Source organism: Oncorhynchus tshawytscha, linkage group LG22 (genome assembly GCF_018296145.1).
Source record: "Oncorhynchus tshawytscha isolate Ot180627B linkage group LG22, Otsh_v2.0, whole genome shotgun sequence".
NCBI classification, from domain to species: Eukaryota; Metazoa; Chordata; class Actinopteri; order Salmoniformes; family Salmonidae; genus Oncorhynchus; species Oncorhynchus tshawytscha.
In genome coordinates, this window is record NC_056450.1 from 10,361,002 (window position 1) to 10,628,916 (window position 267,915).

The 267,915-nt window shown below is 41.9% G+C and overlaps 14 protein-coding genes, 1 long non-coding RNA gene and 3 pseudogenes across 30 annotated transcripts; 10 read left to right on the forward strand and 8 right to left on the reverse strand.

The window, feature by feature from the left end:
• Positions 1-2,641: 2,641 nt before the first annotated feature.
• On the reverse strand, positions 2,642-9,852 carry LOC112221751 (cyclin-T1). Of its 2 annotated transcripts, none has more exons than XM_024384045.1 (9): positions 9,632-9,852; positions 8,577-8,658; positions 8,326-8,454; positions 6,254-6,314; positions 5,481-5,543; positions 5,239-5,284; positions 4,795-4,958; positions 4,619-4,689; positions 2,642-4,483 (listed from the first exon to the last, which is right to left on the reverse strand). In XM_024384045.1, exons 1-9 carry the CDS (start codon positions 9,802-9,804, stop codon positions 3,185-3,187), a joined length of 2,088 nt encoding a protein of 695 aa, XP_024239813.1. In that variant the 5' UTR covers positions 9,805-9,852; the 3' UTR covers positions 2,642-3,184. The 2 variants fall into 2 exon arrangements, with proteins under 2 accessions (XP_024239813.1, XP_024239812.1); XM_024384044.1 differs by having other exon boundaries at positions 5,239-5,293; positions 9,632-9,851.
• Positions 9,853-15,938: 6,086 nt separating this feature from the next.
• On the reverse strand, positions 15,939-21,570 carry LOC112221755 (SAP domain-containing ribonucleoprotein). Of its 2 annotated transcripts, XM_024384051.2 has the most exons (11): positions 21,478-21,570; positions 19,563-19,662; positions 19,189-19,238; positions 18,939-19,003; positions 18,764-18,815; positions 18,587-18,660; positions 18,425-18,465; positions 18,210-18,232; positions 18,026-18,097; positions 17,788-17,865; positions 15,939-16,113 (listed from the first exon to the last, which is right to left on the reverse strand). In XM_024384051.2, exons 1-11 carry the CDS (start codon positions 21,508-21,510, stop codon positions 16,066-16,068), a joined length of 636 nt encoding a protein of 211 aa, XP_024239819.1. In that variant the 5' UTR covers positions 21,511-21,570; the 3' UTR covers positions 15,939-16,065. The 2 variants fall into 2 exon arrangements, 1 of the variants encoding a protein (XP_024239819.1); XR_006079627.1 differs by lacking the exon at positions 15,939-16,113 and having other exon boundaries at positions 17,782-17,865; positions 18,206-18,232.
• LOC112221756 lies at positions 21,517-27,468 on the forward strand. Its single transcript, XR_002949054.2, has 6 exons — positions 21,517-21,997; positions 25,041-25,342; positions 25,537-25,714; positions 25,875-26,043; positions 26,228-26,369; positions 27,400-27,468. It is a non-coding gene; the product is annotated as an uncharacterized LOC112221756 (long non-coding RNA).
• A 150-nt stretch (positions 27,469-27,618) lies between these two features.
• On the forward strand, positions 27,619-44,558 carry LOC112221752 (melanocyte protein PMEL-like). 3 transcript variants are annotated; one of them, XM_024384046.2, is made up of 13 exons: positions 27,619-28,714; positions 37,766-37,867; positions 40,352-40,447; positions 40,633-40,779; positions 41,136-41,270; positions 41,425-41,586; positions 41,749-42,093; positions 42,297-42,524; positions 42,631-42,756; positions 42,867-42,975; positions 43,261-43,466; positions 43,694-43,784; positions 44,080-44,558. In XM_024384046.2, exons 2-13 carry the CDS (start codon positions 37,780-37,782, stop codon positions 44,246-44,248), a joined length of 1,902 nt encoding a protein of 633 aa, XP_024239814.1. In that variant the 5' UTR covers positions 27,619-28,714; positions 37,766-37,779; the 3' UTR covers positions 44,249-44,558. The 3 variants fall into 3 exon arrangements, with proteins under 3 accessions (XP_024239814.1, XP_024239816.1, XP_024239815.1); XM_024384048.2 differs by lacking the exon at positions 37,766-37,867 and having other exon boundaries at positions 27,620-28,714; XM_024384047.2 differs by lacking the exons at positions 27,619-28,714; positions 37,766-37,867 and adding an exon at positions 38,524-38,905.
• Positions 44,559-44,617: 59 nt separating this feature from the next.
• Positions 44,618-47,767, reverse strand: LOC112221754 (tubulin alpha chain-like). Its single transcript, XM_042303712.1, has 4 exons — positions 47,635-47,767; positions 46,041-46,263; positions 45,790-45,938; positions 44,618-45,684 (listed from the first exon to the last, which is right to left on the reverse strand). The coding sequence occupies exons 1-4, from the start codon at positions 47,635-47,637 to the stop codon at positions 44,704-44,706; spliced, it is 1,356 nt and encodes a 451-aa protein (XP_042159646.1). The 5' UTR covers positions 47,638-47,767; the 3' UTR covers positions 44,618-44,703.
• Positions 47,768-50,994: 3,227 nt separating this feature from the next.
• LOC121840500 lies at positions 50,995-53,133 on the reverse strand. Its single transcript, XM_042304364.1, has 3 exons — positions 53,029-53,133; positions 52,490-52,756; positions 50,995-52,299 (listed from the first exon to the last, which is right to left on the reverse strand). The coding sequence occupies exons 1-3, from the start codon at positions 53,131-53,133 to the stop codon at positions 51,361-51,363; spliced, it is 1,311 nt and encodes a 436-aa protein (XP_042160298.1). The 3' UTR covers positions 50,995-51,360.
• A 2,971-nt stretch (positions 53,134-56,104) lies between these two features.
• On the reverse strand, positions 56,105-56,315 carry LOC112222453 (annotated as a pseudogene).
• Positions 56,316-66,886: 10,571 nt separating this feature from the next.
• LOC112221757 lies at positions 66,887-70,813 on the forward strand (annotated as a pseudogene).
• A 623-nt stretch (positions 70,814-71,436) lies between these two features.
• LOC112221759 (tubulin alpha-1B chain) lies at positions 71,437-78,979 on the forward strand. The gene is made up of 4 exons (XM_024384054.2): positions 71,437-71,666; positions 76,812-77,034; positions 77,568-77,716; positions 77,806-78,979. The coding sequence occupies exons 1-4, from the start codon at positions 71,664-71,666 to the stop codon at positions 78,784-78,786; spliced, it is 1,356 nt and encodes a 451-aa protein (XP_024239822.2). The 5' UTR covers positions 71,437-71,663; the 3' UTR covers positions 78,787-78,979.
• Positions 78,980-79,523: 544 nt separating this feature from the next.
• Positions 79,524-82,217, forward strand: LOC112221516 (annotated as a pseudogene).
• A 1,387-nt stretch (positions 82,218-83,604) lies between these two features.
• On the reverse strand, positions 83,605-107,780 carry LOC112221758 (junctophilin-2). Of its 3 annotated transcripts, XM_024384052.2 has the most exons (6): positions 106,841-107,780; positions 102,525-103,359; positions 90,516-90,634; positions 87,190-88,091; positions 86,123-86,219; positions 83,605-85,825 (listed from the first exon to the last, which is right to left on the reverse strand). In XM_024384052.2, the coding sequence occupies exons 1-5, from the start codon at positions 107,217-107,219 to the stop codon at positions 86,139-86,141; spliced, it is 2,316 nt and encodes a 771-aa protein (XP_024239820.1). In that variant the 5' UTR covers positions 107,220-107,780; the 3' UTR covers positions 83,605-85,825; positions 86,123-86,138. The 3 variants fall into 3 exon arrangements, 2 of the variants coding, with proteins under 2 accessions (XP_024239820.1, XP_024239821.1); XM_024384053.1 differs by lacking the exons at positions 102,525-103,359; positions 106,841-107,780 and adding an exon at positions 96,957-97,037; XR_002949056.1 differs by lacking the exons at positions 86,123-86,219; positions 87,190-88,091; positions 90,516-90,634; positions 102,525-103,359; positions 106,841-107,780 and adding an exon at positions 86,004-86,116.
• A 967-nt stretch (positions 107,781-108,747) lies between these two features.
• LOC112221760 (ganglioside-induced differentiation-associated protein 1-like 1) lies at positions 108,748-128,386 on the forward strand. The gene is made up of 6 exons (XM_024384056.2): positions 108,748-109,212; positions 114,301-114,493; positions 118,530-118,703; positions 122,656-122,750; positions 123,924-124,038; positions 125,589-128,386. Exons 1-6 carry the CDS (start codon positions 109,030-109,032, stop codon positions 125,930-125,932), a joined length of 1,104 nt encoding a protein of 367 aa, XP_024239824.1. The 5' UTR covers positions 108,748-109,029; the 3' UTR covers positions 125,933-128,386.
• Positions 128,387-129,158: 772 nt separating this feature from the next.
• On the reverse strand, positions 129,159-131,744 carry LOC112221761 (acyl-coenzyme A diphosphatase FITM2). Its single transcript, XM_024384057.2, has 2 exons — positions 131,356-131,744; positions 129,159-130,728 (listed from the first exon to the last, which is right to left on the reverse strand). The coding sequence occupies exons 1-2, from the start codon at positions 131,598-131,600 to the stop codon at positions 130,164-130,166; spliced, it is 810 nt and encodes a 269-aa protein (XP_024239825.1). The 5' UTR covers positions 131,601-131,744; the 3' UTR covers positions 129,159-130,163.
• Positions 131,745-158,444: 26,700 nt separating this feature from the next.
• r3hdml (R3H domain containing-like) lies at positions 158,445-160,992 on the forward strand. The gene is made up of 5 exons (XM_024384063.2): positions 158,445-158,774; positions 159,133-159,251; positions 159,412-159,514; positions 159,739-159,854; positions 160,093-160,992. Exons 1-5 carry the CDS (start codon positions 158,448-158,450, stop codon positions 160,232-160,234), a joined length of 807 nt encoding a protein of 268 aa, XP_024239831.1. The 5' UTR covers positions 158,445-158,447; the 3' UTR covers positions 160,235-160,992.
• Positions 160,993-162,361: 1,369 nt separating this feature from the next.
• Positions 162,362-190,619, forward strand: LOC112221762 (hepatocyte nuclear factor 4-alpha). Of its 4 annotated transcripts, none has more exons than XM_024384061.2 (10): positions 162,362-162,565; positions 184,788-184,962; positions 185,207-185,331; positions 185,965-186,071; positions 186,367-186,522; positions 187,889-187,976; positions 188,152-188,304; positions 188,502-188,738; positions 188,979-189,101; positions 189,592-190,619. In XM_024384061.2, exons 1-10 carry the CDS (start codon positions 162,511-162,513, stop codon positions 189,732-189,734), a joined length of 1,362 nt encoding a protein of 453 aa, XP_024239829.1. In that variant the 5' UTR covers positions 162,362-162,510; the 3' UTR covers positions 189,735-190,619. The 4 variants fall into 4 exon arrangements, with proteins under 4 accessions (XP_024239829.1, XP_024239830.1, XP_024239826.1 ...); XM_024384062.2 differs by lacking the exon at positions 162,362-162,565 and adding an exon at positions 172,712-172,856; XM_024384058.2 differs by lacking the exon at positions 162,362-162,565 and adding an exon at positions 182,905-183,086.
• A 1,426-nt stretch (positions 190,620-192,045) lies between these two features.
• LOC112221764 (alpha-tocopherol transfer protein-like) lies at positions 192,046-197,368 on the forward strand. Of its 4 annotated transcripts, none has more exons than XM_024384068.2 (6): positions 192,046-192,160; positions 192,736-193,024; positions 193,297-193,478; positions 194,094-194,287; positions 194,469-194,579; positions 195,039-197,368. In XM_024384068.2, the coding sequence occupies exons 2-6, from the start codon at positions 192,744-192,746 to the stop codon at positions 195,321-195,323; spliced, it is 1,053 nt and encodes a 350-aa protein (XP_024239836.1). In that variant the 5' UTR covers positions 192,046-192,160; positions 192,736-192,743; the 3' UTR covers positions 195,324-197,368. The 4 variants fall into 4 exon arrangements, with proteins under 4 accessions (XP_024239836.1, XP_024239835.1, XP_024239832.1 ...); XM_024384067.2 differs by lacking the exon at positions 192,046-192,160 and adding an exon at positions 192,227-192,442; XM_024384066.2 differs by lacking the exon at positions 192,046-192,160 and adding an exon at positions 192,228-192,373.
• A 2,862-nt stretch (positions 197,369-200,230) lies between these two features.
• LOC112221765 (cAMP-dependent protein kinase inhibitor gamma) lies at positions 200,231-219,791 on the forward strand. 4 transcript variants are annotated; one of them, XM_042303715.1, is made up of 6 exons: positions 200,231-200,520; positions 207,158-207,257; positions 217,038-217,101; positions 217,783-217,885; positions 218,514-218,698; positions 219,142-219,791. In XM_042303715.1, coding segments are annotated over exons 4-6 (270 nt in total). In that variant the 5' UTR covers positions 200,231-200,520; positions 207,158-207,257; positions 217,038-217,101; positions 217,783-217,883; the 3' UTR covers positions 219,225-219,791. The 4 variants fall into 4 exon arrangements, with proteins under 4 accessions (XP_042159649.1, XP_042159648.1, XP_024239839.1 ...); XM_042303714.1 differs by lacking the exon at positions 207,158-207,257; XM_024384071.2 differs by lacking the exon at positions 217,783-217,885 and having other exon boundaries at positions 200,238-200,520.
• A 3,058-nt stretch (positions 219,792-222,849) lies between these two features.
• On the reverse strand, positions 222,850-255,213 carry LOC112221766 (adenosine deaminase). Its single transcript, XM_024384072.2, has 11 exons — positions 255,027-255,213; positions 237,648-237,709; positions 237,194-237,316; positions 232,969-233,112; positions 232,574-232,689; positions 231,440-231,564; positions 230,032-230,103; positions 225,523-225,624; positions 224,570-224,637; positions 224,261-224,390; positions 222,850-224,102 (listed from the first exon to the last, which is right to left on the reverse strand). The coding sequence occupies exons 1-11, from the start codon at positions 255,171-255,173 to the stop codon at positions 223,995-223,997; spliced, it is 1,197 nt and encodes a 398-aa protein (XP_024239840.1). The 5' UTR covers positions 255,174-255,213; the 3' UTR covers positions 222,850-223,994.
• Between the last annotated feature and the right edge of the window lie 12,702 nt (positions 255,214-267,915).

Below are 267,915 nucleotides of genomic sequence, written 5' to 3' on the forward strand. Positions count from 1 at the left end.
CATTTATTGACATGGGATTATATCAACCACATTTTAAAAAATGAACTTTGTTCACAACAAAAGAACGCATACCTTTAGTTATTTTAAACAGTATATATCCCAAAAATGTCAATTACAGACCTGAGTTGTGGTACAACTAAAACATTAAGACGTGACAATGTGTACAGACCGATACAACTTTTGAGCAGTTAATGAAGTACAAAGGAGTAGCATTTGTGATTTTGCATTTGGTTGCATGAGTGTCTTCCATCTATTTTCATAATTTCAGCTTCCTTTTGTGGTCGTTCTTGTTAAACAAGCACTCGCACAAGATATATTGCATACAGTCATCCATGTATCAGTTCAAATCCAAACATTCTTAGCTTAATTTAGTACTAAATGAGTATCTTATTATATAATATCAAACAGAATGGAAACGTCATGTTCCTAGTAATACAAGTGATAATTTCCTCTGTTTTTAACAAAAAAAAGCTATGTTTGTTAGACAATCCTGATGGGATAACGTTTCAGTGCATTTTGAAGTATATCCATGTTTCTCTTCAAATATCATCATAAAGGCTTACCTGAGTGACAAAAATCAATGGTTGGACTCAAGTACTGTAGAAACTTGGCAGACTTTGGCCATTTTATGTAGCCTTTGGAAACAGCAAAAATGTATTTCCATCATGGGTCAGTTAAAGTAATAGAAAACAGCCCCCAGAACAATGATAACTCTTTCCTTTATATACAAAAACAAACAGCAAGAACACAACATGATCAAATCAGTATGCTACAGCTGTGTTACATGATCTCCAAAAAATGAATCTGTCCATTGGCAGCTTATTGGACCAAGAGAGTTCTGATAAAATGTCAAACATGTCAGAGCTAAGTTACAGCCCACTTCATTTCCACTATCACATAATCTTAAAGATGATTCCCAACACATGATTAAATGAGAGAATACGAGTTTATGACCAGTAAACATGACAAACAGCATAACTGGACATAAAGGGGATGATTATTATTATCTTAATTGAACAAGTCCTTTACACAGAAATTCATCCCTGACAAGGATGGTTGACAGTGGTAGGAGGGATTTTTTTTGTTGTTAAATCCTCTAGTCTCTCAGTTAAGCATGTGTAATCACCACAAACAAACCAGAAAAAAACTGCTGTATTATCTAAATAATATAGACAAAAGAATATGCCCCTTACTAAAATTGCCCAAAAAGGGAATTTCAATTTAATTAAAATAAGTGAAGACTTCAGTTACTGTTAAAACAGTAAAAGTAACACTTAATTCTGTTCAAAACACTAAAAAAGACAATCAGTCCATTATCAAAATGATTGACACTGCTGTGGTTTGTATATGAATATGTAGATACACCACATGGCCAAAAGTATGTGGACACCTGCTTGTCAAACATCTCATTCCAAAATCATGGCCATTAATATGGAGTTGGTCCACTCTTTCCTGCTATGACAGCCTCCACTCTTCTGGGAAGGCTTTCCACTAGATGCTGGAACATTGCTACGGGGACTTGCTTCCATTCAACCATGAAAAACAGCCCCAGACCATTATTACTCCTCCAATCAAATTTACAGTTGCCACTATGCATTCAGGCAGGTAGCGTTCTTCTGGTATCTGCCAAACCCAGATTTGTCTGTTGGTCTGCCAGATGGTGCAGCGTGATTCATCACTCCAGAGAATGCGTTTCCACTGTTCCAGAGTCCAATGGCGGCGAGCTTTACACCACTCTAGCCGACGCTTGGCATTGCACATGGTGATCTTAGGCTTATGTGCGGCTGCTTGGCCATGGAAACCCATTTCATGAAGCTCCCAACAAACACTTGTGCTAACGTTGCTTCCAGAGGCAGTTTGAATCTCGGAGATAAGAGTTGCAACAGAGTACAGACAATTTTACCTGCTACAGCACTCGATGGTCCAGTTTTATTAGCTTGTGTGACATACCACTTCACAGCTGAGCAGTTCTTGCTCCTAGATGTTTCTACGTCACAATAAGATCACTTACAAACTGACATTTTGGAAAGGTGGCAGCCTATTACAGTGCCACGTTTAAAGTCACTGTGCTCTTCAGTACGGCCCAGTCTACTGCTTATGTTTGCATATGGAGATTGCATGGCTGTGTGCTTTTTTATTTTATACACCCGTCAGCAACAGGTACGGCTGAAAAAGCAAAATCCACTAATTTGAATGAGTGTCCACATACTTTTGGCTATGCAGTGCATGTACTGTAGTATAAACTCTGAATGTTAGTGTAAGCATTTGACTGCTAACATTTTACAACCATTTAAAACAATGACTGCAACACACAAATCTAGGAACTAAAATATAAGCCGTCTACAGGATTTTTAGCAACTTTTTTCTTAACAAAATGTACAAAATATTTGTCTACTTTTACCAATTTACATTATTCATATTAAACAATTGTTCACAAAATAATGCAGATTACAAAACAAATGTATTGACAAAACGGAGACAAAAACCTCAGTGACTACAGTATTTTGAAACAAAACAAAATGTTGAAAACGATGGCTTTGAAGACATGCATTCTGAAATAGGCCTGTGTAAGGAGCACTCAACTATCCTTCAGTTTAACACAGCAGAAAGGGGCAGTTATTTATATATATATATATATATATATTTATTTTTTTTTAACTTCCTCAAAAGCATTCAATACTAATAATAAATAGTATATTTCAAAAACATTCTGGAAAAGACTCATTGTTAACAAGACTTTAAAATGTAGTAAGTGAAGCAAACAAGTTTGTTTCCTCTAATAGGCATTCAAACATGTAACGTTTGACTTTCTTTTAAAAACAGCTATGGCTCAAATATTATGCCCGCCATTCCATAAAATTTGATTTGAGTTCATATCATGATAAAGTATTTACATTGTGAATAAATTAATTCTGTTCGTTTCAAATTTTTTGCAAGCTTTTCTTTCACACCTCCTGTTATTGCCCCACAGATGTATTGAATATGATGTGACGAGGGACACACTTCAGCACCTACATCACTGAAAAGTATGTATTGGTACATTTCTTTGCTGTCAAGTTGAAAACCACAACATGATCCATACAAACACATAAAAAGGGACAAAATTCACAGAGCAAATATCTTATGTAACATGGTTGGACGCATCTACAGGTACACTGTCAGTAATTCACCCCTTCATCAGGGATCACTTGGGTAGAGGGGGTAGCGGAGGTGGAGGTTCAGCAGGCAGAGGTGGTGGTCGAGATCCCCCCCTAGACCCGCCGCTGTATCTGTACTCCACGTACTGAGACCGGCAATCAAACATGGGAGGCTGGACAGGCTGCACCCCCTGAGCACTCAGTAAAGAGTTCAGCATTTCAAACGTGTCCTGATACTCATTCGACTGGCTGCCAACACCTGCATTGTGTCCGTTAGTGTCCGGCTTGTCCCCCTTGGAGTGAGAGTAGTTGCCCTGGTGGAGGGAGGGGAGACCCAGGGAGGGGAGGATATCAGTGGGGTGTGCCCCCAGGGAGTGTGCTCCAGAGGCAGCTAAAAGAGCAGGCAGCTGGTGAGCTGAGTTCCTGGAGGACTTAGAGACTTTGGACGAGTGGGAGCCCTGGGACTCCGTGGAATGTGTCCTCTTTCGAGACACAGAGGAAGAGGAGCTCATTCTAGACGAGTCACTGGGGGCTTTTTTGCTGCTGCTTCCTCCTACAGCACTGGCTGAGTGTTTATGTGACGAGGACGAAGAGACAGAAGCACCGCTAAAAGATGACGATGAATGATGGTGGTGGTGGTGGTGATGATGGTGGTTGGAACGTTCTCGGTGCTTTCCCTCCCTAGTCTTGCCCCCCTCCTCTCCCGAGCCTCCACTGCGTACTTTCTCAGGCACCCGAATTCTCACTTTGATGTCCTTTTCTCCTCCTGCTCCTCTGTTCCCTCCTCCACTATGCCCCCCGCCTCCCCCAGACCCCAGAGGGAGGCGCATCTTCAGGGAGCTGCGCTCGCCCCTCTCCTTTTCCAGGGGGATCTTGAGGATGATGGGCGAGGGGCTGCTGAGGTCAGAGGAGGCCGAGCTGGAATGGTGGGAGCTGGATTGCTGCTGGTCACGGTGGTGCTTCTCCTTCCTCTGCTGCTGGCCTATCAGAGCCTGGGCTGCCGTGGCGTACTCCCTCTTCACGCTGGCCTCCATGTTCTCCAGCTTCCTCTTCTGAGCAGCCAGGACGTCAGCGTGCTTGGCCCGGTACTCGCTCAGTGACACCTTGGCCGGGGCGTGCAGCTCGGCGTGGCTGGGCTGGTCGGAACCACTGCCAAGTGTCGACTTGAGCTCCAGTAGTATGGGAGCCATGGAGGAGGAAGATGAAGAGAGAGGGTTGGAGAGGCTCATCAGGCCACCCAGCGTGGTCTCAGATGACGACATGGAGACCATGCTCATCATGCCATCTGTCTGATCGCCGTCTTCTGGCACCTTGGACTTCCCTCCCTTCACTGTCTGACCTGCCGCCTGGAACAAGAAATCACAGAGTTAGGCAATGACGGACCTACATTTATTTAAATCAGGAAAGACCCTTTTGCGAGGGCGACCTGAAAGAAATGGAGCTATGAAAATATTTTAAATGTATGTTAAACTATGACTTACTTTCCAGTTGCGAATGCGTTTTAATCGGCTTGGTGTCTTCTCCAAGATCTGCAGGAACTCGTGGGTGAGCTCTATGGGACACAAAGTATTACAATGGGCGCTGCAATTCAGTTTCCTACAATACAATCTAACCAACAACTACACAAACATGCATAATGAAATTCAATCAAACTTACCATCCAGCAGCTCGAGGGTGACAGTATTGTCCACATACTCCCACCAGTGCTTGCTGTCTGTAGAGACTGGGATCTCCCAGTTGGACCACTTGCAGGCCAGGTGGATGCAAACGCAGGCCACGATGGGCGGGCTGTGTTGCAGGCAGAATGTGGTCAGGTGTAGACTACACAACAGGTTGGGTCCCAGATAAACCAGCAGAAGGAAAATCCATGGAAACGGGGAAAATACAAGAGGGGGAGGAGAAGAAACAGATTCAGTTTCAGAATATAATGAAAAGGACGACAGTGCACCTCTTAGATGAGTGGTAATTTCATTCAAATACAGGTCACAAGACCCTCTCCTGCTTTAGATCAGACAATGTTGCATTGCATTTTCATTGAATAATGTTATATCGAACTGAAATGAAAAGCGTGAAGTTGAACACAGCAGAGTGAACAGCATACCTGTTGGTAGCCATGAAGTATGACGTCTGGGCCAAATCCTTACTCGCTGGAACAACAACACGAGAAACAAGAAAATACAATTAAAACCTGCTACGTTCAAAATACTGACATTAAAAATGTGGTTAAAATATGCATAAATAATACCTTTAACTAGGCGAGAACCATTTATGTCATTTGTAAAAGCACTACTAGGGTTCAGAAACTTCACCAGTAGCCTACAAAGGGACATTGTTGATGCTTACCTCTGACTAGCTGGGTGCACTTGACAACATGAGTATGTGGGTGGTCAATGGTGATTTCAAAGGCTGTAATGAATAGGGCAGAGGGGAGACAGAAGAAAGGTTCCATGAGACAATTTCAAAAGAACTATCTATAATCCTCTTTCTATGAGAATTTGAGGCTGCTAATGCAAAATACACATTTTCATTCGAAAGGTACTGAATTTATTGGATATTTCAGTACTCCCATAGAGCATTAAAATAAATAATTGCCCCGGAAAACCAATGTACTTGTTTTATGAAACTACAGTAAATAGTGAATGAATGCACTGCTTTAGGTCTTCAGATGACAGGCCCTGTTTAAGACAAATGTGAATGAGTGAGTAGAGAATAAAACAAGTTTGGCATTTACATTTAAGCCATTCATTGACACAAAGGTCATAGGTGGCAAATGGCCATTATAGCAAGCAATCCAAATGCTAGCAATACTGTACTAAATTCACTTGCTCTCTAATGTGATTACAACAAAAACATCCTCCATCACGACAACCTGCACCAGAATTACTCAACACAAATCAATGGCTTAAAACCACAAGGAAAATGTGAAAAAGTATGTGATAAATAGTGAGCATATAGAACTAGGTGAACTAGATGATGTGTGGACGTCCAATAGAATTAACTGCTACTCAAAACTCTGCTGTGGACAAGAACAAAGATGGTTAATAGTGTCGGCAAGCAGCACATCTCTAGTTTTGGGTGAAATCAAAGACCCCATTCATTTGTCCATCCCAACTTACCCAGGGTCTGGAGTATAATGCTCTCAAGAATGACCAGGTCTTGGGCTTGTTGCAGGTAAGCCTGAGGTTGAGAGGACAGGCAGGAGACAGGCATTACTCACTAGGAGGCATTCTCTCTCACCCCTTACGTCTCACTCACCCTCTTGCTTTCCCTTTAAGCAGTCTTACCTTCAAGGAGGTACAACTAAGCTTGGGCAGTATCCAGATTGTCATACCTTCAGACCGACCTTGTGCCATACCGGGATATTCTGTAATACCCGCACTGAACACAAACCCCACTGAGCCTCTAATCTGAAGGTTACGAGGATGTTATCAAGGTAAATGCCAGCTTTTAGCCAATAAAAATATATGAAAAGCCGATAACTAAAATTGTTGCCGGCCAAAAAGACGCACGGTCCTCATAAGGGACTTCAGCGAAGTATGGGCAAATTGGAAAAGATTGTGTAGATTATTACCCTTTCCAGCATGCCCGCCAAGAGGTGATTCTTTCTCCAAAACAGAGTTCAGAGGGACTCAAGATAGCAACTTTGTGAGGACAAAGTAACGAGGCTGATGCGCATCGCAAACTGCTCCAAAGAGTTGGACAGCTTTGACTTTCCAACAGCAGCGGCTCACTTTGAGCAGGCCAAGGTCCGCCGCAAACGCATATAAATTGGAGGCAAATTGTGTTTGTCAGACCCGGTCTTAGCAGTTCTGCTGCCGCCCTAAGCAAGACCAACATATGTCGCCCGTGTCATGATTTGGAATCATGATTTGGATTGATAGACTAACGTAATGATGTGTATCATGCTCAATTGGTGCATTCCAGTTGAGTTTATTCAGTAGCACTTGGAAACTAAATATCGTTGCCAACTATTCACATCGGAGAGTTACAATGTTGCGATCACTAGGCAGCCAACAGCCTATAGTAAGAGTAGGGATGCAAAATTCCACTAACTTTCCCAAAATTCCCTGGTTTCCCCAAAATCCTGGTTGTAAATTGATGGATTTCCTGCTTATTCCCCCATAATTCCAGGAATCTTCTAACCATGATTTTTGGAAAACTTGGGGAATTTGGGTAAAGTTACAGGAATTGCAACCCAAAGTAAGAGAGAGTTGTTATCAATAAGCCACGTATGTCACACATGACACAAGTCACAACCCCACGTTCAAATGACAATAAACACAACATTTCTCAACATCATCCAATAGAACTGTAAAAAGAGTGAGATATCATTTGAGATTTGGAAACAAGTGCTTTCATAAACCCATGGCGCGGGGCTTGTGTCACAGGAGTATTGTAAAATAAGCTTGAAACAGCCTTAATGAAATTTGTGTATTTGATTGTCCAACATCAGTTTTATAATTTCTTCATTTTGTGGCCACCAAGAGGGGCCTATTTCTCCTGCTGTGGTGCTGAATCGCAGTGACTAAATTTGCAAACCAATTGCACAATTGCAGAGCATTTAGCATATGTTAGATAACATTGGGCTCTAGTCTTGTGTGTTGTAAACAAACACTGCGTGACTGGAGACTACAGGTAAGCTTCATATTGAAAAATGATGTGACAGGTGAAATGAAGAACACAATCTTCTTAATTTCCTAAAGTAATGCACAACTTGACTGCAGGTACAGTATTTACTTCAAAAGTAGCTACAAATATAAAACTTCAAATAAATAGTATTGAAAAACCATCTCGTGGCTATTTCCAAATACCCTGGTATACCGCCCAAGCCTAGGTACAACCGCCTCAAAACACCCCATGGCTGTGATAATACCAGTATTGCAATATTTTTTTCATTACAAAAATGAAAACATGAAGCAGACCCTTTAAAAACCTGCTATGTAAAATAGTGTGCTTGTCAAATAAATAAATTAGACTCCGGATGACAACATATTTGTTTCCAACATTAGGGCTGTTTTCTTAAAGAAGTGAAATCCGCTTAGTGTTTTGTTTCCTTGCCACGATACAAACAATTATATTGATACTGGTATCGTCCCGGCCCTAACAAACATACCCAAATCAGTTTGTGGAGCACCATGCAAGTGCCAGAGTGAGTTCAAAGTGGAGTGGCCAGACCATGGAGACTTACATCACTGCGGACATCTGGTGAAGGGTCCTGAGGATTGAGGCATGCATGGGTCACCTTGATAACATGCTCCAACTTGCGGGGCTGCTCCTCAACCTTTGCAGCCAGGAATAGTGTTGCTGGAGCTATGACCTAGGGGGGAAAATTTGACATTTTGATAGATGCTGTACTGATAGTGCTATTTACATGTTTCATTTCAAACTATATAAGATACATTTTGCAAAAGATGATGTCAGTGTGTGCAAAGTACTTACATTTCTGTGGAACCTGGTGAACGACTGGATCATGTAGAATCGGTGCATATACACAATGGCAGTATTAATTGTTAGCTGGGACCTGATGCATAGCTACGGGTTAAGGGTTATAGCATAACAATATGACCTGATGTCTCTGTGAGATTGAACTCACTACTTTAAGAGTTAAATGACAAATAGTATGTTTGATTGATGACACCATATTGTATGTAACAGTAGCTACCAACTTATTTTCAAAACTAGTTTTGGATGTAGCCGAGTGATCTAGTACTGCTGTAACTAACGTTACTCCAAATGTTGGCAGTGTGTGTGGTGGTACGTAGTAGGATAACGTATCTCGCTGACTAGAACTGCATTGTGGGTTAGATCGTTTGCTGTAGCTATCAAGGTAGCAAATAATGGCCACAAAGAAGCCAAACGTATCAAATAAAACGGGTAAAAAACTCTTAATCTCAAATCACATGGACATTTTATCGAACAGCATTGGACCGCTCACCAATACAATGTCTAATAGTTAGTTATGTAACGTACGCATGGGTTTTAAACTATTGTGTTGTTACCCTATAGTTAACTCATCGTTATATAGAGCAGATAAATAGATTGCTAGTTTTAACGTTACCCGCGTTGGCTCCCAAAACAGCGCAATTGTTGTCCCAATAACGTTATGCTCTTAAAGTGTTTGATACACCAAACCCCCACGTATAATAACTAAACAACTCAAACGTCCCTCTGCTCGGCTTTTGTTCTCTAACGTTAAAAGAAGCGTAGGCCTCGGCTGCAAAGGCCTACACAACGTTAGCTAGCCATGCTAATCACACGCAATGATGGCCGGGCCCTTGCTAGCGAGTCGCACGTCTGGGCCGCTAGTTTCAATTAGCTAGCAACCACTCCAGTCCATACCAAGCACATTAATAAATTGTAGTATCAACAATAACACCCAAACTATAAACACAATAGCAGATATTAGCTAGCATCTCGCCATGCCGCCAAACCGGCTTCAACCTCTTGAAGCTAGCTAACCGCTAGCAGGCGCAAATGGTCCCGACAAAAGATACACATTGAGTCGTTGTCCCATGTCCTGTAGAAGGTTCGCAGCTTGTTGTCGGTAGGACAATTCTTTGTCTGGATCAAGCCCCGAACGGCGAGACGGGCTATTCTCGATCTGTTCTCGGGTGAAGTACCATTTGTTGTTGTTTATTGCAGAAGGAGAAGGGAAGGAAGCCGCCATTACTGAGAAGGACAATATTTTTAAAATTGTGGATCACAGGAAGTGACGTCAATTATATGAATGGCAAATGTCCCCAAGGCAAATATTTTGGTTCCTCTCTGTCCAAAGCAACATTTCTAAACATCTCGAATATTGTGTAAATGCAGACCGCAGCTCAGGGCGTTTCTTGATGTGGTTGTTCCTTATCAGCAAATGTTGGTGTCATGGTGACTGTGGTATGAGACGGATGGTTTCTAACACAGATGATTTGTTTACATAGCAGGTAAAACAAAGTAAATCAAGAGAATTCGCGTGGTTGGTTAGGAGACTGAGGAAAAGAGTTAGGCTTAGCTACAATGCTACAGTTGTCAACATTTTTTGTCCCCAACGCTAAAGAAACGGCCATGGACCAATGGCGAGAATCAATAGATGAAGTTATCAATGTAGATATCAATTACACCCTTCAACATCTCAGATGGAAACCATCTGTTGTCCAGGGGTGGGGAGTGAAGGATTACACATAAATCAGTACATTGTCATCTGATAAAAGAAAACGTTAACTGTAATCAGGTTTTATTTTATGTTATTTTTTATTTAACCTTTATTTAACCAGGTAGGCAAGTTGAGAACAAGTTCTCATTTACAACTGTGACCTGGCCAAGATAAAGCAAAGCAGTTCGACACATACAACAACACAGAGTTACACATGGAATAAACAAACATATAGTCAATAATACAGTAAAAAAAAAAGTATATATACAGTGTGTGCAAATGAGGTAAGATAAGGGAGGTAAGGCAATAAAAAAGGCCATAGTGGCGAGGTAATCGCGATATAGCAATTAAACACTGGAGTGATAGATCTACAGAAGATGAATGTGCATGTTGAGAAACTGGGGTGCAAAGGAGCTAAATAAATACAGTTTGTGGATGAGGTAGTTGGATGGGCTATTTATAGATGGTCTATGTACAGGTGCAATGATCTGTGAGGTTACCAACCAAACATTGTAAACATTGTAACATTGACCCACAACATTATTGGGTTTTTAAAACAACATATAGCAATTTATGTTCAAATACTTAATACTTAGATGTTGACTTATATCAATTACAAGAAATATAGACAGCATACATGGTTAATAATTGCTATTTACCTCTGCTAGATTTCATTTATCAATAAAAACTCTATTCGTTATAATCAAGACATGGGTGGAATAAATGTTTATCTTGAACAAATATAAATGAAACAAGGTTTTCATCACTATTGATGTTTATTGCTTTGAACTGAACAAATTGGAAGTACAAATTTTACATACAGTATTTGATGGAAGAAATAAATGAGCCCCAAATTAAGGCCAGTCTACACACCACATGAGGGACAGAGTTTTACTGTGTGTGTTGCGAATGTATTTCTTGCACTTGATGCATGTGTACTGTGTACGCGTTGTGTACGCGTTGTGCGTCGATGTCCAAGATGTTAAAGAATATCACAAGTGGCCAGTGTAGGGTTCTTCTTTGGTAGATGTAGCCAGTCACCAGCTTGTCTAAATTGTCTGCCCCTCCTTTTGTGGCATTGTAATCTATTATGATTTCTGTTTTTTGATGTTCCTGGCCACAGATTCTCCCATCCCTATGCAGCATACTCATGAGTACTACATTTTTGCCTTTCTTTGGAACGTAGGACACTAGGGACGTGTCGGCCGTGAACACAAACTTAGAGGGATTGATATCTGTTGAATACATGGAACAGACCTGAGGTGGGAGCTCTGGCTTGTTTTTTCGTACCTTTCCTACCTTCATCAGCTTCCTCTTGAGGAGCTCCTGTCCCAACTTGTGTGAAGTTTAAAAAAAGTTATCACATATGATGTTGTGGCCACGGAGTCCCAGTGCCACATCCAGGACAACCCTCATCCCTTGGTTATTGTCAAGGGCTCCTCCATCTGGCTTCCACATATACACTTGCAAGTTCCATGCATATGATGAAACAGCATCACAGGCAGCCCAGATCTTGATTCCATATTTTGCGGGTTTAGACGGTATGTACTGCCTGAAGGGGCAGCGGCCCCTAAATGGCATAAGCTGCTCAACAACAGTAACATTGGGCCCAGGGTTGTTAAACAGGGGAAGGCAGTCCACCCACTGAGCTGATTGCAGCTAGCTTGTGTCTCTGCCGCCAAGCTGGTCTGGTGTCTCAGTTATCAAAGCGGATAATCCTGGAAATAATGTAGAAGTTTTCCCAGAGACATTGTTGCACGGAAAGGTTATCTGCATCCAACAGGGATTCTGTGGATTCCCCATTGGATCTGAAAACACCAGCAATGATAACAACCCCAAAGTATGCATGTACATTTGTTTGGTCCATCTCCTTCCATCAAGCCTGACCACAAGTTGGACACCACCATGATGACACACAAAGTAATTAGATTCCTGTAACTTTTAGATTACCCAAAGTCTATGTTGAAGATAACTTTATCCCATTACTCAACATGAAAGCAGATCTAATTAGATGGAAAAATCTTCCCATAAATCTTATGGCAAACTTAATGATTGAGTTGGAGGCGTGCATGGCCACGCAGTCATGCGTGAACAGGGAGTACAGGAGAGGGCTGAGAACGCACCCTTGTGGGGCCCCAGTGTTGAGGATCAGCAGGGTGGAGATGTTGTTTCTTACCCTCGCCACCTGGGGGCGGCTCATCAGAAAGTCCAGGACCCAGTTGCACAGGGCGGGGTCAAGACCCAGGGTCACGAGCTTAATGACAAGTTTGGAGGGTACTATGGTGTTAAATGTTGAGCTGTAGTCAATGAACAGCATTCTTACATACAGTTGAAGTCGGAAGTTTACATACACTTAGGTTGGAGTCATTAAAACTAGTTTTTCAACCACTTCACAAATTTCTTGTTAAACTAGTTTTGGAAAGTCGGTTAGGACATCTACTTGGTGCATGACACAAGGAATCGTTCCAAAAATTGTTTACAGACAGATTATTTCACTTATAATTCATTGTAACACAATTCCAGTGGGTCAGAAGTTGACATACACTAAGTTGACTGTGCCTTTAACAGCTTGGAATATTCCAGAAAATTATGTCATGGCTTTATACCTGTGGATGTATTTCAAGGCCTACCTTCAATATCAGTGCCTCTTTGCTTGACATCATGGGAAAATCAAAAGAAATCAGCCAAGGCCTGATTGTAGAACTCCACAAGAAATTGTAGACCTCCACAAGTCTGGTTCATCCGGAGGGCCTGCTGTCCAGACCACTAGCAGTCTCTACGGGGGTGCCACAGGGTTCAATTCTTGGACCGACTCTCTTCTCTGTATACATCAATGATGTCGCTCTTGCTGCTGGTGAGTCTCTGATCTACCTCTACGCAGATGACACCATTCTGTATACTTCTGGCCCTTCTTTGGACACTGTGTTAACAACTCTCCAGGCAAGCTTCAATGCCATACAACTCTCCTTCCGTGGCCTCCAATTGCTCTTAAATACAAGTAAAACTAAATGCATGCTCTTCAACCGATCGCTGCCTGCACCTGCCCGCCTGTCCAACATCACTACTCTGGACGGCTCTGACTTAGAATACGTGGACAACTACAAATACCTAGGTGTCTGGTTAGACTGTAAACTCTCCTTCCAGACCCACATCAAACATCTCCAATCCAAAGTTAAATCTAGAATTGGCTTCCTATTTCGCAACAAAGCATCCTTCACTCATGCTGCCAAACACACCCTTGTAAAACTGACCATCCTATCAATCCTCGACTTCGGCGATGTCATTTACAAAATAGCCTCCAATACCCTTCTCAACAAATTGGATGCAGTCTATCACAGTGCCATCCGTTTTGTCACCAAAGCCCCATATACTACCCACCATTGTGACCTCTACGCTCTCGTTGGCTGGCCCTCGCTTCATACTCGTCGCCAAACCCACTGGCTCCATGTCATCTACAAGACCCTGCTAGGTAAAGTCCCCCCTTATCTCAGCTCGCTGGTCACCATTGCATCACCCACCTGTAGCACGCGCTCCAGCAGGTATATCTCTCTGGTCACCCCCAAAACCAATTCTTTCTTTGGCAGCCTCTCCTTCCAGTTCTCTGCTGCCAATGACTGGAACGAACTACAAAAATCTCTGAAACTGGAAACACTTATCTCCCTCACTAGCTTTAAGCAACAGCTGTCAGAGCAGCTCACAGATTACTACACCTGTACATAGCCCACCTATAACTTAGCCCAAACAACTACCTCTTTCCCTAATGAATTTAATTTATTTCATTTAGCTCCTTTGCACCCCATTATTTTTATTTCTACTTTGCACATTATTCCACTGCAAATCTACCATTCCAGTGTTGTACTTGCTATATTGTATTTACTTTGCCACCATGGCCTTTTTTTGCCTTTACCTCTCTTATCTCACCTCATTTGCTCACATCGTATATAGACTTGTTTGTACTGTATTATTGACTGTATGTTTGTTTTACTCCATGTGTAACTCTGTCATTGTATGTGTCGAACTGCTTTGCTTTATCTTGGCCAGGTCGCAATTGTAAATGAGAACTTGTTCTCAACTTGCCTACCTGGTTAAATAAAGGTGAAATTAAAATAAAAGCAATTTCCAAACGCCTGAAGGTTCCACATTCATCTGTACAAACAATAGTATGCAAGTATAAACACCATGTGACCATGCAGCTGTAATATCGCTCAGGAAGGAGACGCGTTCTGTCTCCTAGAGATGAACGTACTTAGGTGCGAAAAGTGCAAATAAATCCCAGAACATCAGCAAACAACCTTGTGAAGATGCTGGAGGAAACAGGTACAAAAGTATCTATATCCACAGTAAAACGAGGCCTATATCGACATCACCTGAAAGGCCGCTCAGCAAGGAAGAAGCCACTGCTCCAAAACCACCATGAAAAAGCCAAACAGTTTGCAACTGCACATGTGGACAAAGATCATACTTTTTGGAGAAATGTCCTCTGGTCTGATTAAACAAAAATAGAACTGTTCGGCCATAATGACCATTGTTATGTTTGGAGGAAAAAGGGGGAGGCTTGCAAGCCGAAGAACACCATGGCAACATCATGTTGTGGGGGTGAATTGTTGGAGGGTCTGGTGCACTTCTCAAACCTGACTCAGTTACACCAGCTCTGTCAGGAGGAATGGGACAAAATTACCCCAACTTATTGTGGGAAGCTTGTGGAAGGCTAGCCAAAACATTTGTCCCAAGTTAAATATAAAGGCAATGCTACCAAATACTGAGTGTATGTAAACTTCTGACCCACTGGGAATGTGATGAAAGAAATAAAGGCGGTGATTCTGTTCTGACATTTCACATTCTTAAAATAAAGTGGTTCTAACTGACCTAAGACAGGGAATTTTTACTAAGATTAAATGTCAGGAATTGTGTAAAACTGAGTTAATGCATTTGGCTAAGGTGTATGTAAACGTACGACTTCAACTGTAGGTATTCCTCTGGTCCAGATGGAATAGGACAGTGTTCAATAAACTGGTCCACATGGTAATCTAGAGTCTAGAGGTAAATGAGTTGGTAATAGGAAATACAACTATTTCCATGACAGAATTAAAAAGCTAATTTGGACTAACCAAATGTAGACATTAAGTGTAAAACTGTGACTCAATGATTATAGCACTCCCAGGTGTGAGTACAAAAGTTATGGGCGGAGTAAATATACTGAAGAAATATATTAAAACGCAACAATTTCAATTTGAATGAGTTACCGTTCATATAAATCAGTCAATTTAAATAATAAATAAGGCTCCAGTCTAAGGATTTCACATGACTAGGCAGGAGTGTAGCCACTTGAGTGGGTTGGAAATTCTGTGTGCGCTGTGCTCTCAGACCAGGTGAGTGCATCTATAATGCTACAAAATTGTGGCATTGACCCAATGCTCAAACATCCTCTTTTCTTCTCTCACTTCCTATATTTATACTAAGTAGTGAAACAATGCCCTGACTTGTCAGCTCACAGGGCTGGCAGTGTAAGAACATAGTCCAGCATGTTGTGCACTTGTCAGGCCACTATCTGGGGGACCCAGTGAGGAGGGTTCCCTGCTACCAGGCCATGTACTCCACTTGGTACAACTGGAAAATAATCAAATAGCAAACCCATGGACAGAATAAACAGCAACTCCAGAAAATAATTGAAAACGACTTTAATGACCAAATGTAATACAACTTGACAAGCTATATACAGTACATTTCAGTTATGTTTGCAACATACACACACAAAAAAAAGAGCATAAAACATCACTTAAAAATACCAAATTACACTGTCACATTTCTAAATCGTTCAGAACGCTTTTGTTTCTTTGCCTGAGGAAAAAGAGTAAACAAACATTTGATTTAATCTCTTTATGCAATAAAATATGACAAAATAGGAAAGAAATCTGTAATATATAAAAGTGTATTCAGAAAGTATTTAGAACCCTGGACTTTTTCCACGTATTGTTACGTTACAGGCTTATTCTAAAATGGATTTAATTATTCCCCCCCCCCAATCTACACACAATAGCCCAAAAAGCAAAAACAGGTTTTAGAAATGTTTCCAATTTATATATATACACATATATTTTTTAAATGAAATATCACATTTACACAAGTATTCAGAGCCTTTACTCAGTACTTGGTTGATGTACCTTTGGCAGCAATTACAGCCTCAAGTCTTCTTGGGTATGACACTACAAGCTTGGCACACCTGTATTTGGAGAGTTTCTCCCCTTCTTTGCAGATCCTCTCAAGCTGTCAAGTTGCATGGGGAACATCGCTGCACAGCTATTTTAAGGTCTCTCCAGAGATGTTCGATCAGGTTCAAGTCCGGGCTCTGGCTGTGTAAGTCAAGGACATTCAGAGACCTGTACCGAAGCCACTCCTGCATTGTGTTGGCTGTGTGATTAGGGTTGTTGTCCTGTTGGAAGGTGAACCTTCACCCCAGTCTGAGCACTCTGGAGCTTTCATCAAGGATCTCTGTACTTTAATTTAACTAGGCATGCCAGTGAAGAACAAACTTTGCTTCGTTCATCTTTCCCTCGATCCTGACTAGTCTCCCAGTCCCGGGCCACTGAAAAACATCCACAGCATGATGCTGCCACCACACGTCACCATAGGGATGGTGCCAGGTTTCCTCCAGACGTGACACATGACATTCAGGCCAAAGAGTTTAATCTTGGTTTCATCAGACCAAAGAATCTTGTTTATAATGGTCTGAGTCCTTTAGGTGTCTTTTGGCAAACACAAAGCGGGCTGTCATGTACCTTTTACTGAGGAGTGGCTGCTGTCTGGTCACTACCATAAAGACCTGATTTCTGGAGTGCTGCAGTGATGGTTGTCCTTCTGGAAGGTTCTCCCATCTCCACAGAGGAACTCTTTAAGAGTGACCATGGGTTCTTGGTCACCACCCTGACCAAGGCCCTTCTCCCCCAATTGCTCAGTTTTGCTAGAGCTGGCCGCCCAAGCAAGTCTTGGTGGTTCCAAACTTATTCCATTTAAAAATGATGGAGGCCACTGCATGCTTGGGGACCAGCAAAAATGTTTTGGTACTCTTTCCCAGATCTGTGCCTTGACATAATCCTGTCTCGGAGCTCTACAGACAATTCCCTCGACCTCATGGCTTGGTTTTTGCGCTGACAACAGGTGTGCCTTTCCAAACCATGTCCGATCAATTTAATTTACCACAGGTGGAGTCCAATAAAGTTGTAGAAACATCTCAAGGATGATCAATGGAAAAAGGATGCACCTGAGCTCAATTTCAAGTCTCATAGCAAAGGGTCTGAATAGTTATGTAAATAAGGTATCTGTTTTTCAATTTTAAATACATTTCTAGAAACCTGTTTTAGCTTTGTCATTATGGGATATTGTGTAGATTGATGAGGAAAATGTTTTATTTAATCCATTTTAGAATAAGGCTGTAACATAATGTGGAAAAAGTCAAGGGGTCTAAATATTTTGAATGAGCTGTACCGGTATCGATAATAAATAGAATCTGAAAACCTCAATGTCAGTTGCGACAGCACCAGTGAGGATCCCAAATCTTTCTTTCCGCTTCTTCAGCTTCTCATCTTCCTCAACCTGGAACACACAAATATAGTCTTAAATCTGTAACATGGAGGTGGCTTAGCCTAATCAAAAATGCTAAAGTATAACCTCTAGGTTTCAATTCAGCATTTCTTTAAACTTTCAGGATGCCTTATAGTCTAATCTAGAAACTGGCCCATCTCTATGAGCTCACCTTCTTGGAGACTGAAGAAACGTTCCCGCCAAATCGTTCAGCTCGCTTTTTTAGCTGTTCAACGCTGACTGGCTACTCAGAACACAGAGTGAGAGAAATACTTCATGAAATCTTCTGAGTCACAGTAATGGTCATATTAATGAAATGAGGAGAGTTGACTGCTCATCATATGTGGATTACTTGCAGTGGATTTATTCACAGTTACACCTATGATAGAAAGAAAAGAGAAAGAAAAAAACACTGATTAATACCAGAGAGCCAATGCAGGAGAACAGTTTTCCTACCATTACGTGTGATAAATGATGTTCTTCAACATTGTTTAGTAAATTGACTACAGGTGTAAAAATAACATTAAAACCTCAACATGAGAACAGTAAAGACTGGAAGATTGAGACCGACCTGTGGTGGAAGTTGGAGGTGCAGCAACGGGCAAACCAAACCTGAACGCAAGACATATTTAATCAACTTTAATATAGTTTCATAGATACGCTCAATCAAAAGGCAATTAACAATGCATGAGATAGTTAGTTTATACATTTGTGAGAATGGTTGGGTACTGACCGGGCAGCACGTATGGCCTTCTTGCTGTCAGCTAAGGCAGGGACATTGAAGCGGTCTGCTCTTTTCTGTAACCTCTGAATACGGGATTAAAAATATGTTCATGAGAAGGTTAGCAAACCATCATTGCATCGAAGACCCGTCATGACTGGTGAAAGAGTGCAACAAGCATCCCATTACCTCGTCCACAGACACTGGAGGTGTGATTTTTACCACTTTCTTTTCAGCCGCCCTGAAAAAAACATTCAAATCACACGGAACATATTTCAATAATTAGGGGCATCAGATCGTCAGAAAAATCATGCAAAGAAAATGTCCGTCTTTGATGCGTGTTAACATAAAATGAAAAACGTACTCAGACACCGCTACTGGTTTCTCGTCGTTATCCCCAGTGACGGCATCCGCATCTTTCGAGAGGTACTACATTTTCAAAAGCACAAAGAATCATCAAGAAATGCTCCTACAATTATACATTTATTTTCATGTCATATTTCACCTAAGCAATTGCAGCATGTACAAAGTGACTTTATACTGGACATGGTGGTACTCACCTAATCCATACATGAAGTGCCATTGCTGCCATACTGTTTTAAAACCAGGCTTACCTCTGGCTCTTCTCCCAGAACATCATCTTCATTTAGGCCCATGTCATCCTCTGTTAAAAAAAAATATATATATATATTTTTTTTAAGAATCATAAATTTAAGCATATGTGTCACTTTGCCCATTCATAGGCTAGGTGTAATTCTTGCCATATTACTCACACCTTTTAGATATAAAGGAGTGTCAAGGGGTAGGGGCTAGAAGTCAACAAGTTATCACACTTTCTACTCCATGGGCCAGTTTAACTGATGCCGGTGAAGCCTAGTCCTTACTCCAGGACCTAAATGGAGAATATTTTTAGGCCAGCACTAGGTTTTACCCATGTCTGGGAACCTGACCCAATACGTATTTAGTCCATCCATTATTGCATGCTCACCATGCTCCTCCAGATGAGCCTGTAGTCGTGTGATCAGTTCCAATTTGTTGCCCTTCACATCCAGACCCCTGGCTTCACACTCATGCTTCAGCTCAGCAAGCTGTAGGACATAAGTGTGGATTGCTGATTAGATGACAAATTACTACTAAATTGCAGTTCTTGCAATTCAAATGGTACTACCCAACAGCATCTCCCCTGGAAAAAATGTGTAGCAGGGAAAATATCATTGGGGGGGGGATCCCTCCTAGACTTTGTATGCATCAGGACTGAGAAGCTCAGTTCTGCTGACTTCATTAAAGGACATTCTTCTCACAAATGAATTAAAGTGAAATTATGCACACGATCTAAAATATCCAACTCCAGAAATGAGCCCAATAATATTGTTAAAATGTGATGAAATCATTTTTACATCGTGGGCTGTAGTGAGGTGTCACTACAGACACCCTGGTTCGAATCCAGGCTGTATCACAACCGGACGTGATTCGGAGTCCCATAGGGCAGCGCACAATTGGCCCAGTGTCGTCTGGGTTTGGCCAGTGTAGGCTGTCATTGTAAATAAGAATTTGTTCTTAACTGACTTGCCTAGTTAAAAAAATAACAAAAAATGTAAATAGCCTATGCTCCATATTACCAGTATGCTAGTAGCAATAAACATTATCACCTGTAGCCCAACTGATGAAGCAAATTGCAAATAAACTGAAGCATGGGGTTGCCTATCTGCATTTACACTATTGGGCTAATCATTAGCCAGATCCCAAATGTTATCTTTTAACTAGTTATTATCCTATTGATTATTATTATTTACCTTTATTTTAACTAGTCAAGTCAGTTAAGAACAAATTCTTATTTTCAATGACGGCCTAGGAACAGTGGGTTAACTGCCTGTTCAGGGGCAGAACGACAGATTTGTACCATGTCAGCTCAGGGACATGAACTTGCAACCTTTCGGTTACTAGTCCAATGAACTAACCACTAGGCTACCCTTAACTTTAGGTCGCAAAAAACTTGCATAAAAAGTGAATATAATGTAGGCCAACCTGTTAGGGTAACTCAGAATGCATGTTTCCTTCCCTATGGCCCTCATAACTTGAATGCCCCACGAGGAATATTTATCTCGCATAGCACACACTAGCCGTTTGGTAAATAGATAAACTATTCTACTATGTGTTTGTCAGATTTTTCAAATTAATTTCTGTTTGCAGAGGAAGTGTGGCCTGTTCTAGTATCGTCAAAGTGCGCCCTAGCAGAAATATTTTTTCATGTTCCATATTTTTTTTTGCGTGGCGGCAATGATATTGGCTTTTGTCGGGCGCTGTTTCCGTTACACTGTTTGTTGTGAAACATTTTACAAACGTAGTTAACTACTGTTTGCCGTGAAACCGTGCAATGAAAACAGCACGCCCAAAAAAGCCCATTTAGACCTAACAATAACATACTGTACAATTTCATTCATTCAGTCGAGCATGCGCCGATGCTGTCCCGTTCGTTGCTGACTTCACAGCAGTAGTGGATCACTTTGGCCCACACAGAGATAAAGCCAGACTAAATAAATTCAACAAGTGTGGATACTAGTCTGGGCACCATTCTCTTTAGCTATCATTCCTCTCCTGTCATGCTAAACATCTGTATCATATCACAGAGTGGAATGATATCCGCGTAGCCTGGATGCCAGTCAGTTTCGCTATCTCAAACCTCAAAATGCCTAGCTAACTACACCGTGCAGCAAGCATGGATTATTTCACTTCCTGTCCGTTAGCATCAATTAGCTAACTGCGGCTGTAGGTGTCCAGGGATCTGCAGCGTGCAAGATCCTGATTTACAAAGTAAAGATAGCTGACAACATACGATAATTAATCTTCCAAAAATATAATACCGGTATAAGACGTTTTAAACTTAGAAAAAACGTGTTCGCAACCTTTAGTTTCTGGAGCTCCCCAATTTCAGCCATCTTGCTTTGCTGAATCTATTTCTCCAATCGGAAATCGACACCCACAGCAATCTGCTGTGCTTTAATTAATGGATGGGTTGCATGCATTTTATTGTCTATAATTTTTTGTGTAAAAACTTTTGTGACTTGTGTTGACACGTCAATGAAAAGTATAGCCCAGAAAAGTATTTTATGTAGAACATCTTTATTGATAGGCAGCCATCCATCAATGATCAGATTTAGAAGGGACATTCAATACAGTTGGGCATATGATATAATCAATCGAATTTCGAATATGGCAATACACTGTGTTACAAGACCGTACTGTTGCCGCGTTCAAAATAACTGGGACCTCGGAAAAATACAAATCATGACGTCAGTGATTTTTCAGGTCTGAAAGTCGAAGCTCTAGGGTCCAGAAAGAGGCCTGAGTTCCCGAGTTTGAATTCGAAGTTGGATGACCGTTCAAATATTTTTTTTTCGCGAGTTCCCAGTTGTTTTGAACAAGGTAAGTATTCTACTGCATTATGACGCATGTATTTTTGATACGTAGTCATGTTCGTAGGCATATTTCTCATTCCTGCCATGCTTTGCATTTAACTATTTTCTGACAGTCTAATTAAACTTGTTAACAACTGTGAACGTATTTTGTAATATAAGTTAAAACTGCTATTTCTTTCACCAATTCTATGAAGTCTGAATCAGACCACCAAAAATGATTTGTGCATGAGGTCTACTTTGGGCAGAGCAAAATGTTACGTAGGGGTAGCTAACCAAAAAAGTGCAGCTGAGATAGTTCAGTGAACTATTTTTTTGTGATGAGTTGTCCGAGACTTGTGTTAGTTCCCTGAGAGCCTAGGCATTCAGTGCGCTAACACAGTCTCGTGGCATGCTGATGTCAGTTCGCCACAGGTCAATTAGTTCACAGTCACAGAATTAGACTGTAGCCTGGTCCCAGATCTTTTTGTGCTGATGTCAACTCCATTGCTCTCATTGTTAAGCCAAACATCATGTTTGTTATGACAATGAGTGACAGGGAGTTGAGATAAAGGTTTATTCCCCTGCTCAGACTTTGCATGCATCAACCAATGGTTGCGTGCCACATCATTGACTGTAGATCGCTATGTATATAATAAATACACTAAGCATTCTAAGCTGCTGGAGGATTTCCTCCTACAATTTTGTGCCAATTTTCTTAATTTTAGGCTCAAAAGAAGCACGTCGTCCTCTTACATCCATCTGGCTTGCCACTTTATATTCTGCTGTGATTTTTTTGTTTTATTTTTATCCATAATGCTAATTGACTTGACATTCCAAATTATCATTAAACAAGGCAACAGTAAAACATGTCGTCCCCACGAATGATGCAGCGCCCCCCTTGGGCCAATCAGTGTAATTTTGTAATTTTGTGCCGGATCTCTATGAGAAGTCGCACCATTCTCCCAAGTTTCGTCAAAATCGGGCTAGTAGTATGATATATTGAATGGGTTAGCTAGACTCATCTCCCTCCCTGAGCATGGGTTCCAAATGTCATCACTCTGAAGTCAAACAGATCAAGAGATATTAACGTGCCCGTTATAGCGCTGCCCTGAGGTCGATTTGAATGCTCTTGCATATGTTGAGTCTTGACCGTGTTTACAACATGTGTACCAAATGTTGTGACAATATGAATGTCATTAATTGATTTCATATGTATTTATGTGCCAGAACACGCCCATGTGAATGTTTATTGGCCAATAGCAGCCAGTTTGTTTTAGGTACTAGTTTGGAAAATATTGCGTAAAGAGACCTTTTGTCCATTGATGCCACGTATCAAGTTCCGTGCAGATAGTCCATTCGATGCAAGAAGAGTAGCGTTTCTAGTGTTTTTCACAATTATAAATTGCAAAAAATCCATCATGGCAGACCGTAGGGTTTCCATAGAGAATTATAGACACCTCTAGTGGACAAAAGGGTATTTTAGCGGGGGCAACTCAATTCAGGGCTTCCAACATTTTTAAAGTAGTCACCTGGGTGGGAATTCCTCAGTTTTAGCCTCTGGCGCTGCCCATGTTGTCACAGATGCTATAATATCACAAATATAAACATGACTCTATCTATCTCTATATGGGTCAACTGAGGCAAATTGGTTCCTTGTGAGGAGAGGAACCAATGTAAGGAATTTCATGACTTTAAGTCAAACGTGGTGAGGGGCATGACCTTTCAAGGTGTTTGTTTTTTTTCAATCTTCTTATAGAGCCACTATCTGGCCAATCAGTTTAACGTATGAGCAAACTTACTAACGGACGGAGACAGATCCACAGATTTCATCGTGGGGAACAATAAATCAAATTGGAGTGGGTCTAGGGTGTCTGAAATGATGTGTGCCATAACCAGCCTTTCAAAGCACTTCATGATTATAGATGTGAGTGCTACAGGGCGGTGATCATTGTGGCAGGTAGCCTTAGAGTTCTTGGGAACGACAATGATGGCGGTCAGCTTTTGGACATATGGGGATTACAGACTGGGAAAAGGAGAGTTTGAAAATCAATATTATACTGCAACATTCTACTTTATCCTGTTTAAATGTACACGGAGTGTACAAAACATTAGGAACATCTTCAAGGTGTCCCACATGGATGCTGGCCAATGTTGACTCCATTGCTTCCCACAGTTGTGTCATGTTGGCTGGATGTCCTTTGCGTGGTGAACCATTCTTGATACACACGAGAAACTGTTGAGTGTGAAAAATCCAGCAGTGTTGGACCTGGCACCTACTAGAATACCCCATTCAAAGGCACTTAAATCTTTTGTCTTGCCCATTCACCCTCTGAATGGCACACGTACACAATCGATGTCTCAAGGCTTAAAAATCCTTCTTTAACCTGTCTTCTCTCCTTCATCTACACTGATTTAAGTGGATTTGACAGGTGACCTCAATAAGGGATAATAGCTTTCACCTGGTAAGTCTGTCATGGAAAGAACAGGTGTTCCTAATGTTTGGTACACTCCCTCCTTTTTACCTAGGCAGGTTCTTGACAATGTTGACAATGCTCTCTTAAAATGTTGTGCCTGATTTAAATTATTATTATTATTTTTTAAATGTCGTCCTCTTACATTCCACTGGCCACTGTAGGAAATCAAACATATGTAAAAAAAAAAAAAAAAAAAAAAATAGGGTGACAGTGCGCAATTGACAGTGAGCAAAAATAACCATAGATGAGAAGTTGACAATGGCTTATTAATAAGCATAAATAAATATGCATTTCAAAGATTGAATTGCATTGAATCAAATGAATCAGATCCAATGATTTACTGCCCATAGGGCGGGGTGCCGCTAGTAACATATGATGTGGTTAGCTGATATGTAAAATACCTATCCAGGCATTATAAGATCTGGCATGCGTAAGCAACGTCTGAGCAGGGGAACACGACCAAAAAAAGCACAAACAGACTGGTACTTAGTCTATTGCCACGGTAGTTCATCATGCTTCGGCCTATGATGACATGTTGGGTGGACTATCACAGGTGAATTTGTAGGAAATACATCCCTGCTGTGTTGCTGTTTTCAGGAAAAGGTGCCTAGGAGTCAGATACCTCCCAACCAGAGGAGCAACCTTGTCTACCGAAAGGGAAGCCTCCACAGATCATGAGAAAGACAAAGCCGTCAGTGAGCAGCAGATTGTATGCAATGACAAGGCTTCCATTCCTACCTGGGGTTGCCTTTACAATGTCAAGAGCCAACCTGGGTAAAAAGGATACCTTTTGATTCTCTCTCTTCAAGGTTGTATGCTCATTGAAGGAGTATAACACATACAAACAGTACCTGGATACGGTCAAGACAAACCATGACAAAACCTACAGCAAGAAGATGGTATGTGGGCAGTTTGACTGTTTTCTGAAATTTGTAAAGAGCACACATGTTGAGATCAGACATGAAGTTGTTTACAGGTGAAAATGTGAAACGCTCACTCATCACTCTTACAACAATGCTACTGTAACATGTACTGCATATCTTAGGCTGATAAGTATCTAAACTGTACGAAAATGTATTTTATCCTATTTCAGAAGAAACAGATGCTGAGAATGGTTCAGTTACATGAAGAAGGCCATATCCCTAAGGATGTTATACTGGAAGATATGAGAGAGTACTTACTGGAAGAAGGAGCTCGGAACATGAAGCATCTGCAGTCAACCATTGGTTCCAGATAGGCAAGAAGTGCATGTAAATGCACTTTATACAAATGTGAGTGCTGACGCCTAGTGGTAATAATGACAAACTGCATGTTATTGCATATCATTACTCGAGTGACAACAATTCTATAGCTTTATAGTAGAGTTATGCCTACTCTGTGTTAGAAATGTCAAGTACATTACTGTTCTGTTGAATGTATTAATACGGTCAGGGGACACAAAGATGGCCTGCAAACAGCATTGTATGACCCAGAGAGAGAGTTTGAGGAGTATTGGGTTTCTAAGGAGTGATTCAGGCTAAAACTCATTCAAAATGATGTAAAGCATGATGTGAACAAGGCCAGGCAACTGAAGGAGGCCAAAGAAAAGCGCAACAGAAAGGTAATGATATCACACACTCTTCATACTTCACAAACTAAACCAAAAAAGTATTGAAGTTTGAATAGGTCAGTCAATTAAGAAATGGTTTTACCTATATTTTTGTAGGTGCTAAGTTGACACATTTGAAGGTATATTTCACTGCTATTGTTTTACTCTGTATATTGTTTTATTATGCTCTTCACAGAAAATGTGCATCATGGAACAAAAGCAGGCCATTCAGATGAGGAAAATGGAAGAGGAATTGAAAAACCTCCAGGAGTTTGAGAGGTTGAGAGAGGCTGCTATTAAACCAAGTTATCTATTGGAAGAAATATCTGGAAAACCAGGTAAAATTTTATTTGAATTCATCACACTTACCAGGTTTCCATCCAACCAAGCTTAACCCGGAAACCAGCTGCACAAATGTGTCGGAGGAAACACTGTTCAACTGATGACTGAAATCAGCCTGTCGGTGCCCGGCCTGCCACAAGGGGTCACTAGAGCGTGATGAGCCAAGTAAAGCCCCCCCGGCTAAACCCTCCCCCAATCCGGAGAACGCTGGGCCAGTTGTGACAAGTTGGCACATTTGATGGGGATTGAATCACAGGTTGTAGTGACATTGCAGCACTGCGATGCAGTACCTTTAGACCACTGCACCACTATTTGATGCTCCTATAAATAATCAATGCTTGGCTGCTATTTGTCAAATTAAAGTCTTTTTGGGGCCTCCCGGGTGGAGCAGTGGTTAAAGGCGCTCTACTGCAGCACCAGCTGTGCCACCAGAGACTGGGTTCGTGCCCAGGCTCTGTCGTAACCGGCCGCGACCGGGAGGTCCGTGGGGCGACGCACAATTGGCCTAGCGTTGTCCGGGTTAGGGAGGGGTTGGCCGGTAGGGATATCCTTGTCTCATCGCGCACCAGTGACTCCTGTGGCGTGCCAGGCGCAGTGCGTGCTAACCAAGGTTGCCAGATGCACGGTGTTTCCTCCGACACATTGGTGTGGCTGGCATCCGGGTTGGATGCGCGCTGTGTTAAGAAGCAGTGCGGCTTGGTTGGGTTGTGTATTGGAGGACGCATGGCTTTCAACCTTCGTCTCTCCCGAGCCCGTACGGGAGTTGTAGTTTTTTATTCAGTACATGGGAATTTCACCCTGCAAAAGGGATTTTTACGTCATCACGCACAGATATCTGGAACAAGTAAATTTGATGGAAAACATGACTGGTTGGAAAATTCTCATATTGTTAATATGAAAATCTGTTGCCAATTGGATGGAAACCTAGCTACAGTTACCAATGTTTAAATCACTATGTGAAATGCAACATACAGTTGAATGTCTTTTGCTGTATATCTTTTCATTTATTTTTTTATTTTATTATAGCTCCTGTCCAGCTCACTCGCCTAGCTGCTCACACCAAACTGTGAAGAAAACAGTTTCTCTGTCAGGCAAGTCAGTTTCACCACTAAGTAATCATAATTTAATTATGAAGGATATTTCTGAGTATTGTTTGCTGCCTGCATATTGGCATGTTCGTAGCAAAGCGAATGCTAAATTACATCCAATTCAGTATTGTGTGTTTTTGTAATAGGAAACTCATCTAAGGAAGAGCCACCCATGATACAGAGGAGACCATGCCAGGATCTTCTGGCACCACTGCCCTGCAGGTCCAAACCAAGTGTTGAGAAAGACATCAAGACAGAGCAGGTACAGGATGGGGCACCCGACTCTCACACAGTAACAAAGAGAGAACTAGTATCTGCTGCATCTGATGGTTCCCTGAAACCTAGATCCAAGGCTCCCGTGGTTCCCAAGGCCTCCCAAAGCGAGCAAGGAGTTCCCTCAACATGAAAAAAGGCCAGGAAAAACAGAAGAAAGGAGAGGAAGGGTCTGCCACCATCTGTTTTGAGGATCTCCAAATCCACCGAGAGATGAGGCATCACAGACAGAGCAAAGCTAAAAATCTGTCACCCTTGACCACTTGGGCTCCAAGCCTGTCTTCAGGCGGAGTCGGATCAGTGAGATCAAAGTGATGATTCCAGGGTCTAAGCCAGCGGCACGAAGGGTTCGGAGTGCCAGAGTCGCTTATGACGTGTTTGAGTGTGTCTCTCGAGCGGGCAATCCTAGCAACGAACCTGCCTGCAGTCTCCGCGGGGGAAACCCAATCAAACCCAACGCTAAAGCAAATAATCTAGAACCAGAGGAGCGGATGGCCAACGGAGAAGATTTGAACCTCTACTTCAGAACATTGATCACTGACGTTCTGGAGGAACTTAAGGGGCAATACTGAAGAAGTTGTTTCAAGACCAATTCTCATTCACGAGGTGAAGAAAGCCCATGCAGCCACCATAAGCGCTTCTCTTCCTAACCTGTATGGACTCGTTGTGGATGAAGTTATGGACCACTTCAGTACAGAACCCTTCAAAGACAGCCCAATATGCCTGCATTTTGAATGTTTAATCTTCAAATGGATGATTACTTTGAGAGGATAATGCTAGACAAATTGCTGAAGGACATGTCCCGAAAGTGTGCAGGATAGAGCTCTAGCACCTTAGCTGTAGACGCTACAGATGAAGAGGAGTTCTCCCGACAGGAGTCTGCTGCAGCACAGCTGATTCCCAAAGTTTTCCAGGAAGTCAAGACAAAGTTTGTTGACAAGACCAAGAAGAGACTTCTCTTGGGGGAGCCAGCTCCAAAGGTAAGCCTATATATTTATGTTGTCAATACAGTGTAATGTTGTATTCAAAATTATGCTTTTTAATTTATTTGATTGATGTATTTGTTTGTATTGGTGGTGATCAAATTTATTTGTTGATTTGATAGTTTATCGTGTTGTACATACTTTAGAAGCATTTTTTATTTTTTTATTTCACCTTTAAATTTAACCAGGTAAGCTAATTGAGAACATGTTCTCATTTACAACTGTGACCTGGCCAAGATAAAGCAAAGCAGTGTGACACAAACAACAACACAGAGTTCCACATGGAATAAACAAGCGTACAGTCAATAAAAAATAGAAAGTCTATATACAGTCTGCAAATGGCGTGAGGAGGTAAGGCAATAAATAGGCCATAGTAGTGAAGTAATTACAATTGAGCAAATTAACACTGGAGTGATAGATGAGCAAATGGTGATGTGCAAGTAGAAATACTGGTGTGCAAAAGAGCAGAAACGTAAATAAAAACAATATGGGGATGAGGTAGGTAGATTGGGTGGCTATTTACAGATGGGCTATGTACAGCTGCAGCGAACGGTTAGTTGCTTAGATAGCTGATGTTTAAAGTTAGTGAGGGAAATATAAGTCACCAGCTTCAGCTATATTTATTTTTATTTTTTTGCAAATAGTTCCAGTCATTGGCAGCAGAGAACTGGAAGGATTCAAAATGGTCAGTAATCTGTTTATTAACTTGGCCTTTGAAGATTTTAGAAAGGCAGGGCAGGATGGATATAGGTCTGTAACAGTTTGGGTCTAGAGTATCACCCCTTTTGAAGAGGGGGATGACTGTGGCAGCTTTCCAATCTTTAGGGATCTCAGACGATACGAAAGAGAGGTTGAACAGACTGGTAATAGAGGTTGCAACCATGGCGGCGAATTATTTTAGAAAGAGAGGGTCCAGATTGTCTAGCCCAGCTGATTTGTACGGGTCCAGGTTTTGCAGCTCTTTTAGAACATCTGCTATTTGGGTGAAGGAGAAGCTGGGGAGGCTTGGGCAAGTAGCTGCGAGGGGTGCGCAGCTGTTGGCTGGAGTTGGGGTAGCCAGGAGGAAAGCATGGCCAGCCGTAGAGAAATGCTTATTGAAATGATCGATTATCGTGGATTTATCAGTGATGACAGTGTTACCTAGCCTCAGTGCAGTGGGCAGCTGGGAGGAGGTGCTCTTATTCTCCATGGACTTTACAGTGTCCCAAATCTTTTTGGAGTTAGAGCTACAGGATGCAAATTTCTGTTTGAAAAAGCTAACCTTTGCTTTTCTGACTGACTGCGTGTAGTGGTTCCTGACTTCCCTGAAAAGTTGCATATCGCGGGGACGCTAGTGCATTCCGCAACATTATGTTTTTGTGGTCAGGTCGGGAGTGAACCAAGGGCTATATCTGTTCTTAGTTCTACATTTTTTGAAAGGTGCATGCTTATTTAAGATGGTGAGGAAATTACTTTGAAAGAATGACCAGGCATCCTCAATATTCTTCCAGGATACCCAGGCCAGGTTGATTAGAAAGGCCTGCTCGCAGAAGTGTTTTAGGGAGCGTTTGACAGTGATGAGGGGTGGTCGTTTGACTGCGGACCCATAACGGATGCAGGCAATGAGGCAGTGATTGCTGAGATCCTGATTGAAAACAGCAGAGGTGTATTTGGAGGGCAAGTTGGTCAGGATAATATCTATGAGGGTGCCCATGTTTACGGATTTAGGGTTGTACCTGGTGGGTTCCTTGATAATTTGTGTGAGATTGGGGGCATCTAGCTTTAGATTATAGAATTGCCGGGGTGTTAAGCATATTCCAGTTTAGGTCGCCTAACAGAATGAACTCTGAAGGTAGATGTGGGGCAATCAATTCACATATGGTGTCCAGGGCACAGGTGGGAGCTGAGGGGGGTCTGTAACAGGCAGCAACAGTGAGAGACTTATTTCTGGAGAGATTAATTTTTAAAATTAGAAGCTCGAACTGTTTGGGCATAGACCTGGAAAGTATGACAGAACTTTGCACGCTATCTCTGGAGTATATTGCAACTCCTCCCCCTTTGGCAGTTCTATCTTGACGGAAAATGTTTTAGTTGGGTATGGAAATCTCAGAATTAAGCCAGGATTCAGACACGGCAAGGACATCAGGTTTGGCGGAGTGTGCTAAAGCAGTGAGTAAAACAAACTTAGGGAGGAGGCTTCCAATGTTAACATGCATGAAACCAATGATTTTTCGGTTACAGAAGTCAACAAGCATCTCCATCAACAAGATACATTCCTAGTATCATTTGTCGTGCCGTCTCCAAACAGATGTCAAACAGCCATCATTGCTGTGAGCAGTCTTCTGGGTGACATGGAGACAACTGTGATTGCCAGTGCTCCCTATTCTTGTACTACCAGAGCAGATATGGAAGAAATGCTCTCTGAGGCAACAGCAGAGCACTCCGCGAAAACAATGGCCTCGACAAAAGTTGAGGCGATTGCCGATGATTTGGTGGAAAATGTAATTGACATATGTAGTGAAATGGATTTAGCTGGCCAGCTACCACTACATGACAATACTGTGGAAGGTCCATCAAATGTTCCTGGACCAATTCAAAGCAACCTTTTTGGATCTGATGTAAGCCTCACTGAATCACAGATCCCTCTTGTAAAGGTTGAAGACCACAAGGTAAAGTCAATTGTGATGCAAAGGGGAACACTCGTGTCTCCTGGTGAGAAGACAACTGATGAGAAAAGAGAGGTCATTTTGATCAATGTTTTTGACTCAAAGAAACCTTCCCCTGGAAGGAAAGCTCAGCACGCCACCAGAAGCACCTCTTTCCATAACCTCGATCTCACCCTTGCAGATGGAGCAAAGATGTTTTCAAAGAAAGCCTGGCCCACTCGATGAGGAATGATGTAAGACGCTCCGTCTCTTTGCCTCAATTTGTATCAGGGAACATCAAAAGTGATGGTAGTTTGGAGAGAGAAATAATGATTTGGTTTATGTTGAAAAGTTTATCCAGAAAACTGAGCAAAGACCAGGCCTGTCAGCTGACTGAGAATGCCATTTCACTCAACCCCCAACTGGAGTCTGCCGCCATAGAATTGATCATCAAAGTTCTGGAGCAGGTCAAGACTAAAATGATTGATAATATTAGACAGAATCCTCCCAACAGAGCAATTTCCCCAAGGCAAGTCAGACTGCCATCAATGCTGTGATCAACATTTTGGGAGGTATGGGAACTTCCCTCATCGCAAGTAACACAGTTAATTCCTGCTATCGCCGGACTCAATCCCGACCGAGACAATGTCACATACTTGGAGGCACAATCAGACTCAACTGAAGGTTTTGAGGGATATCCAGGGATCTGGATGTCATCCCTGAAGATGGAGTACATTGCCTCATGGACACGGTCTATGATAACCTACTGGATGAGAATGGTGTCCTCAGGCGGTGCTGGTGCAAAAACCTCACAAGAAGACCTTGATTCTTCAGAAGGTAATTACAAAACCATCCTCCCCAGTCAATTGCATTCCTGACAAAAAATGCCTGTCGATGTCCTCCATCATCCTCACAACTTGTGAGTCACAAGAATGTGTTTGGTCCAAATCCCAGCGAATTCGCTGCACACCTGGCTGCGCTGTCGTCTGACGATGAGATGCCCAGCATTTTGGCTCAGAGTGGGATGACACCCCATGCCAATTCACCAATGGACTCAACTGCCTTCACGACCTCTCCTGACAGTGATAACTGAGTAGGGACTTGCATGTTTTATTGGGCATGATAGAAGCATTTGCTTACCTTATTTTAAATTGCTTGACCTATTAAAGAATACATTTCTTTTTTTAAAAGATCTTTGAAATACAATAAAAACCTAAGCATTTACAGTCTAGTTTTTCTTAGATGTGAGGGTTAAATTAGGAATGAAGTTAAGAGAGATCAATTTAAATAGCTTTGCTCTGAATAGTGACATTGTTCAAAAAGGAGTTTGAACAGTCTCACAATTTAACCATAAAATATTTAACAAAAAACGTAACACTGTTAGTTATAGTTTCAAATAGAGGGGAGGACAAATCCGGATTAATTTAAATCACAAGCGCCCCAGTAATCCTTATTAACTTTACATTCCTGCCATATTTCCTGCCTGTAAGCACAGTTTCTCTTAGCAGCATTGTATGACTTATTGTTCTGTTGACCCAGAAACGATTCACTAATTAGTACAACTTATTCTATATTCCTGTGTTATACCTAATTAGACCTACAATACCAGTCAAAAGTTTGAACACACCTACTCATTCAAGGGTTTTTCTTTATTTTTTTACTATTTTCTACATTGTAGAATAATAGTAAAGATATCAAAACTATGAAATCATGCAGTAACTAATGAAGTGTTAAACAAATCAAAATATATTTTATATTTCAGATTCTTCAAAGTAGCCACCCTTTTGCCTTGCTGACAGCTTTGCACACTCTTGGCATTCTCTTAACCAGCTTCATGAGATAGTCACCTGGAATACATTTCAATTAACAGGTGTGCCCTGTTAAAAGTCCATTTATGGAACTTTTTCTTTCTTAAAACCTCAAGGATCTGACCCTTTTTTAAAATGTTCGCCTAAAATTACATACCCAAATCTAACTGCCTGTAGCTCAGGACCTGAAACAAGGATATGCATATTCTTGATTCCATTTGAAAGGAAACACTTTGAGGTTTGTGGAAATATGAAGTTAATGTCGGAGAATATGGACTGCACTAGCATCGAATAGTCCCCTCGATATGCAACTTTCAGGAACCAAAAGGTCAGGAACCAATACATGCAGTCAGTCAGGAAAGTAAAGGCTAGCTTTTTCAAACAGAAATTTGCACCCTGTAGCTCTAACTCCAAAAGGTTTGGGGACACTGTAAAGTCCATGGAAAATAAGAGCACCTCCTCCTAGCTGCCCACTGCACTGCCCACTGCACTCAAGCATTCAAGCATTTCTCTACGGCTGGCCATGCTTTCCTCCTGGCTACCCCAACCTCAGCAAACAGCTCCACAGCTACTTTCCCAAGCCTCCCAGCTTCTCCTTCACCCAGATAGCAGATGTTCTAAAAGAGCTTCAAAACCTGGACCCGTACAAATCAGCTGGGCTAGACAATCTGGACCCTCACTTTCTAAAATGATTCGCCGCCATGGTTGCAACCCCTATTACCAGTCTGTTCAACCTCTCTTTCATATTGTCCCTAAAGATTGGAAAACTGCCACGGTAATCCCCCTCTTCAAAGGGGGTGACACACTAGACCCTAGCTGTTATAGACCTATATCCATCCTGCCCTGCCTTTCTAAAATCTTCAAAGGCCAAGTTAATAAACAGATCACTGACCATTTCGAATCCCACTGTACCTTCTCCGCTGTGCAATCCGGTTTACGAGCTGGTCACTGGTGCACCTCAGCCACGCTCAAGGATTTAAACGATATCATAACTGCCATTGATAAAAGACCGTACTGTGCAGCCGTCTTCATTGACCTGGCCAAGGCTTTCGACTCTGTCAATCACCGTATTCTTATCGGCAGACTTTTAACAGCCTTGGTTTCTCAAATGACTGCCTCGCCTGGTTCACCAACTACTTCTCAGAGTTCAGTGTGTCAAATCGGAGGGCCTGTTGTCTAGACCTCTGGCAGTCTCTATGGGGGTACCACAGGGTTCAATTCTCGGACCGACTCTTTTTTTCTGTATATCAACGATGTCGCTCTTGCTGCAGGTGATTCCCTGATCCACCTCTACGCATTCGACACCATTCTGTATACATCTGGCCCTTCTTTGGACACTGTGTTAACAAACCTCCAAATGAGCTTCTTTGCCATACAACACTCCCTCCGTGGCCTCCAACTGCTCTTAAACATTAGTAAAACTAAATGCATGCTTTTCAACCAATCGCTGCCCGCACCCACCCGCCCACTACTCTGGACGGTTCTGACTTAGAATATGTGGACAACTACATATACCTAGGTGTCTGGCTAGACTGTACACTCTCCTTCCAGACTCATATTAAACATCTCCAACCCAAAATTGAATCTATAATCGGCTTCCTATTTCGCAACAAAGCCTCCTTCACTCACGCCGCCAAACATACCCTCGTAAAACTGACCATCCTGCCGATCCTCGACCTCGGCGATGTGATTTACAAAATAGCCTCCAACACTCTACTCAGCAAATTGGATGTAGTCTATCACAATGCCATCCGTTTTGTCACCAAAGCCCCATATACCACCCACCACTGCGACCTGTATGCTCTCGTCGGCTGGCCCTCACTACATATTAATCGCCAGACCCACTGGCTCCAGGTCATCTAAGTCTTTGCTAGGTAAAGCTCTGCCTTTTTTCAGCTCACTGGTCACCATAGCAACACCCACCCGTAGCATGCGTTCCAGCAGATATATCTCACTGGTCGTCCCCAAAGCCAACACCTACTTTGGCCGCCTTTCCTTCCAGTTCTCTGCCTCCATTGATTGGAACTATTTGCAAAAATCGCTGAAGCTGGTGACTTATATTTCCCTCACTAACTTTCAACATCAGCTATCTCAGCAGCTGTACACAGCCCATCTGTAAATAGCCCATCCAATCTACCTACCTCATCCCCATATTGTTTTTATTTATTTTTTTGCACACAAGTATTTCTACTTGCACATCTATCACTCCAGTGTTAATTTGCTAAATTGTAATTACTTCACCACTATGGTCTGTTTATTGCCTTACCACCTCATGCGATTTGCCTACACTGTATATAGACTTTATTTTTATTTTGTGTTATTGACTGTATGTTTGTTTATTCCATGTGTAACTCTGTTGTTTGTGTCACACTGCTTTGCTTTATCTTGGCCAGGTCACAATTGTAAATGGCCCACCTGGTGAAATAAAAAATATAACACATTAGATCTGGTAAAAGATGATACTTAAAGAAAAATGCATGTTTTTTTCTAAGTATTTTTTTGTACCATATTTGACATGCAAGAGAAAGGCCATAATGTATTATTCCAGCCCAGGATTTTGGCCACTAGATGGCAGCAGTGTATATGCAAAGTTTTAGACTATTCCAATGAACCATTGCATGTCTGTTTAAAATGTTGTAAGACTGCCCAAATGTGCCTAACATTTTCAAGTTGATAATTGTGCAACTCCTCAAACAATAGCATGGTATTCTTTCACTGTACTAGCTACTGTAAATTGGACAGTGCTGTTAGATTAACAAGAATTTAAGCTTTCTACCCATATCAGATATGTCTATGTCCTGGGAAATGTTTTTGTTACTGACAACCTCATGCTAATCACATTAGCCTACATTAGCTCAACCGTCCCGCGGGGGGACACCGATCCCAATGATGTTATTAATGCATTTGAGTCAATCAGTTTGTGACATGGTAGGGGTGGTATACAGAAGATAGCCCTATTTGGTAAAATGACAGTCCATCATTACTTTAAGACAAGGTCAGTAAATCCGGAAAATGTCAAGAACTTTGAAAGTTTCCTCAACTGCAGTCGCAAAAACCATCAAGCGCTGTGATGAAACTGGCTCTCATGAGGACCGCCACAGGAAAGGAAGACCCAGAGTTACCTCTGCTGCACAGGAAAAGTTCATTCAAGTTACCAGCCTCAGATTGCAGCCCAAATAAATGCTTCACAGAGTTCAAGTGACATATTTCAACATCAACTGTTCAGAGGAGACTGCGTGAATCAGGCCTTCATGGTTGTATTGCTGCAAAGAAACCAGTACTAAAGGACACCAATAAGAAGAGACTAGCTTGGGCCAAGAAACACAAGCAATGGACATTAGACTGGTGGAAATCTGTCCTTTGGTTTGCAGTCCAAATTTGAGATTTTGGTTTCTGACCACTGTGTCTTTGTGAGACGCAGAGTAGGTGAATGGATGCTCTCTGCATGTGTGGTTCCCACTGTGAAGCATGGCGGAGGTGTGGGGGTGCTTTGCTGGTGACACTGTCTGTGATTTATTTAGAATTCAAGGCACACTTAATCAGCATGGCTACCACAGTAGCGATATGCCATCCCATCTTGTTTGCTCTAATGGGACTATAATTTGTTTTTAAACAGGACAATGAGCCAAAACACAGCTCCAGGCTGTGTAAGGGCTATTTGTCCAAGCAGAGTGGTGGAGTGCTGCATAAGATGACCTGTCCTCCACAATCACCCATCCTCAACCAAACTGAGATGGTTTTGGATGAGTTGCACCGCAGAGTGGAGGAAAAGCAGCCGACAAGTGCTCAGCATATGTGGGAACTCCTTCAAGACTGTTGGAAAAGCATTCCTCATGAAACTGGTTGAGAGAATGCCAATAGTGGGCAAAGCTGTCATCAAGGCAAAGGGTGGCTACTTTGAAGAATTTCAAATATAAAATATATTTTGATTTGTCAAAGTTTATTTTGGTTACTACATTATTCCATATATGCTATTTCATAGTTTTGATGTCTTCACTATTATTCTTCTACAATGTAAAAGTTTGTGTCCAAACTTCTGACTGGTACTGTATATCTCATCGAGTGTTCTTACTACTGTTATGTGTGATAGGATTTTATCATTATTGCTCAGATTATTAGACTATTTTAGTACTGAATATCCTCATTAGAATAGAGCTGAAAGTATTTGAGGGTAAATCTCTTAAATCATTGCGGACCGTAGTCTTTGGGACGGAGTCCAAATTGGCCTCAATGCAATGGACCCGGTGGTATTTTAAGATGGGAGCACATAAGTTTTCACATGTAGTTACCCAATTTTAATGAAAGTTTGAAACATTCTCGCTACTCCAGCAATTTCAATAATAATAATAATTTATTACATTTGTAAAGCACTTTTCATTATACAGTAGCCTATAAGAAGTGCATATCTACTGTACATACCATAGTATTGCCCCATATGCACTATCACAATTCATTCACAAGGCAGCATGAACCTTTGGTATCCTAACCTAAGACTAACAGAGCCCCACAGCCTTGGGAATGTAGACTGATGATTTCACAAGTTGTTGCACCCATCCATAATATATCACAGTAACGTATACTATATGAATCTAAGTTGACTTATACTGTATGTGTAGGTAATGGTGAGTGTATGTGGCTACAGTATGGAGACCAAGAGGAAGAAAGACAATTTCATGGGTCCCAAGACTGCACAGCCTCGTGGGAAATAATCACTACAGGTGTATTATGTTTCAGTCATGTCTTCATTTTTAACTGTGATGCATATCACTCCCCAGATATTATCATGTGTTAGCAGACAAGTTAAACGTCTCATATATTCAGGTATCTTCTGAAACCTTGTAGACGTGTTCTACACAGGTCAACCAAAATGTGTATGTAAAATATATTTGAATCCCCTTTTTGTTGTGTGCCTAATGTAAATGAGCCCTGCTATACTGTTCTAGAAAAGCCACACATGTCACAAGTGCCTTTGGGCAGTGGTGGAAAAAGTACCCAGTTGTCATACTTGAGTAAAAGTAAAGATACCTTAATAGGAAATGACTTTTAAGTGAAAGTCATCCATTAAAATACTTCTTGAGTAAAAGTATTTGGTTTGAAATATACTTAGTATCAAAAGTAAATGTAATTGCTAACATATACTTTATCAAAAGTAAAAGTATAAATAATGTGAAATTCCTTTATTAAGCAAACCAGACGGCACAATTTAAAATAATTACGGATAGTTAATTAAGGGCAAGCTCCAACACTCACACCCATTTACAAACTAAGCATGTGTTTAGTCCACCAGATCAGAGGCAGTATGGATGACCAGGGATTTTCTCTTGATAAGTGTGTGAATTAGACCATGTTCCCGTCCTTCTAAGCATTCAAAATGTAACGAGTACTTTTGAGTGTCAGGGAAAATGAATTGACTAAAAAGTACATTCTTTTTTTTAGAAATACAGTCAAGTAAAAGTTGACAAATATAAATAGTAAAGTACAGATACCCCAAACTTTACACCACTGCCTTTGGGGAGGTGGGACCACAGTTTCAGTGGGGTAGGAGGGGTTTAGTACTACTGCTGTGAGGCCAGAGATTAAAGAATTTATAAAGCCAGGAATCACAATGGTCTGGTGAGTTTGTTCCGACCTGCATTGGAGGAGAAGAAAAGGGATATTCCATATTTAATGTGGAAAGGAAGCGTGCACTCTTAGAATGAAGACGGGGACAGTTCTTGCAGTGTTGTTGCTGGCACTGTTTTCATCTGCTGCAGCAAGTAAGTACAGATGTAGGATCTTAATTTAAGCCAGTTTACTACAGCAGGAAAATGATCCTGCAGCAACAGGAAATGTGAATTATTGTGTGTATTATAATTAATGGACATCTTTGTAGGGGTTGACACATTTTCGTAAGGGAAAATCAAGTCTAATATTTCAGAGTGGAAATGACAAACTTCAAAAGCCTTTTTAAACCTAAAATACACTACACTACAAGTTTTACATTTCCTGCATTGCATGAAAGTTCTCCTGCAACAGGGTGATCAAATTAAGATCCTACATATGTACAGCCACTCTGGATATCATTATGTATACCAGATAATCTGGTATACTTAGATTATATGTTTATAAGAAAGTATATTTTGAAGTTACAAAAAGGCATTATTTCTTACCTCAGGCTGTGGCGCGTCAGTATTTCACAATATGATAATAATTTAGTAACACTTGTTTCATTCAAACCTTTCAGTAGTGCTGTGTATTGCGAAACACTGCATCTGGTATTGTTTTAGCCACTCTTATGACAGTGGCTCCTCAGTGCAGCACTATGTGTCCTTTGCATGACAAAGGGTCAGTTTCAGATTAAGACAGATTAAGCCTAATCCTGGACTAAAAACCGTTTAAATTAAGATTGTACATTTTATTCTCCAAATACTTTGCAAACATTGCACAAATATGAATTAGTCCTGTTGGCATCCTTGATTTTATGGGGAAGCATCATTGCAGTAATAGAGCCTCTAGGAAGATTCAATGCACTAACCTTCAACATTGTGCAAGTCGCATGAGATTTTAAATAAAATAGTTAAAGCACAAGAGAGAAGGGTCTCCTTTGTCACCAATCGGTAGTTTGCATTCATTCCGAACAATATAGAGAGTATCAGTCAGCGGCTGTAAATTCTTGATTTTACAGTAAGATGTACCGATGGTGGGATCATTGCACATTACAGTAGCCTATTCTAACAATCATACCCTTGATAATCACCTTACAGTCTCCCCCAATTGGGATATAATTATTTTGTGATTTTGGCTATAGGGTGCCGTGTATGGATGACCAGAGGTAAATCTAACTCAGGTTTATCATTTTGATTTGTCTTTTTTGGGGGGATTATTGATTTTTTTTTAAAATGCATTTATGAAAATAGTCTGTGCTTATCAGTGCAATTAAATATAAATAGTTTGACCTCTTTGGTCCTTATGTCAAAGACAATCCTCTCCCTTAGCCCTAATCTGTAGTAAAGTTATGGTACACACTCAGCTGACAGTCACATGAATAGGATTGAGGGGGATTGTAAGAGCCTTTGGGATAAGCAGTCACCTAGGTCAGAGCTAAGCCCCCTCCTTTGGTTGCAACCGAAAGTGTGACCATCTCCTGCCTTTTCAACTCTAATGAATAAATGCTGACTGTGCATGCATTTTACTTACGTCATTTCTACGATTTTACATTCCAGAGCCCAAAAGTCGCTTCACACGATATCGATGGTGGAATACGAAAATGTATCCGGTGTGGAAAGATGAAGACCCTCGCTACAAAGACTCTTGGAAAGGTATGAACAATTTTCTTCTGTCTCAACACAATGTTAAATACACTGATGGTTAAATAACATATGTCCTCTTATTTATCAGGAATATCTCTGTGGACAAAAGGGTTTAAAGTAAAGTATAAGTCAATTGTTCTTGTGAAATAGTATACTTATGATATTCAATTCAAAGTGTACATTCTTCTCAACAGGTGGCAAGGTAAAGTTCATTGTGGGCAATGACGCACCGACCCTGACTGCAGCCAAGGTGACCTTTACCATCGAGCTGCAGTTCCCACACAACCAGAAGGTCATGCCCGATGGAGAGGTGGTGTGGGCTGAGGACTTCACCGTCAATGGTAAGTCCTCGAGGACTGACTGGGTGTTGATGACCTCATCCCTAGGCTTATTGGGAGGAAGAGTCTTGTGAATAAGATTAGAGATTTTGGCTATGTGAGGGGCTTTTGTCACTTATACAGTAATCTTGGTGCCCAGAGCCAAATCTCGCACGAGTGCTGGCTTCTGGACAGCTATTGTTCATTAATAATTCATGACAGTCTACAATATCTGTATTGTTCTTTCCTTTTGGAAACTACAGTGCCAAGTTACTGTCTGCAAAAATGAACGTTTTGAGGTTAGATACGACATATCCATAGTACATACTCCTCTGTCTAAAGACAAAGCGGAAACCAACGTGCCCTCTGTTTTCCTCTAGGAACACGCTACCATCAGTCTGAGCCAGTGTATCCTGCACAGAACACGGAGTGGAACGGAGTCTTCCCCGACGGCACACCTTTCAGGAAGGGTGGTGACAAACCCCCTCCGTATGTGTTTGTATGGAAGACATGGGGTAAGTACAGCTGCAAGCACTCTCATCTATTAGGCCTACAGTATTCACGTTAACGTGTTTCACTTTGTCTTGTAGGAGTGTTATAGACGTTTAATAACCATGTAATAACACTGTTATAAGCATTCAAAGCCGTTTCCTTTGCTTTGCCTCACAGGTCAGTACTGGCAGGTGTCTGATGGCCCCTCCTCCTCCCTCACCATCGGGACAGACGATGTCCCTCTGGGTTCCTACATAGTGGACATTGTCATCTACCACTACCGCAGCCATGAGAAGTTCATCCCTCTGGGATACGCCTCCACACAGTTCTCCATCACTGGTTAGTAGAATGAATGAGTGAACAAATTAGAATGACTTGTTGAGTGAATGAATCAACACATTTTAGTACTATTTTAAAATGCACATGTTTATTCAACTACGTAGAAAACAACAATACTTGCTACTAGAAGTTACTTGAGAGTATTTATTTCTGTTTCTTTAGATCAAATCCCCTTTGCCGTCTCGATGAGCCAAGTGAACGACGTCAACGAGGCAGACCTGAGCTTCGTCCAGAACAGAGCGATAGCCTTCACCATCAGTCTCCACGATCCCAGCGAGTACCTGAGTGACGCTGACATCACATACAACTGGGACTTTGGTGACAGCAGCGGAGCTCTCATCTCCAGAGAGCTGACTGTCACCCATACCTACATAGTGGCTGGCGGCTTCAAGCCCCGGGTGGTTGTACAGGCCGTTATCCCTGATAAAGCATGTGCCACACCAGCTGGTGTTATCCCCACTGGTAGCACTGTCACTATTGGGCCTGCCAACCTGGCAGGCACGACAGGTAATTCTCATCTTGAAACGCTGTAGTCCAGAAGTGAATGTCAAAAGGCTTTACTTGGGTTCCTTGCATCCTTAGTCTCGTCAAGGAGAGAGGACGTGATGAATCGTGGGGGAAATACGTTTGACATTCACCCAATACATAGTAGGCTATGCCAGAATTGACCAAGAAAATAGGAAATTGAATGGTCATGTTTCTCTCCCCAGTGAGAGCTCCTGCTGCGGCTGTGTCAGCTGCTCCAGTAACGGCGGCCACACAGGGAGCTACAGTAAATGTAGGCCCCTCAGTCCCCGCTGAGACTGATACACAGGAGGACACGACTGAGGTGGGAGCCTCCACCGCTCAGCACACAAAGACACCTTCTCCGGTCAACCCTGACACCTCAACTGTCTCCGCTGGTTCAACAACAGCTGCTTCTGAAGTAGAGCCAGCTGGTGTGTTCAAAACACCTACGTTACATGTTAATTGATGAATTAAGGGAATCAATTGTATTTCTAAGGTGTTTTAAATAGTTGGATTGTCACTCTTCTCCTGATACAGGGGAGACCGTTACGGCCCAAGCTCCCGTGGTGATAGTTGTTAAGCGTGAAGCAGGTGAAAAACCCAAGGATGATGACTGTGTGATCTATCGCTATGGGTCCTTCTGCGCTGGCATTGACATTGTTGGTGAGTCAACTGTCTTAAGGACATCTAAATCTCCATCTTGTGGGTTCCTAATATTGGATTTGATTAACATTGAGGATTATTACATCCCGTCTTTATGTCTTTGTTGTCAGAGGGCATTGAGAGTTTGAAGATAGTGCAAGTGGACAATGCTCTGATCAAGACTGATGCATTTGAGGTTGAACGAAATGTAGTGGATCTAACTGTCACCTGCCATGGGAGGTGAGCATTCCTGCACCAAAGCAATTAAAGGGTGACTGTCTCAAAGAATCAAAGCAGTCATTATTTCCCTAAGCAGAATCATGTTCCACAGACAAATCAATAAGGAATACAGGCCAAAATCCCACCAGTTAAGCACCAGGGCTAGTTTCATTTCCCCAGATTAATCCTAGTCCTGGATTATTATTTTTTATTATTGTATTTTAGTCCAAGATTAGTCTGGGTCAGGGAAACCGGCTTCTATTGTTGCACTGAGTGTTTCTGACCCTGTGTCTGTTTTCCACCAAGCCTTCCCACAGAGGTGTGTATGTTGGTGTCGGATGCAGACTGTCTGATGCCAGTCCACACCATGTGCAACACAGTGTCGCCCTCTTCTGAGTGCAAGCTGGTACTGCGCCACATTTTCAATGACTCTGGCATCTTCTGCATCAATGTGTCCATGACCAATGATGTCAGTCTGGCAGTCACCAGCGCCAAAGTTAGCGTGACCATGGGTATGTACTGTAACATGTCTGCTCTTCACATCTCTGTATGGTGGCTATGTTGGGTGGTAGCACCACCCATGTCTCATACCTGGGTCCCAGGGACAATCAGTCCAACGCCTTCCAGTCCAAAACGTGTTGTTATTGTTTAGAAAATAATTAGTATATTTTAATATGTTGTTATATGAAGTTGTTATATGAAGTTGTTTTTACATATATTATTGTCTGTGTTCTGGCAGGTTCCGGTCTGTCCTCAGTGGGCACTGTAGCCATGGTGATAGGGGTCCTGATCATTGCTCTGGTCACTGGATCCGTGGCCTACACTTACAAGTGAGTCACATCAACATTGGTCTACACTTGTCACACCTTTCTGAAGGGTTCCATATCACCACAAACTATAACCTGTAACGCTTGCTTTGAGACATGACACTTATGGTGTCTGTTTACACTGTACAGCCATGTCTCAGGGCAACTGTATGTGTCATATTGTACCATTGATAGTACCTTTCTAATGACCTTTTTATCTATTATTTCACCAGGGGAGACACGTTAAGATTCACACATTTTTGTCAAGTGAGCCTAGTAAAAAAAAAATGTAATTTAATGTTCTCTTTTTGTTCCACAGACGTTTCAAAGCTTACCGTCCTCTGAAGGAGGAGTCTGTGGTTGGCTCCTCCTCCCAGAGCGCTGAGAGCAGTCCTGGTTGGAGCTCTGGACCTCTGCTGTTTTGGAACCTTCTGAGTCGACAGGCTCCTGTAGAGAACAGCCCACTGCTCGATGACAGGCTTGTGTGAATGGACAACAACAACCCATTCAACTGCCAAATACACACAAAACAACAGCCCAAGAAACATTTTATTTGCACATATAGTCATCTGACATGTTTTGTTTTTTGTTTCATACTTTTTATACATTTATTTTATAACTGTGTGTAATTTGGCTTATTTCCCTCAAATTAAACATTTTCAAAGAGCATATGTATGGTAAGACCAACATTGATTTAACATTTTTATACTGGAGGTTTGACCAGTGAATATTAGTGGAAACTACGGTGAAGTTATACATTTTAATATCTTTCCCCCATTAAAATCCCCCCAAACTGCACTATTGTCTTTCTATTTGTCAAAATAATGTTGTGAATAAAGACCAAGAGCACAAATGGCTAATTTAATTAAATATTTTATTAGGTATCATAATCAGATCATGCATCAGTAACAATGTTTGACAATGTCTTGCCTGCAGGGACATTTCAATACTCCTCTCCCTCCTCCTCTCCCTCCCCCTCAATGGAGTCAACCCCTACCTCCTCGTAATCCTTCTCCAGGGCTGCCATGTCCTCTCTGGCTTCAGAGAACTCTCCCTCCTCCATGCCCTCACCCACATACCAGTGCACAAAGGCACGTTTGGCGTACATCAGGTCAAACTTGTGGTCAAGACGAGCCCAGGCCTCTGCCACAGCAGTGGTGTTGCTCAGCATGCACACAGCCCTCTGGACTTTGGCCAGGTCTCCACCAGGGACCACAGTGGGAGGCTGATAGTTGATGCCAACCTTGAAACCAGTTGGACACCAGTCAACAAACTGAATAGAACGTTTGGTCTTGATGGTGGCAATAGCAGCATTGACATCTTTGGGCACCACATCACCACGGAACAGAAGGCAACAAGCCATATACTTGCCGTGGCGAGGGTCACATTTCACCATCTGATTGGCCGGCTCAAAGCAGGCATTGGTGATCTCAGAGACAGAGAGCTGCTCATGGTAAGCCTTCTCTGCAGAGATGACTGGGGCATAGGTGGCCAGAGGAAAATGAATACGTGGATAGGGCACCAAGTTGGTCTGGAACTCTGTCAGATCAACATTAAGGGCACCATCGAATCGAAGGGAAGCAGTAATGGAGGAAACAATCTGGCTAATGAGCCTGTTGAGGTTGGTGTAGGTGGGACGATCAATGTCGAGGTTCCTACGACAGATGTCATATATAGCCTCATTATCCACCATGAAAGCACAGTCAGAGTGCTCTAGGGTGGTGTGGGTGGTCAGGATGGAGTTGTAAGGTTCCACCACAGCTGTGGACACCTGGGGAGCTGGATAGATGGAGAACTCCAGCTTGGACTTCTTGCCGTAGTCAACAGACAGGCGCTCCATCAGCAGAGAGGTGAAACCAGAGCCGGTGCCACCTCCAAAGCTGTGGAAAACCAGGAAGCCCTGAAGGCCTGTACACTGGTCAGCCTGAAGAGAAAGAGAAATATGTCAATAAAAGGAGGACAACCGATTTCCACATTCTGATCAGATAGTTGATCAAATATTGTAATTCATTCATTCTGAGATAGCCACCAGTTTGCGGATCCTGTCCAACACCAGGTCAATGATCTCTTTGCCAATAGTGTAGTGTCCACGGGCGTAGTTGTTGGCAGCATCCTCTTTGCCAGTGATGAGCTGTTCAGGATGGAATAACTGGCGGTAGGTCCCAGTGCGCACCTCATCTGAGGAGAGAAAATGAACAGCTCATTAAGGAGCTCAAGAAAGCAGAGGAAATCCTTTTTGACATACCTTTATTTCAATTGAATGAGAACCAGGAAGCTTACCTATGACTGTGGGCTCCAGGTCTACAAACACAGCCCTGGGGACATGCTTTCCAGCCCCAGTCTCACTAAAGAAGGTGTTGAAGGAGTCGTCTCCTCCTCCGATGGTCTTGTCACTGGGCATCTGTCCGTCAGGCTGGATCCCATGTTCCAGGCAGTAGAGCTCCCAGCAGGCATTGCCAATCTGGACTCCAGCCTGACCCACATGGACAGAGATACACTCACGCTGGAAAATAAATGGAAAAATATTTAATCCTCTACAGGATCGGTGTCCCATCCTCGGGAAGGTTGAGCTAATGTAGGCTAATGTGATTAGCATGAGGTTGTAAGAAACAAAAACAATTCCCAGGACATAGACATATCTGGTAAGGGCAGAAAGCTTAAATTCTTGTTACTCTAACTGCACTGTCCAATTTACAGTAGCTATTCCAGCGAAATAATACCATGCTATTGTTTGAGGAGAGTGCACAATTATGAACTTGAAAATGTATGAATAAACCAATTAGGCACATTTGGGCAGTCTTGATACAACATTTTGAACATATATGCAATAGTACATTGGATCAGACTAAAGCCATCTAGTGGCCAAAGTCTAAATTGCGCCCGGGTTAGAGTAATTCATTATGGCCTTTCTCTTGCATTTCAAAGATGATGGTGCAAAAAAATGTAAACACTGTTTTCTCTTAGTATTATCTTTTACCAGATATAATGTGTTAAATTCTCCTACATTATATGCATATCTTTGCTTCAGGTTCTGAGCTACAGGCAGTTAGATTTGGGTATGTCATTTTAGGCTAAACATTTTTTAAAGGGGCCGATCCTTAAGCGGTTTTAATGTAGCAGAATTACAATACATTTGACAAAAATGTACACTTGCCAAAAACACCACCTAGTGGAAGACTGGGTAGTCTACATGTAAACTGAAGAACAGTATAAATGGAGACCAATAGCAGAGGAATCTTGCCATCCATAAACATATGACCATTATTAAACTGACAAGAAAGTCATATTACATCACTATGGAATTAAAATGCAGCTGGCATCTGGAGAGGAATAGGTTTATTTTCAGGGTTAAACTAGACATAATGTTAGACATTTATTACAGAAGAGAGACATATATTCCCCTTCTGTCCCCACCCAGTCTGCCCTCCCACACCTAGCAACACAGTGAATGACAGTGAGAATATAATCCCATTTTATTACCATTTTAAATCAATTTCCTGGATAAATAAATGTTTCTGCCTATGATGAACATTGTATAATGTATGTTTTCAATAGCTAGCACAACTTCTGCATGCAAAATATAGTGCCCTTGTTCTTTCATTCCACTGCCATGCCAATTTATGTAATACCCTTGTATTAAACCAAAATAGCATGCAATACCATTTCCAAACGCTAACGCAGTCTAAACAAATATTCTGCACGAAAATGCTCAAAATCCCCCCAATCCAGAATTCATTGTCCGAGACAATAAGAATCGACCCATATAGACACAATTCGGGTATAATATTGTCTCATAATTGTATAAATTATCATGAGAAAACATCAAAAACGTAATTATTTCAGGCTTATTATAGCAGAAAAAAACATGACTTACCATGTTTTCTAAGGAGGATCAAACAATAAGGGAAAATACAAAGCAATACGCAGAGAGATCCCTATTTGTGTCTGAATGAATGAGCGTATTCTCTGCCCGTCAGGGTCGACGCAACAACTGCTGATGTAGAGGGGCGGCGCTTCCAGATTTATGCACAGGCAGTGTGCGTTGTGTAATTCGCCTATTTGAGTGTGAAAATGACATTTTTAAAACGAAGCTTTTATGCTAATTGTATATTTTTTCGAATTGTGCATTATGATAATTATTAAATGGTATGTAATTCAGGGAATGGAAGGTAGTAAATTGACCCTATGTCCTGTGTCAAGCTTTTTGAATATATAGTTCACCCCAATTAAAAATGCATCTTATCATGAATACCCTTGAGAGTGAGCAATCCCATATTTAGGTGTAGGGACAGCTTTAGCATTAGGATTATTGACTGCAAATCAATGGGAGTGTTGGAAGTTACTGAAGGTCAGAATGCTCAAAGAAATCTTCCAATCTATCACTATAGGACAACCTAAAACACATACCCACATCTTAAATTATGGTTATATATAGATTTATGTCCAAAGTACTTTTAGGGAACAGTACCAGATAAATAATTTAAAATCAGGGAAGGACGCTATCTCACTGAAGCTGAGCCAGTGGTCCAATGATGCTGCTGAAGCCCATTTTTCTCCTCCTATCTCTCCTCCTTCTTTGTCCTATATTCTCTGGGCTGATCACGTGATCACCGTGTCTTGCTCCTGAATGCACTGGGCTGGCCTGAGTGTATTTGTTGTTAAGGAAGCGTTTTTTCTTTCTGCTATCTAACCAAATTGAATATAGCCATAATGACCAAACATGTATTGACTTCAAGGGCTCAGGTCTGAGTTCCCTGATAAGTCTGCATCACCACACAGACTGTCCTGAAGGATTTACACAACAACCCAGGGTTGAAAAGCCTGCATTGTCAGACTATCCTGAGTCCTGGATTTTGTCTGGTAGTCATTGTAAGTTCTTAACTGACTTGCCTAGTTAAATAAAGGTTAAATCATACAAAAACAACAAAAATACTGTAAAGTGAATAATTGCTTTGATACAGCCCCTCTGTAAAATCCACTCAAAAGTATCTGAAACAAGCAATTCGTTTGTCTTTAGAGCTTTATTTTGGAATATTCTAAATATACCCTGTGAGAAAAACTGGTTGAAAAGACTTCATTTTAACAGAAAAACTGGTTGAAATCACATACGTTTGACCAGTTTTGCTCACTGGGTAAGCTACCAAGAAACAAAGATGAATGTCAATTGTGTGTTAATACAGTAAAGTGTGAGTGTGATTTAGGTCCACTGTAGAAGGTGCGGACAAGACATGTGGTCACATGCCTATACAATTCCCACACCGCAACAGATGACGGACAAGGAGCCCTGAAGTTAAACAGCAGCTGGATGGGAGTGGTCCACTATGGAATCTATGGATCGCACTCTTGGTTTTCCAATGTAGTCAAATAGCAGTTGTTGGCCTATACTGGTTATCTCCGTGAACATGTTAAAGCTTTAAGGACTTTGTGATTATGATAAAAGCTTTCAAAAGTGGATTTTGGAAACAACAGCCATGCCTACATTATCTGTGGCTTACTTCGTATTGCCGTTCATGCTTAAAAAACATATTCCACTGTAGGGCATAAATCTTAAATAGATTTTTTTTATAGAGGTGATAAAAATAGACGTTTTCATGATAAACAACTTTGTGTTTTTCTAGTGCTCTTCTGTCAGTGACTTCTGGAGCAGATAATGGGGATATCATTTATAACCCTTTGGGGATAGTGTGTATAGTTGCCATTGAGTCCCATGTGGTTAGCAACCAGGGTTGCCCCTGAGCCTTTCCACTTCGCTGCTGCATGTTGAATGACATACAATTATTTTTTATGGACATTTTTTTCCCCCTTATCCAAACAAATCATGAAGCCAATAGCAATGCCTCAAAAGGTTTGTTTAAACTGCCATACCACATGCATTGTTTGGCATTTGTTTGTTAAAAGTCAAGGTTTAACCCATCCTTATCACAATTCTTTCCACCACAGTTTGTTCTTCCCCAGCTCATCCTACCATAGATAGAGAAAGGAGGTTTTAACTGTGTCCTCTATATCTCAGTATAAGAGAAAAGAAAAACAAGGAACTTGGACTTGGAGGGAAGCCTCAGTCACATCCCCCACCGGGGCAGCTGTGTCCTACTCCTTTTTTACTGCTGCTGCTATTCAAGCTTGGTCATGTGACCAACAGATAAAGACGGTTTATGTGGATACTTGGCCTGTAACCAAGCAACTCCGTTATTCATCACCTAGCAACGGATGGACCAAGGGAGGATGGGGGCTTGAGGGTTGGGTGTCTGTTGCTCCCTGTCCTAGATCTAGGCTTGAGTCATTGGGCCTCTATTATCAGCAGCACAGACAGTAGTTCTACAACAACCACAAATTCAAGTTTAGTTGGTGCAGTCAAACATTTGATCAATAATATCAGCTATTTAAGTCTACCCATGTTGATGAAGGCACCCATATTGAACATTGCTTTTTTAACTGAATGTGGTCAGGCTGCGACTGACCATAAATATTAAAACAAGCAACAGAATATCTTGAAATGAATACAAATAATAATCACAATGACACTTGTACTTGGCCTACATTTGATTTGTTTGATTTTATATAACCTTTCTTAACTAGGCAAGTCAGTTAAGAACAAATTCTTATTACAACGGACGGCCTACTGCGGGAGGATACATTTTAAATTTTTTTATAAATGAAATAAAAAATATAGGACTAAACACACATCACGACAAGAGAGACAACACAGCACTACATAAAGAGAGACCTAAGATAACAACGTAGCACAGCAGCAACACATGACAACACAGCATGGTAGCAACACAACATGACAACAACATGGTAGCAACACAACATGACAACAACATGGTAGCAACACAACATGGTAGCAGCACAAAACAGGATACAAACATTATTGGGCACAGACAACAGCACAAAGGGCAAGAAGGTGGAGACAACAATACATCACGCAAAGCAGCGACAACTGTCAGTAAGAGTGTCCGTGATTGTGTCTTTGAATGAAGAGACTGAGATAAAACTGTCCAGTTTGAGTGTTTGCTGCAGCAAACTGAAAAGACGAGCGACCCAAGGATGTGTGCGCTTTGGGGACCTTTAACAGAATGTGACTGGCAGAACGGGTGTTGTATTGTGAAGGATGATGGCTACAGTAGATTTTTTTTCTTTTGGAAAAGTTTTATTGACACAATTCCTTTAAAAACAGCTCATACATTTTTTTTTACATCATTTATACACATAAAAACGGCAACAAAGCATAAAACACAGCATTTGAAAGTTACATTTAAATTTGCTAAAAAGTACATGTTGTTAAAACCAATGAAAACAACCATGAATAAAAGTACTTTCCTTGTAAAAACATCAAATCTGTAAAAGCCATTTAAAATGTGTACTAATGATCTAACAAAGGTAAAACATTTTTAAGACATGAAAAACATGTTAAAAAGTCACTTTGTTAAAAGGCTGTCTTTGGTCCCTTGTACAGGAGCGGGGTGAGTCTTTTTCAAGCTCACCTCATCCTGCTCTTCTGAATAGATCATCGTCCCGTCCTTCGGGGCCCAGAGGAGATCACTCCCCTAGGCGCATTGCCCTAGGTGCCGCAGCGCTGTCAGGCCGTGGCCGCCGGGACCTAGGGTGTTGTGGGGGACCCTTCGCCTGGGGTCGAGGCCCCCTTCCTTCCGTACCACCCCAGGGCTTCCGTGGCTACCATGGCCACTGCCTGGGGGGTGGTCTCTACGTTTTTCGCTACCAGCAGGTTACGGGAGGACCACAGTGCTTCCTTCAGGCACGTGAGGGTGGGCCAGAGCTTGGTGAAGGCCTTCGATGGAATGGGCCTTTGGCCCACCCCATACAGCACGAGCTGAGGTGTTAGGTCCTCCCCTGCTGGCAGACACGAGGTGATCAGGGGGCCTGCTTCCTTCCACAGGTCCCTGGCGGCTCTGCACTCCCAGAGCATGTGCCTCACCGACTCTTCTTGGCCGCAGCCTGGTCGGGGGCACGTGGATGTCCTCACCATGCCCCGTGAGTGCATAACGGCCCTGACCGGGAGGATCTCGTGGGCGACCATCCAGGACAGGTCCCGATGCCGATTCAGGAGAGCAGGATGGGCCACGTTGCGCCAAACCGTTGTGGGCTCACCTATAGCGAGCCCGCGCACTGGACACACTGGTTCCCGATCCTGCACAAGAGAGAGAAGAGAGCGGTGTTTTGTTAAGACCGTGACTGTTTCTTTTTCCAGTTTAAAATGTCTTAAAAACTTCTGGAGCTGGACGTAGTGCGGGAGTAGCAGGAAAGAGACTGGGGCTCGCAGGTCGACTGGGATCAGCCTCAGAGTCCTGAGGTAAGATCCCAGCCAGAACCGTGCGAGGGCCTGAGACTTGTTGTTGACCGGGGAGGTGGCAAGAGTCAGATGTAACGCTGTGTAGCGGCTGCCCAGGAACAAGTAGAGGTCAGGCAAGCCTTTCCCCCCCCCTTGGACCTGGGCCTCTTGACCACCTCCCTCCTCAGCCTCTCCCACTTGCCTCCCCACAGGAAGTAAAAAAGCATCCACTCCAGGTCTAAAATATTCCTTCGAGGGGGGATAAAAACAGAACTGATTAATAAAAGCACAGGTAAAATCACAGCTTTAATGATTAAAACCTTGCCCTCAAAAGTCAGCTGTCGTAGTCCCCAAAAACCCAGTCTCTGTCTTACTGTCCCAGGATTCCACTCCAGTTACCGCTCCCTCCTCCCCCCCGGTCAAACTTTACCCCCAGTACCCTTATGTCCGTCAGTTTAACTGTCAGAGGTAGTCTGGTCAAGTCTGGGTCTGCCCACGGTCCGAAAAATTGGGCCTCTGTCTTGTCTCTGTTCAGTCTCGCCCCAGAGGCTCGTCCGTACCAGTCAGTTCTGTCCAGAGTCCTGTCGACGGATAAAAGGTCGGTACATAAAATGTTGATGTCATCCATGTAAAAGACGCACTTGGCGGTCATCCCCACACTCCCTGGGATACCCACCCCACTGATCCCTTGGTCCCTTCTCAAGACCTGTGCCAGTGGTTCAATACAGGCCACGAACAGAAGAGGAGATAATGGACAGCCCTGACGGACGCCGCAGTGTACTCCCACTGCTTTTGACAGATGCCCATTTACAAGGATTTTGCTGGTGATGTCCCCGTACAGCAGTCCCACCCAAGCTAAGAACCTGTCCGGGAAACCCATTTTTGCAGTACCTTAAAGAGGTACTGGTGCGAGACCCGATCAAAGACTTTTTCAAAATCTAAATTTAGGACTACAAGCCGCATGTTTCTGTCTCTCACATAACAGATGGCATCTCGGATCAGTATCAGGCTGTCCGTGATCTTCTTTCCGGGCACGGCACAGGTTTGGTCCGGGTGGATCACCTCCCCTAAAACAGAAGACATTCTGAGTGTTAAAACCTTGGTAAAAAGTTTACAATCAAAGTTTAAAAGGGTTATCGGTCTCCAGTTCTTCAGTTCCGTCCTGTCGTTTTTCTTATGTAAAAGAGTCACGATCCCCACTCTAAAACTGTCAGGTAGTCTGTCAAGATGTTCAAAGTCGGTAAAAACAGTCAGAAGTTCGTCGGCTAAAACATCCCAAAAGGTCAAATAAAACTCCAAAGGGAGGCCGTCCTCCCCCGGTGATTTACCCCTCTTAAAATGTTTCAGTCCTTGTTCGATTTCTGTCCTCGTCAGGTCTTTTGTCAGGTCGTCTGTATTGGGTAGGGTCTTGTCGATGTATGTTAAAAGGTCCCCATTGTTTCTTCGCACACATCTTTTACCCCAAACAGTTCCACATAAAAATCCTTGACTACTTCTTTTATTCCTTCTGTATCTGTTTTTAAAACCCCATCTTTATTTTTTAAACGAGTCATTAACCTACCCTTACTAACTATTTTCTTTAAAAAGTACCTTGTGTACTTCTCCCCCTCTTCTAATTCCCTTTCCTTGCTTCTTAAAATCTGCTAAAATCTGCTCTGTTCTGCTAAAAATGCCATTTCCTTTTTTACTTCTTTCATTTCTTGGTTAAAATCAAGGCCCTGTTGGCATAGGTTAAAATACCTTTCCAGTCGCTTTTGCAGTCCCATCATGCGTCTATCTTTTTCTCTGCTTTTTTCCTTTCCTATCTCTCTAAAGAAGGTCCTCGTCCTTCCCTTCACCATTTCCCACCACTGTGCTCGTGTGTCAAAAAAGTCCTGTAGCGTCTGCCACTGGCTGAGCTGCTCTCTGTACTGACTAACTACTCTATCATCTTCTAAAAGGGAGCAGTTCAATTTCCAGGGCCCTCTTCCCACAGTCACACCCGAAGTTAGTGAAAGGGTGCTCGTCAGCATTACGTGATCTGAGAAGAAAGCAGGGGTTATTCTAGCATCAGTTGGGGGACAGTCCCGGGTAAACAGATAATCAATGCGAAAGGCTTTCCGACACCGACCCTATAATATCTGACCCACTTGGGGAGCTTTCACTGAAAATCTCTCCGGAGCCGTCTTTCTCTGCACTTTCTCCTTCAGGGGTCACATTAGTCTGGGGCAGGGGGATTGGAGTGGGGAGGGTTTTGTCCTCTCCTCCCACTTCTTCCACCACTGCACCTTCCGTGCCTTCCACTACAGCCACCACCACCACCGGCTCCACAACTGTCTCCTCCACCACCACTACCGGCTCCACTACTGCCTCCTCCTCCACCACCGGCTCCACTACTGCCTCCTCCTCCACCACCACCGGCTCCTCCACTACCACCTCGGCAACTGCCTTCCAGCCCTATGGGGCTCGAAAGCCCGGTCCGCGGCCGCCCACTCCCTCCCTCCAGCCTTGACCCTATTGGCCCAGGAGGAGGGGCAGTCGCGGATGAGGTGGGGCCGCTCGCCACAGAGGTTGCACGACCTTCCGTTCGTGCACTCCTCGTAGTGGTGGCCCACCTCCCGGCACTTCATGCAGACGACCTTCTGACAGGCGTCTGCAAGGTGGCCATGTTCACCACACTTACGGCACAGCTTGGGCTGGTCCTGGTAGTGAACATGGCCCCTGTTCTCTCCGAGGACTATGGTGGATGGGATGGCTTTCAACCCACCATAGCCCCCAGGGTCCTCCCTTTGCTGGACAGTGACCCTCCAGGCCCCTGTCCAGATCCCATCGAGGTCTTTTACCTGGATCAGGGGACCCTTCATGTTGCAGTACCTGCCCAGCCATACTGCAACGTCCTCCGGCTGTACGGTTTCATTGTACATACGGATAATAACGGTTTTAATGCTATTATCCGTCAGCTTGGTCACCTCAAACATTGCTGTGAGGGACCCCTGGGTGTTCAGGGCGTTCTGGAGTTTCCCCGAGAACTCCCTCAGGAAGCTGGCGTTGGCAAAACTGACATCGAAGCCCTTCCTATTGGGGAGGGCTAAGATGCAGTTTACCTGCGCGGGATGAAAACTGAGCTCTTTCTGGAGGAATTTTCTGGAGAAATCCAATCGGGATAACTCCATTATTTTTCCTCCCTTCTCCTTTAAAAGGAGGCGCACTACATGGTGCCTCCTCATGCCAGCCTGTGCTGCTGACATGATGGAGGCCCACTCCCTTTACAGCCCAACACCAGTGAGAGGGGAGGGGAGGGGAGGGGGAGGGGAAGGGGAAAGGGAGAGGGGGAGGGGTGTAAAACAGCCGAGGAACTAGCAGGCTCAGCTAGGCTGTGCTAAACAGGGCCTACCAGTACCACGGGACACACAACAAACTATCTAGCACAGCACCAAACTAATCTTATCAACAATGGGAAGGGACACAAGGAGGGATTTTTTAACATTTTTTAAATAATTTTTCCCAGAAGGGGAAAGGCACGAAAGGGAAAGACAAAAATAAACAAAACACAAACCAAACAAACTAACAAACAAATTAATTTAGGTAAAAGGAAATAAGGGGATAACAAAAAGGGACACTGACCAACAAAACACCTGCCAAACTTGGGGGCCGAGAGAGCTAGCAAGCCTCACCAGCAGACTAGGCTAAGCTAACCAGCTAGCAAGCCGGCCAGCAAAGGTCCTCCAGTTGACAGCACAAAACAACAAGGAACAGAGACAAAAGGCAATTTTTAGGGGGTAAACTAACAAGTGCAAGGTGGATGGGAACAAGGAAAGTACAGTCAGACAAACAGACAAACACACAACAATGCAATGCCTGCCACGCCTAAAGGGCCAGGAGGCTAGCAGTCCAAACAGCCAGATGGCCCCTCCGGCTAGCAGGCAACACAAAACTCAAAACAGTAGGAATAATTAAAGGGGCAAGGGTAGGATACAAGGGGGAGGAGAGGTACAAAAAAGGACAAACAAGGGGAAAACTGAGAGTTGAATAAAATAAGAAAGAAAAAGGACCAGAGGGCCTTTAAACTCACCCTACAGGTGCTGGTGCACCTGTAGTCCACCACCAGAACCACCACTTAACCCAGGACAAAAAACAATAGAGAAACAATACAACAATAATGATTTTAAACAAAAATAAATAGCACAATTTCCCGGGCGCCCTCCGGCCTGTGATCGCTTCTCTGATCAAGCGCAGCACTGTCAAAGACACTACACTTGATCTTAGCCAAAAGGCCGAGAAGCAATGGCTACAGTAGATATCTCAGATAGGGGGGAGTTAGGACAGTGTACCGTCTAGCCATACTCCCAAGTACATGTATGAGGTGAGTACCTGGTGAGTACCTCAACCTCTAAACCCTCAGAGATAGTAATCACTCCCGTGGGGAGAGAGGCATACTTCTTACCAAACCACATGACCTTTGTTTTGGAGGTGTTCAGAATAAGGTTGAGGGCAGAGAAAGCTTGTTGGACACTAAGAAAGAAAGCTTTGTTGTTGAGAGTTTAACATAAAAACCCGGGAGGGGCCAGCTGAGTATAAGACTGTATCATCTGCATATAAATGGATGAGAGAGCTTCCTACTGCCTGAGCTATGTTGTTGATGTAAATTGAGAAAGGCGTGGGGTACACCCTTGGTGACAGGCAGTGGCTGAGATAGCAGATTTTCTGACTTTATACAATGCACTCTTTGAGAGATAGTTAGCAAACCAGGCCAAAGACCCCTCAGAGACAGCCCACAAGAATGGAATGGTCTACCGTATCAATGGCTTTGGCAAAGTCAATAAAAATAGCAGCGCAACATTGCTTAGAACCAAGGGCAATGGGGACATCATTGAGGACCTTTAAGGTTGCAGTGACACATCCATAACCTGAGCGGAAACCAGATTGCATATCAGAGATAATACTATAGACACCAAGAAAGCAGTGTCAGTTGATTATTGACAGGTTTTTCCAACACTTTGACAAACAGGGCAAAATAGAAATAGGCCTATAACAGTTAGGATCAGCTTGATCTCACCTTTAAATAAAGAACGAACCGTGGCTGCCTTCAAAGCAATGGGAAACTCCCCAGAGAGGAGAGACAGGTTAAAAAGGTCAGAGATAGGCTTGGCGATGATAGAGGCAGCAACCTTAAATAAGAAAATGTCACATCTAGTCCTGTCACGCCCTCTAGTGCTCATCCTGTGTCGCCTTGACCTGCCGCCACTCCCCCGGTGCTTTCTCCCTCTCCGTCTGTGTGTGTGTGTGTGTGTGTGTGTGTGTATGTGTGTGTGTGTGTGTGTGCGTGTGTGTGTGTGATTGTGTGGGCAGAGACAGGTGTGCTCGAGTCAGAGCAGATCCCCGCCAGCTGCAATCTGTTCCATAGTCAAGACTACAAATACTCAGTCCTGCCACCTCCACACTGCCAGATTGTAATCTCTGCTCAGTCAGTCCATGTTTCCAGCTGTTTGTTCCTGGTTCCCCTTGCCTGATGCTGTTTTCCTTTCCGCTATAGTTCTGCCTGCTCTGACTCTGGTCCCTGTCTTCAGTCCAACTTCTTGTCAATCCTGCAACTCTGTCCTGGATTCCTCACTTTACGCTCCCTTGGATTCCCCTCCGGACCTCCCAACACCTCTCGCCTCACCCTCAGCCTCCGCACCTGGTTTCCGGCAACCTGCCTGAGCTTCCCCTGGCCTGCACTCAATCTTCCCCCTCCCGTGTTTCAATAAATACCATGGTTACCTCATCTCAGTCACCTTGTCTGAGTATGCTCTTGGGTTCACCTGTTCTGCTCCACATGACAGTAAGGGTCTAAACCCTCTGACCCAGATGGTTTTTTGGGGTCATACATTTGACTATTAGTTAAACAATCCATGATAATATCAGTGGATCATAGGGAGATCTCTCTCAGTGGATGGGAGGGCCTTTATTCTGCAAGGTTGATCTAATCACAAGAATGAATGTAGAATAGATTACACTTTTGCCACAGGGTTTATATTGTGTGCTCTATAGAGCTAGGCCTATTGATTGTACGGGTTTCTTTGAAGCAGCTTGGAGGTGGTGAGACGGTAACTAGGTTAGGTTGACAAATGGAGTGTAAAAATTGTATCTGACTGTCATGCATTTTTCTGCTGATCAATATGAATGAAGCAGGCTTTGGCGCATAAATCTTTTCAGGCATTTTTATATCATATGCAGAATATACATTTGACCTATATAGATTAAAAAACTCAAATTAGGTCAGGACTGAGCTGAAACATAATTATATCTAAATACTGTTAAATGAAGTGATAAAAACAAAATGAAAATTCCATTACTCAAATCAGGGATATGTTAAATAGTCTATATTTTTAGTGGTCAGTTATTGCAATGAATCAATTTGTGGCAAAATATTTCAGAGTAATGCAGAATTGACGCACATTGCACAATGGGTGGGGTTCGAAGGGGGTGCTTAATGACGATGGTCTCGTTTATCCAATGTGAAAAGCAGGGTTTTCTTTACTGGACAGATTTACCATGACTTGCCCAATAGCATTAAAGCAGACATAGTCGTCAGGGCAACACTTTTTTATTTCACCTTTATTTAACCAGGTAGGCCAGTTGAGAACAAGTTCTCATTTACAACTGCGACCTGGCCAAGATAAAGCAAACAGTGCAACAAAAACAACAACACAGAGTTACACATGGAATAAACAAACATACAGTCAATAACACAATAGAAAAATCTATTTACAGTGTGTGCAAATGTAGTAAGATTAGGGAGGTAAGGCAATAAATAGGTCATAGTGGAGATATAATTACAATTTAGTATTAACACTGGAGTGATAGATGTGCAGATGATGATGTGCAAGTAGAGATACTGGGGTGGAAAAGAGCAAAAAAATAACATGGGGATGAGGTAATTGGGTGGGCCATTTACAGATGGGCTGTGTACAGGTGCAGTGATCGGTAAGCTGCTCTGACAGCTGATGCTTATAGTTAGTGAGGGAGATATAAGTCTCCAGCTTCAGTGACTTTTACAATTCGTTCCAGTCATTGGCAGAAGAGAACTGTAAGGAAAGGCGGCTAAAGTAGGTGTTGGCTTTGGGGATGACCAGAGAAATATACCTGCTGGAGCGTGTGCTACGGGTGGGAGTTACTATGGTGACCAGTGAGCTGAGATAAGGCGGGGCTTTACCTAGCAAAGACTTATAGATGACCTGGAGCCAGTGGGTTTGGCGACGGATATGTAGCGAGGGCCTTCCAACGAGAGCATAAAAGTCACAGTAGTGACAAAACAAATAGCACTGTGAGAGACTACATCCAATTTGCTGAGTAGAGTGTTGGAGGCTATTTTGTAAATGACATCCACGAAGTCAAGGATCGGTAGGATAGTCCATTTTACGAGGGTATGTTTGGTAAGCATGAGTGAAGGAGGCTTTGTTGCGAAATAGGAAGCCTACCGTTCCAAACTTCTTTTTTTTGGCATACAATTTTTGTCCTTGATGGTCTGAACCCATTGCCCGCAAGTCTCCATTCAAATCTGAAATATTCTTCAGAAGCAATAAGTTGCAGTTGTTGATTGTTTACCAATGACCAGTCATCAGCATTGCTACACAAAGGTGGGCGCACATATCCAGGTTAGTGACCAGAAGGAACTTGTTTCAAATCCACCAGTTTTGCCTGTCAATAACAAAAGAGGTCTACATTATTCATCCATATAAAATACAGTTTGTCAATCTGCTACTGACTCATCTTTGCCAGAACAATAGGCTACCTGGCGATTTGACTTAACAGTTTAATAGTTCAGATAGGCCTCGTTTGGGTGGCTACTGGAAATACAGTACCAGTCAAAAGTTTGGACACACCTACTCCTTCAAGGGTTTTTCTTTATTTTTTACTATTTTCTACATTGTAGAATAATAGTGAAGACATCAAAACTGTGAAATAACACATGGAATCATGTAGTAATCAAAAAAGTGTTAAACAAATCAAAACGTATTTTGTATTTTATAGAATCGTCAAAGTAGCCACCCTTTGTCTTGATGACAGTCACCTGGAATGCATTTCAATTAACAGGTGTGCCTTCTTAAATGTTAATTTGTGAAATTTCTTTCCAGTTGTGTTGTGACAGGGTAGGGATGGTATACAGAAGATAGCCCTATTTGGTAAAATGACAGTCCATCATTACTTTAAGACAAGGTCAGTAAATCCGGAAAATGTCAATAACTTTGAAAGTTTCCTCAACTGCAGTCAAAAAACCCATCAAGCTCTATGATGGAACTGGCTCTCATGAGGACTGTCACAGGAAAGGAAGACTCAGAGTTACCTCTGCTGCAGAAGATAAGTTCATTAGAGATATCAGTCTCAGAAATTGCAGCCCAAATAAATGCTTCACAGAGTTCAAGTAACAGATACATCTCAACATCAACTGTTCAGAGGAGACTGAGTGAATCAGGCCTTCATGGTCAAATTGCTGCAACAACAAAAAAACACTAAAGGACAACAATAAAAAGAAGAGAATTGCTTGGGCCAAGAAACAGGAGCAATAGCTTTGTTCTGATGAGTGCAAATTAGAGATTTTTGGTTCCAACCACCGTGTCTCTGTGAGATGCAGAGTAGGATCATCTCTGCATGTGTGGTTCCCACGGTGAAGCATGAAGGAGGAGGTGTGATGGTGTGGGAGTGCTTTGCTGGTGACACTGTGGTTGTTTTATTTAGAATTCAAGGCACATTTAACCAGCATGGTTACCACAGAATTCTGCAGCGATACGCCATCCCATCTGGTTTAGTGGGACTATCATTTGTTTTTCAACAGGACAATGACCCAAAACACACCTCCTGGCTGTGTAAGGGCTATTTGACCAAGCAGAGTGGTGGAGTGCTGCATCCGATGACCTGGCCTCAACAATCACCCGACCTCAACCCAATTGAGATGGTTTGGGAAGAGTTGGACCACAGAGAACAGCCAACAAGTGCCAACAAGTGCTCAGCTTATGTTGGAACTCCTTCAAGAATGTTGGAAAAGCATTCCAGGTGACGCTGGTTGAGAGAATTTCAAAAGTGTGCAAAGCTGTCATCAATGCAAAGGGTGGCTATTTTGAAGAATCTCAAATATAAAATCTATCTAGATTTGTTTAACACTTTTTTTGTTACTACATGATTCCATATTCTGTTATTTCATAGTTTTGATGTGTACATTATTATTCTACAATGTAGAAAATAGTAAAAATAAAGAAAAACTCTTTAATGAGTATGTGTGTCCAAACTTTTTACTGGTACTGTATGTCTAAAGACAAGCAGCTGTAACATCGCACTACCTCCAATATTATCGAATGAAGATGTAACATATTTGGGCTATTTTATTATGATAATTGTGAGGAGAAACAGGGCTACCCGGCTGGCAATGAGCACTCTGTAGGTAGGCTGGCCTCCAAAGTGAATGCAAGGTGCAGACAGAACGTGCTTTTCATCTGATTCTGCAACCTCCACTAGAAGTAGATCATATCATTTTGTTTGCTCTGGACTCCAGTTAAGTGACATGATATATCCCTAACATGAATGACTTTCAGCTCCAAATGCAGGTGTAAAACAGTTTATTTCTTTCGCCTCTCTTGCGTTTTGAAAATGAAAAAAGTTATTACAAATGTATGCCTGTAATGACAGGCTACACAGCAATTTGGCCAGTGTTGATTTTTCAGTGTAACATTTTATTTGATAAGATTGATTCAGGAATAAAATCCACTCTGTAAGAGTGAAATTAACACTCAGTGGTGTAAAAGAACCCCCAGTGTTGTTGTAGCTAGAGTTATTGTTTTACACTGTGGAGAGTAAAACAGTCCCATCAAAATCACACCCGTCATTATCATATTTCCCAGCATGCTCTACTGCAGTTAGATTTTTTGGGGATTGTTTTTAATATCTGTGATTATATACTGAAAACATATATAAATGCAACAATTGTAACATGTTTTAATCAGTTACAGTTCATATAAGGAAATTAGTCAATTGAAATAAATTCAATAGGCCTTAATATATGGATTTCACATGACTGGGCAGGGGCGCAACCATGGGTGGGCCTGTGATGGCATAGGCCCACCCACTGGGGAGCCAGGCCCCAGCAAATCAGAATAAATCTATCCCCAGAAAAGGGCTTTATTAAAGACAGAAATACTCCTCAGTTTCATCAGCTGTCCAGGTAGCTGGTCTCAGACGAACCTGCAGTGACGTAAGCCAGATGATGAGGTCCTGGGCTTGCGTTGATACACATGGTTTGCGGTTGCGAGGCCTGTTGGATGTCAAATTCTCTAAAATAATGTTGGAGGTGGCTTATGTGTGACAAAACTGCACACTTTAGAGTGGCCTTTTATTGTCCCCAGTACAAGGTGCACCTGTGTAATGGTCATGCTGTTTAATCACCTTCTTGATATGCCACATCTGTCAGGTGGATGGATTATCTTTGCAATGGTTAAATGCTCACTAACAGGGATGTAAACACATTTCTGAACATTTCTGAATGTTTTTTGCACGTTTTGAACATTTCTGGTGTCTTTTATTTCAGCACATGAAACATGGGATCAGCAATTTTACATATATTATATTATATTACACATATATTATATTTTTGTTCAGTATACATGTACATTGATAATCTTATGCTACACAAAGAAAAATCATGTACATTTTTCTAAACTAATCCAAGTATTTATATTTATTGGACCCGTTACTGAAATGGTTGTTCCAGTTTAAATGGTTTAGGTAGTGTTTTTTCACAAGTCTCCTAACCTTGAAAGTAATTCTGAATGCAGGTTGCGGGTGATTAAATATTCCAACTGTTGTATATCCTAACTCTGGCTGGATCACTTTGCAAGCCAGCATAATGTGATTTGCAGGCTTAATGTGGCCTGTAAACCAGGAGTTTCCTAACACTACTGTGCTAGAATAAAACATATGTAATGCGCTGTCATAGTTTAATTTTAATGATAACATTCGCCCAGGAACTTACTTGGTGAAAGCCACAGGTCTTCAAAAGGAAATAATCCAGCAACTGTCTCTGTCACTAACAAATACAGTCATGGGTGTTATTAACAAATTAATCTTAACACCATAGAGTTTTAAAATAACACCCCAAAAATGATTTACGGTTAAACTACAGCTGTTCATTTCTTACACTGTCACTGTGTAACAGAGTGTAACACTGTGTAACAGAGTCACACTAAGCAAAGGGAGTCCAGTTTACTCTAAATCAAGTGTTATGTTTTACAGTAGAGCTATGCGAACACCACAATCAAGTTCCTTCAAATCAAATCAAATGTTATTGGTCACATACACATGGTTAGCAGATGTTAATGCGAGTGTAGCGAAATGCTTGTGCTTCTAGTTCTGACTGTGCCGTAATATCTAACAAGTAATCTAACAATTCCTAACAATTTTACAACAACTACCTTATACACACACAAGTGTAAAGGAATGAATAAGAATATGTACATATAAATATGTGGATGAGCGATGGCCGAACGGCATAGGCAAGATGCAGTAGATGGTATAGAGTACAGTATATACATATGAGATGAGTAATGTAGGGTATATAAACATTATCTAAAGTGGCATTGTTTAAAGTGACTAGTGATACATTTATTACATCCAATTTTTTATTATTAAAGTGGCTAGAGATTTGAGTCAGTATGTTGGCAGCAGCCTCTCTATGTTAGTGATGGCTGTTTAACAGTCTGATGGCCTTGAGATAGAAGCTGTTTTTCAGTCTCTAGGTCCCAGCTTTGATGCACCTGTACCGACCTCTGTTCCTTTGAACACTTTAAGATTAAAATGGTGAACACTGCAACAGAGATAAATCCTCAACACTTTCAAAAGTGTTATTTTAACATCACCAGTACAGTGGGACTCATATGTTCACTAAAAATAGTGTACATTTTACACTTTCAGAGTTAAATGGGGGAACATTTTCAGAGTTAAATCTTTAACACGTTCAAATGTCTTATTTTAACTTCAGTGCAGTTGGACTCTTTCAGAGTTAAATGTACACCATGGATTTTGCTGTGTACATTTGCATAGTGATTGGTGTAGACTTTACCGTGAAATGTTTGCTCACGAGCCATTCCCAACGATGCAGAGTTTAAAAAGAATAATACAAATCAAATAAAAAATTACAATTTTGCTATATACAGGGAGTACCACTACCAGATTCATGTGCAGATGTGCAAGGTATTTGAGGTAGATATGTAAATGAAGGCAGGGTAAAGTGACTAGACATTGATCATTGATAATAATAAGAGTAAAACAAAGAACAGAGTAGCAGCAGCAAACGATGAATGTAAAAAGTGTTTGTGTATGGATGTGCATGTATTTGTGTTGTGTCAGTAAGCTTGTGTCTACAGTGCCTTCAGAATGTATTCACATCTCTTGACTTTTTCCACATTTTTTCGTGTTACAGCCGGAATTTAAAATAAATTCAATTGAGATGTTTTGTCACTGGCCTACACACAATATCCCATAAAGTCAAAGTTGAATTATGTTTTTGAAAGTGTTTACAGGTTAATTAAACATTTTAAGCTGAAATGTATTGAGTCTTGAATGTCTTGAACCCCTTTGCTATGGCAAGCCTAAATAAGTTCAGGAGTAAAAATTTGCTTAACAAGTGATTTTTTTTTATGACAACCTCATATCTGTACCCCACACATACAATTATCTGTATGATCCCTCAGTCGAACAGTGAATTTTCAAACACAGAGTCAACCACAAAGACCAGGGAGATTTTACAATGCCTCACAAAGAAGGTAATCAATTGTAAGATTGGTTAAAAAAAGCAGACTGAATATCTCTTTGAGCATGGGGGATATTATTAATTACACTTTGGATGGCATATCAATACACCCAGTCTCTACAGAGAAACAGGCGTCCTTCCAAACTCAGTTGCCAGAGAGCATCTCAGCTTTGGCAAAAAAAAAAAAGGTAGGTGTATAATTAAGAACAGTATCTTGCAGGATTCAATAGTTGGAATTATAAGACTTGTTGCCCTGTCATTTTCTCTGCGATTGTCATTCTAATGGAATCCAGAAAGAACAAGACCCTGTACTCTAACATTTACATCAAAATGTGCAAAGTTATGGGCAAAGACACAAAACATCCACATTACATTAAATATTTTTCTTGATCAAATAACATGGAAAACAACCACTTTTTGTGCAGTGTTAATTTAAAATCCTACAATCCGCTTAATGTAAATAAAGGTACATTACTGTATTTTACATTGGCAGGTCATCCAGGTTTGTACCTGTAGACTTTCGATCCCCATGAAGTAAAACAATGCACAATACAGTAGATAAGTACATTGAGACATCAAGTGGTTTGTGATGATGTGCCTCAGTTGGCAGAACATGGCACTTGCCATGCTAGGGTTGTGGGTTCTATTCCCATGGGGGACCAGTATGAAAATGTATGCACTCACTACTGTAAATTGCTCTGGATTAGTGTCTTCTAAAATAGAAAAGGACTAAATAGACCATTTTAAGTTTTCACATAGAAAAAAAGTTGCATTTGCAAGGTATTTCAAGAAACTGGAAAACATATATCAAGCAAGTATTTTTATATTCAGATTATCAGATTAACTGTTTTGTACAGATAATTATCAGACTACAAAATGCTGGTAAACAATCAAATACACTTAGTTTAAATGTACATTTAGTTTAAAAGTAGTGTACTGGGCCTTTACTGGTCCTGTATAAGCACCCCCTCCAAAATAATCGCAGCACCCTCAACCCCAAGCTTCTTACTGCGGCTATGACCCTGTACAGAATAAAAATATTCCAAAACATGCATCCTGTTTGCATCAAGGCGCTAAAGAAACACTGCAAAAATGTGGCAAAGCAATTAACTTTTTGTCCTGAAAAAAAAGTGTTATGTTTAGGGCAAATCTAATACAACACACAACTGAGTACCACTCTCCATATTTTCAAGCATAGTGGTGGCTGTATCATGTTGTGGGTATGCTTGTAATTGTTAAGGACTGGGGAGTTTGTCAGAATAAAAACTAAATGGAATGGAGCTAAGCACGGGCAAAATCCTAAAGGAAAACCTGGTTCAGTCTGCTTTCCACCAGACACTGGGAGATGAACTCACCTTTCAGCAGGACAATAACCTAAAACACAAGGCCAAATCTACATTGGTGTTGCTTACCAAGAAGACAGTGAATGTTACTGAGTTTTGACGTGTATCTACTTGAAAATCTATGGTAAGATCTTAAATTGGTTGCCTAGCAATGATCAACAACCAATTCGACAGAGCTAGAAGAATTTTGAAAAGAATAATGGGCAAATGTTGCACAATCCAGGTGTGGAAAGCTCTTAGACGTACTCAGAAAGACTCACAGCTGTAATCGCTGCCAAAGCTGATTTTTTGTTGTACTTTTACCGCAATTGGTCGTGAAAGTCTTGTCCCATTCCTGCAACTCCCCTACGGACTTGGGAGAGACGAAGATCGAGAGTCATGCGTCCTCCGAAACACAACCCTGCCAAGCCGCACTGCTTCTTGACACACTGCTCGTTTAACCGAGAAGCCAGACGCACCAATGTGTTGGAGGAAACAATCTGATGCTGTGAAAGCTGTTACAGTGTTACTACCTTCACTCACTGCAATGATACACTGTTACACTGCTGCAACAAAGTCTGTCTTCCATTCCTATCAGCAAAGTAGCTCGCTCTTTGATAAACTATTTTGAGGTGGGCATATAGATGATTTGTTTTTAATACTGAGAAGATATTCTGATTGTATAGAACAAGTGTCCAAACATTTTTGTTAGAGTTTGATTATAATTAAAAAAGGTTTTCCTCACCAGCGTGAGTGCATATCCGTCCATGTGAGTCAGGCTGGGCAATGCCTGCTGGAAGCTCTACTGCCTGGAACATGGGATCCAGCCACATTGACAGATGCGACAAGACCATCGGAGGAGGAGATGACTTCTTCCTCACCTTCTTCAGTGAGACCGGTACTGGAATTTATGTCCCCAGGGCTGTGTTTGTAGACCTGGAGCCTACAGTCATAGGTAAGCCTTGTTTCTTATCAAAAATAGGTGTGGCTGCATATGATTCCTTGCTTTTTTGGTATTGAGCTCCTCATTCAAGACCTTCCTGAGCTGCTAATTTTCTCTCCTCAGATGAGGTGCGCACTGGGACTTACCGCCAGTTATTCATCCTGAACAACTCATTACTGGCAAAGAGGATGCTGCCAACAATTACGCCTGTGGACACTACACTATTGGCAAAGAGATCATTGACCTGGTGCTGGAAAGGATCCGCAAACTGGTGGGTATATTAATGAATGAATAAATTCATGAATTAAATGTTTGATCAGCTAAATAATTTGAATGTGGAATCTTAAACGTATCTTTACCGTGCTTTCAGAAAGTACTCACACCCCTTGACTTTTTCCACATTTTGTTGTGTTACAGCCATTGGCGGCAGGTAGCCTGTTGGTTGGAGAATTGGGCCAGTAACCGAAAGGTTGCTGAATAATTGAATCCCTGAGCTGACATGGTAAAAATCTGTCGTTCTGCCCCTGAACAAGGCAGTTAACCCACTGTTCCCCAGTAGGCTGTCATTGTAAATAAGAATTTGTTCTTAACTGACTTGCCTAGTTAAATAAAGGTTAAATATATATATATATTTTTAAATAAACAGCCTTTGTTTTTCAGGATAAAACTAAATGGAATGGAGCTAAGCACAGGCAAAATTCTAGAGGAAAACATGGTTCACCTTTCAGCAGCACAATAACCTTAAACACAAGGCCAAATCTACACTAGAGTTTGTTACCAAGATGACAGTGAATGAGTGGCCGAATGACAGTTTTGACTTAAATCTACTTGAAAATCAATGGAAAGACCTAAAAATGGTTGTCTAGCAATGATCAACAACCAATTTGACAGAGCTTGAAGAATTTTGAAAAGAATAATGGGCAAATACTGCACAATCCAGGTGTGGAAAGCTCTTAGAGACTTGCCCAGAAAGACTAATCGCTGTCAAAGGTGCTTCTACAAAGTATTGATTTAGGGGTGTGAATACTTATGTAAATGACATATTTCTGTATTTAATTTTCAATACATTTGTTAAAATGTCAAAAACAAGTTTTCACTATCATTATGGGGTATTGTGTGTAGATGGGTGAAACAGAATATATTTAATCAATTTTGAATTCAGGCTGTAACACAACAAAATGTGGAATAAGTCAAGAGGTATGAATACTTTCTGAAGGCACTGCACATGTCCCTTTTTTATCCTCAAGCTGATCAGTGCACAGGCCTTCAGGGCTTCCTGGTTTTCCACAGCTTTGGAGGTGTTACTGGCTCATGTTTCACCTCCCTGCTGATGGAGCGCCTGTCTGTTGACTATGGCAAGAAGTCCAAACTGGAGTTCTCCATCTACCCAGCTCCCCAGGTGTCCACAACTGTGGTGGAACCTTACAACTGCATCCTGACCACCCACACCACCCTAGAGCACTCTGGCTGTGCCTTCATGGTGGATAATGAGGCTATATATGACATCTGTAGTAAGAACCTCGACATTGAGCATCCCACCTACACCAACCTCAACAGGCTCATTAGCCAGATTGTTTCCTCCATCCCTGCTTCCCCTCGATATGATGGTGGCCCTTAATGTTGATCTGACAACTGGTGCCCTATCCACGTATTAATTTTCCTCTAGCTACCTATGCCCCAGTTATCTCTGCAGAGAAGGCATACCATGAGCAGCTCACTGTCTCTGAAATCACCAATGCCTGCTTTGAGTCAGCCAATCAGATGGTGAAATGTGACCCTTGCCATGATAAGTACATGGCATATTGCCTTCTGTACCATGGTGATGTGGTGCCCAAATATCTCAATGCTGCTATTGCCACCATCAAGACCAAACACAACATCCAATTCGTTGACTGGTGCCCAACTGGCTTCAAGGTTGGACTCAACTATCAGCCTCCCACTGTGGTCCCTGGTGGAGACCTGGTCAAAGTCCAGAGGGCTGTGTGCATGCTGAGCAACACCACTGCTGTGGCAGAGGCCTGGGCTCGTCTTGACCACAAGTTTGACCTGATTTACGCCAAACGTGCCTTTGTGCACTGGTACAGTTGAAGTCTGAAGTTTATATACACCTTAGCTAAATTACATTTCAACTCATTTTTTCACAATTTCTGACATTTAGTCCTAGTACAAATTCCATGTCTTAGGTCAGTTAGGATCACCACTTTATTTTAAGAATGTGAAATATCAGAATAATAGTTGAGAGAATGATTTAATTCAGCTTTTAATGCTTTCATCACATTCCTAGTGGGTCAGAAGTTTACGTACACTCAATTAGTATTTGGTAACATTGCCTTTAAATTGTTTAAATTGGGTCAACTGTTTTGGGTAACCTTCCACAAGCTTCCCACAATTAAATTGGGTGAATTTTGGCCCATTTCTCCTGACAGAGCTGGTGTAACTGAGTCAGGTTTGTTGGCCTCCTTGTCCATGTGGAAGACCCATTTGCAAACAAGCTTTAACTTCCTTACTGATGTCTTGATATGTTGCTTCAATATATCCACATAATTTTCCTACCTCATGATGCCATCTATTTTGTGAAGTGCACCAGTCCCTCCTGCAGCAAAGCACCCCTACAACATGATGCTACCCCCGTGCTTCACGTTTGGGATGGCGTTCTTCGTCTTGCAAGCCTCCCCCTTTTTCCTCGAAACATAACGATGGTCATTATGACCAAACAGCTCTATTTTTGTTTCATCAGACCAGAGGACATTTGTCCAGAAAAGTACGATCTTTGTCCCCATGTGCAAGTTGTACACCGTAGTCTGGCTTTTTTATGTCGGTTTTGGAGCAGTGGCTTCTTCCTTGCTGAGCGGCCTTTCAAGTTATGTCGATATAGGACTCGTTTTACTGTGGATATATATACTTTTTTACCTGTTTCCTCCAGCATCTTCACAAGGTCCTTTGCTGTTATTCTGGGATTGATTTGCACTTTTCGCACCAAAGTATGTTCATCTCTAGGAGACAGAATGTGTCTCCTTCCTGAGTGGTATGATGGGTGCGTGGTCCCATGGTGTTTATACTTGCATACTATTATTTGTACAGATGAACGTGGTACCTTCAGGCATTTGGAAATTGCTCCCAAGGATGAACCAGACTTGTGGAGGTCTACAATTTTTTTTCTGAGGTCTTGGCTGATTTTTTTTAATTTTCCCATGATGTCAAGCAAAGAGGCACTGAGTTTGAAGGTAGGCCTTGAAATACATCCACAGGTGCACCTCCAATTGACTCAAATGATGTCAATTAGCCTATCAGAAGCTTCTGAAGCCATAACATCATTTTCTGGAATTTTCAAGCTGTTTAAAGGCACAGTCAACTTCGTGTATGTAAACTTCTTACCCGCTGGAATTGTGATACAGTGAATTATAAGTGAAATAATCTGTCTGTAAACAATTGTTGGAAAAATGACTTAGTAGATGTCCTAACCGACTTTCCAAAACTATAGTTTGTTTAACAAGATATTTGTGGAGTGGTTGAAAAACGAGTTTTAATGACTCTAACCTACGTGTATGTAAACATCCGACTTCAACTGTATGGTATGTGGGTGAGGGCATGGAGGAGGGAGAGTGCTCTGAAGCCAGAGAGGGCATGGCAGCCCTGGAGAAAGATTATGAAGAGGTAGGGGTTGACTCCATTGAGGGTAAGGGATAGGAGATATATATATATATATATGTATATCTATAGTTGTCATGAATTTGGTAAATAAAGCACACAATCAGGTTTTAGTAACACTTTACATTGTTGTTTTTATTCCTGTGAAATAACACTGTAATAATATTGTTAACAATATTGTATTTACATTTTGTTACATAATAGTTTAGTTATAATTTATAATGTAAATGTACTGCTTTTGAAATGTAATAAATGTACTACTTATGTCACTAATCCTGACTAGTTGTGTTTGGGTTGTCTTTCATTGAATGAATGGCAGGTTAGATTTTTTCGTCATGAATCTTTTTCTGGAGGCAGCTCTGCAGTGTGGTCACTAGGTGGCACAGCCACAAATTCGTGAAGTCTAATTTAAACCTTAACCTAACCCTAATCTTAAACCTAGCCGTAAGCACACCGCTAACCCTACTGCCTAACCCTAATCTTAAATTAAGACAAAAAGCAATATTTTGTATATTTTTTTTATAAATGTTCACATTGAAGCCATTTTTATAACTTTGCAGCTTGCATATCTAGTCTAACGGGGAAATCGCTCAGGTTTGCCTCCAGGACAAGACTCATGACAATAAACGTCAATTTGTGAACGAATGGCAGCTGACCTGTTTTCCAGAAGTTTCAGGCTCGATACAGTTTAGGCTACAGCTTCTAAGGAGCATATACTGTTCAGTAAAAATAACCTATTCAAATAATTAATGACACTAGGAAAGAAAATCTGTGCATGAAGGCTAGAAGCTTTCCCCCAGACATAGCCTAATACTGAATAGCATTACGGTTGCGTCACTCATGGGATTATCTTCAGATATCGCACACCTCAAATTGCAGGCTTCTGAAACGAGCTCATCGTTATTTTACTTTTTTCTCCTCATCCCCTGCACAAAAAGCTATCATGGTGAGCATAATCGACATATTTTCGGTGACATATTATGTAATGTGTAAATTCAACAATTTCAACCATTTCGTTCAGGTGTTTTTTAGTCATTAATGTGTGGGACAGTCCTGATTTGCATCCATGGGCTCTGTGACATTTGTCAAATAGAAACGATCGAAATAGCCTTAATTGACTTGTTTTTTTTAAAAACAAATATTAGGTAAATTTATGTCAAATTTTCTGAACTCAAAGCAGGTAAATATAATGGGGTTAATAGAGATGTAAACTTTGTGGGGACCGGCAATGAATGGATCTGCGCGGTAGCCTACTTCTCCAAAATCCTTTGGTCAGTGCAAACAGTAAACTAAATCAGATTAAGCATGTTCAACGCTGGTCAACGTGGACAGTCGTCTCACTGCCATTTGATGGACGAATCTATTTACTTTCTTAGACTGTATGGCATGTATATTTTCCAGTGTATTTTAGTAGGCTATCTATATTTTTGCCACTTGCTATGAGAGATTGAAAACAAAAAAATGCTACCTGTGTGTGTGTGTGGCTATATTTGCACTTTTGGTTTCTCCTATTCACCTGCTGCAGCGGTTATTGAAATATATTTATTAAAGAGGAAAAAAACTATTATTATAACACTGGGAATGAATTTCAGTATAAATGTGTATGTGGTTTGACTAATCTCATAACGTTTTAAAGAGACAGCAGCAATGAAACTTGCTGACCTAGATAATCCCCTCCATATGCTGCGCAGTCAGAGGAAAACACAACACAAAACACATCCGTAGAACAGTAGGCTAGATCAAACCTGTAGAATCTTAAATAATATTTGATTATTCAGGGTTATACCATGGCATTGTTGAATACTTATTTCTGATCGGATTGAAGGGCATTTTAGAGTGTGTATAATTTCCCTATAACGAACAGTATACAGTATTTTCACGGTAGAATTCAATGGCTATAGTTCATTCTTACATCTTCTATGTTTGAGCTGCTTTTGAAGCTAAAATCGAATTGAAAACATTATTGGCATTGTTGAATTGGCTTTTCATAATGGCAAGCTAGGACAGATGGTTCGGTTAGCTAAACTACCACGGCAACTGCTGTATCTAGTAAATTTATTAGCTACTTCAGTGGATGTTGAACACATTGCTACTGGCAAATGAACACATTTATAGTGGTAAATGTGTTAAATTATAGACATGGTATAAATGTGATAATCAACTCGGGGCTCTATGCATTATCTGGAAAATAATGCAAGTTCGTGGAAGGTCAGTTCCACTCTGCTAGCACATCGTGGAACACACCTTCCACGTTTTTTCATAAATGTCCATAACATGCATAGCCCCTCATTGATTATCCCTTAGATATAATAAGATAATAGAATATAGAACAGCAATAAAGAATGGTCCATATAAGAGCAATCTAACATTTGGCTGAGATATCATAATTTGTTATTCCACACAGCAAATTCTTTTCTTAGGGGTGGATCAGCTTAATATTGCGGAAAGATTGTTGCTTCCATCAATGTAATTGTATGCATCATATCCAATCTCCCATATCTTTATTTGTTAAATATATATATCCATATACGTACACGTACATACACATATGCATACATATACACATATATACATACACATACCTATATAGATATACATAATTTTTAAAGAATATACCTTTATTATTCCCCTAACCCTACCACCCTCCCCCCAATTGGAGTAAACAATAACACTTAGGCTTTTACCTTCAGTTTGTGCATCTTATACACATTTTACAGACACAATCCATTTTACAATAGTTATATTTTGTTTGTTTTTAGTTCTTCCTCTATTTCTGATGTCCATCCAGTTTGATTTCTATTTGTAACTGTGCTATTTCACAACATTTCTGAACCTATATACATTTTACAGACCCTGTATGTTTTACATTGGTTGTCTTGTTATTTGTCCCACCCTTCAGCTTCATTCAACCCTTCCTATCTATCTCTTAACACCATCCTTTTTGGATTTCTATTTGCCATATATTTTTCAACTGTGCTGTGATGCTTCACAAAAGTACTGAACTGTTCTATTCTCATAGCTTCTACAGATTGTAAATTTAAAAAAATATTTTTTTGCTAAAATTATAATTATTGATTGATTATGGCTTTTCAAATCACCCAACAAAACAAAGAAACGACCATGAAGCTTAACAAAGGCGCGGGGACTGCCCCTAACAAAAACAACTTCCCACAAATAACAAAGGGAAAAAAGCTGCCTAAGTATGAGTCCCAATCAGAGACAACGATAGACAGCTGTCCCTGATTGAGAACCATACCCGGCCAAAACATAGAACTAAAGAACATAGAATGCCCACCCAAATCACACCATGACCAAACCAAAATAGAGACATAAAAAGCTCTTTAAGGTCAGGGTGTGACAGAGGCCTCCAATTTTTTTAAATGAACTGGATCTTTATATATACCACTTGGGTCCTGTTTCAGTAATAATTATATCAGACCGTCTTGTTGCGTGTCCGATAATCTACCATTTATAATGGTCCTCTGAGTATATAAAAAAAAGTTTGGTATACTTCCACTGGTATGCTATCCAGCCCTGGAGTTTCCCCACCTTAAAGGTTGTAATTTGGCCTTCACACAAATCTTTCTGTACAGATGTTCATTTTACATTATTATAAGGAAAAAAATCCATACAATTAGCTTTGGTTACAGGAGACTGAAACGAAAACATATTCTTAAAGTCTTCTTCTTTCAAAGTATCATTCGGTGAATCATGCGTGACTCCATCATTTGTAACAAGTTTCAATACATTTTTTTCTGGTAGCATTTCTAAATTGAAGATTGAAAATGAATTTGGTGCAGTTTTCCCCATATTCCATCCAGTTGCTTTATTTTTTATAATATATTACACTGGATCTTTCTTGAATAAGTTCCTCTATTTCTTTTTGTTTTTCCTCTAACTTATTCTGTGCCTCTATGATACAGTTGAGAGTGTTAAATTAACACTGAAAATGTTGCCCAGTATAGACACTGGAACAGTGTTAAATTAACACACTGCTGTATTGCAGATGGATTTGAATAATTGCTTGTTTCAATATCAATATTTTTGAATCGACATTGGTTGATTAATTAATCTTATGCTTCTGAAATATAAATTACATACATTTTCTAAACTTATTTCACACGTTACTGAAATTTTTGTTCCAGTTTAGATGATTTAGATAGTCTCATATTCAGTCTTCCCAACCCTGGCAGTCATTCTGAATGCAGGTTGCGGGTGTTTAAAACATTCAGAAGGTTCGATATCCACATTCTGGCTGGATTTCAATAGGAATTACACATCATTCTGCAAGTCAGAATAATGTGACAGGTTATGTGAAAAACCCCAAATGTTGGGTTGCTCGAATTACCCCAAATTTGATTCACTTAAATGCTGGGTCTTTTTTTATGTAATCCAGAGGTTATTTTCAGTAGGCATGGCTCATTAGGGGCTGGGCTTTTAAACAGTTATTTTTGGACACCCGTGAGAGTAAATGTCAATCCTGTTAACCATGTTAAGTTTGTACACTGCAATGTTATTTTTCCATTAATATTTTTGCACAGTACATATTGTAACACAAAAATATTAACATAATTATTTACATATTGCAACAAAGTGGTTACTATCCCATTGGGGTTATCACTTTAGAATTTACATAAGCTTTTAAGGAACTCACACATTTCTGTAAGATTAATTAAAGCTACAAAAGAGTCTGTGTTCAACTGTAACATGTGATGACAATTAAAACAGAATAGATTAACCAGAATGACATTTACTCTCACGGGTGGCCAAAAATAACATTACTGAAAGCCACAACCGTACTAAACCAAGCCTCCAGTCTTCTAATCTGACTTGCTGTGTCATATCTCAATAACCCAGCATCATCAAACCTTGCCCTAAAAAACCCCAGAAGGCCTAGATTCATTCAGATCAAGTATTTAACCAGCAAGAGCAGCCACCTGCATAGTGGATGTTTTGGCGGAACTGCGCTGGAGCCGTCAAATCGGTGAGCAGCTGCTCTTGTAATCATTGTCACGAAGCCACACCCGCCACACTCGAGATAGAAGTTCAGAACAAGAACGTGTAGACTATAAAGAAATAATTACGTTCAATACAAAAATCATTACACTAAATAATAATTCAACTAATCAAGATGTAGATTACATCTCACATTCCAGTATTCAAACTTGTAAACAAAGCTGCATGGGATTTCTGTTTTTGCAACTCGGTACAGCCAATGGCAATGTCCACTTTAGAGGTACAGTATAATGCCAGGAGCCGCATGTGGATTTGATATCTCTAATGCAGTTCCACCTCTGACACCGCCAAAACAACCGCTATGTGAATGCCAGCAAAAGCACATCTGATTGAATAGAGCCCTATGTGACCCAGCAGTTGGGTCATCCAAACAACCCAGTATGTTTTAGTGTATGCCCTCAAAATAAGGCCTTATGAAATACATAATGTATGAAATAATTATGTTTTAATGATAAGCTATTCACTTAGGATCTCACATGGGATGGGATCCATGGGATTGAAAATTGATGAATGCAACAAGGATGTCACTGTCATTAACAAATTCAGTCATGGGTGGTAACCAAAGATTAGGGATATACTGACAAGGTACAGGTCTCTTCGCCTTAACAATGGGAAACCAAGTTGAGCACCCTCTTCCTCTCTGGTGGTAATTCTACAATTCATTTGAAAGGCAAAGCACTCTGGGAAATATGCAAAAAAGCATTACATTAAGCAGTGTGTTAATTCAACACTGTTCAGTGTCTATACAGGTCCACATTTTCAGTGTTAATTTAACACTGAGGAATTTGCTGTGTATTTTCACATGACATCTTTTATATTTTGACCGTATGTCAAGGTCTAGACACTTCCAACTCAACTCTGGACCTCAAAGCCAGTTCCACTGCTTTTCTCATTGTTCCCCTCTAATCACTGACTGAATTAGACCTGGGACACCAGGTGGGTGCAATTAAGTGTCAGGTAGAACAGAAAACTAGCAGGCTCTGGACCTCAAAGGAGTTGAATACCACTGCTCTAGCCTATTTTGGGTTATTGCGAACCTCCTTTCAAATAAAAAATGTCTTCCTCTTCACCCTAGCGCGAGTGCATCTCTATCCATGTGGGTCAGGCTGGTGTCCAGATTGGCAATGCGTGCTGGGAGCTCTACTGTCTGGAGCATGGGATCCAGCCGGATGGACAGATGCCATCTGACAAAGCCATCGGAGGAGGCGACGACTCCTTCAACACCTTCTTCAGTGAGACTGGGGCTGGAAAGCATGTCCCCAGGGCTGTGTTTGTGGACCTGGAACCCACAGTCATAGGTAAGTTTTCCCTCTTAAGAAAAAAAGGTTATACTTAGAACCATAAAGGGTTCTTTGGCTTGTCCCTGTAGAACAGGGGTATTGAAATCTTTATACGAGGTCCAGAGTACTGCTGGTTTTCTGTTACCTGATAATTCATTGCACCCATTTGGTGTCCCAGGTCTACATCGTCATTACTTGCTGTTTGGGGTTTTAGGTTGGATTTCCATACAGCACTTTGTGACATCTGCTGGTGTAAAAAGGGCCTCATAAATAAATGTGACTGATTGATTGATTGATTGATATCAGTCCCTGATTAGAGGGGGGAAGAAAGAAAAAAAACAGTAGAACTGACTTTGAGGTTCGGATATGAATTTGAGGGCTGTTGAAAAACCCTGGTTCCAGAACCTTTTCCAACAACAAAGAACCATTTTAGAACCCTGTCTTCCATAGTGAAGGTCCTCAGATGAAAAAGGTTTGATGCAGAACCGTTGTCCCTGTAGGAGAACCCTTTTAGAACTTTTTCATAAGCTGCTGATTTTTTTTCTCCTCAGATGAGGTGCGCACTGGGACCTACCGGCAGTTATTCCATCCTGAACAGCTCATCACTGGCAAAGAGGATGCTGCCAACAACTACGCCCGTGGACACTACACTATTGGCAAAGAGATCATCGACCTGGTGCTGGACAGGGTCCGCAAACTGGTGGGTACCACAGAATTAATCAAATCTTTTATCAACTATCTGATCTGAATGTGGACTCCTTTTATTGACATGTTCCTATTTCTCCTCAGTCTGACCAGTGCACAGGCCTTCAGGGCTTCCTGGTTTTCCACAGCTTTGGAGGAGGCACCGGCTCTGGTTTCACCTCTCTGCTGATGGAGCGCCTGTCTGTTGACTACGGCAAGAAGTCCAAGCTGGAGTTCTCCATCTATCCAGCTCCCCAGGTGTCCACAGCTGTGGTGGAACCTTACAACTCCATCCTGACCACCCACACCACCCTAGAGCACTCTGACTGTGCTTTCATGGTGGATAATGAGGCTATATATGACATCTGTCGTAGGAACCTCGACATTGATCGTCCCACCTACACCAACCTCAACAGGCTCATTAGCCAGATTGTTTCCTCCATTACTGCTTCCCTTCGATTCGATGGTGCCCTCAATGTTGATTTGACAGAGTTCCAGACCAACTTGGTGCCCTATCCCCGTATTCATTTTCCTCTGGCTACCTATGCCCCAGTTATCTCTGCAGAGAAGGCTTACCATGAGCAGCTCTCTGTGGCTGAAATCACCAATGCCTGCTTTGAGCCGGCCAATCAGATGGTGAAATGTGACCCTCGCCACGGCAAGTACATGGCATGTTGTCTTCTTTACCGTGGTGATGTGGTGCCCAAAGATGTCAATGCTGCTATTGCCACCATCAAGACCAAACGTTCTATTCAGTTTGTTGACTGGTGCCCAACTGGTTTCAAGGTTGGCATCAACTATCAGCCTCCCACTGTAGTCCCTGGTGGAGACCTGGCCAAAGTCCAGAGGGCTGTGTGCATGCTGAGCAACACCACTGCTATTGCAGAGGCCTGGGCTCGTCTTGACCACAAGTTTGACCTGATGTACGCTAAACGTGCCTTTGTGCACTGGTATGTGGGTGAGGGCATGGAGGAGGGAGAGTTCTCTGAAGCCAGAGAGGACATGGCAGCCCTGGAGAAGGATTACGAAGAGGTGGGGGTTGACACCGTCGAGGGTGACGGACAGGAGGAGGGAGAGGAGTACTGAGGGTTCATGCAAGGACGCCCTTGGCTCCCGTATCTTATAGTAGCACATTTTCAAAACCAATGCATTTCTTCTTACAGTTTGATATTTTCTTGCTTCTCGTTTAGGTTTAAGCACAACTGGTTTGTTGTAGTGACAATCACAGATTTGTTTGTTTCATTAGAGATTCACCAATAAAAGTGTGTGTTTAAATTGATTCCAGTATGTTTTGTATACTTTTCATCAATTACTGATCAATGTTTTTAAAACTCCAACATATTCATCTGAAGTAGAGGAATCTGTATCTGGTAGACCTAGATTAATTATAAATAAATACTGCAGTTACAATGTAGTGACATTTTCATAATTTGGAAACGTATTAACTGTAATTGTAGTACTGCAGTTTTGGAAATATAACTGCAGTTATACAGTGTTACTTCAACTTCCAAAAGTAGGTTCTGAAGATGCTTACTTAAACCACACGCATATGGGAAAGATACTTTGACCTATTCTTCTCTGATAAGCAATTGGGAAAAGGCATATAAGATCTTCCAATCAGTTTCGACAAAGTCTGTGTGGTGGAAATGTAATATTCATTACATACTATTTAATTAGTCCTACTATGCTGTTTTTACTTTGAGAATTTTCCATTGTTCCATTGTTAGTCATATGTCTGGGTGTACAGATAAGTGCCGTTTGCGTGCGACCGCAGTATGTGACATCCTGTTTTCACAATCTACAGGGATTAGCTGTGTGGAAACATGCAGGAAGGAACAGACAATGGTGGCAGCGTCAGCTATCTTAATCTGAACAGACAAGCTAAATCAGCTTTTACACACCATGTTCCGTCCCTGTATATACCCATCTGCTAAACTGCCACAGACAAAATAGGTTGTACTTTTTCTAGAAGAGGAGAGAGACAACTCTGTTCGTTGGGCTTTCCTAACGATGAACTGATCGAGTGGTTGTTATTGATTGCTTTGTTTTTTCAAATCTTATAAAATTGTTGTCTGAAAGAATCTGCAGTCTCTCTTCCAATAGAATTTCTCTGACATCTGTCCACTGTATCGTAGAAGTATAAATTGCTCCACCTTTCACATTTTCTATCAGACTTCTTACTACAGTCTCCCAAAGATAAGCCTGTTAGAGTTAAACTAAAAGAAAATGTAATTTCTCCAGAACTACATCTTGAAATTTCTCAACTTAAACATGGTGAGTACACACAAATCATATTATTGTTAGTTTCAATAACTTCATATCTTCTTACAATAGTTAAATCAAAGCTGTTTCTTTTCAATTTTTTCAACACAATTTGTCAATTTGACTAAAACAAATGTTTTAAACTCAGTCATTGGCACTCATAATATATTCAAATAAATTGCCTCGTTTTGAAGTGGGCTGAAAGTAATGGGTAACCTGTAAAGTTTTTACTAATTTCGAACTTAAATATTTCATGAGATATTTCAGAATGTCTGACAATAACAAAGTTCAAACTGCTTTGCTGATATGCTATTAAATGTTTAAAAAAATTGAGGGCCATAGTAAAAATACCTTGATTTAACATTTCATATCAAAATAGATGTAGTTAGCAGGTCTACTAAATTAGTTTGAAGTCAAATGCATTCATTATTTGGAATGTGTTGATCAGATTGTAATTGATTTGTCAAATTAATCCCCCATGGTAGGCTATGTGTGACATTTGGTTTAAAAAACATTGCCTGTTTGTCGGGTTCAACAGCTGATCACTTGTTTCTTCAGTCAGGTGATGTGTCCCCATGTGTACCGGTACCCTATCTCTACAATGAAAGCATTTTCTGTCACGCCCTAAGCCCCCTCCTCTCCTTGCCTACAGAGTTGCTAAGAATTAATCAAAACAAACTCTAGGCCATTTCTGTTTTGAAACAAATGAAATATTTTTGTTACTATTCCAGTTTTAGATGAATGTTTTGGTCCAATTGTCTATTATGCCAAAAGATATTCTAAGAACTTGTTTCTTTCAGAAGATTGTAAAGTAGAATTTGAAGGTGATAATTTCCTCTGGATTATGATTTGTCCTATGTGTATTTACAGTTAATACTTGATCGATTTTCAAATTAAAACTATTTATTTAGCTGAGAAAGTTGTAAACAACTATCTTTCCCGAAGTCTGAGTGCATCTCCATCCACATGGGTCAGGCTGGAGTCCAGATTGGCAATGCCTGCTGGGAGCTCTACTGCCTGGAACATGGGATCCAGCCTGACGGACAGATGCCCAGTGACAAGACCATCGGAGGAGGAGACGACTCCTTCAACACCTTCTTTAGTGAGACTGGGAGTGGAAAGCATGTCCCCAGGGCTGTGTTTTCTGGACCTTGAGCCCACAGTCATAGGTAAGTTTTCTGTTTACTACATTGGTGTTGAGCTCCTCCATGAGCTACTGATTTCTCTCCTCAGATGAGGTGTGCAACTGGGACTTACCACCAGTTATCCATGCTGAACAACTCATCACTGGCAAAGAGGATGCTACCAACAACTACGCCCGTGGGCACAACACTATTAGCAAAGAGATCATTGATCTGGTGCTGGACAGGATCCACAAACTGGTGGCTCTCTCAGAATGAAAGAATGAATAAAATATTTGATCAACTATCTGATTAGAACGTGGACATCTGTTATTCTCCTTTTATTAATGTGTTTCTCTTTCTCTGACCAGTGTACAGGCCTTCAGGGCTTCCTGGTTTTCCACAGCTTTGGAGGTGGCACCGGCTCTCGTCTGTCTGTTGACTACGGCAAGAAGTCCAAGCAGGAGTTCTCCATCTATCCAGCTCCCCAGGTGTCCACTGCTGTGGTGGAACCTTACAACTCCACCCTGACCACCCACACCACCCTAGAGCACTCTGACTGTGCTTTCATGGTGGATAATGAGGCTATATATGACATCTGTCGTAGGAACCTCGACATTGATCGTCCCACCTACACCAACCTCAACAGGCCAAAGTAGACCGATTATTTCCTCCATTACTGCTTCCCTTCGATTCGATGGTGCCCTTAATGTTGATCTGACAGAGTTCCAGACCAACTTGGTGCCCTATCCACGTATTCATTTTCCTCTGGCTACCTATGCCTCAGTCATCTCTGCAGAGAAGGCTTACCATGAGCAGCTCTCTGTCTCTGAGATCACCAATGCCTGCTTTGAGCCAGCCAACCAGATGGTGAAACGAGATCCTCGCCACGGCAAGTACATTTCATGCTGCCTTCTGTACCGTGGTGATGTGATGCCCAAAGATGTCAAGACCAAACATTCTACTCAGTTTGTTGACTGGTGTCCAACTGGTTTCAAGGTTGGCATCAACTATCAGCCTCCCACTGTAGTTCCTGGTGGAGACCTGGTCAAAGTCCAGAGGGCTGTGTGCATGCTGACAAGGCAGCCCTGGAGAAGGATTATGAAGAGGTGGGACATGACAGAAGTGAAGTAGATGAGGACAGAGAACAGGATTAGAAATGGCTGTCTTTCTTTGTCTGTCTTTCAAATTCTTTACCATAGATCCACCCTTTTCTTTTCACTCCCCCTTTCCATAGATCCACCCTTTTCTTTTCAGCCAGTATGCCCTTTCAAAACTCCTAACCTCAAACAAAAAGCACTTTCATGTTGACAATAAATTGTATGGAAAACAAAACGTGTACTTGTCGTAATTTTCAGTTTCCCATTTAGAGATGTTTGTACCTTTAGTTGCATAGACCTGTACATGAAGTCACACTGGTGGATTAGACAGATTCACTGGGTTCTAGGAACACTGAAGTTCCTAGAATCACACAATTTCAATGTATGTGTTATTACGTTTATTACATATTTATACTAACCTGTAAACAAATAATTACGTTTTAAAACGACTTACTTAAACTACTCGAAGTTTAAATAATTGAAATATATGAGAGCTTTTCTTTGAAAGTGCAGCTATGGTGCTCGTGTGTGTTGGTTTTCAAGACTGTAAGTAGGATGAACCTCTGCTCTGATACCTAAAAAATGTTTTGTCTAGAGGGCAGTGTTGTGCAATAAATTCTTGTCCTTGTCCTGCCGTGAACATGAACATGCAGAAACTACCAATAGATGCTTACTGTAGTTGGCCGGTCAAATTCAATACTGAACACTACAGCTCAAAGGTAATATTAAATCAACACACTTAGAAAAGTCCCTTCAAAAATGTATCTGAAAAAAATCACAGCCATAAGTGCATACAGAGCTAGACCAAATACACTTAATTTGTTCACCCTCAGAATGCAAACTAAAAATACATGCTACAATACTACTACATTCATTGTGAATTAGAAAAGTGAAACATACTCCAATTTACAAATGTGAAAGTCAACTAGGCCTAAGAAGAACCCAGTCCTAGTTCACAGCCCTGATCTAAAATAGGTCCTGGAATTCATATCCTGCCCAGTCAGGATAGGGGGGTCTGTCAAGCTGGCAGAGAGGACAGCTGGGGTTTAAAAATACTGTCTTTGTTCCCACTGAGTTTAGACTCAACTTGATATAGGCTCATTTACAATTATCCAGCTCATTAAATGTATGGATTAGACATGGTTGCAATGGTATGACAAAAATATAAGCAACCATGTGCTGTATCTATGGAAAATTGATATACGAGCAAGGGGTTCGACATTGGTATGATGCCATGAGATCAGAAAGAATGCAAAAACAACAGTATATAGATTATTATGAGTCAATGTGCATGAGTCAGGTATTTACGTGCCCAAGAAGCCTGGTCTACTCATTTACAAGGCCTTTGTACTCCTTGCAGCCTGGTTTGCATGTGTTTATTGTACAAGTATCTTCCCCGTGAAGAAAATGACATACACCACAACATTGGAAGATATCTTTTATTTTCATTTCACAATTTTAGAAGAGGACCAGCAATATTTATGAATACAATGGGATCCATCCAGGATTATGTCTTAAATAATCAGCTCCTGGATTAGCCCAGTCACTTCTGATTGAGGGTCTCGTGAGTGTTCTATTGCAATGAAAGTATGTTACAGAAAGTGTCGATGTTTTATGAAACAATGTCGAGAGTAAGGAGACTGTTGAAGAGTCTCATGTCGCTATGAGCATGAGGGAAACAATACAAGTGCATTGTACATAGGGAGTAGCAAGGAAGTAGATCTGAGGCCTCTTTTACATAATGTACAAGAGTACCTTATCTTGAATATCTTTTCCCACTTACTTATCAATCGTCTTTGAGGGGAAGACAACTGTTCGGGGACATAGGGGAAATAAAGTTATAAATGAGGATTTACACAGTGCAGAATCTCATACTGTAGTGCTCTCCAGTAAAGTAAGACCTGGAGTGTTTCTTATCAATACACCACATTGGAGATGTGTACTTCAAAAAGGTACAAAAACACACCCAAACAGTGCCCACGTGCATACAAACGTTGGGAGAAAAATCCTCTTGATTGATTATGAAGCGCAAACTGTTTGTTCTGCATCTTAAATGGTGTGACCTATTCTGAAGCAGACAGACCAACTGAATTCCCAAACAACTGCTCACAATTATGTCCTAACAACACAAGCCCATTTGTTCAAATAAATACCCTCTCAAAATCTACACTGAATGTTCCCTAATGGTTTTTGACAAAATTGACCCCCCACCGCCCACCCAAATGTATCATTATTTTCATGTCATGTTTTTAATAAAATCAAACCATTCAATAGGCTGCTTTACGTTTCTTTTGATCAGACAACCAGGAAACAACATAGATACACATTACTCCAGAAATACAATACCACATACACTGGTTAAAGACCTAGAATTCCTCCTCGATTCTGTGTCATTTGAAAGCCTCTTACTAAATAATACAGATATTGTTTTATAAGTACCATTCCAGTGTGACTCACTCAAAATTGCCTTGGAGAGAGAATATGTTATGTGAAAAAACAACTGTCCATTACATTGCATTGCTGTGGTGGGTTGCATTGCCATTGCAGACAAGAACATCACGGATTCTCAGGCGTTGCCGAATAAAGAACCAGCATTTCATGCCTTAGAGCCCTGTGACGTCAAAGAGACTGTAACATGTCTTTATTGATGACTACTGAAGAAAGTTGAGAATAGGGCAAAAAAAGGAAGAAGGCAGATAAACTAATAGGAGCATAATATAGATTTCTGTCAATAAATAGGAACACTGATATTAGCCCCAAACCACTAATTATAATTGGCAAAAATAGGCAGAAATTAGAGAATATTCAGTTCATTTGAGATTTTCCCAGAGATTACATTCCTATAGACAAGATATCAGCTAAATAAATATCTAATTACAAAGCTAACTAATCCTTTCCTGACACTCTAACCTGTCCACACCACAACCACTCTAATCTGCCAGTGATCTGAGGAGACAGTGTTTGCCAATATGAAGGGTTTAGCCCTTTGTGAAAACATAACACACAGTGCTTTAGTTGACTCAGATACAGTGAAATATCATTTACCAAAGACTTCACCAGTGAATAACATTCAACAACATCTCCAGGGTAGACACCGAAACTCACTCAACAACTATTCTTTACAAACACAGTGTCCATTCAGACCCTCTTCTCTTCCAGACCCTCTTCCTGATTCATTGATGTCCTTCAATCCTGAGCCGTATGGATTCATATGCATTGATGTCCTTCAATCCGGATTCATATGGTGTTCTTTAATCCGGCTCCAGATGGTCCAAGCAGAGGAGGCTGGCGGGGGGAGTTATAGGAGGATAGGCTCATTGTAATGGCTTGAATGGATTAAATGGAACAGAATCAAACATGTGGTTTCCATATGGTTGATGTGTTTGACACCGTTCCATGAACTCCTTACAGACATGAATGAGCCCGTCCTTCTATAGCTACCCCCACCAGCCTCCTCAGATTCCAAGCCTCTAGAAAGCAGATTAGCCTTAAAGAACCTCAACGCAGTCACATTAACAAGAGGCTGTGTGTGGAGGAGCTGTCATATGCTTCCTTCATATAAGGCTTGTGGTTCTTGGCAGTTTTCTTGTTCTGTATGGTCCTTGCTTAAAAATGACCTCAACACCACTGCAAGGTGGTGACCTGTGGGGAAAAAGGTCAAGCACACAAAACAAATATGAAGACAAGTTAATGTCTCATCATCATCATCATAATCATCACCACCTGGAAGTACCTCCGAGTCAAAACATGCAAACGATAATTGTTGTTGTAATCAAGCAATACTTAGTCACGTGACCAGATCAAACAGACATTTCCTTACAGGTTGCAAGGGTCAGAAGTTCAGTGCCATTGTGTTTTGACTGCTTGAAACAAAAGAAACAGGTACCTTTCAGTGTACATCTGTAACTGGCAGGACAGTCAGAGAGCTGTGTTAGTTACCTGGGTCGACAGTGTTTCATGACAAGATGTTTACAAAGAGAATGGCCAGGCCAATGTTGAGAAGAATCACCATGGTTATCATGATGGTGTTTGGACTCTGGAAGAGAGAGGTACAGTAGATCCATGTCATGCTTTATTTAATCTTTATAAAGGTTTGTCATATTGAGATAAAAATGTCTTCCTCAAGACAGACCTGTTTAAGATCTATGAAACAACAGCAATATAAATGGGATGAATGAAAAATGAAATCGCAATGATCCTTTTTACATTTAAGTTGCATCCATTCCTGTGTAGCAATGCTGTAATGACTCTAGTAACAGCACTTGTGAAATATGGTGACTGGGAGAGAAGCTGCTGCTGCATGGTAGGCGGTCTGGTAGGCGGTCTGGTAGGTTCCCATATGCTGTATGCTCCTTTCAACACAGGGGGCCTGGGCCATGAAAAAAACTCCCTAGAGTACATACCATATAGGGCAGAGCGCTGAGGTCTCACGTCCCAGACAAACCACTAGTCTGCACGCCATCTACAGTTTCCATAATCATTCAGAACAAACAACTGTTGCCTCGATAAACACTTATGTAACAGACACCTGAAATGCAACGTTCATTTACATACTTTCATAGATCGGAATGGGTCGTCTGGATTACAAAATTGGACATGTGTAGCTAACGATGGTAGCTGTTGGTAAGCTCCCAACAAGAAATGGGAAAATTGCCTTGATTGTGGTTGTCAGAAAGGAAATGTAGTTGAGAATAGGTACAAACATAACTAGAGGGATAATTAGTATTACATCAGAGGAAAAGCAGAGGGGAGGTTAATCAGAAATGGGGTCTGATTAGTGTGGTTTAAAGGACCAGCATCAACTGCAGATAACAGTCTCCAGAGTAACATCAGGTTACATATTTGCACTTAGAGGAGAGAGGACCTACTGTATGTTCTGAGTCTGCTTTTCGAACCCAGGTCATGGGAGAGTGTACTACATAACATGTAAGGACAGTCTTCATTTGACTGAATGTGTTCTCAAAACGTTTCAACACATGAGATATTGAGTGTTTGAATTGCCTTACCTGCTCAAATTCTACTACTTCTGTAACTTCACTTGGGCTCTTCACCATGTTCTTCATCAGCTTGGCCTCTGCTTTGGGTTCAACCTTCGGGGCTGGCTTGGCAGCTTTAGGCACGGGTGTAGGTGCAGGTGTGACAGGTTTTGAAGCTGGACTGGCCTCCTGTTTCGTCAATTGCCTGAGTGATGGCGAAGGCTTGGGTGACACTTTATTGACAGACTGGGCACTGGACTCTGGTTCGCTCTCAGATATGGTGGACACGGGTCGTTCATTGACCGACTGTGTTCTTTGTTTGGGCTCTAACGATTTAGGCTCGGGGGTGACGGCAGCCTTGAAAGACACTTTGGAGGCGGGAGGAAGGGGTGGGTCTTCTTTTTCTTCTTCTGAGTAGGCGACACTGGTACTTATCGAGGGAGCAGCTTCGGACACTTTAGTCTCAGATGCCGTCTTCTCCAGGGGTTTGATCTCCAGGTCCGAGCCCTGCTCTACCTTGTTGCTCAAGCGGCTGGAGGCGCGGCTGCTAGGGATGGGGGCAGTAGCGAGGCGCTCTTCAGGGGGAGCAGCGGCAGGGGCGGGAGTGGTGGGCCGGCTGTTGGTTCTGCTATTGGGACGGCTGCTCCCCCGACTTCCATTGCCTTTGTCCCCGTTCCAGCCAGCGGGGCCGAGGAGATGGGGGTCCTCTTTGCTGACGTTGCCTTGCTTGGAGTGCCTGGACGCTGGAGGGGTCACAGCAGGGCTGGGGGAGGGCGTGCGGGCTGGAGAGGAGTCAGGCCTGTCGTGCAGCATTGGGCTTTCAGCGGGTGTCGGTGGCTGCCCTGCTAACAGTGGTTCATGCATTATAGGGCCTGTGTTCTCATTGCCATCTGAGATCTCCTGTAGCGCTCTCTTCTTCATGTACTCTGGGCCTGTGGAACAACATGGAGAAATATATGTTTGATGAGATTCCAATAACAACAAGATTAAGATCAGACTAGATAAAGATCAGACTAATTTATTTATTGATGTTTTATAGTCACGTACACCGGTTAGGTGCAGTGAAATGTGTTGTTTTACATGGTAGCTAATAAAAAATGGTTAGTGCAGGATATTTTGGAGGTTATTAGCTAGGAAGTGCAGACAGTCGTGGATGGATTTGAGGAGTATCACCAAGGTCTAGATTTGTATTTGGAGCCACTCTGTCTTCTTGTAACACAGTCCTGTGACAGTCACAATGGGGTGACTACAGTTGGCCTGAGAAAACGCAGCAACTGCGTTTCCCTTATAAGATCACATAGGGTTGATATTTCATAGGTCTAAAAACATGCTACTTTAGGCTGTAAATATCACAGAGTGGGCCTTTAAACTAATAGCTGAATTGCAATATGCCAAACCAAACAAGTTGAGTCTGTAATATAGGCCTAAAGAAATAAGAACTGCTAGCTGGCTTTTGATGTACAACCTATAAGATCATTTTGCAGGGTAGGATTTGAAATACTGTCCATGTCCGAATACCCATACTAGCGTAGTAAATACTATGCTAAAACGTTTTAGAGTATTTGTAATTTTGAAAATAGTACTCCAAACGCTTCATCTAATGTGTGATTGCGTTGACTCCAGCCATTCGTTCGTTTTGGTACAGCGCGTCAATTTATCTGATTATCAGCTGTTGTCAAACACTTGAGTCGGAAAAGAGTGACTTCTACAACTAGATTAAGCTTCGAAATGACTATGCAGTTTAAGTATGTAGTACGCTAGTATGTTTAATCGGACATGACCACTGACTTGACTCAGAGCCTTCTATTAACAGGCTCTGACGTAACCACTTACTTATCTGACACAGAGTACAAGCAAGCACAAACAAAGACAAAAAAGACTAGTAGAGGGAGTGAGACAATCCACTATCAATCACATACTGGTGTTTAGCATTAGCCCTCAATTTTAGCCCCAATTTTTCAATCAAGAAGATCAAGGAAAATTCTTGAATGAAGAATTCGGGAAATACTATAGCCTATAGCTGTCACGCCTGCTCCCACTTCCCCTCTCTGGCACATCATTATGCACACCTGTCACCATTGTTACGCGCATCAGTGCTTCATGGGACTGACCTGGACTATATTACTTTATTGCCTCCCTTGTATCTGTCACTTCCTCATTTTCTTCCCCGTGTCTGCATTAAGGTCGTTTTGTGCCCACTGTCCAAATGCTGTCTGTGTTCTGTTTCATGTCCGTTACTCATTAAATGTTCACTCTCTGTACTTGCTTCCCGTCTCCCAGCGTCTGTCTTCACAATAGCACTGTTTCTCCCTGTCAGCTTCAGTGTGGTTGAGTGACACTGTGACCTTGCCCCATTTGTACCATTAGACACAGATATTTCATGCAGGCACTTGAAAGTTAGTGGCAACTTTTTATCCGTGTCTATTTCTTCTGAATTTATTTTTGGTATTTTAAGTTCTCCCCAATTTCAATCTTGTCTCATCGCTGCAACTTCCCAACGGGCTCGGGAGGCGAAGGTTGAGTTATGCGTCCTCCGAAACATGACTCGCCTAACCGCGCTTCTTAACACCCACCCGCTTAACCCGGAAGCCAGCCGCACCAATGTGTCGGAGGAAACACCGTCCAACTGATGACCGAGGTCAGCCTGCAGGAGCCCGTCCCGCCACAAGGATTCGCTAGCCAAGTAAAGGCTCCCCCGGCCAAACCCTCCCCTAACCCGGACGACGCTGGTCCAATTGGGTGCCGCCCTATGGGACTCCCGATCACGACCGGATCGAACCCGGGTCTGTAGTGACGCCTCTAGCACTGTGATGCAGTGCCTTACACCGCTTACACCGCTGCGGGAGGTCCTATCAGTATCTATTTGGATCTGCTAAGCACTCAGTGGGTCCTGGGTGGGTAGTGAGTTACTGAAGGGGGAAAGAAATGCACACTCGACAAGGCTTTGGGGCCTGACTGTTTGGGCCCTGACAGACCTATAAGGAAACTGATATGATTGCTCTACCCAAGTAAGATGGTCCTTTTTTTAGATAGTCAAAGGTGACTACCCTTGTGGAGTGCCTGCCCAAGCCAAGCAAAGACTAGCTGCAACAGTAGCAAGACAGATCTATCTATCATATTAAACAACAACACGCTAGATGCTTTGAACAGAACAGCTATTAAAATCTTGTCATTTCGTTAAATTCACTTTGTAACACTTGCTTTTCAATACTGTTCTTGAAAGTCAATTATTACTATATTTCCAAGTCTCATACAGCACTTGGAACGAATGTAAGAAAGCTTGGAAATCAAGGCTCTTGTATATGTTTTTCTGTTGTCAATATCAATCCCGCAGCTGAGAAGTCCAGTCCACATACCTGGCTGATAGAAGGAAGGGGACAGTTCCCTGGCCACCAACCTGGCGAGGCTGGACTCTTGGTTGGAAGCCTGAGAGGCCTGATCGGCAGCATCTGACTTGGCCTTAGCATGGGTCGTCCTGCAGGGAAACAAACAAAGCTTCTTTACTCAACATCAACTAACTCAACCTTACAGTTACTTACTGGATTGACTTATTTTAGTTCATAGTGGAGCAAAGGGCCTCAACTGTTCAACTTTACAAAAGCATGCTAAATCTGTAGCTACTTATGATGTCATCGTGATCAAATATTCAAATGTACAGATCTAAGGCGAAGAGTTGAAACATCGTTAATCCGATTCTGATCTTTGATCATGACAACATTTGCCTGTGAAAATGATTGGGAAATCCTGCTGTACTTTCGCTAGGTTTTAGGGGACTGCGGTTGCCATTGCAAGCCCGATCCATTTCCTTCCTCTTTATTTTCAAAAGATACTTTGGCACTCTGTCTGGACTATAAAAAGCAATGAGAACATCCCCAACACTTAAGATTCCCATATCACGCCATATACCCAGTTAGCCCTATAGTCCAAGAGATGAATACTGGTACGAACCAAAAGCACAAACCAACTAAGGGGTTGTCACGCCCTGGTCAAAGTATTTTGTGTTTATCTTTATGTATTTGGTCAGGCCAGGGTGTGGCATGGGGTTTTTGTAATTGTGGTGTGTTTGTCTTGGGGTTTTGGTGGTGGTATTGGGATTGTAGCTTAGTGGGTTGTCTAGCAAGGTCTATGGCTGTCTGGAGTGGTTCTCAATCAGAGGCAGGTGCTTATCGTTGTCTCTGATTGGGAACCATATTTAGGCAGCCATATTCTTTGAGTTTGTCGTGGGTGATTGTCCTTAGTGTCCTATGTGTACTCTCTGTTAGTTTGCACCAGATAGGCTGTTTCGGTTTCGTTTATTTGTAAGTTCGTGTTTCTTTGTTGTATTAAACATGGATCGCAATCGACACGCTGCAGTTTGGTCCGACTCTCCTTCATCACCACTAGAAAACCGTAACAGGGGTTGTGCTGTAAAAACCAACGCTAACTGTACTAATCCAAAACCAGACTGAAATGGACAGAAATACTACAAAATGCTACTTGTTTACAATATTCATTCATTTAAAAAGCTTAAGGGCTGATGTGTGGAGTTGCGTTGGTCATGTGGTTCACTATTATTATTATTAGCTGGAGAGGGTGTCCTACTCTCTCGTTGGGCTGGAACAGAAATAAATGACTCTTTTAACACCTCGACCCGGACAATGAGTTAGTGCCAGGGTGTTTGCAGGGTGTTCCCCTGTACTGTGTATGTTATATTCACAGATTTATTCAGGATTAGTCTGTGTATTTATACATACTGTAGAGAAGGCAAATGTAATACATGCAGATTTAGTATACAGTTACCTTTGATTAAAAAAATATAAAAAATTGACATATTTACTGCGTACTACTTTAATCATCCTTGATAAAATACGTACAGAAGTTTGAAACTTTTAGAACATACAGTATATTGTGTCTGCACAATGTGTCTGTTTGACATTAAATAGATTTATTATCAAAAGTTGGAGTTTGACAGCACTTAAAGATGTATACTGTGCCTAAACATACTCTACAGACGCCTCCTCTTGCCCAACATTTTCTCTTCTATTTTTCTCTGATTTACCTCCCAGCGTTTATTATAAAACCAAGTAAAAAGTGATGGCATTCAGGATTCTATGATACTGATATCAACCCCAGGCTCGAGCTCAGGCTGGGGCTGAGACTGACTGATTGTCATTACTATGTAAATACTTGACATACTGTAATGTTACACTGCTGGGCTCAAAATAGATCCATCCACTTAAAGACTTTGAGGGGTAGGCAGCACTTCCCCAATGGAACAATTAGGCTGAGGTGGCTGGGACTCCCTGTCTTGATATAGTATATCAACACCGGTCTGCTCTTAAGTCAATAATGTTCTTATACAGTAGTCTCAGCCCAATCTCAGACAGGTTGGTTATCTTGATAAAAGAGCAGACATAGGGCTGGAGAGTCTGTGCTATGGAGGGCTAGAGAGTCTGTGCTATGGAGGGCTGGAGAGTCTGTGCTATGGAGGGCTGGAGAGTCTGTGCTATGGAGGGCTAGAGAGTCTGTGATATTGAGGGCTGGAGAGTCTGTGCTATGGAGGGCTGGAGAGTCTGTGCTATGGAGGGCTGGAGAGTCTGTGCTATGGAGGGCTAGAGAGTCTGTGCTATGGAGGGCTGGGAGGGCTGGAGGGAGAGTCTGTGCTATGGAGGGCTGGAGAGTCTGTGCTATGGAGGGCTGGAGAGTCTGTGCTATGGAGGGCTGGAGAGTCTGTGCTATTGAGGGCTGGAGAGTCTGTGCTATGGAGGGCTAGAGAGTCTGTGCTATGGAGGGCTGGAGAGTCTGTGCTATGGAGGGCTGGAGAGTCTGTGCTATGGAGGGCTGGAGAGTCTGTGATATGGAGGGCTGGAGAGTCTGTGCTATGGAGGGCTGGAGAGTCTGTGCTATGGAGGGCTAGAGAGTCTGTGCTATGGAGGGCTAGAGAGTCTATACTATTGAGGGCTGTAGAGTCTGTGATATTGAGGGCTGGTGAGTCTGTTCTATGGAGGGCTTGAGAGTCTGTGCTATGGAGGGCTGGAGAGTCTGTTCTATGGAGGGCTGTAGAGTCTGTGCTATTGAGGGCTGTAGAGTCTGTGATATTGAGGGCTGTAGAGTCTGTGATATTGAGGGCTGGAGAGTCTGTGCTATGGAGGGCTGTAGAGTCTGTGCTATTGAGGCCTGGAGAGTCTGTGCTATTGAGGGCTGTAGAGCCTGTGCTATTGAACAGCTGACAAGCCCATCTGCCATTTACAAGCCTATGAACTTCTAACTTGGGTAAGAAGTTGTATAAAACGTACTTTCAAAACTGCACAATATACTACGAGACATTCTGATGAAAATGTGGTCTAGGCTGAGGCTCAAGGTTTGGTCTAGACTGACTAGAAACATCAATTTCACATTGTGCAAGTAAGTAGTGAGACAAACATACATCCTAAAATGTTAACATTTCACAGATATGACAGGCTACTTGTAACACATAACAACATGATCTTGTGTGTAGTGTTCAGAGGTTCCTAAAATGGTAGTGCCATTCTGTTGGGTTGCCAGGCAGTGCCATTCCGTGGGAGGAGTGTCACAACAGATGGTGCTTTCTGACTACCTGCAGTACTCCTCACATTCCTCAGAGTCCTCTCAGATGGCGTGCTAAGTAAACCATTAGTGTAGACTGGTCTCAGATCTGTTTGTGCTGTATTACCAGATGGTGAAACTGATTGTTGCCTGGTCCTAGATCTGTTTGTGCTGTATTGCCAACTCCTATGCCAACTCCTGTGGTCAATATTGTGCCATAGGAGTTGGCTATACAACACAAACAGATCTAGGAGCAGGCAACAATTAGTTTTACCATCAGGTAATATGGCACAAACAGATCTGAGACCAGCACAAAGAGATCTATGTCCAGGCTAATATCAATGCTCAGTACTCCAGAACCAAGGCAGTTTTACTACAATTTAGTTGGTGGCCCTCTACTGATAGGTTTCAAGTTTCAATGTCACATGCACATGTACAGTGAAATGCCTTTCTTGCAATGCGACGCAGTAATCAATAGCAATCACTTCAAACAGACTTGTTCAATAAAGTCTGATATGAAGCTGCGGCCTAAATACCATATGTGCGTTTAGACTCCCCCAATAGACACCCCCATATTCTAAGGGCAAGAAGCCAGCGAATGCAAGACACTCAGTCAGTCGTCACAAACTTGCCTTCGACCCCAACCGACATTGAAACGTGAACATAAAGCCAGCTTGACACTCACTTGAAAAAGAATGGCTAACGTCATTTTCTGCTTTAAAAAACCCCCACTTCATTAGCCTTCTCTGTTGCCAGAAATGATATTGAGGTCAGTCTACTTTTCTTCATGATTCACACGACAGTCACAGGAGACCCTGTGTCATCGTGGCCTGTCACTGGTGCTCTGCAGATGAGTGGGGTCCTGAACTTATAGCAGGGGGAGGGTTTCATAGTACCAGCAGTATAAATGTGCTACTTGACAGAGCAGTCAGGACATACATGATTTGCTTGTTCTTCTGGGTGATAGGACACCGACACCAACATTAAACTTCCATTTGACCTCTTCTGATTTGAAACAATGTGAATGGGAAGATTGACAAAATCCGTACGTGCGTAGTCAGGTACAAGTGTGTCTCACCACATTTATCTTCGTCATATTGTCATCCTTTCGAACTACACACGGGCAATAAATAGGTCTTGCAAGAGTACATACAGTACAAAGCTAAGAATAGACGGTGTTATCCGCAACACTCATATTTACAAATCATATGATTGGCTGCATTGAAACAAAATGTACATATCAGCACTACTGTATGTAAGTCTAGACACCCGGCTAATGCAAGGTGCGGTACATGTATACGCCAACCTCTTATCCCCACTTAGTTATGAGCTCGGTCATATTTATATCCATGAAACCATTTGACACCCCTGCTGACGCAAGGAAGGCTGACTGACTGCTGTGGTGTCAATTATGTGTTGCTTGCAGACCTAGGTTTAAACACTATTTGAAGTCGTTTTACGTTAACTGTTTGCTTTAGCCTTCCTGGAATGCAAGATAGGCGAGGTTTTTTGTAGTTTTGTGACTATTCTATTCTTTTCGTTGGGCCAGGCAAGATCAATCAAGCCCAGCTACAGTATTTGCAATTATTTCAAATACTATTTGAACCCAGGTCTGGTTCCTTGTCCGCTAGCTACCAGCGAGAAAGTGCTAAAACCTGTTTCAGAGCTTTGTCACTGCATGGGGATTAGCTAACAAACGGTTCCAACAGACACACAAAGTTGTCTTCAGGCTTAGTTGAGGACACTAACACCAGAAACATATTCCATTTTCGGATCTTAGAAAACAAGCCTGCAATCAGTCAAGTAAGCAAGCCTTGGTTGTTTTACTTCCATCACGCTTCATTGATTAGTTGTTTTACAGCAGTGCTACTTCCAGTGTATACTGTGATGTGATGTTACTGGTCTGCCTTCTCAGGCAGAGTGTAGACTATTTAGACTGGGCAGGAAAGTTGCTGGAAGACGGTATAGCAACAGCAATCAACTCTTGCCTGCATTCCCCTGTGATTGTGATTCAGCAACAGTGTGTGCCTGCCCTTATTTAGTCACCCAGTCAGTCTAGGCCTCCATTTCTTACTGACTACTGATACTAGGCCTCTCTCTCTCTCTGTGCACCATTTACACCCAGACAGTCCCAGACTGCCGTGGTCTCTGCTGCCTTCATATACTCTGAAGAGACTCAGCCTCACACCAAACCAAAAACACACCCACCTCAAAATACTGACTGAATGTCAGGGCAGGGAGGGAGAGGGAGCATTAGCTAACCTAACCTAAGGGCAGCTGGGTGTCTCAATGGACAGGTTGTATTTATAAACCACTGACTTAATCACAATGGCTGCTTGTTGGCCCTGGCACCATGGCTGATGGCTGGGCAGCGCGCAGAGAGTCACTGCTGCCAGAGACATGGTCCATGTCTGGCTAAGGGATACCATCCTGGCTAGATCCCCTGCCCTGTCCTTCACCCCTCCACAACAACAGAACAGAGGGCTTCAATGTGTACTCCTCTGTGTAGTATGTATGAATGATTAGTTAGTTCCCGTTCGTCTCCATTTCTTGAGTCCAAGTGACAAGCTCAGACACTTTTTCTCCCCAATTTCATGGTATCCAATTGTTTAGTGGTTACTATATTGTCTCATCGCTAAAACTTCCGTACGGGCTCGGGAGAGAAGAAGGTCGAAAGCCATGCATCCTCCGAAACACAACCCAACCAAGCCGCACTGCTTCTTAACACAGCGCGCCTCCAACCCGGAAGCCAGCCGCACCAATGTGTCGGAGGAAACACCGTGCACCTGGCGACCTGGTTAGCGTGCACAGGAGCATCGCCACAGGAGTCGCTAGTGCGCGATGAGACAAGGATATCCCTACCGGCCAAACCCTCCCTAACCCGGATGACGCTAGGCCAATTGTGCGTCGTCCCATGGACCTCCCGGTCGCGGCCGGCTGCGACAAAGCCTGGGCTCGAACCCAGAGTCTCTGGTGGTACAGCTAGCACAGCGATTCAGTGCCCTAAGACCACTGCGCCACCCGGGAGACCCACTTCACTATTTTCAATGTATGAATAATAGTGAAATAGTAGGAACTAGAACAATGATTTTGTATCAGTTTTGCTTTACTGGAGGTCACCGGTTAGAGGTACCGGGGTATGGGACAATGTGCAGAATGTATGGTGCAAATCAGGTTTGGCCTCTTTCATTGATGAAAACCTCCAGAGACCAGGCAGGTTAAGACCACCGTGGTGTCCTTCATCCACTAACCGTCTGTTTCCACAGTGAGTCCTCAAAAGGCTGCTGGCTGTTTCACATGTCTATGTATGGAGTCTTCATGGCTAGGCCTGTCTGAAGAAGAGGATCCAGCAAAACTGTAAAACAATACAACAAATGTTTGGCCCATAACTCTTGCAATGCCGTTGGTATCAGTGGTGGAATATTTAGATTTCCATCTGCCTAGGAGCCAGGACAAGATCTGTAATTCATCAGCCAGAGCCTCGGGATGTGTCCCAAATGGCACCCTATTCCCTATATTGTGCACTATCCAATGGGCCCTGCACTATAAAGGCTATAGGGTGCCATTTGGGGCGCAGACTTACTGTTGTAAACACTGGGCTTATTTCAGGTGCTGTTGTGGCTTCCAGTAGACATAAACACTGCTGCCTTCTATGGTGAGGCACGGAGGAAACCTGTGTCATCTTGACCGTCAGTGACTGTTTCTCTGTGTCGGTAGCCTGAGCTTGTGAGTAAGAGTGCAAATAAGGTCTAGGCCTACAGTACACAAAGAACAAAATCTAATTCTGATATGCTCGGTCAGATATCAAAGCTGATGCCTCAGGGATTTCCCTCGCTATCAGCAGAGTCTCAACCAACACCCTCTCTCAAAAGTGTATCAATCTAAACTGAAGTGCCCTGCAGCTAGGTTCCCTTACGGTCAAGTATGCTATTTCCTCTCAGATGTATTAGTGGTGGCTCATAGTGGAAGGCGATAGAATTCAGCAATTAAGGCACGAGGGGGTGTGGTATATGGCCAATATACCACGTTTCAGCACTGTTCTTATGCACAACCATTAGCCCTGGTATATTGGCCATATGACACAACCCCCCCCCCCCGAGGTGCCTTATTGGTATTATAAACTGTTAACCAACGTAATTAAAACAGTAAAATGTTTTTTGTTGTTGTTGTTGTCATACCCATGGAATACAACAGTTTTCAGACAATTAGCATTCAGGACTCAAACCACCCAGTTTTTAATAGAAAGTAACACCCTCCTCTCTCCTTTTCTCACCCCTCTCATTAACATCCCCCTCTCGCCTTCCCCTCATAACACTCTCCTCTCTCCTTCTGTCACCCCCCTCATTAACACCCCCATCTCGCCTTCCCCTCATAACACCCTCCTCTCTCCTTCTGTCACCCCCTCTCGCCTTCCCCTCATAACACCCTCCTCTCTCATTCTCTCAACCCCCTCATTAACACCCCCATCTCGCCTTCCCCTCATAACACCCTCGTCTCTCCTTCTCTTACCCCCTCATTAACACCCCCTCTCGCCTTCCCCTCATAACACCCTCGTCTCTCCTTCTCTTACCCCCTCATTAACACCCCCTCTCGCCTTCCCCTCATAACACCCCCCTCTCGCCTTCCCCTCATAACACCATCCTCTCATTCTCTCACCCCCTCATTAACACCCTCCTCTCGCCTTCCCCTCATTAACACCCCCTCTCGCCTTCTCCTCATAACACCCCCTCCTCGCCTTCTCCTCATAACACCCCTCGTCTTCCCCTCATAACTCCATCCTCTCTCATTCTCTCACCCCCTCATTAACACCCTCCTCTCCCCTTCCCCTCATTAACACCCCCTCTCACCTTCTCCTCATAACACCCTCCTCTCGCCTTCCCCTCATAACACCATCCTCTCTCATTCTCTCACCCCCTCATTAACACCCTCCTCTCGCCTTCCCCTCATAACACCCTCCTCTCGCCTTCTCCTCATAACACCCTCCTCTCGCCTTCTCCTCATAACACCCTCCTCTCGCCTTCCCCTCATAACACCATCCTCTCTCATTCTCTCACCCCCTCATTAACACCCTCCTCTCTCCTTCCCCTCATTAACACCCTCCTCTCGCCTTCCCCTCATAACACCATCCTCTCTCATTCTCTCACCCCCCTCATTAACACCCTCCTCTCTCCTTCCCCTCATTAACACCCCCTCTTGCCTTCTCCTCATTAACACCCTCCCTCTCCTTCCCCCTCATTAACACCCCCTCTCGCCTTCTCCTCATAACACCCTCCTCTCGCCTTCCCCTCATAACACCATCCTCTCTCATTCTCTCACCCCCTCATTAACACCACCCTCTCTCCTTCCCCTCATTAACACCCTCCTCTCTCCTTCTCTCACCCCCTCATTAACACCCTCCTCTCTCCTTCCCCTCATTAACACCCCCTCTCGCCTTCTCCTCATAACACCCTCCTCTCTCCTTCCCCTCATTAACACCCTCCTCTCACCTTCCCCTCATAACACCATCCTCTCTCATTCTCTCACCCCCTCATTAACACCCTCCTCTCTCCTTCCCCTCATTAACACCCCCTCTCTCCTTCTCCTCATAACACCCTCCTCTCTCCTTCTCTCACCCCCTCATTAACACCCTCCTCTCTCCTTCTCTCACCCCTCTCATTAACACCCTCCTCTCTCCTTCCCCTCAATAACACCCTCCTCTCTCCTTCCCCTCATTAACACCCTCCTCTCTCCTTCCCCTCATTAACACCCTCCTCTCTCCTTCCCCTCATTAACACCCTCCTCTCTCCTTCCCCTCATTAACCCCCCTCTCTCCTCCTCCTCATTAACACCCCCTCTCGCCTTCTCCTCATAACACCCTCCTCTCTCCTTCCCCTCATTAACACCCTCCTCTCACCTTCCCCTCATAACACCATCCTCTCTCATTCTCTCACCCCCCTCATTAACACCCTCCTCTCTCCTTCCCCTCATTAACACCCCTCTCTCCTTCTCCTCATAACACCCTCCTCTCTCCTTCTCTCACCCCCTCATTAACACCCTCCTCTCTCCTTCTCTCACCCCTCTCATTAACACCCTCCTCTCTCCTTCCCCTCAATAACACCCTCCTCTCTCCTTCCCCTCATTAACACCCTCCTCTCTCCTTCCCCTCATTAACACCCTCCTCTCTCCTTCCCCTCATTAACACCCTCCTCTCTCCTTCCCCTCATTAACACCCCCCTCTCTCCTCCTCTTCTCCTTCTCTCCTCCCCTCCCATCATTTCCTCCTCCCCTCTCCTCCCTACTTTTACTGTCCATTTTACAACTTGAATTGAATAATTTGCTGACACAATACCCAGTCACACACATGACGCAAACAGCAAAGGTAAGAGGGTTGTCAGGGAATCCAACAGACAACCTTTTAGAGAAAGGCCCATGTCACCATTACACCAAAGGGCTGCACAGTAAACTGAAACCATGGCATTGCCTCTTCCCCTTTTGAACTTGACAGTAATTTCTGATTGACATAACTGACTTTGCTCTTCACCTGGATCCCCATACACTGCAGGAGGAGAATGGCTTTCATTTTCATTGTTTGAGGCACCATGCTGCCAACGAACAGTGGCGTCAATAAACAGCCTTCTTCTACTGTACCAGGGTTGTCCTCGAAGCACATGAGTGTAGCAAGGAAAAATGGATGCAAGAATTAAAGCATGTGTAACGGTTTTCTAGGTGTGAAGGAGAGTCTGACCAAAATGCAGCGTGTAGATTGCGATCCATAATTTAATAAACAAACGTAACACGAATCTAAATACAAACACTACAAAAACGTAACGAAAACCGAAACAGCCTATACTTGTGTAAACTAACACATAGACAGGAACAAGGACACTAAGGACAATCACCCACAAAACCCAACACAAAACAGGCTACCTAAATATGGTTCCCAATCAGAGACAATGACTAACACCTGCCTCTGATTGAGAACCATATCAGGCCAAACATAGAAATAGACAAACCAGACACACAACATAGAATGCCCACCCAGCTCACGTCCTGACCAACACTAAAACAAGGAAAACACATATGAACGATGGTCAGAACGTGACAGCATGATCTCCGATCTAAGGCTAATTAAAACATGGCAGAGGCAGAACGACACTGCATGTTCAGCTACCAACTGTCTATGAAGCCTGGTAACTCCACACAGAGAAGTATTGTTTCCCCCTGTGTCCTCTATGGTTCCTATTGTGACCACAGCCAGATAAGGCATGAGGGCAACACCTGCAACTGCTGACTCTGATCTGGCTCCAGGGTTTCGTTATTTGTCAAGATCACCCTCTTCTGATCCTTCAGTGCCAAACAGTAGCTCTCTTGTCCATGCACTGCTACGCAGAAGTAATCATGACTAGAACGTGACTAGAACGTTTAACATTGACCTTGACCTTCTTGGCAAATTAGTGAAGGGCATACCGGGGGAGGGGAGGTGAGGCCTAGTGGAAGTTGTTTTAGAGAGAAATGTGGCGGACTTGAAGGATTTGTAACGTTCGTTTTAAAGAAGGTAAGTAATAGTTTATTCATAGGTAATAAACAGCTATACCACAACGGGTTGAAATAGAATGCTTGTTATTTTGGTGCTATTGAAGTGTTACTGAAAATGTGTCTGATTATAATCACCTAGTCTATCCCAGTCATGTGTATATATATATATATACAGTACCAGTCAAAAGTTTGGACACACCTACTCATTCAAGGGTTTTTCTTAATTTGGACTATTTTCTACATGGTAGAATAATAGTGATGACATCAAAACTATGAAATAACACATATGGAATCATCAGTAACCAAAAAAAGTGTTAAACAAATTAAAAGATGCTTTACACACACACACACGCACACACACACATCTATATATATATATATATATATATATATATATAGAGCTGTCTGTCTCAGCTATATTTGCAGTGTCTTGGACATCTGTCTTAGTCCTCCTTAGTTTGACCAAAATCCCTATATGGATCATGTGAATTGTGGAAGGATATAAATTGATGTACTTTTTATGGCATACTCAAATATAAAACACATTTGCCTGTTTGTTGGCCACATACTGTATATTGGTGCTGAGAGGACAGAGGAACCAGGCTACCCTAACATAGAACCAGGGAACCAGGCTACCCTAACATAGAATGATGTTGCTATATGTCATATTGATGCTAAATGTCGATCCTGCGTTCACTATATGTGCATTTGGGAAAATCTAAATAATGATGTCTCTATATTCACAATGCGTAATATACACTGAGTTTGTAAAACACTAAGGACTCTTTCCATGACATAGACAGACCAGGTGAATCCAGGTGAATGCTATGATCCCTTATTGATGTCACGTGTTAAATCCACTTCAATCAGTGCAGATGAAGGGGAGGAGACAGGTTAAAGATGAATGTGTAAGCCTTGAGACAAATGAGACATGGATTGTGTGTGTGTGCCATTCAGAGGGTGGACGGGCAAGACAAAATATTGGAATGACTTTGAACGGAGTACGGTAGTAGGTGACAGGTTCACCGGTTTGTGTCAAAGAACTGCAACGCTGCTGGGTTTTTCACACGTGTATCCCATGTAGCTCAGTTGGTAGAGCATGGCGCTTGCAACGCAGGGTTGTGGGTTTGATTCCCACAGGGGACAAATATGAAAAAAGTATGAAAATGTATGCAATCACTACTGTAACTTGCTCTGGATAAGATTCCCCAATGAACTGAGGCTGTTCTGGGGGCCTAAGGGGGTGCAACTCAATTTTAGGAAGGTCTTTCTAAGTACACTCAGAGTATGTTTATTGTCTATACCTGGAAGCAGCAATCTCTGCTTTCTGTTTGGCGATGGCAGAGGCACGCTGAGCTCCCTCCACACCGCGCTCCACCTTCTGTCTGATCTTGGTGCCCTTCAGTTGGATCACCCTCTTCTTCATGGCCTTCACCAGCATATTGTTCATATACTTTCCCTCCTCCTTGCCCCCTTCTGCAAAGGTGGTGCATCCATAGCCGTGTCGCTGGTTGTCCAACCACTCACCCTCATATTTCAGACCACTGGACCGTTCGCTTATTCCATAGCCCGAGCGCTTGTCGTTCTTCCACTCCCCCATGTAGACCTCTGTGGTGGTGGCATCGATGTCGGCCTCCACGGGGGGGAAATCATCCGGCCCGGCCAGGCTCTCGTCTCCCAGACTGATGGTGGAGTTGGCATCGCTGGCCACATCGCTGGCAGCAGAACTTAACGCAGATTCGCTCCTCGATCCCAGGAAGCTTAACTTGCTCCTCACGCTGGATAAGGACGTACGGGAGTCTGACTTCTTCAGTTTCCCCAGGAGAGACCCCCTTCGGAACAGGCCCTTCTTCTTGGGTTTAACGGCATCCGGGTCCACCTGGAGGGTCAGGGCGAAGCCGCCCCGGGAGGGCCCCAGCTTGGTGGGCGTGGTGACCCGGGTCTCCTGGCCTGCGACGTTGGTGGTGGTGATGGCGGGGACATCCTGCTGGAGCAAGGTGCCGTTGCTGTGCTCGCTGCGGAGGGAGGTGAGGGAGGTGCGGAGAGGGGAGCGGACCACCGCCGCCATGCCGTAGGGCACGCTCTGACGGACTCCGTACCCGTGTCGCATACCGCCAGTAAACTGGCCCTGAAATGTGCCTGAAAAGACACAGAGGGCATTAATAGATATGTTAACATCTACAGAAATAGACAAGATATAGACTAAAATGGCTTCACTAGCCTCACACGTCACACACAATTTCATTGAAGATGTGTGGGTTGGCTATTTATCATTATCATCACCCTTATGCCACTGCAAGGTAAATCAACAGTGTGAGATGAATGGTTTTGTTTGGAAAGTAGAATAAATTGCATCATTGCAATGTTGAGGTAACTTAGACTATGTGGAATCAATGCAGGTCAGGAACCATAACATGATAGAGAACACTGACACATTTTTTTCTACTTTGTCCTACACTATGAAGTACATCAACACAGTAACATATGATTTGATAGGTGGGCATATAGTTTGCGTGAAAGACTACAGTGCCAGTTATATATGTTACCCAAACTAATCATGGGTCTAGTCTGTCATGCAAAATCTGTGTCTGGATGCCATTGGCTGTAGCTATAGTTGGACCGTGAGGCCAAGAGGACACAGCAGCCTGCTGGACTATTATTACTTCCTGACACATGGTGTCAGAATCTCTCAATCAACCAATCAAATGGGCCCAAGTCTGATGAGTCAGCTACTGAAGGGACCAGGGGCTTTAAACAGACAGCACCGCCACCAATATTATTGGTGTGCTCTCTCAGCAGGTTCAAGTGTACAGTTACAGTATGAGAAGACATAGCACAGTCCTAGATCTCTACTGCATGTGCTTTTGCCAACTCCTCTGCCTAAGCTACGGTTCATTCAGTCAACATTGTAGAGGAATCAGTGTTGTTTCTCCTGTTAATGTTCCTCCACTCTCTCACCAGTTCTTTAGGGCATCTCAGAGTAGGAGTGCTGATCTAGGATCCGATTTATAAAGATTATATAGACAGGGGCGACCAATCAGCACCGGGCCCATGACTTCTTGTGTGTGTGACAACAATGAAACTAAAACAGCTAAGATAGCTTAGTTTAGCATGACACATCACAGGACACACTTTGTATTGACACACACCACTAATGTGCCTCCCACTGCCACTATACTTTGGCAAGAGGTCCTTAGCAATGGGCAAGATCCCAATGGACCATCTGCAGCAACACTTGGGTTCCTCTCCTTGGTCCACTGGCGCAAGCTTTAGTCGCTCATTCTCTCATAAAACACTGAAACAGGACATTAGGATTGTGCTGGAAAGCCTACTGTACTGTAGATAATCACTCATATCCCTGATGCTACATCTTCAGCTGCACTTGAATATATCGGCACCACAGAGAATAAATACCAATCCTGTGCAACTGCCTCTACCCATCTTCAGATGTTAAATGTCAAGTAAGATAAATGTCAAGTGAGGCAAATGGATGTGCAGCAATGGTACAATATTATTAGGGGAGGAGATACTGACAATCTATTATTGAGAAGATACTTGTATTGGATTCACTGATTGCGTACCATGTCTCCTAGAGGTCTGAATCAAAGGTTTGATATCAGACCATTTCTTACCTGAATATGTCACTTTACTTTGATTTGTATTGCCTTCCAGGTTACCCACTTGGTCATTTTGTAAACATATGTTATGTTCTGGAACCATGACATGCACTCATCTCATTGTTATTTCATTATTAGAGATATACAAATGTGTTTTCACCCACCATGCGTCATGTCCGCAATGGTCATGTGAGGTGAAATGTGTGTATTTTGGGGATGTGAACACTCAGTGTGTTTGACCTGACAAAGATCCGTTTTGGATGGAAACGTTGTCAATGAAGCGGTTAATTGGGAGCTTTAACAGTGTGCGGGCCTTCTTGTTCTATTCAATATTATTACACATTACTGTATTGCTATTACATATGATCAATTCCAGATTCCCTTACATACACTACCGGTCAAAAGTTTTAGTACACCTACTCATTCAAGGGCTTTTCTTAATTTTGACTGTTTTCTACATTGTAGAATGAGAGTGAAGACATCAACACTTTGAAATAACACATATGGAATCACATAGTAAGCTATTTAAAAAATAAAAATAAATGTTCCTCAAATAGGCACCCTTTGCTTTGATAACAGCCTTGGCATTCTCTCAACCAGCTTCACCTGGAATGCTTTTCCAACAGTCTAGAAGGAATTCCCACATATGCTGAACACTTGTTGGCTGCATTTCCTTCACTCTGCGGTCCGACTCATCCCAAACCATCTCAATTCGGTTGAGGTCAGTGGATTGTAGAGGCCAAGACATCTGATGCAATACTCCATCACTCTAATTATTGGTAAAATAGCCCTTACACCACCTGGAGGCGTGTTGGGTTTTTGTCCTGTTGAAAAACAAATGATAGTCCCACTAAGCCCAAACCAGATGGGATGGCGTATCGCTGCAGAATGCTGTGGCAGCCATGCTGGTTAAGTGTGCCTGGAATTCTAAACAAATCATAGACAGTGTCACCAGCAAAGCACTCCCACACCATAACACCTCCTCCTCCATGCTTCACGATGGGAAATACACATGCGGAGATCATCTGTTCACCCACACCGTGTCCCACAAAGACACAACGGTTGGAACTAAACAGCTCAAATTTGGACTCCAGAACAAAGGACAAATTTCCACCGGTCTAATGTCCATTGCTCGTGTTTCTTGGCCCAAGCAAGAAACACGTGGTTTCTTTGCAGCAATTCACACAGTCTCCTCGGAACAGTTGATGTTGCGATGTGTCTGTTACTTGAACTCTTTGAAGAATTTATTTTTGCTGCAATTTCTAAGGCTGGTAACTATAATGAACTTGTCCTCTGCAGCAGAGGTGACTCTGGGTCTTCCATTCCTATGGCGGTCTTCATGAGAGCCAGTTTCATCATAGCGCTTGATGGTTTTTGCGACTGCGCAGTTCTTGAAATGTTCCGTATTGACTGACCTTCATGTCTTAAAGTCTCAATGGACTGTCCATTCACCTTGTTTATTTGAGCTGTTCTTGCCATAATATGGACTTTTGCTCTTTTACCAAATAGGGCTATCTTCTGTATACTCCCCCTACCTTGTCACGACACAACTGATTGGCTCAAACGCATTAAGAAGGAAAGAAATTCCACAAATTAACTTTTAAGAAGGCACACCTGTTAATTGAAATGCATTCCAGGTGACTACCTCATGAAGCTGGTTGAGAGAATACCAAGAGTGTGCAAAGCGGTCATCAAGGCAAAGGGTGGCTATTTGAAGAATCTGAAATATAAAATATATTTTGATTTGTTTAAAACTTTTTTTGTTACTACATGATTCCATGTGTTATTTCATAGTTTTTTTGATGTCTTCACTATTATTCTACAATGTAGAAAATAGTAAAAAATAAAGAAAAACCCTGGAATGAGTAGGTGTTCTAAAACGTTTGACCGGTAGTGTATACTTGATTTAATTAAATGCCATGATATGGCTGGTACATGATTAAGTGTCAAGCCCACCTCCAGGCACTGGACAAGATAATACAACAACAAAAACCATCACATACCTCCATCAGCATATGTCTCTGTGCCATATCCATCTTGTAATCCGTTATTCCATGTTCCTTCATATTTTGCTCCACTACCCACACTCAGACGCAAGCCATATCTCCCCTTGAAGCCATGAGTCCATTCTCCCTTGTAAACCCACTGTCCTTTAGTCTCAACTCCTAGACCGTGGCGCTTCCCTTGCGACCAGAAGCCTTCATAGGTATTTCCGCTTGGCCAGGTGTACACTCCAACTACTTCAAACCCGTAATTCCAGGACCCGGAGAACTCGCCCTGTCCTTTAGGTCCGGTGCAGATCCCATGCCCATGGGCTTTGCCACCTTCCCAACCACCACAATAAGCTCCGCCATCATCAAATTCAAAACGACCTCCACTCATACCTTCCCTTCTGTGGCTCCTATACAAAAATGTGATTCAAAGGTAAAGTCAAATCAATGACAACAAATAAATCTTGGTCAAGATAAAAATCTCTTCCTTCAGACTGCATCCACCTTCTCCTGTCATTAAAAACAATTTAGGATATCCTTGGTACTGTGCTTAGAATTTATTTGTACTTTTCGGTATTTTTCACGTAGCCTTCGCACTAGACCCTGCAAATTTGATTTAGGCGCGCATTTTCTCATTCCCTCATGGATGACTTCTGTTGATCCCCGGTCGATTTTTAGAGTCATGAACTTAATGCAGCCTCTGTGCTGACTGAGTAAGATTTGTTACGGTTGTTTCTCCCTGAGAGATAAAACTTATATGCCCTTATTTAGTTGAACTATCTTTTGATGTATTATCTTGCTGGTTGAGCCAGGGATCTTGCATGGCTTTCCAAGGTGGCCATAGAAAAGCCCCTTTCCCCTATCCCTGCTTCCCCTCACTCTGCCGCTGCTATCTCAAAACACTTGGTGCGGTTGTAAAATGTTTAAGCAGACCTAACAAGGCGACCAGATCCACACACACTGTTCCAAAAATACAACCCAATCCTTACCCTGCTGCAAGGAGTCATCCCAGATCACTCGCCACTTCAGAGTTGGGCATGCGTAGGGTATATCCACAGTCACAACACTGAAGACAGAGCGTTTAAACAGATCTTGTCTGTTTTAATAAGGTAGCGATCAGCTATGCATCATCAACAACATGTGGTTAAAACAAACATTTCAAAGCCAAAATAAAAGGACGGCTTGAAATCTTAGTCATGGAAAAATAGTACCACTGTTTGAATACTGTCAGTATTTCCTTCATGGGATCCAATAGGCTATGGATGCGAAAGTAAACTATCATATATGCCAATATAGTCTTAATACACTAAATCGACTCTAAACTCGTATTGCTTCAATTCATATGATACAACTCAAAACTTGAACTGCTGCCATTCACAGCCGCCGAATTTATCTTAGAACATTTCATATTCAGCACGACCCCTCATCTTTATTTGTGCACTTAGCTGAACGCCACCTTGAGGCTTGCTTAGGATGACTAGATTCCTGATAGCTCAGCCCTAAGCATGTAAAATTCGCACCATCTACTGGCACAGATGAATCATTGCAATATTTGTGGATAAAAAACCCACAACAAAAACACCTAAATTGCTCTATAAACGTGGAGTAATTGAGTTTATTATGAGTAAAATGAGAAGGGTTAATGCAATTGATTCAATGCAGCTAAATTGCACAATCATTAGTTGGATTGGGGACCCTATACTGTAACCTGTTAAGACCTAAAAATACAATAAAATGCTTTTTAATGCTTTTTAATCCAACTACCAATATTGGCCACCGTCCTTTTAAAAACAAAGACATATCAATAACGGCTATCCTACACTCCTTCCTCATAGAGAGCACTTTGACCTTCTCGTAAAATGCACCCTCTCGTCACTGGCGCATGTTTGTGCGCGTGTGATGTAATAGTTTACACTATAATTGTACACGTATTCCCATGCTCGAGTAAATGGTTAACGTTGTGTGGATTACGCTATAACATTTTCTGCCAACGCAAGCGTTAAAGAAAGATATCTAGAATTCAGTACTGGGCGCTGTCCAAAATTGATGCTGCCGCGTCGCGTCGAATCTATGATGCTCTGTTCGTGGTGCTGAAATCCTTTGCGCTCTTGTTCTCTCTCCTTTTCTCTCTGTCCCTCCCTCCTTCCATCTCTCCTCTCTCCCTCCCCTGGTCCTCTCTCACATTCACAAAACCCTCTGTCATGGCGTCTTCCAACAATGTTACCCCCACCAACTGTAGCTGGTGGCCAATCTCAGCCATGGATGAAGACGGTGAAATAACAGATATGGAGAAAAGCGAAGAGCCAGCTATAGAGTCGAAACCTAGTTTCTCTAAAGACAAGCTTGTTTTGTATCACTGGACGCAGTCTTTCACCTCTCAAAAGGTAACACACCGACAGCATGAAAATGAAATGGAGGTGTTCCCGCTCTGTCTCTTACATATCATATCTGCTTTAGCTATATATATTTTTTATTCAATATATTAATGTTTTTTATATATACTGTTGTAGGCCTACACGTTTGTGTTATTTTTTTTATTTTACATTTTGGCAATATTTCTCATACGAGACGTTATGAAACCTCTGCATCATCAGGTGTGGACATTTTCCTCGACATTGAATTATACGGGATGGATAGGCTATAACTGTATTGGTGATCAATATCTGTTATATTCCAATGGATTCGGTGATTAGAAGACGATGTCTTATTCTAACAAGGCATATGCTATGTTTGGACAATTTTCGCCTCATTCATGAGAAATCAGGCTACACCTCCTGTGGTCCAAAATATGACAATGTAAATAATTGATTGACAGTGAGGTATCTCTGTGAAAAACAAACAAAATGCAACATTTCAACCTTCCCTGTGCCTTTCTCTCAATGTAGTGCATATGTTGTTCAAAAATCTATTCATAGACTTGGCCATTTTTATTCCAATAGTATATAGGGCCCATCGTGAGCCTTTTTGATACAGATACCTTTCTCTAATGAGGGGTATACTACAGGATCAAGAGTTAGCCAGCTAACTAGCCTAAATATTCTTGATATAACTTTTTACATACACAGAGTGTACAGTAGGAACACTTCATATATCTGGCATGGACTCTACAAGGTGTGGAAAGCGTTCCACAGGGATGCTGGCCCATGTTGACTCCAATGCTTCCCACAGTTGTGTCAAGTTAGCTGGATGTCTTTTGGGTGGTGGACCATTCTTGATACACACAGGAAACTGTTGAGCATGAAAACCCCAGCAGTGTTGCAGTTCTTGACACACTCAAACCAGTGCACCTGGCAACTACTACCATACCGCGTTCAAAGGCACTTAAATCTTTTGTCTTGCCCATTCACCCTCTGAATGGCACACACACACACAATCCATGTCTCAATTGTCTCAAGTGGATTTAACAAGTGACATCAATAAGGGATCATAGCGTTCACCTGGATTCACCTGGTCTGTCTATGTCATGGAAAGAGTCCTTAGTGTTTTACAAACTCAGTGTATATTACGCATTTTGAATATAGAGACATAATTGTTTTGTTTTTTCCCAAATGCACATATAGTGAACGCAGGATCGACATTTAGCATCAATATGACATATAGAAACATCATGCAATGAAGACAACATGTGGGCCAGTGTTGCTAGGCACCTGGTTAGACATCCGCTCTACACATCTGTTTGTATTGTGCTCAGCTAGCTTTGCTCCACTCCAAACCATTAGGCTATTGGCTCCAAACCACTCTGGGAGCTACTGCTGATCTGGTCCTGTTGTCACTCAACAGTAACAGTAAACATAATTTAAACGTCATTGTCGAGGGTTCCACTTAGAGAGGTTGCATTCCTTAACGTTTCGACAGTCCTACATCTTAATAGAGTAGCCTAAAACTGTCATTTGGCAAAGTGTACTATGTACAACTTGAGGTTGCTGTTAATGATGGTTAGGCGGCATTGGATTTGAGATAATGAACAGGGAATGTTAGGATACCCTGGTTCCTCTGTCCTCTCAGCACCAATATACAGTATGTGGCCAACAAACAGGCAAATGTGTTTTATATTTGAGTATACCATAAAAAGTACATCAATTTATATCCTTCCACAATTCACATGATCCATATAGGGATTTTGGTCAAACTAAGGAGGACTAAGAGAGATGTCCAAGTCACTGCAAATATAGCTGAGACAGGCCAAAAAAATTGCTCTGTCATTGCATTAACCTGTACAAACCTGTCTTTCTTGATATCTTTAGAAAATCATCAATGTATGTAAACTATATCTCAATCTCTCATAATGTAGTTCATTTAATCATTGATCCACCTGACATACAGTAAATGATCGATTGTGCACAAGAGGAATGATATAGCATGAGTTTGATACCTTAAGGTTACGGCATCATCTGAAGCAATTGAAGAGAAATACTTCACTGTCTGTCATTCTTAACTGCTGCAGAAGGTTGGAGATTTACACCTTTGTCACTACAGTATACCCCAGAGCCTGTAAGTCTCTACTGCTAGATCTTATACTGTAGTCCACACTCAGATGTCAGTGAGTCCAACTCAGGTGTCAGTGGATCCCTGGGTCAGATATAGAGATCTCTATCGCTATCTATGGTTCTGGTGGTTCCAACGCAGATGTCAGTGGTTATCAGTGACAGGGCCGATTACATAGCATATGAACACATCAGTTGAGGGCCTCTTGGAGGTCGGGGCACCGACAGATAGCATATTATGAGCACGTTGGTTGGGGACCCCCTGCATATGACGCTGCTGATTATTATCTATCCTATTGCCCTAACTACAGTGCATTTGGAAAGTATTCAGACCCCATGACTCTGCAGCACTCCACCATTCAGGCCTTTACGGTAGAGTGGCTAGACAGAAGCCACTGCTCAGTAAAAGGAACATGACAACCTGCTTGGAGTTTGCCAAAAGGCACCCAAAGGACTCTCAGATCACGAGAAACAAGATTCTGTAGTCTGATGAAACCAATATTGAACTCTTTGGCCTGAATGCCAAGCGTCACGTCTGGAGGAAACCTGGCACCATCCCTAAGGTGGTGGCAGGGAATGGGAGACTAGTGGGAGACTATATAGATAGAGATTAATAGAGCAAAGTATGATGATGAAAACCATCTCTAGAGCGCTCAGGACCTCAGATTGAGGTGAAGGTTCACCTTCCAACAGGACAACGACCCTAAGCACACAGCCAAGATAGTGCAGAAGTGGATTCGGAACAATTCTCTGAATGTCCTTGAGCCAGAGCCCGGAATTAAACCTGATCGAACATCTCTCGAGAGACACAAGCTGAAAATAGCTGTGCAGTGACTCTCCCCATCCAACCTGACAGAGCTTAAGAGGATCTGCAGAGAAGAATGGGAGAAACTCCCCAAATACAGGTGTGCCAAGCTTGTAGCGTCATATCCAACTGACTCAAGGCTGTAATCACTGCCAAAGGTGCTTCAACAGAGTGTTTATTTTATTTAACTAGGCAAGTCAGACAAGAACAGTTAAGAACAATTCTTATTTTCAATGACGGCCTTGTTCAGGGGCAGAACGACAGCTCAGGGATTCGATCTTGTAACCTTTCGGTTACAAGTCCAACGCTCTAACCACTAGGCTACCTCAGAGTACTGAGTAAAGGGTCTGAATACTTACTGTATGTAAATGTGATATTGAAGTTTTTTATTTTCAATACATTTGCAAAAATGTAAAAAAAACTGATTATGGGGTATTGTGTGTAGATTTTTTAAAATCCATTTTAGAATAAGGCTGTAACGTAACCAAACAAATGTGGAAAAAGTCAAAGTGTCTGAATACTTTCCAATGCACTGTATATATACATATATACCTCAATTACCTCACACCCCTGCACATCAACTCCGTACTTGTACCCCGTGTATATAGCCAAGTTATTGTTACTCATTGTGTATTTATTCCTTGTTATTATTTTTCTATGATGTCAATGTTTTCTCTCTGCATTGTTGGTAAGGGCCCGGAAGTGAGCGTTTCACTGTTTGTTTACACCTGTTGATTACGAAGCATGTGACAAATAAAATGTGATTTGAACACATCAGTTGAGGGGCCCTCTGGAGTTTGGGGAATTTAGGAATTTAGCTTTAAAATGGCAACAAAAAAAATGTTCTGCCCCATGGCAAAATGTGTAGAATTGCAGGAAATTTGCTTTAAATGAGGTGGGGGAATTTAGGAATTTAGCTTTAAAATTGCAAAAAAAAAACTGTGCTAGTATGGCCCTGGTCAGTGAGTTTATGATGAGGAGTTAATGTTAAGGTGCAATTAATAGTCTGGTTAGAAGAGTTAGATTGGTACATTTGCTGCAACCATATGATTGAGGAATATTTGTAAGCTTTGAATCGTTGTTCTGGTTGAGTATATACCCTTAATAATTCTCTACAGTCATTTACTTCAGCTACTGTTTAAGTTTCATGCTGTTACATAGGTAATCAGTGATGGGACTTGTTGCGGTTAAGTTGAACAAGCTACAAGGTCTTCCTGTTCTGTCTCACGCACCAGTCTTCCTCCCTCTGTGCACAATAGCGTGGGGACAAGGTTACCCTGTACTAGACAGGGGTTGTAATAATTCCTAGGCTTGAACTTTTTAATAATTTGATGCACTCACACTCACACTTTGCGATGTTTTGTTATAATTTGTCTGGCCATGTACAACAAACCCATGGCCCCCTCAACCTCCACAGTGTAATTCATATTCTTTCTACAATAGCCGTCTACGGAGCTTGGCATGGCTTCTAATAAGACACTGTAAATGGATACTGTCTGCCTCACAAGAAGCCCTTTTAGTTCGTATTGAGCACAACAACACATCATCATTTTGCTTGGGATTATGAACACAAAAGATAAAGGGGCCTACATCTGGATAGTGATGCATGAACGGTACTTTTTCCTAAGGACTTTTAACATCCTGTTTCATGCCTGTCTGTACTTGTGTAGAGCAGGCTTCTCTGCTCTAGGGCGTGTAGTTGTTTGGAAAGAAACAGATAATTGTTTCCTTTTAAAATTGTTCTCCAACACACATTGTACAAGTAGCAACAATAAGCTAAATTGCAAATGCAACTTAAAATGTAATTTCTTATGTTAACCCTTGTAGACCTGAAGGGATTTCCCTCTTAGATTCACTTCACTAGCACATATTTGTAATAAGATTGTAATAACAAGGACCATCAAGAGTACTGATTGCACAAAGCCACAAAAAAACTGAATTGAGCTAAGAGGTGAAGATATAACTTGTGTCTCTGAAGATGAAATGTAGATGTAAATTGTGCCTTTTGCTATGAGACGAACATGTAACTTGTGTCTCTGAAGATGAAATGTAGATGTCACTTGTGCCTTTTGCTATGAGACGAACATGTAACTTGTGTCTCTGAAGATGAAATGTAGATGTCACTTGTGCCTTTTGCTATGAGACGAAGATGTAACTCGAGTGTTTCTCTGTGTGTCGTCCAGGTGCGTCTGGTGATCAATGAGAAGGGTCTGCTGTGTGAAGAGAGAGACGTAAGTCTCCCTATAGCCGAGCACAAGGAGCCCTGGTTCATGAGGCTCAACCTGGGGGAAGAGGTGGCCGTCTTCATCCACGGAGACACCATCGTCTCAGACTACAACCAGATTATAGAGTACCTAGAGGCTCATTTTGGGGGAGGTATTGCCTTTCAGACTACTTGATCTTTTTCCTTTAAGATTACTTTCGGGTCTCTTTTCACCCATGATGTTACAGTAGTGACTGCATAGCAAACAGTATACAACCAGGTCATAGCGATGGCCTACCTAGAGACTAACTTGGGGATGTACTGCTTTTCCGGGCTACTCATGTCTTTATTAGTAACCATAAACAGTATTCACCAGGTTATACTTACAGACGGAATTGTGAACAGTTGTGAACAGAGATACATCTAATTGGCCAATCTTATGGTTCACTGCAGCTCAGGGATCAATGATCGTCCATGACATTAAGTCAGTGACTGGCTGGCGGCTGCATAGCAAAGAGTAGAGACGTTTTGAGGTTTCTATCAAGGCATTAAGGTTGCTATTTTAATGTTTGTAAACTGTGTTAAGCTATTTTTTCACCAGGGAAGTGTAATTCAACCCAGATACTGACTGTATTCTGTGCGGCATGTTTTTCTCAGTATATCACGTGTCCTATCATGGTCCTTTGGGTCATTTGCGGTGGTGGTTGTGGGTCGTTATGTAATGTCCCGAGAGAATGGCTCCAGTAAGGCCTGCAGGGATACAGTATTTACCATGGCCAATGGATGAAGGACTTCCTCTTACTTCAGATCGAGACACTTCACACTCACCCATCCATGACAGAGAGGCTTGATGTTATAGAAGGCGACTATACTGATTTCAGATTTCAGTTGCAACAGATGTGCTCCAATGATTTCTCTCATGCCATTAACGTCCATTTGTAACTTTCAAGCTCTTATATTTTATTTTAAACAGATGTAGCTATTTTTCTTTAATGACATTTTGATTATTTTCAGTTTATATTAATGTTCAATATGGCTGTTGAGTAGCAGATTTGTGTTCAGCAGGGACCAGTGTAGCAAAGCATTTAGCATAGTATATGTCAGAGTAGTTTATCTCCCTGTTTCACTTGGTTGAAAAACTTTTTAGCCCTACTGAACACGACCCAGACCTCATGCTCATTTTAAAGAGGATGTGTCATCCAGCTGCTTGATTTACAGATATTGTCTCCAATTCTGTGTACTTTCTAATGCACCCTGCCAAAGGGGACTGGAGTTGGCCTAGGAAGTGTAGATGAAGCAGCAGAGAAAATCCTGTCATAGTAAAGGACAGGAAATCTAGTGCCAAGTACACTCAAGTTAGCCTATTGTTGAAATCCTACCTCTAGCAAGGTGAAATCCACTGCCATATCACTTACTATTTTATGGTAGCTAAGCACTAGCCTGATGCCTCACACTAAGTTCTTACGCTGTTCTGTCATTCGCTACAGACTTTAGTGTGAAACTGCCATCATTGAATGTCGTTTGAGTGACATCGTTTATGGTGAAAACAAAGTCATCAGCAATTGGATCGCCTCTAAACCAATCATAGTATTAAAGCCAATTATGTACTTTGAAAACACCGCTTCAACCACGTGTTCTGGCTCTGGCCCAACCCATTTGTTTTCTGTGTTCGCATTCAGTGAAGGGTTGGGGAGAAATGCCGCATTCAAAACAACTGGGAACTCTCCAACTTCAAACTTCACTGCGTTCAAGACAACTGCTAACTCTGAAAAAAAACTAGCTCAGACTGGGATTGTTTTTTTTTAAACGGTCATCCAATTCAGAATTCCAAGTCGGAAACTCTGGCATCTTTCTATAGTTCCGACTTTCCGACTTGAAGATCACTGGCGTCATGATCTGACCTCGTTTTTTTCCAGAGTTCCCAATTGTCTTGAAAGCGCCATATGGTCATATCCAGACTCCTTGAGGAGGAAAAGAAAGTTTGTGGGCGTGACGTAGCATTTTAGCAGAGCAAGGAGTCTGGGTAGCCAGGCAAGCTGAACCTTAATCTCTCTTTATGCACTCCTTATGCTTTCTCAGGGAGAATCTTGTTTTGGTATTTTGTCAGCAGTGTCCCATTTGCTTGCCATGTATCAGAGTGAGATGTGACTGGGCAGTAAAACATAGTGAGTTCAGTGGGTTCTCTCCAGTGCGACATTTTATTGTGCACCATCATCATGTTGGCACGAGGTGCAGCAACGCTGTGGCTGTGTCCAAGCCAAGGCCATGCCCCTGTTTGTGTTCTGTCTGAGGATGGGTGCTTAGCGCTGCAGCAGAGCGCACCAGCAGCAGACCTCCAGAGCCAAGCCACGTACGGCCACAGCCATGCCCAAGTCGACCTGTTGGGCCTGGACTGATTAGTCAGCAGTCTGCCAGGTGCAGCTCCAGGCCTCCAGCTCCACCTTAAAGACACACAACCAGATTAACAGCACAGACTGGAATATCCCCGGGCACTTCCTGTGTCCCCACTCCCCGTCATCAGTCACAGCTTTCTGGCCAGCCCTCAGCAGCTCATAGCCTACCTAAACTAGCTCGTATCTTAATCTAAAGTAAAAACACATAGCTATTTGTTGATCTTGCGGAACGTTTGCTTCTGGTTCTGCATATTGGCCTATGTATCCCATTGTCAGAAACAGGGTTGTAGTTGAGCTTACTCCATTCACAGTAAAATCCCCCTTACACACCATTGTTAGGCTTTGTAAGTGGACTGTTGCACATAAAGTAAAGGCTGAAGTTGGTATACAGTGTTGTCTATTTATGTTACAGGCCTATATGTTAGAATGCTATATGGTCCTATGTGTTACAATGCATTCGGAGAGTATTCAGACCCCTCGACTTTTCCCACATTTTGTTACGTTACAGCCTTATTCTAATATAGAGTCTCCTTGGGTATGATGCTACAAGCTTGGCACACCTGTATTTGGGGAGTTTCTCCCATTCTTCTCCTCAGCTCTTCTCAAGCTCTATCAGGTTGGATGGGAAGCGTCACTGCACAGCTATTTTGAGGTCTCTCCAGAGATGATCGATATGGTTCGGGCCCTGGCTGGGCCACTCAAGGACATTCAGAGACTTGTCCCGAAAGCCACACCTGCATTGTCTTGGCTGTGTGCTTAGACTCGTTGTCCTGTTGGAAGGTGAACCTTCACACCAGTCTGAGGTCCTGAGCGCTCTGTAGCAGGTTTTCATCAAGGATCTCTCTGTACTTTGCTCCGTTCATCTTTCCCTCGATCCTGACTAGTCTCTCGGTCCCTGCCACTGAAAAACATCCAAAACACCATAATGCTGCAACCACCATGCTTCACCGTAGGAACGGTGCCAGGTTTCCTCCATCTTGGTTTCATCAGACCAGAGAATCTTGTTTCTCATGGTCTGCGACTCCAAGCGGGCTGTCATGTGCCTTTTACTGAGGAGTGGCTTCCGTCTGGCAACTCTACCATAAAGGCCTGATTGGTGGAGTACTGCAGAGATGGTTGACCTTCTGGAAGATTCTCCCATCTCTACAGAGGCACTCTGGAGCTCTGTCAGAGTGAGCATCGGGTTCTTGTTCACCTCCCTGACCAAGAACCTTCTCCCCTGATTGCTCAGTTTGGCCGGGTGGCCAGCTCTAAGAAGAGTCTTGGTGGTTCCAAACTTCTTAATTTAAGAATGATGGAGGCCACTGTGTTCTTGGGGACCTTCAATGCTGCAGAAATGTTTTGGTACCATTCCCCAGATCTGTGCATCGACACAATCCTGTCTCAGAGCTCTATGGACAATTTCTTTGACCTCATGGCTTGGTTTTTGCTGCTCTGACATGCACTGTCAACTGTGGGACCCTATATAGACAGGTGTGTGCCTTTCCAAATCATGTCCAATCAATTGAATTTACCACAGGTGGACTCCAATCAAGTTGAAGAAAGGATGATCAATGGAAACAGGATGCACTTGAGCTCAATTTCAAGTCTCATAGCAAAGGGTCTGAATACTTGTATAAAAAAAGTAAATTTGCAAAAATGTAATTATGGGGTATTGTGTGTAGATTAATGAGGGGAAAATATATTTTAATCAGTTTTAGAATAAGGTTGTAATGTAACAAAATGTGGAAAAAGTTAAGTGGTCTCAATACTTTCCGAATGCATTGTATGTTTGGCTGTAAATACCTCTGTCTGTGTGTACCTGGTTTCTTTTTAGAAACGGTGGCCCAGCTAATTCCCGATGCTGACTCTCCACTCCACGAGCGTGTGCAGCAGTACCGTGAGCTGCTGGACGGCCTGCCCATGGATGCTTACACACACGGCTGTATCCTGCACCCAGAGCTCACCACCGACTCCATGATCCCAAAGTATGCCACCGCTGAAATACGTAGTAAGTCAAGTCAAGTTCAGTGTAACCATTTACAATTAATTGTAAAATATTCACATACAGTTGAAGACGGAAGTTTACATACACCCTAGCCAAATACAAATACTCTGTTTTTCCACAAATCCTGACATTTAATCCTAGGAAAAAATCCCTGTATTAGGTCAGTTATGATCACCACTTTATTTTAAGAATATGAAATGTCAGAATAATAATAGAGAGAATGATTTATTTGAGCTTTTATTTCTTTCATCACATTCCCAGTGGGTCAGAAGTTTACATACACTCAATTAGTATTTGGTAGCATTGCCTTTAAATTGATTAACTTGGGTCAAACGTTTCAGGTAGCCTTCCACAAGCTTCCAAAAATAAGTTGGGTAAATTTTGGCCCATTCCTCCTGACAGAGCTGTTGTAACTGAGTCAGTTTTGGCAAATCAATCCCAGGCCTCCTTGCTGGCACACGCTTTTTCAGTTCTACCCACAAAGTTTCTATAGGATTGAGGTCAGGGCTTTGTGATGGCCACTCCAATACCTTGACTTTGTTGTCCTTAAAGCCATTTTACCACAACTTTGGAAGTATGCTTGGGGTCATTGTCCATTTGGAAGACCCATTTGCGACCAAGCTTTAACTTCCTGACTGATGTCTTGAGATGTTGCTTCAATATATCCACATAATTTTCCTTCCTCATGATGCCATCTATTTTGTGAAGTGCACCAGTCCCTCCTGCAGCAAAGCACCCCCACAACATGATGCTGCCACCCTCGTGCTTCAAGATTGGGATGGTGTTCTTCGGCTTGCAAGCCTCCCTTTTTTCCTCCAAACATAACAATGGCCAAACAGCTCTATTTTGTTTCATCAGGCCAGAGGACATTTCTCCAAAAAGTAGGATCTTTGTCCCCATGTGCAGTTGCAAACCGTAGCCTGGCTTTTTTTTAATGGCGGTTTTGGAGCAGTGGCTTCTTCCTTGCTGAGCGGCTTTTAAGGTTATGTCGATATAGGACTCGTTTCACTGTGGAATTTGATACTTTTGCACGTGTTTCCTTCAGCATCTTCACAAGGTCCTTTACTGTTGTTCTGGGATTGATTTGCACTTTTCGCACCGAAGTACGTTCATCTCTAGGAGACTCCTTCTTGAGCGGTATGACGGGTGCGTGGTCCCATGGTGTTTATACTTGCATACTATTGTTTGTACAGATGAGCGTGGTACCTTCAGGCATTTGGAAATTGCTCCCAAGGATGAACCAGACTTGTAGAGGTCTACAATTATTATTTTTTCAGAGATCCTGGCTGATTTCTTTTGATTTTCCCAGGATGTCAAGCAAAGGGGCACTGAGTTTGAAGGTAGGCCTTAAAATACATCCACAGGTACACCTCCAATTATGTCAATTAGCCTATCAGAAACTTCTAAAGCCATGACATCATTTTCTGGAATTTTCCAAGCTGTTTAAAGGCACAGTCATCCTCGTGTATGTAAACTTCTGACCCACTGGAATTGTGATACAGTGAATTATAAGTGAAATAATCTGTCTGTTAATTAAAAATTGTTGGAAAAATTACTTGTGTCATGCACAAAGTAGATGTCCTAACTGACTTGCCAAAACTATAGTTTGTTAAAACTTCTTAGGGCTGCAATCCTGTTAACGGGATGATATGACAACAGCCAGTGAAAGTGCAGGGCGCCAAATTCAAAACAACAGAAATCTCATAATTATAATTCCTCAAACATACATGTATCTTATACCATTTTAAAGGTAATATTGTTGTTAATCCCACCACAGTGTCCGATGTCAAATAGGCTTTACAAACACCACAAACGATTATGTTAGGTCACCACCAAGCCAAAGAAAAATTCAGCCATTTTTCCAGCCAAAGAGAGGAGTCACAAAAAACACAAATAGAGATAACATTAATCACTAACCTTTGATGAACGACATCAGATGACACTCATAGGACTTCATGTTACACAATACATGTATGTTTTGTTTGATAAAGTTCATATTTATATAAAAAAATCGGAGTTTACATTGGCGCGTTACGTTCACTAGTTCCAAAAACATCCAGTGATTTTGCATAGCCACATCGATTCAACAGAAATACTCATCATAAAGGAAGATGATAATACAAGTTATACACATGGAATTATAGATATACCTCTCCTAGATGCAACGCTGTGTCAGATTTAAAAAAAACTTTACGGAAAAAGCGAATCATTCAATAATCTGAGACGCAGCTCAGAAAATAAATAAAATTTTCCGCCATGTTGGAGTCAGCAGAAACCAGAAATCACATTATAAATATTATCTTACCTTTGATGATCTTCATCAGAATGCACTCCCAGGAATCCTAGTTCCACAATAAATGCTTGATTTGTTCGATAATGTCCATTATTTATGTCCAAGTAGCTACTTTTGTTAGCACGTTAGGTACACATATCCAAACGCTCGTGCAGGTCCCGCATAACTTCGGACAAAAACTTCAAAAAGTTATATTACAGGCTGAAGAAACATTTCAAACTAAGTATAGAATCAATCTTTAGGGTGTTATTATCATAAATCTTCAATAAAGTTCCAACCGGAGAATTCCTTTGTGTCTAGAGAAGCAATGGAACGCAGGTCGATATCATGTGGAATGCGCATGACCAGGAAATGGCTCTCTGCCAGTAACCTGACTCATCCAGCTCTTATTCAGGCCCACAACACAGTAGAAGCCTCATTCAAATTTCTAAAGATGGTTGGAAGCCCTAGGAAGTGCAACTTCATCCATATCCCACTGTGAATTCAATAGGGCCTGGGTTGAAAATCGACCAACCTCAGATTTCTCACTTCCTGTTTGGATTTCTTCTCAGGTTTTTGCCTGCCATATGAGTTCTGTTATACTCACAGACATCATTCAAACAGTTTTAGAAACGTCAGAGTGTTTTCTATCCAATACTAATAATACTATGCATATATTAGCAACTGAGACTGAGGAGCAGGCCGTTTACTCTGGGTACCTTTCATCCAAGCTACTCAATACTGCCCCTTCAGCTATAAGAAGTTTAACAAGAAATTTGTGGAGTGGTTGAAAAATGAGTTTTAATGACTCCAACCTAAGTGTATGTAAACTTCCGACTTCAACTGTAGTATGAACTAAATTATTTTGAGATGTTTATTAGTAGACCACAAAAATGCATACATGCAAGGCCCGTGCACATTGTAATAATATCATATTGAATATAAACAGAGTTCATGATAAATAAATAAATAAAAATGATCCGCCATATCCCAAAACAAAATGAAAACTGATATAATTATCCATTACCATTCAGCGTTCTCACAACATTTTCATGTTAACAGGTTGTCATGAACCAAATTACGCTGTCCAATTTCACCTTGTTTATAGTTAAAATCCATCAAAATGAATTGAAGCAATGTCACTCATTCTCTGTATGCAATATTAGGTCATTGAGTCCGCACTCAGTACATGAATCCTTACTTCATGGACGTGTTGTGTGAATCAAGGCTAGTCCAGCCAAAAGCCTGCATATTAACCAGGAAACCCCATGCCCTGTGTTGATGTCTCTTAAATAAACTTGCTTTATTTGTTGTTTGAGGCAGCACACCAATGTTTATATTTAATCCGAGTCATTCATGTGTTTTATGAACAACATGCTATCGACTTATATCTCACACTTTATAACTGAAATGGGTTGTCCTTGGGAAATGCAGATTTAATGGGATCTCTATTTGTAAATTGTGTATTTCTAATGAATTATACTCTTGTCAACTAGGCACATATACACTTGATCATTTGCTGTTATTGAACATCAACTCTCTGCCTTTGGTACTGTTTTAGACCGACAGTTGTGGTGACAGAAGGGTTTATCCGAGGTATTTACTCCAGTAGTCACTGACTATTGTCTCTTATCTCACTATTTCATCCAGGAGTCACTGATGTCTCTGTCTCTCTGTCCTCAGGACACTTGACCAACGCTGCGTCTGAGCTGATGAAGCTGGACCATGAGGAGCCCACTCTGACAGAGCCATACCTCTCCAAGCAGAAAAAACTCATGGTAAGACTGGCAGCATGGCACCACCAGACCGACCACAGGAGAAGCCTTAAAAGAGAGAAACATTACAGATGATTGTCACAATTACAAACAATTGACCTTTCCATTCACTCTAAATACCATGTGTGTGTGTGTGTGTGTGTGTGTATCTGTGTTTTAAAGGCATATAACAATTTCTTTAAATGAGCATGGCCTTACAAGATTGTTAAGATGAGGTGATAATGTTCTTACTCAAATGAACTGGTCACATTGACAACTGTAAGCAATATGAGCTGTAGTGTACATTTCTATTACACAGAGCATCTCCAAAATGGTTGTTTTTGACAATGTTTCAGTGTGATGTAGGATAGATATTGGGCAATTACCCCAAGTGATTGTGTCAGGTTCTATGTTAGTTCTTTGTTGACCCATAATATATCAACATGAATAGCTGCTACTGCCAGGGCCAACCTGCTGGCTCAAACAAATGGTTTCCCTTTAATGGCTTGGCTCTTCCTATCTTTAGTCAGTACTAATATAAAAATATGTTTATTTACCACTGTTGTTACCACTGTTACAAATAGGTTTATTTTCCTCTGTTATTGTATTCCAAGGGGACACAGACATGATTAGTTACTTGCTTGTGCCAGACGATGACATAGCACATGATAACTGGTAGGTCTTCTGTTGAGACCAGTGTCTCGGCAGATGTTGTCCATGTATGTTTCATGTGATCTTCCAAGAGGTATTGGCCCGTGAGAGGCTATCCATGGTGTGAGACTGAATATAGGCATAGAGATGGAGATGGGTTTCACATACACTATATATACAAAAGTATGTGGACACCCTTTCAAATGAGTGGATTTGGCTATTTCTGCCACACCCGTTGCTGACAGGTGTATAAAATTGAGCATAAACCATGTATTCTCCATAGACAGACATTGACAATAGAATGGCCTTACTGAAGAGCTCAGTGACTTTTAACGTGGCTCCGTCATAGGATGCCATCTTTCCAACAAGTCAGTTTGTCAAATTTCTGCCCTGCTCGAACTGCCCCGGTCAACGGTAAGTGCTGTTATTGTGAAGTGGAAACGTCTAGGAGCAAAGTGGTAGGCCACACAAGCTCACAGAATGGAACCGCAGAGAGCTGAAGCGCGTGTACTGTATTGTGATATAGGATTACTCTTGTGCTCACAGGCAAAAATATTGGACCATGACAATGTCAGCTACCTGAAGAAGATCCTTGGCGAGTTGGCGATGGTACTAGATCAGGTGGAGGCCGAGCTAGAAAAGAGGAAAATCGAGTATAAAGGTAAGGGGAGATTATTGTCCCCCTCGATGAAATCGGGGAGGGGACTGTGGACCTGCCTCTGTCCATATGATTGTCAGACGCAATATCTCAGACAGCGCTGGCCTGATTTTGACGAAACTTGGGTGAATGATGTGTCTTGCCATGGCGATCCGGTATTTACAGAATTACACTCATTGGCCCAAGGCGGAAGATATAGTAATTAACTGAAATTTGTTAGTTACACGGGGTGGGGCCCATTTGTGGGGGACGACATGTTTACTGTTGCCATGTTATTTATGTTTATGTCCTTCAGTTCAGACATTACCAAACATATTCTGTTTTATTTTCCTAGCCTGGTTCCAGATCTGTTCTATCTTGCCAACTACAAATACAGTGGCAAGAAAAAGTATGTGAACCCTTTGAAAATACCTGGATTTCTGCATAAATTGGTCATAAAATTTGATCTGATCTTCATCTAGGTCACAACAATAGACAAACACAGTCTGCTTAAACTAATAACACACAAACAATTATACATTTTCACGTCTTTATTGAACACACCATGTAAACATTCACAGTGCATGGTGGAAAAAGTATGTGAACCCTTGGATTTAATAACTGGTTGACCCTCCTTTGGCAGCAATAACCTCAACCAAACGTTTTCTGTAGTTGCAGATCAGACCTGCACAACGGTCAGGAGGAATTTTGGACCATTCCTCTTTACAAAACTATTTCATTTCACCAATATTCTTGGAATGTCTGGTGTGAACTGCTCTCTTGAGGTCATGCCACAGCATCTTAATCAGGTTGAGGTCAGGACTCTGACTGGGCCACTCCAGAAGGTGTATTTTCTTCTGTTGAAGCCAGTCTGTTGTTGGGTCATTGTCCTGTTGCATCACCCAACTTCGGTTGAGCTTCAATTGGCAGACAGATAGCCTAACATTCTCCTGCAAAATGTCTTGATAAACTTGGGAATTTATTTTTCTGTCAATGATAGCAGGCTGTCCAGGCCCTGAGGCAGCAAAGCAGACCCAAACCATGATGCTCCCTCCACCATACTTTACAGTTGGGATGAGGTTTTGATGTTGGTGTGCTATGCCTTTTTTTATCCACACAGTGTTGTGTGTTCCTTCCAAACAACTCAACTTTAGTTTCAACTGTCCACAGAATATTTTGTCAGTAGTGCTTTGGAACATCCAGGTGGACCTTGGCAAACTTCAGACCTGAGCAATGTTTTTTTTCTTTCTTCCGTGTCCTCCCATGAACACAATTCTTGTTCAGTGTTTTACGTATCGTAGTCTCGTCAACAGAGATGTTAGCATGTTCCAGAGATTTCATAGGTCTGTAGCTGACACAACCTCAAACTATGTTTGTCTATTGTTGTGATGAAGATCGGATCAAATTTGAAGACCAATAAATGCAGAAATCCAGGTAATTACAAAGGGTTCACATACTTTTTCTTGCCACTGTACTATGGTCATACAAGAGTTGACAAGACAGCACACATATCTGGGACAAGGCTACTTCATACCACTCTGCTACAGTATGATGTTTTCTTTTCCCTTTGGCAGGTCAAAAGTGTGAGTTGTGGCTATGTGGACCTGAATTTACACTAGCTGATGTCTGCCTGGGAGCCTTGTTGCACAGGCTTAAGTTCTTGGGACTCTCAAAGAAATACTGGGAGGACGGCAGCCGACCCAACCTCCAGTCCTTTTTCGAGCGGGTGCAAAAACGCTACGCTTTCCGCAAGGTTTTGGGCGACATCCACACAACCCTCCTGTCAGCAGTTCTACCTAACGCATTCCGAATGGTAAAAAAGAAGCCACCATCTTTTTTCGGGGCCTCTTTCCTCATGGGCTCTCTGGGAGGGATGGGATACTTTGCCTATTGGTTTTTAAAAAAGAAATATGTTTAGTGAACGCCCCCACCTCCTTGTGTTAAATGTCTGTGTATTTGTGTGACGTTTCAACTTTTCTGTAATGTTTTACGACAGCAGGAAAATATGAATCTATATAGAGAACACTATTACTTACCTGGGTGAACAAAGAATATACAAACATTCCATACACAAAGGAATTCTTAACAGCAATTTTTTCTGGTATTCAATGCCTTCATCTATTTCATTTCTGGTCTATCGATCAACATGTTACTTTCTCATTAGCTCATTTTGGAGACATGCTTTAGGTTCAGTTATATTGAATTATGGTCATATTCCCAACATATGAGAGCCAGACATAATGTTTTGACATTGCATCACCATACCCAAAGTGGGGCTCATCCACAATCTGCATGTACTAAAGATTTATTAAAGGGATATTTCTGGATTTTGACAATGAGGTCCTTTATCTACTTCCCAAGAGTCAGATGAACTTGTGGATAACATTTTTATGTCAACGTATCCAGTATAAAGGAAGCTTGAGGTAGTTTTGCGAGCCAATGCTAACTAGCGTTAGCACAATGACTGGAAGCTAACAGACACCATTAGACTTCCAGTCATTGCGCTAACGCTAGCAAGCAATTGCACTCACGCTAGTTAGCAACTTCATTCAAACTGCACGCAGCGACATAAAAATGGTATCCACGAGTTCATCTGACTCTGGGGAAGATGATAAAGGGCCTTATTGGTGACATCCAGAAATATCCCCTTTAATACAATTTTCCATCATTGTTTTGGCATTCACCTATTGCCCTTCACTCCTCTGTTGGCCTGGGGTTTCCGTTATTAAAACCCAGTCAATTGACATGATGAACACTGATACTGAACTTCGGATACTTCCTGTGCTGCCAAAAACTGCCAGATGAGACGTTACGATAGCAAGACATCCAGTCAGTCCCAATTAGCTCCCTATCCCTTGGCCATAACTGTTGTTTGCAGATCTATATGCTCCACGACGACACTGCTTATACCTACCCAGACCCTTCAGATATGCAAACATTGGGCCAGAGGGAATGGTTCAGGAATGATTTGGGATCGGCTGAACCAACCAAATACAGACACTACCTTTAGAGCACCACGAAAACATATGCGCTCCATCCATTCATTCATTAATAAAAGGTGATTCTCATTTCTCACACCACAGCTTTGAACTGATCATAAACTGATCCTTGAAAGTCAGAGGTATGATGGAGAAATAGTAAAAGGGTAAATTGAGCCCTCCACAATATTGAGCGGGGAATCAGTCAGTGGCCTTTAACAGTGCCCCTATAGAGTGCTTATGAAATTCTACATTGTTCAGTTAAATACTCACATGGATAGCTGACATTTTTTTGATTCCAGTTCAGCTAACTAACCTTTTTGTTTATTTTGTTATATGACTGGTATAACTAGGTATTTAACTTAAACTTCTAAAACCTAAACCTCTTATAAAACCCCCCTCTGGAGTCTGACTGAATATACAATGTTCCCCTCTATTCAGGAGTACTAGCATGTACACAGACGAATGTGGAACGTTAGCAGGGTTTGCATTGTATGATTACAAGGATTTATTTATATTTAAATGAGGTCGGGGTAAAAAAGAAACACAGGACAAGATGCAACACAGGAAAGCTCCAGTTCTGTTTTTCAACAGAACCAGAATCTCTTTCTCAAAAGTCTTTCCTCACGTCCTCTACCTCACTCCTTTTCAAAATGTCAGAGGGAATCGAGGAGACAGGAGAGCATTAAACGAGCAGAGCTGAGGAATCTTGGATCTTCAGCTCTATTTCAATTGCTTAAACATCCGTCCACTCCTTGTCAAGGCATGGGAAACAACTGAGAAATATACTTTTTCTTTTCAAGGTGTTTTGAGGAAGAGAAAAGACTTGAGATTCATTCACTTTGAGTGAACAGAGTAACTGTGCAGATGGTTGTTAACAGACTGCGTGGCTGATTACTACTGAGATGGGGCCTGGAAGAGGATTCTGAACCAAAGACAATGACCAATGTTTCATTAGCAATGTGTCAGCTGTGTGGGATATCTATGTCCTAAATTGGACCCTGTTCGCTATGTAGTGCACTCATGTTGACAAGGGCCCATATGGCTCTGGTCAAAACTAGTGCACTAGGTAAGGAATAGAGGGCAATTTTTGGATTTGGCCCTACCTAATGGTTTCACTTTTATTACTTCTCCTTGTCAAGACACACTTGGGGCCGGTTTCCTCGACACAGATAAAGCCTAGTCCCGTACTAAATAGCATACTCAATGGAGAATCTTCATTGAAATAACTGTTTAGTTTAGGACAAGGTTTAGGTTTATTCTTTGTCTGGGAAACCAGACCTACAAGTTTGTCTGAAAACTGGAAGTTGAGAAGTTACAGTTCATCATCACGTTTGTGTTTGTTGGTGACAAAAAAAAAAAAAATTCTGTGCAGAAGAACTGTAAAAACAAAATGATTCACAATATGTTGAGCTTTGGAGATCTATATAATGGAAAGAACATGACTCCAGCAGTCACCTGTAGAAGAACAATAACATAAAATGGCACAGGTCTGAATATTTTAAGTTGAAGCTGTTTTTAAAGTTGGAAGTAAGCAAGGTAACACATTTGACAGTTTGCCTAGTACTCAACTTATACATACATGGTCTTTCATTATTAGCCATACAGTAGTTTAACACAAGTGTCTACAATCCACTTCATTTGTTTTTTCTTCTTGCACTATTGTGGCTTCTCCTGGGACTTTCACTGACACATAAACTGTAACACTGTCTGGGTGAAATGTCAGAGACCAATTGAGAAATCACTTTTCCATAACCAGCCTATCATTGTCAAGGCTTGTAGATGTTTCATTAGAACAAGCACTATTGTCACCGATAATGATCTACTTCTTACAACTGAAAAATGAATCCCTGCAAATAAGGTCTGTAATTCATATGGCTCACAGAACTCTCGAGACAATGAATTCATCAAGTTGAGTACTCTTAGTCATTATTTGTGGGCATATTACACAATAGTATTTCTTATTTTTATAAACATGCATTTATTTAGAGTGCACTATGTTTGTTCATAAGCCTTAATTTCTTCAGTTGCCATCAACAAAAAAATGTATTATGAAATTGAAAAATAGAAATTGGAGAATATAAACTTATTTCAACACTTAAATTGAATGTAATTTCTCTATTCTTTTCTAATATTTTTTTCTCACAATCAAAACAGACAAAATCCTCATTGTTAAGAAGTTTATTTGAGTGCACAGTCATGCAATCTACTTAAAATACAATTAAATTCGCAATAAATGTACTTGTACATCATACTCAATATTCCATGTCCCTAGGTAGTGCTGAGAATAAACAAATGCACCTATAGCTAGTAGTAGCATTGATATGATTAGAATCCTTTGGTTCTGGAAAGAATTGTGTGTTGTCCTTAATGATTTGTATATCAAAATGAAATAGCTAGGCTACAATTTTGGCTGACTGTATTTCGGCCTTATGAATAAAGCAATGCTGATTGAGAGCTGCTGGACATTTGAGACATCTGGCAATCTGTACAACTAGCTCCAGAACTGATCTCATTTTTATTTGGAGGGTTGTGTGTTACAATAATTTTGTAGGCAAACCACAATACCTTACCTTCAAAATACCTTACAGATCAGCCTTACAGTATCTCGTTGTAAATGTAGTGTTCACTACATTTGCCATTGATAAACAAATTAAGCTACTTTATACATTTCTCTACAATAAATATTTCCACACAAATAAAACATTTGAAGCCAAAAACATAAAACAAAAAATTACACCATGACCACCAGAGTGGGGTGAATTATTATTATTTTCTTCAGGTTTGGGTGAATTCCTTTTTCAATTCAGGAAGTAATGGTATGGACCCCAACTCTGGAGAAGACTAGCTAGCCGATAGGCCTGAACCGAGACGTCAACGCCATGCACTGCAATGATCTCAGATTACTTCAGAGTCATTTTAAGAACACCAGCTGCCTACGGCCACATAGGGAGTAGGGACTGCATGCAAACCAACCCCGGACCCCTGTCCAAAATTACCCTTCTGAAGGAAAGACAACTTTAAATAGCAACAACGGTCAACACTGACCCTCAGAAGAATGTCAATGTTTTTAAATGTAATGTTTTGAAGGTGCCAAATGTTGCAGAGCCACACAGGAGTGCGGGAGTAGGATGTTTAGCCTAGTACTAAGTAGTGCTGATTTTAAGCGAGTCAACTCTGCTTTGTGGGCTTAAGTGGAAGACCAGGCGATAAGGGCTTTGGATACCATACCCGATACGTGACAAACCATGCCAGAATTCCAAAAACAGTCCCGAGACCGTTCTGCCAAAAATTATGAAAATACACAGAGGTACACATAAACATCCATATCCAGATGAATACTATTCCATTAAGGGACACATATAACAGATCAAGAACAATGTTCCGATTCCTCTCCATGGTAGCCATAGGTGCCATTTCTTCAGCAATGATAAGTGCAGAGTACGAGAGAATGAACGAGTGTCCTGAGATGTCATAGCCGTCCCATTGACCCCCAGCATTCCTGCATCTCCACTTTGTGGTGAATTCTTTATGAGGGACTTGATCCCTGTGGCATGTACCTGTGGCATCTTCAATGTAGAAGAAGGTCTCGGTGAAGGTGTACCAAATGGCTGTGGCCACCACCAATGAGCTCATTCGCCGGAGGGCAAAGGTCAAGCTGTCTTTGTAGTATATGAGGAAGATGAATGGGGTCAACAGCAATAAAGTCCAGCCCCAGGACACTTTGACAAAATACCTGAAAGAGATATAGGAAGTGGTCATGTAAGATGTAGCACAGACCGTTGATAATCAGACTACACAGGCAAACTTGCTTGCTGACAAGTGTCTAGCCGTATGTAGGGTTTTCACCCATTACGTTCGCCCACATTTGGCTCCGTGTAAACTCCAATGTGGTGTTGTAACGTTTAGAAAACGTCAATAATCATTGCTTTCTAAACCTGTGTTTATATGCCCCTTCAAATAAAAAAGCCAGTTACTGTTAATGTTAAGTGTAGGCATCGGGACTATTAACAAAATTCCCCATCTCAGTAGATACTATACCATAGCTATCGCTAAAAGTATTTAACGTTAGTGTTTATGAATGGGGTAAGATACATTTGGTAAGTGGTTGTAGTTAGCTAACCTCTATGTTGCTCCTCCTTGTATTGTAACGTTAAATAAATACGAAAAGACGAACTGGGGATATAAGTTAGCGAACTCGCCTGTTTAACTGAATAACACTGGCGTTTGGCCCTAGTCGTGGCTGTGCTCGCAAGGGTTTGACACTTCGCAAGCTAACGTTACCTAGCTAGCGAGCTTTCTACAGTTAGCGAGCTTTCTTTCTATAGTTTGCTAACCGGTAGCGTTAGCTGACTCTACTTACATATTGAGAACATTTCTGCTGTTGCTAAAATATGTCTCCGGGACGAGCTGTGTCGACTTGACAAGGGATCCCACAATGGAAAGAACCAAGAAAGTCCACGGCAATTTAAGACGGACAAACGGTATCCTCCAAAGTGCCACAAACTTGTTCACGATGATATCCACGTCTACCATGTTGCCACTTGGAACGATAATGGCTGATGGCGGTCTAATGAATGAAGGGATTGGTATGGTACACCGTGACATCAGCCCTCTCTAGACAATGAACTCTATGAGCGTTGCGTTTCAGCATTTCAGACATTTCTCCAAAAGTATACGTTGATTTAAATAAGTAGATCATTTGATTAATATCTTGGCAATTGGCAAGCAACAACATTAAATACGTTTAATTGTTTTCATTATGGTACATGTGACGTTTAATGACTAATGGAGAATGGTGGGATGGGGAACAAGTTACTTTTTTGTAATTTTTCATACATCGCATGTTCAGAGTACAGTTTGAAAGTTACGAAGACAAGGGCAAAAGCTTCTTCTTCTTCTTCTATGAGGTTCAACGGCAGTTGGCATCCAATTTGTTGCATTACCGCCACCTACTGGACTGCAGTACAACTCCCTTATACTTTGCTTGAAAAATAAAAATGTACTAAATAAATACCCTTCTAACACTACACTCACTAATCTCAAAATGATATAAAATACAAATAACACCACCCTCAAATCAAATCAAATTTTATTGGTTATATACACATGGTTAGCAGATGTTCATGGAGGGTAGAAAAATGCTTGTGCTTCTAGTTCCGACAATGCAGTAATATCTAACAAGTAATGTAACAAATTCCCAACATCTACCTTATACACACACAAATGTAAGGGATGAATAAGAATATGTACATATAAATATATGGATGAGCGATGGCTGTGCAGCATAGGCAAGATGCTGTAGATGGTATAGAACAGTATATACTGTACATATGAGATGAGTAATGTAGGATATGTAAACATGATTAAAGTTGCGTTATTTAAAGTGACTAATGATAGGTTTAGGCAAGATGCAGTAGATGGTATAGAACAGTATATACATATGTAATGTAGGATATGTAAATATTTTTAAAGTGGCGCTATTTAAGGTGACTAGTGATACCTTTATTAAGTCCATTTATTATAGTGGCAAGAGATTTGAGTCTGTATGTTGACAGCAGCCTCTCTATGTTAGTGATGGCTGTTTAACAGTCTGATGGCCTTGAGATAGAAGCTGTTTTTCAGTCTCTTGGTCCCAGCTTATATGCACCTGTACTGACCCCGCTTTCTGGATGATAGCGGGGTGAACAGGCAGTGGCTTGGGTGGTTGTTGTCCTTGATGATCTTTTTGGCCTTCCTGTGACATCAGGTAATGTAGGTGTCCTGGAGGGCAGGTAGCTTGTCCTCTGTGATGCGTTCTGCAGACCGCACTACCCTCTGGAGAGCCTTGCGGTTGTGGGTGGAACAGTTGCTGTACCAGGCGGTGATACAGCCTGACAGGATGCTCTCGATTGTGCATCTGTAAAAGTTTGTGAGTGTTTTCGGTGACAAGCCAAATTTCTTCAGCCTCCTGAAGTGCCTCCTTCACCACGCTGTCTGTGGGGGTGAACCATTTCAGTTTGTCCATGATGTGTACGCCGAGGAACTTAAAACTTTCTACCCTCTCCACTACTGGCCCGTCGATGTGGATAGGGGGGTGCTCCCTCTGCTGTTTCCTGAAGTCCACGATCATCTCCTCTGTTTTGTTGACGTTGAGTGAGACACCACACTCCGAGGGCCTTCACCTGCTCTCTGTAGGCCGTCTCGTTGTTGTTGGTAATCAAGCCTTCCACTGTAGTGTTGTCTGCAAACTTGATGATTGAGTTGGAAGCGTGCATGGCCACGCAGTCATGGGTGAACAGGGAGTAGGAGAACAGGGAGCCCCAGTGTTGAGGATCAGCGAGGTGGAGATGTTGTTTCCTACTTTCACCACCTGGGGGCGGCTCATCAGAAAGTCCAGGACCCAGTTGCACAGGGTGGGGTCGAGACCCAGGGTCTCGAGCTTAATGACGAGTTTGGAGGGTACTATGGTATTAAATGCAGAGCTGTAGTCAATGCACAACATTCTTACATAGGTATTCCTCTTGTCCAGCTGGGATAGGGCAGTGTGCAGTGTGATGGCGATTGCATCGTCAGTGAACCTATTGGGGCAGGAAGCAAATTGGAGTGGGTCTAGTGTGTCAGGTAGGGTGGAGGTGATATGCTCCTTGACTAGTCTCTCAAGGCATTCAGCACATAATCTCGTACAGGATAATTTATATACAGTGGGGCAAAAAAGTATTTAGTCAGCCACCAATTGTGCAAGTTCTCCCACTTAAAAAAGATGAGGGAGGCCTGTAATTTTCATCATAGGCACCCTTCAACTATGACGGACAAAATGAGAAAAAAAAATCCAGAAAATCACATTGTAGGATTTTTAATTTATTTATTTCCAAATTATGGTGGAAAATAAGTATTTGGTCAATAACAAAAGTTTCTCAATACTTTGTTATATACCCTTTTTTGGCAATGACAGAGGTCAAACGTTTTCTGTAAGTCTTCACAAGGTTTTCACACACTGTTGCTGGTATTTTGGCCCATTCCTCCATGCAGATCTCCTCTAGAGCAGTGATGTTTTGGGGCTGTTGCTGGGCAACACGGACTTTCAACTCACTCCATAGATTTTCAGGGGTTGAGATCTGGAGACTGGCTAGGCCACTCCAGGACCTTGAAATGCTTCTTACGAAGCCACTCCTTCGTTGCCCGGGCTGTGTGTTTGGGATCATTGTTATGCTGAAAGACCCAGCCACATTTCATCTTCAATGCCCTTGCTGATAGGAGGTTTTCACTCAAAATCTCACGATACATGGCCCCATTCATTCTTTCCTTTACACGGATCAGTCGTCCTGGTTCCTTTGCAGAAAAACAGGCCCAAAGCATGATGTTTCCACCCCCATGCTTCACAGTAGGTATGGTGTTCCTTGGATGCAACTCAGCATTCTTTGTCCTCCAAACACGACGATTTGAGTTTTTACCAAAAAGTTATATTTTGGTTTCATCTGACCATATGACATTCTCCCAATCTTCTTCTGGATCATCCAAATGCTCTCTAGCAAACTTCAGACGGGCCTGGACATGTACTGGCTTAAGCAGGGCGACACGTCTGGCACTGCAGGATTTGAGTCCCTGGCGGCGTAGTGTTACTGATGGTAGGCTTTGTTTACTTTGGTCCCAGCTCTCTGCAGGTCATTCACTAGGTCCCCCCGTGTGGTTCTGGGATTCTTGCTCACCGTTCTTGTGATCATTTTGACCCAACGGGGTGAGATCTTGCGTGGAGCCCCAGATCGAGGGAGATTATCAGTGGTCTTGTATGTCTTCCATTTCCTAATAATTGCTCCTACAGTTGATTTCTTCAAACCAAGCTGCTTACCTATTGCAGATTCAGTATTCCCAGCCTGGTGCAGGTCTACAATTTTGTTTCTGGTGTCCTTTGACAGCTCTTTGGTCTTGACCATAGTGGAGTTTGGAGTATGACTGTTTGAGGTTGTGGACAGGTGTCTTTTATACTGATAACAAGTTCAAACAGGTGCCATTAATACAGGTAACGAGTGGAGGACAGAGGAGCCTCTTAAAGAAGAAGTTACAGGTCTGTGAGAGCCAGAAATCTTGCTTGTTTGTAGGTGACCAAATACTTATTTTCCACCATAATTTGCAAATAAATTCATTAAAAATCCTACAATGTGATTTTCTGGATTTTTTTTCTCATTTTGTCTGTCATAGTTAAAGTGTACCTATGATGAAAATTACAGGCCTCATCTTTTTAAGTGGGAGAACTTGCACAATTGGTGGCTGACTAAATACTTTTTTGCTCCACTGTATCCTAACTTCACTTTGTCGGGCAAAGACTCATCTTCAAAACTATAGAACAGACAATAATTATTTCCCCACTCTCGCCACTCTGTCTGCGTCGCATCGAATGACGAACATCAAATACACCTGGATATTTCCCCTTAGCTGGTCAACTTTTATATTTTGGTCAACTTTTATATTTAATGCTACCCCAGTTATAACTTTTTTCATTGGTGCCCTTTTCTTGGGAGCGAAACAATTCACTTTTCTTGCTCCCAATTTTTTTATTCAGAGCGCGTTCTCCCTCTGACCAACAGAAACACAAACAATTATCAATAGACCACTTCTGGTTACCCTCACCAATTCCATATTACCAAACTCTTTTTTCACCCACCGTGAAACCACAAATGGATCAGCCAAAGGACAAGAGTCCACTTTTTCCATAAACTTCTCTCCTACTGTCATAAACTCCGATAACTTCACCACACCTACCACCTCTGATACTTCACCCTCATTCACTTCCATTTCTCCTCCTGTCTTCAGCTCCCTCTGCTTACACTTTCTACCATTCGTCTTTAACAAACCATCTCCCTTTTTCACACCATTTCTATCCGACTCAAACTCACCCTCTTCTTCCTCTTTCTCTTAGACGTCCTCTCCCTCTTTCTCCCTCCATTCCTCCTGTTTTCCAAGTATACGTCTACTTATGATAATACTGCACTACTCCTGAACCTTGTTCTTGCTTTCTCTAGGGACTCCATTTCCGCCGATGCGTCCACCCTCTCAAATCTATCAGGGCAAAAGCTAATCACCCCTGAGCTCATTATGGCTTCTGTGGTTTTATCAACCATCATTTACAGAGCATCCCATGGCCTCTAGGTGTCAGTCTAAGCATGAGGGATATTCAGTTTGGAACAGTTAGAAATAATATCAATGTATTTCTCTGAGTGGTCACCATTTCCAATTCATTGATATTGATTTAACAATAGGAGCAGTTCACACACCCATATGATGGAACAATCAATGCTGTACATCTTTCATTTAATGAATCTGCTGATATCAATCAAATATATTTATCAATCAATCAAAGGAAGAGGGAGAAAATGCTATTCACTTTCCAGTAGTCTCTCATTGTTACCCGCATTACTTTTTGTCTATGTTCCGTGTTTTGGGTACACTTTGTTATTTTGTGCTGTCATTTTGACCTTAATAAAAAATGCGCCTGTTCACTACACTCTGCTCTCCTGCACCTGACTTCGCCTCCGATACACACTCCTAACAGAAGAATAGATACATTTTTCCCTCTGAATAACCCCTTACCCAGTTCCATTCACTGCCATGATAGAGGAGCCAGGCTGTGCCTCGGGATCCTCGTCTTCACAATGCCATCACTGAAATAAGTGCACAATTAGACCGCCACAAACCTAATGACAAGAATAGTTCAATTTTCACTCTGAATGACCCCATATTGAGTTCCATTCACAGAATAGTATAATTCTTACGTGTTAGTGCGATGTCACTTACATTTTCAATCTCAATCCCTAAGAGATATGCAAGTGCTCAGATTTGTATGCCAACCAAAGAGGTACCTACCCAGTTCGATCACTTTTCTCTTGTGGAATGTTGCCGTCCAAATAGATACTCTCGGGTTCTGACAGATCACTCTTGAATTCAACATTGATGTCCAAAAGGCTACTCTCAGGTTCTGACAGATCACCGTTGACTTCAAATCAAATCCAATTTTATTGGTCACATACACATGGTTAGCAGATGTTAGGCTCTGGAGCAACGAACCGCCCTTGCTGTCTCTGCCTGGCCGGTTCCCCTCTTTCCACTGGGATTCGCTGCCTCTAACCCTATTACAGGGGCTGAGTCACTGGCTTACTGGGGCCCTCTCATACCGTCCCTGGAAGGGGTGCGCCACCTGAGTGGGTTGAGTCACTGATGTGGTCATCCTGTCTGGGTTGGCGCCCCCCCCCTTGGGTTGTGCCGTGGCCGAGATCTTTGTGGGCTATACTCAGCCTTGTCTCAGGATGGTAAGTTGGGGGTTGAAGATATCCCTCTAGTGGTGTGGGGCTGTGCTTTGGCAAAGTGGGTGGGGTTATATCTTTCCTGTTTGGCCCTGTCCGGGGGTGTCCTCGGATGGGGCCACAGTGACTCCTGACCCCTCCTGTCTCAGCCTCCAGTATTTATGCTGCAGTAGTTTATGTGTCGGGGGGCTAGGGTCAGTTTGTTATATCTGGAGTACTTCTCCTGTCCTATTCGGTGTCCTGTGTGAATTTAAGTGTGCTCTCTCTAATTCTCTCTTTCTCTCGGAGGACCTGAGCCCTAAGACCATGCCTCAGGACTACCTGACATGACTCCTTGCTGTCCCCAGTCCACCTGGCCGTGCTGCTGCTCCAGTTTCAACTGTTCTGCCTTATTATTATTGGACCATGCTGGTCATTTATGAACATTTGAACATCTTGGCCATGTTCTGTTATAATCTCCACCCGGCACAGCCAGAAGAGGACTGGCCACCCCACATAGCCTGGTTCCTCTCTAGGTTTCTTCCTAAGTTTTGGCCTTTCTAGGGAGTTTTTCCTAGCCACCGTGCTTCTACACCTGCATTGCTTGCTGTTTGGGGTTTTAGGCTGGGTTTCTGTACAGCACTTTGAGATATCAGCTGATGTACGAAGGGCTATATAAATACATTTGATTTGATTTGGTTATTACGAGTGTCGTGAAATGCTTGTGCTTCTAGTTCGACAGTGCAGCAATATCTAACATGTGGCCGCCCGGCTAAACTGAGAAATCGGAGGGGAAGGGCCTTGATCAGGGAGGTGAGCAAGAACCCGATGGTCACTCTGACAGAGCTCCAGAGTTCCTCTGTGGGGATGGGAGAACCTTCCAGAAGGACAAGATTGAATTCTTTGACCTGAATGTCAAGCGTCATGTCTGGAGGAAACCTGGCACCAACCCTACAGTGAAGCATGCATCATGCTGTGGGGATGTTTGTCAGCGGCAGGGATTGGGAGAATAGTCAGGATTGTGGGAAAGATGAACAGAGCAAAGTACAGAGAAATCCTTGATGAAAACCTGCTCCAGAGCGCTCAGGACCTCAGACCAGGGCGAAGGATCACCTTCCAACAGGACAACAACCCTAAGCCCACAACCAAGATAACGCAGGAGTGGCTTCGGGACAAGTCTCTGAATGTCCTTGAGAGGCCCAGCCAGAGCCCTGACTTGAACCCGATCGAACATCTCTGGAGAGACCTGAAAATAGCTGTGCAGCGACACTCTCCATCCAACCTGACAGAGATTGAGAGGACCTGCAGAGAAGATTGGGAGAAACTTCCCAAATACAGTTGTGCCAAGCTTGCAGCATCATACCCACGAAGACTCAAGGCTGTAATTGCTGCCAAAAGGTGCTTCAACAAAGTACTGAGTGTCTGAATACTTATGTGAATGTGATATTTCCGCAAACATTTCTGAAAAACTATTTTTGCTTTGTCATCATGAGGTATTGTGTGTAGATTGATGAGGGAAAAAAACTGTAATCCATTTTAGAATAAGGTTGTAACGTAACAAAATGTGGAAAAAGTCAAGGGGTCTGAATGCACTGTATATTACAACAATTTACTATAAAATGTAGGCCTTTGAAAATAATAATTAAGTACTTGAAAAATGATTTTAAAGTCCTTGAATTTGACCGGCCAATGTCTATATGAACCCTAAAGTCACTGCAGAAGCCACCAGTGTGCACATCTGACAACTTTGCAATTCAGTTGCTTCCAAAATACAAACATAATCTAAATCAGGATAAGATTAATAAGGAAAGAGCAGTTCAGATATGATCAGAGGAAGAGGAACATGCAAGGATGATTTTCCTGTACCAAATGGTCCTTATTTATTTGTTCGTGCAACAGTGGATCAAAATACCTGTTTACATCAAAGATGTGAAAAATATCAAAATAATATCAAGTTCTTGTCTTTAATGTCCCCCCCCGTGTAGCTCCAAAAATACTAGATATTAAGATAATTTAAAAAAAGGTTATTCCTCTCATTGGGGTTGCCGATCCCTGGTTTAGAAGATAGAACTGAGGAAACATAGGGTGCGGGGAAAATTGGGCAGAGGGAACATGGGGTGAGGGAACATAGGGCTAAGGGAATATGGGGCTGAGTGAACATGGAGTGAGGGAACATAGGACTGAGGGAATTTAGGGCTGTGGGTTTTTGAAGGAACATAGGGCTGTGGGAACTGAGGGAATATAGGACTGAGGGAACTGAGGGAACATAGGGCTGAGGGAACATAGAACTCAGGGAACATAGGGCTGAGAGAACATAGATATGGTCCCATATATGGCTTTAGAGCTAACAGTTTAGTCACTTGTAGTTGTTACCAGTATAATGCAGTACAATCTTTAAGTAAAACTATCTGAACAAAATTTAGGCATGCATTTTGTATTTTTTGTTTGCTAATGTAATAAATCTGCTACATTTGTTACAGTATAATAAGTTGTTTTATTGTGTAATATTTGCATATGGGGTTGATTGGGGTACATAACAGTATGGGATACAGTATGGGTCCAGGGCAGGCTACATAATCACATGGCCCATAGATGACAATCTAAGCATGAGGGATATTCAACTTTAGAGTTCAGAATTAGGCTATACTTCAATGTAGCTTGATGCACTTTGACTTGGCGAGCAAGCTTCTCTTAGAAATTCCCCCATCATGTCTTGTGTTTGGCTGTTGTTCTTGAAATCACTTTCAAGTCTCAAGAATCCATGCCAGACTATGCAGGCTGGGCTGGGTTGAGATGAAATATTGGTGTTTTAAATGAAATGGTTACAGATTTCAATCATGTCTGGCAGAGGCAAGCACAGTTTGGAGGAAATATGCTAGTTACATTTGGACGTCCAATTGTAATCGAGTCAAATTTCACTGGACTCTACCAGCACACTAACACATACTACAATGACACTCCAACACACACACACTCTCTAAATATGCTGCTGCTACTCTGTTTATTATCTATCCTGATAACCTCGTCACTTTTACTCCAACCTACATGTACAAATTACCTCAATTACATCGTACCCCTACACATTGAGTCAGTACCGGAAATCTCGTTATTGTATATTTTATTGTGCTACAGTACTATTTCCTTTTTTATTGTTTTAAAACTTTTACTTTTTAACTCTGTATTCTTGGGAAAGGGTTCGTAAGTAAGCATTTCACTTTAAAATCTACACCCGTTGTATTTGGCATGTGAGAATTTTTTATTTATTTGACAAGCGCTACGGAATATTTTTTATGTGTTGCACATTACAGCAGAGATTGAGATTGACATCTCTGTTTAACAGTGAGATTAACCTACTTTACATTTAGCAGAAGCTTTGATCCAGAACGATTTACAGGAGAAATTAGGGTTAAGCGTCTTGCATCAACAGAATTTTCACCTAGTCAGTTCATGGATTCGAACCAGCAACATTCCGGTTACTGGCTCAATGCTCTTAACTGCTAGGCTACCTGTCACCTTTACTACGCCTACTTTGCAGTTGTTCAAAGGCCATTGTAGTCTAAACTTTTCAGCCAAACTCTGTGTCCTTAGCAGAATGATAGAGGTGATACTGATACCTGGCTTGGGTTTAGTTAAGTAATTTCGGATCATTTGTCGATGCAACATTTTCTGGATTGGTGAGAAGCCAGAATTAACACATGTTGGATGGATCCATATGTTTGCCAAGCAAGAGCAGGCGGCTTCTACAGTATCGTTGGTATCACACCGTGATCTGTTTCACCTGTCATTGTGCTTGTCTCCGGCTGCCCGGAAGTGACTCCAGCGTCGGCAAGACTCCTGCAGTGTGGCAGACTATTCGGTGGTTTCCGCACGTTGGCAGCTGAGTGCCTGGAACACGGAAGCGCTGTTCGACACGTTCCTGCACAGAGTATTGGAGGAAGTAAAAGACGAGCTTGCAGCCCGGGAACTACCAACAGATCTTGACCTGCTCATTGCCTTAACCATTTGGATCGATGGGCGACTATGAGCGCGAAGGAAGGAGAGGAGGTTCGATTTCACTCCTCGCCCAGGGCTTCCACCTCGCCTCCGAGACATCCCGAAAGTCCCCGACGGCTTCGTTGCCGAGAGAACCCGAGTTCCCCCGAAGTCTGCCAATTCACCTCTTCCTAAGCCGATGCAACTAGGCAGAGCGAGGCTGTCCCCAGCCGAACGGCTATACAGGCTTCACACGAAGAGTTGCCTGTATTGCGGGACTACTGGTCATTTTGTGGCCACCTGTCCACTAAAAGACCAGGCTCACCGATAGGAGCGAGTAATCTGGTGGGCCATTCAGAGAACTTTTCTTCTCCCATTACTTATACCCCTTTTCATACCATCTTGCTCTGGGTGAACCAGTCGAAATCTCTAACAGGAACTCATCAATACTAGGGCCGATGAGAGCTTAATGGATGCTACCCTGGAGTCCGAGCTGGGCATCCCTACTCAGCCCCTCTCCATTCCCATGGGCGTTAGTGCACTGGACGGGCACACTATAGGCTGGGTCACCCACAATACCACCCCCATCAAACTACGTGTATCAGGGAACCACAGCGAGACGATCCAATTCCTGCTTATTAAGTCTACTCAGGTTCCCACAGTATTTTCTTGGCTCCAGCGACACAATCCCCTTATTGACTGGTCTGCTGGTGCCATCGTGGGCTGGAGCCGTTCTGCCACGCTCATTGCCTGAAGTCAGCACAGCCTGCCCCCTCTTCCTGGGGGCTCGGAAGTTGACCCGGACCTCTCCCCCATTCCCACGGAGTGCCAGGACTTCCGGGAGGTGTTCAGTAAAGCCCGGGACACTTCGTTTCCGCCGCATCGACCCTATGACTGCGGGATTGACCTTCTCCCAGGCACCACTCCGCCCCGGGGACGACTGTACTCTCTGTCGGGTCCAGAGACCAAGGCTATGGAGACCTACATTGAGGACTCCCTAGCGGCAGGGTTCGTCCATCCTTCTGTCTACCCCGCCAGCGCAGAGTTTTTATTTGTGCAGAAGAAGAACAAAACCCTGTACCGTGCAGACTCCCGGGGCCTCAACGACATCATGGTGAAGAACCGCTACCCACTACCACTCATCTCACCAGCCTTCGAGCCTCTCCAGGTGGCCACCGTGTTCTCCAAGCTGGACCAACGGGAACGCCTACCACCTGGTGCAGATACGGGAAGGGGACGAGTGGAAGACTGCTTTCAACATGGCCAGTGGTCACTACGAGTATCTGGTCATGCCATTTGGCCTTACCAACGCTGCTGGGTTTCAGGCTCTGGTGAATGACGTACCTCGACAACATCCTCGTTATCTCCTGTTCCACCAAGAACACGTGCTCCACGTCCGACAGGTTCTCCAATGCCTCCCGGAGAACCAGCTTTTTGTGATGCAGAGAAGTGCGAATTCCATCGGTCCACCATCCCCTTCCTGGGTTACACCATCACTGCAGGGAGTGTACAGGTGGATCCCGGGAAGGTGAGAGCAGTGGTGGATTGGAGTTACAGCACCCTGGCTTCCCCCGTCTGCACTCACCTCTCCCAAGGTTCCGCTCACGTGGTCCCCAGCTGCTGACCAGGCATTCCGGGATCTCAAACACCGTTTCACCACAGCTCCCATCTTGGTTCATCCAGACCCGTCCCGCCAGTTTGTGGTGGAGGCCGATGCTTCGGATGTCGGAATGGGGGCTGTCCTGTCCCAGAGTTTTGCACTGGACCTCAAATTACATACCTGCGCCTTCTTCTCCCATGGCCTCAATGCCATGGAGAGGAACTTCAATGTGGGGAATTGTGAGCTTCTCACGGTGAAGATGGCATTGGAGGAGTGGAGGCACTGGCTGGAGGGGGCGGAACATCCGTTCATTGTGTGGACAGACCACAAGAACCTGGAATATCTCCGCACCGCCAAGCATCTCAATTCCAGGCAAGCTAGGTGGGCCCTGCTTTTCACCCTGTTCAACTTCTCCCTCTCATTCTGACCGGGATCCAAGAATATCAAGCCGGATGTGCTGTCATGCCACTATAGCCCCACGCTATGAACCCGGAACCCGAGACCATCCTTGCGACGGCACTCAGCAGGGGAATAGAGAAGCATGTTCGTGAGGTGCAGCATTCAGATGCATTCAGAACCAGATGTTTGTTCCTGACACTGTCCGCTCCTCGGTCCTGGAGTGGGCCCACTCCTCCAAGCTGGCCTGCCACCCGGGCTCCCGTCAGACCCTGGCCTTTGTGCGACCACGCTTTTGGTGGCCTACCATGGTTCCTGATGTCTCTGCTTTCGTCGCCGCATGCATGATCTGTGTGCAGAACAACTTCCCGGCAAGCTCCGGCTGGTCTCCTTCAACCTCTGCCTGTTCTTCACCATCCCTGGTTTCAGGGGCCTTCCCCCGTCTGATGGCAACACCGCCATCCTGACAGCAGTGGACCGGTTTTCCAAAGCAGCCCACTTCATTCCTCTCCCCAAGCTACCCAAAGAGACAGCCCAGCTCGTGGTGCATCACGTCTTCCAGATCCATGTACTCCCAGTGGACATGGTCTCCAACCGGGGTCCTCAGTTCTCGTCCCGGTTCTGGAAGGCGTTCTGCACACTCATTGGGGCCTCGGCCAGCCTGTCTTCCGGGTTCCAACACCAGTCCAACGGCCAGTCGGAGTGAGCCAACCAAGACCTGGAGATAACGACTCACTGCCTGGTCTGCGCCAAACCCCACTACCTGGAGTCAGTAACTAGTGTGGGTTGAATATGCCCGCAACACCCTTCCTTGCTCTGGTCTCTCTGGGGTCTCTCGCCCTTTGTGTTCCCTGGGTTATCAGCCCACTCTCTTCCCTGAGCAAGAGGTCGGCATACCCTAGGCTCAGATGTTTGTCCGCCGCTGTTGTCGTACCTGGAAGAGGTTCCAGTCGGCTCTTCTCAAGGCCACCTCCAGGTATCGACGACAGGCGGACTGCCACAGCACCCCAAGCATCGTCTCTGGCAGAGGGTATGGCAATCCGAGATCTGCCCCTCTGGGTGGAGTCCCGTAAAATGTCCCCCTAATTTATTGGCCCTTGCCTCATCTCTAAGATCATTAGCCCTGTACCCTCCGTATACATCCCACTTTTGATGTGTCTAGGATTAAACCCATGTCTCACAGCCATTTGTCTCCTGTTTCCAAATCCAGTGCAGGAAGTGAAACATTTGATGCTATCCTGCAGACAACTTGGCCCAATGATTTTAATTTATTTAACCTTTATTTAACTAGGCAAGCCAGTTAAGAACAAATTCTTATTTACAATGACGGCCTACCAAAAGGCAATAGGCTTCCTGCAGGGAAGGGAGCTGGGATTTAAAAATAAATAAATAAAAATATAGAACAAAACACACCTCCCGACAAGAGAGACAACACTACATAAAGAGAGACCTAAGACAACATAGCATGGCAGAAACACATGACAACCCAGCATGGTAGCAACACCAATGATCAAGAGAGTCTGTATGTACAAAACTTAGACAGTCAATTTTTTAAACAAACTCACCTGACTTGACCTCACAGGGTGCCAACTCTAAAGGCATTCCCCACAGGCATGATGGTTACCATCTATTTTACTGTCCATGTGTTTATTGACTTTTTAAAAAAGCATACCACTCTTTGCCTCAGTCTCCCCTGATCTATTTTGTTAAGCAGCAACATGTGTACCCAGTACTACTACCATGTTTGTTTCTCTATTTGTGCACCTTGATTGGAATATATATTATGCTGTAGGCTACATTCTAGAGACCGTTGAGTGTCTGCTGTGACAGAGGTGGAGCCTTCCCTGAAGGCACCAGCTGCTGATGTAGCCAGGGTGAAGAGGAGAGAGCTGGCTAACATTTGAATGCTGTGGCTAAGGGACCTCAAATACAGTTTTTGTAAGGTTTATTTTATGTTCCCTAAAGGTAAATACAGGGGCCATTCAGTGTGCAGTGATTTTCTGTTCCGTGCCTTTGGCACTACCTAGACACTACGAGGTCACAGTGTGCTTTTGTATGCAAGGCCACAGTCAGCTCTGTCTAGACCCAGACAGATGATGTCATATTGCAAGCCCAGGGGGTGGGATTGTCTCTGGCCTGATTGTTTGGTCTAGGGTTCATCCTCCCAGGCTTCAGGCCGACCCACTTCAAGCTTTCCTGAAGAAAGGTCTGGTCAGATTTATTGGACAGTTAGCCATGCTTCAGCAGAGTTCCAAACCATAAATCACCAGTCCAGACCTGGGTTCAAATAGTATTCAAAATCATTTCAAATACTTGAGCTGTGCTTGATTGAGCTTGTCAGTTGCAATGGAACAAATGGAGAATACCCGAAAGTGCAAACCTCGCCCACCTGCCACTCCAGACAGGCTAAAGTAAACTCTCAAAGTATTTGAAATATTTCTAATAATTTGGGCCCAGGTCTACCAGATTTAGTGTCTGGCATTATTCATCGTTTTTTCAGGTGATTGCCTATTTGACTACTAAATGACACAATCTTTTAAAAGAGTGGTCATTTTAGCCTTAGGGATTGTGTAGTTATATACACACATATATATATAGTCATTTACATCTGTTAGGTGCAGTTTCACAGTGTCAGCTATAGTAGTACTGCACCTGTGGAGCTAATTAGGGTTGAGTGTCTTGCTCAAGGGCACATTGACAGATTTTTCAACAGATTTTTCACCTTGTCAGTTTAGGTACTCGAACCAGCAAACTCACGGTTAATGGCCTAAAGCTCCAACCACTAGGCCTCCTGCCGCTCTAGAAGTATTATGTGAGGGGGGCTCGAAACCGCTTTAGCAGTATGTGCCACCTAGAACCGATGATAAATTAATTTCACACAGTTTGAACTTTTGGGATTATTCTGTTGGTTCCATTGAACGAGGCCAACTAAATCAAGCACAGCTCAATTATTTTAAGTATTTGACATAATGTATTTGACCCAGGTCTGGTACACATTATAGCCTAAAATTATGCTGATTATTTCAAGTCCATTACAAATGTAGCCTTTAACATAGTTTACTCTCTACAATGTTTGTAACATCCATTTACATTTTTGAGGCCAGTTTTAACATACACACGACCACACTGTTTCCTACTTGCGGTGTAGGGAATAACAGTGTCTTGTCTTTCTAAAGGTTACTGACGTAGGTAAAACGTAGACAAACGTTCCAGAGGTAGGCCTCATTGTGTGCTATAACATTGTCATTTTTGGACCTTCTTAACACCTGTTAAACCATTCATTGTGGCTAAATGCCTGGCTGAAAGTTTATGTTAGAAAGCAGAGTTTTCAATTCCTTCAATTCCTGTAAATTCCGTCAGGAATGACGTTCCAATTGTCACTGTCTCCCTCAGTCCCTCTATGTATCACCGGTCGGTCCGGGAAAAGCTCACTGCTACATCACTGGGTAAATTTGTTTTCTGGCTGCCAAAACAAAGTTTGGACAAAGTTTGCTGACATGAAAAACCAAACGGCTCATTACATGGCAGCAGCAGGAGTAGCGAGAGCAGGCCTATCTTGTATTTATGCTAAATGACGGGCTTCACGCAGAGACTGCTCATATGTACTGACTGAGGGAATAAGTTTATTGTCTGAGAAGGACTTTTTCCCATAAGCTTGTAGCCTACATTATACACAAACACACCAATAACACCATCCCCCAACATTTCTACTTCCATAGGCTACTACTGCGCAGGTTTGAAGGATCTACTTTATATTGCTTCTCAACATTTTTCCTCTCCTTTGATGTGTGATGACAGAACTGGTAACTAAACTCAGCAAAAAAATAAACGTCCCTTTTTCAGGACCCTGTCTTTCAAAGATAATTCTTAAAAATCCAAATAACTTCACAGATCTTCATTGTAAAGGGTTTAAACACTGTTTCCCATGCTTGTTCAATGAACCATAAACAATTAATGAACATGCACCTGTGGAAGGGTCGTTAAGACACTAACAGCTTACAGACAGTAGGCAATTAAGGTCAGTTATGAAAACTTAGGACACTAAAGAGGCCTTTCTACTGACTCTGAAAAACACCAAAGGAAAGATGCACAGGGTCCCTGCTCATCTGCGTGAACGTGCCTTAGGCATGCTGCAAGGAGGCATGTGAGGACTGCAGATGTGGCCACGGCAATAAATTGCAATGTCCGTACTGTCAGACGCCTAAAACAGAGCTAAAGGGAGACAGGACGGACAGCTGATCATCCTCGCAGTGGCAGACCACGTGTAACAACACCTGCACAGGAGCGGTACATCCGAACATCACACCTGCGGGACAGGTACAGGATGGCAACAATAACTGCTTGAGTTACACCAGGAATGCACAATCCCTCCATCAGTGCTCAGACTGTCCGCAATAGCATGAGAGAGGCAGGATTGAGGGCTTGTAGGCCTGTTGTAAGGCAGGTCCTCACCAGACATCACCGGCAACAACATCGCCTATGGGCACAAACCCACCGTCGCTGGACCACAGGACTGGCAAAAAGTGCTCCTCACTGACGAGTTGCGGTTTTGTCTCAACAGGGGTGATGGTCAGATTTGCGTTTATCGTCAAAGGAATGAGCGTTACACTGAGGCCTGTACTCTGGAGCGGGATCAATTTGGAGGTGGAGGGTTCGTCAACACTGTGCGTTACAGGGAAGACATCCTCCTCCCTCATGTGGTACCCTTCCTACAGGCTCATCCTGACATGACCCTCCAGCATGACAACGCCACCAGCCATACTGCTCGTTCTGTGCGTGATTTCCTGCAAGACAGGAATGTCCATGTTCTGCCATGGCCAGCGAAGAGCCCGGATCTCAATCCCATTGAGCACATCTGGGACCTGTTGGATCAGAGGGTGAGGGCTAGGGCCATTCCCCCCAGAAATGTCCAGGAACTTGCAGGTGCCTTGGTGGAAGAGTAGGGTAACATCTCACAGCAAGAACTGGCAAATCTGGTGCAGTCCATGAGGAGGAGATGCACTGCAGTACTTAATGCAGCTGGTGGCCACACCAGATACTGACTGTTACTTTGACCCCCCTTTGTTCAGGGACACATTATTCAATTTCTGTTAGTCACATGTCTGTGGAACTTGTTCAGTTTGTCTTAGTTGTTGAATCTTGTTATGTTCATACAAATATTTACACATACTTACACGTGAAAAAAATGCAGTTGACAGTGAGAGGACGTGAGTTTATGTGGTAGAACTGACATGGGTGTGCTGGTTGCTATAAATAAATGTATGTTATTAATTGTAGACCTGGCACTCCTATGTACTCATGGTCATCCATCATTCTACCATAACCAACACCAAAAAATGCCATTGATGGAACTCTAAAGATAATCAAACTGTTATCAGGCTGTGCAAATGGAAAAAGACAATAGTGTAAAAATGGTGTGCAGCAGTAACAGTATCTTTGTTACACAGCACTGAGGTCCCTGTCTGTTATTTAATCATGCAGCTGTTTGGAACTAAATGAAATGTAGTTTTTCATTGCAAGCCATTCAAACAAGCAAGGACGTTTTGTAACCACAAAACCACAAAAAAATGTCAATTGAAAAAAGGTAAAACGAAGTGCAGCTAGCTTGCAGTCTTTCCGGCTTCAGTTTGAAGTGATTATGTTAGCTGTGTTGTTTGCTAGCTCCTCTGAACAATTGTCCTGAGGAGAGAGGACATTTCTATGCCAGGAGAAATGCATCATTAGCTCATTGTTATGGATGTATCCAAATAAATGTAATTAGAAAACAGATTAAACTATCATGTTTCAGGAGAAGACCCAGATGCAGACAGTGTCGTTGTAACAAAAGTGTATTACTAGAACAGGGGGCAGGCAAAATGACTGGTCAAGGGCAAGCAGAGGTCAGTAATCCAGATCAGAGTCCATAAGGTACAGAACAGCAGGCAGAGGTCAATAATCCAAGGTGATGTGACAAGGTACAGAACGGCAGGCAGGCTCAGGGCAGGCAGAATGGTCAAAACCGGGAAAACAGGAACTAGAAAAAATACAGGCGCACTGGTAGGCTTGATGAACAAAACGAATTGGCAACAGACAAACAGAGTACACAGGTATAAATACACTGGGAATAATGAGGAAAATGGGCGACACCTGGAGGGGGGTGGAGACAAGCGCAAAGACAGGTGAAACAGATCAGGGTGTGACATAAACAAATGCAAATACAGCTACTTTGCTGTTATTCTGGCAGGACTTTTTGACGTGACTGTAAGTTAGCCGTAGTTGTCTAGCTAGCAAGCATGGGATAAGCACAGTTGCCAGCCAGTATTGCAATAAGACATTTAGAACGAACGATTGGGTCACGTCCATAGATACAGAACAAAAAGACTGAATGACGGGGTCGGGTCTCTAGCAAACGGACCGATCAGCCAGCTTGGGTAGCAACTCTAGATTTGTGTCGGGACTATATCTTGTGGAAGGATGAAATATGTATGAATAAATTCATCAATATAACATTTTTTTATGAAAAATATGTCAATCATTTGAATATGTTCGTAACCAATTGGTAACCCAGGATGTTGAACACATTTCTCCCTGTAAATTAAAACATTTCATAGCGGCAAATGTGTTAAATTATAGCCATGGTATTTAAGTGGTAATGCCGTTGTTGTGACAGAATCCCCCGCTTTCTTCATTGCTGCGACTTGCTTGCTAGTTGAGATTGCTGCTCTTCGCTCAATTGTCAGTTTAGCCTATTTTTCACTGATCTTAGTAGCAGAAAGCATTTTTGTCAGCAGTTTTCGGTTTGGCTATTTGTTTCAAGTGTATGTGGCGGTTCTAACTTGTATGGCGTCCCCCTTCAGTGCCCTCGCCCGAGGCGGCAAGATACCCATACCTAAATCCGCTATTGATTTTTGTATGTCTATAAAATCTCTCCCATGTCTTATTCTACTAGTATTTTTGAAAGTGTAAGGATAATAATTCAGCCATCTGAAATGTTTATTGCTTGCCAACATTTTACTCCCTCCTCTATGTTTAATATAACACACATACATTAATTATTCATTTCGGTTGCCTATCCTGACGTGAAGTTTGTTCTATAGAAAGTATTTGACTCTGATGTGTGTCACAGAAAGTATTTGACACTAGCCACAAAATTAAGGAAATTAGAGGGGAGGGGGAGGGGGAGATTTTTGGCACAATACCTGTTCTCCACTTCATCTCGGGCCTAACAACACCGTGCCAATATATCCTCCAAACACTGGCTTCTCGTGCATTATCACTTAAATACCATGGATATAATTTAACACGTTTGCACTATGAAATGTGTTAATTTACAGGGAGAAATGTGTCGTCTTCCTTTCCTTCTCTTCACCTTTCCACACCCTCCTTGCTTCACTCTTTTTACTCACTTAATTTTCCTTTCTCCTTCCTCTCCAATCTGTATGAATAAATAGCATAATATTAGATAAAATACTTTGGTTAACAGCTTCCCATCGTTTGCCTAATTTCTGTATTTTATCTCAAAAACATTGTTTGGAAAAATAAATTGGCAGGCTCTGTAATCATATCTTTACCTTTCCTCCTCTGTCTCCTTTACTCTTCTTCCTATCCAGTCTTCCTCCTCTCCACTGCTAATGTTATCCATGAACATATCTAACTATTTTTTCACGTTACTTATTATCATGCCAAACCATTAAAATGTTAATCTACAAAAATATTCTCAGAATTAATTGTGCATTAATTTAATACAATCATATTTTCAAAATAGCCCGTCCACTGCCTGTTTACATGGGAACGTTTTTTAACCTAGCTATAACAGTTCCTCGCTAACTTAGTCTACATAGCTAACGTTCGCTAGCATAACATATTTAAAACATTATAGAGCACATCATCTATCTATATAATAAATTGTGACATTATAACATCACTAGCTAGTATCTCAAACGATTGTAACTTACCTGGCTTGAAATGACGTTTGTGGTGATGTTGTGGATTCACCTGACAAATGCTAGCTTCTGGCCGAGTTTTCCACAGCAGTTTTCTCTAAAACTCTAAAACTATCGCGAGCAAGTAGTTAGTAGAAGAAGAAGAGTGAATGAAGCTGCTATAGCGAGCAGCCCCCTCTGCTGGACAAAACAAGCACAACGCGATTGAGACGTCAACTGGTAGGCTCTTCTGCCCGGTCTTTCTTGCCAAGTAAAATATTCCACTTTGCGGTCTGTTTTTAACGCACAGTTAAAAACGGGGACATTTCCGGGGACAGCTCCAGCCGGGGACAGGCCACCAAAAACGGGGACGCCTGGTCACCCTACTCCATATAGCTCCACATTGACATGAGTGGGATGACGGTAGGGGGTCCTGTATAAATACAAATTCACTTCCTTGACAACTTCCTTCATAACAGCGCTGCTCAACAGCTATGCTCTGCTATGCAAAGCACAAGACGTATGAATGCCCTGCCTTCTGCAGAGGCCGTATTGCAGTAAATGCTGTATTCTGTAGGTCACTACAGACGTCAGACTGACCATGCAAAACCTTTTACTTGACTCACAAGTAGTTCATATATTGGCCACTAGGGCCGGCACAATAGCAACACATAAATCACATGTTTTATAAGAAAAAAAGAGAGTAGAAGATAAACGATTTACAATGCTTACACAGGACAAATAGATTTTAACATAGGAAAATGGAATAGTGGAAATTCTCATTAAACAACCTATCTATTATGAAACATACGGACAATATACTAAACATTTCTTCACACGCATTATCCAAAATTAGAGACATCTATATAGTGCTTCAAAAGGAGAAACACCTATTTTGGGACTAGGGTTTGAGGTGAACCTTGACCCAGATGCGGGCTAATAGCTCTTTGGTGAACTCCTATGCCTTCTTGAGTTTACACTGACTCTTCGAAGGAGCGCACTTGAATAAGAGTCTGACAACACTTTACTAGACCGTGATGAGGTATTTCTGAAGGCTTTGAAATTGGGACGTAGGTTATATCTGAGTAATCCGGTTCTAAACACATGAAATTTGCTTTGGTTCAGGGATGTTTGTTTTGCATGTATTTGATCATGGCTGGGGGAAGAAAGAGGAGGAAAATGTAATGAATCAACAGGCAGGGAAATGAATGCACCTTGCTTTTCATAACCTACATACAAACATAAAGGTAAATACAAAAATAAAGGAATCAGCAACATAAAGGGTCTTCATAGGGCCGACACCATTCTTCCAGTAGAAATTCCATAATTTGGTGTTTTGTTGATGGTGGTGGAAAATGTTGTCTCAGGAGATGCTCCAGAGTCTCCCATAAGTGTTCAATTAGGTTGAGATCTGGTGACTGTGACACACACACACACACACACACACACACACACACACACACACACACACACACACACACACACACACACACACACACACACACACACACACACACACACACACACACACACACACACACTTTAAACCCCTCTTTCAAAGTCACTGAGATCTCTTCTAGCCATGGTAACCAAAATAATGGGCAACTGGGCATTTTTATACATGACCCTCAGCATGATGGTATGTTAAGTAATTGCTTAATTAACTCAGGAATCACACCTGTTCGGAAGCACCTACTTTCAGTATACTTTGTATCCCTCATTTGCTCAAGTGTTTCCTTTATTTTGGCAGTTACAGTACCTGCAGATCACAAAAGCATGTAAGATTTAACTCAAAAGAGCAAAAATGCTTGTGTTTCCACTCAGGTGCACACAGAGCAGAGTTCTGGAAATCTCTGCAACCGTATCCAGAACCTAATCAGTCACCATGCTGATCCAACTGGTCTAAATCAACCTGGAGTTAAGTCTTGATTTACAGAATAAAACATGTAAAAACCTCTGAAGTCAATCGGACTCACAACAAGTCAATGTGTGATGAGAACACTGAATCCAGAATGCTGATTCTGCTTCATACCCTGTGTTTTCATCATCTCACATCTACTACTAACGCCAAAGTTAACAGACATTTAAACTGTCACTTAATTATATAAGCTTTTCATGAGTGACGGCTGTACAATTTAGTGTTTAGATAGTGACCTCACGTATCTGAAACTTCACCTGGCAGGTTCCAAACATCTTTTGCACATCTGAGGTAGAGAGGTCACAGATGTTCCACAACAGCTTTTCTAAACACCAAAGCTTTGTTTAATAGAAAGGAATTACATGCATACAGTGAATTTGGAAAGTATTCAGACACATTCACTTTTTCCACACTTTGTTACCTTACAGCCTTATTCTAAAATTGATGAAATAAAAAATAATTGTGATATTTCAGTTTACATTTTTTTAAATAAAATTGCAAACATTTCTAAAAACCTGTTTTTGCTTTGTCATTATGGGTTATTGTGTGTAGATGGATGAGGGGGTGAAAACGATTTAATGCATTTTAGAATAAGTCTGTAATGTAACAGAATGTGGAAAAAGTGAAGGGGTCTGAATGCTTTCTGAATGCACTGTATATTCGCAGTCTGTGCTGGTATTGGAATTCTCCTGGCTCCAACGACACAATCCCCTCATTAACTGGTCTATTGGTGTCATCATGGGCTGAAGCTCGTTCTGCCAGGCCCATTGCCTGAAGTCAGCACAACCTGCCCTGGGACGTCTTCCTGGGGAATTGGAAGGTTCCCCGGACCTCTCCGCCATTCCCGCGGAGTACCAAAACATCCGGGAGGTTTTTAACAAGGCCTGGGCCACATCGTTTCCGCCGCACCGACCCTATGACTGCGGGATTGACTTTCTCCCTAGCACCACACTGGGGACGTCTGTACTCTCTGTCGGGACCGGAGACCAAGGCGATGGTACCTACATTGGGAACTCTCTAGCTGCTGGATTTATCCGTCCCTCTTCCTTTCCCGCCGGAGCAGGCATCTTCTTCGTGGAGAAAAAGGACAAGACCCTGTGCCCATGCATTGACTACCGGGGACTCAACGACATTACGGTTAAAAAACGTTACCCTCTACCACTCATCTCCGGCCCTGATAACCGGATGTTCGTTCCCGACACTGTCCATTCCGCAGTCCTGGAGTGGGCCAACTCCTCCAGGCTGGCCTGCCACCCAGGTGCCCGTCAGATCTTGGCCTTTGTGCAACAGTGCTTTTGGTGGCCTACCAAGGTCCCTGACATGTCCACATTTGTCACAGCTTGCACAGTTGTGCACAGAATAAGACTCCTCGGCAAACTCCGGCTGGTCTCCTCTAACCTCTGCCTGTCCCCCACCGTCTCTGATCTCACAACTCCCTGGACTTTGTCACAGGTCTTCCCCCATCTGATGGCACCACCGCCATCCTGACTGGTGGATTGGTTCTCCAAAGCCGCTCACTTCATTCCTCTCCCCAAACTACCCTCTGCCAAAGAGACGGTCCAGCTCATGGTGCAGCACGTCTTCCGGATCCATGGACTGCCCGTGGACATGGTCTCCGACCGGGGTCCTCAGTTCTCATCCCAGTCATGGAAGGCGTTCTGCACCCTCATTGGGTCATCGGCCAGCCTGTCCTCCGGGTTCCACCCCCAGTCCAACAGCCTGTCGGAGTGAGCCAACCAGGACCTTGAGACCACCCTGTGCTGCCTGGTCTCTGCCAACCCCACCACCTGGAGCCAGCTGTTTGTGTGGGTCGAATATGCTTGCAACACCCTTCCCTGCTCTGCCACGGGCCTATCTCCCTTTGAGTGTTCCCTGGGATATCAGCCCCTGCTCTTCCCTGAGCAGGAAGAGGAGGTCGGCATACCTTCTGTCCAGATGTTTGTCCGCCTACTGGCCCGGTCGGCCCTCCTCAAGACCACCTCCATGTATCAACGACAAGCGGATCGCCATCGGACCCCGGCTCCCCGGAATCATCTCGGACAGAAGGTATGGTTCTCCACCCGGGATCTGCCTGTCCGGATGGAGTTTCGCAAACTGTCCCCCCGGTTTATCAGCCCTTTCCCCATCTCCAAGGTCATTAGCCCCTCTACTGTTCGTCTTCTGTTGCCCCTTACCCTTCGTATATACCCCACCTTTCATGTGTCCCGTATCAAGTCCGTGTCTCACAGTCCCTTGTCTTCCATTTCCAGGCCCACCCCTCCTCCCCAGGTCGTCAATGGCCATCCGGCATACACGGTGAGACGCCTCCTGAGGGTTCGACCAGGGGGCAGGGGTTTCCAGTACCTAGTTGACTGGGAGAGTTATGGCCCGGAGGAGAGGTGCTGGGTCCCTGCTAGAGCCATCCTGGACCCAGCCCTCATTGCAGACTTCCACCACTGGCACCCCGGTCAACCAGGTATGTGCCCAGGTAGCCGCCCCCATGGGGGGAGGGGTACTGTCACACCCTGATCTGTTTCAGCTGTCTTTGTGCTTGTCTCCACCCCACCCCAGCTGTCGTCCATCTTCCCCATTATCCCGTGTACTTGTACCTCTGTTTTCTGTTTGTCTGTTGCCAATTCGTCTTGTTTGTCAAGCTTACCAGTGGTTGTCCGGCCAGCTCCTGTCTTTTCTCAGCCTCTCTTTTTCTCGCCCTCCTGGTTTTTGAACCTTGCCTGTCCTGACCTTGAACCCATCCGCCTGACCACTCTGCCTGACCCTGAACCTGCCTGCTGTCCGGTACCATTGCCACTATCTGGATTTCCGACCTCTGCCTGACCTGACCCTGAGCCTGCCTGCCTGCCGTCCTGTAGATTTGCCTCTGTTGCTGTAATAAACATTGTTACTTCGACACAGTCTGCATCTGGGTCTTACGTTATCCTGATAAATATGATGTCAAGATGAGCCAATGTGGCCAAAGTTTAGGGAGAGTCAATAATGTCACCACACAGTTCACTGGCATATGTCTGGTTATAGTACCTATAGCAGGCATCAGTATGGTTGTACCTGAATGATTTTGTCGAAAGGGGATGTTTATGATATTATAGTGAGTATATAAGCTTTTCAGGAAGTACATTATATTTCCTTGAGATAATTGGGTGACTGACAAAATGATGGGTTTTATTTGGATTAAAAATCTAAACCTATTTCAGTTTGCATTTAGGCCAATTTGACCGAAATCCTGTGCTTTCCCCATCCACTCAAAGTGAGAGAAAGACTCAATGGAATGCCTTAGTTAAAGAGTGCGGGTCATTCTGTACACAGAACATCTTTTTCGTTGGGCATGGCATGGGGGTAGAGGGTGGATGAATCTTCACCAAAGTAAAGACTTTTCCATACGATTCCATGGCATACATCCAAGGTATTTCCCAACTGTGACATTCATTATTCATCGCATACATTCAGAGGTTTGGGTGGTCAATGGTTAGACTGTGATGGTGTTTGAAACTGAAGTATTGAAACTAAAGTTATTGAAACGAAAGTACAGTATAGTGATTCTTGTAAGCAAGCAATTCCATCACACACAATACAGTACTTCATGTACTATATACTGTAGACAGTCTCCTAGAAAGAAATGTAATATGCAAGTGTAACCATTTGACATGCCAACTGTATGTGTGACTATATATGGTATGAAAACCTTTTGATTTAATGCCTAAATACCACTGATTTAATCAGAGTGCTCCCACTGGACAGTTACTGTACCTCTCTTTTGACCTTATATATTTGCTCCACTGAGGAGGCAAGTATCTTGGCGATCTCTTTGACCCCACACTGCTGGTAGAGTTTTGACAGTTGGTGCTGTGTACCTTGGCAGTGCCATGGTAGTCGAGAGGTACAGTATATTACAAATGGCAGAGGTTCTAGGAACCTTCATGCCTGGAATCCACTGGGATAGCTGGAGATGAACGCTGACTCCACAGTGTCAGGCACTTTCGAAATGGGACCGTTTAATGCTTAATATGCATTCTTCTCTCCTTTCATTCCCTGGAAGCATGCTTCTTATTTATTGAAATGTTTTATTGTGTTTTTTTAAAACAACTTGGGGATAACTGTGGAGATAGAGGGGCAGCCAAAGCCTGTGCTCTACGATTACAAACAGTTCTTTAGGCAGACCTAATCACTCAAATGAAATATCACTCAAATGTCCCAACCCACAAATTATTTTGATGGAAAACTCTCATTGTATAGTTGATTTAAAGAAAAATCTTTATTATTCAGGTAACATTAGCCATCAAGAAAATACAAGAGAAGAATAGATATTCATGTGCAATGAATTCTATAGAAACAGAATATATAAATACATATACAGTATTTCAATGATTACTAGAAAATCTTTCTTGTGTTTTTTTTTACAGGGCTTGGAAGCCAGTGCAGTGAGTTTTCATAATGAGCGTATTAACATATATCAAATTGTTTTCTGGCCCCTGGGTAGAAACCCTCTGTGAGAGAAAAAAAAAGAAGAGGGAGAAAAGACAGGAGGGCTTGTGAGTGCGTCAGATACCCTGTGAGAGAGTTGGCCCAGTTAAAGTTCCCTGCCACATATGTCAAACGGTCTTGTTTGCAAAGGCTAGTGTTTAAGTGTGGATCTGCTGAGCTTCTCATCTCCTAGCTGGCTGCTTTACTCTGCTCTACTCTGCTGGGCTTGAATAACTGATAAAGGTATGTACTGTCTGGGTCAGGGGCATTGCTGCTTTGTGTGCATGGCATTTGTATTTATTAAATATAATAGAGACTGTGATGAATGTGAGATTAATTAAGCAATAAGAATGGTAATTATACATTTTCATTGATGCTAGTAGAGAATATTACATTTATAACTTTCCATTGTGAATTAGAATGTCAAATTAAATAATTATATTGATTACAGATACTTGTGTAAAAATATTGTTTCAGCTATAGGCTTCCTATCATTTTTCACAGTTTAGGTATGACTATGTGTGTTAAAATGAACAAGTTTCATGACAACATTCTGACTGTACAATTTACATATTAATTAAATATTGATAGTGATTTGCAGATATTATATTGTCACTGTATAAGGTTCCTGCTATCAGTATCTACTGTATATTTTTTGCCCAACTACAAACAAACTATAGTTAAGAATGTAGCATTTGTATTCTCTTGACCTCCTCTGTAAACTTGATTCTGACTTATAATCATGAATTAATTCATTGTACATTGATAAGTATGTTCATAGAGTTCAGACAACACTTTGCACAGGAATTAGAAAGATTACTTAATAGAAGCTTTCTCCCCAATAATTGTTGCTCTTTTGACTCCTAATATTGTAGCTTATGACAGTTTCTAAAAACATATATATTTATTCAACATGCTTTCCCTCCTTTCCCCACTCAACAGAAGTCTACTAGAACGATGTGCTATCAAAACCCCATCCAGAGGGTAGAGATGGGTCCTGCTTGTGCTCAGCTCCTCTTCGCTGCCATCTTCTGGGCAATGCCTTACACTGGAGCTGCTGCTGTGCTGTCTCTGTCCAAATCCAACCAGACAGACCTTCTCCAACTAACTAGGTCTGCCTTCGAGGCAGAGTCTGACTGGAGTAATCGGAATCTTACTAGCATCGACATGCCTCGTAGCCGAAGGAGGAGAGCCATCTCCTCCAGAGAAATGAATGCCTTGTTGGATTATCACAACCGTGTCCGCTCCCAGGTCTTCCCTCAAGCTGCCAACATGGAGATCATGGTGAGGCCCCGACATCTACTGTACCTGGGCAGGAAAACAAGGGACTGACGCATGACTGACCGACAAATTAGAAAAAAATCTGGAAAAAAATCTGAAACATAACTTTGGAGTTTTTGCTCTACACTAGAGTTAGATTTGACATTTTAGAAATATATTTTGTCAATGTTTAATCACGTATATTTATTGAGTAAGTCAAGTGTCGCGTAGGTATGTACACACAAGTAAAACAATGTGGCGAGGAGACGCTAGATAGATAGGACCAGCGGACATCTGTAAAGCCTTCCTCATGCTAGGGGCAGGGTTAATGAGTTTTTATCTTTGAGAGGTGTTGAACTGCTGGTCTCTCTCCATGCTTTAGGTGTGGGATGGGAAACTGGCAAAATCAGCAGATTCCTGGGCTTCCCGCTGCATATGGGATCATGGACCCTCACAGACCATGAGATATATGGGCCAAAACCTGTCCATCAACTCTGGCAGGTACTTTTGAACTGAACTGTCCCTCTTCTTTCCATGTTGCTTATGTGAATGTTTAGTTCAACAATGGCTGCCTAAAGAACACTGTCTTATTGTATATCTGGTCAAATATGAAGTAGGTTGGTATTTTTTGAAAATCCAAAATGTGTCTTTCTTCTCCTAGATACCGATCAGTCATTGAGCTGGTGAGGTCCTGGCAGGATGAGAAAAACTCATTCTCCTACCCCAACACATGCAGTGGACCAGTTTGTTCCCACTATACACAGGTGTGTGGCTTAGATATTGCACTAAATGGGAATGTATTGACTGGGATGTGTTCTATCAATAGTCTTCTATTTACAGAAGATAAGTACTGTACTGGTATAGTTGATATTTGTATTGGTAAGAAATTGGGTGACTGTGTGTGAGAACTTGTCTGCAATTAATCATGTTGACTATGAGAACTACACATTGCATCAACAAATTGATACATTGCATCTTTCTGTTTCAGATGGTATGGGCCAATACCAATAGGATGGGATGTGCCATCAACAAGTGCTCAAACATGAACGTGTATGGGAGCTCTTGGAGAACAGCAGTGTTCCTGGTTTGCAACTACTCTATCAAGTAAGTAATGTACACACAAATCCTTCTCTGTTCATAGAAAAAGTAAGCTGTCTTGTTATGATGAACACAAAAAAAGCCAAATCTATAGAATATACCCACTAGAGATTAATACGTCTCTTTTTCAATGTACAAGCTGTATTCATCAGAACCTTACATTGAAGTGAATATTCTCTAATCATAAAAGGAAACAAACAAACACACAAGATCAGTAGTTAACCACGTTGTATTGCTCTTTCAGAGGGAACTGGGTTGGAGAGGCTCCCTACAAGAGTGGCAAACCATGCTCTGCTTGTCCATCAAAATATGGAGGTTCGTGTAACAGAAACCAGTGTTCCTCCGCTGGTTCAAAAGTCAAAGCCAAGAAACGAAAAAGATATTAAAACAAGTTGGACGTCAGTCACATTTTCCCTGTTTTAATGGAAGACTTTAAATGATTAACTGTTTCCTGTTGAACCATTCCATTGATCTCATAGAAAAAAACTGCAAGAGAAGATGTGTGAGATGCGAAGAATTTCTAAATAATAATAGTAATTTAAAAAAACAATAACTGGTTTTGCAAAGTTGGAAGTAACTAAAAATGACAAAAACGTTTCTGTGATTAAATTACAGTACCACTATGATGATGATGATCATGATCATGATGATGTCAATTCTCTCCTCTGCATGGAAATAAGCCTAATTATAAGCCTAAGGAACTTAAACTCTTGGGTTGCAAAGCTCCATTTGGGGCCAGGACATACAGAACCCAGCTACCTAAAACCACAAGGGAATTATGTTGTATTCATCTGATTATGTCCTTGAGAAGATGAGTTCAATATATTTGTAGGTCTATGCCAACGTGTTTGATAAGTCCACAAACTGTTTGCACTGTTTTTGGTTGATTATTCGGCTCGAGTGACATTTTGCGAAGCTATTTGTATTGAAAATGAAGCACTTTTATAGTTCACTGTTTTCGTTTAAAAAAAAATTGTATAATACATGTTTACTGTAAATTTAGAGACATAGATCATTTTTATGAATTGTTCTGTTGTAGACCAATTATCTTTTATAACATTGTAATTCACTTATTAGAGGTCATGATTGGCCTGAAAATGACAACACTGTCAAGCATTCTTTTAATAAAAAAGAAAGGAGTTTACCTCAGTAGTGGGTGTTTTAATGAACCTTACAGTTCCAGGGTGCTTTTTTTCACCTCTGTCTGTCTTAAAAGGAGGACTTCAAGAGTCTTTTAATAGATTTTCTTCTAATTATCTTTGCATGGCCGTTTGTTACTAGCAACAGCCAATAAATCTATTTTACATTTACAGTTGTATGATGTCAATTCATGTAGTCTATTCATGTACGCATGAGAACGTAGATATTATCAAATGGACACAGTGACAGGCTTGTATTGTGCATATTCTCTCAAATGGCTCCCGGCCTGCATCTGTGCTTATTTAACTAGGAGGCCAAGGGAGGCTAGGGGATCTGCTCTGCTGTCATGTTTTTCCACCTCATTGATTCTCCATACTCATCCGGAGAGAGTGTCCGTCTCTGCTATAAAACTGGACTAATGAGGCTTTTATGGTCAGAATCATTGGGATATCTGCGCAATGGACACTCCGGAACTATACAATTCAATTGGTTCATATCCATTAACAATGAGAGACTGGGAGTCACATATAAAGTGATTTGTCTCTTTTATTTCATGGCCACAATGGTTCATATTAATACAAATTATTCTACCTTGTAGTATGTGTCACAAATGTAAGTTTGATGAACCTGCACTGCATGCGTCATTCCTCTTTACATGTTCATGCTCGTAAAATATTTTGGAGTGAAACTTTATGACACCTAATCAATCAATAAATATTTCAATGTTTTCAGAGGACATCTGATTCCGTGGGAAAACTCCTTTTCAGGAAAAGCAATATGGGAAACTCCTTTTCGGGACAGCAACTGACCCATACATGCGACCAAAAGTGAAAGTCCCCACAAGGAAAACAAATGCGCTATTTTGTAATGATATCAGTGTGAGACCTGTATATGTTGTCACCTTGCTGCCACCCACAGGGATATTTGTATCAAACTGTATTTGTCCAGTGTTTGTCTGTGCATTGCATAACCTGGACGGACTATATGTTTTTTCAACCAAAACGTTGAACACACTCAGCGTCTGAAGGTGGGGAGGTATCACCCTCTGTCCATGCTCCAATCAAGCTTTCTCTTTCATGTCCCTCTCTCCGCCTTCCCCCTTTCTCGCCGTGGTTGAACAAATGCAGCCTCCCATTCGCCCTTCCTTCCTTTTTACTCAATACACACTAATAAAATGTTTGGATATTGAATATAGAAAGAAATACATAACTTGTCTACAGACCGTATTTGAGCTTCTATCATCTAGTTGCTATAGCGACAGCTGCCTGTCATATAGATCTGGTCTCTATACGAGCCTGGTTACTGTTTAACCTCTCCACCCACATTTGCCCAGATTAGGAAAATCAATAAGATAACAGCTAGGAGTACCTACCTACCTACGGCTGGGGCCTTACCTTGCATCAACACTACCTTTCTCACTATAACGCAGGCGGGCGCTAACTTCCATATTTGAAACCCTAGAACTTTAGGAATACAGGAGAAAAAGAAAGACACATTTGAAAGAAACAGGGGGAGGAGAGAGATGGTCAATGTAAACTCACAAGTCGGTACAAGCATGGAGATTCCATTCGCTGATGGTGAGTACACAGTTTCGTTTATCATCTCACGGTTTCGGTGCGTTATGGTGGAGCTCACACCAGCTGTTGACTTTGTTTAAACTGTGGTTGGCAATACACACTGCAGAGGGCTTCTCTTCTGACAGGCAGGTCCATTCAATGTAGAAAATATCGTCGTCATTTTTGTCTGTGTTTTTGACACGACCGCAATCAAGGAGGTGTGGAGACGATGGGAAGGTTGTTAAAAAGGGCCCCACAATAAGCTGAGACTGACGGATGAGACTCCATTCAGACTGATATGAACCTGGGAAGTCAAAGCGTTGAAGAGTAGAATAATACGATTTAAGGTCCAATATAGACAGTGGGTAGTATTTGATGAATGGAAAAGACAGAGTCAGAGTGAATCAGGATGGAATCATAGCCAGGGTAGTAGAAAGGTGTGAAGAAGTGAGGCCTGAAACGCTAGGCTTTTTCACCTGAAAAACACATGGGAACCACCTGGGTAAAATTGGAAAAGCATCCAACCACATCAGCAACCTCTGATCCAATTACACTAAAGTTGCCAAAACATGCCTTTTCAGGAGTGTACTGTGTAAATAGCTTCGGGTTGGTTTTCATTATGTCATTCACCACACATGGTATGATTTACATATGAGTCTGGGAGATGTAAAACTCACCAACCAAACTAGGGATATTAGTCGTCCTAAGAAGGGCACACTAGAGTAGCGTCATTGTTTATTCAAAACTGTTGGGTTCTTTCTGGTTTTATTATACTGTATATCTTTATACTATGTTTCTTTGTGCAGACCTAAAAATGCTGCAAATCACAATGTCACAAGGTCACTCCTCCTAATTTGAGGTAGTGCTGACATAATGTCTCATGCATCAGGAAACTTAATAATACTGACATTAGTACGTCACAGCCATGACCTGCAGATATGAGTTCTTGTCCCTGGTGGACATTACCTGGGCTGCACCTTATTCCCTTACAGCAGTGTCTTAAACTCCCATCATGTTTGCAAAACATGTTTTGTTTAAAAAAAATCTTGTCTTATCATCCAGTGAATTATAATGGCAAGGACAAGTAAATCAACATTTCAAAATGAATAGATTTGGTAGATAGTTTTTCATGGTTTTGACCTCCCCACATTCTAATTGGAAGAAGTGTAAACTCTAAGATTGCCTATACTAGAAAGGTAACGTGAAACTAGGGCTGTGACGATAATGGAATTTTGGGTAATGATGAATTGTCATGCAAATGAACAGTTTTTTTTTTGCCTAATTGTCTTCTTTTTAAAAATATTTTGAGCTTGTAATGCATCATAATGCATATTTGAAAGACATACCTACTGAATACAACAACGACATACAGTACTTAATTAATACAACACAGCTTTGGTTACACCCGTCTCAAAAAAGAATAGTTTTGACCACCTAGAACTTTTGGAAAGGAGGCTTCTCCTCCCAACTGTGCCATTCTGCTCGTAAAATGATTACCAACTTCATGTAAAAATGAAAAACTGCTATTGGTTAAACTATACATACTTTAATATAAAGTTTAAACCCCCCCTTCTCCTAAAATGAATGTATTAAGACGATTACGATGACTATTATACAATAATTGTGCCAGCCCTACTACAAACACATTTGCATATAGCAGCTGTTTAGCTGGTTAAACAATGGTTAGCAATATGTTGGCAAAAATGTATGTCCAAGTCAAGAGGTACTGCATCATGAAGGGGCCTCGGCCTACAGTCTGGATTCAGACCTACAGTACCAGTCACAAGTTTGGACACACTTTCTCATTCAAGGGTTTTTCTTTATTTTTACTATTTTCTACATTGTAGAATATTAGTGAAGACATCAAAACTATGAAATAACACATATGGAATCAAGTAGTAACCAAAAAAAGTGTTCAACGAATGAAAATACACTACCGTTCAAAAGTTCGGGGCCACTTGTCCTTGTTTTTGAAAGAAAAGCACATTTTTTGTCCATTAAAATAAAATCAAACTGATCAGGAATACAGTGTAGACATTGTTAATGTTGTAAATGACTATTAATGACTACTAATAAATGTCTACTAATAAATCACTGACAGTGTCACCAGCAAAGCCCCTCTACACAATCACACATCCTCATCCATGCTTCACGGTGGGAACCACACATGCAACGATCATCTGTTCACCTACTCTGCATCTCAAGGCGGTTGGAATCAAACATTTCAAATTTGGACTCATCAGACCAAAGGACAGATTTCCACTGGCCTAATGTCCATTGCTCATGTTTACTGGCCCAAGCAAGTCTCTTCTTCTTATTGGTGTCCTTTAATAGTGGTTTCTTTGCAGCAATTCAACCTGATTCACAGTCTCCTCTGAATAGTTGATGTTGAGATGTATCTGTTACTTGAACTCCACAAAGAAGTTATTTGGGCTTCAATTTCTGAGGCTGGAACTTCTAATGAAGTTATCCTCCTTTAGTTAAATAAGCAAGTCAGTTAAGAACAAATTTCTATTTACAATGACGGCCTACCCCGGCCAAACCCAGATGACGCTGGGCCAATGGTGCGCCGCCCTATGGGATGCCCAATCATGGACAGATGTGATTCAGCCTGGATTCAAACCAGGGACTGTAGAGATGCCTTTTGCACTGAGATGCAGTGCTTTAGACTGCTGCGCCACTCGGGAGTCCAGTTGTTATGACTGCACTTGAAGAGAGCACTTCAAGAAATGTGTAAATGTCTTGAACTGTTCCACATTGACTGAACTTCATGTCTTAAGGTAATGATGAACTGTCGTTTCTCTTTGCTTATTTGAGCTAATCTTGCCATAATATGTACTTGGTCTTTTACCAAATACGGCTATCTTCTGTATACCACCCGTACCATGTCACAACACAACTGATTGGCTCAAACGCATTAAGAAGGAAATTACACAAATTCACTTTTATCAAGGCACACCTGTTAATTGAAATGGACTCAAGGTGACTACCTCATGAAGCTGGTTGAGAGAATGCCAAGAGTGTGCAAAGGTGTCATCAAGGCAAAGAGTGGCTACTTTGAATAATTTTGTTTTAACACTTTTTTGGTTACTACATGATTCCATGTGTGTTATTTCATAGTTTTGATGTCTTCACTATTATTTTACAGTGTAGAAAATAGTAAAAATAAAAACCCTTCAATGAGTAGGTGTGTCCAAACCTTTGACTGGTACTGTATATATACATTGCCGTCTGAAAGTATTCATACCCCTTGACTTATTTCACATTTTGTTGTGCTACAGCCTGAATTCAAAATGGATTCAATATATTTATTTTGTGACCCATCAACACACAATAAAATGACAAATTAAATCTTATTTAACTAGGCAAGCCAGTTAAAAACAAATTATTATTTACAATGACAGGCTACCGGGGAACAGTGGGTTAACTGCCTTGCTCAGGGGCAGAAGGACAGATTTTTACCTTGTCAGCTTTTTTATTTTTTATTTTTTATTTCACCTTTATTTAACCAGGTAGGCTAGTTGAGAACAAGTTCTCATTTACAACTGCGACCTGGCCAAGATAAAGCATAGCAGTGTGAGCAGACAACACAGAGTTACACATGGAATAAACAAATTAACAAGTCAATAACACAGTAGAAAACAAAGGGGGAGTCTATATACAATGTACAATGTGTGCAAAAGGCATGAGGAGGTAGACGAATAGTTACAATTTTGCAGATTAACACTGGAGTGATATATGATCAGATGGTCATGTACAGGTAGAGATATTGGTGTGCAAAAGAGCAGAAAAGTAAATAAATAAAAACAGTATGGGGATGAGGTAGGTGAAAATGGGTGGGCTATTTACCAATAGACTATGTACAGCTGCAGCGATCGGTTAGCTGCTCAGATAGCTGATGTTTGAAGTTGGTGAGGGAGATAAAAGTCTCCAACTTCAGCGATTTTTCGTTCCAGTCACAGGCAGCAGAGTACTGGAACGAAAGGCGGCCAAATTGTTGGCTTTAGGGATGATCAGTGAGATACACCTGCTGGAGCGCGTTCGGATGGGTGTTGCCATCGTGACCAGTGAACTGAGATAAGGCGGAGCTTTACCTAGCATGGACTTGCCACCCTGACATGTTTATAGAAAAGTTAGCACATTTTTTGAAAATTAACTACCAAATATCTCAATAACATAAGTATTCAAACCCCTGAGTCAATACATGTGAGAATAACCTTTGGCAGCGATTATAGCTTTGAGTCTTTCTGGATGAATCTCTAAAATCTTTACATACCTGGACTGTAAAATATTTAGGAACATTCAATGTCATCTTGGTAAGCAACTCCAGTGTATATTTGGTGTTGTCTTTAAGGTTATTGTCCTGCTGAAAGGTTCATTTGTCTCCCAGTGTCTGTTGCAAAGCAGACTGAACCAGGTTTCCCTCTATAATTTTGCCTGTGCTTAGCTCTATTCCGTTTCTTTTTATCCTAAAAAAAACTCTGTAGTCCTTGCCAATGACAAGTATACTCATAACATGATGCAACCACCACCATGCTTGAAACTATGAAGAGTAAGTACTCAGTGATGTTTTGTGTTGGATTTGCCCCAAACATAATGCTTTGTATTCAGAACATAAAGTATATTTCTTTGCCACATTTTTTGCATTTTTACTTTAGTGCCTTATTGTAAACAGGATGCGTGTTTTGGAATATTTTTATTCTGCGCAGACTTCCTTCTTTTCACTCTGTCATTTATGTTAGTATTATTGAGTACCTACAATGTTGTTGATCCATCCTCAGTTTTCTCCTATCACAGCCATTAAACTCTGTAACTGTTTTAAAGTCACCAATGGCTTCATGGTGAAATCCCTGAGTGGTTTCCTTCTTCTCCAGCAACTGAGTTATGAAGGACACCTGTATCTTTTTAGTGACTGAGTGTATTGAAACACCATCCAAAGTGTAATTAATAACTTCACCATGCTCAAAGGGATTTTCAGTGTCTGCTTTTTATTTTATTCATCCATATACCAATAGGTACCCTTCTTTACAAGGCGTTGGAAAACCTCCCTGGTCTTTGTGGTTGAACTTGTGTTTGAAATTCACTGCTTGACTGAGGTACCTTACAGATAAGCGTATGTGTGGGGTACAGAAATGAGGTAGTAATTCAAAGACTGAGTGGCACAGTGGTCTAAGGCACTGCATTGCAGTGCTAGCTGTGCCACTGAGTCCAGGCTCTGTCGCAGAAAACCGTGACTTGGAGACCCACGGGGCGGTGAACAATTGGCCCAGCATCGTCCGGGTTAGGGGAGGGTTTGCAGGGATGTTCTGTCCATTGCGCACTCGTGACTCCTGTGGCAGGCGGGGTGTGGTTGCCAGGTGTACAGTGTTTCCTCCAACACATTGGTGCAGCTGGTTTTCAGGTTAAGCGGGCATCAAGTCAAGAAGCTGTGCAGCTTGGCTGGGTTGTGTTTTGGAGAACTACGGCTCTCGACCTTCGCCTCTCCTGAGTCTGTACGAGAGTTGCAGCAATGAGACAGGACTTTAACTACCAATTGGATACCGCGAAATTGGGGCAAAAAAAATGTTTCAATAAAAAAATAAAAATTAAGCGTTAAATCCTATTATGGCACAGAGTGAGTCCATGCAACTTATTATGTGACTTGTTAAGCAAATGTTTCATGCAGCGCGATACATCTCCTTCGCATAGAGTCAATCAAACTGTTGATTGTGGCCTGTGGAATGTTGTTCCTCTCCTCTGCAATGGCTGTGCGAAGTTGCTGGATATTGGCAGGAACTGGAACACACTGTCCTAAACGTCAACCCTGATCATCCCAAACATGCTCAATGGGTGACATGTCTGGTGAGAATGCAAGCCATGGAAGAACTAGGACATTTTTAGCTTCCATGAATTGTGTACATATCCTTGCGACATGGGGTTGTGCATGATCACGCTGAAACATGAGTTGATGGAGGTGGATGAATGGCACAACAATGGGCCTCAGGATCTTGTCATGTTATCTCTGTGCATTCAAATTGCCATCGATAAAAATGGAATTATGTTCATTGTCCGTAACTTATGCCTGCCCATACCATAACCCCACTTCCACAATGGGGCACTCTGTTCACAATGTTGACATCAGCAAAACGCTCACCCATACGCCTGCCATCTGCCTGATACAGAGGAAACCGGTTCATCTGTGAAGAGCACCACCAGTTTTGTACTGCACATTTATAGTGGCCTTTTATTTTCCCCAGCACAAGGCTCTCCTGTGTAATGATCATGCTGTTTAATCAACTTCTTGATATGCCACACCTGTCAGGTGGAAGGGTTACCTTGGCAATGAAGAAATGCTCACTAACAAGGATATAAACAAATTTGTGCACCACATTTGAGAGGATTAAGCTTTTTGTGTATATGGAACAATTCTGGGATCTTTTATTTCAGCACATGAAACACGGGAACAACACTTTACATGTTGCGTTTATATTTTTATTCAGTATATTTAGGCTCGCCATAACAAAGGGATTGAATTCTTATTGACTCAAGACATTTCAGCTTTTCATTTTTAATTAATTTGTAAAAATGTCGACAAACAATTCTACTTTGACATTATGGGGTATTGTGTGTAGGCCAATGATACAAAATCTACATTTAATCCATTTTAAATTCAGGCTGTAACAAAATGTGGAAAAAGTCAATAATAATATATACTGTATAGATTCACGGACCCCCAGCAGTACCTCGACCCCTGGTTGAATACCCCTACCTTACAGTATACAGTTCATTACTTTTGACCAGAGTTAGAGCACTATATAGGGAATAGGGTGCCAAATCAGAAGCACTATCAGCCATCCTGGGATGTGACTTTTGACAATAACATCCGTTTTTCTGGACTTGGACAGGAGAGATCTGCCATTTGAGATGGAAGGCTATGCCATTATTTATTAACAGTTTATTACACACATAGAGTAAATACAACAATGCTAAAAGCAGTGCAATGATCAAACCGAGAAGTGAATCTACATAGATGTTCCTGTTATTGAACTGAGTTAAAAGGAGATACGTCTGTAATATCTGTGATATCTGTGATATGTCTGCGTCTTTATGGGGTTGGACAGAGCTAGTCCCTCCTCAACAGTAATATCAACACTATAAACAATTATCAACAGCCACATAACAATAATAAACAGCTAAGATGGAGGGTTTTCTTGTCATTTATGAACCCTCCTCTCAAACCGATTGTACTGCTGCCTGAGGCAACAAGCCACCATACGTTCAGTGTAAAATTCAAATGTATATTTCACTTAGCTTCAGGTCATATATTGAGATGAATTGCTCAACCGTCACAACTTGGACAAACTACAACTGGCGCTCTGATGCTTGCAGAATCAGTTGGCAAATGTAAACACAACAAAAGCCATGGAACAGCCCTTCAGCGAACGGATCTGTTTACCCAAAATGCTGAATGACTTTGTGGTGGGCTCTGATTGGCTGAACCAGTCAACTTCCTGCCCTATCAGTGACAGGACAAGAATGAACTAAAAGCAACTCAAGTAACCTCAAACAGGCCAGCCCTCTCGTTTGCTAACATATAATTAAAGTTAGTGGAATGCAATTTAATTCACCTTTCTATTGCTTAGGACTGGGTGCAATCTGCAATTTCTGTATGTTTACTGTCAGTCAGAATGTAATTTTAAAAAAATATATGTATTTAACTTTTATTTAATAAGGTTTGGCGTACGGGCCGCCATATATACAGTACGACCCATATACACCTTGTTGTCTGCTAGGAGGCAGTGCTTGTGAATGCTGATAGTGTCAATCACGTTAGTTTACAGTAGTACATACTGTCATCAATCAAAATGAAAACAAATCCCTCTAACGAGAATGACAGGATGTGAATGAAGGGTTTTTGGAAAGAGACACTGGGCACAAAAACAGTTCTAAAGTGGAGAGAGTTTTCTAATCTGGAGCAGTAGACGTATGCTTTAGGTCACAGACAGACACATCCTGTTTCTCTCTATTCATCATCTCAAAACCATCTCATTCGTCATTCTTCAGCTATTTCATGACAGCTCTCTATGCTTGGACAGGCTACATGCTTGAACTTTTCCTCGTCATATACACTACCGTTCAAAAGTTCGGGGTCACTTTGAAATTTCCTTGTTTTTGAAAGAAAAGCACATTTCTTGTCCATTAAAATAACATCAAATTGATCAGAAATACAGTGTAGACATTGTTAATGTTGTAAACGACTATTGTAGCTGGAAACGGCAGATTTTTTTATGGAATATCTACATTGGCCTATAGAGGCCCATTATCAGCAACCATCACTCCTGTGTTCTAATGGCACGTTGTGTTAGTTAATCCAAAAAGGCTAATTGACCATTAGAAAACTATTTTGCAATTATGTTAGCACAGCTGTAAACTGTTGTGCTGTTAAAGAAGCAATAAAACTGGCCTTCTTTAGACTATTTGAGTCTAAAGCATCAGCATTTGTGGGTTCGATTACAGGCTCAAAATGGCCAGAAGCAAATAACTTTCTTCTGAAACTCACCAGTCTATTCTTGTTCTGAGAAATGAAGGCTATTATGAGAGAAGTTGCCAAGAAACTGAAGATCTCATACAATGCTGTGTACTACTCCCTTCACAGAACAGCGCAAACTGGCTCTAATCAGAATAGAAAGAGGAGTGGGAGGCCCTGGTGCACAACTGAGCAAGAGGACAAGTACATTAGAGTGTCTAGTTTGAGAAACAGATGCCTCACAAGTTCTCAACTGGCAGATTCATTAAATAGTACCCGCAAAACACCAGTCTCAATGTCAACAGTGAAGAAGCGACTCCAGGATGCTGGCCTTCGAGACAGAGTTGCAAAGAAAAAGTCATATCTCAGACTGGCCAATAAAAATAAAAGATTAAGATGGACAAAAGAACACAGACACTGGTGTCAAGTGTCAGTTGTGCAGGCGTGAGGACGGAGTCAGGAGCAGGACACAGAACTGAGTAAAATAACGTACTTTACTTTAAAATAATCAGCCAATAAATCCACGCAGGGATAACAAACCCTAACACAAAAGACTAACACAAAACCAGGAACAATCACGCACAAAACATAATGAGAACCAGAGGGTTAAATAGGGAAATAATAATAATGTAATGAGAACCAGGTGTGTACAATCAAGACATACCAAATGGAAAAAGAAACGTGGATCGGTGGCAGCTAGAAAGCCGGTGACGACGAGAGCCGAACGCCGCCTAAACAAGGAGAGGCACCAACTTCGGCGGAAGTCGTGACAACTGGACAGAGGAACTCTGACTAGAAGGCCAGCATCCCAGTCGCCTCTTCACTGTTGACGTTGAGACTGATGTTATTTCAAAGGACAAAAAAACTTGCTTTTCTTTCAAAAACAAGGACATTTCTAAGTGACCCCAAACTTTTGAACAGTGGTGCGTGCATTAGTTTTATTTATCTTTTATTTTTAACCATGGAAGTCAAATTGAGACTGGCATTTCTTTTTCAAGATCTGGGCTCAACTCATATACTAAGTTAACATGGTCTAGATGTTTTTATTTCTTTCTGTTATTTTACCTTGATTTTACAAAACGAGTCTCTTTGAGATTAACAATCTCTTTCACAAGAGAGACCTAGCCAAAATAGCAGCACACAAAATTACAGACACATCTACATTTAGATGTGTGTGTGTGTTAGTGTTAAAGCCAGGTAAGCAGATCTCCCCATTAGCAGTGTGCATGGATGGGGATATTACACTCCAATCAAATCTCATTGTGCCAGGCATTATAAGATTACCCCCCCCCCACACACACACACACACACTCACCCACACACACACACACACACACACACTTTTTTTAAAAAGTTTAAAAAAGTTTATTTCCTTGTCAGGACATTTGGGTGAATTGTTAGGACACTGGGGTCCTGATATGGTAGAAAAACAAGTACACACACACACGCACGCACGCGCACGCACACACACACACACACACACACACACACACACACACACACACACACACACACTGGGTAAGTGGCTTAGCTTATGGCCCTACATCCCCACCGGCTACAGCCCCATAGCTTCCGTCCCTCACAAACAAACTCCCCCACACACTCTTTCACCCTCACTCTGCTCATGTAGGGCCGGGCAGGGCCTGGGTGAGCACTGTAGTGTGCTCCCAGTGAGAGGGGAGAGAGAGGCTGATTGGTCTACGGTCTCGTCACTGGGCCTGGTCACTGTCAGGGCTCAGCTATCCACAGTCAGGAGGATGTATGGAGAGAAGCATGGAACACTACATGGTCACCTCACCACTCCAGGTACAGTCAGGAACACATGTAACAGACAAGTATTCTGTAGTTCTAGAACTGTTGTGCTATGACTGTAGTACTGTAGCACTATAACTGTCCGACTACAACCGCTCAACAGATATTGACCATATGACCTGTTACACATACTTTTACATAGCTGATGGCTACAGAGAGAGGAATTTAATCAGTGTGTACGGTAGATTAACTCCACCACACAACAAGCAACTTGGCTGTTTGTTTACGTTTCAAACCATGGGACTGTGTTCCAAGAGCAGTCGAAGTAAAGCTGCGGACGGATTGCTCACAGAACGAAGATTCGTGTTGTTCGTTAGTTGAATTAACACATTCTGACTTGATCATTTTTGCTGTGTATGAAAATGAACACATTATTATAGGTCAGTAGTTATTGATGTGGTGATACCATATTGGTCATGTAAAAGGTAAAGTTATACAGTGTATTATTGTTTTTGTGTATCATTTTACCTTCTATGTTGAGATTATTCATAAAAAATTGGGAAAACTGCCGATTAACTAATTTGCTCTAAAAGCTGAACGTCCCCCGCAAAGTTGTCTTCTTGGGCAACTATCACCTACAAAAATAATGGGATACTGAATCCTTTGTCCACAAGGTGGCACTGCAACTCAGTGATTCCATTCTCTATTATACAGGTCAGTCTGTGACATCTACCTCATCATTAGGCCTACATTAGGCCTTCTCATCATTAGGCCTTCTCTTTCAACTCCCAATAGAGTTGAACTGTTCATCAAGCTCAGTCAGTAGAATATAGGTGAAAGGGTGATGAACTGTCATAATGGAGCCAATTAGTTTGTTTGAATGTTGAGTTTATGAAAGAGGCACCAATGTCAGTTGCTGTCTAGCTTCTGATGCTACTTAGGTATTTGTTCATTTTAAAACAATTCTTGTGAAGATGAAGGATAAGGTTGAAATCCTTCTCTTATAGTATCTTGTGTTTTCTTTCTGATCATGAGGTCAAATGACTATTGATTGGTTGATGACAGAAGAAAGAACCTATTACAGCAGACAGAGATAACCGGTCACGGCAGCCGTGTGCTGACAGATAGGATTGGGCTAGGAAGAGGCAAAATGAATTCTCAGCAAAACAGTGGTTAATAATTAAAGGGCTTTATCAAGACACTGCAATTGATTTACGTGGAGCATCGCGCTAAATGTTTATTGATGCAATTGTTGACTTATTTAGTGTACAGACATGGGGCTACTTGAGTTTTCCTCTCTCATGGTGGAAAAAACAACTAGTGGTGGATGTGTAAGAATATATTCCAATGGTGGTCTGTTTTAGTTTCGAAGGTTTTGCATGTAGACGGTCTACATTTTACATGTCAAATCCTTGACTGTTGAAAGTTATCTACAAACAGAGTGAAGAAGTTTCATAACTTCACCTTTAATGTTTTATTTTGTAGAGAATCTTGCTTTAACAAATGATTTATGATTACCTAGTGGAAGTCTAAACCTTACTTTTACAATAATATGAGTCTCTTGTATTGTTTAGAGATTTCCAGTGACAAACAAATAGGATTTCTCTGTGGTAAATTGGAGTGTGGGACTGTGAGCAAGGAATAATCTTCCTCAATTTCTAGCTCTATTTGCAAATGTGTTTATTGCCCAATACTATTGGGGTTATGGGGGCTGAGCAAAATTAGATCCTAGTAGTTTATCATTACCCTAAGAACAAACAGTCATGGGTCAGGACTATGACAACTTTTCAGTTGTTTCAGATAACTATTTGAACAATCACAGTTGTTTTTCGTGTGAAGATGTATGCATTTTCACTTTTTCTTGCTGTTTCCTGTACTTGAATCAATGATAAAGCTCTGAGCCAAATTATACACGTTCAAATCTCTGAAGTTAACCATTGGTGCCACAATCCTAACACTCTGTGGTTCTCTGCTCCAACCTGAGATGGCAGACTAAAAATAAAGACACATTGAAAAGAGTAACATGTTCCTACTGTGTAGGCCTCTGGGAGTCTACTACCACTGCAAGTTTGAGCTTCAGTGTTGCTCAAGGCATTTGCACAAAATGGTTTTGAGTCAAAAACAAATGTATTTCACCTCAGCATATCTGGAAAAATGAAATGTTTCTTTTCTGATGTACGTTTTAACAAACAAGTCACAAGAGGTATAAGTGTTGGTCAGTGCTAGCTAAAACAGAGGGGAGGAGAATCAAGTCAACAATGTCACCTTCACTTGTAAACACAACATTTCAATTGTATCATCAACACTAAAGCAACCACTAAAACACCAAATATAAGAATAATTTCAACCCATGTCAACATGAAGACATGCAGTCAACTATGTTCCAACAGTACAGACACAGTGATAATCCCACTGGTCAGCCGATGAGGCTTGTCGTTGCACAAGATGTGTGATTTGCAGATAGTTATCATCTGTTGACAAGGTCTTCGCCTGCCATGACACTACTACTACTCACATGGTATCTCCTACATCTAACAGACAGACAGACAGAGGCAGCGCAGGCTCAACACTGGCCTAAAATATGCTGCAACGAGCACATTGCCTCCTTGTTCTCGCTTCCACTCTTCTTATCAATATCTACAGCACTGTATCGTACACACATCAAAAACACTTACATTTTCCCTGCGCTTGAAGCTCTCCTAAAAATAATATGTTCCCATATAGAGTATATTCCAAATATCATTGACTCTTGGTTTCCCCCCGGCTGTTACCTCCAGTTATTTGTTTTTTTATCCTCACTAGCTCTTTCCATTGGGATCGGACGTGTGGAATGAAAAAGAGTCATTCAGTGGAAGGTACAAATAGGCAGTGGTTAACAAATGGAGTTTGGTCAGTGGTCGGACTATTCAGATTCCTATTCAGAAGACAGACAGGACTTTGTTCACAAACTGGAGTTTGAAGTTAGCTTCAAAGGGGAGAATTACACTGGTGTTACATCAGGTCTCTCCGGCAGTCAGTCCTTTGACTTTTAGCCCCCGGGCTGTTTGGGCGACTGATTATAAGACTGAGCGACTGATTATGAGACTGACAGGACAGGACTTCCATACTCATGTCATAGACAGATGAACATGGCTACTTCATATGCGTGTGACGAGGACTGCCTGTGTCAAAAGGGAGCGTGAGGGAACACGCTATGTCATGTTAACCCTTCGTAACATTTTTTAAAAAATGGAATAACCTCATTGAAAAAAAATGCCTGTGTGTTTCACAGGAATAAATGACTTGTCTAGAAGAAATTTGACTTTGAGCGTTTATATGGACTGCATGTTACTGCTAAAGATCTAGTCTCCTGACTTTTGTGTTAGGGTCGTTGCCGGTGCAGGTTAAAACAGGTTAAAGTGAACTGGTTAAATCAGCAGGCTTCTCTGATTACTCTGTGATAAGATACTCACAGGAGGCTCCTTCGGCTGCTCTATGATAACCTCTGCCCATCCCATCGTTGCCGTTTCTGTGCCGTGGGAATGTACGACATACAGGTTAACAGGAACTAATGTTAAACATACGACCTCATATAATAGCACTCTCCATATTTGAAAAAGCATGACAGATCATATAGTTACTAAGATGATAAATTATATTTAGCGTACTATGACATGGAATCGTGTTAGCAGCATGTGAATGACATGAAAATGACATTTCCAGAACTCCCAACATTTAGTTAAAAATCTCCCATTTGCACAACATGAGATAAATGATCATTAGTAAAATACTGAAAGTTACTAAAACGCAGACAAGTTATGTCAGTTTAAGGTGAGGATCCAAAAAGTAGCTATCAGTATCTTTCTATACCCGAAGAGTCTGTCACTGCCTGAGTGTGAATAAGAAAACCTTAACCTTGCAGATTACACTTTATAGAGCAGTATATGACTGTTCTTGGACGAGTTCACAGAAAATTAAGATGGGAGCTGGTGATAATAAAGACATTTAATGGCTAAGGAGATAAGATTTCTTCTAAGTGACTCATTCCCCTCATTCCGTCACACAGATTTCCCTCTCGCTACCTTCTGGTTCTTCACGATCATTACTGCCGTGGTGATTGAGCAAATATGGCCACTTGAGGGGCGTTCTAACAGTCTTTTGTATGTGGCCCAAATGGCACCCTATTCCCTTGTGCACTACTTTTGACTAGAGCTCTATGGGCCTTGGCCAAGAGTAGTGCACTGTATAGGGAACAGAGTGCTGTTTGGGAACTCAGCCGAAGTGCTTCATGATCATTACTGCCGTGGTGCTCAAGCAAACATGAACAAATATGGGCACTTGAGGGGTGTTCCACTAGAGTCTGTGTCTACCAAAGATGTGGAGAAGTAATCAATTGTAATGACCTCTGTTCAGACTTACTTGTATGATATATACCTAGCAGCTCTGGCGAGGCCCTAGATTAGTCGCATGTTCTATTTGACCACCTCGTGTCATCCGTTGATAAAACAATTTGTGGCAGGCTACACATCTTCCTATCTCAAGCTCAAAGAAGTGTGAAGATTCTTCAGTGACATTTTCTTTGTGATTCTAAATCGGTGTTCATCCATCTGACCGGTTGTAGTGGACAATCAAATTCTAACATTTTCACTTGATCTTCTCTACACTCTCAGGCGAATCACTTTGACCGACTTAACCACAGGAATGTTTTGATTCGGGAGGAGATTTTATTTGCTGAATCCTATATATGCTCTGGGTGGGTAGTTATCAACTTCACCAGCCTGCGTTTTACTGCTCTGAGGTCTCGGTGAACCCAAGATCATTGACCTATCGCTTTATCCTGGCACCTTGCTTCTTCAAATACAACACTGCTGTTTACCATGTCACATTTACTTACACAGTGGGGCCAGCTTATTTGCGTATTCTGCAACATTTCATTTTTCTAAAATCAGTTGCTTTATATAATTGTTGACTGTATTAGACCTTTAAAGATGATGTCGTCTTATGAACTTATGATACACTTTCGAGTATTATAATACTTTTCTCGCAGCGCATTCTGTTCTCACATTCTTGTTAAGCCACTTTAGTTTGGTAAATCCTGCTGAAAGCTTTCTAATACGGTGCTTGCTTTCCCCAAAATGAACCTGTTATGGCTTGAGACTCGTATCCCAATCCCAATGTGGTCCTAAAAACATAGGCTCCTACCAAATCAAATCAAATGTTATTGGTCACATACACATGTTCAGCAGATGTTATTGCGGGTGTAGCGAAAAGCTTGTGTTGCAAGCTCCAAAAGTGCAGTAATATCTAACAATACACACAACTCTAAAAAGTAAAATAGTGGAATTAAGAAATAGAAATATTAGGAGTCCGGAGTATAATATCCACGTATTCTTCAGATATACTATATATTCTATCCACATACTGTCCATAATTTCAATACATCCCATCACACACATACAGTGCATTCAGAAAGTATTCAGACCCTTTGGCTTTTTCTACATTTTGTTATGCTACAGCCTGATTCAAAAATGTATTAAATAACCATTTTTTCTCATCAATCTACACACAATACCCCATAATGACAAAGCAAAAACAGGTTTTCTGGAAATGCTTGCAAATGTATTAAATATAAAAACAAAAATACATTATTTACGTACAATACCAGTCAAAAGTTTGGGCACACCTATTCATTCCAGGGTTTTTCTTTAGTTTGACTATTTTCTACATTGTAGAATAATAGTGAAGACATCAAAACAATGAAATAACACATATGGAATCATGTAGTAACCAAAAAAGTATTAAACAAATCAAAATTGAGATTCTTCAAAGTAGCCACCCTTTGCCTTGATGACAGCTTTTCACACTCTTGGGATTCTCTCAACCTACTCAAAATGAGTGGGTGTGTCCAAACTTTTGACTGATACTGTGAGTATTCAGACCCTTTGCTATGAGCCTTGAAATTGAGCTCAGGTGCATCCTGTTTCCATTGACCATTCTTGAGATGTTTCCACAACTTGATTGGAGTCCACCTGTGGTAAATTTAATTGATTGGACATGATTTGGAAAGGCACACACCTGTCCATATACGTTCTCACAGTTGATAGTGCATGTCAGAGCAAAAAGCAAGCCATGAGTTCGAAGGAATTGTCCGTAGAGCTCCGAGACAGGATTGTGTCGAGGCATAGATCTGGGGAAGGGTACCAAAAAATGTCTGCTGCATTGAAGGTCCCCAAGAACACAGTGGCTTCCATAATTTTTAAATGGAAGAAGTTTGGAACCACCAAGACTCTTCCTAGAGCTGGTCACCCTGCCAAACTCAGCAATCGGGGGAGAAGGGCCTTTGTCAGGGAGGTGATCAAGAACCCATGATCACTCTGACAGAGCTCCAGAGCTCCCCTGTGGCAATGGGAGAACCTTCCAGAAGGACAACCATCTCTGCAGCACTTCACAAATCAGGCCTTTATGGTAGAGTGGCCAGACCAAAGCCACTCCTCAGTAAAAGGCACATGACAGCCCGCTTGGAGTTTGCCAAGAGGCACCTAAAGGACTCTCAGACCATGAGAAACAAGATTCTCTGGCCTGATGAAACCAAGACTGAACTCTTTGGCCTGAATGCCAAGTGTTACATCTGGAGGAAACCTGGCACCATCCCTACGGTGAAGCATGGTGGTGGTAGCATCATGTTGTGGTGATGTTTTTCAGCGGCAGGGACGGGGAGACTAGTCAGGATCGAGGGAAAGATGAACGGAGCAAAATACAGAGAGATCCTTGATGAAAACTTGCTCCAGAGCGCTCAGGACCTCAGACTGGGGTGACAATTCACCTTCCAACAGGACAACGACCCTAAGCACACAGCCAAGACAACGCAGGCGTGGCTTCGGGACAAGTCTCTGAATGTCCTTGAGTGGCCCAGCTAGAGGCCAGAGTTGAACATCTCTGAAGAGACCTGAAAATAGCGGTGCAGCGACACTCCCCGTCCAACCTGACAGAGCTTGAGAGGATCCGCAGAGAAGAATTGGAGAAACTCACCAAATACAGGTGTGCCAAGCTTGTAGCGTCATACCCAAGAAGACTCGAGGCTGTAATCGCTGCCAAAGGTGCTTCAACAGTGTACTGAGTAAAGGGTCTGAATACTTATGTAAATGTGTTATTTCAGTTTCTTATTTAGAATACATTTGACATTTTTATAAAAACCTGTTTTTGCTTTTTCATTATGGGGTTATTGTGTGTAGATTGATGAGCGGAGAAAATAATTTCATCTATTTTAGAATTAGGCTGTAACATAACAAAATGTGGAAAAAGTCAAGGGGTATGAATACTTTCCGAATGCACTGTATATATATGTACGTGTGTGTGTGTTTGTGATGGGATGGGATGTGTAGACATGATGGACAATATGTGGATAGAATATGTAGTATATCTGAAGAATACGTGGATAGAATACTATATGTACAGCAATAGTTGAATAGGATGGCCTTGACTAGAATACAGTATATACAAATGAAATGGGTAAAACAGTATGTAAACATTATTAAAGTGACCAGTGTTCTATTATTAAAGTGACCAGAGTTCCATGTCTATGTACATAGGCAGCAGCCTCTAAGGTGCAGGGTTGAGTAACCGGGTGGTAGCCGGCTAGTGACCATGACTGAAGTTCAGGGCAGGGTACTGGGCGGATGCCGGATAGTGGTGACAAACCAATGACATTAGTGACCAAACAGCGCTCTAAAAAGCATTACATTTGACCATAAGTTTCTTTGAACAAAAAAAGTTTCGGAAGAGTTGGGTCACACTACTTTGTTATGTGCGTACAGAATTTTGTGAAACAATTAACTCTTTAACATAAAGGCAACAAAAAAAAATCCAGCAATAGTTATTGATCTGGTTTAATATGCAAGAATGAAGTGAGATTTACCAGAGACATATTACATGTGGACGTACAGTGCCAGTCAAAAGTTTGGACACACCAACTCATTCAAGGGGTTTTCTTTATTTTTTACTATTTTCTACATTGTTGAATAAAAAAAGTGTTAAACAAATCAAAATATATTTGATATTTGAGATTCTTCAAAGTAGACACACTTTGCCTTGATGACAGCTTTGCACACTCTTGGCGTTCTCTCATTCAGCTTCATGAGGCACCTGGAATGCATTTCAATTAACAGGTGTGATTGTTAAAAATTTATTTGTGAAATTTCTTTCCTTCTTAATGAGTTTGAGCCAATCAGTTGTGTTGTGACAAGGTAGGGGTGGTATACAGAAGAAGGTATTTGGTAAAAGACCAAGTTCATATCATGGAAAGAACAGCTCAAATAAGCTAATAGAAACAACAGTCCATCATTACTTTAAGACATGAAGGTCAGTCAATACGGAAAATTTCAAGAACTTTGAACGTTTCTTCGAGTGCAGTTGCAAAAACCATCAAGCGCTATGATGAAAATGTATCATGAGGAACGACACAGGAATGGAAGACCCAGAGTTACCTCTGCTGCAGAGGATAAGTTCATTAGAGTGACCAGCCTCCGAAATTGCAGCCAAAATAAATGCTTCACAGAGTTCAAGTAACAGACACATCTCAACATCAACTGTTCAGAGGACACTGCGTGAATCAGGCGTTCATGGTCAAATTGCTGCAAAGAAACTTCTACTAAAGGACACCAATAATAATAAGAGACTTGCTTGGGCCAAGAAACATGAGCAATGGACTTTAGACCGGTGGAAATCTATCCTTTGGTCTGATGAGTCCAAATTTGAGATTTTTGGTTCCAACCGCTGTGTCTTTGTGAGATGCAGAGTTGGTGAACGGATGATCTCTGCATGTGTGGTCCCAACGTGAAGCATGGAGGAGGTGTGATGGTGTTGGGGTTCTTGGCTGGTGACACTGTTGGTGATTTATTTAGAATTCAAGGCACACTTAACCAACATGGCTGCCACAGCATTCTGCAGTGATATGCCATCCCATCTGGTTTGCGCTTAGTGGGACTATCATTTGTTTTTCAAAAGGACAATGACCCAACACACCCAACACTCCAAGCTGTGTAAGGACTATTTGACCAAGAAGGAGAGTGATGGAGTGCTGCATCAGATGACCTGGCCTCCACAATCCACTGACCTCTACCCAATTGAGATGGTTTGGGATGAGTTGGACTGCAGAGTGAAGGAAATGCAGCCAACAAGTACTCAGCATATATGGGAACTGCTTCAAGACTGTTGGAAAAGTATTTCAGGTGAAGCTGGTTGAGAGAATGCCAAGAGTGTGAAACTCTGTCATCAAGGCAAAGGGTGGCGACTTTCAAGAATTTAAAATATAAAATATATTTTGATTTGTTTAACACTTTTTTTAGTTACTACATGATTGCATATGTGTTATTTCATAGTTTTGATTTCTTCACTATTATTCTACAATGTAGAAAATACGTCTGTAGGTCTGAATCCAGACTGTAGGCCGAGTCGTCCTCATGATGCAGTACTTCCAGTTGAACTGCACGTCTCTTCACTTTGAGTATAGATTTGATTAAAACATCTAGCTAAAAGGCAAAATAATCTGTATGCTCTCAGATTGCAATAAGAATTCATATGAAAAGATGCTCTTTGGTGCCCTGATGAAGGAGTTGGCTAAGAGGGCTTTGGCCTACAATTTGAGCTTCCAATTCTTTGGTCAAAGACATTTAGTTATATGACGGTTTTAAATGGCAGGAAACAACAAGAGGTGATTTCAAGCAAGTAAAGCACAATGATTTGGCTGAGATTCAACATTCATTTTATGTCTCTCATGATATAATTGTTGATCCATTACTGACAGCAACGTGGAAAGAGAAAGAGGGAAAGAGAGATAGAGCGAGAGAAAGAGAGAGAGAGAGATGTGGAAAAGAGTGAGAGATCCAATTTATGTTTGAGAGAAAAACAACCATGATTCTCCAATAGAGAAGGAGTCTAGTTAAACATCAACCAGACTTCCACCCCACCCCTCCTGGGAGCCTGGGAGGAAGCTCCTCCTGTCAGTCTGACCCAGGCTTCTCATGGCCTCCTCCTCCAGAGCTCTGGAGGAGAGACTGTCCCCATAGCATAGGGGTATCTCTTTTTACTTTTAGGAGGAGGAGCCTGGCCAAATAATCGGGGGGAGTGAGGAGGGAAGGCACTTAGCTTCATGGACAAGTCTTTTTGATCAACTGTCAGGTAGCTGAGAGGGAATTTGTTTGTCCAAAGCACTGGTAGACATGGACATGGCAGACTATAGTGACGCCCTGGACCCAGCCTACACCACATTGGAATTTGAAAACATGCAAGTGCTCTCCATGGGCACAGGTGAGTCAGAGTCATATGTTGCCTGGTGGAACTTTGAGACTTTTGGCTACTAAACATTTGAACAGAGGGTTTAAGTTGATGTCATCAAAAGTAACTGTCATTTGTCCAATCTTGTATTGGATGCAAAAGGATGAGAATGTGCTTTTCTGATATGATCACCTTTTGTTGCAATAGTAAAACATTCAGGGGTTTTGCACAATACACCTAATGCATCTGGATGATTTGGTGGTGAAACAACTGTTTGGTAGAGAATGACCTTATCCTGTTGTAACTTGTAGACTGTATATTTGAGCTAAAATATAGTTACAACGAATAGATATTCATTATATGATTTATGTTCCCACGCATTTCATTTTGAGTATAGATTTGATTAAAACATCTAGCTAAAAGGCAAAATAATCTGTATGCTTTCAGATTGCAATAAAAATTCATATGAAAAGATGCTCTTTGGTGCCCTGATGAAGGAGTTGCATCTGGATGATTTATCCTGTTGTAACTTGTAGACTGTATATTTGACCTAAAATATAGTTACAACGAATAGATATTCATTATATGATTTATGTTCCCACGCATTTCAAGGTCCACACAATAAGAAAAAGCATTTCTCAGAGTTCTTTGACAGCATGATAGCTTTTTTGAAAGTGAAACATTGGCCTTTCTAGTCTCCCATGACATTCGGCTGTGAACTTGATTCTGAAATGAAACAATTTCGTCTGAGGAAGAAAAGGCAATGGCACTTGAAAGACAATCGAATTGCATGGCCAATATCATCTTTGTTATTCCTTACTCATTGTACTGGCTTATACACATAAATATTCAGATTTTTAATGATACGTAAACAGCATACAGTACATGGTATTTAGTTTATTTCAACAATAAATGTTTTTACTAGTATAATTACAGCTTTACTACACAGGTATAACTGTGAGTAACTCAATGTAAAGTGTTGGCAGAAACCTTCCATACTGTATGATTGATTGAACCAGTCATCTCATTGATGACTTTGAGGGAGGGTGAGACTGCCTGTCTCCACTGATTGCCTTTTCAGAGGTAATCAAGCCTGGATCAGTTACTGTTTACCTTGACTGGGATTTCAGCTATTACTCAGATAGATAGTAAATACTACTGTAATAGACCGTAGCTTGATGATAGTCGTATTAGCCCATTTGATCAACAAGCAATGACACTGGCCGTAATGCAATCACTTGATGCTGGTTGTTCTCACCTTTTAAATTAAACTAATCAAAGTATCTGTTTGCTTTGAAAATATGTTAAGTTAATGACTGAATATAATATTCTGTCATTATATTGACCAATTACTGAGAGAGAGCTAAGAGTCGAAACATGACTTTTTCACGTTTTAGGGCAAACATTCTGCTAAAAGTAACAAATATTTCAGCATCACATAACATTTCCTTTCTAACTCTTTTCCAACTAGTCACTTCACACCATCCATCCCTATACTCACAGGCTAACTTCCAAAAAGTTCCAAGCTGTGAATGATTTCATTCAGTCATCAAAAATGTCTAGTAACTACTTATCCCACTGCACACATACATATCCTCTTCCCTAAGTCAAACATTGATGACCCAAAGACCTCCTGACCCGAAGAGGAAGATTGGATTGATATAGCCCTTTTCCACAGCTCAAAATGCTTTACATAGTCTAGCACCCACAATATCGCTCTGTCTGTTGTTTCAGACTCCTCACCGGCTGAGAGTGCCAACATGAACACAGCCAACCACCTCGGTGTGGTCGCCCTGTGTGCCATATGTGGGGACAGGGCCACGGGAAAGCACTACGGGGCCTCCAGCTGTGACGGCTGCAAAGGTTTTTTCCGCCGGAGTGTTCGCAAAAACCACATGTACTCATGCAGGTGAGGATCAGGCTTATAGTACATTATACGCAAGGGCAAACAACAGAACCACCGTATTCCGGTCCATTTGGCAAGAATAATGACAATGTTGCAATTGCTGATTTATGCCTCTAGAGCCCGAGATAACAACGAAAGAATGACTAAAAAAGACGGTTGCAATAATGACGCTGGCATATTTAACAACAGCGCTCTCTCTACTGCAACACAATTCATCTAAAGCGTTCTTTCTATCTTCCTTCTCCAGGTTCAACAGACAGTGCATTGTGGACAAAGACAAAAGGAATCAATGCAGATACTGTCGATTGAAGAAATGCTTTCGAGCTGGCATGAAAAAAGAAGGTATACAATTCATTCAACTTCATTCAAATGGTAATTTACAAGAGTGAAAGAGTGAAAAAATGATTGAGATGATTGAGGCCTATGTGGTCATATTGTGGTAGTACATATTATGCTCAGTCTCTACTTTTTGTACAAGAACGTGATGAAACTAGCAGTTATTATTTCAAAATCTCTGGTAAAGGATATCCTAGAACTAGAACGTCCCATTTTTATCAGCCAGTCCCTATCGTAGCATTGTAGAGCCAAGCAGAGCCATTGGGACTGAGGTATGAGGTATGTTGCAAGAGCCAGGAGACCAGCACTTTGTTAATGTTGACTCCATGATGCACTAAAGTCTATGACCAGCTTATGCTGAGCAAACAGTTCTGTGGGGGAATTATAGCCACACATACTGATAAACACATCAACCTTGGGAGACTTTTGTCTCCCTCGAAAGTCAATGCTAATATGAGTCAATGATAATATGCTAATGAGTGTCAGATAATATTGTATGCACCGTTTATTATGAAAAGAATGGCATATTTGAGTTGTATGACTTTGAAGGTTTGTCAAGTTGAGTCAGAATGACAGTATGGGGAGTGCTTTGACTGAACAGTTTCTGGTGAATAATAGACAATCAAGGATCTATTCTCTCCTGATAGCTACGGTTTGTTTGTTTCTCAGCTGTACAGAATGAAAGAGACAGAATCAGCACCAGAAGATCTAGCTATGAAGACAGCAGTTTACCATCTATCAATGCACTCATCCAGGCAGATGTACTCTCAAGACAGGTAAGGCCCATGGATATGGCTATTTCAATCGAAATCATTGTAAGTATTTTAAAGTCATTTTAAATTGCCCCAGAATGGGTCAAAAAAAAATTGTATTGAAAGGAATGGAATTGAATTTATTTTGGTTAAATAAGTGGTGTTGATAACTTGTCTATGAATAGGTGCACACATGTATTTATTATTGTGTGTGTGTGTGTGTGTGTGTGTGTGTGTGTGTGTGTGTGTGTGTGTGTGTGTGTGTGTGTGTGTGTGTGTGTGTGTGTGTGTGTGTGTGTGTGTGTGTGTGTGTGTGTAGATATCCTCACCTGGGCCCATACTGAATGGTGACATCAGGACGAAAAAGATAGCGACCATCACAGATGTGTGTGAATCAATGAAACAGCAGCTGCTGGTGCTGGTAGAATGGGCCAAGTACATCCCTGCCTTCTGTGATCTGCCTCTGGATGACCAGGTAAGACATTGCACTAGACTTTACAGTGTCTAGTGGACTGGACTAAACTAGGTTGGACTAAACCATACTACTCTTATTCTGGGGTATTGCATTTTATGGGCCATTTTGTCTTGGACTAAAAAGCCTGCAATATAGGGCAGGAAACCAGTCTGATAGATAATTCAAGTATTTTATTAAACTTATATTTAACCAGGCAAGTCAATTAAGCACAACAGTTATATTTACAATGGAGGCTTAGCAAGAAGCAAAAGGCCTCCTGTGGGGACGGGGGCTGGGATTTAAAAAAAAATGATGTTGGAGTATTATTGTCATTCCTAAAAAGAACAACTTAAAGCTATGTGTCCAGGGAATATACATCTCTCCAATCAGCATCTTGAGGAGGGAGTGCTGCTGCTGTTTTTAAAGACCTCCGAATCCAAAGAAGGGGTTAATGTATTTGTATCACCAGTTAGAATATGATGAGCTGGTTTGAAAGTTCTATCCGTGCTCAGAACCATTCCAGAATCATTAACACTGTGATGACCAGGGCTTGGTAACTGATTTGCTGAAATTGAATTAGTGAGGGATCCAACAGGTGTATCTTCACACACTTACTTGACTCTGGTCAGCTCTTCAGTGACCTAAAAGGTGGTGGGAAAGATTCCTTGTTTAATGGTTAGGTATAATTGGCATAAGAGGTATAATATTTCCAGGGTTGGGTAGGTTACTTTCTAAATGTAATCCTTTACATGTACTAGTTATGTGTCCAAAATTGTAATCAGCAACGTCATCTGATTACTTTTAGTTACTTTTGTTTACTTTCCCCTTAAGAGGCATTAGAAGAAGACAAAAAGGATCCATCAAACTGTGAAAATATTCTTCCTAAACATAATTACAGGGCTCTTCTGTAAAAGAGACCTTGTTCTCAGCATGACTCCCTGCTGGTAAAGGTTCAATAAAAAATCTCAAATAAATCAAATGCATTTGGTGTGTCTTCATAGTGGACTCGCTCAGGTGGAACAAACGAAAACTTTTTTCAATGCTGAATTCAATGTAATTGAGAAAACATAATGTATTTTTTTCCACAAACATCATTTCTGAATTTAAAAGTAATCCAAAAAGAAATCATCTAGTTTTTAAAAAGTATTTGTCATCTGATTAGAATATTTTTGCTGGTAACAACTGATTACAGTAAGCTATTTTGTAATCAGATGACATGTAATAAGTTACTCCCCAACCCTGAATATTTCCCATGTCTTATCAAATACATGGTTTCATAGAAAAGACAGTTAACATGGAGACTAGCATGTATGCTGGTAAGAGGTGTTTTGCTGCAAGACAGTTTCAAGGTTAAAGCTAATAATGAAATGACTTTACTTTGTTTCAGGTGGCATTGCTACGAGCTCATGCTGGAGAGCATCTTCTGCTTGGAGTTGCAAAGAGGTCTATGTTGTACAAGGACCTCCTGCTATTAGGTAAAGTCAAGATAACATCTTAGCTACAGTACATCACATATGTCATATAACAGACTAGTTATAATTGTCAGAATAGTTTATGATAGCAATAATATGATACTTGTTTGGGGGGGGGGTCATCAAACACAGAGTGATCCTACCCTACAAGACAGTTATTTTTTTCTGTTCTTTATAGGAAATGACCACATTATTCCCCGGAACTGCCCCGAGTTGGAAGTGATCCGGGTAGCAGTTAGGATTCTGGACGAGCTAGTGCTGTCCTTCCAGGAGCACCAGATAGACGACAATGAATACGCTTGTTTGAAAGCCATTGTTTTCTTCGATCCAGGTACTACATGAAACACAACATCACTTTTAAAATAAACAGACTATCCTTCGAGGGCAGTAACTTTTGTGTTTAAAAATAAAAATGATTTTACCCGTGAGTAATAAAACTATTGACTAGAAATGGTTGTTCTACGAGCAATATGACCAGGCAGTGAGTGACCAAGCTATTGACCAAACACCTACTCTCTCCTGCTCCAGATGCCAAAGGTCTGAGTGACCCCAGTAAGATCAAGCGGATGCGTTACCAGATTCAGGTCAGTCTAGAGGACTACATCAACGACCGGCAGTATGACTCCCGGGGGCGCTTTGGAGAACTGCTCCTGCTGCTGCCCACACTACAGAGCATCACCTGGCAGATGATCGAACAGATACAGTTTGTCAAGCTATTTGGGATGGTCAAGATTGACAACCTGCTCCAAGAGATGCTCTTAGGAGGTTAGCCTTCTTGATATTGTTACTGAGAAACAACAATTCTAAATCTATGGCCAAAAGTAATGCCAAAAGAATTGAGTACAAACAAGTTTCCAAGGAGTTCTATTGTCTAAAGAAGTGTACACTCTTCAATAGGATAACATGCTAGTTAGTTATCATACTGTACTACCAATGGACAGTGTCACAGTGAATGAGGAAACTAACTGTTTGCGTGATTTTTGCATGTTTTGTGGTTTCCCTCAGGTTCTGCTAACGAGACAACTCACACACCTCACTCTCTGCATCCACATCTGGTTCAGGAACACCTCAGCAACAATGTCATTGTGGCCAGCAACATGGCTACTCCCATCCATAACGTCCAAATCTGTGAGTATCAATAACTACATATGCCCGACTTTAAATGTCCAACTCTGAGGGCAGGTTCCCCAAAAACAGATTAAGCCTAGTCCTGGATTCAAAAGCACTGAAAGTTGTGTCTGGGACACTGACCACAAAATGTACCTAAAAATGCCTGTGATTCTCAACCAACGATGGGCTCAGTGGCATCAATCCACTTCCATTTGCAACAGTCAGGTAGTTGGAAGGACAAACAAGCTTGGCAGAATAATCCACTAAATTCTTCAGAGAGACTAATCAGGCTTACTTTGTCAAAGAAAACGTCTGTTATTTTTTTCTTAACATTTTTAATGCCCTCAGAAATTTCACAAAAGTGCTTATTCCTTGTCTGGAAAAAAAAACGTTTTCTTTCCAAGTAATGTCATGCCACAAGGTAAATATGCTGCTTTGCTGTGTACCTAACTGACTATGTAGTTCAGTGTTATTCCTCCACTAACTGATTCTTTCTGGTTTGTTGCAGCCACTCCTGAAACTCCAATTCCCTCTCCTCCCACAGCCTCTAGTTCAGAACACTATAAGATGGCTCAAGGGGTTATAGCCACCGTGCCCAAGCAAACTAGCTCCGTCCCGCAGCCAACCATCACCAAACAAGAAGCCATCTAACACAGAACTGGACCCCACATACCCCGTCCAAAAAAGCATTCACAATTTCATCATCTTCGCTAGTATCTCTATTTCTTTATACATACTCAGTATATAGATGAAAAACAATTCATATGTGAGAAAAACTTATTCTCAACAAATCTCAGGAGTGTACTGTACAGTTGGGATACATTAGTCAACTGACCCCCACCAGAGGTACATAAGCCCAATAATATTATTACATGTACAATGTAGTATCAAGCAGACAAGAGATGAGAAATGACATTGTCATGTTTTTAAATAATGTAATAATGTGACAGACATAGCTATATAATAGGTAGTCAATTGGTTCAGAATTATTATTCTTTTTTACTTTTTCAAGTTCTATTCAACTTGCTGTATGACAGTTTTGTGTTTCATTGAAATATGTCCCTGTCTAATATGGTTTAATATGTCCCTGTCTAATATGGTTTAATATGTCCCTGTCTAATATGGTTTAATATGTCCCTGTCTATATGTTCTAAAACATCGCTATTTAGTTCTGTAGTAACGTGCTTAAATGTTTGAATTAAAACAGCTCAGTCCATTTAATGCTGTATACTTTCTGTGGAGCCACCTCATAAAAGCTTAAGACAATCACAGGTTGAGGAACTCACAATGTTTTCCCATTTGAAATAAATGCATAGCATTGGTGTTTAGATATAACAAAATATTTGCAGTTTTACTGTAAAGACATGTTAGTGTATTTTGTTTGACTATAGAATCCTTTTGTGTCATGGTATTATAACTACTAATTTACAGAATAAACTGTGCCTTTCATTCAATACTGCCTTACACTGGAAAGATGGGCAATATGGTTCACCTTACAATGTGAAGATGAATAAAATGTCAATGTTTATTTTTAAATCACTTTGCACTGCCTCTTATTTAAATTACACAATACAAGTACTTAATGGAACCTTAACTTATATGGTATGAGACCAATAACATCTCAATTAAAAATGTAGAAGGCATAGCCTATCCACTGTTAATAAACCCTGATTTTATGTCAGAAGGAAAAATATAATTTGCTACATTATTTCAGAGGACTCCTCCTGTCACCCTATATCTATCACACATTTGTCTGGCAAAGTCAATATTGTACAACAAGTTAAGTGAATGAGAAAACTAGATGATTTGTTATCTTCATTTTACTGTTCTTAGTTATTACTAAGCTATGGTATTGAAGATAGCCTACAATCCTCAAGATGTGTATTTCTCAAGTATTATTAGCATGGTATTATGATATGGATAAGGGTCAATGACCATAATGATATTCAATGTTTCTTTATCGAGGACGGGTTAACCCTGGCTAAAGAATTAAAGTGACATTTCAAAACCAGCTTGAATTGATTGTCGGCTGTTTTAGTCTCTGACGAATGAAAAGCCGTGGCCTACGTGGCAGTGTATGGTCAGGATAAATAGTACAAGGGGTGTTTCTTCAGGCTGATAACATGTCATAAAGTAATTGCAGATAGCTGTGAAATAAAGCTTCTCATAGATTATTTTTCTACTTGAGTAAGCTAAAGAAAAAGTCAGTAATATCTTCATCGATAGGTTCAAGACAAGGCATTTACATTTTTGTGTTTGTTGGTGCACCCATTTCTTCCAGGCTCTATTGGTTATCTCTGTCACCTTCCCTCCATTTCTCGTTACAGTAATAGGCCAACATCGAGTTTTGTTTAACAAGTGTAGTGAAATAAAATATTTTACCAGTTCATTGCGGTCCAGTGTGTGGAGTAGTGTGGTCTTACAGGCATGTTTAGGAGCGTGTAGCAGCGAGAGTGCAATATAAAAGGCTATTGTCTATTTAGAATTTCTATGACCTGTCAATTGAAGCCAAAATGGGACAACTGTTACAGCAAGCGTTCAATCCAATTTGCTCAGTCTCTAGGCCTATCAACCACCGTTTGTGGTGCAATTGCGCCATCTATCGGATCCAATGACCGCAGAAAACCTGCCCATTATCAGGTGCATATCACGCGCATGGACTTTACTTCACATTATAGAAGGCCTAGGTTAACCATTTTATTCTGAAGATGATTAAATATAAAGTGTGTATCATACATTTATTTTAATTTCCTCTGTATAAATATGCATCCAAATAAAAAAACTAAAGCCAACACAATTCATAATAGCCTATTTAGGGGGTGATGTATAATTTTGATGATGATTTGTTGTTACAATGTACTATAGCAAGTACTGAATGACGCAGCTCATCACATGCTTCAGAGTAACCAAAGAGAGAAAGAATCTCGCGCCACCCGGAACTCGCCGCGGATTGCGCCAGAAAGAAGGTCGTCACAAGTTATTACAGCCACAAAGTTGTAAACCCCGCCCATTTCTACAATTTACCTTCTCAAAATGTGATTTTAAACCTTACCCCAACAGTAACCACACTGATAACGGTATGCCTAACCCTGACCTTAAGTTAAGACCAAAATGCAAATTTTGTTTTAATTAATTTTTACGATACAGCCAATTTTGTCTGTGGCTGTGGTAACTAGTGGAAACCCAGAAATGTTGGTTTGTTGTGGGCAGCTTCTGTTTTGATTTACTAAGCATTCGCCTGGAGAACACTTTTGACTCTGAAAATACAAAAAAAAACTATCGTCATACTGGTTGGTATTCAGAATCCGCAGTGGTTTGCAAGCACAGCTTCTCGAGTGCAGCGCGGTCAAAAGCAGAACGTATGGGAAATACAGGATAGTGTTTACAATACAGTGTTTTCAAGATATTGTCGTGACATTTATGTTGTTTAGGCCACTGCTGTAGGCTAGACTAGAGAATACACACAATTTTGTGGCTACCGTGTATGACTAATTGCTGATAACAACCTTAGAGATGTCCTGTGGTAATTGTGGTATTTCTCATGTGGTTCTACTGTCTTGTAATGCTCTCCAGTCCAGGTTTTCTTGTACCACGACTATTTCTGCTGTGTTGTTTTATCCAGACATGTATTTAGTATTTGTTTATATTTTAGTGGCCAAAATGATGTCTGAAGAAAGTGCACCTATGAGGCACATTGATCTTGGGTCTCCTCCTGCTCTGGAACCACCAGCGGCTGGTTACAGGTTCCCCGGCCCTCCGCCACCCATCTACTCCTGCACTCTGACCCCTGAGCTGGTAGCCAAAGCCCGGGAGGAGCTACAGGAGAAGCCCGAGTGGAGGCTGAGAGACGTGCAGGCCCTGAGGGACATGGTGCTGAAGGAGCAGCCTAACCTCCGGACCAGGCTGGACGATGCCTTCCTCCTGCGCTTCCTACGGGCCAGGTATGTCATGATGTATTACAGTACCTATCCACAATTCTCTGGGTAACTGTCCCTAAGCGTCTCAGAGTAGGAGTTCTGATCTAGGATCAGGCCCCCGGTCCATATAATTATGTAATTATGATTTGAAAGTCAAAACTGATCCTAGATCAGCACTCATACTCTAATACTGTTTATGAATATGGGCCCTGGTTTCTTCTTATTGAAGATGTTCTATCTTGAAGCTAACATAATGGTGTCCTGTCACCTGTCCCATGTCCTTGTCCAACCACCAGGAAGTTTGACTATGACCGTGCCATGCAGCTTCTCCTTAACTACCATACCAGTCGGCGGGCCTGGCCTGAGGTCTTCCAGGACCTGAAACCTTCCACTATCAAACATGTGTTAGACCTGGGCTTCCTCACTGTCCTGCCCCATCCAGACCCTAATGGACGCTACATCCTCTGTCTCAGACCTGGTCAGTGTGTTAGCTCGCACTATCTAATGTATTTCCATGTCCAAGAAGGGCTCTAACTTTTTTTTTTCATCTTTATTTGGTAAAACTTCATATGGACATACTCATCGTAGAAGAATAGAACAATAGAATCTAATTGTATTTAATCCATAGGGGATGGAAATGGATAATTTACAATGCCCTATGGGCTATGTATAATGAAACAATAAGGCACGGGGGGGGGGTGGTATATGGCCAATATACCACAGCTAAGGGCTGTTCTTAGGCACGACGCAAAGCGGAGTGGCTGTATACCACAAACCCCCGAGGTGCCTTATTGCTATTATAAACTGGTTACCAACGTAATTAGTAGTAAAAATAAATGTTTTGTAATACCATTGGTATCCTGTCTGATATACGACGGCTGTCAGCCCATCAGCATCCAGGGCTCGAACCACCCAGTTTATAATACACTATAATGCATGACATAGGAGCTAATAGTTGCTCATAAACATATACAGCAAAAACAAAAATTGGAATCTTGAAAACATGTCTGCCAATAGCCTTGATATAACAGATTAAAATTGTCCTATGCTTGACCTTCTTCGGTGTTACTAAATACAAATTATTTTACAACAGGAAAATGGAAAGCGAATGATTATCCATTTGAGGACAACATCCGGGCAATTTACCTGACTCTGGAGAAGCTGATTCAGCCAGAGGAGACTCAGGTTAATGGGATCGTCATCTTAGCAGACTACACTGGGGTGGGCTTGTCTCAGGCATCCAATCCGGGCCCATTCCTGGCCAAGAAGGTTGTCAGCATCCTTCAGGTAACCTTATTACTGTTCTGATATTTATGTTTTGATATTATCATCCATAACAACATGATCAAAGTACACTCAAATCAGATCTCAAATATTTATCTTATCAAACACCCTTAAGGAAGATACTCTTGGCTTGTGTATTTTGTAAATAATATTAATAGATTTGAATTTCAATGTTACATTTCAGGATAGCTTCCCAATAAGAATCAAGGCTGTTAACATCATAAATGAGCCCCGGATTTTCAAAGGGATCTTTGCAATAATTAAGCCTTTTTTGAAGGAGAAGATGGCAGAGAGGGTGAGTCTTATCTTCCTTTTTTTCTGTACACAGTAGCCTTTTGAATTTTGATCACTGCATTCAGATTTAATTGAATAAAATCACATTTTATTTGTCTTATGTGCCGAATACAACAGGTGTAAACCTTACTGTGAAATGCTTACTTCAAGCCCTTAACCATCATTGCAGTTTTAAGAAAATAGTGTTAAGAAAATATTTACTAAATAAACTAAAGTAAAAAATGTAATACAAATGAAAAAGTAACACAATAAAAGACAATAATGAGGATATATATACAGGGGTTATACCCTGATGAAGACAGCTTGTTACCAGTGATATGATTTGAAGTGAATTCAAATGTATTAAAAGCCATTATGAATTAACTTAATCAAGTGAACAGGAGTACTTGAAGTACTGTATGCTCCTTTTGTGATTCTGTGACACATCAGCCTAACATAATTCCCTTTATTTTTCATACAGTACGTTCTCCATGGGTCAGACCTGCACTCTCTGCACCGCAACATCCCTCGATCCGTCCTGCCAGATGAGTATGGTGGGGTAGCCGGCCACCTCGACATGTCAGCCTGGTCGAAGACATTACTGGACTCTGAGGAGGAGTTTATAGTGGAGTTCTGCCAGCCAGATCCTCTAGAGGGCGTAGTTCTCCCAAACTCCATGCTGTTTGAAGGGCAGCAGCCCGGTGGTGCTGCCCAGGATGATGACACCTTCAGGGGTCTACGCTCTCAGCTCTACTACTGTTACTGATGACCATCACCTCTCTCTCGTTTAACTACTGTGAGGACACTAGCCTGGTCCCAGATGTGTTTGTGCTGTCTTGCCAACGCCTATAGTCATTTATGTGACAATGGCCATAGGAGTTGGTTAAACAGCACAACTGGATCTGGGACTAGGCTATGAGAACACTACTGTTTCTTTTGAAACATTTATCTATGTTTTATCATGGTCCCATGGGGCAAGTTTTCAATGTTATTTAGTAGAAATCACTACAGGAGGAGCTAAATAGTCGTCTGGGCCCATATTCAAAAAGCGTCTCAGAGTAGGAGTGTTGATTATAGGATTGGTTTTTACCTTTGAGATCATAATTAATACAGTTATATGGACATGGGAGACGCTTTACGAGTTCAGGGCCTGCTACATGGCCAAGCATAAGGCAGCTTCAGGTTTTGGCAAAGAGGCTTAATAGGAGCTGCCTCTCGGTTTCAAACCATTTCCAGTGTTACATTTATTTCTTATAGAGGAAGACGGTTAACTGTGCCCATTTAAAATGCCACTCACTTCCGCTTTCTCCTTAATTTCTCAGAATACATGTACTGAGGCTGTTCCTGTTAGACTTCCTCTGCGTGGTCATATTCAAACACCATGTTGTAGCCTTACCGGATCCATACTTTGCCTTAATCTATTTTCGATAATGATTGATGTGCAAGGGATTATGAATGGGATTTAATTTGTAACCATGCAAGGTTGCCACTTTTATCCAAAGCAATTTAGTGCAATGAGTGGATAGCCTACAATTTTAGCATGTGTATGTGATCCCTGCAGGAATTGAAACAAGTGATGAACTTGCCATCGGTGGTGTCACGCTCTTACTAACTGAGCCACTCAAGACCTGTAATGTCTGAGTTACTGAGAGCCCTAGCCTACAGTATCACATGTGCATTTGTTCTTATTAAGACACATTTTACTAGTCCTGATCAGTTAATACAACCTGGCTTCAAGGACGTAACATAGTAAACATAAATCTGTGACACTCAAATTACAGTAGTATGATATGTTACCTTTGGTATGGTTACATAAGACAGAAGGTTACTTAAGCCAAAAACTAAAGTGGGCGTATAACGCAAACGTCTAGCAACCCAAAGGTCATGTGTATCGAACCACATCACAGACAACTTTAGCAACTTTGCAACTACTTAGCATGTTAGCTAGCTAACCTCTAGCCTAGCTAACGTTAGCCACAAAAAATTGGAATTCGTAACATATCATACGTATCGCCAACTTGTAAGACATTGCACGAATTGCAATTTGTAACATATAAGAAATGGATTGTGGACATCCACAAATTAATACATACCATACATATTTTGTAATTGTTTTTATTTAACTAGGCAAGTCAATTAAGAACAAATTCTTATTTTACAATGACGGCCAAACCCTCCCCTAACTCGGACGACGCTGGACTCACGATCACGGCCATTTGTGATTACAGCCCAGGATTGAACCAGGGTCTGTAGTAACACCTCTAGCACTGAGATGCAGTGCCTTAGACCGCTGCACCACTTGGGAGCCAATATATTAAATGGAGGAGACCGATTTGTGTTTACTATGTTACATCTACCCCTGAGTCCAGGTTGGTTATTTCTCGTTCATCTTGATTTGATTTCGCCCACTAGCATTGTAGATAGTGGATAGTTAAAAAATAGTAACTACAATATTACATATTAACGTCAACATAGCTGACATTTATCTACATGAAACGGCCTAGTTAATGCATTGTTCTAGACAAGTTTGAATCCACAGACAGATCATTATTTTCATATTTACAGACAGATACCTGCTTTATGTTTTCTTTGCATTATACCAATAGTGACAACACTTCGGGCTGGTTTCCTGCACACAGATTAAGCCTAGTCCTAGACTAAGGATGTTCAATGGAAATTCTCCATTAGTACAGAACTAGGCCTAATATGTGATTGGAAAACCAGCCCATAATGTTTTGTTTTAATTGCAAACCCAGGGTACAGAAGCCAGTTCTATAGAGGACCCCACCCAGCAACACTGGAGCTATATGTCAGTTTAACTGTGGTAATAATAAAATATTTGGCAAAAACTGACATATAGCTCCAGTGTTGCTGGGTGGGGTCCTCTATAGAACTGGCTTCTGTACCCTGGGTTTGCAATTAAAACAAAACATTATGGGCTGGTTTTCCAATCACATATTAGGCCTAGTTCTGTACTAATGGAGAATTTCCATTGAACATCCTTAGTCTAGGACTAGGCTTAATCTGTGTGCAGGAAACCAGCCCGAAGTGTTGTCACTATTGGTATAATGCAAAGAAATCATTTAGAGATTAGGTTATATTGCCACCAAGAATGTGCAAAGCTGTCATCAAGGCAAAGGGTGGCTACTTTGAAGAATCTCAAATATAAAATATATTTTGTTTTGTTTAACAATTTTTGGTTACTACATGGTTCCATATGTGTTATTTCATTGTTTTGATGTCTTCACTATTATTCTACAATGTAGAAAATAGTACAAATAAAGGAAAACCCTTAAATGAGTAGGTGTGTCCAAACTTTTGACTGGTACTGGATATATATATATATATATATATATATATATATTAGGCCTATTATTCATTATTTTATGAAAGGCCAAAGTGTTTTTTAAATATTTTATTTTGTCATTGTTACATTGCACAATGTTATATTGTAATTAGCTAAAACATGTATTTTTCTAAGCATGTCTGCAATGCAATGCAGATGTCCTCCCTCATATTGCAGAGTAAACATATATCGATCAAAAGATTAATAAACTAATTTCAAATGCAGATGTTATGTATTCTGCAAAACCCTTACATGTCCATTAGGCCTAGAGGATGGTTTGCACATAGAGATCTTAGGGCAGTGTTCCCCAACTAGCGGCCCACAGGACGAATTTGGCCCAAGGGTGATTTTATTTGGCCCCCCAAGTTTTCTGAGCAAAAAAAGTGTTTATTTTATTGTTGGACATAAAAGACTAAAAACACCAGCAAATCGGCTCCAAGTGATTTTAATTTTGGAAATTAGTTCCAAAGTATTCCCACACATAATATGTGATTATATACAAATGTAAGCAAGGTCTGAAATGATTATGTTTTAGTCAAATGTTATATATGCTTGGGCTTCCTGCGGTCAATTTTCAGTCTAGAAATGATTTGTAATTATGTTCTGGCCCCCTGACCATCCACTTAAGTAAAAATTGTCCTGGAGCTGAATTTAGTTGATGATCCATGTCCTAGGGTATGCATATGAAGACTAGAACATGGACCGGCCTCCCAAATGCATATTAAAACCTCTACGGGATCGGTGTCCCCACGTGGGACGGTTGAGCTAACATAGGCTAATATGATTAGCATGAGGTTGTAAGTAACAAGAAGATTTCCCAGGACATAGACATATCTGATATGGGCAGAAAGCTTAAAGTCTTGTTAATCGAACTGCACTGCCCAGTTAACAGTATCTATTACAGTGAAAGCATACCATGCTATTGTTTGAGGAGAGTGCACAGTTCTGAACTTGAAAATGTATTAATAAACCAATTAGGCACATTTGGGCAGTCTTGATACAACATTTTGAACAGAAATGCAATGGTTCAGTGAATCAGCCTAAAACTTTGCACATACACTGCTGCCATCTAATGGCCAAAAGCTAAATTGTGCATAACCTGGAAAAGTACATTATGGCCCTTCTCTCATCAAAGATGATGCAAAGACAAAAACAGTATTTTCTTCGTATTATCTTTAACCAGATCTAATGTGTTATATTCTCTTACATTAGCTTCACATTTCCATGGCATCAAGAATATGCATACCCTTGGTTCATAATCTAATGAAAACCGAGATGACTGTGTTAAAATATAAACAGTAGACTATAGGCATATTTCAATCATATTGAAATACAATGCATTTTGAATTGACTTCTATTTTAAGTTTCTCGTTTTAATGTCAGGTGGACAAGGAGGCCACACTGAAATGTCTTTCTTTCTACTTGAAGGTCTGTCATTTGTCTCAATAGATTTATTGATGTGTAGCCTAACGTGCGCAATGATGTGCCAAATTGGTAATTTAGTGCATTTGTATTGGGTAAGCATTTGATGATATCCTTGCAGAAAAATGTAATATTAATGTGAACGTCTCCTTCACGATTTGTCCAAATGTACCTGGGGACTTCACACTAAAAGTCTTGAGGTTCAGTCACACTTCAAGTTATCCATCTGAAACGTTGCACATGCACTGCTGCCATCTTGTGGACACTAAGATGCCATCTTGTGGACACTTGTGGACAATTACAACCACTATTACTGTGACCTTTCTCTTGCATTTCAAAAATGGTGGTAAAAAAACACTGGTTGGTTTTTTCTTTGTATTTTCTTCTACCAGATCTATTGTGTTATATTCTCCTACATTCACATTTCCACAAACTTCAAAGTGTTTCCTTTCAAATGGTACCAAGAATACGCATATCCTTGCTTTAGGGCCTGAGCTACAGGCAGTTAGATTTGGGTATGTCATTTAGGCGAAAATTGAAAAAAGGAGGCTATTAAAAAAAAGCTACTTTTGGTAAGATTTAGATATGTGCATACTGGCTATATGTGCATACTGGCAACAACATTTTGAAGGGAAAAAAGTGGACAATTTACGTTGTTATTTGCGCCACTATAAGGGCAAAACGCCCCTGTCTATGGGGCAAAATGCCCCCTAAAGATTCGTGTGTTAAATCAATTTCAAACGTTTTATATGTTAAGGAAATATTTTAATCTGAGAGCAGCACTCCATTTATTTCGATCCTGTCAGTATTGACACATGGTCCAACAACGACCGTTTTCTCTGCCTACATCTTTCGGTCGTTGTAGGAAAGATCACTAAAAGCATAAATTCCACCGATATCGGGAAACCGGGCCCAGAACAGAACACAATACAATAATACGCCTGAAACACAAGACGGTGTTTGATTGGCTGTGGGGTGGCTAACTCCATTTTGGAAACAGCTGTTTGAGAAGTACCCTTCCCTCATTGTTTCCCTGAGGTTCCCAGAGAAACATCCCGCTTTCGGATACTTTTTTATCACTAATCCAGACCAACGTCCTTATAAGATTTACTCTACGTGTTGCAGATGATCCCGGAAACTTAATTGGTGTTTGATCCGATTGTAACAAGTAGATAAGAAAGGCTTGCGAATCAAGGTTAGTAATGTGTATTTTGGTTACAGTATAACACATTGTTGTGAAAATGATTGTAGCGGCACGACCTCGACCGATGTGCTTTTAGACTAAGAGCAATTAGCCTACAATTCTTATGTTGATGCAGGCCGTGTGTTCGTCAAAGTGGCCAGCATTTGGGGATTTGAGGGACGTTTTATTTGTTTCTTTGCTCATTGGAGTTCCTATCTATAGCGGCTATATTATCTGACCCGAAAGTACTGTCGTCTGGTGAAATAGCCTATCAATGCCTATTATTCTCTCAGTATTCTGGGCGATTTATGTACTCGTCCAATATTTCAACATTCGATTCAGTTTTGCGTATTGCGCACCATAATCAGGTAAACACATAAATAAGTTCAGCTTTCAGCACCGATAAACTGATCCTGTACAATGACAGTTTCAAAAGAATGGGCGTTTTCACACTTGGCCCCTATCAGCCAATTTGTTTGAAGTCAGTGCAGTTCGAGTCATGTTTTGTGTGCAGTGTGAACATTCCAAAGGAACTTCGAAAAAAACGTGTACTGTTTTGGGATATTGGTTAGCGACTGTCAAGGATGCACAGAAATTCCGAAATATATGTGTCGTTTTGATACATTAATACATTCAGATTATTAGTTTGCACTATGTGTTCTATATGTTAAGCGAGCTTCATAAACTGTTTATGCGATTGTGGGGTTTGAATAGTGTGAGAAGACGACCACATATTTGGTGAGAGTCACAAAATAGCGTACAAAATAAAGGTAATTGCTATCTGGAATTCCTGGGACCCCATTGAAGTTGAAATGGTTAAGAACCTAGAAAGAAACCTAGAGAGGAACCAGGCTCTGAGGGGTGGCCAGTCCTCTTCTGGCTGTGCCGGGTGGAGATTTGGTACATGGGCATTACGGCCAGATTGTTCTTCGAGATGTTCAAACTTTCATACATGGCCAGCAGGGTCAAATAATAAGCGCCATCTTCCAAAATGTAAGTAGGTATATCTAGTTGTCCAAAAACACGTTCTGACTTCTGACGGAATGGCCTGTCCTGCATTGAGTGATTGTTGGAAAAAAAATATTGGTTCCTTTCTAAACATAGTGAATGCAAAGGGGACTCAGACCACAAAATGATTAAGTAAACTGGGAAAAGAGTTGAGTCCTCTTTCAAAGGCAAGGGCAGCATCAATGCAAAGAGAACTGAGTTTTTATTATTTTATTATTATTTTTGTTTACCCCAGAGTTCACTTTAAAGAGGATTGCTATTGGTGTTTTCACATAGTCCTCTTTAAAATAACCATTCTCAACAAATACCCTCTGTTAAGATCATGATCATCACATTTGCATATGCAGTTTACAATTTGCCTTGACAGGGGGATTTCTTGTGAACAGGTACTGCTGTATCTGGTTATCTGTATGAACACATGATTATCATTTGGGTGTGTTGGTGTAAATGGAGATGTTGCCTATTGACCCAGTAGTAGATGAAGGGGGGCCCCAGTGGACCTGGGGTGTATTAATTAGTGCGAACTGTAACCAAAAACAATCATTTTTTAGTGGACAAGTTCACTTCTCGTTTGGTTTCTAGTGGATACAGCCTCTGCATGTTTCTGGTAGAAAAATATAGCCCTCTTGCTTTGGTCAATGTTCCCTCTTGGTCCTGTAGGGATGCCATGTGTATTTGCAGGGTTTTTGTTCCAAGGCCAGCAGCACAATCACTTGATAAACAAGACCATTAGCTGAATCAGATGATATGAACTTGGACAAAAGCCTGCACACACCTTTAAGACCAGGGGTGAAAAACATGAGTCATTTTCTATCTTTCAGATGAAGTTAAGGCTTCATGGATCAACAATAATGCTAATGTACTGTAAGCCTGTACTGTGTATCTGCAGTAGCACCAGCAGAACCACTCTCTTCTTTCTTTTACAACTCCCACTTCAGCTAATGGATGTCATATCTGTGTGTATGTTGATAGCTGCCAAGGTAACAATAACATTATTAGCCAGGAAAAATTCAGATTGAATCCACTGTAGAGTAGGCCTACTCTGGGCGAGTGTAAAGTACTGTGTGTGTGTTTTGTTGGGTTGTTGTGTATGGTTGTTTATCGTTTTGGGTGTGGTGGCCATCACTTTCTTCCCTCAGGAAGTACATTATTTTAGTCTGGTGTAAATCTGGTTACGTGGGCGATCCCACGCCAGGATAGGCTTATTTTTGGTGTCTCTGGTTGTTCTGGCAATTCTCACAGAGAAACCTAATTGGGAGGAAGGATGTGTTATGTACTTTTTACATTTGTGTCACAGTGTTTGATAAAATCATGATGAAAGTGGCCATTTTAGACCCTTTTCGAGCTATACATGCAAGACCCTATGATCTGTGAACTGTACATGATACAGACAACATCTTGGTGTCATTATACTCCTTGTCGTGTGCTCTCAAATATGGAGTATGTCCAGATTCTTAAATAACAATTTTCACATTTTTTCAACATTAAACATTCATATTACTATCTGGAAAAGTACCTTTTTTAGACATATTGTTTGAAACAAAATAATCTTTAGATGTGTTACATTTCCATAGTGGGCTCTCAGGTACTATTAAAGATATTCTATGTATAAAATATGTCATACACCACCGGTCAAAAGGTTTTAGAACACCTACTCATTCAAGGGTTTTCCTTAATTTTTACTATTTTCTACATTGTACAATAATAGTCAAGACATCAAAACTATGAAACAACACATATGGAATCATGTCGTAACCAAAAAAGTGTTAAACAAATCTAAATATATTTGAGATTCTTCAAATAGCCACCCTTTGCCTTGATGACAGCTTTGCACACTTGGCATTCTCTCAACCAGCTTCACCTGGAATGCTTTCCCAACATTCTAGGAGTTCTCACATATGCTGAGCACTTCTTGGCTGCTTTTCCTTTCCACTTTGCGGTCCGACTCATCCCAAACTATCTCAATTTGGTTGGTCGGGGGATTGTGGAGGCCAGGTCATTTGATGCAGTACTCCATCACTCTCCTTCTTGGACAAATAGCCCTTACATAGCCTGGAGGTGTGTTGGGTCATTGTCCTGTTGAAAAACAAATGATAGTCCCACTAAGCCCAATCCAGTTGGGATGGCGTATTGCTGCAGAATGCTGTGGTGTGCCTTGAATTCAAAATAAATCACAGACAGTGTCACCAGCAAAGCACCCACACCGCGTCTCACAAAGACATGGTTGGCACCAAAAATCTTCAATTTGGACTCCAGAACAAAGGACAAATTTCAACCGGTCTAACGTCCATTGTTTGTGTTTCTTGGCCCAAGCAAGTCTCTTCTTATTATTATTGGTGTCCTTTAGTGGTGGTTTCTTTGCAGCAATTCTACCATGAACGCCTGACTCACACAGTCTCCTCTGAACAGTTGATGTTGAGATGTCTGTTACTTGAACTCTGAAGCATTTCTTTGGGCTGCAATTTCTGAGGCTGGTAACTCTCTAATGAACTTATTGTTTGCTGCAGAGGTAACTCTGGGTCCTCCATTCCTGTGGCGATCCTCATGAGAGCGATTGATGGTTTTTGCGACTGCACTTGAAGAAGCTTTCGAAGTTCTTAAAATGTTCCGTATTGACTGACCTTCATGTCTTAAAGTAATGATGGACTCTCGTTTCTCTTTGCTTATTTGATCTGTTCTTGCCATAATATGTACTTGGTCTTTTACCATATAGGGCTATCTTCTGTATACCCCCCTACCTTGTCACAACTAGAGGTCGACTTCAAGCTTTCATAACAAATTGGAAATCTGTATTTTTGTACACCGATTTGGCAGATTATTTTTAATTTATTTTTAACACCTTTATTTAATCTTTATTTAACTAGGCAAGTCAGTTAAGAACACATTCTTATTTTCAATAATGCCTAGGAACGGTGGGTTAACTGCCTTGTTCAGGGGCAGAACGACAGATTTTTACCTTGTCAGCTCGGGGATCCAATCTTGCAACCTTAGTTAACTAGTCCAACGCTATAACCACCTGCCTCTTGTTGCACTCCATGAGGAGCCTGCCTGTTAAACGAATGCAGTAAGCCAAGGTAAGTTGTTAGCCAGCATTAAACTTAACTTGTAAAAAAAAACAATCAATCAATCATAATCACTAGTTAACTACACATGGTTGATGATATTACTAGTTGATCTAGCGTGTCCTGCGTTGCATATAATCGATGCAGTGCTTATTCGTGAAAAAGGACTGTCGTTGCTCTAACGTGTACCTAACCATAAACATCAATGCCTTTCTTAAAATCAATACACAAGTATATATTTTTAAACCTGCATATTTAGCTAAAAGAAATCCAGGTTAGCAGGCAATATTAACAAGGTGAAATTGTGTCACTTCTCTTGCATTCATTTCATGCAGAGTCAGGGTATATGCAACAGTTTGGGCCGCCTAATTTGCCAGAATATTACGGAATTATGACATAACATTGAAGGTTGTGCAATGTAACAGGAATATTTAGACTTATGGATGCCACCCGTTAGATAAAATACGGAATGGTTCCATATTTCACTGAAAGAATAAACGTCTTGTTTTCGAGATGATAGTTTCCGGATTTGACCATATTAATGACCTAAGGCTCGTATTTCTGTGTGTTATTATGTTATAATTAAGTCTATGATTTGATAGAGCAGTCTGACAGCGGTGGTAGGCAGCAGCAGGCTCGTAAGCATTCATTCAAACAGCACTTTTGTGTGTTTTGCCAGCAGGTCTTTGCTGTGCTTCAAGCATTGCACTGTTTATGACTTCAAGCCGATCAACTCCCGAGATGAGGCTGGTGTAACCGATGTGAAATGGCTAGCTAGTTAGCGGGGTGCGCGCTAATAGCGTTTCAAACGTCACTTGCTCTGAGACTTGGAGTGGTTGTTCCCCTTGCTCTGCATGGGTAATGCTGCTTCGAGGGTGGCTGTTGTCGATGTGTTCCTGGTTCGAGCCCAGGTAGGAGCGAGGAGAGGGATGGAAGCTATACTGTTATACTGGCAATACTAAAGTGCCTATAAGAACATCCAATGGTCAAAGGTTAATGAAATACAAATGGTATAGAGAGAAATATTCTTATAATAACTACAACCTAAAACTTTTTACCTGGGAATATTGACGACTCATGTTAAAAGGAACCACCAGCTTTCATATGTTCTCATGTTCTGAGCAAGGAACTTAAACGTTAGCTTTCTTACATGGCACATATTGCACGTTTTCTTTCTTCTCCAACACTTTGTTTATGCATTATTTAAACAAAATTGAACATGTTTCATTATTTATTTGAGGCTAAATTGATTTTGATTTGTTATATTAAGATAAAATAAGTGGTCATTCAGTATTGTTGTAATTGTCATTATTACAAATAAAAAATAAATACAAATCGGCCAATTAATCGGTAGCAGTTTTTTTGGGTCCTCCAATAATCGGTATTGGCATTGAAAAATCATAATCGGTCGACCTCTAGTCACAACACAACCGATTGGCTCAAACGCATTAAGAAGGAAATAAATTCCACAAATGAACTTTTAACAAGGCCGACCTGTTAATTGAAATGCATTCCAGAAAGACTACCTCATGAAGCTGGTTGAGAGAATACCAAGAGTGTGGAAAGCAGTCATCAAGGCAAAGGGTGGCTATTTGAAGAATCTCAAATATATTTTGTTTTAACACTTTTTCTTTTGGTTTCTACATGATTCCATGTGTTATTTCATAGTTTTGATGTCTTCACTATTATTCTACAATGTAGGAAATAGTAAAAATAAAGAAAAACCATTGAATGAGTAGGTGTTCTAAAACTTTTGACCGGTAGTGTATGTCATTAACCAATCACAGCCCTCCTTTTAGTAGTGTACATTCAGCAAATCACCAGCAGAGTTCTCTTTGAATCCATTTTCCCATTCACTGTGTTGGTGGTGCTCATAATTTATTTTACCTTCAAAATTACTAGTGAGCCCTCTCTGAAAATTTGATGGACTTGTAGAGCATATGCTCTGTAGTTAGACCAGGCTGGAGGACATTTGGTTGTGTGTCTGTTTTTAGCTCCTTCACTTTCTCATGACCAAATGACTAGCAGGAAGATAAATGTATTTTACTGCACAAAGACATCATAGATACGCGTACACACACCTCGTCTGTAGACCAGACTTAAGATTTGTCCGAATGTGCTTGTTTGCTGCTTCTTAAGTCTCTAACTTAATCGTGGCATTACTTTAGTTAAGTTGAGTCATGATTTTCATATTACACATCACTTTGTGTTTTCAAACTTTTTCAGGAAGTCTAGATGCTAATTGGTTTAGCAAAATAACTACGTAGGCTTAGTCATTAAGAACATGTAAAGGGTTGGTTAGTTAGTGCTAAGTGGGTATAATTGAGGCCCTCTTAGAATAATGCTAATGATTGACTTTAAAAACTCATTAACATGACTGGGTAACCTGAGTAAATAACTAGCAACTAAGATTACATTTCTCAATAATCTTCATGTACTACATTAGTAGTTATTATAGTGAAGAGCTGGTTTGATTACTTCTAACAAACCATAATGGTGACCCAAGTTTGCTGGTTCAAGGCTTGCTGCTTACGGGGAATGTTGTGCCTTCACTTTCACCCTCCTCATTCTTTACAAAGCAAATCGAATCACTGGACATCCACATCCTGGTAGATTTGTTGGAGAGGACAAGGCTGCGGCTGCGAGACCTGGTGCAGCTGTGGATATGTTTTAGCCCTGGTAAGTGATTGAGATGTGTTCAGTTTGGTTGCGGAGGACCTTTACTGTAACAGGTGTTGAAAAAATGCTGCAACCTACTAGTTGTTTTGTGTAGATACCAGTTCAGTCGCTATACACATACATGCATAACAGGGTGTTTTCCAGTATGATCCAATAACAGATTGCCTTATTTGGCCACAACCACAATAATAAACATGCATTCTTTCCTCTCCTCTCTTCCCTCCCCTTGTTTATTCTAAGAAGTAAAGCATGGTGGTCCTGTTCAGTCCCATCCTCTTTTTACTTTTAAGTCTGACGGGGTGGTTTGGAGAAGCCAGTCCATAAACAACTCTAGCAGAGTTGTATGTTAAATATGGGAGCAGAAATATACTTAGTCTGTCACCATGATCCCTTTCTACCACCGTGATAGTGAACAGAGCTAAAGAGACGTCTAAATATTCCCACTCTCTTGACTCCTTCTCAGAGTTATCTGCTTGTCTCGTCTTTGCAATGTCGCCTGTGTTCGGTTTCCCCCAAAAAAACATCTTACGGCTAACATGCTGACCAGACCGCGTGCGCAATTTGATTTTGTCCACCCACACCGGACGCGATCAGGACGGGTCGAAAAGCATTAAGAATGTATGGCAATTTAGCTAGCTAGCTTGCTGTCGCTAGCTCATTTGTCCTGGGATATTAACATGGGGTTGTTATTTTACCTAAAATGCACAAGGTCCTCTACTCCGACAATTAATCCACAGATAAAACGGCTTCCAGTTGTCTCTCCTTTCTTTAGGCTTCTTCATATTTTGGACTTTATATGGCGGTTGGCCACCAACTTTCGGTGCGTTACCACAACCGACTGGAGTGTGGACCTCCAGGTGTTTTTTTAACCTTTTATTGAACTAGGCAAGTCAGTTAAGAATAATTTATTATTTACAATGACGGCCTACACCGGCAAAACCCGAATGACGCGGGGCCAATTGTGCGCCGCCCTATTGGACTCCCAATCACGGCCGGTTATGATACAGCCTGGATTCAAACCAGGGTGTCTGTAGTGAAGTCTCTAGCACTAAGATGCAGTGCCTTAGACCGCTGCGCCACTTGGGAACCTCAGTTCATCTTTCAATTACCCACGTGTGTATGTGCTACTAACAACCAATGAGGAGATGGGAGAGGCCGGACTTTTATCGCATTGAGCGTCACAAATAGAAGCAAATTCTATTTTAGTGCCTGGCCATGCAGACGCTTGTGAGCAGTGTGGGTGCAATGATTAAATAATATGTGTGTGCATTTTATTTTTCAACGCGAGTGGTGTGGTCAGCATGTAAGTTGACCGTTAGAACCTTTCATAGAGCATCATTAAATCTCAGAGCTGTTTCCCAAAATCATCGGTATTAAAGGGAAATGTCAAAGTGTTTCAACTTCATCTCCAGCATCACCCCGACATCAACATATGTGAAAATGGAGCGTTCCTATGTTTTGTAGTAAAAAAGATAGACAATAAGTGTTTCCAATGACATCGGTGTGCATCCTGTAATTTTAATCAATTATGAGTAGGTATCGCCTGTTAATTGCATACTAATTGCACTACAAAACATAGATGTGCCATTTTCACATACAGTATGTTGATATTCAGGTAGTGCTGGTAATTATGAATATGAAGTTGACCATTTTAAAAATTTCCCTTTATCGTTTCACTTGAAAATACTCGTAATCTTACGCCTGCCTCAGGCCACTCATAGAACAGCTGTGCGTCATTAGATGCTTATTTGCCCCCCCCGCGTCACTTCATACACAGAAGATCTCTGCTAAACATAGAATCACATTTAGCCTTCTCTCTGTGACCTCTGATAACTTTAGAACGAAGTTGACTACAAACACACAGTTGCCAATGTCTTTGCAAATTACACAAACAAGCGGCATTTAAAGAGAAGCTTCAAATGAAATCCGATATGACTGCATTAAAATAAACGGTATTGGCCTTTTTCAATCATATTGAAATATATTTCATGTACAATCACTATTTTGCTACTTGTAGACTACTGTGTAATTTGTCTCTATTTTTAATGATGTGTGTAGCCTAACGTGCGCAATGATGAAAATCGTGCGAAATCGGTGATTTTTGTGCATTTTTATTGAGTAAGCATTAGAATAAGCCACCTCAATATTTGCAGCCGAAGGTGGCAATATCTCTCTAGGAGCTGATCCGTCATTAGTATTGTGAAATAATTATAATGTTAGGGTAAGTTTTGAATAGAGAAAGCTGATCAGAGAACAAAACTCCCTTTTCTTTCTGTCCTATCAGTAAGGTAACTTGGGGGAAACTGTCCCCCTTAAGGGCAATGTCTGTTTTCTGACAGAAAAAAAAAGCTATGTTTGGTAAGACACATTTTGAAGGGAAATAAGGCGGCAATTTGTTGTTCAATAAAAACAGATTTTGCGCCACTATAAGGGCAAGATGCCCCCTTCTATGGGGTGAAATGCCCCCTAAAGATTAGTGTGTTAAAATGTATTTTATGCATTTTATTTGGACATTTTTGAGTAATTGACTCTTAACCTGAAGTCTGTCTTATTTTAATTAAATAATATCTGAAAGAAAAGACATTGCACATGTCACTATTAATATAGTTTGACATTGTTTTTGTCCAAATAATCCTAAAATATCTGTTGATTGTGTAACTCAATGTTACTTAGATGATTTGGACATGATTTGGAAAATGCTAATATTATGTACCATTTGACTTGTGTTGATTGCCCTGGGGGCATTTTGCCCCATGTACATCAATCGTTTTGTATGAGTGACTTAAAAAGTTGAGATGAGACATTTTTAGTTGAACAAGACTAGTGAAAAATAATTGGTAACAAAGTGGTTTCTGCTGTTGAAGGGAAGATGCGTATTAAAACGCTCCTAAGTTGTTGTCGTGGAAACCCGGGCTCTGCTTGACACCTATACATGTGCATTCAGCTTAAAGTAACAAACAGGGATAATTGGTAAATGTTTGTAAAAAAAAAAAAACATGTCATACTCAACTTTACTCTTGCACATGTTCAGCATTGTTAGGTAGGCCATATCATATTTCATTTGGTGGAAACAGATCTGTGTTTGTTTAGCTGGCTTAGAAAGATAGCACGATGACATTTACTCTAAAGAAAAGCAGCACAAATTGTACTTTCTGGCACGGTTGTTTTAGTCACTGTTGTTTTAGGAACATTTCTTCAGGAGAACTTCAGAGCTTTTTTCTATTTCATATCAGAAACATTATCTTCTCCAGTGAGTTTCTGACTGCATCTAAAATGGCACCCTATTTCCCATATAGTGCACTACTTTTGACCAGAGCCGTATGTGGAATAGATTGCCATTTCAGAAACACCCCTGTGCCTCACCATATGGGTGTCCTAACTCGTTAGCTTTTTCCTATAAACTCATTCTGCAACAGAAAAGAGGAGAGTGTAAGTGATTGTGCCTTTGCTTATCCTCCCAGTCTGTCTCAAAAGTACATTAAAAATGTTTTAATCCCCATTAAACATTTTGATTTACGATGGTAAATCGATGGTGATTTAGCAGCATGGGGGGGAGACCAGTTCCAATATGTATGCGGCTTTTCTATGACGTCCAGAGATGAGTGAGTTCTTTGGACTGTTAACATCAGCAGTTTTCTTCTAAAGCTGTTAACACCTGCTTCTGACTCAGCCTCAGCTGTGATTTGTGGCTGTCCTCCACACGCACACACGGACTGGGGAAGCCCCTTGCTCTATAGGTCTGGCAGGCCATGTTGCTACAGTACACTTATAGAGCTCGCCAGCTTGTAGTCCTAAAAAAACTGAAGTAAGTTAGTATTTTCTACCTCTGGTTCGTTGGCTATTCCTGTGGGGGAAATTAATGGGGAAAAGAATAGTGTTTTGGGATATACGCCGAAAATAAGGTCTGAGGTTAACACAGGCTTAGATCTTGTATGTTTTGTTCTATGAGATGTCAGTCAGTTAACATGAACTTTTTATGAATTATGAAGCCTTTATGTGCTCAAGCTATTTACTAATTAGTCGCTAACGGCCAGAGATCTGGAACTACAACATTAGTCGCGTAATTTTTCACGTAACAACGCGGACCACGCAAACTAGTCTACGCTACACTAGTCTGACAAAAAGCTAGTTAGTTAGCTTTCTGCTTACCAGCTTGAACGAAAACGCAAGGATAGTATGTTGATTTACTCCAGGCTGCAACCATATCTCTTCAGGGGGAAGGTGCTTGTTTTTATCGCTTCCTGAACAATGTTGTCCAGAGGAGACATTGGGTCCGCCTGATAAGGCAAGCGACGCCTGTTAGCTAGACGTGAAAGGCATGCAACCAGAATTATAGTTTTATTGTTTAAATGTTAGCACATCGTTAGCGTTTTAATTGTTTAGCTGACGTTAGCCGATAAAGATTATTTTATAGAACACAACTTATAAGATCTCCTCAGCCTGTGTTTACCACAGGCTTTATTTGAGTCATTTAACCAAAACACCCATTCATTTCCCCATAGGCTTTGGACACTGAGCCAGGGTGGAGTTAGCCTCGGTTAGTGCCTACAAAAATACGCCATTACTATTGCTCTCTGATCTGACGTGTCTGGCTGACAGAGTGGAGCAGGGTTATAGGGTAATCTACACACGTATCCCTCTAATGTATTCTGGAGAAGAGAATAGAAAAGCTTATTTAATTGTACAGCTCCTTTCTCCTCTCTATTTCCACTCATGGACGACATTCATTCACCAGAGGTACTATACACTTTCTGCTTTTGTGCTGCTTTGCCCTCAAGATGGAAGTCACTTTATTCCATTGTGGTGGTGTGGTTGCATTGTGAGAAGACCAACCATTATGTATCTCCACGGGCCCTACATTGTTATAATGCATTAAAGCCTGTGGTCCACAGGCACTGATATTGACCTAGCTTTCGGTAGCCTGTAACACACTGAACTAGGCCAACATAGAGAACAGAATGGCCTACTGTAAAGAATGTATTCTACCTGTATTGTGAGACTATTTTATTCTTGTTCATGACCTTATCTTTGCCTTCTGGTTTTGGGCATCAAGGAGGATTCTGAAATGCCTTGAAGAACCTATGAAGCAAGATTAATATTACACTTTGTGTTAGTTTGACGTCCTCAGGATCTTTGGCCTACTAGGATTTTAAAAGATTCAAAAGGCTGTTTAGATGTTAATTAATGTATGAGTTTTCAGGTAGTCAAAATTCAATAACGCGAGTGGATGTCAGGCCTGCCATTGGTGTGTTACAGTAGATGATGTTGATTTTTATTCAGTGGGCCTGGGAGCAGCAAGTTTTTCTGGGAAGCTGTGTTAGTTGATTAGGCGCCTTGAGAATATGTGGAAGTTATGAAGGACTTCCTGAGATGTGGTGAGTCATGTGAGGGACGACGGGTGAAGCCCCAGTGATGTCATCCTCCAGCTGAAGTACCTAAAGCATAATGGTTGTGTTGTTTGAAACAGTTCCTTTGAAACAGTAAATTACCAGCGGAACTTGTTCAATAAGATCAACGATTTTGTTTACTGTTGCAAAATGTTTTGCTACAGAGTGCGCTACTGAACACGAACCAGGCTGCCCACTATAGGACTCCACATCCCCTGGGTCTCCTTGTCACTGTTACTCCCTCAGAGCACTGCTCAGCTCACCCCACCACTTATTGCCAACACACTGATCCAAATGATCGTTCAAGAAATGCTAATTGGATATTGCCAATCAACATGGTTTCTTCAGCATCAAAAGAGGGAGAAAACAGATTGCATTAAGTAGTGTATTATCCCTTAATGATAGGCTAGGTCTGTAGCTATGGGAACGATTTGGCTAGATTTACATAGGGATTTACATAGTGCGCCACAGGGAGCAATGAGGGCAACTGCAGTTGTGAGGTTCTGAAAAAGCCCTTAGTTACTCTTCTAAATTAAACTTGGCAAAGATGTTGGAGCCTAAGCCTCCCTGTGTCAGTCAGGGAATTTGTTACTTCACAAACGCAAACTGCTGCAAGTTCTCCCTCAACTCACACCAGGCTATCTTTCTGATTTAACTTTTATACTTCTCACTACTACCAGGGGAAATTAAGTACTTGCACCAAAGTCCGGCGGCCTCATAAAAAGAGGAAGGATATACAGAGCACATACTCGCCACCAGTTTTCAATAGACACTGTTTTATTGATTTTATTTATTTAAGAAACGGAAGCGCTGTGTAGAACAACAATGCTAACCCTGTTGCTGGAGGAAATACTACAACTCAGTGTTGTGGAATGGGCTGGTAGTCAACACAGGCAGGCAGTTGCTGCTGACGGAATGAGAACGGCCAGCACCCAGACTCCCAGTGTCTCGGTGAAGCCCTGGCTCCGAGGAGGGGAAGGAGAGAGCCTCGATGGACTGCTGTCTGCTTTACACACACTGAGTTTGGAGTTCTAAAACTGGAGTTTGTGGTGCAGTGGTTAAGGGCGCTGTACTGCAGCGCCAGCTGTGCCACCAGAGACTCTGGGTTCACGCCCAGGCTCTGTCGTAACCGGCCGTGACCGGGAGGTCCGTGGGGGTTAGGGAGGGCATGGCCGGTAGGGATATCCTTGTCTCATCACGCACCAGCGACTCCTGTGGCGGGCCGGGCGCAGTGCGCGCTGACCAAGGTTGCCAGGTACACGGTGTTTCCTCCGACACATTGGTGTGGCTGGCTTCCGGGTTGGCTGCGCGCTGTGTTAAGAAGCAGTGTGGCTTGTTTGGGTTGTGTATCGGAGGACGCATATGACTTTCAACCTTTGTCTCTCCCAAGCCCGTACGGGAGTTGTAGCGATGAGGCAACATAGTAGCTACTAAAAACAATTGGATACCATGAAATTGGGGAGAAAAAGGGGTCAAATTCAATTTTTTTTTTTTTTAAATAAAACAAGTTTGTTTCCACACTTCAGATTATTTTTGGTAAATTGTAGAACCTTACTATCTTTTTCTGTCTGAAAATTCTGAATGAATGTGGCATATATGGGTTGATTATAAAGGCTTTTTGGTGTTTGGCTGGACTTGGAATTCCTGTTTTAACAGGAATATTAGGGAAGTTGAGTGTCCTACTCAGCTGGTTGCACATGGTTTCCTATGGTTTCTCATCCCAATATCAGCAAAGCATACCCTTTGTTCTGCTATTTAAAAGTGAAGGGCTCTTGTTTTGATCATTGTTATAGTCTAGCTAACATGTTTAGCCTATAATAATTACACCTTAATTTTTTTTTCTCCATTACTCTAGCTTAAATATAATGAACAGATCCCCAAAGCAACCAGGCAGGAGCTAAGAATAGTCACAGAAGATTAGCTTGTTGCTATGAGAGAGTTGGATTAAGTCATGTGTAGCCTAGGCCTTCTCCCCTCTACTCAATAAATGCAGTGAAATAGTTGCCGGACTTCAAATTGGGCAGGAGACTGCCCTAATGGGGTTTAGAAGACAGCAAGGCGGCTTTTCTTTGTGCAGGTTATTGCAGGTAATGTAGAGTTTATTACAGTGATCAGGCTTAAAAGGCTCCGGTGTGATTGGACCAGCATCTCTCCCTAATGGCCAGTGAAAGCACTATGGTCATTCTGCTGACTCATATCCATTCGGTTCCCTGGCTGATCTCACTGGCTACAAAAACATCTGCTAAATATGTGTATGTGACCAATACAATGTCATTTAATTTGTTGATGATTATTGGTGCATGTGTGTGGTGGTGGTCCTATTACATCATGTTGTCTTGTCGGTGATGTTCATATACTGTAAACAAAGCCTTTTATTCAATCAAGAGCCTTCTCTCGCTCCAGCCTGGTTTCAAAGACGTAGCATAGTAAACGTAAACCCAGGCCACTCAGACTGTATGTTACGTTTGGTAAGGGAAAAGGGGAGTACCTAGTCAGTTGTACAACTGAATGCCTTCAACTGAAATGTGTCTTGCGTTTAACCGAACCCCTTTGAATCGGAGAGGTGCAGGGGGCTGCCTTGATCGACATCCACGGCGCCCGGGGAACAGTGGGTTAACTGCCTTGCTCGGGTGCAGAATGACAGATTTTGGCCTTGTCAGCTCGGGGATTCGACTAAGGTTACTTAAGGCCAAAACGAAAGTACGGTTGGTTGGCCGTATAACGCCAACATCTAGCAACCCAAACATTGCGTGTTCAAATCTCGTCACAAACAACTTTAGCATTTTGTCTAATTAGCAACTTTGCAACAACTTCATCTTACTTTTTTAGTTACGTCGCAACTACTTAGCGTGTTAGCTAACTCTTCCCGTAACCTTAACCCTTTTACCTAACTCCTAATCTTAACCCCTAACCCAGCTAATGTTCGCCACCTAGCTAACAGCTTTAGCCACAACAAATCGGAATTTGTAACATATTATACGTTTGGCAAGTTTTGTAACATATTGTACAAATTGCAATTCGTAACAAATACCATACGAAATGAACATCCACAAATTAATATATGCCATGCAAAATGTAACGTATACCAATTAGTCTCTCGGCTTTACGTTTACTATGTTACATCTACCCCTGATTCCAGGTTGCTCTCTCCCTCACAAATTCAACTAGTGATGTATTGTAAATGGAGCCAATGAAAGCTCCGCCTCTTGTTCCGAGAATCATAGCTTCCTCAGAGATTCACAGAACATTGCAAACACACATTAGTGTCTTGCAGTAGAGCGAGCACTGAGCTAAACTAACAGATCACACTGACTGGTACTGCACTCTACAGTAGTCGTTTCCCGTAGAGAGTTGAGGTGTTTTGTCTGGGCTGAAAGCACACATTTGACCTCTGGTAATGTTAAAAGCTGCAGCTGGGTACAGTTTCCTCTCCTCCCCTGCTCTACCCTTTCAGGACATAAAGAGAGCCCTTTAGGCTAATGTATTGAGTTACCATTGACTTTTAAACTGTGGCACTGGGAAAACAAACTGTTAAGCCATAGACTACAGTAAAAGTGAAGTGGCGAACTGAGGTAGAACTTGGTTACAGTAACAAACTGCTTGCCTCAAGCAGACAGTGCCATGCATTATAATAACACGTCTATGTATACTCTATGTAGATTATATATACACACACACACACACACACACACCACACACACACACACACACACACACACACACACACACACACACACACACACACACACACACAGTAGTTTCAATGAGATGCTGCAGCCTTAAGCCTCCACAGCAGCGTTGGAACAGAGCAGAGTAAACGTGCTAAAGGGCAGAACATCAGAACATCCCTCCATGGAAACCAGCTTGTTAATGATCGTGTGTGTGTGTGAGGCTGAAAAGCAGCATGTGTGGGTAAGTCCTCATGAGACCACAAAAATGGCAATTAGATAAGGTCCCAAACGCTGTTGCGAGGCAGACAACAACAGAACATCTTTCACTGAGAAAGTGCTGCATTAGCAAGTTTTCTAATGTTGATCTAAGGTACATTTTAAATACAATTTCTGTGTGCAGAGAAAATAGATTTGAGGAGGTATTTAGTTTAATTTTTGGATGTTTTTTGTGAGAAGCATGGTCATGGTACTAGCTGATGGGTGGATGATGAGTGCTCTGGATCAGCCCAGGGAAGCCCTACACTCAGTGACATTTCCTGGGGTGCTGTCCTCTCCTGGAGGGGAGGACGGATAAAACCTTTCAGACCATGACAATTTGACTAATAAGGTCACCGGTCCACCCATCACAGAGTGTTGACTTGAATGCAAATATCTGTTCTAGTAATCTAATTCTATTCGTCTCTCTCTCTCTCTCTCTCTCTCTCTCTCTCTCTCCCCTGCAGCTCATTCCTCTTTTTTCAAGCAGCAGAGACACAGCTGCCCTTGCCCCATACCGACGGACACTGGGTAATTATAATATTTATAATATCTGTAGAGAGGAAGCCGTTCTGAATGAGTTCCTCTGAGTGATACTAAAGGAATGTGAGTGGAGTGTTTGACAACCACCCGACCCAGGGTTACTGTGTCACTGCTAAAATGGAAGGAGAGAAGGCTGTTCCTGCCAACTTAGTTTTTCTCCGGGAATTCTTCAGGGTTCAATGTTTTGTTGAATCCGTTGACACTTTGTTGGCAGACAAAGTTGCTTATTTGTGGCGACCTGACCTTGACTATCAAACTATGTAGAACTTTGTTATGCTCGAGATTGACATTCAGTTCTCTTATCAACTCTTTGTAATGCTGTTTTGAGTGCCACTACGAGGCTCTTGACCATAGGCCAACCATGGCTGATTCTTAATGGTGGTTGGAGGAGGAGGGAAGTGTGGGAGTAGGATAGGTCCACTCGTCTGGCTGCCTGTAATTGTCCGACACACCGGGCCAACAAATTCATAGCTTGTCGACCACATTTTTTTTGCTACATGTCACAGTTGTTTCAAACAATGGTGAGTGCAGCGTTCAGTCTGGTTTAACCAGCTCATAGATTCCGTCTCCATCTCTTTTCCAGAGGAAAGGCCCTTACTTTGAAAAGTAGATGATTGTCTTTTCTTTCTGGAGCAGCTTGTTTTCTCCTCCACCCTCCTTTTCTCCTAGGAACCACCAGTTGTACAGTGTTGTAGTCCCTGGCAGGATCCATGACCCAATTTAATATGGGCTAAGAAGAAAAAGCCCGAGCAGGGAGGAATCGATAGCTAATGTGAGCTGAGCTCAATACGCTCTTTACTTCAACTCATTATTTTCTTTATTTTTTTCTCTCCCCCGGCCAGCCTCCGCCCTTTTGAATGGCTTTATAAGCACAGTCAGACACTTTGGTTCATATTGATCACTTCTTGTGTTTTTACTTCAATAAAAGCTCCTTATTTCCTATAAAGAGGAACTTCCTGCAAGCTTGCATTGTTTGTGTGAGTAGTTTTTAGACGGCCGAAGTGAGTGATGGGCTTGAAGGTTTGAGTCCCAGATCAGCACTCCTGTTTTTTTGTTTTTGTAATTAGGTTGGTGAGTTAACACTGACACCAGCTCCATTAGCCCCTGTGCAGAAATACAAATGGCAATAATGAACTCCTTCACTGTTGCTACAGAATGGCACAGACCTGTATGGCTCAACATTGACAGAGTCATTCCCCTCAGACTAGTGTGTCAACCAGAACCAAACTGTTTATTTTCTGTTTTTACACAGTTCCAGCTGCTATGGTGGATGCATAACCAGGCTACTACCGTGTTTGGAACTGTAGTAGGACTTTGAAAAGCCCAAGTGTGCATTGATGTCCTTTGCATCATCTGTGTTCTCTCTCTCATTCCCACTTTCTCCATCCCTCTCTCTGCAGGTGTAATGAGGTTTCTGGTCATGGCCAGATGATGGATGTGGAGACAACAACGTCGTACTCTGACTTCATCAATTGTGATCGTACAGGCCGCAGGAACGCAGTACCTGACATCCAGGGACAGGGGGCAGCAGCCAGCACCAGTGAATTAACCAAAGGCATGGAAGGGATGGACCTGAAGGCTGCAGGTGAGCGTATATGCTATATAACCAGGAGGTGTCTTTATGGTTTATGATTTTATTAGGATCCCCGTTAGCCGACGCCAATGGCGACAGCTAGTCTTCCTGGGGTCCAACATATAATGAAAAATACATTAGACAAAAATACTTTACAATTGACATACCTGTAAAACATGGACATAGATATTAGACTTATACAGTGCATTCGGAAAGTATTCAGACCTCTTCCCCTTTTCCACATTTTGTTACGTTACAGCCTTATTCTAAAATTGCAATACCCCATAATGACAAAAACAGTTTTTAATTTTTTTTCTTCACATTTATTATGAATTTAAAAAAAACGATACCTTATTTGCTGTTCACTTGCGCCGTATGAAACAGTTTATGTGGAAAAATATCCTTTGTGGTTGCTGTGTTTTTTTTTAATGGACCATGTTTCCTCTGTATTTCAGAAGGAGAGACTGGTGCATCACCAGCCCCTGAGGGTGAAGGGTCAACCAGCCAAGAGGCCCAGGGAGTCAAGGGCCCATCGTAAACCACCTCACAGGAGAGGAGAGAGGGACACAGACAGGAAGGGACAGCAGGAGACACAGAGAGAGGGGATCTACTGGTTGTCCTGCCTGCCTGAATCCTACTCCTCAACAGCGATGACATAATCTCTCACTGTGTAGCTCTGATGGAGCTTTGCTGGTCCAGTTGCATGATACTTCTTCTCCTTTATCAATTGGCATTGTGGGAAATGGAGTTGACAGAACTTGACAGTTGACAAGTAGGACTACATCTGATCCTGGCCTATAGTTGCTGCTGGAATACAGTGGTAAAGGAAATGTTCTCATATCACTATGAGAAAACACAGAACTTTGGACCGAACTCCCATCAAGAAGAAGAGCTATACAGAATCTATAATCATTTGTTACTCCTTTTGTTATGTGTACGTTTGTGGCCCAGTTAAAAATGTTCCTTAGTTTATCCTTTCTTTTACAAGAACACATGAAGTTGCAATTACAATGTACTGTAATGGAGGTCATATTTACTTCAAATGGTTCTCTGATATCTTTGTAATTGGAATTTCTTTGTGCAATAAAATGTGTAGTAAGTGCTAGGCTATATGGAATTGTTTGAACAAAAAAAATGTAATTTGTCTTTACTGCTATTAGCCCATACAAACTCATTGAATTACAGATTCACTACAAGGAACAACAGAACAAACTTCCTTTAGATTTTTTGGGGGGGACTGAAGTACCTATCCTATATCTGAGAGAGATTAAATATATATTTTTAAATATAATTTTTACATTGTATTTAACCCCTTATTTTGGGCACTAAACAGTCTCCATATATACTTCCATTCATTTTTTTCAACTGGTACTTAGGGACCTTCAGACAAGTCTTGTGTGCATCCTAGAACAAAACAACTGACATGTTCGTGAGAGTCTCACCTTTTCACAGAGGGGTCATATTGGTGTGTAGCCCAAACAGTTCTGACGCTACAGACAGAAGTTGGCAGATCAGCTGTACTGAATTCAGACGAGTCCCAAGACGCTTGTGGGGGTCGTAGAGCAAAACGGAGAACCCCATCTTGTTCATGAGTCTCATCTTTCCATAGAAGGGTCATAATAGTTTTGCAGCACCGCCACCTTTCACCGCAGATGCGGAAGTGTGACATTGGCGGATGCGGTGGATTGAAACACATCCAATGCAAAACAAAACTGATGTACTACATGACCAAAAGTATGTGGACACCTACTCCTCGAACATCTCATTCCAAAATCATGGGCATTAACAGTCTCCACTTTTCTGGAGAGGCTTTCCACTAGATGTTGGAAAATTGCTGTGAGGACTTGCTTCCACTCAGTCACGAGTATTAGTGAGGTTGGGCGATTAAGCCTGGCTCGCAGTCGGCCTTCCAATTCATCCCAAAGGTGTTCAATGGGGTTGAGGTCAGGCCTCTGTGCAGGCCAGTCAAGTTCTTCAACACAGATCTCGACAAAGCATTTCTGTTGGAACCTCGTTGTGCACGGGGAAATTGTCATGCTGAAACAGGAAATTGCCATCCCCAAACTTTTACCACAGAATGCTGTAGCATTAAAATTTCCCTTCACGGGAACTAAGGGGCCGAGCCTGAACCATGAAAAAGCCCCAGGCCATTATTCCTCCTACACCTAACTTTACAGTTGGCACTATGCATTGGAGCAGGTAGCGTTCTCCTGGCATCCGCCAAACCCAGATTTCTCCGTCGGACAGATGGTGAAGCGTGATTCATCACTCCAGAGAATGCGTTTCCTACTGCTACAGAGTCCAATGGCGGCAAGCTTTACACCACTGCAGCCGACGTTTGGCATTGGCATGAGGATCTTAGGCTTGGGTGCGGCTGCTCGGCCATGGAAACCCATTTCATGGAGCTCCCAACGAAAAGTTATTGTGCTGACATTGCTTCCAGCGGCAGTTTGGAACTCCGTAGTAAGTGTTGCAACTGAGGACAGAAGATTTTTTTACACGCTAAGCAATTCAGCACTCGGAGACTCCGATCTGTGAGCTTGTGTGGGGTACCACTTCAGGCTGAGCCGTTGTTGCTCCTAGATGTTTCCACTTCACAACAACAGCACTTACAGCTGACCGAGGCCGCTCTAGCAGGGCAGAAATTTGACAAACTGACTTGATGGAAAGGTCGCATCCTATGACGGTGCCATGTTGAAAGTCACTGAGCTCTTCAGTAAGGCCATTCTATTGCCAATGTTTGAGCAGTGAGATTGCATGGCTGTGTGCTCGATTTTATATACCTTTCAGCAACTGGTGTGGCTGAAATAGCTGAATCCACTAATTTGAAGGGGTCTCCACATCTCTCTTAAATGGACAGATTTTTATGGGGACTTTTGTATTATGCTAATTATACTGAACAAAAATATAAACAACAATTGAAGACTTTAATGAGTTAGTTCATATAAGGAAATCAGCCAATTTAAGTTGTCATTAGGCCCTAAACTATGGATTTCACATGACTGGGAATACAGAAATGCATTTGTTTTTGAGATACCTTTAAAATAAATGGTAGGGGCGTGGATCAGAAAACCAGTCAGTATCTGGTGTGACCACCATTTTCCTCATGCAGCGCAACACATCTCATTCACATAGAGTTGATCAGGCTGTAGGTTGTGGAATGTGGTCCCACTCTTCAATGGCTGTGCAAAGTTGCTTGATATTGGAGGGAGCTGGAACACGCTATCGTACACGTCGATCCACAGCATCCCAAACATGCCCCATGGGTGAAATGTCTGGGGGGTATGCAGGCCATGGAAAAAACTGGGACATTTTCACCTTCCAGGAATTGTGTACAGATCCTTACGACATGGGGCAGTACATTATCATGCTGAAACATGAGGTGATGGCAGTAGATGAATTGTACGACAATGGACCCCCGGATCTCATGGTATCTCTGTACTATGCATGGTGTTCATTGTCTGTAGCTTATGCCTGCCCATACCATAACCCCACCGCCACCATGGGGCACTCTGTTCACAAAGTTGACATCAGCAAACCACTTGCCCACACAACGCCATACGCTTTGTCTGAGGTTGTGAGGCTGGTTGGACGTTCTGCCAAGTTGTCTAAAACAACGTTCGGAGCAGTTTATCGAAGGGAAATGGAAATTAAATTATCTTGCAACCGCTCTGGTGGACATTCCTGCAGTCAGCATTCCAATTGCACGCTCCCTCAAAATGCGAAAACAAAATTTGAGTGGCCTTTTATTGTCCCCAGCACAAGGTGCACCAGTGTTATGAGCATGCTCTTTAATCAGCTTCTTGATATGCCACACCTGTCAGATGGAGGGATTATCTTGGCAAAGGAAAAAGGCTCAGTAAGAGGGATGTAAAAACATTTGTGCACAGAATGAGAGAGATGTTTTAATTATGGAACATTTCTGGGTTCTTTTATATCAGCTCATGGATCATGGGAACAACACTTTACATGTTGCGTTTATATTTTTGATTAGTGTATATTCTTTTTTTAAACAATGGCGTTAGCCCCTTCAAAGAAACACATGACTGGTGGAAGTTTAATATTTGCACTTATAATTATGACCATAAACAGCTTTGTGTGCATTGGAATGGTCACAGGAAGCCAATGTTTACATTTCGGCCAATAGGAAGGAGCACCTAAACTTCCATTTACAGTAAGTCTTTATTCGATAAAGGAGAAGAAGCACATTTTAGTGAAGTGTTACTCATCAGGAAGCTCTCTAAGTGCCTGGGTCCTGCTGATTCTCCATATGTGTGCATTTCCAGTAAGAGATTCAATACGGAGGTTGCCATGAAATGTGGTTTTACATTTGAACTACATTGTGTATAGCGCGGTGATGTCCATCTTGTAGTTTTATTCTGATACGTTTCAAGAATGAAAAGACCATTTGATGCAAAAGTGTTTCATTGTAGACATTGCTCGTATTTTGTCCTCCACAGAAGAGATGTATAATACATTGAATTACTTTCAAATTAGTAAAAATGTATCAAATGTGTTACGCTATAAAAATCAGAGAAAAACATATTACACAAGTTATTCTTAAAACTGTAAGACCACTTTAGTAGGTGGTCTTACAATGAGATGGCTAGTAGATAGTTATAGTTGACCACTAGGTGGCGAACTACAACAACATTAAATGTTTAGAAAATATTTGGTATAGAGCTGGTAAACCCGATGCATCCCCACATTTTTTTTTTTTAAGTAAGTTGTGGGCATAGTGATTCAAACGGTCTATTGGCCTATCTCACTTGACCTAGGCACAACTCATATATAGTACACAATAGCTTTCCTTTACCACCAGTAGATGAAAAGTACTTACCTTTAAGCATAAATGGATAGTACACATCTATTACATTCAATTAATGATATATGATATATACCGGATGCAAAAAGTACTTTGAGAATTGACTGAGGCATATAAAGTGCTTGTTGTTTGATGAGGCAAGGTAAGTTGTTAGTTTCACTTTGAGAAAGACCAAACAGATTGTACTGTTTACCATCAGGTTGAAATAAATCATTTAAGACCATCTTTATATCTCTGCACCAATTCCACAGTAGGCTAAACAACTGCTTTATCAGTGGGATCCAGTTAGATGGAATACTAATTAACCGTTTTTTTTCTCCATGGCAATGAGAGCGTTTAAGCTATGTACAGCAGTACAATAACATATTGCTAGTTTAATGTATGTACTCATAGGAGCATAGACATTCCAGAGTGGAAGTAAGAGTTTAAAGTGGTTGGTTCCTGGTTTGTTGTGTTGCCATTTAAGCGGATCTGATCAGCGCTTCATTTCAAAAGACTGTTCTCCACCATCCCATAGGCTTCATACAACTCGTTAACAAGATCCTTCTTCTCCTTCTCAGGCAAGAAGCTGGAGTTAGCGGAGTTTATGTTCTGGAAAACAAGGTGAGCGAGAGAGAAACATTCAACCATCCAAAGGTGAGTATACTGTAGTATTTGACACACATGGTATCATCAACAGTGGTAGATTGTATTTCACAGTATTAAACAACAATGCCAAATTGGAATAAGAGTTCAAATTTGCTTTGTACCAGTCTCTTGAATTCCTCCTCAGTGAAACCCATGTACTTCTGGGCAGTGCTGTAGTCTAAGTGCAGGTTGGAGTTGAAAATCAAAGGGTCATCTGTGTTCAGGGAGTAGTTGGCCTTATCCTTCCTGAATCTACACACACACACACACACACCACACACACACACACACAGACGTCATTCCGAGGCGATGAAGTAAACCTTAACGAAAATGAAACAAGCTGAGCCTGTAACTGCGATCTTCATGAATTGGTGAAAACTTGATCCAAAGACGTATCATTCAAATAATATAGGGAGTGAAAGACAGTTTACGTGATGACAGGATGCTCGGTGAAGTCTGGATGACAGGCTCCAGTCAGTCTGCTGGATATGGGACACACCTGAAATCACACAGCATTCCTTCATGTACCTATAGTCGCCAACCTCTCCCACTCATTGGTTTAAAAAAACAACAACATATGATTGGTGTAAGTTTCCACCATTGTTAAATCCATGCCAGAAAGTGTAGAAGTGCACACTTCAAAATAAGGAGTGGGTGAATCGGGACGTAGTCAGATGTACTGCTAGCGGATGAGATGTGTGATGTCTTTCCGTGACCACCAGAGGTCCCTGTGCACTAGCTTGCCATACAGGCCTCCATGGTAGGATATACACAATTAGGAACATGACTGCTCTTTCCATGACAGACTGAGCAAGTGAATCCAGGTGAAAGCTATGATCCCTTATTGATGTCACTTGTTAATCCACTTCAATCAGTTGTAGATGACACAGTTTAAAGAAGGATGTTTAAGCCATGAGAAAATTGAGACATGAATTGTGTGTGTGTGTGTGCCATTCAGAGGGTGAATGGGCAAGACAAAAGATTTAATTGCCTTTGAACAGGGTGTGGTAGTAAGTCCCAGGAGCACCGGTTTGAGTGTCAAGAACTGCAACCCTGCTGGGTTTGTCACTCTCAACAGTTTCCTGTGTGTATCAACAATGGTCCACCACCCAAAGGACATCTTGACAACTGTGGGAAGCATGGGAGTCAACATGGGCCAGCATACCTACGGAACACTTTCAACACCTTGTAGAGTCCACGTCCCGACGAATTGAGGCAAAAGGGGGTGCAACTCAATATTAAGGAAGGTGTTTCTAATGTTTTGTACACAGTGTGTATGGCTTGTTTTATGAGATAAAGTGAGTGATACATCATGTAATATACTGTGTCTACAAAGCTCAATGTAACTTTCATTACAGGTGAAAAGTAACGTGCACATTCTTACCTCAAAATGCATGTTCTGCTCCAGGAGCTGTTTGTACAACACTTGATCCTTCAGTGTGTTGTATCCATGTCCTACTCGCTCTGCTTTCAGGACCTCCACAGCCTGAAGAAGACATCAGATATGGGTCACCAAGCAGTTCAAAGGCAATGGCAGAGAAATCACGTTAAAGATGTTTTGGGCTGAGGAGGGGTATTTCTCTCCCCGCTCTGCTCTCAAGTACATTATCCGCTCATATGGGAGTAATAAAGACCTAGTGCCCAAATTGTGATTATTATATATTTTTTCTATCATTATTTTTTTCATTGTGATATATTCTTTTTGACCTTTTAAGTTAAGAACAAATTCTTATTTTCAATGATGGCCTAGGAACAGTGGGTTAACTGCCTGTTCAGGGGCAGAACGGCAGATTTGTACCTTGTCAGCTCGGGGATTTGAACTTGCAACCTTCCGGTTACTAGTCCAACGCTCTAACCACTAGGCTACCCTGCCGCCCCGATAAATATATCAATGGGTGCTGCAGAACCCTCAGCCCCCCTACTTTCCGCGGCTATGCACAAAAAGGTACAAATATTTTAATTTACACGTCAACAGAACTACTGGCTGTTGGGTAAATCCATATGATTTAAACGAAACCTTCCTTCCATACATGTTTGCCCATGGAAGAAGTGGTGAGAAAGGGACTTTTTGGGTCTGAATTTCAAAACATAGAAGTGCTTAAAGTTGACCCATTTTTGCATACCCCACCCTACTAGGAGACATCCATGTCTTCATCACTGGAAAAGATCAATGGTTGAGTTTGATACAGTGCCTTCAGAAAGGATTCAAACCCCTCGACTTGTTCCACATTTTGTTGTGTTACAGCCTAAAATTAAAATGGATTAAATTGCGATTTTTTTTGTTTGATTTTTTTGTTTGTTTGTTTTTTTTGTTTTTTTTGTTCCTGAGGACCTGGTTTTAACTGTGCACGGGGCCTGCCTAGGATCTGAAGGAAGGTGTCAGGCGGGTGGTTACAGTGTTCCGAACAGAGACAGATAAATAGGCTGAGACTGATATTTCTTAGAGAAAAAAAATTTGAGAGAGAGAAAACGGAGTTCAGAGGGGACTGCCAACTGACGTTAACATCCAAATCTGTGTGTATCGGATGATGACTAGGGTCAGTATGACCAATTAACAATGGCATTCAAACCTGTGGGAGCTGGTTATGATCAAAAGAACGCGAGTATCCAAATCTGTGTGTACCGGATGTATCGCTAGAACCTTGGGGGGGGGCGACTGACCATCCAAACCTGTGTGAGCCGGATGGAAACTAGACTTCCAAACTAGATTTCCTATGTGATAATATATTGATTCTGTGAAGATATGAAAAAAAAACGTGAATGAGAAAAAAAGTGTGATTAATCGATTAGTAATACTGGGAGTACATTGAGATGCAACTTAAACAACCCATATGTAGAAGTACGTACTGTAGTTTCAAGAGTGGTCTCTTTATGGATAATTTGTTAGAGATCAGGTTAAAGCATTATATGACTGTCTACAGGATCTGGGAGATAGTCTCAGAAAAAGACTGGCATATATTAAAACAGGAGCGGAAATAAATTCATAGAAGAGAGTGACACGAACAAAGCCATAAAAACACTAATAGAAGCGCACAAGCATTCTACCAATTCGGCCCTGGTGAAAGAAAATTCCAATCTTAGAGAATTCAGGGATGTAATTGTGAGTTGGCAGAAGAAGAATCATTAGCTCAATACACCAGTGTATTGATGTTAGAGTTCTATCAGCGTAATCGCATTAGCTGTACTATTTGTGAAGTAATTTGAGTATGGACATTGTTAAATGGGGTACTTGGTAAATTCGCTCTGGCTATTGCTGGTTGAATATAGCCGGCATCAGTAAATGTTAGGGAAATAACGTAATTTAAATTATTGCCAGCAGCACAGTTAGTCACCAACATTTCAAATAAACATGAAAAAAGCCTAACCAGCGGAGAGGGAAGATGTATTCTCTTGTTCGTGTCTGGAAGTAGCGTTAGCTAGCAAGCTAGCCAACATTAGCCAGTTAGCTTAGGTGTGAGGCAAGAAAAGTATTATATTTTGTGAGATCAGAAAGTTTGGATCAAACCTGCTCCTTAGCAGATTTTGGGGTTGAATAATCTTTGTTAGAACCAAGGAAACTCAGCAAAAAAATAAATGTCCTCTCACTTTCAACTGTGCTTATTTTCAGCAAACTTAACATGTGTAAATATTTGTATGAACATAACAAGATTCAACAACTGAGACATAAACTGAACAAGTTCCACAGACATGTGACTAACAGAAATGGAATAATGTGTCCCTGAACAAAGGGGGGTCAAAATCAAAAGTAAAAGTCAGTATCTGGTGTGGCCACCAGCTGCATTAAGTACTGCTGTGCATCTTCTCCTCATGGACTGTACCAGATTTGCCAGTTCTTGCTGTGAGATGTTACCCCACTTTTCGCCAAGGCACCTACAAGTTCCCGGACATTTCTGGGGGGGAATGGCCCTAGCCCTCACCCGTCGATCCAACAGGTCCCAGACGTCCGGGCTCTTCGCTGGCCATGGCAGAACACTGACATTCCTGTCTTACAGGAAACCACACACAGAACAAGTAGTATGGCTGGTGGCATTGTCATGCTGGAGGGTCATGTCAGGATGAGCCTGCAGGAAGGGTACCACATGAGGGAGGAGGATGTCTTCCCTGTAACGGACAGCATTGAGATTGCCTGCAATGGCAACAAGCTCAGTCCGATGATGCTGTGACACATCGCCCCAGACGGACCCCCCACCTCCAAATCGATCCCTCTCCAGAGTACAGGCCTCGGTGTAACGCTTATTCCTTCAACAATAAACACGAATCCGACATCACCCCTGGTGAGACAAAACCGCGACTCGTCAGTGAAGAGCACTTTTTGCCAGTCCTGTCTGGTCCAGCAACGGTGGGTTTGTGCCCATAGGCGACGTTGTTGCCGGTGATGTCTGGTGAGGACCTGCCTTACAACAGGCCTACAAGCCCTCAGTCCATCTTCTCTCAGCCTATTGCGGACAGTCTGAGCACTGATGGAGGGATTGTGCATCCCTGGTGTAACTCGGGCAGTTGTTGTTGCCATCCTGTACCTGTCCCACAGGTGTGATGTTCGGATGTACCGATCCTGTGCAGGTGCTGTTACACGTGGTCTGCCACTGCGAGGACGATCAGCTGTCCGTCCTGTCTCCCTGTAGCGCTGTTTTAGGAGTCTCACAATACGGACATTGCAATTTATTGCCCTGGCCACATTTGCAGTCCTCATGTCTCCTTGCAGCATGCCTAAGGCACGTTCACGCAGATGAGCAGGGACCCTGGGCATCTTTCTTTTGGTGTTTTTCAGAGACAGTAGAAAGGCCTCTTTAGTGTCCTAAGTTTTCATAACTGTGACCTTAATTGCCTACCGCCTGTACTCTGTTAGTGTCTTAACGACCATTCCACAGGTGCATGTTCATTAACTGTTTACTGAGCAGCTCATGTTATAGACAGAAGCATGCTACAGGGCAGACCAATCCGAACTTCTCCCGGCAAGTCCAGCCCATCCATTATTTCAGACAATCATGGCTAGAGGGAAGGTTCCTGTCTTTTTCTGTGGCTAAACCAACTAGGCTCATAGTTTTACAATTTTATTTTTATTTACAGATTGCATACACGTTTGTTATTAAGGCACATGTAAGTTAACATGTTCCACAAGGCATTTCTGCCCCCAAAAAACACATTTTCCTCAAATAAATAAATAAAAACTTGAAATGTCTCTCCTGTGCAGTAGTGACGTGCAACGTAAGCCTAGCTTATTGAAACGGGTCACATTTTTGTAAAAACAGTTTTACCACCCTGTTTCTAAGATTTTAAATACCCATAGACTTCCAATCCTTGCGCTAATGTTAGTTAGCATTGCCTCGCAAAACTACCTCCAACTCCCTTCATTCTGGACACAGAGACATAAAAATGGTATCCACAAAATCATCTGACTCTGGGGAAGTAGATAAAGGGCCTCATTGCCAAAATTCTGAAGTAACCCTTTAAGAAAAAAAAGCAACTTTCTGAACACTTCTACAATGGGCAAATATGTATGGAAGGCTTCGTTCTAATCAAAAGGGGTGCTGTCAAAAAGGGATTGAATTCAAATGAGTTCACCCTATGCCTGGTAATATGCAGTCTTTGGTTGCAACATTTTAAAAGATGGCTTCCATTGAAAGGAAGTCACATAGGCTAGCGAAGACTTTCCGGGAGACATGAAATTGGATAGTGTGCTGTGTGTACTGAGTTGTTTAGTTGTTTCCATCTGAAATACATATTTAAGTTGTTATAAAAGGTTTTCACAATGCAATCACTTATAACATAATAACGCTGCTGTGTGTTGAGCAGTAGAGGAAGTCTTGGGTCAAGCTGAACAGCCATTAGACATGTCATTTAAAATTGACATATTTAGTGTTCCCCAAAGACTATAGAGGAAAGGAAAGCTCACCTCTTTCACCACCGAGGCAGGGCCCACTTCTCCTGCATGGACTGTTCTATGGATCCCACATCTCGCTGCTTCCTGTCAACAAGGTCAATCAAGGTCAATGAAAAGCATCAACACCAAGTTAACCAGAGAACTATCTGGGTTTTACATTAGCAACCTAAATACTTTTCATTGTCTTGAAACTATGTAATTATACATGGATGACCTACAGTCACAAGATTGTTCCAAGACCTCAGAGATTCCAAGAGCTTGTGCTATTGTCACGAGTAGGGAGATATTTTTTTTTTTTTTTTTTTGCCAAGGGCTAGACTGAAAAGGACTACATCTCACCAACAACATTTGAGAAACCATCTAAAATCCATCTAGAGCTTGTTCAGTTATGTTACCAGTCTGTATTAGTCTGTATTAGTGCAGTGCTTTTAATACTCTCTTAAGGCCAGTTGACCAGATGCAGATGGAGCTTAGTCCTGGCCTAAAAGGCATCCTTATATTCAATGGAGATTCTCCATTGAAAGTGCCATCCAGGACTAGGCTTAATCTGGCTCTGAGATACCAGCCCCTAGTATTTTGCCCTGGCATGTCCAAATGTATCACTCCAGCCTCTGGTCAAACTTACCACAGTGTTTCCAGATATCGTCCTGAAGGAATGATTTAACGGTCTCGTATTTATTTACACCACAAACATGGAAAATAGATCTATGCAAAGCAGTACGAACGAAAGTCGTGTTGATGTGACGTATGCTGACTTTTGGTCGGCTTGTTATTACCACATTTATTACCGACTTATGGTATTTCTGAAGTTGGCCCACTTTACCACAGCGCGAATAGTTTTATTGCTGAAAGTCCTTTGTTATTCTTAAGAAAGTTTTTTGGTTTCAAGAAATGGCTCACAAGAATGATCTCGCCATCAAATGTGTCTCTAAAGTGACCGTCATGCCTCTATGTACTGAATGGGTTCTGCTACAGAGTAACTCCATTCATTATAATGACAAGAAAGGTGCAAGTAATTGGCCCGTTAGGAAATACATCAACCAATTGCAGGACTTAAATGTCTGCAGTTCTGCAACATGTCCGGATGTTCTGCAACATCGGTTCTGCAACAATCAAATGTGAATAATTCTTAGTGTTTTCAGTACACATTCGCTCTATGCTCCCACTCCTTTAAGTTTTGAGCAAGTTGGAGTTTGAGCTCGCATCTTTAAGCCATAAAACCTAGCATGGTATGCTGCATGATAGCAGGACAGTGGTTAACCTCATATCCTGCATACGATGTGCATACGATGTGCTAAAGACAACTCTAGTCCTTTAGCATTTCCGTTAACCATGCATGCTTGCATGACAATGATAAAACAGTTGACTAGAGCACATACAGTATGAATTGGATAGGAGGGGTTCAAAGTTAGGTAGTTACCTCATAGGCCATCCTGTGTCCTGGGAAGGCCTCACAGTTGAGTGACTCGTCTCCTGCCAGATCAATAGCCACCACTCCGTTCTTCTTATACTTCTTACACAACTCCACCACGTCCATGGACCAGTCTGTGCAACGCAACACACACGTTTATTAGCAGTAGCAACCCAGTAAGGTCAAACAGATGAGATTTTTTTTAAATGCATAATGTTTGATTTGTGGGGATGTTTCTGAAATGTTTTCATGCTAGATTTATGACCTAATGGTTATCTAAATGGTCTGCTGCAGTCCACGAACGTGTAATATGCCAAGCATCTCAGTAAAAGCTAAAAGTAATAGTTGAAAATGTCAAATTGTCCAGTTAAAAAACTTAAAAGCAGAATCAAAATCCCCAAAACTGACTACAGAGCACTGTTCACTGGAATGTCTGCCTAAAATAGCCACTGACATTTTGTTACATGTAATTACAAATACAGATACTATGCTCTGGTAAGTCAGAAAGTTACATCAATCCAAATGACTTAACTAATAACTGCAGCGTTTCCCAAACTCGGTCCTCTGGACCCCAAGGGGTGCCCGTTTTGGTTTTTGCCCTAATACTACACAGCTAATTCAAGTAATAAACTAACCAGCAAGCTTTGGTCTTTTGAATCAGCTGTGTAGTGTTAGGGCAAAAACCAAAACGGGCACCCCTTGGGGTCCCGAGGACCGAGTTTGGGAAGCCCTGAAAGGGGATCTTTTGTATGGGAGACAATGCTAGCTCCATTCTGTACTGTAACATAGGAGATGAGACTTGCAATTGTTCATTCAGTGATACAATACACAAACAAGAGCCCCTTTTTTACTGTCTGCAAATGGTAACATCAGCTAAGGAGAAGAATAAATAAATGTGCACAGCATCACAACCATCGTCAAGTATAGATCAACACAGTTGACTGGGGATGGAATGAAACGAGAGACAGTCGGAAAATGACGACAACAGAAAGTGTGGGAGGTGTTTTTAAATGTGAGATGTTTTGGCTTGCAACCTCCTACAGTGTGATAAGGATCACAGACATTAACTACAGACAACGAGGAGGGGATGAGTCGTGCCAGACAGACAGGACAGGAGCATGAACAGGACAGTGAGGGCATTACTTGGCATGTGGCGCATGCAGCACAGAATGGACCTGGCTTTGATCTTGTACGCCTTCTCTCCCTCGGCCAGTCCCTGGTTCACCAAGTGAACCACCTCATCTGGGCTCAGGTCACCTCTGGGAGAAGAGAGCGAGTGAAATCAAGACCGCGAGAATCCTTGAATGCATTTCTATGTTGAATGTTATACGTTTTGAGCTCTGAGGACAAGAACAGATACCTACAAATGATGTGAACAATACAAAACTCTGCCATTGGAGAGCACAAGGAACTCAAAGAAGTACTGTATTGCACATGTCCATATATTCAAGTGTGACAATCGCTAATGCGGTATGTTTCAAATTCACACTTTTCTGCCAGCTACCTTACCAACTCAGAAACATATCATATCCACTTACTCTTCTTGGTTCCATGGAATGGGTTCCACGTCAGTGTTAGCCAGCAAGTGTGGGCTGTATCTAACTTCAACGTAGATGACCCCTTCTTTGGCTTTGTCCTCCACAAACTCGTAAGCTATCCTCTTGATCGCCTCTCTGTCGCCACTGGAAAGGGAATACAAAATCAGTGGAAGGCCAAGAGAAACAACACGAATATCTACTCAACGATGGCGGGTAAAATGCTAATTGTTAGTCAGCAACAAAAGGCCCTACACTGTTGGGGGATTTCCTCAAATTATGCTCATCCAGATACAAATACATTTTTAAAACAACTTGATTTAGGACACACATAAAACAAAGGAAATGTTCTAGGAACGGCCAACTATTCTTTGCGTCTTTTCCCTCTTTGCCTGAAGGGTTAGTAAAAGGGTAGTAGTGTGTCTCTGAATGACAGAAGGGTAATCTGATCGTAGATCCTCAGCACACCACAGCAGGAGGACTATTACTGTCACAGAGTCAGAGCATAGCGAGCCGCTGAACCAACACTCCACGTGACCTCTGAACTGCACTTGAACTTACACTGAGCAATTAGCTGCTACTGCCAATAGGACTGACTGTCTGGAGGAGAAAATGACTTATCATTATCCCTGTAATTATCATTATCCCTGCAATGACGATAAAGGACGTAAGATCAGCCTGTGTACAGTATTTGAAGAATGACATAGGGGATAATAGAATATTATTGTCATTTGTAATAGTAGTTTCATTGGATTTTGAGTGCATATCATTCTGTTATATTGTGTACATGTCTGCAAAAGTCCCTGTGGAGTAATGGATATTTTGGAGTGGGGGGAAATGTCTGCAAACTCACTCAGATGTTCCTAGCGTCGTTTCCCTCTCTGTTGCTTTTTGACTTCACAACACAGATTCTGTTTCACATCACATGATTTGTCTGAATGCGTGTTGTTCCCCCACCCCCATGCTTATCCATCCACCTACACACACAAAACTCCTGCATGAGCCAAATGCAGCTCGCAAGTTCCCCCATTTTGTTGGAAGTTTTCAAGCGAAGGACTTGATAAAGAATGCTTTATTCAGCATAACCGCTAGCTAGCAGCTGCTCTGTCCTGGCTAGAGGCTACGACTACAAACCATTATTGTTTCTTTTGATAGTTGTGGGAGGTTGTTGGTTAGCCTGGCAGAGAATTAAAACATCACGTTAGTCTGAGCAGTGGGTGAGGTTTGAGGTTAGATTTTTATTAGGATTGTTGCTTTTTTTCAAAAGTACCATCTGGGGCCCAAAATGTGAAATATGTTGGTACTGTAGATTTTGGGTTAAATATAAGGTAGTGTTGTAATGGGAATGGAATACATAACAACCTTGACTCTGTCTGAGTTCAGTTGGTTGCCAAAGAAACACCTGCTGGCATCATGATGTGCTCCTCTGTGCTGCATGATCTGCATTTCAACTAACTGACCCCCTAGTCTGGCCACCAGAGGAAACATTGAATAATACTGTCTCTGTCTGCATTACATTCACTCACTAACCAGGAAGAAGACCTATCAAGCACTGGTCTTAAAGTGAAGGTACCCCAATTGGGCTGCTATTTAACTCACACAATTCACAATCATTACAAATGACAGTCCCAATACAAAGCTCCCCTCACTTTCATATTTTAGCCGTAATTTAACAAATTAGGTGATCACGTGTTCTTTAAAAGCTTGTTGATTGCATTGCGTGTCATGCAAATACATTTAAACTCTTGACTCCTAACACACCGTATAGCAGTTATGATTCTTGTTGAAATAAAACAGGGAAGTAACAGTACATACAGTACATGTCATCTCCCTGTCATGGCTCTCTACAGATTGAACTTTCATCTCCATCTAAGAGCCATCTGCAATAATAAAGCTGATTAAAGAGCATGGTGGAGCAAAAAAAAGTACGTAAGTAAAATTACATTAAAGTAGTACTTAAGTTGATTTTTTGGGGGGTATCTGTACTTTGATTTACTATTTATATTTCTGCAACAGTCCTTGTGGAGTAATGGGTATGTTGGAGTGGGGGGAAATGTCTGCAAACTCACTCAGATGTTCCTAGCGTCGTTTCCCTCTCTGTTGCTTTTTGACTTCACAACACAGATTCTGTTTCACATCACATGATTGGAAAAAAAAGAAAGACTGCTTCTGGCTTTTACACTGGAAGTGAAAACGCGTACACTTGTTGCTAACTGGCCTGGTCTGAATGCTTTTTTGTTCCCCCACCCCCATGCTTATCCATCCATCTAAACACACAAAAATCCTGCATGAGCCAAACGCAGCTATCAAGTTCCCCATTTTGTTGTGTGTGTGTGTGTGTGTGTGGGGTCGCACCAGAGGCAACAAGGTTTTCAAGCGAAGGACCTGATAAAGAATGCTTTATTCAGCATAACCGCTAGCTATCAGCTGCTCTGTCCTGGCTAGAGGCTACAACTACAAACCATTATTGTTTCTTTTCATAGTTGTCGGAGGTTCCTGGTTAGTCTGGCAGAGAATAGAAACATCACGTGTTAAAATCAAATCAAATGTTATTTGTCACATGCGCCGAATACCTTACAGTGAAATGTTTACCCACAAGCCCTTAACCAACAATACTTTAAGAAGTTAAGATGTTTAAAAAAAAAGGTGTTCAGGAAGAAGTTGAAAATAAAAGTAGAAATAATTCAACAGCAGCAGCAAAATAACAAGCAAGGCTATATACAGGGGGTACCGGTACAGAGTCAACCGGTTAGTTGAGGTAATATGTACATGTAGGTCGAGTTAAAGTGACTATGCATAGATTATAAACAAAGAGTATCAGCAGCGTAAAAGAAGGGTCTGGGTAGCCCTTTGATTAGCTGTTCAGGAGTAGAAGCTGTTAAGAAGCCTTTTGGAACCTCGACTTGGCGCTCCGGTACCACCTGCCGTGAGGTAGCAGAAAGAACAGTCTATGACTAGGGTGGCTGGATTCTATGACAATTTTTAGGGCCTTCCTCTGACACCGCCTGATATAGAGGTCCTGGATGGCAGGAAGTTTGGCCCCAGTGATGTACTGGTTTTGAGGTTAGATTTTTACTAGGATTGTTGCTTTTTTCAAAAGTACCATCTGGGGGGCCAAAATGTGAAATATGTTGGTACTGTAGATTTTGGGTTAAATATAAGGTAGTGTTGTAATGGGAATGGAATACATAACAACCTTGACTCTGTCTGAGTTCAGTTGGTTGCCAAAGAAACACCTGCTGGCATCATGACGTGCTCCTCTGTGCTGCATGATCTGCATTTCAACTAACTGACCCCCTAATCTGGCCACCAGAGGAAACATTGCATAATACTAACCAGGAAGAAGACCTATCAAGCACTGGTCTTAAAAGTGAAGGTACGTTAATTGGGCTGCTATTTAACTCACACAATTCACAATCATTACAAATGACAGTCCCAAATGACAGTCTTTAAAAGCTTGTTGATTGCATTGCGTGTCATGCAAACACATTTAAACTCTTAACTCCTAACACACTGTACAGCAGTTATGATTGGTAGTTTAGCCCCTTGACACCATCTTGTGCTGTAACACGTAAAGTACTTAAGTAAAAACACTTTAAAGTACTACTTAAGTAGTTTTTTTGTTAACTGTACTTTGCTTTACTATTTTTTGATTACTTTTACTACATTCCTAAAGAAAACTCCTAAAGTACTCGTTACATTTTGAATGCTTAGGAAGGACAGGAAAATGGTCCAATTCATGCAATTATCAAGAGAACATTCCTGGTCATCCCTACTGCCTCTGAACTGGCGGACTCACTAAACACAAATAAATTTGTAGTAAATTATATCTCAGTGTTGGATTGGACTTCTGGCTATCCAGAGAAAACCGTGCCTTTATATTTGCTAAATATAAAGGATTTAAAATTATTTTGATGCTTAAGTATATTTTGGCAATTACATTTACTTTTGATACTTAAGTATATTTAAAACCAAATACTTTTAGACTTGAACTCAATAAGTATTTTACTGGGTAACTTTCACTTTTACTTGAGTCATTTTCCATTATGGTATCTTTACTTTTTCTCAAGTATGGCAATTGGGTACTTTTTCCACCACTGCTATTGAGTTTGACATCGTGAGACAACTTCTCCCGGTGATAACAACAGTATGAAACCAAAAGCTCAGGGGATTCGTGCAGTAGTCAGCATCTCATTATCTCAGCCATCTTCATGTTCAGGGTACTTACGCAATAACGTGCATGTACTCTGCGAACTTGCCGAGGAACTCTGTGAGGGTGGCAGGCTGGTGTATCACACAGATTCGTCTCATGTCCTCCACTGTGTGTGCAGGTAGGGGGATCCCACGTCGCCTGGTACAGACATACAGAAACAGAGGACTTTAAAAGTACAACCAGCAATAGGTAGCCACAGCTGCTCAATGTTCATTTCAATTAATTATATTAATGACTTAAAGGAAATTGCTAGTTTAAAAATAGCCCCATAAATAGGCCTACATGTTCCAAACGAAAGATACTCAAAGAACAATGTGTCACATGAACCTAATAAACCATGTCACTTGAGTCTAATAGCCCTTTTATCAAAGGTAATTGACAGTTAATGTTTAAAGAGAACTTGCATAACCTGTAATAAAACACACTATTTAAACAAAATACTAAGAATTCAACAGCTTTATAGACTTACTTGGCAACGTCTAGGATGGTCTCCACTCGGAGAGCGCCATCAAGATGCACATGCAGCTCAATCTGAAGATGAGACAAAATTCAAAATGTAATGTACTTTAACCTAATGACCTATAGAGTAATTTAGCCTGAATTGAAGTACAGACAATCAGGATGAACTCAAACAAATCAATAAACTAAACATTGGCAAATGAGAGAGCATGTGTTGTTGTGTGATGTGGTTCAATGCAATGTGTTGGCTGGACCACATCTATAACGAATGCAGTGTGCATGACTGGGCACCGTAGTTGTTGCAGTCGGTGAAAAGGCCAGGGATGCCAGAGAAGGTTCAAAGAAGAGCAACTGAGTGCTCGGCCCTTATTCCATCAGAGCTGACAGAGGAAAGTGCTAAATCTTGCCCAGCTACTCTACACCAGCTGACTACAGGGCAGATTGACTGTGGTCACCCCAAGCCTCAGTTACAACTAATAAAACATGACCAGAGGATTCGATTGCAAAGGGAAGGTATATAATGTATCGATTTTGTTATCTTTTGACCGTCTGAGGCACATACTGGATGAGATTGAGAATATAGGTAATGTATTCCTAAGAAATAACAAATCTTCCAAGACGAGCAACAGGAAAGAACCTTGAAAAGTTCTAAGCCATCTTTATCATCTTACAGTTTACAGGTGTAGGATCTTAATTTGATCACTCTGTTATTGCTGGGAATTTTCTCTGCACCATAGGATTTACTGAAAACCTGCACTAACAATTGGTTATAGCCTAACCATTGATCAAGCAACATTGCGTTGGCAGAAAGTACGTATGGACTAAACGTTAAAATCCTGTTGATGCAGTACTATTTTGTTTTGACCATACTGGTCAAATTAAGATCCTACGACCTCCCGGGTTAAGGGTGCTGTACTGCAGCGCCAGCTGTGCCACCAGAGACTCTGGGTTCGCGCCCAGGCTCTGTCGTAACCGGGAGGTCTGTGGGGCGACGCACAATTGGCCTAGCGTCATCTGGGTTAGGGAGGGTTTGGCCGGTAGGGATGTCCTTGTCTCATCATGCACAAGTGACTCCTTTGGCGGGCTGGGTGCAGTGCGCGCTAACCAAGGTTGCCAGGTGCGCACAGTGTTTCCTCCGACACATTGGTGCGGCTGGCTTCCTTCTGGGTTGGATGCGCGCTGTGTTAAGAAGCAGTGTGGCTTGGTTGGGTTGTGTATCGGAGGACGCATGACTTTCAACCTTCGTCTCTCCCGAGCCCGTACGGGAGTTGTAGCGATGAGACAAGATAGTAGCTACTAAACAATTGGATACCATGAAATTGGGGATAAAAAGGGGTAAAATTCAACAATAAGTTTTTTTTTTTTTAATTAAGATCCTACACCTGAATGTGTCTGACAGGTTGGCTCTTGAAGGGAATACCATTACGGTTATTACATATTGAGTTTAGTACGAGTGTGATAATTATGGTCTGACATGATCCCGGCCACTAACAATGGTATGACAGGAAACCAACGCCTTGAAATACTAATATGTTTTCTCTAGGAAATGTGAAGGTAGTCTACTTTAGTATAATTTAATGTATGTAATTAACAGTGCGAAAATCACTGTAGACCCTATGTGTCGTGACTTGACTTTAACATCAATCTGAAGACTGTTATTTATCTAATTAACTAACTATGTTTAATTGTTACCCAATTTTTTATTAATCATGTAACAATTAACTCATTATGATCTGGGGCACCACGAGAGCGGTTCTATAAAGAGTTACCATCTCCCGAATTAAACTCTAAAAAGGTCTTTATACCCATCACATCTATAAACAGTCAACTTATTAATCATAACCTCGTATCATATAATCATTCTGAACAGTCGTAGCCTCCTTGCATCTGCAAAAACCTGAGGCTTAGTTATGATTCAGCACGACACAAATTGGTTTAATTATTTATTTACAAGCTAATGAAATGGGAACACAGGATAAACATACACACTCCGCACCGGTTATTGACTGGAGACGTAATACGCTAATAACAGGTCCATAGCGGAATGACAACAACATTGACTCTTGTTAAAGAAGAGATGGAGGGGAAGAGGGACAGAGACACTTAACATTGGTACATTCAGAAACTCCTCTCACCTAAAGTAACCATATACTTTGCACACAAAACGTGGCCCACTTTGAGTAAGAAATCATGAATGTATATACGTGAAATTCCTGGGTTCGTCGGGGAACAGGGCAATATGATATATGAAAAAATTATGAAAGTGTTTTGGTTAAGAGAGGGATGTTCTTCATCTATACAAACAGTCTTCCCGCCGAAACCCTAACACGTCCTAAAGCGAATACTGGAACAATATTTCTAACAGACGAATGTGGGGAATGGTCAGTGGTGAACTAAAGAATAATCATGTCATATGGGTTGATATTTTGTGATGTCATTAAAAAGGTTATAAAGGAAATACTGTAACTTGAAAAGTATATACACTACATGTATGAAGTCTCCATCCTTAACGTTGTATATGAAATAACAAAAATACTTTCATTTGTCATACGTTTTGAATGTGATTTTAGGAGCCATGAGAATTTGTCTCCTATAAACTTTACACATGGTAAGTAGCCACGCCCCGAGTGAGGTCAGAGAGTGTGTCAGCCTGATGGAACCGCCCACTTCTACCAGAGTACATAGAAGGATTGGTAAAGAAGTTAACATTAGACCAGAAAAACGTTAAGTGGTAGCTACACATTTGAAATGATTGGAACTTTGAACCTCAACACGAGGTGAAGAAAATAAACTCAACTCCCAGACCAGAAAAGCGTCGAGCTGCAGCTCACGCCAGAGTGGTTTGAACCCTGAATACCAACATGATTTGGAGAAGAAAACCCTCTCAGACAATCACTGGTACAGCTGATTAGCTGTCCTAAAACAAATATCTAGAAAAGCGAATTTAAGTGGGACCATCCTACTACTCTTCAAACCATTCCACCGTACTACTCTTCTCAAATCACTGTAGTACGCTACTTTCATCACCATCGACACGGCTGGCTAGCCTATCTTCCAAGGAGCATCTTCCAGAGTGAACAACATTAGAAAACGGGAAAGAGGGTCCCCTTTCGGACAATCAGAGCCTTACAAGCGTGCTGCTGAAAGGCCAATCCAACACCCTTCCTAAGGAGGGCTGGTTCGGACAGAGATCAAAAACGAACGAAGGCATTCACACATAAATACATTTATCTTACTCCAAACGGGCGGCAATTTGTGTGCAAAGTATATGATTACTGTGAGAATAATTTCAACGATGTGTCTCTTTTTCCTCCCTCCCCATGTCGTTGTGTAACAAGCCGCCATATGTTGTTGTGTCAGTCCGCTAGGGACACTTTCTAATGTATTAAGTAAGTGTGTATGTTATCCTGTGCTATTATTTAGTTAGCTAGTAAATAAATAATTAAACCAATTTTTGTAGTACTGAATCATTAGTAAGGCTGGGGGTTTTGCAAATGCAAGCAGGTTACGACTGTTCAGAATGATGAAATGATAAGAGGTAATGATTAATATGATTAATAAAATAGCTGGCAAGTGACGCTCCCCAGCCAACCTGACAGAGCTTGAGAGGATCTGCAGAGAAGAATGGGAGAAATACCCCAAATACAGGTGTGCCAAGCCTGAAGCGTCATACCCAAGAATACTCAAGGCTGTAATCGCTGCCAAAGGTGCTTCAACAAAGTACTGAGTAAAGGGTCTGAGTACTTATGTAAATGTGATATCTGTTTTTTTTATGCATTTACAAAAAAAACAAAAAACAAACAGTTTTTGCTTTGTCATTATGGGTTATTGTTTGTAGATTGATGAGGGGGAAACAATATTTAAACCATTTCAGAATAAGGCTGTAACGTAACAAAATGTGGAAACTGTCAAGGAGTTTGAATATTTTTTAGACTGCACTGTAAATACAAATGTGTCTCCAACAGGGTTATCTTTGGCACAGCATTGGCCTGCTGTATGAAGGCTAAATCCTAACTAGTTGAACACAACAGCCATTTTTCTCTAGATGTCACCTTATGGAATATAGGGAAATAAATCAGTTCCTGAGAAACATTTCAATCATGTGACAAACTCTTTCCACGGAGGGCCGAGTGTCTGCCTGCGGGTCTTCGCTCCTCCCTTGTACTTGATTGATGAATTAAGGTCACTAATTATTAAGAACTTCCCTCACCTGGTTGTCTAGGTCTTAATTAAAAGGAAAAAAACAAAAAACCCACAGACACTAGGCCATCCGTGGAATGAGTTTGACACCCCTGATTTACATCCTTAGAAAGAATGTGGAGCCTGTCTGAACACGCTATGACTCGGTAGACTTCACGGTGTACTACACACCCTAGTAAAACTACGTCAGAGTACACCAAAAGGCCTTCGTGAATTTACAGCAACAGCTGTAATCTCGCCTCACAGAGCCATTAGGTTTTGTGTTCGGATTGAGACATGAAACCTATCAGTCAATACACATGTATTATTCCAGCACTAGAGTGGCTTAAAATGCAAGACTGAGTATGATGTGGTTATTTACCACCAATGTGCTCCTCGGCTGTACAGAGGTTCCTATAATAAGGTTTTTGTCCACAACCACTTTTCACACTGACAACATGCCCAGGGTGTAAGTCTCCCATGACTGTTACAGCATCCCTATTCAATACACTCCTCCATGTGTGCGAGAATGTGCCTGCATATGTGTACATGCCTATGCGAGAAAGAAACAGACAAAAGGATGAGGGAATGTGTGCTTAGATAATGTGTCATGTGTATAATTTGAACAATGAGTTATACATTGTGGTTTTGAAGAAGACAGTGTTTCAATAACATTAGTGAGTTTTAAGGAGTACAGATATTCTCTGGTCTCTGGTCTGTTGTTTAGGCCCATTACAGGTCTATCAAGGCTGGGAGACAAACAATCTCACAGAGACTTTCAAGCAGAGAGCTTCTCTACCTCAACAACAACGTGGGCAATGATGTCAGAGCATCAATCCACTCTAGGCTACATAGACAGATCAGGTTTAAGACAGCTGTTTAAGTAATTTAGAGGTGAGGTCATCTTCTGGCATTGTAGTAACAACTTATTTCCTCATGGTCTATTCTTCTGTGCTTTCCTACTTTACTAACCATGAGCAATATCAACAGGGACATACAGTTGTGGCCAAATATATTGTCACCCTTGCATTTTGCTGCATCTTTCAACTGGCAATTTGGCCGACTTTTAAGCAGCAAACGTCTCTAATTCTTCAATGTTTGAAGGGTGACCTCCACCAACTGCTGTTTTCAGATCTTGCCATAGGTTATGGATGTGATTCAGATCTGGCCACTCCAGAACCTCTTCTTGAACCATTCATGGGTGTTTTTTTTTATGTGTGTTTGGGGTCGTTGTCCTGCTGGAAGACCCACAACCTTCAACGGAGACCCAGTTTTTGGACACTGGGTTGAACATTGGTCTCCAAAACACCTGATAATCTGCTGATTTCATGATGCCTTGCACATTTAAGGTTCCCAGTACCAGAGGCAGAAAAATCAACCCGCACAGCTTTAGCAAACCTCCCCCATTTGATTGTAGGGAGGGTATACTTTTCATTGAATGCTAAATTTGGTTGTTTGGTTGTCAGTAAACACAGCGCTGATCTGTATTTCCAAAAAGCTCACATTTTGTTTCACTTGTCCACAGAACATTTCCCCCAGGATTTAGTCTTGTTTGATTGGGTTTTTGAGAAGTACAAATCTTTTGTCTTCTTCAGCAGTGGGGTCTTCCTATGTTTTTCCAATGACCAAATGAGCCATTCATACATTCTCCCTACAATCAAACATGGGGAGGTTTGATAATGCTGTTTCAAAAGGGAGTACATTATGAAGATTGGAGAAGCAGTTTCTGCCTCTGGTTATCCCCGATCACACTAGGCGATATCCTGGCGACGTTGGCTAGCTAAGCTCACGCGCAGGTACATGTCATCGGTCAAACGGTCATCTCGCGCCAAACTGCACAGTTTGCAGGCCGTCAAATCAAAGGCACTCCTTCAATATAAAAGTTGTTTTGACTAAAACACTTTTCACAAGGTTGAAGCAATAACATGTTCGACTACTTAAGACATTGGCTCCAATCTAGGTTCTGCCTTTAGATTTAGAGAACATGAACAACTTAAGGAAGAATGTTTCACTTCTCAAACCCCAAACCCCGGCCACATCTGCTTAGTCTGCTTCGCAAGCATTTCTGGAAATCTTGCACCTGGTTTTAGAAACTCTGTGGCTGTTGGGTCACATTGCTGCCTCTGTCACTGGAGGCCTTGAACGTGTGCAGGATATCATGAACTCGGCAGATTATCAAGGTGTTTTGGAGTGCAATGTTCAGGACATTTTTCGGAAAAGTGCAAGGGTGACAATTTATTTGCCCGCGATTGTACATGCAGTGGAAAAGATAGTTATTTATAATCTGTGCTCTTGCCGCTTACATAGATACAGGAACTGAAAGAAAATGTCTATTTCAACTTTATTTTGTTAGCGTGTGTAACAGGCAGGCATGGCAGTAACAGAATACATAAACAAGACTTATCAAACGATGCAACATGTTATGTAATGCACAGTATATGCTTATGTCACATGGATAGTTGACCTGTGGTCGATAAGAGAAAGAGTGAATGTGTCAAGTCATTGTCCTGCCCCTTTCTTACGGTCTACCTCCTTACACAGTCAGTGTAACATAATAAAATGGACATACAGGGTTTCTATACACACAGACACACACACACACACACGCACACATACATAGGGGTTGTCCTACCTATATCTAATAATGGTATACCGGTGTAAAAAAACTATTGGGTCGCTAAATCTGTCGGAATGAAGGACCATGTAAAAAACTGTTGGTAGCTAAATCCGTCTAGAAGGACCATGTTGAAACGGTTGGCTGGTATGCCCTCACCTTCTGAGCAGTCGGCTATGAATGCCCCCATATTGGTTTGGTTCTGCCCACTATAGTACGGTCTGGTCAGAACATGATGTTGAGGCCCATACTGAACACTTGGAAACAGCTATGTGTGTTGGGGACCATTTGAATATGTTTATACACTACAATCACCAAAGGTATGTGGACACCTGCTCATTGAACAGCTCATTCCAAAGTCATGGGCATTAATATGCTGCCCCCTTTGCTGCTATAACACCACAAGTGCATTAGTGAGGTCAGGGCTCTGTGCAGGCCAGTGTCGTTCTTCCACAAAGATCTCGACAAACCATTTCTGCATGGACCTCGTTTTATGTTCGTGGGAATTGTCATGCTGAAACAGGAAAGGGCATTCCCTAAACTGTTGCCACAAAGTTGGAAGCACAGAATTGTCTAGAATGTCATTGTATGCTGTAGCGTTAAAATTTCCCTCCACTAGAATTATGGGGCCTAGCCCAAACCATGAAAGACAGTCCCAGACCATGATTACTTCTCCACCTAACTTTACAGTTGGCACTATGCATGAGGGCAGGTAGCATTCTCCTGGCATCCGCCAGACTAAGATTCGTCCGTCAAACTGCCAGATGGTGAAGCGTGATTCATCACTCCAGAGAACGTGTTTCCACTGCTCCATAGCCCAATGGCGGTGAGCTTTACACGACTCCAGCCGACGCTTGGCATTGAGCATGGTGATCTTAGGCTTGTGTGGCTGCTCACCCATGGAAACCCATTTCATGAAGCTCCCTACAAATGGTTGTACTGCGGATGTTGCTTCCAGAGGCAGTTTGGAACTTGGTAATGAGCGTTGCAACCTGAGGACAGACAATTTTTACATGCTTCAGCACTTGGTGGTCCCATTCTGTGAGCTTGTGTGGCCTACCACTTCGCGGCTGAGCCGTTGTTGCTCGTAGGTAGCATCCTATGACGGTCCCAGGTTGAGTCACTGAGCTCTTCAGTAAGGTCATTCTACTGCCAATGTTTGTCTATGGCGATTGCATGGCTGTGTGCTGGATTTTGATACACCTATCAGCAACGGGTGTGGCTGAAATAGCCGAATCCATCAATTTGAAGGGTTGTCCACATACTTTGGTATATGTATGATTGTAGTAAATCGAATGACTTGGAATATTATTGTTGTGGTTCTAGAAGACAAATATCTGCACACATGTAAACAGTATTAGTTAAGGGTTATAACTATGCAATACACATACAGTACCAGTCAAAAGTTTGGACACACCTACTCATTCATGGGTTTTCTTTATTTTTACTATTTTCTACATTGTAGAATAATACTGAAGACAAACTACGAAATAACACATCTGGAATCATGTACAGTAGTAAGCAAAAGTATTTTATATTTGAGATTCTTTGAAGTAGCCCTCCTTTGACAACTTTGCATACTCTTGGCATTCTCTCAACCAACTTCACCTGGAATGCTTTTCCAACTGTCTTGAAGGAGTTCCCACATATGCTGAGCACTTGTTGGCCACTTTTCCTTCACTCTGCGGTCCAACTCACCCCAAACCATCTCAATTGGGTTAAGGGCCGGTGATTGTGGAGGCCAGATCTGATGAGGCACTCCATCGCTCTCATTCTTGGTCAATTAGCCCTTACACAGCCTGGAGGTGTGTTGGGTCATTGTCCTGTTGAAAAACAAATGATAGTCCCACTAAGCGCAAACCAGGTGGGATGGCATATCGCTGCAGAATGTGCCATGAATTTGAAATAAATCACTGACAGTGTCACCATCAATGCACCCACACACCATAACACCTCCATGCTTCACGGTGGGAACCACACATGTTGAGATCATCTGTAAACCTACTATTCGTCTCACGAAGACACAGCGGTTGGAACCAAAAATCTAAAATTTGGACTCATCAGACCAAAGGACAGATTTCCACCGGTCTAATGTCCATTGCTCGTGTTTCTTGACCCAAGCAAGTCTCTTCTTCTTCTTCTTATCCTTTAGTAGTGTTTTTTGCAGCAATTTGACCATGAACGCCTGACTCACACAGTCTCCTCTGAACAATTGATGTTGAGATGTATCTGTTACTTGAACTCCGTGAAGCATTTATTGGGCTGCAATTTCTAAGGCTGGTAACTCTAATGAATTTATCCTCTGCAGCAGAGGTAAATCTGGGTCTTTCTTTCCTGTGGTGGTCCTCATGAGAGCCAGTTTCAACTTTCAAAGTCCTTGAAATGTTCCAGATTGACTGACCTTCATGTCTTAAAGTAACGATGGACTGTCATTTCTCTTTGCTTATTTGAGCTGTTCTTGCCATAATATGGTCTTTGTATTTTACCAAACAGGGCTATCTTCTGTATACCACCCCTACCATGACACATCACAACTGATTGGCTCAAACACATTAAGGAAATAAATTCCGCAAATTAACTTTTAACAAGGCACACTTATTCATTTAAAATGGATTCCAGGTGACTATCTCATGAAGCTGGTTGAGAGAATGCCAAGAGTGTGCAAAGCTGTCATCAAGGCAAAGGGTGTCTACTTTGAAGAATCTCAAATTTAAAATACAATGTAGAAAATAGTAAAAATTAAGAAGAACCCTTGAATGAGTAGGTGCATCCAAACTTTTGACTGGTACTGTACATGTAGATTGATAATTGACAAACAGCATTAAGCTTACAACATGTCTATAAAGGGCTATAAACACAGCATCAACATAAACATTCACTCTTGGAGAGAGAGAAAAACAAATTACTTGGATTGACAACCTCTCTCCAGCCTGGTGCGAGAATCTGCAATTTTATCAGATCTGGCAAGGTGCCACAGGGTCATAAATTACTCAGAGCATGAGCAAGCGCCAAGAACAGTCTGTGATGAATTTAGAAGCTCATCCAAGGCAATAAACATCCTCATTTTTTAAAATTAACTAGGCAAGTCAGATAAGAACAAATTGTTATTTACAATGACAGCCTACGGCGGCCAAACCCGGACGATGCTGGGCCAATTGTGCGCCGCTTTATGGGACGACTCCCAATCATGGCCAGATGTGTTACAGCCTGGATAATAAAAGGCAACTATGGAAAAAGCTGAGATAGCGTGTGCATGCCAAAGACTGTTTATCAGGGGTGAAACGGTTCGTGTATTCTTATCGAACCGTTCGGAACAGGGTCCAGGGTGCACGGTACACACTGCGAACCGAACAATACATTAATCATATAGCTAGGAAAATATATACATATTTAATTTTTTTATTTATTATTATTGCATAAACCAATGGCGTATAAATTAACGTGGGAAAAATATTCACATAGTAATAAAGTTGTCTTAAAAAAATAAAAAGTTTCGACTTGTAGCTGTATGCAGCTCTGCTCATTAGTTATTTCACTCCAGCGGGAACAGAGCTGAGAGACCGTTGTAGCAGCAATTAGCTTACGAAGGAATTAGCAGTTAGCTACATGCAAAGGAGCAACATGGCAAGCATTGACGAGCCAGAACTAGAAGACACCCCAGTATCATTCGGGTCTGCCGACTGGGAACTTTTCGGTTTCCCTGTAAACTGTAACAAGGATGGCCAACGAGTGGTGGATTAAACCTCTACAACATGTAGGCTCTGTTCATTGCCGATAGCCTATTTAAGTGACAATACGAGTAGCATGACTACTCATTTGCACCGGCATCACCCAAAAGTGCCAATCTGTGGGGCTTGGCGAAACACAGCGATAGCAAAATTCATAGCGGCAGATATGAGACCCTTCTCTGTGTTAGAGAATACGGGATTCAGAAACATGTTTAAAGTGTATTAATCTAGCATCTCAAAAAGCAATGTCATTGAATCCATTATTTTGCCTTCTAGCAAAGATCAGGAGGGTGGTATCCTTATTTCATAACAGCACAACTGCTGCACATGTTTTCAAGACACAACAGGAGATGCTGGAGCTGCCAAACTACAAACTAATTCAAGATGTCCCTACTAGATGGATTTCAAGCCATGACATGGTTGAGAGATACCTTGAGCAGAAAGTTGCAGTGTGTTCTTACACTGACTGATCAAGCTGTGAGGAAGAATGTCAAAGATAGTGACTGTCTGAAAATGACATAAGACTAGCAGAGGAAGTTATCAAAGTGTGCAAACGTCTCAAAACAGTCACAACACTGATATGCACCAAGAGCATTTCATCGGTTTCCATGGTCCTGCCTATGAAAAACAATGATCCTGAACTCAACGGTGGCATCCGATGAAGATGAACCTGCAGTAAGGGATGTCAAGACTGCGATCAGAGTTAACCTGGAGCCTAGATATGCTGACCCTGGTGTCCAAGACTTCTTACACAAGAGCACCGCTTTGGACCCCCGGTTCAAGTCCCTGCTGCACCTGGATGCTGCTGCTCGTCTGAGAGTCGACAATGAACTCACAGCAGAGATTGTGACCAATATACAACAGGTATTGTATTTATTTTGTTCACGTGACATTTATTATTTGATTAATTAGTGATTTAACAATTCATTACAAAGTAATAATTGTAATTGTCATATATGATATATATTTCTAACAACAAATCATATTTTTAAAGCCACTTCAAAGATAGATTAAAATTACTAATTTAATTCTACAGGGTCAAGCCACAGATACCACACGAGCCAACCCCTCTCCAGAGACGGCAGACGTTCTCCTCCAGAAAAGAAGTCTGCCATGGTGGAGCTTTTTGGGGAGTTGTTCACGACCCAGGAGCAGGGAACCAAGTCAAAGGTCAAGGTCATAGAGGAGGAGGTGACCTCATACAGGGAAGTGGACTGTAATTCCCCTGGATGCTGATCCACTTACATGGTGGAAGACCAAAGAGTTAACATGTTGCCGTGTTAGCAAGGCGCTACCTGGCTGTGCCTGGGACCTCTGTCCCTAGCGAGAGGGTATTCTCCACAGCCCCTAACATTGTCACAGCAAGCTGATCTGTGCTCACTGCAGATAATGTGGATAGACTAATCTTCTTAAAGAAAATCTTGAAAATCTGATAGAAATGTTGTTATTTTTTCCAAGTAACCAGTTTCAAGTGGTCCTATTTTGTTTAAAACACTGCTATGGGACTTAATTGTGATATATGCTGCTGGACTATGCAATCTTGTTGAAGTTCTGTTTTAAATGACTATTTCATTTCATGTTATAAGCAGGCACTGCTGTTTTTTGTTGTCCCTGTGTTTCCATCTGCTCCTGGGAATTCAAGCTACCCGTGTTTACTATTATAATACATGGAAAATCTACATACAAATTACATATTTCTCAGGCATTTATTTTGTCGATGTATCGAAACCATACCGAACCTTGACACCACTGTACCGTATCCTACCGAACCATAACACCACTGTACCGTATCGTACCGAACCTTGACACCACTGTACCGTATCCTACCGAACCATGAATTTTGAGAACCGTTTTACCCCTAATGTTTTACCAATACAGCAATTAAACCACTTCTACAAAAGTACTTGTGCAATCAATGCAATAAAGACACTTATGGCAATACAAAATAATACTATATACAATAAACAATACACAAACCAGTATTGGCAACTCTAACATTCAAATAAATGTTACAGCCATCCAGTATGGTTGAAAGTTATCAAAGTAACATTAAGTAATTAGTGGTAATTATTATTATTAGAAAGCATGCAACACCCCCATTAAAACCCCCCTGCAACTTAAATTTCAGTGCAAGCACATCATTCAGAGACATTCGTGTCACTGTCGACAATGAAAAGTTCTCTGAAACATGAGTCTTCTCCCTTCGGAAGACGATAACACTGACCTGAATGGGCGGGTGCAAGTGTCTAGATGAGCATTTCCAAGCGCTCTAATAGGTTGGGAATGGCAGGGCTAAGATAACTAAGGTAGGCTGAGCAGCAAACCTAACAGGATTTAAGGGAAACTGAAGGGCCTGTGAGGGGAAGTTAGGTAGAGGGGATTTTTTTTTACTGGTGTTATATTTTGTTTATGTTATACTCTACATAAACAGTACATATCCTACTGCCTAACACATTAATCAGTCTGATTCCACCAGTAAAGCACATACCAATTCAACCATCCATCACCACAGTGGCATGTTACCTAATACTCATTATAAACTGGGTGGTTCAAACCCTGAATGCTCGATGGCTGAAAGACCTGATATCAGACCATATACCAATGGGTATGACAAAAAAGTGTACTGGTCTAATTACATTGGTAATCTGATATTTGTGGAATATAAAAATACTTGCTTGATATATGTTTTACAGTTTCTTTAAATACTTTGAATATGCAACGTATTTCCATGTGAAAACTGAAATGGTCTGTCTATTCATTATTTTTCCATTTTAGTAGACACTCTTATCCAGAGCAACTTACAGTAGTGAGTGCATCATTTTTCATACTGGTCCCCCGTGGGAATCAAACTGTCACGGATCCCACCGGAACTTTCATTACGCACACCTGTCCCCTAATCACACGGATTAGTACTTGTATAAGTGTGCCATATGGTTTCCATTGGGTGGTCGATTATTGCTCCAATGTTCGTTGGTGCGTGCGAGTACCTGTTTTTGTGCCATTGAGGATTGCGCAGATGATTACGGGTCTCGTCCCATGTGTTAATCATTGTGCTCGTGTGTTATTTATTTGAGCATACACAAAACAGCCCTTATTGTAAGTGTTTCTAAAATCCCCGATGGGAGAAATGAATAGTGGAAAACGATTGGAACCATTTCCCTGTTTGCGCAATGGGTTTTATTGGTACAATGACTCATACTGTGGTACTCTATTGCTTAAGTATACTGCATGCTATGTAAAACCTCAGTAAGTGACTGACAAAATATATCAATAGAAAATGTAGACCATCTAGGCCAGTGGTAGTCATTGCACGGCCCGCAGGCCGAGCCATTAATTTGTGGCTCGCTCTGATTGACCTATTTTCCATTCATAATACATAACAATGACGCAATTTCAATTAAATGTGTTTAATGCAGGCCTGAATCACTTTTGTTGAATATATCTATTGTTACCTGGACGGCAGATAGATAGCAGTATAGCACAGCTGTTGAACATAAAGGCCGAAATAGAACACAACTGCTCAGCTACAGCGACTGACACATATCAGTTTGCTACTAGCTCATTTTGCAGTCTGGTCGACATGGATCGATTTATTGTAAAAAAAGAAACGTAAATCCATTGACAATGAAAATGAGGGGGAAGCTATGAACGAACAACCGCCGGAGAACCAGGAAAATCCGGAAGATGGCGGCGGGGAAATGAAGCTAGCTAATGCAGCTAACGTAGCTAAGAGAAGTATGCGGTCGATTCAAGAAGAACACAGAAAGTTCCAAGAGAAATGGACAGACAAGTATTGTTTTGTACTGTATGATGGGACTAGCTCACTGTCTTATTTGCCAGAAGGCAGTCAATTGTTTTAAACAAGCACATTTAGAGAGTGACATTTCCAGTCACATCATGCCCACTTTGACAAAACATGTCCACCGGAAATTCTGTGAGTTGCTGGAGGAATACCAGACAGAATACGGCGACTTGATATTTCACAATGAGGTGAAATGGCTGTCTCCTGGCAGCATTTTGGATAGATTTCTCTCTCCTCCCTCAAATCTGTGAATTTGTTGCAAGAAAGAGGAGAGGAACTAAAGTGGATGATCCACAGTTGATATTAATGCTGGCTTTTTTAACTGACATCACCTGCCACCTGAACATGGTGAATCTCCAGCTCCAAGGGAAAGATACAACTCTGGACAAAATGCTGCGTGTGGTCACAGCATTTCAAAATAAAAATCACCACACTGTTCATACCTGACAGACAGTTTGTTCATTTCCCAAAACTCAGAGCAGTCACCACATCCAACCCAGACATACCGCAACATTTTAGCTATGATGCATTTGTGCGTGTGTTGGAAGAGTTGAAGTTGGAGTTTGAGTCAAGATTCAAGGATATGATGGAGTACAAGGAGTTTTTCAACTTCATTGAGAACCCCTTCCATGCGCTAGTGGCATCTCTGACCCCAGTCATCACAGCCCTCTGTCCTGACCGTGCTGGCATAGAGAGTGAGATAGTGGAGCTGCAGGCAAATGACACATTTCAAAGTGAACTAAGATCAGGTGTTACCCATTTCTGGAGCCTTGTGTAAGACACAGTGTATCCACTTCTGAAGCATCCACTTCTGAAGCAGTGTGTGCAAAAGGTAAAACATTTTGTCAGCACTTATTTATGTGAAGCAAAATTTTCAACAATGTACATTGTGAAACAAAAACAGAGAAACAGACTGACCAATGCACACCTGGATTGCCTCACAAGAATAGCAGCAACAGACTATACATTTAGAATTAATTCAGTCAAGGAGCAGAAGGGACATTTTCACTCATCCAACTACTGAGGTAACCCTTAATATGGGTCTTATACATGTGATGTAGCCTATTATGTATATATATGTGTGTGTGTGTGTATATGTATGTGTGTGTGTGTGTGTGTGTGTGTGTATGTAAAGTCCCTTTATCAGGACCCTGTCTTTCAAAGATAATCCGTAAAAATCCAAATAACTTCACAGATCTTCATTGTAAAGTGTTTAAACACTGTTTCCCATGCTTGTTCAATGAACCATAAACAATTAATAAACATGCACCTGTTGAACAGTCGTTAAGACAATAACAGCGTACAGACGGTAGGCAATTAAGGTTACAGTTAATAAAACTTAGGACACTAAAGAGGCCTTTCTACTGACTGAAAAACACCAAAAGAAAGATGCACAGTGTCCCTGCTCATCTGCAGTTATGCTGCAAGGAGGCATGAGGACTGTAGATGTGGCCAAGGCAAAAAATTGCAATGTACTGTGAGACGCCTAAGACAGGTAGACAGGACGGACAGCTGATCGTCCTCACAGTGGCAGACCATGTGTAACAACACCTGCACAGGATCGGTACATCCAAAAATCACACCTGCAGGACAGGTACAGGATGGCAACAACTGCCCAAGTTACACCAGGAACGCACAATCCCTCCATCAGTGCTCAGACAGTCCGCAATAGGCTGAGTGAGGCTGGGCTGAGGGCTTGTAGGCCTGTTGTAAGGCAGGTCCTCACCAGACATCACCGGCAACAACGTTGCCTATGGGCACAAACCCACCATCGCTGGACCAGACAGGACTGGAAAAAAGTGCTCTTCACTGACGGGTCGCGGTTCCAGATTTGCGTTTATCGTCGAAGGAATGAGCGTTACACTGAGGCCTGTACTCTGGAGCGGGATTGATTTGGTCTGGGGCGGTGTGTCACAGCATCATCAGACTGAGCTTGTTGTCATTGCAGGCAATCTGAACGCTCTGCATTACAGTGAAGACATCCTCCTCCCTCACGTGGTACCCTTTCTGCAGGCTTATCCTGACATGACCCTCCAGCATGACAATGCCACTAGCCATACTGCTCATTCTGTGCATGATTTCCTGTAAGAAGAGTTTGAGGGCTAAGGCCATTCCCCCCAGAAATGTCTGGGAACTTGCAGGTGTCTTGGTGGAAGAATGGGGTAACATCTCACAGCAAGAACTGGCAAATCTGGTGCAGTCCATGAGGAGGATATGCACTGGAAGTACTTAATGCAGCTGGTGGCCCCACCAGATACTGACTGTTACTTTTGATATGGACCCCCCCCCCCCTTGTTCAGGGTCACATTCCATTTCTGTTAGTCACACATCTGTTTAACTTGTTCAGTTTATGTCTCAGTTGTTGAATCTTGTTATGTTCATACAACTATTTACACATGTTAGGACTGCTGAAAATAACGCAGTTGACAGTGATGACGTGTTTTTTTTTTACTGAGTTTATATATTTGTGATGTGCTGTAATCAAATCAATTACATGTGCTCTACTGCTCCGAATTTGCTCTCAATTGATAATATTGGAAGAAAACGTACAACAAATGTAAGTTCTGTGCCGGCCTCTGAATGATTGTCTCAACCCAAAGTGCCCCCTTACAAAAAATAGTGAGTAACACCGATCTAGGCTATACATTCTCCATTTAACGTGTTGCTCCGCGAGGCTTGTGCACATTAATAGGTTAATTGCGCAAGGACGGTAGTTCTGCTGTAGTAGTAGTAGACTGGGACTCCTTAAAAACATGCCACTTTGTCCGAAGTGATTTTCGTAGCAGTGTTAGGGAAGCATTTTCGCTAACCTTAACCTAATTCTCCTAACCTGCTGCGTGATTTCTCCTAACCTGTAGACTACCTTTCGTTTCTTCTAACCATGTGCATCCGGGGTTTTAGAATCAAACAGATGAATTAACGAAGTGAAACCTTACCATATAAACAAAGTAGCTGAGTGAACTGGTATATTTCCTAAATACAAGAACGTGGTTGAGTAATACGAGTGAATCCTTTACTGCAAAAGTCGCTTTGCCTGATACATTATGTTCTTCATTTGTAACTTACCTTTGGTTTGTTAAATACTATTTGCTCTGTAAAGTGTTCTGCCATTGTGAAAGCTCTCCTGTGACTGCCGATGAATGTGAAACTGCTGATAGCACAGAATGAGTGGCGCGACTTCAAGCTTCTCCCGGTCAGGACTAACGTTCCCATTATATAGGCAGGCCTACATGGCTAGCGCGACACGCCTTGATCCAACCCACCACAACACTGAGCACAGACGTCAATTCAACAGCTATTCCACGTTCCAGTCGGTCGGTATTTGGCATAAACGCGCTCGTAAATCGAGTTACTCCACCTCTATACATCTATTAAGACCTATGGATACATTTCATGGTTACAATGTTTCCACGATGTAACCAGTAGAATAGTTGTGGTGTGTAGGATTAGCAGCACAGGTTAATCCTATGCTTAGAGGGTTAACAATGACCTGATTAGGCCTATATCCTGTCCAGAGCTACTATAGCCAGGACTGTACTTCTGGTAAGGAAACACATAAAGGCCTAATGATGATGATGAATGTTACATCAAAACCATTACATTTGTATTGGTGGTGCCACACTGTGGTGTAAGGGAAAAGGGGACATCCATGGGACCCATGTGTCAGGTCCTCTTACAGGAGCTTGTGGGGCCTGCCCTGGGGCCACTATTGAATGTGCTCTTCTTTGAGTTAAAGATCAGCATGATGAGCATATTATGACAGGTTCCATGTTTGTCAGTCTTAACTGTGAGTTGTGCTTGATGAACTGACTGAGATGTCCATCAAGTGCTGGGCCACTTCCTGTTTCTAGGCAGGAAATAGGTGCATCCTACAGTCAAAATTACAAACTGACATCTTTCTAACAGCATTGCCATCAGGTACAGTAGGCTATTAATGCCTTACAGACAGTATACACCCTTGCAGTATACACACTGTTAAATTAGTTCTGCCTGCATGGCTCGTTTATAATAATTTGTTTGTTTGTTTTATTTTTTTAACCTTTATTTAACTGAGCAAGTCAGTTAAGAACACATTCTTGTTTTACAATGACGTCCTACTCCGACCAAACCTGGAAGACGCTGGGCCAATTGTGCGCCGCCCAATGGGACTCCCGATCACTGCCGGTTGTGATACAGCCTGGGATCGAACCGGGGTCTGTAGTGACAACTCTAGCACTGAGATGCAAATACCTTAGACCGCTGTGCCACTCGGGGAAAAAACAGTTGCAGTTGCATATTTTTTTGTATAATGCCTATTCTTTGACACAGATTATTTAGGTTATAAAAATCAAGTGAAACAGTGTGGTGTTAGGGTAACCCACTAACAGGTTGTTGAAATTCACAACACTATTAGGATGTAGCACCCCCCTGTGGTTGTAATCTGAAGGCTGCCTTCAAATATACATGGTTCTATAGTATATCCCGTTAAAAACCAGTGACTGTAGTGTACAATGGGAAACATACACATTTTAAGACACTAGACTGCCAATGACTTCCAATGACTTTTTGTTCTACTCCGGCACAGGTTGGTTCCTCCACATATTACATTAATACCCTTGGGACCTCCAAGATTCAACCCTTTAGGTTTGCAAGGTATGTTAACATAGATAAGAAAGGTTGTCTAAAAACACAATTTCAATTCCCATGAATATGCAGTTAAAGGGTGCAATCAGCAGTTGCTACATCCATTTTTGGACTTAATGACACGTGTCCATTGATTCTCGAAGAATATAATTTTTAAATGCCTCATGAGTTTAGTTCAACTGTTGTACCCCATCAGAACCCAAAATATAAAGTTGTTTTACTCCAGTGTTTGTTAACAAAGTAAATCTAAACAAATGCTATACAACCTCAAAGCATGGTTAAAACTATACTTTTGATATCATGTATGGTCAGTCCTTGCAGCCATACCTCTGTCTATGAGTTTAAGAGGGGTTACATTTCTCAGTCCCCATTCCAAAACAGGGGTGGGGAGCATGCTTTGTTATTATTTCCACTGCTGATTGCCACTAATGAAATATTTCTGAATTGTGAACAGGGTTTCAGTCATCTATTAGTTTCAAAGGTATCACCGCCTGGTATGGGGCCAAGCTTCCTGGCGTCCAGGACCTCTATACCAGGCGGTGTCAGAGGAAGGCCCAAAAAATTGCCAAGGACTCCAGCCACCCTAGTTATAGACTGTTCTCTCTGCTACCGCACGGCAAGCGGTACCGGAGCGCCAAGTCTAGGTTAAAAAGGCTTCTCAACAGTTTTTACCCCCAAGCCATAAGACTCTTGAACAGTTAATCAAATGGCTACCCTGACTATTTGCATTGTACCCACCCCATCACCCAATTTTTACACTGCTGCTACTCTCTGTTTATTATCCATGCATAGTCACTTTACCTCTGCCTACATGTACATATTACCTCAATTACCTCGACTAACCAGTGCCCCCGCACATTGACTCTGTACCGGAACCCCCTGTATATAGCCTCGCTACTGTTATTTTATTGTTGCTCCTTAATTATTTGTTATATTTCTATTATTCATTTTTTCTTTTTTTGCTTGTTGTTTAGGGGCTTGTAAAGTAAGCATTTCACTGTAAGGTATTCGGCGCATGTGACAAATAACATGTGATTTGATTTGATTTTGATTTGAACTTTCAGTCATACTGATTTATGCAAATGTAAAATCAAATCAAATCAAATTTATTTATATAGCCCTTCGTACATCAGCTGATATCTCAAAGTGCTGTACAGAAACCCAGCCTAAAAGCCCAAACAGCAAGCAATGCAGGTGTAGAAGCACAGTGGCTAGGAAAAACTCCCTAGAAAGGCCAAAACCTAGGAAGAAACCTAGAGAGGAACCAGGCTATGTGGGGTGGCCAGTCCTCTTCTGGCTGTGCCGGGTGGAGATTATAACAGAACATGGCCAAGATGTTCAAATGTTCATAAATGACCAGCATGGTCGTATAATAATAAGGCAGAACAGTTGAAACTGGAGCAGCAGCACGGTCAGGTGGACTGGGGACAGCAAGGAGTCATCATGTCAGGTAGTCCTGGGGCATGGTCCTAGGGCTCAGGTCCTCAGAGAGAGAGAAAGAAAGAGAGAATTAGAGAGAGCATATGTGGGGTGGCCAGTCCTCTTCTGGCTGTGCCGGGTGGAGATTATAACAGAACATGGCCAAGATGTTCAAATGTTCATAAATGACCAGCATGGTCCAATAATAATAAGGCAGAACAGTTGAAACTGGAGCAGCAGCACGGCCAGGTGGACTGGGGACAGCAAGGAGTCATCATTTCAGGTAGTCCTGGGGCATGGTCCTAGGGCTCAGGTCCTCCCGAGAGAGAGAGAGAGAGAGAGAGAGAGAAAGAGAGAGAGAATTAGAGAACGCACACTTAGATTCACACAGGACACCGAATAGGACAGGAGAGGTACTCCAGATATAACAAACTGACCCTAGCCCCCCGACACATTAACTACTGCAGCATAAATACTGGAGGCTGAGACAGGAGGGGTCAGGAGACACTGTGGCCCCATCCGAGGACACCCCCAGACAGGGCCAAACAGGAAGGATATAACCCCACCCACTTTGCCAAAGCACAGCCCCCACACCACTAGAGGGATATCTTCAACCACCAACTTAGCCCACAAAGATCTCCGCCATGGCACAACCCAAGGGGGGGCGCCAACCCAGACAGAATGACCACGTCAGTGAATCAACCCACTCAGGTGACGCACCCCTACCAGGGACGGCATGAGAGAGCCCCAGTAAGCCAGTGACTCAGCCCCTGTAATAGGGTTAGAGGCAGAGAATCCCAGTGGGAAGAGGGGAACCGGCCAGGCAGAGACAGCAAGGGCGGTTCGTTGCTCCAGAGCCTTTCCGTTCACCTTCCCACTCCTGGGCCAGACTACACTCAATCATATGACCCACTGAAGAGATAAGTCTTCAGTAAGGACTTAAAGGTTGAGACCGAGTTTGCGTCTCTGACATGGGTAGGCAGACCGTTCCATAAAAATGGAGCTCTATAGGAGAATGCCCTGCCTCCAGCTGTTTGCTTAGAAATTCTAGGGACAATTAGGAGGCCTGCGTCTTGTGACCGTAGCGTACGTGTAGGTATGTACGGCAGGACCAAATCAGAGAGATAGGTAGGAGCAAGCCCATGTAATGCTTTGTAGGTTAGCAGTAAAACCTTGAAATCAGCCCTTGCTTTGACAGGAAGCCAGTCAGGATTCTAGCAGCCGTATTTAGCACCAACTGAAGTAAAGAGTTCCTGGTAAGATTAATAAGTACTAGTAGTGTTAAATGCTACTACTACTTAATACTACTACTTCTTACAGTATTAGTCCTACTAGGAACTCTTTACATTTGCATAGATACAGTAAGTATGACTGAACTTTATGAGCCTCACTATTATGATCATCTTTAGATGTATTTTATCATTGTAATCTACTGTAGTATTCCTACGTATTTGATATACAGGTAGCCTACTGTATCACATTTTGTCAACATGAACTGATCATCATAGGCTTCATATTCACAGTACATGTTTAACCTGTGTTGTGTGTGATAAATCAAAGTGGCAGTTGTATATGTCTCATGTTGTTTTTGTTCTATACAAAACAGAGATTTGTTTTGTGTTCAAGTTGATGGAGTCTGGTCATGTGTGTGATAGTGGTTACCCACAATAAAAAAATCTAAAATATACTTTAAAGAAGTGAACTGTCCCTTTAAATAAAAAATGTCACACTTTACAACATGTACACATGTTCTCCTCCCTGGAGTGAGGGCTGAGACAAGAAAGAGCCAAAACCGCAAATAATCGGGATATTTAAGTATTATGGTTGTTGATACTAGTTCTGACAAAGGTTTTGCCAAATCAAATTGAAAAATTTTATGACAAAAGAACTCAAAACATGGCAAGAGACAAGGAACGTCACCTGACCTGGAATTATACTGGGTACTATATTAACTTGAAAGCATTGACAGGCTGTGTCATAGCCTGTTCAGAGTATTAAAACATTCATAACACAGTGATGCGGCCCTCATTGAATGTGTATCCTCATTGAGTTCAAATTCACAGTGAATGATTGATAATGCCATTCAAATTGTAAGTTACAAGTTGTAATTCAATGCCAGTTTGTGTCATTCTGGGGCCCTCAGCAACGAAAAGAGGTGTGATCCATCACACACGTTCCCGAGCTGAGCTTCTCTCACAGCAACTTTGTTGGCTTAAACATTCCCATAACATTCCATGTGCATTGTGTCACACAATATGTCATGCGTTTTCACAGCAGCCCACTGCCGGTCACATCTGTCATCACATATTCATTCATTTTAGCAGTGGTTTGCATTGTAATAAAGGCTAAATCCCAGTTGAATTCTCAGTGGTTTCAGTGTGTTAGATGTCTTCAGTGTGCTGTATGCAGTACAGTACTTCTCCACCACTGTAGTAAAGGGCACAGTCTCAGCTAAAAAATATTGACACAGCTCACCACATGTTAGGAAGTGGTCTCACAGATGAATTTGGTCCTTGGACCGTATTTATTTGTTCTCCAGTTATTTGTAGTAACTGTGGCTAGAAATGGATGTGTTGTTGGTTTAGGTGTGTCTGAATGCATTGCACATGGCTATTTCTACAGTATGTTACCTTTCCATAAACAGATGTAATTATCTTTCCATAAGCAGATACCTTTGTGTACTGAAGGTTATTTGCGTAACCCCGGTTTTCTGATATTATGAGTGAGATATCTCACAGTGGGATTCACCGAATCTCTAAGCAGCTTGAAGAATCAATCATACATGTCTGTCAGAGACAGACAAGTCAAGTGGCGAATCAGAGAGCCCCTCACCTCATACTAAAGAACCACTCTTGTGAGTAGGGGAATGTGGTGGGGATATCTCACTCATAATATCATAATATTATCTTTCAATTATTTGTTTCAATATCTCACATATGGGATATATCGCCAACTCCCGTATCGCACATGCTTTCTGAAGCCAGGTATTCTCAAGGTTTCAATCCTCAAAGGACACTGACGACACTGCGCCAAAGACTGTGTAGTGATGTCTAGCCGGTAGAACCTCAGAAAAGTATGAGGGGATGCCCAACAATCCGCATCGCAAATCTCCTGCAAGGAAATGCCCTTAAACAGGCGAGGCAATGGCAATTGTAATTGCTGCTGACCTTAGGCATAAAGGCAGGTACCAACGGTGATGTGAGCTGACAGTGCGTGTTGCTCACCTACTCACTTTGCGGATGGAAGGGCAACCAGTAAAGCAGTCTTAAAGATTAGATATGTAAGCAAAGCTCTCCCTTCACGAAATGACATAACAAGGGGTGTTTACCCACAGTCTTATTGTCGAAGTCGATATGACAGGCCGTGATGGCGACTATGTAGACTTTAACAGTGGAGAACACCCTCCCTCTGTACAAAATGTCCTGCAGAAAGCATATAACCTCAGACACAAAGCATTGGAAAGGAATTATCTGTTTTTGGTCACACCAGCTTCTCAAAAATGCACCAACTTTTTCCATATGGTGAGCTTAGCGAAGTAACCCTAGCACTCTGGAAAGTCTACATGACAGAGAGATAGGCCTGTCGCATCCAGCATTAAACCCCCCCCAATCCAGAGCTTGCCGTATCATTGTGGGGCTACCAAGATGAGGGATGAGCATTCGTCCCTCACTCTGGCTACAGTGGTGAGTGTGAGGCTGAGGGGAGGAAAAGCGTAAAGCAATACCCTCAGGCAAGGCTGTGCCAGTGCATCCACCCCCAGAGGTGTGTCTCCTACTAGCGCGAAGAACAACGGGGAGTTTTCTTTGCAATGTGAAAAGATCTTTTTCATGTTTTTTTTGTTTTTTTTTGAGGGTGGATCAGCTTAATATTGGGGAAAGAATGTTGCTTCCAATGTAATTGTCTGCATCATTTCCAATCCCCCATATTTTCTGGGGTAAATATATATATACGCATGCATATACATACACATATATACAGTACATACACATACCTATATAGACATACATACTTTTTTAAAGAATATACCTTTATTATTATTCCCCGCAAACCCTTCTGCCGATCCCCCAATTGGAGTAAACTATTCAAACACTTCTGCTTCTACCTTCAATCCATACATCTTATACACACTCTACACACACAGTCTACTTTACAATAGTTCTCTCTTGTTTGTTCTTAGTCCTTCCTCTATTTCTGATGTCCATCCAGTTTGATTTCTATTTGTAACTATGCTATTTCACAAAAGCTCCGAACCTATATACATTCTACAGATCCCTTATGCCCTACATTGCTTATCTTGATATTAGTCCCACCCTTCAGCTCCACTCAACCCCTCCCATCTGTCTCTCAACATCATCCATTTCGGATTTCTACTTGCCATATATTTTTCAACTGTGCTGTGATACTTCACAAAATAATTGAACCTTCCTATTCTCATAGCTTCTGCAGATTGTAAATTAAAAATAAACATTTTTGCTAAAATAATTATTATATTATTGATTGATTGACTATGGCTTTTCAAATCACCCAGTATTGTTATCTGTAGTGTTAGTTCTAGGCAAATGTTGCAATTCTTCAGCCATTCCTGGACCTGTGACCAAAAATGAGCTACATAAAGACAATACCAAAATAAACGATCTAATGACTCTGTCTCCTCACAGCAGAATCTGCAGAGCTGGGAAGATTGTATCCCCCCATATATATAACATTCTATTAGTTGCAAGAATTTTGTATAGTAATTTATATTGAAAAATTCTAAGTTTTGAATCCGGCGTTGTTTTGTATATCAATTCATAAACCATGTGCCATGGAATGGGTACATCGAAAATCTCTCAATTTATATGGCACAGCTGTCAGTTTTTTGGTCCTTAAATGAAATTGGTATATGTTTTTATTTATCACACTTTTCTTTAACCATTTATGTTCTTTAATATAGGGTCGACATACAAGTTCCTTACTTTTTCCCCCTTCTACTTGCCTCTTCAATTTTTGTGGTAATGCTGCAATTAATTGGTTGTAATTTTGGGTAGAGCAGACATTTCCATATGTCTGTGTTAGCTGCATGTGTGACATAACTCCACCAGTCCTATTTATGATATTATTCACTAAAATTATACCCTTTTTAAACATTTCTTCGATAAATACAGTTTTTTTAATCAATTGGTATATTTGAATTTAACCACAATATTTGTTGTACTATTTGTTCTGTCCTTTCAGGTGGATTAAACTGAAATTGCAACCAACTTTCTAAGGCTTGTTTAAAAAAGAAAGATATTTTGGAGATTATTTCCTTTTCAAACAACCGAAAGTGAGCAGGTGTAATCTGAATAAAGGGGAAAAGGCCCTTCCTGAATATAGGATGAGACATTCGTACCAATTGACTAGAGAACCAGTTTGGATATAAGTATAACTTTTGTATGACTGATGGCTTTAGTGAGAGGTCTAATGCTTTAATATTTAATCATTTCTGCCCACCGAATTCATATTCGTTATATAAATAGGCCCTTTTAATTTTATCTGGTTTGCCGTTCCAAATAAAATGTAATATTTTTTGTTCATATAATTTAAAAAGCAGGTCACTAGGTGTAGGCAAAACTATAAGCAAATAGGTAAACTGTGATATAACTAAGGAGTTAATCAGGGTGATTTTTCCACAAATAGACAGGTATTTTCCTTTCCATGGTAGCAAGATCTTATCTATTTTTGCTAACTTTCTATAAAAAATTATTTGAGTGAGATCATTTCTTTCCTTTGGGATTTGTATACCGAGTATGTCTACATCTCCGTCAGACCATTTAATTGGTAAACTACATGGTAATGTAAAATGTGCATTTTTTAGTGATCCAATATGTAATATGGTACATTTATCATAATTTGGTTATAATCCAGAGAGGTTAGCAAAAGTATCTAGATCCTCTAAGAGGCCATGGAGAGATTCTAATTGTGGTTTTAAAAGAAAACATGAATCATCAGCGTACAATGACACCTTAGTTTTTAGGCCACGGATTTCTAATCCCTTAATATTATTGTTTGATCTAATCTTTGCAGCTAACATTTCAATGGCAATAATAAACAGATATGCCGATAGTGGACAACCTTGTTTTACTCCTCTAGATATTTTAAAACTTTCTAAGATGTAGCCATTATTTATTATTTTACACCTAGGGTTACTATACATAACCTTAACCCATTTTATAAGAGATTCCCCAAAATTGAAATATTCTAGGCATTTATATATAAACTCCAGTCGTACTTTATCAAAAGCCTTTTCAAAATCAGCTATGAAAACCAGGCCTGGTGTCCCCGATATTTCATAGTGTTCTATTGTTTCCTGTACTTGTCTTATATTATCTCCAATGTATCGTCCATGTAAAAAAAACTGTCTGATTAGGATGAATAATATCTGACAATACTTTTTAAATTCTGTGTGCCAAGCATTTTGCTAGGATTTTTGCATCACAAGAAGAGATATATTGATTCTTGTCCATATCTCTCCCAGATTTGTTTCACCACTTGAGGATGGAATCTCCATTCCCCTTGTTAGAGATTCCCTGTGGACAATAAGTCCACTCCTACGTCAAGTATGCCTGGGACATGAGTCGCACAGTGTAGTGACAGTAGGTGTGCTTTGCTCAGCAGAATAATTCTGATTGATGGTCTGTGTAAGCGCAGGGAGAGAGTGCCACCCTGGCGGTTAATGTATGCCACCACAGTCATAGTGTCTGTTTTAATCAAGGCGTGATAATTCCGAAGGGAGGGACGAAAGTATCTCAGAGTAGGAAACACTGTCAGCAATTCAAGGTAGTTTATATGAGAAATTCAGCATTGTGGGATCCACAGTCCGTTTATTGCATTCCCCTCTTGAACAGCGCCCCAGCCCGTAAGTAACGCGTCACCACTATCCCCGTTGCCACTACCCCTAGGGGAGTGCCCAAAACAAAGACCAAGGGGCTCTTCCAGTGACAGAGAGCTGAAAGACAAGCAGAGGTCACCTCTATCTGACGGTTGAGGTGATGCTGTGTACACAGATGCTGGGCAGCACTGGAAGTCTCTCATCCTCAGTAGGCCAAGGGGTACTACTGAGATGGAGGACACCATCAACCCCAGCACTCAGACGCACGTACTGAATGTGACCCGAGCTCCCCCTGTGGAACAGGGAGAGGAAACGTCGGGACGACCCGATGCGGTCGCCAGAGGGTGTTGCCTGATTAGAGAGAGAATCCAGCATCACGCCTAGGTCTTCTATTCCCTGTTTTGGCACAAAACACCTGTTTTTCCGATTGATATTGAACACTGGCTCGGAGACGTGGGATAGTCGTGTCTCGTAACACTTGCTCCCGGGATGGGGAGCAAAGCAGGTGATTGTCTGTGTAGACGGAGACTCTCAGCCCCTTGTTTCTCAGTGGTGTGAGAGCTGCCTCTATACACTTGATGAACATTCGGGGAGCTAGCGCCAGCCCGAATTGGACAGCGAGGTATTTGTTTGCTGTGCTTTGAAAAGCAAACCTTAAAAATCTCATGTGTGCTGGCAGGATGCTTATGTGAATTGTCCCACAGGTCAACTGAGAGGAAACAGTTGCTTTGACAAATAGAGAGAGACAGCACGTTGAACATAAGCATAATGGTGAGAACCCCTCCTCCCTTTTTGGGAACCAGGAAGTACCGGGAGTAGAAGCCGAGGTGGCTCTCGGCAGCTGGTATCACCCTGATAACCCCTTTGTGTAATAAAGAGGAGCCATCTTGCTCTAGTATGCGTGTCAAGTCGCCAGTTGCTACTGAAAGCGGGTGGACTCAGAGCAAACTGCTGTCTCTACCCCTTCATAACTGTGGACCAGATCCAGGGCTGGACTGCACATGAGCGCCAGTTCCCAGCTCTGGTGGTGAGTAGCCCACAGGTCGACAGACTCTCGCTCACTAGTGGTGCCGCAGCACCCTCTGTATTTTTGCTCGGTGTCCTTGGCAATACGCTTGAATTACAACAGAGGTGTATGCCAGGTAGCCATGATTCCCGGGTCTACAGGGCAGCCAGAAGTTGAAGGGGTCAACCTCCTTCTTTCGAAGTTTGCACTTCTGACGCAATGGCGGCGACAGCTGGCCCAAACAGTTCCTTTGGCTCGACAGGAGCGTCAAGGAAGTCTGCTTTCTTCTTGTCAGACAGGCTGGACTAGTGGAGCCACAAGGTTCTCTCCCCTAACACCGCAAGGCTCATGGCACGGCCAAAGCCTTGAATGGCACCACTGGAGGCTCTGAGGTTGAGATCTGTGATGACACAGATCTCATCCCAAATGTCTGGGTTAGGCTTGCCGACAACTAGGAGATTGTGAATCTCTAGCATTAAATCAGCCTGGTAAGCCAGCAGCAGGGATGTAACATTCGACAGCCGTACAGAACGTGCAGCAGAAACGTTGACTTTTTGGTAGAAGGACGCGGAGAAGTGGTCCGTCTTATCAGGGCGAGAATTGCCTGTCGGTGACAAGGCACTAGGGTTGAGGTGGCTGGCCAGTGACAGCTCGACCACCGTTGGCTTGCCGTGGCCCAGCTCCTCCATGTCAAATCAAATCAAATCAAATGTATTTATATAGCCCTTTGTACATCAGCTGATATCTCAAAGTGCTGTACAGAAACCCAGCCTAAAACCCCAAACAGCAAGCAATGCAGGTGTAGAAGCACGGTGGCTAGGAAAAACTCCCTAGAAAGGCCAAAACCTAGGAAGAAACCTAGAGAGGAACCAGGCTATGTGGGGTGGCCAGTCCTCTTCTGGCTGTGCCGGGTGGAGATTATAACAGAACATGGCCAAGATGTTCAAATGTTCATAAATGACCAGCATGGTCCAATAATAATAAGGCAGAACAGTTGAAACTGGAGCAGCAGCACGGCCAGGTGGACTGGGAACAGCAAAGAGTCATCATGTCAGGTAGTCCTGAGGCATGGTCCTAGGGCTCAGGTCCTCAGAGAGAGAGAAAGAGAGAATTAGAGAGAGCACACTTAAATTCACACAGGACACCGAATAGGACAGGAGAAGTACTCCAGATATAACAAACTGACCCTAGCCCCCCGACACATAAACTACTGCAGCATAAATACTGGAGGCTGAGACAGGAGGGGTCAGGAGACACTGTGGCCCCATCCGAGGACACCCCCGGACAGGGCCAAACAGGAAGGATATAACCCCACCCACTTTGTCAAAGCACAGCCCCCACACCACTAGAGGGATATCTTCAACCACCAACTAACCATCCTGAGACAAGTCTGAGTATAGCCCACAAAGATCTCCGCCACGGCACAACCCAAGGGGGGGGCGCCAACCCAGAAAGAAAGATCACATCAGTGACTCAACCCACTCAAGTGACGCACCCCTCCCAGGGACGGTATGAAAGAGCCTCAGTAAGCCAGTGACTCAGACCATGTAATAGGGTTAGAGGCAGAGAATCCCAGTGGAAAGAGGGGAACCGGCCAGGCAGAGACAGCAAGGGCGGTTCGTTGCTCCAGAGCCTTTCCGTTCACCTTCCCACTCCTGGGCCAGACTACACTCAATCATATGACCCACTGAAGAGATGAGTCTTGGCATCTGCCACACAATCTGGAATAGCTGAGAGGAGTTGTTTGCCTGGGAGGGTGCGAGAGGGGAGTTACCTCCCATCATACCAGTCCCTCTCTGCACTGCCACCCCCCATGGGTTCAGGTCACTCAACGCTGAGTCTGGCGGCTGCTCGTTTGCAGACATCGATAAGTGAATATCTGTCATCTGCCACAGGTGCCCCGCTAAGGGCAGAAGAGGGTCTAGAGGTAATGGCTTGCGCCTCCTCGTCCTCTTCCTCCTCCGCTGCCTGGAGGGAGTCTTTCATGCCATCATCATCGTTGAGGTCCCCTTCGCCTTTGCCACCTGAGCTAATAGCCTAGCTAGTTAGCACAGTGC

Bases quoted from the DNA above. Each gene is read 5' to 3' on its own strand.
- LOC112221760 (XM_024384056.2), top strand. From the start codon at position 109,030: ATGGCGTCTTCCAACAATGTTACCCCCACCAACTGTAGCTGGTGGCCA. The intron at 114,494-118,529 runs GTATTGCCTTTC...GTTTCTTTTTAG, and splicing joins AGAGGCTCATTTTGGGGGAG to AAACGGTGGCCCAGCTAATT. The intron at 122,751-123,923 runs GTAAGACTGGCA...TTGTGCTCACAG, and splicing joins CCAAGCAGAAAAAACTCATG to GCAAAAATATTGGACCATGA.
- LOC112221765 (XM_042303715.1), top strand. The intron at 218,699-219,141 runs GTGAGCGTATAT...TCTGTATTTCAG, and splicing joins GATGGACCTGAAGGCTGCAG to AAGGAGAGACTGGTGCATCA.
- LOC112221755 (XM_024384051.2), bottom strand. From the start codon at position 21,510: ATGGCTGAAATTGGGGAGCTCCAGAAACTAAAG. The intron at 17,866-18,025 runs GTGAGCTCATAG...TGTGTGTTCCAG, and splicing joins TTTCTTCAGTCTCCAAGAAG to GTTGAGGAAGATGAGAAGCT. The intron at 16,114-17,787 runs GTTTTCAGATTC...CTTTTTCCTCAG, and splicing joins CTGTCGCAACTGACATTGAG to GCAAAGAAACAAAAGCGTTC.
- LOC112221766 (XM_024384072.2), bottom strand. From the start codon at position 255,173: ATGGGAACGTTAGTCCTGACCGGGAGAAGCTTGAAGTCGCGCCACTCA. The intron at 233,113-237,193 runs GTAAGTACCCTG...TTCCCTTTCCAG, and splicing joins GAGTACATGCACGTTATTGC to TGGCGACAGAGAGGCGATCA. The intron at 224,391-224,569 runs GTAAACTGTCTT...GTGTGTGTGTAG, and splicing joins ACCGAGCATCCTGTCATCAC to ATTCAGGAAGGATAAGGCCA.
- LOC112221751 (XM_024384044.1), bottom strand. From the start codon at position 9,804: ATGGCGGCTTCCTTCCCTTCTCCTTCTGCAATAAACAACAACAAATGG. The intron at 4,959-5,238 runs GTATGCTGTTCA...CCTGTTGTGTAG, and splicing joins TACTTCATGGCTACCAACAG to TCTACACCTGACCACATTCT. The intron at 4,484-4,618 runs GTAAGTCATAGT...TTCTTGTTCCAG, and splicing joins AACGCATTCGCAACTGGAAA to GCGGCAGGTCAGACAGTGAA.
- r3hdml (XM_024384063.2), top strand. From the start codon at position 158,448: ATGTGCTATCAAAACCCCATCCAGAGGGTAGAGATGGGTCCTGCTTGT. The intron at 158,775-159,132 runs GTGAGGCCCCGA...TCCATGCTTTAG, and splicing joins CTGCCAACATGGAGATCATG to GTGTGGGATGGGAAACTGGC. The intron at 159,252-159,411 runs GTACTTTTGAAC...TTCTTCTCCTAG, and splicing joins CTGTCCATCAACTCTGGCAG to ATACCGATCAGTCATTGAGC.
- LOC112221752 (XM_024384046.2), top strand. From the start codon at position 37,780: ATGTGGCTACAGTATGGAGACCAAGAGGAAGAAAGACAATTTCATGGG. The intron at 37,868-40,351 runs GTGTATTATGTT...TTTACATTCCAG, and splicing joins GTGGGAAATAATCACTACAG to AGCCCAAAAGTCGCTTCACA. The intron at 42,757-42,866 runs GTGAGTCAACTG...CTTTGTTGTCAG, and splicing joins CGCTGGCATTGACATTGTTG to AGGGCATTGAGAGTTTGAAG.
- LOC112221754 (XM_042303712.1), bottom strand. The intron at 45,939-46,040 runs GTAAGCTTCCTG...TTCTCTCCTCAG, and splicing joins CCTGGAGCCCACAGTCATAG to ATGAGGTGCGCACTGGGACC. The intron at 45,685-45,789 runs GTGGCTATCTCA...CTTTCTCTTCAG, and splicing joins TGGACAGGATCCGCAAACTG to GCTGACCAGTGTACAGGCCT.
- LOC112221762 (XM_024384058.2), top strand. From the start codon at position 182,999: ATGGACATGGCAGACTATAGTGACGCCCTGGACCCAGCCTACACCACA. The intron at 183,087-184,787 runs GTGAGTCAGAGT...CTGTTGTTTCAG, and splicing joins AGTGCTCTCCATGGGCACAG to ACTCCTCACCGGCTGAGAGT. The intron at 187,977-188,151 runs GTAAAGTCAAGA...TGTTCTTTATAG, and splicing joins CAAGGACCTCCTGCTATTAG to GAAATGACCACATTATTCCC.
- LOC121840500 (XM_042304364.1), bottom strand. From the start codon at position 53,133: ATGTCTTCTGTTTTAGGGGAGGTGATCCACCCGGACCAAACCTGTGCC. The intron at 52,757-53,028 runs GTGAGAGACAGA...CCACTGGCACAG, and splicing joins TCCGAGATGCCATCTGTTAT to GTCTTGAGAAGGGACCAAGG. The intron at 52,300-52,489 runs GTACTGGGGGTA...CCCCCCTCGAAG, and splicing joins TTAAACTGACGGACATAAGG to GAATATTTTAGACCTGGAGT.
- LOC112221758 (XM_024384052.2), bottom strand. From the start codon at position 107,219: ATGAGTGGAGGTCGTTTTGAATTTGATGATGGCGGAGCTTATTGTGGT. The intron at 103,360-106,840 runs GTATGTGATGGT...GTGTCTTTTCAG, and splicing joins AGAGACATATGCTGATGGAG to GCACATTTCAGGGCCAGTTT. The intron at 86,220-87,189 runs GTAAGGCAATTC...TCTCTCTTCCAG, and splicing joins AAGTAGTAGAATTTGAGCAG to AGTCCAAACACCATCATGAT.
- LOC112221764 (XM_024384064.2), top strand. From the start codon at position 192,597: ATGTCCTGTGGTAATTGTGGTATTTCTCATGTGGTTCTACTGTCTTGT. The intron at 193,479-194,093 runs GTCAGTGTGTTA...ATTTTACAACAG, and splicing joins CATCCTCTGTCTCAGACCTG to GAAAATGGAAAGCGAATGAT. The intron at 194,580-195,038 runs GTGAGTCTTATC...TTTTTCATACAG, and splicing joins AGGAGAAGATGGCAGAGAGG to TACGTTCTCCATGGGTCAGA.
- LOC112221759 (XM_024384054.2), top strand. The intron at 77,035-77,567 runs GTAAGTTTTCCC...TTTTCTCCTCAG, and splicing joins CCTGGAACCCACAGTCATAG to ATGAGGTGCGCACTGGGACC. The intron at 77,717-77,805 runs GTGGGTACCACA...ATTTCTCCTCAG, and splicing joins TGGACAGGGTCCGCAAACTG to TCTGACCAGTGCACAGGCCT.
- LOC112221761 (XM_024384057.2), bottom strand. From the start codon at position 131,600: ATGTCACGGTGTACCATACCAATCCCTTCATTCATTAGACCGCCATCA. The intron at 130,729-131,355 runs GTAAGTAGAGTC...TATCTCTTTCAG, and splicing joins AGCAGAAATGTTCTCAATAT to GTATTTTGTCAAAGTGTCCT.